This window comes from Nematostella vectensis, chromosome 11 (genome assembly GCF_932526225.1).
Source record: "Nematostella vectensis chromosome 11, jaNemVect1.1, whole genome shotgun sequence".
Classification (NCBI taxonomy): Eukaryota; Metazoa; Cnidaria; class Anthozoa; order Actiniaria; family Edwardsiidae; genus Nematostella; species Nematostella vectensis.
This window is the reverse complement of record NC_064044.1, coordinates 4853652-5136452: the sequence shown is the minus strand read 5'-3', so window position 1 is coordinate 5136452 and position 282801 is coordinate 4853652. Positions and strand designations below refer to the sequence as shown.

Below are 282801 nucleotides of genomic sequence, written 5' to 3'. Positions count from 1 at the left end.
GAATTCTTCAATTATGACTGTTATTCCTTCTAAGGCAAATGAGGCTTTAGTTCACAGTTTGCTGCCAAATCAAGATTTCTCACTTCTTGTTGATGTTCTCAGAAAGTTCCTTGGATTCATGAGACTCACGGTAAATATGACCACCTCTGAAGTTTAAAGCAGTAATCTCACCAGTGTGCTTATGGTCAACAGCGACTGTAGTTGAATATTTTTAATTGCATTGTTTTCTGGTATTGCAGAGTGGTACAAGCGGCCATGCAATTGAGAAAATCGTCAAAGTTCTTCAGGGATGTCTCGGGTCCTCTTCGTGATCATCTATTGTATCATAGCTTAGAAAAGCAACCATAAAACTTGTTCATCTTGTCCAGTATGTACAAGTTCAATGTACATGTACGACAGGTGTTTGCTACCTGAACTCTTAAACACGACTTTAACACAAGATGGTTTTCAAATCAATGCATTATGGGATTAATGAGTTGGCATCTTTAAGATCCAAGATCTGTCCCTTTGAATTCATATCGAATAGATCTCAAATGTCTTTGCAAACACCAGCAATATGGCTGCAACTTATTGTTGCAAGGGTTTGGCAGGGTTCTCTATGACCGGAACCATGTCCAAAGAAAAATGCAGGGTGGGGTCTAGTTCGAAAATGGCAATTAGTTTTCCCACATCAGCCATTCTGACCACAGGTAAATAGGTCGGTCTGGCCTCTAGACCTATCCAGACCTAAGCAGCATAGCTATTACAGCCGTGATTGACCCCTACAAATATATGTGGAATTTTTATTATATAATGTAGAAATGAAAGCGAAAATACAATCTATGAAATATGAAACATGTTGTGACCTTTTATTTGGCTGTTTGAACGTTTTTTGGTTAAAACATTCCATACATATTTTTATTGTGTACCGCTTTACTGGTCAGCCTAAAGTTCCCACAGTAAGCTGCCATCAGTCAATTCTCCAGATTAAATTTGGTTTGATGACCCTAACATATTCATCCATTTTTAAACTATACCTCTGATGTATGTAACATACCTGTCAAACATAATAAAATGTGCAAGAATGGTTGATACTTATTGTTCCATATACATCTAGATGGTATGCTTTCTGCCATTGTCTTCTAGCATGTAGCAGGTATGTTGCGGCATTGTTAGGTGTGGGGGCAGTCAGCAGCGGTGGGGTCAGTTGTGATATCAGTAGGGGTGGGGTCAGTTGTGATATCAGCAGGGGTGGGGTCCATTGAGATATCAGTAGGGGTGGGGTCAGTTGTGATATCAGTAGGGGGATGGGGTCAGTTGTGATATCAGTAGGGGTTGGGTCAGTTGTGATATCAGTAGGGGTTGGGTCAGTTGTGATATCAGTAGGGGTGGGGTCAGTTGTGATATCAGTAGGGGTGGGGTCAGTTGTGATATCAGTAGGGGTGGGGTCAGTCGTGATATCAGTAGGGGTGGGGTCAATCTTGATATCAGTAGGGATGGGGTCAGTCGTTATATCAGTAGGGGTGGGATCAATCGTGATATCAGTAGGGGTGGGGTCAGTCGTGATATCAGTAGGGGTGGGGTCAGTCTTGATATCAGTAGAGTGGGGTCAGTTATGATATCAATAGGGGTGGGGTAAGTCATGACATCAGTAGGGGCAGGGTAAGTCATGACATCCGTAGGGGCAGGGTAAGTCATGACATCCGTAGGGGCGGGGTAAGTCATGACGTTTGTAGGGGCGGGGTAAGTCATGACATCAGTAGGGGTGGGGTAAGTCAAATCGAGAGTGGGCAGTTTATTTTCTTAGTGCTTTGCCACAGGTATCCCATATTAGGAAAGGTAATTGATGAAGGGTTCGATTCGGGCTTTCTATAGCTTCTCTAGTAAGTCCTGTGGGAAAAAGGCTAAAGTCTTTGTCAGTCCAAAGCTGTCTGTGTTTGCCTGATGTTTATTTACAATCAACTTCAATGCCCAGTCACTTCTGTGGCTGAACACTGTTTATTTTAGGATTATTAAAAATGTAAAAAAACCTTGGTAACTTAAAAAAATATAATAGAAACAGAGGCAACCCCAGAATTGACCCTTGGAGAACTCCACAGATAATGTTTCTAGATGTGGATAACTGGAAGCGGGTGGGGTCAGTCAAGACATCAGTTAGCTGGTCTTAGCTGGACCCTAAGACAAGGAAGTAATTATAGAGTGGAAAAAGCACTCTTAGCAGAGTGGAACATTTACCTAAAGATGAAGTTGAGACTGAAGTTTAACTTTATTTGTTATGTATATGGTGTCAAATTTACAAAAGCATGAGTTATTCTCATATTGCACAAAATATATTCACAAATAATTTAAAAGTACAGTAATGTCCCACTATATATGACCTTTTTTTATAATCACTGTTGGGGCAGACACATCCTTTCGTCCATTTCCTTTGTGAAATTTACAATCTAGAGGGGGCAGCTTTCCCCTGCAATTCCTAGCTATGATCCCTGCAGCCCTACCCCAGTTTGAACAATAACAAGAAACAAACTAAAAACGAGATTTCCAGAGACTGGTCACTAGACAAATCCATTTTTGTGAAAACAGTTGTGGTGGAGTGGTAAAGAAGGAGTGCTGAGAACTGTTGGCCCACTTTTCAATGAGATATGTCTCACACATTTAATGTATTTATCAAAAATTCCAGCAAACACTGGGTCTTACCTAAAATTGATAGCCCAAGCAAAACACTTTATGATACTGTATTTTGAGTAACCACGAGTCAAAGCCTTGGCTAGCCTTATTTGTTATTTAAACAATCTGTACTATACCCATCCTTCTATATGACAAAGGACATAGCACATATATCTTTCGATCTACAGTATACATATAAATATATGTACACTGCACAATAAAATTCATTAAATAATTTAAAATCTCTAAAATGTGCTCTACCTATTTTTCAGTGTACGGTGGAGGTGGGGGTGTGGCTTCAATTTCTGAGTATGCTGGCAAGTGTGGGAATTTGAGAGTCCGATATGGTGGAGGAGGTGGGCGTGGCTGTGTGAGGGGTGTGGGCTGTAAGGGGCTAAGTTCTCTGCAGTGTTGACGTTCCCTTGAATGCCGCCTGGACCTGTCAGATGAGCTGTATGGTCGGTGTTGACGATGACTCCTAGATGATGATGAAGCACCCTATACACAACAATGAAAAATGGTTGAGAAAACAATCTGGAATAATGCTTATTGCATTAATTTGGAAGAAATCTAGCAAGGATTCCAACCCAATTGGGGGAAAAGAGAGCTCATTGTGCTTGCTTCCACTAAATAGACTATAATTTCCAAAGATGTCAACATGCCATTTTATCTTCCATGACTTGTCTTATCAAAGTTTAGGCCTTTTGGTCTCCCTAAAAAAACCTCCAAGAATTTGAGCAGATTAAAAATAACTCATTACAGTGTCCACAATAGTATTTTTTAGGCCAAAAGCCTCTTGATTTAATGTTCAAGCCCCGTCTACACAAGAAATTGCAGCTTTAATCTTGATTTTAAAGCCTAGGGATTGACCTGCCTATTAATGGGCAAAGCTACTCAAAACCAGACTTTTTCAATTTAGGATTTATTGTTTTTACTAGAAAATGTCTAACCCTGTGTGAAGGGGAAGGACGATTGCATCTTGAAAGGTGTCTTTCCTCTATCTGGGATCTCTGGTCCAATGCCGGCCCTATGTCTAGTACTGCTGGCTGTGGCTGTGAAAGGACAAGGGGATAGTCAGTGAGTTGAGAAGGATTACACTGAACTTAAAGCCACATTGTCACTAGTTTACTTGGGGTCGATAACGAAACAATCTCTGATGATTTTTAACGTGAAACAAAAAATTTCAAATTGTAAAAAGCAGTGTCTATTGGTAGTCTTAAGATGTTACTGATAATTTAGGGCAGATGGCCTTGGATAGTGCAGATTCTAATAGATTGTTTGTTGGTTGAGGTTTCCATTGGGCCCCGGAAGCAAACTGGTGACAATGTGCATCATCATGTGTCAGTGCTTCTGGCTTCACCTTGCTAAGCTGAACGCATTTTCCTGCCCAGCATTTGTTAGCTAACATTTATAATACTTCATCTAGCATAAACTCTGCTTTACGTTTTATCAGAGATGGGATACACCATTTTTTAGGGTGAAGGGGGAGGCGGTTTGGTATAGAGAAAACTCTTAGCATAAGGTAGCATGATACTGGGACTAGAAAAAAAGGCCATTTTTCACAAAAGAACTGGAAATAGCTTTTCTCTTGAAGAGATGCTTCAAAAATGGGCAAACTTAACCATCAAATACCAAATTGTCTGTAAGTTGCATGTCGGTGAAAAACAGTAGCACTTGGTGACACTCACCTCTCTTGGGGGCTGCCGTTTTCTACAACTACTGTACATGAATGTTGCTTTGAATGAAATATATATGCCCTTCATACTAATAACAAATACAATGGCACAGAGGCCTAGAAACGAGCCATAGGATAGGTTCCATGGAACGTCCTTCTTTCCAGAGAGAAGCAAGGGGAGGATCTCCCAGAACACTAAAATGGCTGATGCCGTAGACAAGACTGAAAGGAGCATGAAAAGGACGACCTGCAAAGAAAATAGGAACAACCAACCCTTAAAGGGTGTAATTTACTGTATGCAATAGATGGGGCTTATGCCATGAACAGACTGATAAAGCAAGCAATAGGGGATCTGCAAAGAAGATAAGAACAACAGATAAGGGTTGTGTAAAATAGCAGGTGCACAACTAGGGGTGGGTGCATGGACACCTCCCTTGACTGCTAAAGGAGTCCACTATTCATTAAGGCGCCGTAAGTGAAATAGTAAGAAACAAATGGGTGTCCAAGATGTATTCTGGGATGCCCATATTCTTAGCAGGAACCAAAGGGGTACAGTAGGTGCTTTTTGAGGCAGGGAAACTTTAAGAAACTTATGGTAGCTCATTCTAGCTTGCAGTGGTACTTAATTTTCCTTCATTTTAGCAGACCTTCCAGTGAAAAGGGGTTAGTTCTTCCCAGTCTCCCAGTCTCCTGGCTACAGGCAAATATCAAATCATACTTACAATACATTTTCTAGGATTTTTGTAGGTCAATATTCCAACACCTCCAGTGATAACAAACTAAAGAAACGTAATTGGATCAAAAACAACTTTAAACAGAAGTAGGTAATATGTAAATGAAGAATAGGAGGGGTGTTGTTTCATTCTAAAAAGTATCTTCTTTGTAGTCATATAATATTGATTGGAAATAAAATATTTAAGGGTATAACAGCAAATTTAACAAGTGCGAAATCACTTAATTTGAGTTCACGGGTTTCAACCATTTTGGAGCATAATATTGAATAGTTTATTATTATGGTATTCAAAATAGATGATTTTGCAAGCTTCTTTATTACAAAATTTAAATAGAAAAGTATGTTATTTTCTCTAAGAGTTCAATTTCTAAAGACATAAAAGGTAATTTAATTAAAAACAGCTCGTGGTTTTAATAAAACATAATAAATTTTGCGCCAATTTGATCTAAAATGGGATAAGCTTAACTCTTATTACGAATTATTTTGTTGCTACAGGTTTCGATAGAATTTAGAAAAAATCAAGTCTCAAAAAACATTTTGTTTCTAAGCAATGTGAATAAAGGCTTCATAGATTACGTAGTTACAAACATTGGTATAGGTAGCAATGGCTATCTGATTAATTTTTGTGAGGTGACAAATTTTCAATACGCTTTCATCTTGTCAAAACCCGTTCAAAGAGCTGTCAAAACAGATATTTCAGCAATTCGCCGATAAAGGTCACACACAAAAAATCAAAACAAGAAAGTAACGGCAACGCAAGTGCGGGCGAATAATAAAACCTTATATTACTGAAAGTTTAAGTTATTAAGAATAAATCACGCAATAAAAAAGCTCATAATTTTCTTACACAAACAAAGAGCTTCGTTTCCAAGCTTACCAATATACCGGTCCATATCGGCAAACCTTCGGCCTGGAATTTTGTTATAACGGTGTGTTCGTCGTTCCTGGTATTAAATGCTCCTATACCGATGCTGATAAGCCCACAGAGTACGTCTACAACACCTATGTGAAGCCCTGCTTTTACGGAATAATAGTGTAATTCCTCCGCCATATTGTTTTGGTCACAAAAACCTTTTTCTTCTACATGGAAACGAGGCACAAATAAAAAAAGTATGGGAGGGAAGGGAGACAAGCTAAAAAAAATCGGAGCGAGCCGGGGAAGACGGTTTTCGGAGTTTTGTGATTCCTATGGCAAGAAAAAACGCGCGAGAGGAGAGAGTAGCCCTTTCTTGGCAGCAAATCCAGGGTATAATTGGCGGGCATCGCTTACTCCCCGCCCCCCCCCCCCCCCCCATCCGCTCCATTACGTTAATGTATTCAAAAAAGAGATTTGTATGGTGGTAGCGTGTTAAAAAGCGCTATTTCGGAAACAGAAAATGTGTTTGTTTTTAGAGCTTAGAACTGGAAATTCCTTCTTAAATTTCTTCTTGAAATCTTCAAGGGGGTAAAACTTGCTGTTGACCACACCCAGGGTACTATGCAACAGGATTCCGCGATCGTCTTCCAATCGGTTCGGCGAGCTCCTGTGCTGTGGCTCGCCAAAAGGCCATCTCATGAGTTAGATTCTGGCAATTCTGAAGTGTTTGTTAGACCCTTGCAGTATTAGGGGAAGCTTAAGTATAGGATATTAATTTTAATCATCGGGAAATTTCAATTGATCCATTTTAAAAAAAATATGTAAATAGCTTTTGCTGATGACGATTATGTGTTGTATTCTATGAAGAAAACTATTATATATTAAAAAAATGATCATTTACACCATTTGGAAGGGTTGTACAGGCGTGTCACTCAACCCACCCCCCTTAAAAAACCTAAGCCATCCCAAGTTTTTTCATGGCTTGTTCTCTCAAAGCTCTCCTATCCATCTTGCCAGTTCTTGTAGCAGGGAATTTCTTGAATACTGCCCAATGGACAGGACGGTTGGTCATGCCGTTAGTATGAAGGTAAAATTTGTCATCACACCATTTTTCTACATCAGAAAGCATTGACTTTTCCGTCTCCCTATTGACAAGTTTCAGCACAACGCATGCGCAGACGGTTTCATACAGCCGCTGATCAGGTACGCCGACTGCGATGACGCTGATTACTCTTTCGTGTTCGGAGATGATGCCCCACCTCGGCGGGTTGAATGGATTCCGTGGCACACTTGATAAGGTTGTCCATGCGACCAAGAATCTGAATAAAGGGCAGTCAAACATTGCTGTTAGTTGCACCCCCCTGATGACTGCACCAAGGTACTTTTAGGGAGTGTTTATAAAATACCCTGAGAGAGAGGGGGGGGGGGTGAATTACGACACTCAGGAAAAATTAAAATTTCAAAGTTCGCGAAAAGTTTTCGTTGCTCAACTTTTAAAACACCCAGGATTTCTGTCCCCTCTAAGATGGCACTTTTAATCGGAGCCCCACCCGTCCCCCTTCTCCATCCAGGGTATTTAATGAAAACTCCTTTGTTCAGCATAACTTTAATACCTTCACTCTTCCGTCCGGTGTCATGATTACCCGGTCTTTTGTTCGAAACCAATTTGTCGGTGTTTTACTATTTTCCGGGTAGGAACCTTGTACCCTTATAGCATTCAATGAATGAAAGATCGACACACTTCTCACGTACATCTCACCTGTTGAAAAACACAGAAAATGAGATACTACTTTCTTACATTATTAGTGCCCTAGCAGGAGGTGGCCTGCTACGACTCTGCTTATCACTTTGTTGTTATAAACATAATCATATTACCCGTAACTGTAGCAGTTATAACGCTATACAATAAAGTATGTAACATTTTCTAAAACAACAACGGGTTTTCAGTTCTGAACGTATTCCGCCATCTTGGAACCCACGCGCATGCGCTAGTCCCAGTCCTACACTGTCCCCTTCCTATCTAGAAATATGTCCCAATATTTTTTCCCTCAGTGTTGTAATCTCTCATCCAAATCGGGGGGTGATGAACACGCTGAGGTCTCCTAGGAGTTGGTTCATCATACTCTGGATTATCTTCCTGTGGCTCGTCAGTCACCTCTACTTCATCCCGGTGAACCGACTCATCTTCTTCTATCACTGTAAGTTTCCGGTCAGAGTTGTTTGACAGTGGGGTCAGATGTTCGTTATGGGCCTGTGGCTTTGAGGCCACCTGGACTTCAGATGTGTCAAGACTCCCCAAGAATGGCTTAAGCTGATTGTGGTGTACTACACGTGTCTTCAGTCCAACATGTTTATCCTGACCACAATACTTTATCCGATACACAACTTCATTCAGCCGTTTTACCACTATCCAGGGTCCACTCCACGGTCGGTTCAGCTTCATATACCTCCCTCTTCTCGTCTTCTTGTCAAACCACAAAACCTGATCACCTTTCTTGAAGATTTTCTCTTTTGCCCAGCGATCATAATAGCTCTTCTGAGACTGATGAGACAGTTGAAGAGTGTCCCTAGCCACTTTATAAGCTTTCTGGAGACGGCTCTTTAATTGCAACGCAAACTTTGCATGTTCCAGCCGCACTCCTGACATAAAAGCGGTGTCAACTAAGTCAGTTGAAAGGCGCAACTCTCGTCCAAACTCCAGGTAGCTAGGAGTATGTCCAGTGCTACTGTGAACTGCTGTGTTGTATGCCAAACAGGTAGAGGATAGGTAGAGATCCCAGTTCTTTTGATCGTCACTCACTACTTTGGCCAACATTGCGTTAACGGTTCGTATACTTCTTTCTGAAGAACCATCAGACTGAGGATGAAATGGTGTCGTCCTTGTCTTCAACACCTCCAAATACTAACAAATCTCCTCGATGTTCTGGCTGTTTAGATTAGCTCCCTGGTCACTATGCAGTTGTTCGGGTGCTCCATGTCTTGGAATCCAGCCATCTGTTATTCTCTTGGAATCTGTCTCGTATCCTTTGAAGTGTCTTAGTGCCTCCAAGGTGCCCTGCATCATCATGTAGCATTTGCAACACCCTTTTCGTCAGAGTAGATGGAATCACGACTTGGGTAACACCTCTATTCTGTCCTCTTTCGTGTGTCGAAGCACACCATCCTCACCCAGAGTTAGGTTAGGAATTTCCTTGTAGAATGCTCGGAGCTCCTTTCCTTGCACGTCCTGTTGAGCCGGTGGCTTGTGTAATAACCACAGCTTCACTTCCTTGGTGACCGGACAACTGTCCTGTTGCTGAACTATGTACTCCATCGACCACTCTGCAACATCACTAGTGGTTACATTCTGAATTCTACTCAATGCATCTGCAACCGTGTTCTTCGAGCCAGGAATGTGGTGCACCTTGCACTGAAACTCTCTGAACTTATCCACCATCTCCATAGCCGGCCACTATGTTCTTGTGTCCTAGTCAAGAGCCACTTCAGGGACTGGTGATCAGTATAGAGATCAAACTCCTCGCCTAGTAGGTATGGGCGATAAGCTTTCAGGGCCTGGATAACCGCAAGGCATTCTCTCTCTGTGGTAGAGTAGTTGCATTCAGCTTTGTTTAGCTTTCTTCCTCCGAACGCCACCGGTCGCTTCACTCCATCTCTGTCTGTCTGCTCTAGATAGTATCCGATGGCCCGGTTAGAGGCATCACACGTCACTGCGAACCGTCCATGTTGAGATGGTAGAGACAGTGTGACTGACGTACACAACAGCTGTTTCAAGCTCTCAAACGCCTGATCACATTCTGGGGACCAGCAGTAATCCTGCTTATTGAGCAGATCGTGAAGTGGGGCAGCAACCTCTGAAAAGCCTTTAACAAAGCGTCTCCAGAATGTACACACACCGATGAACTTCCGCAGCTCTTTTTCGTTGGTTGGGGTCTCCAACTGACGGATGATATCTAGCTTCTCTGGTTGAGGCCTGACACCGTTCTGGTCAATAACATGACCCAGGAACTTCACTGATCTTGTTGCAAACTGGCACTTCTTACCCGACAGCTTAAAACCAGATGCCCTTACTGCTTGCAGCATCCTCTCTATCCCTCTTAGATGTTCTTCAAAGCTAGAGTGGAAACAGATGACGTCGTCTAAGTAGGACATCATATCATTTGCATCTAGGACTTGCAACATATCCTCTACTACTGATTGGAACGTTCCAGGTGCCCCTGCCAGGCAAAAGGGCATGCGACAGTACTGGTACAATCCAAACGGGGTTGTAAAAGCTGTCTTAGCTCTGTCCTCGGGTGCAACTTTAACCTGGTGATACCCAGACCCCATATCGATCGTTGTGAAGTAAGATGCGTCGGCCAGACGGTCTAAGGACTCGGTGATGTTGGGCAAGGGGTAGCTGGTAACCCGCGTACCTTCGTTGAGCTTTCTGTAATCTACGCATATTCTAAGCCCCCCGGAAGGTTTTCGAACAATGACTAGTGGACTTGCCCATTCTGATGATGACTTCTCAATAACACCGTCCTCCAGCATAGCCTTTAGGTCTGTCTTTACTTCTTCCCTGTATGCAAAAGAGTATTCTGCGCAGCTGTTGCTTCACTGGAGTTGTCCCTGGCTTCAAATGAATATGATGCTGAACGTTAGCACTACATTTTCCTATGTCTCGTTTTCCCTGCGAAAACACATCAGCATACGAGGTCAACAGATTTTCTAGTTTCTCCCTTTCATTGATGCCTAGTTCACTGTCCGACAAGTCAATACCAAGCTTTTTCAAGTTTATGACATTATCATTGTCATAAACCCCCCAGCTACCAGTGTCTCCTTAGAACTAAGGGGCTCGGAAACTGTATCCACGGTAGTCAGACTACCCACTTTCTGATTCTTATACAGGGTGACTGGTGATTGGGACAGATCAACAGCCTTCACCCAGAACTTCTTGCCTGAAACAAGTGCCTTTGTCAAAAGTACCCCTCCTGGTGTTGTGGTTGCTTTAAACATCCCCTCTCTGTTACAATTATCTTTACACCGCAAGGGTATAAATGCCTGATGCCTGGCTGGAAGATCAATGGTACAGAAGGCATCTACAGGGGTAGCATCATCCTCAACCGATAGTGATCTGCACTTACTAGAGACAAGCGGGATTTCCTGGTCATCAAGAAAAAGACTATTGTCCCTTAAACCCCACCATTCCCTATGCTGGGCATCAATAAAATCGGCCCCCAATACCGAGTCTGCAAGGTCATCCACCACCAGGAACCTCCATGACATCCCCCGACCTCCCAGCAACAATGTCACTTGGGATTCCCCTCTCACCCCAATGGGTTCACGTGTTATTGAAACTGGATGCACTTTGGACTCTGTTATTATAAGGCCTGGTACTGATGAGCTTATTACACTCACCTCTGCGCCTGTGTCGATCAAAAAGGTGCACTTCACTTGGTTCACCTTTGCCTCAACTTTGTATGAGTGTCGTCGACACCCTGTCTGCACTGTGTTGACCCCCTTTTGTGTTCTTAAGGCTGGTGTCGGGGTGATCCGCCAGCCTTTTTCTCGTTTATATTATTCCCCGTTACGGATGGGCAGTCTCTAGCCCAATGTCCCTTTCCTTTGCACTTTCCGCATAAATCCGTGGGCCTTGGACCTCTCCTTTAGAAAGCGTTTTTTCCTCCCTTTCTGATAGCTGCCGTGACCTTCTCTTCGACACGTTTGTCAACTAGGTCATTAATCCCATCTTGAATAGCACCCAGTACTTGCTGTGGGTTACTTGTTTTTAACAAATCGTCCTGACGGACCAGTATCTCCCTCAGCTTGGAATTTAGCCCGTTGATAAATTGACACAGAATGTCCTCCTTAGCTCTGGTGTTATAATAATCAAAAGCTGCTTCCTGTCGGGAGTGCCTGTCCCTTTGTGCATCAGTCGGGTCTTCTGGTAGCGTTTCAACTACAGGTGGGACATGAGCCCTTGAGTAAGCGAGTCGTAGAGCAGATAAATACGAGTGGAGCGGCTCCCCTTCAGCTCTAATTCGCTCGGCAAATTCCTTTTTGTATTTTAGTATTGCTAGCCCTCCTTCAAATCTGTCCTTCAATGCTTTACACAAGGCCCGGTAACTTCTTCTAACTGAATCCTCCTGCTCATGGTAGAAAGCTTTCGCTTCGTCTTTCAGATAAACGGCTAAATACTGCCCTGCCTTCTCGTCTTGCCATTCATTTAGCGAGACATAAATCTCGAAATCACGTAGGAATTTCCTAATATCTTCTCGTCCACTGAACTTAGCGTCGTGCAAAACAGTCCTCGATCACATCTTGGCTGCCACCAATGTAACAGTTATAACGCTATAAAATAAAGTATGTAACAGTTGCTAAAACAACAACGGGTTTTCAGTTCTGAACGTATTCCGCTATCTTGGAACCCACGCGCATGCGCTAGTCCCAGTCCTACATAACCCGTAGCAAGCGTTTCGCGAAGAATGGGGCGAGCGCAGTTTTGTTCGTCATTTCCATGAAACTCCACAGAAACGCTTGCTACGCAGGCTAACAAGACTGAAGAACCTTTAAGCAAGATATATTTGAACTTAATCCCAAAACCTTCACCTCAGAGTGGTGTACTCACTTGACTTTTGGGACTTGCGGGGATGGTCAGAAAAGTCCCTCCAATAATAATAATATAATAATAACTGTAATAACTGTAATAATATAATAATAACTATAATATCCATGTAGACCTTTAGGCTCTGGTGGTGCAGAGCCGTAGCAAGCCATGTAAGATTGGGGGGGGGGGGGGGTGGGTTTGAGGGAGGCACAATACAAAAACATTAAGACAATACCCCAATTGGTCATCTCCTTATATATATTTTTTAATATTGGGGGAGGGGGGGTAAATGCCCCCAGTGCCCCACCCCCTGCTACGGCCTTGTCTTGTGAGCCAAAAGGAACCACAATCCTATCCTAATCCATCCTTTATCCACAATCTACCACCTCAATGAAAGACTGTGCACACTCAACCTGCGCCATCTTCCACAATATATAGCTACTGCTATATTATGTTCTTTGTATATACAGACCTTGTGTGCCAACAGGAACAACATTTCCATCCTCGTCCAACACTTTCACCTCCATTCCTTGAAGCACATTCAACGAGCCGTAATCCACTGAGGACTCTCCCTTGTCAGCGTCTGCCTCGCAACGTTGTACGTCTCAGTAGAACCATAGCCAAGGTTAATAGAGACATATCCAGGACTTTCTTCATCAGAGACGTATCCAGGACTTTCTTCATCAGAGCTTTATCCATGAGCTGACCTCCAGTCAGAATGGACTTGAGATTGCTCACATCAAACCTCGAGATTTCTGGGCATAACGTCATGTCAATCAAAAGGTAAGACAAAAGTATGCCATGAGTGCATTTCTCTTCCTCAATGATTTCCAAAATCGTTAGGGTAACGTGTCCTTTGACTGACAGATTTGGCGGAAACATGACAAGCGTTGCTCCAAGAAGCGGCACCATAGCCAGGCCAAAGCCGAAGCCCGTTATCCAGTCCAGCGGTGAATCGCTAAAAATGATAGCGTCCTGACTGGTATGGTAAAGATGCTGAGTCACGATTGCCCCATTCACGAACCCATGATTGGTGTACATTATCGGTTTTGGTCTCCCTGTGCTACCGGAAGTAAAAAGGACAACAAAAGGATCCTCCATTTTCACTTCCGCTCCGGCTTGGTCTAGGACTAAGTAATCGCTTGTTTGCTCCTGTAAAAAAAGCGCGTGGTAATCGTAGATCTTTGACATATTTGGTGGTGTGATATGGGACCCAATGTAAACAGCCGCTTTGAATTGATCTAGTTCTACTGCCTTAGGTATTGCATCTCGCATCTCATCGCTGTCAACTGAATAAAAGACGCAGTGAATTTGATCCCTTAGATTTGTGACTGTTAAGTCATCGTCTTTTTCGAGCGCCATGAAAACAGCCCCAATCCGCCCAAGCGCCATTTGGACGATAGCGAACTCCATTTCACTGGGCAACAGGGCGAGAACCAAGTGACCTCGCCTTAGTCCTAACTCCGTCAATTTGGCTGCAAGAACCCTGGACTGATCCCTGTATTCTTGGAAAGTCAGCGATTTTCGGTTGTTGTTCTCGTCTCGGTAGATGATCGCCTCCTTATTTGGAAATTTAGAAGCATGATGGTCTAGGAGTTGGAAAAGGGTCCTGTGTTCTAGAGGGGCCTCGTAGGGCTGGTGATAGTAACTCAAAGGCTTGGGCATTCTACAACCTGCAACATTGAATTATGGGTAAAAATTAGTTAAGCCGTGTGTAAACAAAACTTGGATTGCTCGTAAAGAGAAAGGCGAGACGCTGACTTAATAATAATGGCGCTTTTTGAACACAAATGTTAGGAAGTACAAAGCAGTTTAAAAAATGCCTTTTGTGCAAGGGCGGTAAGAACAAAGTTTGTTAGGCTAAATTCTGATAATAAACCACGAAATTCCATCTAATTTGGCTGAAATGTGCCTTGTTTGCGATGCGCTCTCAGTGTTTGTTTAGAAAACCATGTCAAGTTGCGATGCCTAATCTGAGCGAACTGTCCCTGACACTGCCCTTGACAGCTCACTTTCTCTTTGAACTTATCGCGCCGCCGACACACGCCCGGGCATACGACAAGTGCAGGGATCGGGGTTCATTTTTAAAAATGTTTCTACGGACCGTTGCATTTCTTCATCCAAAAAGTTAAATGGCATCCGATGACCAGAAAATTATTTGATTTGCTTTATCCCCCTTATTCACTTCTCCATTAAAAATAAAACACTTTGCCCTCTGTCGATAGCTTGCAGAATTTTCTGTTGTTCCGGGTAAAAATTCAAATTCATGTGGCAGTTATGTGACATCTTTCGATATTTGAGTGGGAAAACATTTCTTTTTCCCGCCTAGACAAAATTAGCCCCGATCACCTGTCGGCGGCGAGATAAGTTCAAAGAGAGGGTGAGCTCTCAATCAATCATGTCTCATACCAACATCACAACATTGGCCGTAACTAGGCAGGTTTTGAACAATGGAATCGAGCGTTGTTTCATTCCCTTCTTATTTTATATAGAACCTAAATACGAAGTTAGGTTCGGAGAGGGCTCGGGCCTGTCACGAACACCAAAGAGGCTATGGTTACACAGTACCGTTCAAATGTTTCGAGACTTGAAAACAAACGATCGCTAGGGTTTTTAGACAAGAGAAATAGAAATAGAACAAGAGGCAACCAAAAAGAATTTCGCTAACTCAGAAGGCACAGGAGACTTTTCGGATTAAGGTAAGAAATATTTTATCGCTTTGTTAAATATTCAACACAAATTGGGGACTCATTTTTGTTTATCTTATAAAGAAATCGCTGACAAATTATCCTAATTCCCGTGGTAGGAGGTGTGGCCACGTGATGTCTTAGCGAATGGAAATACAACGAGCCCCCTTCCCGAAACACGTTCTAACATCTTTAAGCCAGCAAAAACAGAACAGATCCGTTTTGTGCCCTTGTTAGCGACAGCCCTTAGTACTCAATCAACATTCAGTACTTAGGGGGGGGGATGGGGTGGTGGTGTGCATTTTCTTATATACGCTCTTGTTCTACGTCACCTTGTTTACGCATATAAGGGAGCGTTCATTATTAACAGCGAAGGATGGGTTGGGTGATTTTGAGAAGGGTTTATCAACTTTTTCCAGGCTTTTTCCAGGGGTTATGTGAAAGGGCAGAAAGATGACAATATTCATCAGTAACAATGGTGACATCTTTTATTATACAATGATATATTCTGATCATTTAAAACTGAGAAATGACATGTTCGACGTTTTCTAAGGTGCAAACCGACCACGCCATGTGGTAGCCTGGCGGCCAGATCGTAGAGTAACCTCGCCTTCTGACTGTTATATCGAGTTGTCAACCGTATCCTCGTTCTCTGAGTCGATTACATCATCTAAATCATTCAATACAAAATCTTCTTCTGAATCTGAAAATTCTCCATCGTCAATGTCGCTATAGTTGTCGTCTTCAGCGTTATCCCCACCTTGTAAATCTTCATGGGTACGTGCAGCAGTCTTGGTCTTTTGAGCATCATGTAAAAGAACATGTTTAGTTATAAACTTAATTTCGTCATCCTTGTCATCCTTTGTTCAGCTCGTATACCTTCAAACCCTTGATCTCCCCTTTCAGAACTAGCGCTTTCCATTCATATTTCTCGAATTTTTTTCTCTTTTAGTTCACTTTGTTTTCTTCCTCGTTGTGCAGTTTGCATCCCTGATCGGAGCTCAAGGTCTTTAAGGTGTTGAATGTAATCTTGCACTATTTAACGTCAACGGCAAATTTGTTTGAGAACTTCTCAACATCACTCTGTGAATCCAAATTTCCGTTAATAAATTCTTTCTTAATGTTAGCCCTGTCCTTTCTTAGTGATGCAGTCCTTCTCCATGAAACAGCTCGCCTGTATTATAATGATCATTGTAAAAATTCCATATCAGCTTAAAATAGGCTTGGCCTGGGAGATCTTTTCGTTTTTTTCTCAGATCCTTCCATGTACCAGACAATTGCGTTTGAAAAAAGGCTCTAGTAGTAAACGGCGCCTGCATCGGGCCCCACACGATGGTATTTATGTTAGGGGAGGGGAGAACCCGAAAAAGTGGGCCTTTTTAACTCTTTTTCTCTCTCCAGCGCCTCACCAGCAACAATGTTCTGAATGTGGACTTTAAAAGCACACTAGCATACACACATTGGCACCAGTCGGGCCAAGACGGGACGCTAGCACAGTCTATCCTGTGCAGTTCGGCAACCATGGACAGATGTTTCGTCCTTATTAGGACTCGTCAGCATGGCATAGCCGGTTTGACTCAGTTAAACTTCATCGGCAAAAAAACTGCAGGGCGACTTCGACTCGAACGAAGTGCTTTAAATTCGTTCTGAGGGAATAGAGTGTTAAAGCATTTATCTGGCTGTTCTCTTTATAAAAAGGTAGGTATGTCTAATTCCGTTTCTTACGCTGTCGGCTTTTTTTTTTTAAATACTGCTCAAGCCAGACGAGGCAGACTCTTACACTGAGTTGCATTTCAACAAAATGCAAAGTCCAGTAGGTAATTTTTACTTAACATCAAATTCTTTCATTCCTCCTTAAAAATCTGTTACATCCCCATCCAAGGAGTTATGTAATAAACGACGTTACAATAATATTGACGCACTATCTCACCTTTTTTGACGTTTGATCCTGATTTTTGTTTGTGAGTAGCCTTCGCTAAGTACGGGACCTCTATTCCTGTACTGCCTAAAGCGTGGTGTCACTTTAGTTTTTGGCTTTGCTGCAAGCGTCTGGGGGGTAAGGTCTTTCCGCCCTCAGGGAATCACGTGATGTTATTACTTAAAGCCGCATTATCACCAGTTCACTTCCGGAGGTCCGACGGAAACCTCAACCGTTAAAAGACAAAAAAATCTATTAGAATCGGGGATATTTAACATGCCATCCGCTCTAAATTATCAATCGCATCCTCGAAGAAACTTGCAATAGACACATTGCTTTCAATATTTTGAAATATTTTTTGTTTTTTCGACCGGAAGTAAACTGGTGGCAATGCGGCTTTAACACTTGTGGTCTTATAATCATGGTTTGACAATGTAATAATGTGAAGTGAATTAATCGGTGGAACTGAGCGGCATGTCAGGGCGGGGCCTGTCAATAACCATGCATACTCATCAGGTTGACGAAACAAAACAAAAAAATGACAAGTTTTCCCAAAATAAGGTAAGGTTAACTTCGGTAAGCTTGATTTTTTGCATAGAGGTTCCTTATGTTATGTAAACCATATTATCAAAAAGTGTTTTTTTCTAAGGATTCTTCTTCGAGATATGAGATTTGAAGTGCAATTTTCAAATGTTCGAAGTATGAATTATCCTCCCTTTTAGGGAAGTCGGGCTTTCATCAGAAATTATACCAACTTTGCTCGCTAATATCTAAATTTCATATCTTCTAAAAAAAATAAAATTTGTAATTTAACTTTTGGTCAGAGGAACTCCTTGTATGCGGAAATTTGAGCTTATATATATTGAGAATTCGAAACTTTCATGCCATTTTTTTGCTCTGTCTAACATGGCCGGGTTGAAAAAAAAGACCTTGAAATTACTGATTCTATAATAATATCTCAAAATCTGGAGGGCCGACAAAATCTACCCCCCCCCCCCCCCCCCCCACACACACACACACAAAATAAAATCGAGCAAGTCAAATTCAATCAAGCAATCTTGGTATAGACAAAAACACAGATTATATAAATAGATAAAATCATAAAACAAATCATTCGTTAAACATAATTATTAAATAATAGATGTTTAATTGTTTTTTTAGATTTAAGATGGACATCAGCTAAAAATATTATACATTATATAATTATAGAAATTTTTATCATTCTAGAATTAAGAAAAAACTTTAGTATGGATATTTTTTAGCAGACACTGCTTTCTTACGTAACCTCACTGAATTTCAGCAGAAGAATACTATGGTCTGGCATGCTTGCAGCAAAAACGAGTTTGTCCTGAATGACGGGATTTAGACTGTTCAGCCAATCAGAGAAGCCAGAAGTAAAGTTGGATCCTCTCACTGAACGTCGGAAAGGCGGAAGCGGAAATGACGTAATAGTCCGTTGGCTTTGTGTCCGTGTTATGTGTAAGTTGCTGGCATCTAAGAGTAGGGTGAATAATTCTCCATATTCCACAAGCCATTTGGCAGGTGAATCTTCAAACAACCTGAGAAAAAAGGAGGTGATTATTGAGTCTATCGTAAATGCAACCAGAAAATGTGTATTTATGCAAATGAATTCGCCATCATGCAATGACATCTCCATTTAAGGACATCGAGCTCATGACTTAATATCACACATTTCAATCCTGGTGTCTGCTATGACGAAGTCAAAATACAGGAGTTCTTTAAGGCAGGACTTTGATGTGGTTGAGCCGTGTCTAAGGGCATGCTCGAGGATCCAGCGTACTTTGAAGGCGCTCCCAAAGGTCACTAACGCTAATGATCTTTGGGAGCGCCCACAAAGTACGCAACTGTTAGTGACCTTCCGGAGCGCCCGCAAAGTACGCTGGATCCTTGAGCATGTATGAAGGGCGTCTGCTTTTTGACAGTCACAGTCACTTCCAACTGCGCCACCCAGGCAAGGAGCCTATAGCGTATCTCTCACCTCACAAGCTGTAAGTTCTCAAAGTTCCATAGATGAATGCCAGCCTCAGAGGCACATGTGATAAACCGGCCATCAAACTGGAGACGCGGGTGGAGACTGATGTTGTCATCATTAGAGAAAAGAGTCGCACAAGGCTCAGCTTCTTCCAGTGACCACACCTAATGAGTTAAAGAAGTCTCTCTTAGCTGTCATTATGTTTAGGCTCTATTTCTGTTCATATCCAGGCGTGTACCCAGGATTGGCTGAGGAAGGGTGCTCAGTCATAGAAATCATATGGAAAAAGCATAGTACTTGAAGATTCCTTAATAGGAAATGACCCACTTTTTGGCCGCCAAGGGAGTGTGGGGTGCGCAGTCATAGGTATCACATAAAAAAAGCATAGTACTTGAAGATTCCTTAATGACGAATGACCCACTTTTTGGCCGCCAAGGGGGGATGCGCGTACACCCTGTACACCCCCCTGTGTATGCGCCTGATATGACCCTTTGCCTAGTTATGTGGCAATCAACCCTACCATTTTGTCATGCTTACAAAATACTAAGTCTGCAAAAGCATCTATTCCTATAGACAGATTTGGGGAAGTTATGGAATTTGGTATACTGTAACAATTTAAATAAGCGTCTTCCTGACCTATAAATAAGCAACCTTTCCCCAATAAATGCCCCCTCAACCTAGAATTTTTACTCTCTCCACCCTTAAAAAGGTCTTAACAAAAGCACAACTTGAATGGTATGAATCTTCATTTTATTCAGCTCGCATTGATATCTCACATTACAACACAGGTCTAATTGTCATCCCTTCAACTTATATATCCATAGCATGAGCGCAAATTTCTTTCGGTTGACAAATTTACGCTAATAATAAAGCTTCCTACACAATCGATTCAGAAGCTCTGAGTTTTCTGCCAAAACGAAGTAAGCTCCCGCTCTCCAATGGGGGCTGACCCCCAAAGACTAAAAAGTCACACTTATTCGAATCATTCAGTAAATGTCATTCACATTATTTGTTTCCTAATGTTGAATGTAAAATAATAGGATAAGTGTGACTGATTACGAATCTCTCTTGTCACACAATGCATTATCGTGATGTTTGAAACTACAAAGCAGAGAGGGGAGGATGTCTTTTCAGAAGGGATGTAGCGTGAACTAAGGGGGTTGCAACACACACAAAAAGTTTATCTCTTTGCATATAGTCACTAGTAGGTGTATGTTGGTGTTTCTGTGAAGCCCCCTCCCCCAGCTTTTGCCTTTTGCTCTCGCATCCAGCTCGCGCACAGCCAAAAATCCAAGATGGCGCCTAACACAAGGGAAAGTGGTCGTTTCGTCGCGGAAAAACCAAGAAATGCCAAGAAACCCACATAGTAAACCAAAAGATCTGCCACTGATCAACTGAGAAACAGCTGTAAGTAGTTCCAGTTCTTTTGAAAGTGGGCTCAAACATTTGTCTTTTTACCATGCCACTTACAATACTTACCTTTATGGACTTTTTATCCATGCTTAGCAGGACAACCTCACCCTTGTCATGAGTCAAAGAGTTTACAGCTGAACTCATAAGCATAACCTTAAACAGAACATTAAAAATAGAAGTAAAGCCAAAATATCAAAGCAATCTTTTATCTTGTTTGCTACATACAATACTCAATAATTCTATTAGGAATCTCATTACATTCAGGTTTAGTAGTAAATTAGATAGGAGCAGAGAAAGTTTCTTTAAAAATATGTCACAAACTTAAAGAAAAAGACTATATCTTGTCATGTTATTGATTGCCTAGCTTACATGATTATCCTATCAGAATAGCCATATATCTTATCATGTGACAAAGTTGAATCTTGAACTTCCAATCAAAATGGCCATATCTTGTCATGTGATATAGCTTACCTTGATTACCCAATCAGAATGGCCATATCTTGTCATGAGACAAGCTCCTGAGGACCAGCCCCAGGATTTAATGGTGGTATCTGCTGACCCAGACACAATCAGATCCAGCCTTTCACACCAGTCAACACAAAACACTTAAGAGGAGAAGATATATGAGTAGGTGCATAGCTAGAATAGGCACATTGTCCAAAGGAACCCAAATAAAGGCTTTTGGCAAAATTTTACCAGCTGAAAAAAGGTAGTCAGTTGAATCTTGGTATATGAATACTTTTGTATCATTTTCATAGGGAAACAATGAAAAGGATTGTAAAATTTTTCTTACAAAGAATTATTTGTTGAAAGTTACAGAGGCAATTTAGTTGTCATATTTCATCATTCCTAAGAAGAACATTTTTATTCTGTGTGCTATTACAACTCTTAGACAATAGTAGCTTAGTCAATTTGACTATGCAATATGAAACTCCTACAATTCTTAATAAGCTTGCTCCCTTCTTAAATAGAGAGTTCCTAGAATTTTATCCTGGTACATCACACCAGTGTAACTGATTTGAAATGAAAATCTCTGCACTATTCAAATAGGGAAACATAGTAAAGAGAATTCCTATTTTCAATCAGAGGGTGATCTGTACCTGCTCCTGTGTGACCATGGTAACACTGCAACTGTTGACCAGTCTGCCATTCCCATAATCCCACAGTGTTATCAAAGGAAGCAGTCAGGACATGGGCATTGTCAAAAAGGATGTCGGCACAGGTGTGGGTAGAGAGAACGTGCAGGCAGTGACCAGATTGAATATCCCATAGGCGTACTGATCTATCATCTGAACCTGTCAGGAATTATCTCTTAACATTTTAATTACACAAGCTTGAAGCAGAAAGAACCCCCCTCCCCTCCCCCCACCTCGATTTTCAGCTTTAAATACAGAATGCCATTTTAAATATTTTCTCCCCCAAATACAACATTTTCCAGATGAAGGAATTTGGCAGTACTGTAAACAACACTTGAGGTTGCCAAATCCTTGCTTTGGCGGCAAACTTTACAGAAACCCCATTATCTGAAAAACATGCAAAAAAGGGACAAGGCCATTTATTTTCTGATATTGTGACCACACACCCTTACTCGCCGCGCGCAGAAAATACTACCAGCAATACCATACACCATGATATTGTTTACAAATATTCCATTGCGTTTAAGGTTGATCCAGACACTAAATAAGACATGCTCACCTGTAGCCATTAAATTACCCCGACATGAAAGAGCAAATACCCTCGCAGTATGTCCAAATAAATAAGACACCTTAAACGCGCCTTTATCCTGCAAGCCTTGCACCCGTTTCATGCCCTTTGCATAAACGCGCTTCCAGTGAATGTCTTTTTCCTTTTCTTGAAGTGAAGCGAACCCAAGACGCTCACATGCCGTGTGCCACACGTCGTGACAGCTGCTTATCACCTTATTCCATGTTTTGCACACAAGACAACAAATACACAGCGAACGGACGTCAAGCCATTTTAAAATATGGACGCCCAACTCTAGTGGTAGGCTTTTGAAAAAGTCCCTTTTCACAAGAATTTCGAGCTTCGTGGATAAAAGTCTCAATTGCTCTGGTCCACATTGTGGTATGAGTCTCTCAATTGTACAGTTTTTCTGAGTGTCTGTTAATTTTACAAAGGAATCGCAAAATTTCTGCAACCACGTCTCGAATATCTTGTCATTTCCATCCGCCATTTTTGTTGACTCGTGCCAGTCTCGCACCTTACCCTCATACTGGGGTGACTGGTAAGAGAATTGACCGCTGGATTTTTTAATGTAGGCTCGCATTTCATCAATAACATTGAGAATTCACACGCGTGAAAATGAAATAAAGGAATACGATGTTTCCCGGACTTAATGCATTGCTAGAATGCAGTGACAGTTCTCCACCAAAGGTAGAATATACGTTATAAATTATGCGCTGAAAATTATTATTTTGGTGAAGAAGATGTTATGTTTTTGCCAGAACAAATTCTTCCTGGTGTCAGAAAAGAACAACGATGGAAGCTTCTTCATTCACCACTTCTTGAACTTATATTTTAAAGGTACATGTTTGTTCGAATAGGGCTTTTGTGAGAGTGGATGATGGCTGGGGCCTTGGGGGGACGGGAGGTGTGGTGTGTTGGGGGGGGGGGGGGGGGGGGGGGGGTGGGAGGGGAGAGGCCCCTCTCCTAAATGGAAAACCCAAATCATTGTTACGACTTCTGTTTTCAAGTGCTTTATCCACCTATTTGATTGATTGATCCCCTGTAGGAGGATTTAGAATATGCTTCATAGCCTTGGCACAGTCCTTTGCACACTATTCTAGTGTGGCACAAAAGCTGGTGAGTAAAATGCTGCTTAAACCAACTCATTCCCTATTTTATAGTTTCCACTAAGTTGACAGTTATCTATATCCTAGACTAGATTTTTGGGCAGATATTTGGACCATCACTTTAAAAGGGAAATGAAAACAGAACAATACGCTTGAGTAATAATATATTAGCAATATTTGGTTTGGGGGCTTGAAACAGAAAACAGCTTAGAAATGTCCCAGTTGTTCATTACATGTTTGATTGATTGATTTGTGATACTCGAGGATTAGCCCCCTCCCTTCCTTCTTTGGAAGCCCACCAATTTCTGATGGCTAAGCACAAATAATATATACATACCCTTCAATTTTATATTGAGGCATGGAATGAAAGCAGACAAAGGAACTTGGAGTTCCATGCTTTGCACCCTTTTTCGTAAAACATTGCCAAGAGGAACTGATACCTAGACAGTACTTGGGCTAAAGGAAGCACTTTCTCCCACTCCCTTTCCTCCTCTAGGTATTATACAACATTTTTATTTTTATTTCATTCTGGCTTCCCAGGGAGCTAATCTTAATGCAGCATTGGGCAAAGGACAGCTGGTCTATATCGATGGACTCAAGTTAATATCACACTCACTTGATGCACAAACAGATGAGAATGAAACAGACAATGGAAATCCCTTCTATGGTATTAGGTATATGACACTGTAACAGTTGTACTAGCTGGTATATTTTAACAGTTTTTATTTTTGCAAGACACTTTGATAATATATGACATAGTCTACTCTCTTCATACCCCCCATGGGTCAATTTGCTGATTTAACAAAACAAAAAACACTAACTATGTACTCTTGTTTAAATCTTTCTCAGGAATGGTGATTTTACCCTTCAGCAGCTATATAAACAGGTCCAGAAATCCTTTGAGGGAGTCCAAGGTCCCTGTCTTCTATTAGTTGATGACTTGAGTATTCTGCTTTCCCTTGGGGTCACTGCGAGTAAAGTACATGACTTTGCTCATTATTGTATGGTATTAATGTGCTACTCTTCTAAAAAGGTAATAGAGTTAAGGGGGCTTATGTCCAGTTTGTAATTGGCTCAATGTGGTATTATGTACCAGACACTGCATGAAAGAATAAAAGCATTGCTAGCTAGTAGAAAGTCAGATAGAACAGACAGAAATGATGAAATAGGCTGCACAGATACACAGGTATTCCAGGTATGATAGCAAGATTTAGAATAACAGGGCCAAAATATGTAATGATCACAAGAAAACTAAAATTTAAAACTTTTTACACTCTAGATTTATGGCTGCTTTGTGTGCCTGGTTGCATGCGACAGTGAAGATGATGATGATTCTGTATTACTATGGAAACAGCTCTGTCACATGGCTCATGTTGAGGCTCACATCACCAGCCTGAGTAGCGGCTATTGTAAAGATGTTCATGGTCAGGTAAATGGAACAGTTAGGCCGCCTTACAGCAGGGGCGGTAAGGGCTATTGTTAGGATGTTCATGTTCAGATAAATGGAACAGTTAGGCCGCCTCACAGCAGGGGCGGTAAGGGCTATTGTAAGGATGTTCATGGTCAGGTAAATGGAACAGTTAGGTCGCCTTACAGCAGGGGCGGTAAGGGCTATTGTTAGGATGTTCATGTTCAGATAAATGGAACAGTTAGGCCGCCTCACAGCAGGGGCGGTAAGGGCTATTGTAAGGATGTTCATGGTCAGATAAATGGAACAGTTAGGCCACCTTACAGCAGGGGTGGTAAGGGTTATTGTAAGGATAGTCATGGTCAGGTAAATGGAACAGTTAAAACGTCTTACAGCAGGGGCTGTAAGGGCTATTGTCGTAATCTAGAATAGCCTTTTTTGTTTATTGTGAATCATGAAAATGACAAATTGATCCGTAATTGCAACCTTCACCGTGATTTGTGAATGGTGAAATTCAATCAGCATTTATCGTGATCTTTACTCTTTAAAAACAGTGAATCATGATTTTGGGATAAAGATTGATCATTTGTCGTCAGTTTATCAGTTTATTGTGAAACATGATTTCCAAATGTTAAAACTTGTGAAACATGCAGGGACACCCCCCCCCCCCCCCCCCCCCCCCCCCCGCCTTACAGCCCCTGTCACAGCCACCTCTAGTTATTAGTTAGAATAAAATTGGGTCATAGGCTGCACAATGTGGAACTTTACCTACTATAACCTAATTTGCCAAACATTGCTATTTTAGTCTTTCCGAATTCTTTTCATCGTCTCTGTAAAAGAACGCAAAAGTTTTTGCTCTTAGGAACTTTAAGATCTTCTATTGTATACTCCTCATGAGCCTAAACTATTTGATCAATTTAGTCTTTATGTTTCTTAACCATGCAAGTGGCAGCCTAACTTTTCAGATTTTCTTGATTAAGTGCTAGACCTTTAAGACATAGATGCTGCCACCAGTTAACATATTTTCTGTTTTATTTTAGATTGTTTTAACCCGAAGGGAACCAAATAAGCTCTCAACTCAAGGATACACTAAAACAACAAGCCAATACAAGATACAGGACAGAATGGTCACCTTTTTTGCTCCTGGAACCTCAAAGGCTGTCTTATGACAAAATAAATAGGATGAAGGGAGTGAACAGACAACAGACAACCTGGGCTTGTCACACCAGGCATTGCTTAAACTCAGGCCCTAACTGGTGCCAAGTGTCTAGAAATTCTGCGAGAGAGACTAGGGGTGGGGAAAGGCGGTCACAATCCCAATTTATGAGGCAGGTGGCTAGAGGGGGGGGGGAGACCCTTCCCTTCTAATGCAAGGAGACTGCTAAGTTGATCAATTTAACTCTGGTATACACCTTTATTGATACTTAAGAAGACCGTTGATCTTGGTATTTAAGAAAAGATGAGTGACCTATTAACTGGACCTCAGGAATGGCTTTTACAGTGCGAGCAGTAAAAGCGTGAACACCGGAAATATGCATGGATGTATGGAATGCTTGTTCCAACCAATCACTCACAAGATATTCAAACACTCAACTAGAAACATGTTTCGACAACTTTCAGTGTCTGAATTCTCTCTTCTGATTCATCAGAAGACAATAAACATTCCACACATATTTCAGTAGTCTCCTTTGCAGCCATCCACGTTGGAGTGCTTTCACGACTGACAAACGCGGGCAGCTGCCAAGAAGACTAACATTTTGGGTGTTAACGGTTTTACTGGTTGCACTGTAACACAAGAACGTTTATAAATGCAATTGTCATCTTTACCGTTCCAAGGCTGCGTAAAACCCCTTCAGCAGGCTATGGCTTCATGGGGACAAGCACTCATTGACTCATACGTCATCCATATAAAATATTAGCGCAAAGTTTCTGAAACTTATTTTTGTCAATATGTCCTCCCTCCGCAACCCCAAGCTTTTCCAAGGCATTAATGGTTTCTTCCTGGTCGCTTGTAACTTTGACAAGATTTGCTGGTGTCAATCTGGACAGTGTGATGTTCCAGTATATCACCACAGTATTGGAAAAAGTCACATACACAAGACAAGGTACATTGGCACCATTTACAGCGAAATGTCCGGCACCGAAAGCCAGCACATTTTCGCGGAACTCGAATTTCACAATGTTCTGGTCAGAGTCAATTATATATGTTGAGCCATCCCAGGCGCATGCTATTATTTCTTCATACCCATCAGAAGTCACATCGAGCTTAGAGAGGGAAAAGATGTTCTGCTCAAGGTGCAGTGTCCATAATATGCGGTTCTGGTTGAGTACGGATAGGTCTCCATCCAGTAAGCCTATGGCTAGTAGTTCTGGGTCGTCGTTGTCACGGTTACTTGAGTGGTTAGGGGAAAGGGTTACCATTGTAGTGGTGATGCCCTGGTTTTGTTTGCTGCGGAGAAAAGGCAGAGGGAAGTCGGCCTTGAAACCGGCTGAATGTTCTTCCTGTTTGTCCTGATAAAAATGAACACAAAAAAATGAACTTTTATGGATGTTTGATTGTCACCACGCGCGTCTGCCAGTTGTTCCTTCATAATTCTGATTGTTCCCGGCGCGACTGCTCATTATCTACGTGCACTGTCCATTGTTCCCTCTTAATTTTGGTTGTACGCGTGCGTTTGCTTATCGACATGCACTGCCCATGGTTCCCTCACAATTTTGACTGTTCACGCGCGTTTGATCATTATCTACGCACAATGTCCATTGTTCCCTTAATAATTCTATTTGTCACGCGCGTTTGGTCTTTATCTTCGCGCACGGTCCATTGTTCCGTCATAATTCTGATAGTTCAATCGCGTCTGCTCAAAATCTACGCGCTTCGTTCATGGTTCCTTCATAATCTTGATTGTTAACGCGCGTCTGCTCATCTACGTGCACTGTTCATTGTTCCTTCATAATTTTGATTGTTCACGCTACTTAAAAGCGGCCCCGGGTATATTTCTATGTTTACGTGTCACCTCACCTCTGTTTTGGATATATCAGTTGCCAGCAAGTTGATGAAAGTTCCGCCAGGCTGAGATACCAGTAGGTATTGTGTTCTGGAAGCCTTGTAAATCACCAGTGAAGTGATCTGACTGTATAGCGACCAGCTCTTGATCTGAGCAAAATGACCTCTGGGAATTTCTATCTCATCGTGTTCTGATGGCACGTTTTCTGGTTCTTTGTTTTCCTGTTTTTCATCCTTTGACAACTAAAGAAAATGCTTTTTGTTAATAGACAGGTAAATTGATCATTGACAAAAGGACGGGCGCAAAGATAGAAAGTGGGAATAGATAGTTGGACAGACACACTAGCAGAAAGACGGATAGACACAACAGCAGACAGACACACAAGCAGACAGATAGACAGACACCCAAGCAGACAGCTGGACAGACCTTAGCCCTAAGAGCTACCGTAGCTATATATATGTTGGTCAGCGGCAGACCGTTTCACTGTAAGATTGAAGTCCGCCATGTTGGATTGGGAATAAATGTACAGTCACTCATAGTTAGCTCATTGCTCGTCCTGTGTACACGACTTGGGGTCAGAAGTGGGATATGTCCAACCCGAAGAGACCGGAGCTAAAGCTGGCCGGAAATTTAAAAAACATCGAGCTCCGATTCAACGATTACTGCATACAAGCGAAATATCGGGACCTGGGAAAAGACCCCGGAACAGAACGCCTGGAACACTACAAGAGCCCCCTTCTGGAAATATCGGCATTGCGATCCTCCCTACCCGATGAAGCTTTGTCCGTCCTTAGATACACTATCGAGCCACAAATACCTGAGGGAGAGAAGAAAAAACCATGGATTTGGATGGAAAAACTACGAGCCCACTACACAGGCACCACAGGGAGCTCGCTGTTGACCGATCGATTCAAGTTCTGGACGTCATGTCAGCAGAAACATGAGTCAATACAAGAATGGGAAGTGAAGGTCCGTCAAGCTAGCAGCCTTTGTGGCTATGGAGAGCTCAACGACGAACTATCCCGAGACAAATTCATCTTTGGTCTCAGTGAAGAACAGATGCGAACAGAGCTGCTGAAAACACACATCAAACCCGACCTTGAAGGATGTGGTTTCTGAAGCAAAATCAATAGAATCTGCAAAGAAGACAAGTAAGCTCATCGCTGACTCGTCGGCAAAAGGAATCGAAGAGGAAGTACATTGGACAGGCCTTAGACACAGCCAAATGAAACTGCGACGAGAACCAGGAACCTGCTTTTGGTGTGGCGACCGAAGAGGACCCCACCCCTGGAACGGCAAGTCATGTTCAAAGTGTGCTGGCAATGATCATTTCGCCCGAGTCTGTTTAGAAGAACACAACCCCCAAGCGTCCGGCTCGAACCAGCGACAACAACAAGCAAGAGGAAGACCTCAGGCAAGGGGATATAACCAGCGCAGTCGGCGGGGCTATCCACGTGCCCGCGCCTCGCCTCGACCAAGGGATGTCCATTACACCAATATATGTGAAGAGCAGCAATATGGTTCAGCTCCCAACCCCGACTATGGCTTCGATATGTACGCACTGGAAGCACAAGTACACAACATAGATACAGACAGCCCCTCCAAAAGCCCGGGAAAGCGCTATTTCACAACTCTACCACTTTCAACGACAGGGTCGTCTTTCAAGCCGGTCGAGTTTCAGATCGACACAGCAGCTACCTGCAACACGATGTCTTACAACACACTGCAGTCAGTGCTACCAGACGCAGAAATCAAGCGGTCCCCATATCTACTGTTTCAGAGTTTCAGATGCGACTGTTAACCGCACTCGAAGGCCTGGAAGGCATCATATGTATCGCAGACGACATCCTAGTATTCGGAGAGGAAAAAGATTTCGCAGAAGCTGAGAAAGATCACGACAGACGATTCGTCGCCCTGATGGAACGCTGTAAACAGAGAAATATCAAGCTCAATGCACAGAAGCTTCAGTTCAAGCTGACAGAGCTCGAATTTATGGGAACCATAATCTCGGACGAAGGAATGAAACCGGATCCAGACAAGATAACAGCCATAACTGAGATGCCAACACCAAATAACAAGCAAGCACTACTTCGATTCATCGGAATAGTAAACAATCTCGAGCCATTCTGCCCAAACCTGAGCACAGAAATACAGCCGCTGCGCATGCTAACCCAAGATGCCGTTACTTTCAACTGGTCTGAAGCACATGATAGAGCGTTCAAGAAAGCAAAACATGATCTCATCAGCTCCTGTCTTAGCCTACTATGATCTTCACAAGCCAGTCGTGCTACAGACGGACGCCAGTGACTATGCTGTCGGTGGAACTCTGCTCCAACCCAATGACGAGGGTAAACTCCAGCCGGTGGCTTTCACTTCCTCAAGTGTGAGCCCAACAGAACAACGCTACTCACAAATCGAGAAGGAGTGTTTGGCTATCTGTAACGGTTTCCAGAAATTTGACCAGTGGCTATACGGCAAGTCAGATATCGAAGTTCACACCGACCACCAGCCCCTCGAAACCATCATGAAGAAACCTCTAAACAAGGCTCCTGCACGCTTATAGAAGATGATCATGAAGTTCACACCGACCACCAGCCCCTCGAAACCATCATGAAGAAACCTCTCAACAAGGCTCCTGCACGCTTACAGAAGATGATCATGAAGTTCACACCGACCACCAGCCCCTCGAAACCATCATGAAGAAACCTCTCAACAAGGCTCCTGCACGCTTATAGAAGATGATTATGAAGTTCACACCGACCACCAGCCCCTCGAAACCATCATGAAGAAACCTCTCAACAAGGCTCCTGCACGCTTACAGAAGATGATCATGAAGTTCACACCGACCACCAGCCCCTCGAAACCATCATGAAGAAACCTCTCAACAAGGCTCCTGCACGCTTACAGAAGATGATCATGAAGTTCACACCGACCACCAGCCCCTCGAAACCATCATGAAGAAACCTCTCAACAAGGCTCCTGCACGCTTACAGAAGATGATCATGAAGTTGTAGCGCTATCAATTCAAGCTTACCTACAAAAGAGGCCCGACCCTCTACCTGGCCGACACTCTCTCTAGAGCAGCCCTTCCTCAACCCATTGCCGCTAAAGTAACATCTTTCGAAGTATTCCGCACAGAGATGGCGGCCAGAGACACCGACAAGAACCCAAGGCTAACAGAGAACACTGAGAGCCAAATAAGGGAAGAGACAAGCAAAGATACTACATTGGCAGCCTTACAAGACGTCATCATACATGGATGGCCAGAAGACAAAACACGCCTGCAACATTCGCTCCGCCCCTACTGGTGCTACAGGGACGAGCTGTCAGTACAGAACGGCATAATCTACAAAGGCATACAAGTAATGATACCCCAATCAATGTACAAAACCATGCTCTCCAAGATACACGCAAATCACTTTGGCGCAGAATCCAACATACGCATGGCACGTGAAGTCCTATTCTGGCCAGGGATGAGGAAAGCAATTCAGGACGCATGTGAATCCTGTGGCACTTGTGCCCAATATGGACAATCAGCCCCAAAGGAACCCATGCGGTCTCTACCCATACCCACTAGACCATGGGAGATAGTCAGCCAGGATACATGTGAAATAGACAAGCAGAACTATTTGGTCACGGTCTGTCTCTTCTCTGACTGGATTGAAGTGGACAAACTGGAAGACACCCTAGCTCCCACAGTCATCGAGAAAACTCAGGCACATTTTGCGAGATATGGCATTCCGGTGAACTGCCACACTGACAACGGTCCCCAGTTTATAAGCAAGGAATACAGACAGTTCTCAGCTGACTATGGCTTCAAGCACACAGCGTCGTCGCCATACCACCCAAAAGGCAATGGAAGAGCTGAGGCTGCTGTCAAGGTCGCAAAATCAATGCTGAAAAAGGCAAACGACTTTCAAAACGCGATGCTGATGTACCGAAACACCCCGCCTCAAGAACACACCTGCTCGCCAGCGCAACGCATGTTTTTGAGACGTACAAGAACCACACTACCCACCACAGAACAACTCCTGGCTCCATCCATGGTCAACTTTGAAACCGTAAAACAGGAAATAGTCAAGAAAAGGAGTGAAACGAAAGCGTACTATGACAAGACAGCAGGAACACAGCAAAGATCTCTTGACGTAGGCAACTATGCCTACGCCAAACCACGACCAAACCAACGCGGGCAACCATGGCGCTATGGTGAAGTCTTCGAGAAAGATGAAACAGCAAGGTCGTACACAATACGAACTCCGCGCGGAATCAACATCAGGAGGAACAGAGTCCAGCTAAGACCTGCAGCGCCACCACCAACTGACGACCAACCGCAGATGATGGTGATGAGATACCCAGCATCGGAGCCTTATATCGCCAATCCAATCCAGCCCAGTTCAGTCAGCCCACAGGGATCACCCACAATACACCGCAGATACACAAAAGCCAGGTTTCGTCACACCAGGCTGAAAAGATCAATAAATCAAACCCCATGGATGGGCTCGCGGTAGAAATACCTCTGCCTCAAGACACCCAGGGAAAACCTGAAACGCTCAACCCGGCAATACAGACAAGATCTGGGAGGGAATCAAAACTCCACAGAGACTTAAAGATTATCTTCTCAAGTAGCTGATGTTTAGAACCACTCTTCAGTGACCATCATAGGAACACTGTAGAACGTTATGGTTAACCGTTAAGGCGTTGTTTGTTTTATTTTATTATAATTTAATTTTCGTTAAAAAGGGGGAGATGTTGGTCAACGGTCTGCTTGTCAGCGGCAGACCGTTTCACTGTACGATTGAAGTCCGCCATGTTGGATTGGGAATAAATGTACAGTCACTCATAGTTAGCTCATTGCTCGTCCTGTGTACACGAATTATATAAGTTATAAGTGATAGCAGAATCGGAAAAATCCTTCAACAACCCCTAAGGGATAGCAGTTCGTCGAAATTTTATACCCTAAAAGATAGGCCAATCATCCCCATCTACTTTTCCGGAGAGTTTCCCCCCCCCCCCCCCCCCCCCCACACACACACACAAGTGCCTCTATCCCTTTCCCTGAGAAGCATCAAAATACGTAACCCAAGATAGTACCTGTTTGTTATCTAGAGGTGGTTTTGGCTTTTGCTTGGGCAGTGAATTGGTTTCCAAGGGAAGAGGAGAGCCTATTTCTTCATAAGTCTGAGCATTTGCCACCCCACCTGAAATTGAGAGGATACAATTGTTAAATGCAAAACGTACAGGGGTCAAGAAATCTGAAGCAATAGCAACCTCGATTCACAAGCAAAACTATCCAGATCAATAACTTTGTTCAAAATAAAGGACAATATTCTTTCTCAAAAAGCAGCTATTGATTTATAGAATATATTATTCTACTTTATTTCATCAAATCAGCCACATGTAAATTTAATAATAAGTAATCCTTAGATAAAACCACAGGCTTCCCACCCGCGTCAGTGAAGGATTTCTAAAGACATACGAATTTACGCAAATATATATTTTATAGTAGACATGCTACTAAGTCTGTGACAGGAGTCTATGCCTCGTAAGCACAAGTGCTTTTTAGTAGACTCCTCATCATCACTATTTTTTGCATTATTATCATTTATTTGATGAAATAAACTTGATTGTTTGAAAATCCCACACATTAAAACCCAAGTATGGAGAAGTAAATACCCAAAGATGGAACATGATAGGATATTGGCAGTATTGAGAAAGGGTCAACAGGACAATCATTGTTAGCCATGAAAAAAAAAGTGGAAAAAAAGACAGCATAGCAAAATAGGGGAAAATACCAAATTGATGTGGCACTGGACAGAGGCACTTGACAGAGAATCGGACCCATATGTAGCTGATATGGCATTTGGAGACATGGTAAGCTTAGCACCTGAAAACCATATCTCGATTTGCAGCCATCTCCAGGCCCGTAGCCAGGATTTTGAATGGGGGATTTATTTACTCATTTAGCATACCACTTTCTCTTACATATTGCCCTAACTTGCATATTGCCCTAACTTGCTCTAATGAATTTTCCTTCATTAGACCGGACCTTTTAGTCAAGTGGGGTGGTTCTTCCGAACCCCCTGGCTACGGGCCTGATCTCTGCTGGTAAAAAGAAGTAACACCCCCCTACCCCTTTTACAAAGCACTTCATCAATAATAAAGAGACTAGTCAACAAATACAGGAGCCAAAAATTTGGCTTTTTGTTGTCGAACAAATTAAAATAGAAATAAGGGCTACATTCATTTCAGAGTGAATATGAACCTTTTGCTGGTGATGATTCTGTTGTTAGTTGTTCTGCAATCCATCTGTGCACATACACCTCCCTATCCGTGTGACCAGTTACCATCTCACATAACCCATCACCATCAATATCAGCTATCAGCAGAGTTTTGGCATTGGACGGCAGGAGCTGTGAGTAGGATGGCCTCATGGTATACCCATCTTCTGGTTTTCTTTCAATCTGGAATCAGGTTCAGTGAAGACAGCAAGTTTTTGTAATCAATTATTTTATGTTTTCTTTACATTTCAACCAATATTAGGGCATAATTACATGCTGAAATGATCTAATAAATCCCCAGGGCATTTATTAAATTTCAATGGTCTGAGGAGAGCATTCAATAGACAGGGGTGTTTATAAGGGAGAGGCGTTCTTTACAAACTAAAACAATATAACAAACCCAAATGCAGTGGGGATCACATTAAAATTATAGCCTGCATGGCAAGCATTTCTTGACATTGAGCAAGTCTCACCCACCATAAGAAGCCAAGCTTAGATTGAGCAGAAGGCAATCAAATTTGTATTACCGGAATTCCTATGTTTTTAAGCTGGAAGGGAGGGTAGGGGGGACGTTAAATAGAGGGAAGAGCTGATTAGATAGGAGGCATTCTTTAGATAGGGGGCGTTTATTAGATTATTACAGTACACACCCTGTGATGACAGCGCAGCTCCTTTTTTTTCAGTGATTTAAATCGATAATTCTAGGAATAAGATGCTGGCTCATGCACAATCAATTTGTGTGCACACATTCCCTACCAGCATTGCATCACCATTACAGGATGGTATTTCATACTCTTTAGGAGGCAACACTGACCATCAACATTGATCAGTGGCTGCCACTCATGTCTGCCACATGTTTTATTATATTTGGTGCCTCTTGACCCCTTAGTAAATCCTGGATCCACCCCTGTAAATATTAAACACCCTTTAGCTTTATGGTTTGATAGCTTTGTTGACTCCCTCAAGCAAGACTTTTCAAAAAGCAAAAATAATCACTTCTAACTGTTGAGCTATATATACAGTATAACTGTTGCTGTTCCTATATAGGAGTTTTCCTGTGGCATGATAATAGGTGTCAATAGGTAAAGCGGGCTTCTTACTACATATAAAAGGGTGTTACTGTAGAAAAGACGGGTGTGGCGGAAGGGGAGGGGCAGCACCCCCCCCCCACACACTTTTCTGAGCAGATGTTTCTTTATATATGAATGCTTTTTTAAACCAACGGGTTTCAAGTGATGCATAGCCAACCAACAACAAATTTGTTGAACAGTTTAAAATCCTGTGCATAAAAACCTAGGTTATCCCCCACCCCTCCCCCCTGAAACCACTTCCCACCCCTCCCCCCAAACTTCCCCCCACTTATGGGACCACTCCTCCACCCCTGAAAACCTTGTATAACACATTAAATGACTTCTCTGGGGACAACTAGTATTTCGTAATATCACATAGATGCTACTGCCTATGGACTCACATCAAACAAATGACACCATCCATCAGCAGTAATTGCAACGAGGACCTTTTTGCCTCTATTCCACAAGTCTCCAGAACCAACACAAGTTATCATGCCATTCTGTTTGGACACTCTCCATGGTTTGCTTGCAGTACCTGATGAAAGGTGATGCACAAGGATTGAATAAAAAATCATACTGTACAGTATGTGGATGTATTGGAAATATTTCACTATAAATGTAGATAATAAAGAATATTGAGAAAGGCACACATCCTGACAAACTTCTCAAAAACTGGGTTGGATTTTGTGAAGCCAAATCTAGAACAAATTAGAGCCTACTTTCCCAGTCAATGTGTGAAGTCACGTACAGACATCAATATTTGGGATAGGTGATGTGACAACAAGAGCACACACCCAAGATTTCATGGCACATTACCACATTTTTATTCAAGCACACAGAGAAATATAATGTGAGTTATATCATTTGTATCTCTACCATCAAAAACCCATTCGTAGGAAAATATATGAGGCACAAAATCTCTATACTTGTTGCACATCATTGTTGCCAGTTCTGCATCAATGAAAGTTGCCTATTTTTCTCCAAATCAGTAATGTTCTTGTCCAATATCACTTCTCCTATTGAAGAAGCTTTATATTGTTTCAATGGATGAGCAGGATGTAGTAGATTTTACGGGTGATATCATCTCTGCCATTTATGTTGTTAACATGTAAATATGATTTGGACTTTGACCTGATCTGAACAGAGCCATAGCAGGCCATGTAAGATTAGGGGGGAGCACAATACAGAAACATTAAGAGAATATTGGGGGGCAGCCACGCCCATATTAGTCATTTCCTTATAATTTTTTAAAATATTGGGTGGCATATGCCCCCAGTGCCCCACCCCTGCTACGGCCCTGCTGAACCAACTAATCAGAGGCGATCTTGGCTAAGGATGTCTTGTGATAAGTTGAGTGTTGGATGAAAAGCAAAAAACAGAGCCAGAATTTATGATTCAAAGTAGAATCATGCTCTACTTCGTGCAACAAGTTTTCAACAAAGGCTTTTGTTGTTTGACAAGTTTTGGCGCGGGATGAAAAACAAGCAACTTGGATGAAACCCAACAATGATGCACAAGAAATTGAGGAATTTTGTGTCTTCATTTCCTATCTTAACTATCCCTTTGTTTTGAGTCTTGTCTAGCAAATGACTATCCCAAGTGTCCCCTAGGCTTAACTATCCCTTTGTTCTGAGTCTTGTCTAGCAAATGACTATCCCAAGTGTCCCCTAGGCTTACACTAATAAAAGGCTTACACTAAGTAAACAAGAAAGATAGCTTAGGAGGTTGTTATTTATTTATCATTTCAATATCACTAAGTTTTATATAAGGATGTTTGTTTTTTTAGAACAAAACAGACTAAAGCATCGAGTATAAATCACTGGCTGGCTTTTACCTTTGAAAACGAAGATTTCTCCGTTGACATTCCCTAATACCAGCTCATTACTTCCATCGTTATCGATATCCTCTAGTAAAAGTCCCTCGTTGAACAAATTGCCGCTGAAATCGAGCTCTATGTGTTCCACGAACGAAACGGAGCGCATTTTCAAAATTAAGTTTAAAATCAACAAGAACTTCCGTCCACCATTTTGTTTTGCCCGTAGCCCGCAATGGCTTGTGGATAAAGACCCCCCCTCCCTCTCCTCCAATCAGAGAAATACAAACAATAAGTGTTTTCTTTCTCCTTTTTTGTAATATGACAAAGCAGCTACACATTACATTAATATTTTCATCTCAGATAACAATTTAGTAAGCTTGAATAAGCAAACATGAGTTTACACACCTTGTCATTATCTCCCCTCTCCCCCCACAGGCAGCCCAAGGTTACTGTCAGTGGTTTATAAAGGATGGTTAATGTTAGCGAAAAAAAATACTTCTATCGTGAAAAATGAAACTTTAGACATTCTATCGGGAAAATTGAAATAAAGGAAGAGCGAATACAGAATACAGGGCCAATAAAATGACTTCACACATTGATTTCTATAGAAAGACGCAATAAATACAATGCAAATGCAAATAATTTTGGATATGGCCCTGAATTCTCTAGCTCAGTCACCCATACATTCCTTAAAAAACCGCTGACAGTATCCTTGGGCTGCCTGTGCTCCCACAGGGGGTTTCAGTCACGCAACTCAACGCGCGCGTGTTGAATGAAATTTGCATAACCTGATAACAGAGAAGTGTTGCTGTGTTTGCTGTGCTCGTCCGTGCTTTGCAAAAACGATTTCTCTGCGCAATGGGAGAAGAATTCCCAGCTATTGTAAATCTTAATGTTGGTGGCTATGTATACACGACGTCTTACAAGACTCTAACACGGTGTCGAGATTCCATGCTTGGTGCCATGTTTAGTGGAAGACAAAATCTAGCGAGAGATACCCGGGGAAATTTCTTCATTGACCGTGACGGTTCCTTGTTCAGATATATCTTGAACTTTTTAAGAACCTCAGAGCTCTGTCTACCCGACTCTTTCGACGAATTTCAGCAGCTTTCTCTCGAGGCTGACTTCTACCAGATCGAAGACTTGATAAAAGCGTTGCAAATTTACCGTCAAGATCGAATAAAAAACCTTCAACTTTTAGATTACCAAGGAACTGTTATTCTTCGAGTTGACAGATATAGGAACCAATTACTACTAAGTGGCAAAGACTTCTTGGTTAAGGAGGTCTTCAAGGACTTTATGAATATGGCTGAGTTCAATCTTTGTTTGTTACCTGCACGTGGGTATGTGAGGAATTACCGGGTACCATGGAAACCGGGCGGAAACGAGCTGTCGAAAGCCGATGCATTTGATCTGTTACTTGGCCATGGCTTTACGCTGCTGAGTTCTATTGGAGGCGGCTCAGATGCTGATGAGGCGGGGTCTCAGATAGAGGAACACTTTTTTATCCGCAAGGGCAAGTTTCAATCACTCACACTGTAAATGCTTGGAAATACAGTCCATTTACAAAACGTTGTCATCAACCATCTTCGCAACTACATGCCAAACCTGTTATAATGTTAGCATGGGTCAAAACCACTGAAGCACCTAACTGCATATATTAGCCCCCATTACCATGTCTAAATCTGAAGTTATGCAGTGGCTAATATATGCAGCTAGGCACTTCGGTGGTTTTTACACATGCTTTACATGCGGGCTTGTTGCATAGTCCCAGAGCCCATTGATGCCAGCATTTTGTCAGTCGACTTTTCATAACCTTATGTCTTCCTACATAATGAGACAGAGATTTTAGATCTTAAATCAGGAATTAAAAAGAAGAGTTTTTAATTCAAAAGTCATGGAGTTTTAAGTCATAGAAGAAGAATTTGTGAGAAAGGACTATGCATATGAGAATTGCAATGTAAGCATTAAAAGCATTCTTGTCAGAATTTGAAAAAGTCAATTTAATTTTTACCCAATCTTTATTCCTATCTGGCCCTAGTTCATGTAAAAATGTTGAATAAAAATAAAACTGGGGGATTTGTATTTGATGAAAAAGAATTTGTTGTTATGAGTTTTTCTTATAATTTGCATGAATATTCAGAATGCTTATTTCATAGAAATTCATGTCAAGGGCTCGCCCTTTTTAGTTTTATTGATTACTCTTATGATTACTTTTATTGATATACTCTTTATAACAAAATTTACTAGTTTCTAGATCTTATTGTATTTTTCTCTGTCCATTCCAATCCAATTTTTTTACAAATATAGCAACAAGATCAACTTTCCTCCTTGCCCCTGGGGTAGGGGAGGGTTGGACCCTGGGAACGAGGATGCAAGATCAACGACATTATTTCCATCACCACTGCTCTGATGACGGTACCCTCAAATATAATACGTCATTCTCCGTATTCCCCATTTCTTGAAACTCCATTATTTCAAGGAAATGACGAGATATGTCTCGAATTCAGGACAAGCCAGAACAAGAAGTTCCACGAATGCACTCCCTGCTACCAAGACTACAGTCCGAAAGATGCTCAAACCAATCAAAATACCCGTTAGAAAGGTCACAGCCAATCAAAAGTGCCCTTATAGAGTGAAGGTTCCTTTCTACCGAACACATGCTCGTCCGAAGTTCTTTTGAATTTATTCGTAGGCTGACTGCTTGCGGTGGCAATCGACTAGCTAATTTCTTCCCTTCAATCGGGAATACGAGGTTGATTTCTCCCATCCTTGCAAAAACAATGGCTTACACAACTAGGGAAAGCGGCAGCCCTTATTCAACGGACTACAGAATTTATTTCAGTAAGTTTACGTTTCGATAATATCATTCCAAAATTTTCCTCTATCTGTGTGTCGATGAGCTTTATCCCCTATTTCTTATGTTGAGTTCTAGATAAATTATTCTGTTATGCTATACACATCTTAAACATATTCAGTGTAAGATATACTTTAAGCTTTTTCGAACGGTAAAGAAGAGTTCACGAAGTTAAATATTACAAAATGATCATTTTTTAGGAGCGTATTTATAATTTGAAAGACACACCTCCGTGCATGTTATGGGCAAGTTCGTGACTTCACTAAAATCCGATGACATTTTTTCTTCATTTCTCAGAGAATGACACCAATTTGACATATAACATTAAAAATATCACATAAATTTGATATGTAAAAGAAATACAGAAAAGACCTACTAAAGGTCATGCCCTGCAATTTTCCTGAGTTAGTTCATTGAGCACGTATCTTGAAGTTTTGAACTACTTAACACATTGACCCCTCAACCGGCCTGTACCGGCTTTGGGAAGTACCCACAACCCAAAAAATTCATAAATGCAAAATAAACACAACAAGATGAAGATACTCAGGCATCAGTCTAAGGGATAAATGGTCTTGCAGATATGCATACAACCAAGGTGTTGGCATCTACTCTTAAGCCAAATAATAGCACAGGTTCTTTGACAAATCTCAAATCGAACAAGGAGAGAAAAGCAGAATCACCCCTCTCAAAAAAACGCTCAAAATACCACACAAGGGAGAGAGATCAGCAAACACAGCTCAAGATTCAAATAGATACCTTTATTCTGATCCTCCAGGTACATTTCCATGGCCTCAAAACACAATGTCCACTCCTTGAAGGCTTGTACAACCACCAAGAGGTCTTTACGTATTGCAAAGCATTCTGGGAGATCCAGGGGAAAATTCACGAGGGGAGGGCCAGTAAACACTCATCTCCCCAAAGTCAGATGGTTTTTTATAAGTCTTTTTACCCCGAAGCCAAACAAATCAATTCCAGGTCATACAACCCAGAATAGCAGTGTAAACAATTTTCATCAATTTGGTTTCAGAAAAGACAGCATTTAGGAGAGCTGTGGTGATTCATTAGAAAATTATTTTCTCATCCAGGCAAAGCCAAACAAGAAAAAATCATCATGAATCCACCTTTGCTTGCAAATATCCATAAGCAAAGCACTCAATTATGCCCCAAAAGACTTCGTGATGTCCTGAGACACTCTCCTAATATGCTCATAGCTGTATTTTTGATGAAAAATACAAGCAACCATCAACTTGTGCTGGCTTCAGCACAACGACAAGGGATTAATAGTGGGGACCGCAAAGCACTGTTGGAAACCTTGGATACCGCTGACTAGGCGCAGCTGTGTTTTACTTTTACGGGCTCTATAAAACTCAGAATAGAGGGGGAGGTATCTGTTTTCAGTCTGTTTTTTGTAAATTCAGCTAAAAAAAAGCCAGGAGTCAATTGGTTAAAATCCATAGTGATAGCGTACGAGGGAGGGGGGGGGGGGGAGGGGGGTTCCAACGCCCTGCTACCCTCCACCACCACCACCACCTCCCCATGCACTTACCTACCCCCTGTCCAAAGGCAAATGGTCGCATTTCGTCGCATCGTTTTTCCAATAGTATCCCATTTTATATTATTTGCTACTTGCAAAAAAAAAATTCTAATATGTTAAGGGCCTTCACCTTGTTTGCTTGTTCCACTCTGTTTGATGTCATTTTCTGAGACAATGCCAAATTAAGGTTATTTATCAGTCATTTATTTTCTTATTCCAGAGAATTCTGATGGGCAGGCAGTCTCACCCTTCCATGACATCCCACTTTTTGCAAATTCAGAGGTGAGTTAGTCATGTTTTTACCAGAGATAAAAAGAAACAGAAAAAACAAACATAGAGCAGAAAGGCAAGGCTTGCGTTTTCACTTTTTGAACGTTCTAGTTATTAAAGATAGTTTTTATGTATACCAGCAATATTTTTTGTGAAGTTTGTGAATTAGATATCTGCTCTTAAGCTATTTTCCATATGATTTTATTGTTCACATTAAAAATGTTATGTAAAAAGGCAATCAGCTAAAATTACAAGTGGTTGTAGTGATTTAAAACTGTGAATGTTAAAAAGAAAAGGCTATTAAAATTGAAGCAGCTTCGATGATTGGGCCAATGGAAACCACCCAATTGCCCTCTAATAGGGGACTTGCGCTAAGAGATCACATGACTATTTGGGTGGCAAACACGCACTTGGCTTTTACCTGGAAATTATTGGCAACAAAAAGCAACTTATTTAGTGCTTACTAAAAATTAATGTTCATTCCATACACATAAGCCGTAAGGGTTTATATAGTAGCTCGCTAATCAACGCACATGGCACCTAAGATGTATTATAAATGGTGTTATGTTATCATGGGAAGGATTTTAATTGTTTACTTTGCCTTTTTATATAGAAAACCATTCTTAACATGATTGTGGAAATCCCAAGGTGGACAAATGCTAAAATGGAGGTTAGAATATACATAGTTTATATGGCTGTTTCATTTGTGCATGTGTGTGTTTCATTTGACAGTGTTTCTTAAATGTGACGACTCACGTGAAAACATACCTTAGATCTTTTCAATACCGCTAATTTGAGCTTTTCAATTCCGCTTATTTTGTGTCCCATGCTCTAAGAGAAGTGTATACGACAGCTTATAAGGCCTAACATGATTGGCTAGATTACCCTCATTGTTCTATTGTATTTCCGTTCTTCGTCTGTGTTGCATCAATCCAAACCAATCCAATGTGGTGAAATCTTCCGATAGCTTCTACATGGCCCTGCTCAAATGCCCTTGAACATATTGGCTATTCAAATTTTCTTACATATTTTCTTACATAAACGGAGCAGTAGCAGGCCTTTAAATATTTGTGGAGGAGGGAAAAGAGTACAATACAGAAACAAAGAAAATATTTAAAGGTGGCACAGCCACCACTGGTCATTTTCTGTTTTTTTTTTTTTTTTTTTTTTTTTATGGCTATAGCCCTTAAGAGAATAAATGTTCAAGAAGTGTTGAAATGCCCCAATATCCCTCCATCTGCAGTGTCTTAGTACGCATTTGCCAAAAAAATGATGCCTCATTAATCATATAATTAATTTATATAATTTGTTTTTTCTAGATATGTACAAAAGAAGCTCTTAATCCAATCAAACAAGATGTAAAGAAGGGAAAAGTTAGGTTTGTCAACCACTGTTTCCCCTACCATGGATATATCTGGAATTATGGTGCCTTACCTCAGGTTTGTGTTACTTCATATTTTTAATTTATTGGTAATAGATCATCAGTGTTGTGTTATGGAGCATTAAACACTTAATGTTTAAATTCTCGCCATATTATACTCTGTGATTTACAAAAAAAAAAAAAAAAATATTGAATTAAATTAATTATGACATTCAAAACTGGCAACATTGGACTCATTTTAGCATCTAATAGCTAAGAGTAACTTCCATTAAAGAACATGATATCTAAAGAACTGATTCTAATTCAGTGTGACAATGACCTTATTACCCAACATTGCTTCCTTAAGAGACCCTATTCGCCATTATGTTAGATAACCACCCTCACCAGCCTTGCATGCATTTTTTGTCAAGGCATGTATTTAAAATGGAAGGGAGGTTAGAGATTGTGAAATAATAGTTGTTAGCATTTATTTTCGAAGGCTTTGACATTAGAGGGGTGCTCTTAGCATTTTTATCTGCTGATTGTAGATGTTAAGATAATTATTTTGTGTTTGTTTGTAGACATGGGAAGATCCAGGGCACACTGATGCAGCCACAGGCTGCAAGGGCGATAATGACCCCATTGACGCTTGTGAAATTGGAACCATGGTATGTAGGATGAGAAATTTATTTCTCCTTTCTCTGATCGATAATTCCCTAACTACTGTATTTCCTGAAAAAATACCCTATTATGGAAAAAATACAAAGGAAATTATTTGAATTGAACTGGCAGTGTTATTTAATACTTTGAAGGTTAGTACAAGAGGTGAAGTAAAACAGGTCAAAGTCCTTGGCATTCTTGCCATGATAGACGAGGGAGAAACAGACTGGAAAGTAATCTGCATTGATGTTAATGATCCGGTAGCCAACAATCTCAATGGTAAGATTATGATTAACAGGGCTTCTGGAATTACGCGGAAAAAACTCAAAATTACGCGGGATTCTTTGCTAAATTATGCGGAAAATTGCGTGGAAAATCAATCATTACGCTCTAAATTATGTGGGATTTTGCAATACATTTTTTTTTAAATCGAAATTTTGCAGGATTCTTTACTGAATTACGCGCTAAATTACACGGAATATCAACTGCTACACCCAAACTACATTTTGTACCGATGAAAGCACGAAATAACTTGAAAAGGTTAATTTTTTTGCGCGAAAATATCTTAGGTGAGTTTTCATTGCCTTCTAGCCACCAGCCAATTAAAAAAGGTATTTTTTATTGTTAGTCCTAGGACTTCGCGGTTTAGCAAAGAACGCCTAGTCATTTTATTTGTTTTTGAAATTCAGATCGAAATATCGCACTCTTACGAAGAATATCTCTCTTTTTTTACGAGAAATAGAGGTAAGAACCCTAAAAGAACACATCAGCTGTGCACTTAAATGTTTTGTCTTTCAAAATTTACCCAAATTACGCATGATTACGCGGAAATTTGTGGTTTACACGGATTACGCGGAGAAAGCCAAATTACACGCTTCCGTACAAGTGCGTAATTCCAGAAGCCCTGGATTAAGAGCAATATTGCTATATTTACCACATATTGTATATAAAAAACATTGTCAGTTAAAACCTGTTGTTCCATTGCATTATGATTTTTTTTTCAATATATGAATATAACTGCATACCAGCCCAGACAATAGCTATATGCTATTTTGAGTAAGCATCCATATAGTGTCTGACCTAGTTTTGGAATATATTTTAGCTATGTTATAATGTATATTTTTTCTCCTTTTTCTTGTAGACATTGATGATGTTGAAAAACATATGCCTGGATTGATCAAGGTACTACAATCTCAACCAAAGTTTCATTTTCTTTTAATTTTGAAGTATTTACTTTGATTATCCACTATTTATTTACTCTATATGAAAATGACTTTGTGACTGTGTTTTTTAGGCCACAGTCGACTGGTTCAGGATCTACAAAATCCCTGCTGGTAAACCTGAAAACAAGTTTGCATTCAATGCTGAAGCTAAAAACAAGGTACAGTACTGCATTTTGCCTAGAACCTTGAATTGCTGAATTTATAAAAAAAAGTGACTATCCAAAACTGGTGAAGTGACTTAAACAAATGCATCAACTTACTGCAAAAAAAGTGGTTTACTATTCTCATATCTCTTTTAAAGCTTCTACACTCTGTTTTATACCAAAACTGAACTGTATCATGTTGCAGGAATTTGCTATGGGAGTTGTTAATGAGACTCACACATTCTGGAAAGATTTGGTCATGCAAAAGACTGAGAACAAGGAGGGACTAGCATGGTAAGGAACTAAAATGGAATAAATTAGAGCTTCTGTCCCACAAATGTTTTCTTTAGTACTAAAAGGCATACGTCAGCTTCTCAAACCCTATATATATTCATTTATTCCCCCATTCCCACTTAACCTATGCAGACCACTTAACTTTTCTACAAATGTCATAGAATTACAGTGGGTATATTGTAGGTGGTAGCGTATACCATCTCCTTATTGTATTTTTGGTCTTCCTTCTTTGAAGGGGGGGGGGTAGGGCTGACATATACCCTCTGTGTATATGCCTTGTCAAAAAAGAGAAGGACTAATTTTCTCTTAGCTTCTTGTTTCTTTTTTATCCAAATAACATTAAGAGTCAAAATATTTGTTTTTAACAGGTTTATGTTTATAGGGCTGGTGTTATTTTCTAGATATATATTTTTCAAAACTCAAATAAAAACTCAGCCCATCCTTGCTCCCCCCTTGATTTAATGATTTTATTCACATACATAAAATACTAAAACAAAATCTCATAAATCTCACCTGTAAATTTAAAATAATATCTTTTTTTTCAGTAAAAACCTCACTGTAGCTAACTCGCCATATACCATCAACCAGGATGACGCTAACACTATTATTAACAAGGCAAGTAAATAAAGTTTTTGAAACAAAAACTCAAACTTTTACTGAGTGCTTCTTTCCACATTTTTGGGCCAAAGTGTATGAAACAAAAATATATTTTTGAAATATTATGTTTTTCCATCATCTCTGATAAATGATAAATTTCTCTGAGGACCTCTTTTCTCTATAATATCACCATCATCTCTCTTCCAGGCTGAAGCCCTGAGTGCTCCACAGGCTGTCAGTGATGATGGTATGTAGAAATACCAGATTCTAGATTAAAATCATTATCATTATTATAGAATTTTACCTTCCTCTTCGGCCGTGCTTGGAGTTTCTCTCCACCTCCCTCTCCCCCCACCCCCCCTCCCAAACACACACACGCAAATTCTCCTTACTTGATTTTATGCTGAGTCATTGCATGACCTTCATAGAGTTATGAAAGTGACCATTTCCAACAATCTGTACTCTCGATTATTTTAGTGTTGTATCTCAGCAAATACAGGATTGACATTGAGTTGTGTACATTAGGATTGGAACAAATTATAGCACCCAGTCTACTCAGTGCACAGGGGGCATACCTAGGGGGGCTCACAGGGTGCAAATGCACCCCCCTTGGCCACCCAAAAATGGGTCATTTGTCATTTCCTATTTGACCCTATTCAGACCGGGGGTGGGGGGGGGGGGCTTTTGAGGCCCCCAGCACCTTTGATCTGTAATAATTTTTGAACTAGTAGGGCTAGAGCATTGAAATTTGATGAATTTTCCTAAAACTTATCTGGGATCAGTTTGGTGTAAACATAATTTTGATATGTGTACCCTGGTAACCATAGTAACCAAGCTTTGAGACAGAGGTTTTAATGAAAATTAGGAAAAACGCTTTAAGTCGTTAAGATCAACTATTAATACGACATGCTCAACGTAAATCCATTTCATATAAACGTTTTATACCAAGTTTTGAAAAACAATAAGAATTTACATCTCTATTTTAGGGGGGAGGGGTGGTGTTTTTTTGTTGTCAATTTTTTACCTTCTTGAAATAGTGCTTGTAGAAATAGCAAAAAAACATTCATATCCACCTGAAATCATAGATAAAACTTGAAACGAAGATTAAATTTTGCCAAAAAGCTACAGATTTTGCCACCCAGGTTTTGCCACCTAACTTTCATTAAATCCAAGATGGCGGATCCAAGATGGCGGATGCTGATGTCACATAATTAACTAGAATTCGCTGTTTTTTTATTTAACTAACATCTAAATTTGGCAAAATCCTTTTTATATTCTTCTATTTTAAATAAAAAGTAGGAAAAAAACATTTTGGGGAAAGATATTTAAATTATTAATTTAATTAAGAGTCCAGTTGCAAACTTATGCTATATTAAAGGTACCATGCGAATCAATGACGTCACAGGTGTCATATATTGTTGTCATAGAAACAGTGTCACTAACAATATGTCTACTGCAATATTATCGAAAGAAAACATACAGAAATACATCTAAAAAAAACAGAAATATTGCTCGTTTCTGCTCACTTAATTGACGTCATCATGACGTCACAAAAACATTTTTTTGAAGAATATCGGTCGCTTTTTGAATACTAACTTATGATAACTTATTTGGATTTTGTATGTTCTATGCAAAGAACATAATAACGGCATATTGTGTTGCTATGGCAACACGATATATCATTTTGTTCCTTTTTGTCGGATAAAAATTCTTTGAAAATTTGGCCATAATAGCTCCAATGGTTCAAAAGTTACGGATGGGGGGGGCGAAGGAGCCTCCCCCATCCCCCCTTGGTCAGAGGAAGCCTCAAAAAGCCCGGTCTGAAAAGGGTTAAGGATCTTCAAAACTACATTGTCAATGACATAAATATCGTAGTACCCTTTAAAGGAGGGACATGTGGGTCGGAACTGTAAAAAGAAATTAGTTTGTTTGCCCCCCCCCCCCCCTCCCCCAATATTTTTTCGCTTCCGCCCCTCCTTAGTCCACCCTGGGTACGAGCTGGATTAACTTTATAACAGCTAGCAGTACCCTAAAAGGGCCATTGACAGTATTTTGGTGAGCTGGACGTCTGTAAATTTTCACACAAATTATATATCATTTTTTTATATTTTATAATCCCTTTGTATGTCTTTTTTTTCTATTAGTGCATCGATGGCATTTCGTGAATCGCTCATGACTAGCGAAAGGGATACTTAACCAAGAAGACCTAATCTCTTCTCATACAGACAGAAATAATTCTTATCCTCGTGGAAAATTGTAATAATTGTGACATTTTAAAATTAAAATGTTGTTTCAGTATTGATTTTTTGTTTTAATTTTAATATTATACAGAGGTTAATAAATTGGTGGGATTTTCTGTATTATATCACAAACCAGGTTTAGTTTTGAATGCTTGGCACTGATAAGCCATCAGCTCTTGGTTGAGAGGGTGGCAAGCTAAACAACTGTTAGGTGGTTAAAACGTTTTTTCATGGACATCTGACAGTTAGTCTCGGTATACCTAAAGGAACGCTTGCTTTTCAATTGTGAAGTCGTTAGTCGTCGTTTCCAAACATTTTCTGATGAAATTTAAGTGTGGTATAATCTAGCTTGCAATCAACAAGATTTCTTATGTATGCACAGTAAAATGCTAGGCATATAAATTTGTCCAAAGTTGATGGAGGCTAAATCAGAGATAAAAAGGAAAGTATAAAAGCACACCATTTGTAAATAGAATATATTTCCTACATTTAGACTTTCTTGTTGGAAAATAACTTCAGATGCTCTTTTGCGCTTGACCAATGCACATGTTTCTTGTCACGTGATAGCGTGGGTTTCTGCATCCTATCCTTAGCCTTCCTTGAGTGAAATTCTCAAAAGTTACATCTTGATTAAAAAGCGGTAAAGTCAAAGAAATAAATGCTGAAAAGCCGAACCATAAAATCTAAACATAAATTTGTTTTTATTATTTTGTCTTGAAAGGAGCTAATTGAGCTGGTTAAAATAGTCTGGCTGTGGCACCCATTGATGGAAAATATTAATATATGGTTTTCCACCAAAACAGCTGACAAACGTTGTGCTTTAAACTTTCTCACTTCTCCTAGCTCAACTTTTCATAAGAAACCGAAAAGTTAGCATAAAGAAGATTAGAAAAGTTTAGAAGAAATTTAAAGATGAATTCGTTTTAAGTGGTGAAAGAGGTTTTATAGACATCGGGGGACAGTTTGTCTCGGTGTCCCTTAATGAAAGCCTACTTTTCAATTGTGAAGTCGTTAGTTTCGCGTTTCCAAACATTTTCTGATGAAATTTAAGTGTAGTATAATCTAGCTTGCAATCAACAAGATTTGTTATGTATGCACAGTAAAATGCTAGGCATATAAATTTGTCAAAAGTTGATGGAGGCTAAATCAGAGATAAAAAGGAGAGTATAAAAGCACTCCATTTGTAAATAGAATATATTTCCTACATTTAGACTTTCTTGTTGGAAAATAACTTCAGGTGTTCTTTTGCGCATGACTAATGCACACGTTTCTTGTCACGTGATAGCGTGGGTTTCTGCATCCTATCCTTAGCCTTCCTTGAGTGAAATTCTCAAAAGTTACATCTTGATTAAAAAGCGGTAAAGTCAAAGAAATAAATGCTGAAAAGCCGAACCATAAAATCTAAACATCAATTTGTTTTTATTGTTTTGTCTTGAAAAGAGCTAATTGAGCTGGTTAAAATAGTCTGGCTGTGCCACCCATTGATGGAAAATATTAATATATGGTTTTCCACCAAAACAGCTGACAAACGTTGTGCTTTAAACTTTCTCACTTCTCCTAGCTCAACTTTTCATAAGAAACCGAAAAGTTAGCATAAAGAAGATTAGAAAAGTTTAGAAGAAATTTAAAGATGAATTCGTTTTAAGTGGTGAAAGAGGTTTTATAGACATCGGGGGACAGTTTGTCTCGGTGTCCCTTAATGAAAGCCTACTTTTCAATTGTGAAGTCGTTAGTTTCGCGTTTCCAAACATTTTCTGATGAAATTTAAGTGTAGTATAATCTAGCTTGCAATCAACAAGATTTGTTATGTATGCACAGTAAAATGCTAGGCATATAAATTTGTCAAAAGTTGATGGAAGCTAAATCAGAGATAAAAAGGAGAGTATAAAAGCACTCCATTTGTAAATAGAATATATTTTCTACATTTAGACTTTCTTGTTGGAAAATAACTTCAGGTGTTCTTTTGCGCATGACTAATGCACACGTTTCTTGTCACGTGATAGCGTGGGTTTCTGCATCCTATCCTTAGCCTTCCTTGAGTGAAATTCTCAAAAGTTACATCTTGATTAAAAAGCGGTAAAGTCAAAGAAATAAATGCTGAAAAGCCGAACCATAAAATCTAAACATCAATTTGTTTTTATTGTTTTGTCTTGAAAAGAGCTAATTGAGCTGGTTAAAATAGTCTGGCTGTGCCACCCATTGATGGAAAATATTAATATATGGTTTTCCACCAAAACAGCTGACAAACGTTGTGCTTTAAACTTTCTCACTTCTCCTAGCTCAACTTTTCATAAGAAACCGAAAAGTTAGCATAAAGAAGATTAGAAAAGTTTAGAAGAAATTTAAAGATGAATTCGTTTTAAGTGGTGAAAGAGGTTTTATAGACATCGGGGGACAGTTTGTCTCGGTGTCCCTTAATGAAAGCCTACTTTTCAATTGTGAAGTCGTTAGTTTCGCGTTTCCAAACATTTTCTGATGAAATTTAAGTGTAGTATAATCTAGCTTGCAATCAACAAGATTTGTTATGTATGCACAGTAAAATGCTAGGCATATAAATTTGTCAAAAGTTGATGGAGGCTAAATCAGAGATAAAAAGGAGAGTATAAAAGCACTCCATTTGTAAATAGAATATATTTCCTACATTTAGACTTTCTTGTTGGAAAATAACTTCAGGTGTTCTTTTGCGCATGACTAATGCACACGTTTCTTGTCACGTGATAGCGTGGGTTTCTGCATCCTATCCTTAGCCTTCCTTGAGTGAAATTCTCAAAAGTTACATCTTGATTAAAAAGCGGTAAAGTCAAAGAAATAAATGCTGAAAAGCCGAACCATAAAATCTAAACATCAATTTGTTTTTATTGTTTTGTCTTGAAAAGAGCTAATTGAGCTGGTTAAAATAGTCTGGCTGTGCCACCCATTGATGGAAAATATTAATATATGGTTTTCCACCAAAACAGCTGACAAACGTTGTGCTTTAAACTTTCTCACTTCTCCTAGCTCAACTTTTCATAAGAAACCGAAAAGTTAGCATAAAGAAGATTAGAAAAGTTTAGAAGAAATTTAAAGATGAATTCGTTTTAAGTGGTGAAAGAGGTTTTATAGACATCGGGGGACAGTTTGTCTCGGTGTCCCTTAATGAAAGCCTACTTTTCAATTGTGAAGTCGTTAGTTTCGCGTTTCCAAACATTTTCTGATGAAATTTAAGTGTAGTATAATCTAGCTTGCAATCAACAAGATTTGTTATGTATGCACAGTAAAATGCTAGGCATATAAATTTGTCAAAAGTTGATGGAAGCTAAATCAGAGATAAAAAGGAGAGTATAAAAGCACTCCATTTGTAAATAGAATATATTTCCTACATTTAGACTTTCTTGTTGGAAAATAACTTCAGGTGTTCTTTTGCGCATGACTAATGCACACGTTTCTTGTCACGTGATAGCGTGGGTTTCTGCATCCTATCCTTAGCCTTCCTTGAGTGAAATTCTCAAAAGTTACATCTTGATTAAAAAGCGGTAAAGTCAAAGAAATAAATGCTGAAAAGCCGAACCATAAAATCTAAACATCAATTTGTTTTTATTGTTTTGTCTTGAAAAGAGCTAATTGAGCTGGTTAAAATAGTCTGGCTGTGCCACCCATTGATGGAAAATATTAATATATGGTTTTCCACCAAAACAGCTGACAAACGTTGTGCTTTAAACTTTCTCACTTCTCCTAGCTCAACTTTTCATAAGAAACCGAAAAGTTAGCATAAAGAAGATTAGAAAAGTTTAGAAGAAATTTAAAGATGAATTCGTTTTAAGTGGTGAAAGAGGTTTTATAGACATCGGGGGACAGTTTGTCTCGGTGTCCCTTAAGGAAAGCCTACTTTTCAATTGTGAAGTCGTTAGTTGCGCATTTTCAAACAATTTCTGATGAAATTTACAGGTGGTATAATCTAGCTTGCAATCAACTTAAGATGTTATGTATGCACAGTAAAATGCTAGGCATATAAATTTGTCAAAAATTGATGGAGGCTAAATCAGAGATAAAAAGGAGAGTATAAAAGCGCATCAATTGTAAATAGAATATATCTCATACATTTAAAACTTCTTGTTGGAAAATAACTTCAGTTGTTCTTTTGCGCTTGACTAATGCAAATTGTGTTTGTCACGTGATAGCGTGGGTGTTTGCATCCGATCCTTAGCGTTCCTTGGGCGAGTTCCTCAAATGTTACATCCTAATTAAAAAGCGTTAAAGTACTACTGAAAAGCCGAACTATGAGTTTGTTTTTAAAATCTTGTCTTGAAAATAGCTAAAACGAACTGATTTGAAATAGGCGTGTTATCCTCGTTTTTGGAGAAAATGTTCTGACACTGTAGATGATTTAACGGACGTTATGACAAATCCTTCACATGAGCTCAATCTGAATCATAAGAATCTACGAGAAGTAAACATATAGAGGTTTGGAGGCGCTGCGTTTCTTTTATAAGATTGGGTATGTCAATGTGAGAGTCAAGAACGAGATATTTTCAATTTGGGAATATATTTATGGCTTCGTTGTCAGAAAATTCGTTACCTAGGGAAAGTTAAGCCCATTGTTCGCTCACCAAGAGCTTTCCTTCTCTTTTTTAGATGAAGAAGGATTGAGAACTTAGTTTTACGACGAAATATCTTGGGTTTCGTTGGTATAAAACGAATATGGTATTCTGGTATACAGACAGGAACACAAAATTTAACTTCGCTGGAAAACCTTAAGTCGAAGATCCTGGTAAAACGCTAGCAAAAAGGGGGAGGCAAATGGTCAATCCGAGAAATTCCGAGACGAATACGGTCAATCCGAGAAATTCAAAACGGCGTTTCGCCGTCTCGAAAATCCAAGAAAACGAGATATTGCTTTTCTAAAAATCCAAGAACGGATAGAAACTTTGTTCAAGGACCCGTCTCGTCAGATCTCAAATGGCTTTATTTGCTTGTTGCTTGCCATTAACTTATTTTTTCTACAAAATGCTCGTCCTCGTGTCAAGACTATTTTCTACACACCCACTTTTTCCGAGTAATTATGATAATAGAAAATTCCTATTCTCAACATCCTATTAACGAGATACACCTTAATTGGACACTGCAATGCATTGTGGTTTCTAAAAGAAGACAATATATACGTCTTCTTTTAACTCAGATTTCATTTCTGTTCATCTTGTATCCTTGGGAAGACTTCTACGGCAAACTAAAATTCTTGAAGGTGCTCTCGTCTTCTTCTAACTCTTTGGCAAGTAGTAAATCAAGTTGCTGATTAGTTTTGCTATTTTCGCTTTTTTCGTTTTCTGCTTTTAGACGCTGCAAAGAAAAACACTTCGGGCGCTATTTCAAAAACTGCGCAAAACAGACTAAGTTGAGTGAGAAGACGCGAACGACGTTTCTATTCCTATGGAGATGAATTCCTGCTCGAACAAGATTCTGCCCGATTCGCCATTGCGAAGACCTTGGGTTGCAGCGGTGGCTTTGGAAGGGGCACTCATAGCTTTTCTAAACTTTCTTACGCTTTTTGTGTTCGCTACTGACGCACTTAGAATAAGACGCTTTTGGGGCGTAACGTGGTGGAGAGACACTAGATGCAGCCGCGCAACAACCAGCAACTGCCTTAAGACAGGGAGAAAATATCTGTTGATCAGTTTGACGCTTGCGGACTTGCTAAGCGGAATCTCGGCCATTTCATCAGTTCCGGATATTTTCAACTCAGACGTGACGGTACTACTGCCGCCATTCTATCGTCAAAACACCAGTATATCTTTTAAATCCCACTTTATAATGGTAACTGCTAATTCCTCACTGCTTGGTCTTGCTCTAATCTCGTTAGAATGCTGTTTATCGGTTTTGTCTCCTATCCGTCATCGACTTGTAAGCAAAACCTCTTACTACATATGCATCACAATACAATGGGCAATTCCAATTTGCCAAGCGATACTGATTCAATTTTCCGTTTATGCTATTACTTTGACTTTTCCTGTATCCATGACAGTCGTTTTCATTAGCAACGTGTCTATTTACGTAACAGTGAGAGTTAAAAACCGTCGCTACGGCCGCCGCGGTACTCCTGCTATAAAAAACGAGCGAAAACTTTTAAAAACGATTTTCATTTTAACAGCGTTGTCGCTATCGACTTGGGTTCCAGCGCTGGTGATTATTCCCATGATAAAACGTATCTTCGATAAAAAGAGCGTTACATGTGAAGATAAAACATCTGTACTTCCACTGATAATGGTTGCGAACATTGCGCGCCTTTTCAACAGCCTTATAAATCCTATTGTGTACGTCCTGCGCATGCGCGCATTCAGACGCGCAATCTTTCTTTTAATATTCTGCAATCGACGGTCATCATGCGTCCAGCCTCAGATTCAACCGAGTTGTTTTGCAAGACACAATACAAGAAGGGTCTATCCAAGAAACAATAGAAGGTACTTTATGCGGGAAAACGATATAAACCCTGAGCGTTACATTGTCGGTGATAACAAATCTATTTCCCAGAGCCTGCGTATCTTAGTGCCAGCGGCAAAACCACGTTGCGCTCAGGTTGGGCACTGCAGTTCTGTCATACATGAAGTACAATAGTCATTTCGTGAATCGCTCATGACTAGCGAAAGGGATACTTAACCAAGAAGACCTAATCTCTTACAGACAGAAATAATTCTTATCCTCGTGGAAAATTGTAATAATGGTGACATTTTAGAATTAAAATGTTGTTTCAGTATTGATTTTTTGTTTTAATTTTAATACTATACAGAGGTTAATAAATAGGTGGGATTTACTGTATTATATCACAAACCAGGTTTAGTTTTGAATGCTTGGCACCGATAAGCCATCAGCTTTTGGTTGAGAGGGTGGCAGGAAATCTAACTTTATTCAGAGGTGAGCTCCCTGTGCTCCTGGTGAACCTCAAACTGAGGCTCGTCTCGGTATTTCACGTGACCGATGGATTTTTGAGCAGTGAAACGAGGCTCTTCGTATTCCCCGTACTTTTTGTATACCAGACGCGTCGTTTTGTATATCACGTGACCACCATTCTCTCAAATGGTTTCCATGGATATGCAATTGTACTTCATGTATGACAGAACTGCAGTGCCCAACCTGAGCGCAACGTGGTTTTGCCGCTGGCACTAAGATACGCGGGCTCTGGGAAATAGATTTGTTATTACCGACAATGTAACGCTCAGGGTTTATATCGCTTTCCCGCATAAAGTACCTTCTATTGTTTCTTGCATAGACCCTCCTTGTATTGTGTCTTGCAAAACAACTCGGTTGAATCTGAGGCTGGACGCATGATGACCGTCGATTGCAGAATATTAAAAGAAAGATTGCGCGTCTGAATGCGCGCATGCGCAGGACGTACACAATAGGATTTATAAGGCTGTTGAAAAGGCGCGCAATGTTCGCAACCCTTTTCAGTGGAAGTACAGATGTTTTATCTTCACATGTAACGCTCTTTTTATCGAAGATACGTTTTATCATGGGAATAATCACCAGCGCTGGAACCCAAGTCGATAGCGACAACGCTGTTAAAATGAAAATCGTTTTTAAAAGTTTTCGCTCGTTTTTTATAGCAGGAGTACCGCGGCGGCCGTAGCGACGGTTTTTAACTCTCACTGTTACGTAAATAGACACGTTGCTAATGAAAACGACTGTCATGGATACAGGAAAAGTCAAAGTAATAGCATAAACGGAAAATTGAATCAGTATCGCTTGGCAAATTGGAATTGCCCATTGCATTGTGATGCATATGTAGTAAGAGGTTTTGCTTACAAGTCGATGACGGATAGGAGACAAAACCGATAAACAGCATTCTAACGAGATTAGAGCAAGACCAAGCAGTGAGGAATTAGCAGTTACCATTATAAAGTGGGATTTAAAAGATATACTGGTGTTTTCACGATAGAATGGCGGCAGTAGTACCGTCACGTCTGAGTTGAAAATATCCGGAACTGATGAAATGGCCGAGATTCCGCTTAGCAAGTCCGCAAGCGTCAAACTGATCAACAGATATTTTCTCCCTGTCTTAAGGCAGTTGCTGGTTGTTGCGCGGCTGCATCTAGTGTCTCTCCACCACGTTACGCCCCAAAAGCGTCTTATTCTAAGTGCGTCAGTAGCGAACACAAAAAGCGTAAGAAAGTTTAGAAAAACTATGAGTGCCCCTTCCAAAGCCGCCGCTGCAACCCAAGGTCTTCGCAATGGCGAATCGGGCAGAGTCTTGTTCGAGCAGGAATTCATCTCCATAGGAATAGAAACGTCGTTCGCGTCTTCTCACTCAACTTAGTCTGTTTTGCGCAGTTTTTGAAATAGCGCCCGAAGTGTTTTTAATTGCAGCGTCTAAAAGCAGAAAACGAAAAAGAAGCGAAAATAGCAAAACTAATCAGCAACTTGATGTACTACTTGCCAAAGAGTTAGAAGAAGACGAGAGCACCTTCAAGAATTTTAGTTTGCCGTAGAAGTCTTCCCAAGGATACAAGATGAACAGAAATGAAATCTGAGTTAAAAGAAGACGTATATATTGTCTTCTTTTAGAAACCACAATGCATTGCAGTGTCCAATTAAGGTGTATCTCGTTAATAGGATGTTGAGAATAGGAATTTTCTATTATCATAAAAAAATAGTCTTAACACGAGGAGGAACAATTTGTAAAAGAAATAAGTAAATGGCAAGCAAAAAGCAAATAAAAATATACAGCGCGCACCAGGGAAACATCACTGTGGAACTCGCATGTTTTTCACGAGTTTGGAGTCTGAGTCATTTCCGTGCCTGTATTCTATGTCCATTTCTAAAAAAAAAAGCAAACAAGCAATCAAAACTTTTTCTGGCCATGCTTTCGGGTAAATCGTGTTCAGAATTAGAACGTCTAATCTTCGGGACTGTTCTTTCCGAGCATGAACCCGCAATGGCTCATGGGCAACGTATAAAAATGTCTCGGTTTATAACTCCAAATTATATGTAGAAAAGTACTTAAAGGGGAATCGAATAGCTCTTGCAAATTTCGACAAGTTTCTGGACAGGAACGTGGAAAGTTCGAACGCCGGAATATAAAACAAGGTCTAATACAAATTATATGTAGAAAAGTACTTAAAGGGGAATCGAATAGCTCTTGCAAATTTCAACAAGTTTCTGGACAGGAACGTGGAAAGTTCGAACGCCGGAATATAAAACAAGGTCTAATATGAATTTTAAATGTAAATATATGTTTTGGCAACTATAGCCCGTTTTGATGGCGATCGTAATGCTAAATACGCGCAAATCCAATTGTGAAATGACAAATTCGTAACTCGAAGGATGGTTTTCAGTAGGACACAGAAACAAGTTCTGTTGTGCTTCCGTACGTTCCATTGAGAATCACAATGTGATCGACCAGCCATTTGAGATCTGACGAGACGGGTCCTTGAACAAAGTTTCTATCCGTTCTTAGATTTTTAGAAAAGCAATATCTCGTTTTCTTGGATTTTCTCTCACTGTTACGTAAATAGACACGTTGCTAATGAAAACGACTGTCATGGATACAGGAAAAGTCAAAGTAATAGCATAAACGGAAAATTGAATCAGTATCGCTTGGCAAATTGGAATTGCCCATTGTATTGTGATGCATACGTAGTAAGAGGTTTTGCTTACAAGTCGATGACGGATAGGAGACAAAACCGATAAACAGCATTCTAAAGAGATTAGAGCAAGACCAAGCAGTGAGGAATTAGCAGTTACCATTATAAAGTGGGATTTAAAAGATATACTGGTGTTTTGACGATAGAATGGCGGCACTAGTACCGTCACGTCTGAGTTGAAAATATCCGGAACTGATGAAATGGCCGAGATTCCGCTTAGCAAGTCCGCAAGCGTCAAACTGATCAACAGATATTTTCTCCCTGTCTTAAGGCAGTTGCTGGTTGTTGCGCGGCTGCATCTAGTGTCTCTCCACCACGTTACGCCCCAAAAGCGTCTTATTCTAAGTGCGTCAGTAGCGAACACAAAAAGCGTAAGAAAGTTTAGAAAAACTATGAGTGCCCCTTCCAAAGCCGCCGCTGCAACCCAAGGTCTTCGCAATGGCGAATCGGGCAGAGTCTTGTTCGAGCAGGAATTCATCTCCATAGGAATAGAAACGTCGTTCGCGTCTTCTCACTCAACTTATTCTGTTTTGCGCAGTTTTTGAAATAGCGCCCGAAGTGTTTTTCTTTGCAGCGTCTAAAAGCAGAAAACGAAAAAGAAGCGAAAATAGCAAAACTAATCAGCAACTTGATGTACTACTTGCCAAAGAGTTAGAAGAAGACGAGAGCACCTTCAAGAATTTTAGTTTGCCGTAGAAGTCTTCCCGAGGATACAAGATGAACAGAAATGAAATCTGAGTTAAAAGAAGACGTATATATTCTCTTCTTTTAGAAACCACAATGCATTGCAGTGTCCAATTAAGGTGTATCTCGTTAATAGGATGTTGAGAATAGGAATTTTCTATTATCATAAAAAAATAGTCTTAACACGAGGAGGAACAATTTGTAAAAGAAATAAGTAAATGGCAAGCAAAAAGCAAATAAAAATATACAGCGCGCACCAGGGAAACATCACTGTGGAACTCGCATGTTTTTCACGAGTTTGGAGTCTGAGTCATTTCCGTGCCTGTATTCTATGTCCATTTCTAAAAAAAAAAGCAAACAAGCAATCAAAACTTTTTCTGACCATGCTTTCGGGTAAATCGTGTTCAGAATTAGAACGTCTAATCTTCGGGACTGTTCTTTCCGAGCATGAACCCGCAATGGCTCATGGGCAACGTATAAAAATGTCTCGGTTTATAACTCCAAATTATATGTAGAAAAGTACTTAAAGGGGAATCGAATAGCTCTTGCAAATTTCAACAAGTTTCTGGACAGGAACGTGGAAAGTTCGAACGCCGGAATATAAAACAAGGTCTAATACAAATTATATGTAGAAAAGTACTTAAAGGGGAATCGAATAGCTCTTGCAAATTTCAACAAGTTTCTGGACAGGAACGTGGAAAGTTCGAACGCCGGAATATAAAACAAGGTCTAATATGAATTTTAAATGTAAATATATGTTTTGGCAACTATAGCCCGTTTTGATGGCGATCGTAATGCTAAATACGCGCAAATCCAATTGTGAAATGACAAATTCGTAACTCGAAGGATGGTTTTCAGTAGGACACAGAAACAAGTTCTGTTGTGCTTCCGTACGTTCCAGTGAGAATCACAATGTGATCGACCAGCCATTTGAGATCTGACGAGACGGGTCCTTGAACAAAGTTTCTATCCGTTCTTGGATTTTTAGAAAAGCAATATCTCGTTTTCTTGGATTTTCGAGACGGCGAAACGCCGTTTTAAATTTCTCGGATTGACCATATTCGTCTCGAAATTTCTCGGATTGACCATTCGCCTCCCCCTTTTGCTAGCGTTTTACCAGAGTCTTCGACTTAAGGTTTTTCAGCGAAGTTAAATTTTGTGTTCCTGTCTGTATACCAGAATACCATATTCGTTTTATACCAACGAAACCCAAGATATTTCGTCGTAAAACTAAGTTCTCAATCCTTCTTCATCTAAAAAAGAGAAGGAAAGCTCTTGGTGAGCGACCAATGGGCTTAACTTTCCCTAGGTAACGACATTTCTGACAACGAAGCCATAAATATATTCCCAAATTGAAAATATCTCTTTCTTGACTCTCACATTGACATACCCAATCTTATAAAAGAAACGCAGCGCCTTCAAACCTCTATATGTTTATTTCTCGTAGATTCTTATGATTCAGATTGAGCTCATGTGAAGGATTTGTCATAACGTCCGTTAAATCATCTACAGTGTCAGAACATTTTCTCCATAAACGAGGATAACACGCCTATTTCAAATCAGTTCGTTTTAGCTATTTTCAAGACAAGATTTTAAAAACAAACTTATAATTCGGCTTTTCAGTAGTACTTTAACGCTTTTTAATTAGAATGTAACATTTGAGGAACTCGCCCAAGGAACGCTAAGGATCGGATGCAAACACCCACGCTATCACGTGACAAACACAATTTGCATTAGTCAAGCGCAAAAGAACAACTGAAGTTATTTTCCAACAAGAAGTTTTAAATGTATGAGATATATTCTATTTATAATTGATGCGCTTTTATACTCTCCCTTTTATCTCTGATTTAGCCTCCATCAACTTTTGACAAATTTATATTGCTAGCATTTTACCGTGCATACATAACATCTTAAGTTGATTGCAAGCTAGATTATACCACCTGTAAATTTCATCAGAAATTGTTTGAAAATGCGCAACTAACGACTCCACAATTGAAAAGTAGGCTTTCATTAAAGGGACACCGAGACAAACTGTCCCCCGATGTCTATAAAACCTCTTTCACCACTTAAAACGAATTCATCTTTAAATTTCTTCTAAACTTTTCTAATCTTCTTTATGCTAACTTTTCGGTTTCTTATGAAAAGTTGAGCTAGGAGAAGTGAGAAAGTTTAAAGCACAACGTTTGTCAGCTGTTTTGGTGGAAAACCATATATTAATATTTTCCATCAATGGGTGGCACAGCCAGACTATTTTAACCAGCTCAATTAGCTCTTTTCAAGACAAAATAATAAAAACAAATTGATGTTTAGATTTTATGGTTCGGCTTTTCAGCATTTATTTCTTTGACTTTACCGCTTTTTAATCAAGATGTAACTTTTGAGAATTTCACTCAAGGAAGGCTAAGGATAGGATGCAGAAACCCACGCTATCACGTGACAAGAAACGTGTGCATTGGTCAAGCGCAAAAGAACACCTGAAGTTTTTTTCCAACAAGAAAGTCTAAATGTAGGAAATATATTCTATTTACAAATGGTGTGCTTTTATACTTTCCTTTTTATCTCTGATTTAGCCTCCATCAACTTTGGACAAATTTATATGCCTAGCATTTTACTGTGCATACATAACAAATCTTGTTGATTGCAAGCTAGATTATACCACACTTAAATTTCATCAGAAAATGTTTGGAAACGCGAAACTAACGACTTCACAATTGAAAAGCAAGCGTTCTTTTAGGTATACTGAGACTAACTGTCAGATGTCCATGAAAAAACGTTTTTTAGATTTTATAATTCGGCTTTTCGGCATTCATTTCTTTGCCTTTACCGCTTTTTAATCAAGATGTGACTTTAGTGGAACTCGCCAAAGGAAGGCTTATGATCGGATTTAAACACCCACGCTATCACGTGACAAGAAACGTGTGTATTAGTCAAGCGCAAAAGAACATTTGAAGTTATTTTCCAACAAGAAGTTTTAAAGGTATGAGATATAATATATTTACCAAAAGATGTGGTTTTATATAATCCTTTTTATTTCCGATTTAGCCTCCATCAGCTTTGGACAAATATCTATGCCTACCATTTTACTTTGCATACATAACATCTTAAGTTGATTGCAAGCTAGATTATACCAGCTGTAAATTTCATCAGAAATTGTTTGAAAATGCGCAACTAACTACTCCACAATTGAAAAGTAGGCTTTCATTAAGGGACACCGAGACAAACTGTCCCGATGTCTATAAAACCTCTTTCACCACTTAAAACGAATTCATCTTCAATTTAATAGTTCGGCTTTTCAGCATTTACTTTTTTGCTTTTTCTGTTTTAATCAAGATGTAACTTTTGAGGAACTCGCCCAAGGAACGCTAAGGATCGTATGCAAACACCCACGCTATCACGTGACAAGAAACATGTGCATTAGTCAAGCGCAAAAGAACACCTGAAGTTATTTTCCAACAAGAAGTTTTAAATGTATGAGATATATTCTATTTACAAATGATGTGCTTTTATACTCTCCTTTTTTTCTTATTTAGCCTTTGTCAACATAAACAAATATATATGCCTTGCATTTTACTGTGCATACATAACATTGCAAGCTAGATTATACCACTTTTGAGAAACTCGCCAATAAAATAGCTAAAGACGGGTGCAAAAAAACACTTTCGTCACGTGACAATAACCGAAAAGCTAACTTTCTTTTGAAGAGACCGAAATCTCCTGTCGGATATCTATCAAAAAGAACTATTTTTACTGGCAGAGACGCCAAGAATAATTCGTTTTGAGGCTTATATAAAGCATCAGAGTTTGTTACCGAAAATCAAGTGCTCCCAAGAAGAAAGATTTCGTCTAGACTGAACTTTGACAAGATGAAATCAACACGTCGTTGCGTTCTTGGGTTCTTGGTGGTCTCTGTACTTATCGTTCACTCAACTGGGATCTGGAACGGTCAGCGAGGTACCGGCCCACAAGGGAGACGAGGATTTCAGGTAACAGTCCAATTCTAGGAATTATATTGCCTTTCCAAACTATTTCCCAGTCGCTGATAAGGCACGCGTCAAGAGTCCTACCATGCGTGGCAAGCCGCTCGCCCCATACTCCTCGCTCGCTCTCTATTCCTGCTAAAACTCCACAGAAACGCTTGCAACGTAGGCTAAAAAAGTCTAGTCTCGCTCCCAGGTTTATTCTCCGGGGGCCGGTTCCTATGAAACAGTTTAGCTCTTACCCAGGGATAAATTTCCCTGCTAGCAGAGGCCTCTTTTCTCTGTAAAGGGCATTCGTCAACCTGCTTTCTAATAACCGGGGATAATTTCCAAGGCCCTCCTGAACGAGGCTGACATAAATGCAGAGCTCCTTCTACCCATATAATGCTTGGCGTTCCATATTGTCTGAGTTTGTCTTTCAAGTGAGTCAAGCCTGTATTTTTATTTTTTTTTGTCGTTCTGTAGGCGACTCCATGTGCTGATTTACACCCACACGTCTTTCTGTCGAAACAAGCCCCCTCGTTGATGAGAAGCCCTGACGTCACAAGTAGTTTGGCAACGTGCGCGGACAATGGACATGAAAATAGACGTCAAGAGAAGCAATGGGGGACGCAACTATACCCAATGTAAAAAGGTCTATGAAGAGAGTCATACTTACAGAAATATTTAAGTAGTAAATGATCAACCGAAATCTAAACTTATGTATAATAACTAGAACTCGAGCTATCGATGCCTCGAGCTACATTTATTCGAAGTGAGTTCTGTTTTTCTTTAAGGTTTCCATATAATTTTGACCATAACCCAAACTTCCTTTAAAAGAAAAGTTCAACTTTTTAGCCCTTTTTTTTACATTGGCTTTTTCCGTGCCCAATTCACTTGTAATAATTATAATTTATGTTTAAAAAAGCTTAAATAAGTTTAAAATTTAATATATGTCTAAAAAGGGGAAATTCGCCTTTAACCCCCAATAAAATGAACTATTTTTTCCATTGGGTTTGGAGGGCTCTTGAGCGAACAGTAATTTAAATTAATTAGCGATGGATGGCGATCAATTCGACCATATGTAAAGAACTTAAGTAGAAAAGAGGTTATTAGAATTGAATAAAAGTAAACTTGCAGCAAAAGTAATTATTTACAGCTGAGTCGTTAGATTCTTATGGGTAACAAAATACACTGCAATTCAGGCCTTAAAACCTTGATGAAGGTATCCCATCCCATTTAACCACACAAATTCCATCCCATCTCGTTTCAGTGCCGTAGCAGGCCTCAAAATATTGGGGAGGGGGTGTTACATTAGAAACATTAAGAAAGTACTTGGGGCACAGCCACAGGGGGGAGGGGGTGGGGGGACGTGCCCTAAGTGCCCTAGGCCTCTGCTACACGAGGCTTCAGCAGCCTCACTCTGTATGGAGAGTATTAGAGCAAAATATGCAGTTAAAACTTCTAAGGCCTAATACATCAAGTACTACTCTATTTGGTGGGACCGTGTGGGGATCGTGGGAATGAAGGTGATTACCTGGCAGAGGTATAGTGATTACCTGGCAGAGGTATAGTGATCACCTGGCAGAGGTATAGTGATCACCTGGCAGAGGTATAGTGATCACCTTGCAGAGGTTTTGTGATCACCTGGCAGATGTATAGTGATTATCTGGCAGAGGTATAGTGATTACCTGGCAGAGGTATAGTGATTACCTGGCATAGGTATAGTGAATACCTGGCAGAAGTATAGTGATCACCTGGCAGAAGTATAGTGATCACCTGGCAGAGGTATAGTGATCACCTGGCAGAGGTATAGTGATCACCTGGCAGAGGTATAGTGATCACCTGGCAGAGGTATAGTGATCACCTGGCAGAGGTATAGTGATCACCTGGCAGAGGTATAGTGATCACCTAGCAGAGGTATAGTGATTACCTGGCATAGGTATAGTGAATACCTGGCAGAAGTATAGTGATCACCTGGCAGAAGTATAGTGATTACCTGGCAGAGGTAGTGATTACCTGGCAGAAGTATAGTGATCACCTGGCAGAGGTATAGTAATCACCTGGCAGAGGTATAGTGATCACCTGGCAGAGGTATAGTGATTACCTGGCATAGGTATAGTGAATACCTGGCAGAAGTATAGTGATCACCTGGCAGAAGTATAGTGATTACCTGGCAGAGGTAGTGATTACCTGGCAGAAGTATAGTGATCACCTGGCAGAGGTATAGTGATCACCTGGCAGAGGTATAGTGATCACCTGGCAGAGGTATAGTGATTACCTGGCAGAAGTATAGTGATTACCTGGCAGAGGTATAGTGATTACCTGGCAGAGGTATAGTGATTACCTGGCAGAGGTATAGTGATTACCTGGCAGAGGTATTGTGATTACCTGGCAGAGGTATTGTGATTACCTGGCAGAGATATTGTGATTACCTGGTAGAGGTATTGTGATTACCTGGTAGAGGTATTGAAATTACCTGGTAGAGGTATTGAAATTACCTGGTAGAGGTATTGAAATTACCTGTTGAGGTATAGTGATTACCTGGTAGAGTTGTCCAACTGACTGCTACAGGGTCGTAAGTTCCCTCATCGTTGAATTCCCGGACGCAGACGCGAAACCCACGCTTGTCGACATTCTATTAAGACAAAAAGAAAAGCCGCAATTAATGTAATATGTGTAATAACTTTAAACAAAATGAAAAAAAATATTTCAATGTTCAAAAGTAAAGCTAACACAACGCAAGGGACAAGTGACAAAGCATACCTCTACCCATGATGCAATACTGTTGTACTTTGGTAGAATAGCTCCAGACCGCGTAGAATTGTGGGTAGCGCTTATCAGCATCGTTGGAACGTTGCGGTAATTGACGGCAAATTCCACATTCTGTTGGAAATAAGTAAAGTAAATAGTAAATAAACTATCCAGAGAAAGATTCAAAACAAAATAAGTTAAATCCTAATGCACAACTCGTTCTGAGCTCTGTCACGAATATACAGCATACAGGGTGCTCAGTAACTAAGCTGAGTAAACTAAGTTTTGAAACTAAGTTACTGATATCAAGCTCATAGCGTGACAAAGATTAGAACGACTTGGTAAAAGACATGCCTAGTTTACATGCCGTTTTTCCGATGTACCGTTCCTATAAATACAGTAAATAAAGATGAAACAATCGACTTCCTTTGCATTTATTTGCATTTGAAACGGCACTGAAAAGAACAGCGTCTCAATTATACCTTGATTTCCAGACTGCGCATTTTGTTAGCCTCTTCTTAAATCAGTTATAGTAGCAGGCTAGACATCCGGTTTACAATAGTTGTCAGCTTATCTGGCAGAAAGCGTGTCTGTTCTCAGCCAATGGAGATTGCAAATTTGCGAAGTACAGTACGTTGTGTTCCGAGAAGAAGTTTCTTGGAAGATCTTCATATGCAAGCCAGTTCTGAGATAAAATAGAAACATGTTGAATTCTAGTCCGCTGCGATCCCAATAGCAAAGCCTTGCCACGGTGATTGGTTGTTTCGGGCCTTTGATCCAATCGGAGTGCGCGTACTTTTGAGGTTTTATAGCACTTACCACGCGTATGTCCTTGTGTGCGCCGTCAAAGTTCTGCAACTCGCGAAGACACAGTTTGAAGTTCCCGGCAGAGATATCTTCCGTCCACAGGGTGGCCGAGTCGTGTTTGAGATCCGCCCGGGTGTGCTTAGCGGTTAGCAGAATGGACGGCTGGCTACCGAACTTATTCTGCAACAGTTTAAAATATAGTATTTTAACTAAAAATGTCTCCTGATTATAGTATGCAAATGTACTAATTACTGAATAAGTAAAGTAATTAACTGAGCGATCTTGAAAATTGACAGATTTTAAAACATGATATGACCCACAAGCACCCAATATTTTCACTTATTATACATCCATCTAGACAGACTTATCTTATTGGTCAAAATCTCGTCGTAGCATATCAATCAATGGCTGTCGTTTTTCTAAATGGTCTAAAAGAGCCTGGGGCGAGCGCGCGGGAGACCTGTGATATTCTAAAACGATAGGGACTAGGCTCCATTTCCAAGATGGCTGCCAGAAAAATCGTAGTAAACACGAATTCCTGCAAGTTTACGTGGAAATTCTCGACTTACAAAGTTCCAGAGCGGTAAAAAAGCAAACAATTGATTGAAGTGGGACTCTCAAATATGGTATGTAGTGCCTAATAAGAAAATGACCGAACGACCTAAAAAAACGACAGCTTTTAAAACAAGATTGACTGACATGTAAAACATCCCGTCGTGCTATTGTATGTAACTCCACACCTTGTATGTAACTTCATACGCATTAGGCGGGAGTCTCAAGATTTTGGACCCCTTCTCCAGCTCTCCCGCGTTGAGCACCAAATCTCCCGCTTTTTAGCGATTTTTATCGCTTCCGAAGAATTATTCTATAGATAATCGTCATTTTGCCTATTTTCTATTAAAATATTTGAAACAAGAATTCCCTTGCGTAGCGCAATTTATCTAACAACCTCGGTTTCTATACGGCACATCTTTGGGGACCCTGGGCCACTGAGAGTATTCAACGCGAGACGAGCGCCGCGGCGCGCTCGTCCGCTTCCGGCTCGCGCTCGTTACACTCAGTTACGCCCTGGGTCCCCGAGAAAGTATAAGGCAAACGCCTGCAAGGTTAAACCCACCCCTTCCCCCAAAAAATTATCAAGCCTTGAGCTTTTCGGAGGTTGACGGGTATGTAACTTACCAATGGAAGCGAAAGCTGCATGCACTCCGTGCCCTCCCACCACCCCCCCCCCCCCCCCCCCCTGGGGGTTCCTTGGAACGCAACCCAGTCCACAAAGGTTGTCCCAAAGTCTGCGGGTACCAGACCCTCGTACTCGTTTCGCCCGACCTTAAGTGCGCACGTCGTGAATTTAGAATGACTGATCTTCTCAACCCACGTGGTTATTGCGTCATGGGTGGCATTAGTAGCCTGGCCGTCGTAGTTGACCGTGAGGAGGGCGTGGACTTCTAACGAGCTGTAGAATTGGGTTGAATCCGTGGATAACTCTTGACACTGGACGTCCACGGAGTCGAGAGAGAGCTGGGCACGACCTCGCTGTAAGATGAAGGCTGAGAAATGGTTATCAGTGAGGCAAGAGGGGCTAGAAAAAGCAAAGGAAACGCGAAAAGAGAACTTCGGACTTTGCTCGAAGTGGGCGATAAAGGCCTCTAGTCGCTCCCATTCGACTAGCGTTTAGAATCGGTTGGAACGCAGGCTACAATATCACGTGACTTACGCCTGCAGTTGCCCGCATGCGAAATAGGGGTGTTCTCCTTGGCTTGGCAAATTGCCTTCTGGTACTGGCACGTGTTTTTATACGTCACACCCGCCGTGCTACATAACGTGTCCTGGTAAGAGGGACACGTGTAGTCACACCCGCCGTGCTACATAACGTGTCCTGGTAAGAGGGACACGTGTAGTCACACCCGCCGTGCTACATAACGTGTCCTGGTAAGAGGGACACGTGTAGTCACACCCGCCGTGCTACATAACGTGTCCTGGTAAGAGGGACACGTGTAGTCACACCCGCCGTGCTACATAACGTGTCCTGGTAAGAGGGACACGTGTAGCCACACCTGCCGTGCTACATAACGTGTCCTGGTAAGAGGGACACGTGTAGCCACACCCGCCGTGCTACATAACGTGTCCTGGTAAGAGGGACACGTGTAGCCACACCCGCCGTGCTACATAACGTGTCCTGGTAAGAGGGACACGTGTAGTCACACCCGCCGTGCTACATAACGTGTCATGGTAAGAGGGACACGTGTAGTCACACACACACCAGGCGTCCCCCGGACCGAACGCCACGCATTGAGCGTAGAACCCACAGGTCACGTAGAGGCATGGGTCCAGATCTGTGGAGGACAGGTAAAGATTAGTGATCTGTGAGGGAAGGGGGTAAAGGTTAGTGATCTGCGGAGGACAGGTAAAGGTTAGTGATCTGTGAGGGGAGGGGGTAAAGGTTAGTGATCTGTGGAGGACAGGTAAAGGCTAGTGATCTGTGAGGGAAGGGGGTAAAGGTTAGTGATCTGTGAGGGAAGGGGGTAAAGGTTAGTGATCTGTGAGGGAAGGGGGTAAAGGTTAGTGATCTGTGAGGGAGAGGTAAAGGTTAGTGATCTGTGAGGGAAGGGGGTAAAGATTAGTGATCTGTGAGGGAAGGGGGTAAAGGTTAGTGATCTGTGAAGGGGAGGTAAGGGTTGGTGATCTGTGAGGGGGAGGTAAGGGTTAGTGATCTGTGAAGGGGAGGTAAGGGTTGGTGATCTGTGAAGGGGAGGTAAGGGTTTGTGATCTGTAAAGGGGAGGTAAGGGTTGGTGATCTATGAGGGGGAGGTAAGGGTAGTGATCTGTGAGGGGGAGGTAAAGGTTAGTGATCTGTGAGGGAGAGGTAAAGGTTAGTGATCTGTGAGGGGGAGGTAAGGGTTAGTGATCTGTGAAGGGTAGGTAAGGGTTGGTGATCTGTGAGGGGGAGGTAAGTATTAGTGATCTGTGAAGGGGAGGTAAGTGTTAGTGATCTGTGAAGGGGAGGTAAGGGTTAGTGATCTGTGAGGGGGAGGTAAGGGTAGTGATCTGTGAAGGGGAGGTAAGGGTTAGTGAGCTGTGAGGGGGAAGTAAGGGTTAGTGATCTGTGAGGGGGAGGTAAGTATTAGTGATCTGTGAAGGGGAGGTAAGGGTTAGTGAGCTGTGAGGGGGAGGTAAGGGTAAGTGATCTGTGATGGTGAGGTAAGTGATAGTGATCTGTGAAGGGGAGGTAAGGGTTAGTGATCTGTGAGGGGGAGGTAAGGGTAGTGATTTGTGAAGGGGAGGTAAGGGGTGGCGTTGTCTGTTGAGATCAGTAAGGGGAAGGGGATGCTACTAATTTGTGAGGTAAGGGGTAAGGGTCACTATATACTAGGTAAGGCGTGGGAGAGATTAATTTGGGGGATGGGGTAAGTATTTACGATCTGCAAGTGAGGGGGAGGGGTAGGGCTACTTGAATCACACCCACCTCCCAGAGCCATGTACTGTATATCAATCATCGTGTGCTTCTTGTGATGTTTTTGTCCGTCTTTCATGCACAGCTCAAAGCCGGTATCAGTCATTCTCTATGGATTTCACAATCACATTTACTTACTTCTTTTATCTGACATTCTCTATAGATATCACAATGGACTTGCGCAAGAGATCACGTGACCTTTCTGGGTTGCAAATTCAAAACAAAATAATCAGAAAGGACTGCGCACGTCACACCAGAAACAACAAATAAAATCTTTAAATGAAACTAAACCCTTTCTGAAAAAAAGTATTCTGGTTTATTTTCGTAAGCGCTGAATAAGGTGCCGTTTTTGTTGTTGTTATTTTGCCATTAAAACGCTCTGCGCGCGCTAGTTTGACACCCAAACAGTCACGTGATCTCTTAGCGCGAGTCCCCTATTTCATTGCCTTCCACTCGGAAGGGTCTTTCTCTATAGATAGATCCCTTAAAGGGGCGGTCGCACGTTCGTTTCAAAGTGAAAATACACCGTGAAATCGTCATTTCGCGGATCAAAGTCATGTGTTGTCGCGGTGATAATTATTGGAGGCTCGAAGAACTTTTGTTCAAATGTGGTGTTCTAAAATAAATCACAAATGCGTAGATAAATAAACGCGTCAGTTGTGAAGATATGTTTTCCTAGTATTCTCCAAGCGGCAAAAGAGCATCCTGTAACCAAAGTTATTTTTTCAGTTGTTTCAATTGATGAGATTTCCTGCTCATTCATGAAAGCGCAATCAGGGGCGTAGCCAGGGGGTGGCCTAGCCCCCCCCCCCCCCTTCTACCAGCCAAAAATACAGTAAATGTATGAGACATTATCTAAAATACAGAGGAAAATGCCTTGAAAGGGCCTACCTCCCTCCCCCCCTGTTAAAAATCCTGACTACGCGGCTGACGCTATGAAAGTCCTCAGGCGTGACTTCTAGGTCCTGTTTTCATTGAATAGGAAAAAGTATTACAAAGAAGAACATCACTACGGACCTCTGGTGGTTGTCCATTTATCATCTTAAAATCAGAAATTTGCTCAGCTATCCGTACTTACTACTTTTCCATTCTCAAAAGTGAAACCAATTCTCAAAAGTGAAACCAACGCTCTGCGTGACGCCCCTTACAAACCCCATACGTGATTAAGATACATCGACGGTATTTTTGTTGTATGGTCTGCGGGTCCAGGCAAATTGAACGCTTTTGTAGATTATATTAACAATCAACACCCCACTATTAGATTTACACGCTCCCACTCCTATAACAATGTACCTTTTCTTGACGTTAATGTCTCTCTTGTTTATAGTAAAATCGAAACTGACCTCTACTCCAAACCTACTGACAAACACCAACACCTTCTTTTTTCATCTTGCCACCCTCATCACACCAAAAAGGCTATCCCCTATCGCCTCGTCCTCCATATTCGCCGCATTTGTTCTACAAAAGAAAGCTCTAATAATCGCTGCAATGAACCCACCAACTACCTCCTCAAGCGTGGCTATAAATTCGCTTTTCTCAAGAAAAAAATCCTTCATTGACGCCCTACGCCCTAATAATAACAACCACAAAAAGTCCCGTCGCATCCCCTTTGTTACTACTTATAACCCTACACTATACCTAACATCAACGACATAATCCGTAAAAATTACAACCTCCTACTCTTGTCTAAGCGATGCCAAAAGGTTTTCACTGAGCCACTCTATGCCGCTCACCTAACCTCCGCGACATCCTCGTTAAAGCCAAGCTACCTTCCGACCGCTCTATCACCAACCTCCGCCTTCCGTTGCGGAAAAAAATGCCTTACCTGCCCCTATATTAGAACCGCTGGCCTAACAATGGTCTGACAAGCAACACGACCTATAACCTCCCACATAATCTGCAATACTAAAAACGTGATTTATATGATTCAATGTAACCGCTGTTACCTTCAATATATTGGGAAACTAAACGCAATTTAAAAGAACGCTTTAATGACCACCGCAGAACTGTAGACTCGCAATCTCGATCCATACCAACACACGCCGCTAAACACTTTCTAAAACCCAACCACTCCGCTTCTGACCTAGAGCTCATACCTATTTAAAAAATAAGAAATAACCGCGACTCCATCGGCAAAGCAAGAGAAGCCACACTGATAGCTCGCGCTGGAACTCTTGAACCCGGTGGCCTCAACCCGCGTGAAGAAACCGTTTAGCTGTTTAGTAATCCACGCCACCCTATTTACCATCTTCCATAAGTTACTCCTTGCTCAATTACTATTTTTATCGTTTGTTAGTTAATCATCAATGAACTTTGTATATTATATACTAGTTGTAACATGCCACTGTAACTCCTATATAACCTGAGGAAGGCAGGTTTTGGTCTGCCGAAATATCGTTCTAAAAACATAAATCTGCCTTGTTGTCGACTTTTTCTTTTAAAGGTGGTAGATGATTTGCTTGTATTGATGATTAAAAACGATGAAAAGGCACATTCTTAATTATTTCACATTTCTCTATTGATATACAGAGCTGGAGCAGGCCACGTAAGATAGGGGGGGGGGGCACAAAACAAAAATATTAAGAAACCCCCTACTGGTCATTTCCTTATAGTTTTTTAAATTATTGGGGGGAGGGGCACATGCCCCCAGTTCCCACCCCCTGCTACGGTTCTACGGTTAGCTATTTCGCTGCGCGCGTCACACCAGAAACGACGAAGAAATAAAATCTTTTAATGACACTAAACCCTTTCTGAAAAAAAGAGTTCTGTTTTTTTTTCATAAGCGCTGAATAAGTTCCCTTTTGTTGCTGTTATTTTGCCGCTAAAAGGCTTAGCGCGCGCTAGTCTGCCACCCAAACAGTCACGTTATCTCTTAGCGCAAGTCCACTATTGGAAGACAGGGGCGGGAGTGGGAGTGGGCCGAGAGTTCAGTTTAGAGTTCGGTTTACACTCACTTAACTTATCAGGCTCGAGAAGATACGCGCGATGCGGGTCGCCTTAGCTCCATAGGCCCGACTAATAAGGTCGCGTTTCTGTCGTGCCGAATCAAATTGTCTATTTGTAACGACACAAATACATTGGGTTCAACGTTGATTCAGACGTCGCACTAAACAAGTAGCGCTCAAATAGGTTGTGAGTAGTAAAAGTTGACTTTATGTTGAATTTCTGTCAGACAAATGAAAGAAGTAAGGCATTTGATTCGGCACATCAACAGCTCGACATTTGAATCTGTTACGTGCTTTTGTGAAAGCGACTGGTGCAGCCGCTCAATGCCGTGCCGGACTTGATTCTGCTGGGACGAACTTAATTGATTCAGACGTCGAACTATTCATGCGCCGAGTCAAAACAATTAGATTTGGCACGGCAGAGGTGCTACGTATGAATCGGGCCTTACAGACTTACCAGTACAATTGCTTGATGGACGCTCTTCAAATCGCGCAGTTCCCCGCAGGTGCCTTAGCTATTGACTAACTTCAACAATCGCCTTGTTCACGCCAATTAAGCTCTTCGTCACGCACAGACACGCGTGGAACGAGGTATTAACTTACTACTACAATCGCCTCGTGCGCGCCGTTAAAGTTCTTCAATTCGCGAAGACACGCGTGGAACGAGGGCGGCTTTATGTCCTCTACCCATATGGTGGCAGCGTCCTTCTTGAAACGCGTGACAGTATGTACTTGCGTGGCATACACATCTGGACGGCCAGGGAAATTCTAAATGGAAGACAAATTGAGACAAATTAAATGCGATTGCAGACAATAAAGATGTCATGGATCTTCTGTGGAATAGAACCAGCATAAGTTGCATAAAGTCTTAACGATGATTTTAAATTTTATATTGTATCTAATACCCAATAAATATTTAGAAGGAGAATTACACAAATGATCAATAGCAATGACATTTGAGGTTGTTATTATGAACACAATTTTATTCTTAATTTTAGAACGCATCATTAGACTAAGAAATATTTTCATGCCTCGACATGTTCTTAGCATAATTCTTAATAACATCTCAAAATATAAAAAAGTGTAATCCCTCACATATCTTAGAATCCCGTAGAAAACTTTCTATGACATTTAGGAGCCCACCCTGCATAAAGAGTATCAGAGAAAATATCGAAATATCGAAGTCTTACTTATGCGAGTCCACCGTATCAACGCAAACATTTTCCGACATGCGAGAAAGCGCGCCTCCTGTGTGCCCGATCTCCGCGACGCCCTAGGTCCCCGAGGGGGCGTATTTTATAGGTTGGCAAACCGACGGTGGCATAGTGTCAAACATATAGTCCGTAGGAGGTGAAACATTTTTTTTGAATCTTCAGTGAAATTTTATTTGTATCATTTAAAAAGGAAATTACGAAATTCTTCATACGCGAGATAATTCTGTTGGGATAAAGAAAAAAAGGGGGGGGGGTCACTACCATAAATGGAGTATCCTTATCCAAGTCCCGCGCATGGTCACAGTTTTATACTGACCTGGATGTAGCCTCGTCCCCAGGCTCCCGGCTTCTTTTTTGTGACGTCACATTTGAAAAAAAAAAACCGCGTTGCATCACGGGGCCTGAGCTGACAAAGGAGAAGCCTGGGGACGAGGCTAACCTGGATGCACTTACCTTTGGGAAAGATACTTCCTCGCATAATGTACCGGAAGTGAAAGTCCCAAAAGTGTGTCTTCCGATTTGTATATCTTCCGGTAGAGCCTGGAATGACATCCAGTTCACGCGTAATGTCTTCAAGTCACGGTAGGGTCCTGACGTGACTGCGCATGCCTGAAAACATTAGGTAGGTACGGCGGGTTTGATTCGTTTTTTTTGCACAAAGAAAGAAATGGGGATGCATCCTATTGTTGGTTCTTTTACCTTGTGCAATGTTTGCTAGCCCCTATCCCCAGGTTTAGCCGTCCCCAAGTCTGAAATTTAAAGGGGCAGTGTCATGGTAAGAGCTTTGCAATATAGCTTTCCGGCCCGGACACAAAGAATTTCAGTCAAATTCTAATATTGACTTATGAGCCTTTGGTACATGTGGGAGACAACAAACAGTCAATAAACATAGATTTCAATAAAATATTGCATATATTTTAACAAGGCATTGACAGCTTAAAGTTCAACTGTTTGTAGACAATTTCAAGCCTACAATAAACACTGACTCCAGACATGCGCATTACCATGACGCTGCCCCTTTAAAAGAAATGTAAAATAAGGGAGCTCAAATTCACAAATTCCCCATTTGTGATTTGTTAATTGCGTTGAGCCTTTCCTCCCCAAAAAATCCGAAAATGAATGCAGTGTCAGGCCAATGCTTTCAATTTACCTTTGTTGTCTCTGAGCAAAAAAGATGTCGTATGCACGTGCGTGCAGAGTTCTGCGCTGTGCAAGATGGCGACATCAATACACTACTATAGCAACAGGGTCAGTAGGCAGCTCTTACAAGCTGCAATTTGATTGGGCAAATGAACAATATCCGCACCTCGACACAAAGAACGAGAAGAATAGAGACAAAAGAACTCCTTTATAGAGCAAAGATAATAGGAGACAAAGCGGCTGCGTACTTACTCTAGCAACTCGCTAATTCCCAAGAGACGCAAGCGTGAAAAAGACCACAATATTTTTCAGTCTATATCTCAGTAAGTTGTGCGTGGCGTAACCGACTAAGACAGGGCTGGAATCCTGGTTATTGCCTCCCCATTAATGCGCGGGTACCTCAGGTTCCTTTGTGTTGTACAGTTTGCTAGATAGCGGTGCTGGAGCCGAAATCTTCAGCTTAGCCGTAAAGCTTTAGCTGCCATACGATGTTTCAGCGAATGTCTGGAAGTATGGTCTACTTTTCTCTCTCGTTCCATCTGATCTGAGCAAATCCGATCCTCGGTCAATGTTTTTTTTTTCTTCCAGGTGTTTTTTTAAATTTTTATCACTAGTTTATGTATTTTTATTAAGGCATAATCATTTCTTTTTCAGAATTCTTCGAAGCGAAACGTTTGCAAAAAAAAAAAAAAAATAGAGAGGGGGTGCGGGACTGCGCAAGTTAGCGTAGGCAAAAACAATGCGAAGGAGACTTCCCCAAACGTGGCCTTCTGGAAACTTAGTAAAAAAAATGAGCAAATAATAAGTGCATGGACTGATCGATCTTTGTAATGATTAATGATTTGTCGAGTGTCGAATCGTTTCCGTTCAAAATCGAAACACGCACAACATTCAGGCTGTCATTTGGCTTGCAGTTAACGACAATTCTTATTACAACCTTTTTCACTTGCATCGAACGAAGTTGCTGTCACGATCTCGACACAGCCCACTGCTGCCTCGTAAGTGTTTCCAGTGACGTCAGCGTGTAGATCGTGATGTGCACGTGTACATCCGGGCTACTGTACGGAATCTTGTAAGTTACTGGTTCGCATACAAAGTCGGCAATGCCAGCAGCAAACGTCTTTTGTCCGAACTGCAAGTCATCACCTTAAAGATAAAAATAATATTTTTTTTTAGATTTAAGCTACACATGGTCGGTTTCAAGCGTAAGGGCCGTATCGGTCGCGCGTTTATAAGCCGGCGATGACCCATGTGGGCTGTGCAAAATTATAGTTAATATTAAGTATGCAGAAATGAAGTAAGCAAATAGGCCTTATAATAGGCCTAAATAGGCCTACAAAGAACGTAGAAGAATGTTAAGGAAATTTTGCTGCTTATGCTTAAATTTCACTAGGAGAGGGAGTTTAGTGCTGAAATCTATGCATTGCATAAAAAAAGTAAAAAAAAAAGCGCACAGAATAAGTCAAAAAAACGTTATAACGCTTGCAATAGTTGCACGCGAAAATTTGAAAATTTACTTACCTTTTACAGCAACCAGGCCAACGAAAAGCTGGAGACTCAAATAGAACCAGGTCGCCGCCATTTCGTCACTGGGAAAAGTACATGTACACAATGTTTAGTATTTCCCTTCTGGGCTTATGTGTTGATAAAATGCTAAATAACCGGCGTCGAGGAGATGCTATGAAGATAATATTAAACAGGGTTTAGAGAAGTAATATTACTACACCACCTTTGGGGACAATAATTATCCCTGAAATTCCCTTTGTTTACCTGATGCTGTAAAGTGCAAGCAGAAATTTGTCTACTTTCCTCAATACATCAGGCAGACGAAAAATAGTGTAAACTTTCTTTGAAATCTTGCTTTATAGCTTCGCAAATTTAACAATAAGGTAATCTACACCTTTTGTGAGTCTGAATAAGAGGTTGGTAACATCTTTTTCAGTAAATAGGCTGGAGATGCAAGTTGCGAATTTCGTCGTCTTCAAAAAGAAATGGCAAAAATAAGACTGCCAAGTGCAAACAATTCGAAAACTGCTCTCGGGAAACCCTTTCACTGCATTGTTGTGTCTTCGATGTAGTCTGGATAATATAATGATATTCTAAGCTATTTGGGCGAGTATTTTGCGAGTTGTGCTGTTGAGTCGGAGGCACAACAACCAAAGACGAAAATTATTAAAAAATTGAAAAGATTCTATTTTATGGAAGAATGAACGGCTAATTTTAACTCAATAATATGTTCACTTCAAGTCGTGATCACACACATGTCTCATACAATAATTATATTTTTGGGAGTAGAAGGGCCCCCCCCCGGGTTACGCCCCTGCACTGTGATATTGATGCGCATTTTGTTCTATTTTTCAAGGGAGCATCGCCTGTATTTGATGCTTATGGAGTTGTAACTAGAAATATAGCTTGAGTACTTCATTTTCTAAATAAAAAAGAATACCGTATACCGTACAGTATACTCGTTCGCTTTTTCGAAATTGGGTCTTGATCAGAGGAGGACTGGTGCCGTGTATCTCCTCTCGCATGGAATACCGGGATTGATATCCAAGATGGCGGCCGCAGGTCACGACAACCAGGGCACTACATCGCCAACAAATAGTGCTCCAGTTAGGACCACCAATCCCTGGGACTAAAAACATGTATCATACAATTCAATAAGCCATGTTCTGCTGGGGCAAGTGCTCAGAAGGGCAGCTAGGCGTGGGGGAGACCGAGCAGGAATTTATTTCAACTCCAAGATTGCTAGAAAATCTCGAGTTTTCGAGTAATGTTAGGGAAGTGAGTTGTGGTTGGAATCACACGGCGTTTCTTTGCAAGGATGGTACAGTTTACACTTGTGGGAGTAATGAGTTTGGACAGTTGGGCCAAGAGAAAAGCCACACAAATCCTGGTAAATACGTTTTAGTTGTTTTGTACTTTATTCGGAGCCCATATTCTGCTTACATCTGTACTTTCATTTTCATGTTTGAAATTCCTGCACCTGATAAAGTATTGACAATACTTATGTCTTTGTAAAACGTGATAAATGGGAAATAAGGAAAAAATGTTTGTTTAAAGGTTTACTGAAATTATGAATTTTTAGACAGGATTTACTTAACTTACTGTAATCACACTCTTATCTTGGGCCTTTAAACCCCAAATGTGCATTAGTTAGAATAATGGTTCCATTTTTTAAAAATGTTAGTCTTTATGTTCAATTCAAGAATATAATAGTGTTAGCTTTTTAGAGGTTTTCACTGGGTCTTTATAAGGCTTCTACCACTATTACACATATGAAATAGCGGTAAGGTTGACACAACAGAGCACGGCTCCAACTCAAGTGTAACCTCGGTTAGTAAGCACTGTCACTGGGGGTGGTCACTGCCAGAGGGTTTATTGCGTCCCCAGTGGTTCTTTTACGTCCCTTCGGTTCAGGTTTAGTGTAGTACAGCTTGAAGAGACGGGACCTCCGGTTTAGTGTCCTTATCCGAGAAGACTGAAAACACGGGAGAATAACTTCAACTCACTTGTGACAAATTCGATTCAAGGCAGGAACCCGGAAAAAATCCCCAGTTTGAGCCAGGATTCGAACCTGGGCCACAGCGGTGAGAGGCCGACGCGCTAACACACTAGGCCACCCGTGCTTCCCTTATTGGTCTTATTGTATAACCTTCAGTGTCCTGTTACCTGTAAAATTAACTAACATTAATTTAAACATTCAAACCTGTTTGTCAAACATTGCTTTTGACGCAAATGTTTGAACGTTTAGCCAACCACAAAACATGTTACTAAATTGGCTTCCACAACACGCCCTTGTGTTTGAACGAGATTTTCATCAAACATTAGTTTTGAATGTACATGTTTTATTGCTTAGGTACTCGTCACACAAAACATTGTGCACGCTTCATGATTTTATCCAATCACAGCGTGAAATTCCCATGGCGCCACATTGATTTCTCACGTAATAATCATAACGGAAAAAGTGTGTGTGCTCATGTTTTATGAAAATGTTTTTGCATTTAGCCACCTCACCAAATATACTCGCATTCAATTTCAATGTTTGACAAACATGTTTGAATGTTTAGCCAGGCCTTAATTCACCTTATCCCCTTTCAGAGTCAGTGCATGCCATAGAGACCTTCACCATCACCAAGGTGACATGCGGCAAGGCACATACAGTGGCCGTCAGTGACCAGGGACTCGTATTTGCCTGGGGGGACAACAGCTACGGACAAATAGGACTTGGGAGCAAGGTCAAGGAGAAAGTACAGACCATTCCTAAGTAAGCTTAATAAATTATTAAAAAATGCAATGTAATGCACTAGTGAATTGAAATCCCTACCCCAATGGTCCTGCGAAGGGTGGGGGATTAGACTTTGACCCTATACAAAACAGAGAAAAGCCCCCCCCCCCCCCCCCCCAGGACAAAACAGCTGTTAACCCTTTCAGGCCTAAGTTTCCAGAGCTGACAAATGACCCCCTGTCCTGAATTAATTAACCTCACACAACTGAAGTTATAGTCACCTTCAAACATTGCTTTATTGTAAGGAAACTACTGATTATTCTAGCTAACAATATAGAAATTGCTTAATCCCCATATAATAAGTATTCTTTTAAGCCTAAAATGGGGTCAAACAAGCTTGGTTTAAGAGAATTACAAAGCAATGAAAATCATGTTTTTGAATTTCCCGCCACTAATCCACCTATTGTACAGTCTTTGTCAAGAGAACAATTTACTATACCTAAGCAGAAAGCTACAGAAACTAGAATTCAGTGGCATGGAGTATTAAACTAAGCTTTAATGTTATTGCTGTCCTTTCCTCAAGCAAGGGAATGTCCGTATTTTAGTTTATTTGTTGTCGTCTCTGCGCTGCTGGTGCCATTCACGAAAGCAGTCTACCACGCACAAGTGAACATCACACTTTTGGCACCCGTTTCGTGTTTCCTTTGCACGTTTTACTGCCTTATTTCCAGCTTTTAGGCGCTTGTTCTTAGATTGGCAGTTTTTACAGGCTTTACCTTGTCTGCCAGTTTCTCCGAAAAGTGCTCGACATCCGCGATAACCAGGAGAACGCGCGGACGTCCGGCTCGCTGTCTTCCCTCGTAAGTTCCAATGAGGCTCTTTGTGAGTGCAAGTCTAAACTCGAAGTTAGTAAGTTTTGCTTCAGCACTCTGGCCATGGAGCTGCCATGCGTTGATTATTGAGATGTCCATGTAAAAATAGAATAAATATTTCCACCATTTCACGTGTCATCTCGAGGCTACCGTATAGTATGAGCGATGCTGATCGCTGAGGTCAACAATGCCCATCATGATGGTGATGCCGAGAAACGCCTTCAGTTCTTCGACTGTTAGAGGTTTGATGTATCCCTCTTTGTCGAACCAATTCGCGTCCTTAGCTTTCTTCCTTCCTTCTTCGTCAAACTCGTCAGTGTTGCATTGAACCGCATACATATTAGTCTCGGTCACAATGAGTTCTATCACCTCTGATTTGAAAAACAACTCAAAGAAAGATAGGGGAGACAAGTTTCCAGGTAGGTTTTTCGGGCCGCATCTAGGAGTGAAGTCAGGAATAGAGATCGGCGAAGAATTTCTCGACAAATCTCGTCTTCAATGTCTTCGCTCTCGTGGCCTTCGTCTTCGGAAGAGCTATCGGAGCTTGAACCGCCAATTTCTTGGCTTTCAAAGCACTCAAACTCTTCATCATCGGACTCTCCGAAGATATCTTCAAACCATGAATCCATTTGGTCAAAATGGAGTTCAAAACAGTGTAAAAAACGGTGATTTATCTCAGTAGATGTTGTTCGAATGATCGCAAGTTGTATAAGAAAGTTGTGTGAAATTTCGCGCTCTATCTACTGAAGCACATGGCATTCCCATATAAGGAAGTGGTAAAGAGTTATTGGTCAGTTTTTGAAGGTCACTAGGGAAAACGTCAAATGATGTTCACCGTAAGATAACGCTATGTAACGCAACACGTCATTTGACGTTCACCGGCCTGAAAGGGTTAAATGCCCCTACCCCTTGGATGCAGACTATAGGCAACTATCCGACAAGAAGTCATCTGAAATAAGCCTTTATCTTTCAAAGCCCAGTACACTTCAGCTAACACATTTGTACTAATAACAATGAACATTACAAAAAAAATGGAAAAATAAATTATCTTCATCTAGCATTTGTTATCATTCATATTCGTTTTAGCACATTTCGCCATACAGGTTGCCACACCCTGGAATTGCTTGCTACAAAAGAGAAAGAGTCTCAAACCAGACATGACTTGCAAAGTACATTTGTGATGTTATTCATTTGTCCCCAAGCCCCCATGGTTGCGACAAGTCTTATAGTAAAAATCCCCCCCCCTCCCTCCCTCGGGACAGATTCTTGTTCAAAAGTACTCTAAACCCCTATATTAACCCCACACTCCCCTGGGACCATGGGGGTGGGGGTTTCAAATGACTAGTGGATAAGGGACACATTTCATTTTATTGGATAGGCCTGTGAAACTTTTTTTTCTTAATGACAGAACTTATCAGACATGGAGTTTTAAAAATGTCAAAGTCCTTTCAAATAAGATCTTTACTCTAAGTATTAGTGTGGAGAAGTGAATAAGTGATTCTAGTTGTTTTTTCTTTGTTTAGGATGTTAAAGGGATTAGCCAAGATGTCTGTTGTACAAATCGCATGCGGATGCAACCATTCTATGGCATTAACAATTAGTAAGTATGTGGCATTTCAGTTAGCAACTAGTTACTATTCTGGTATTCACAAGCAGGAAATAGAAGGCAAGGGCTCTTCAAACCTAGAGGAACACCTACAGTATATGCTTAAATAAACTTTTTTTTATCCCTGTAGGTGGTCATCTCTTCTGCTGGGGCGATAACTCCTCAGGTCAGCTGGGTATTGGCAAAACCCACAGCTCCATGTCAGAGCCTGCTCCTGTCTTGTCTCTTAATGGTGTCCCCTTCATGCTGATCAGTGCCGGTGGTGCACACAGCTTTGCCCTTTCCTCATCCGGTGCCCTGTTTGGCTGGGGAAAGAATGAGTAAGAAGAAGTTTAAGTTTTACAGTACAGAGCCGTAACAGTCCTCAAAATATTGGGGGTGGGGGTTGATACAGAATCATTAAGAAAATATTTGAAGCACAGCCATTAAAATATATAAGGGGGGCATGTGCCCCTACTGACCCATCCCCTGCTACGCCCTGAAGTAGAACCCTTTTAAGGGTGTACTGACATCTGTTGCTAAGGAAAATTGAATATAGCATAAAAGCATAATTGAATATAGCATAAAAAGTCATAAGGGTCTGATATTTGCCAAGTTGACCAACAAAAGTGTGCTGACTATTATGATGACGTTATCCCGTGACGTCATAATATGACGTCATAGATACAGATAAAAGCAAATATTCAAAGTAATTTTGCTAGAAAACAAATATTGAATACGTTTTATGAATCTTTAGGGATGGGTGCATTAAGCCAAGCATGCGTTTTAGAAATGATTGAGTAATTGTTTTTTATGATTTTTCAAAGCTCCTGAAATCCAGATTATTTGAAATAATTTTGATTTCTGTTAGATTAACGCTAAATCCATGCTTGGCTATATGAAGGAGGTTTTAATTAAAAAAGAATACATAAAAAATATTGAGTTTTGAAATAACTTAGCGACAGAAAAGCTTTTTTTTAGAAAACGCAGAACCGGAAGTGAAACAAAGCCCGCGCGTGCACAGTCGGCCTGCTCAGACACACTGATATCTCACATGATGAAATTGAAATGAAGTTTAAAAACAAATTCCAATAGTGTTTCGTGGTATTTACACTTCAAAGGAACAATATCCGTCATGTCATGATGAAAATTGAAAAATTATTTTAAAATTCTGATACAGCGCACGCTATTTTGAAATAAGATTTTCAGTGCGTGCGCGAGCGTTTGCAACCGGTGTTTGCAGCGCGCGCAGGTAGTGAAAATTGAAAACTTTGGCTTCAAAAAGGTTGGCTAGAATAAATCTCCGCTGAATCTTTGTTTTTACAAAATATGGGAAATATCATCACCTGAAAAGGCTGATATCAACGTTAAGTAAATTTTTGGGTAAACTAAAACGCAAATTTTTGTTTCTTTTACTTCAGGGAAGCTTGTGAATGACGAATTCCGTGTTATGTATATGCGCGCGCTCAACGCCACCAGCGTAGCAACGTCATTGCTGAGCAACACTAATGTCAGTACACCCTTAACTCGAACTTTGGAGGAGACAACAATCAGTTTGAATATTTATGATCAAAATAAATGTCAACTGCTCAAGACTGTTATCAGTCATTTTGAACAAAGTCACTGCCATCCATCTATCTTTGAGATGACGGAATGATTCCTAATCTCTTGTCTACAATACACTTACTTGGTTGTGAAGATGCAGGGGCAGATTTAGGGGTGGGCTTTGCAGTCTCCGGCCCCCCTATTTTCGGACATTTGGCATAAAAGTCACAAGAACTATAAGGACATGTATGGCCCCCTCTCTTGAAATCCTTGCTTTGGTGCCCCCCCCCTTTTTGGAATTTCTGGATCTGCCCCTGAGATGGATAAATGAATGGCATCTAAAATAAGAATCGAAATCAATCAACAGAGGTCAAGTAGTGAGAATGGGGTTCAATCTAACAAGGGTCAAATAAAGCCAAGAGAAATGAAAAATCATTCTAGTTAGCAGGTACCCTGGTTCCAGAGCCTTGAACATCTCTATTTAGTGGTCGGGCTGGCCACTAAATAGAGAGACGTTTGAGGCTGGCCACTAAATAGAGAGACGTTTGAGGCTGGCCACTAAATAGAGAGACGTTTGAGGCTGGCCACTAAATAGAGAGACGTTTGAGCCTGGCCACTAAATAGAGAGACGTTTGAGGCTGGCCACTAATTAGAGAGACGTTTGAGGCTGGCCACTAAATAGAGAGACGTTTGAGGCTGGCCACTAAATAGAGAGACGTTTGAGGCTGGCCACTAAATAGAGAGACGTTTGAGGCTGGCCACTAAATAGAGAGACGTTTGAGGCTCTGGAACCAGGGTAGTTAACAAGGAGCTTGGCTACTGTAGTGTATCTATGTTTTAAGTTTGAATTATCCGAGCAGAATTCAAGTTATCTGACTTTGAAAGAATTGGTGCATCGTACGTATACAGCCTGTGTGTCTGTCTGTCTGTCCATCTTTCCAACTGCACACCCATCTGTCTTTCCATCCGTCCATCTTTCTGTCTGTCCACTTGTTCATTCTTCTGTGTCATGCTTATTTCTGTTTTTGACTGTTTTTATCAAAAACTTGCTCTGACTTATTCCATTTGATGAAACTTTTTGCATTTTTCAGATATGGTCAACTGGGAGTTCATGACGCTACAGGTACAGATCACACAAATATTAAATAAAGAAATCCATGTGCCGTAACCCCCAAATGATTCATGGGTCACATATAAATGGTTGAAACCTGATCTCTTGAAACCTGAACGCCTTGTGAATTTGATAAGGCACATGAACAAGGCACATACCTGTATACTGTTTGTTTTTATTTATATTTATCCTTGTTTCCTCATGAAGCACTGTAGGTAATGGCACAAATTCAATTTGAAATAAAGAACATTGCATTTGCAAGCACATCATATCTATATCTACTCAATTTCTCATCGCAAAAAAAGAAGAGTTTTTTCATAAACCTCATATTGTGTTATTGCCTTAGGCCCTGTATTTATTGTCTCTGCTTTTTGCCAGATCGCCCTTTGCCCACCCTACTTAAGTCGTTGCGGTCCCAAGGGGTTTGCTATGTCTCCTGTGGAGAGAAGCACACTGCTGTTTTAACAAGTGTAAGTTTAAATTATTATAAGATAGAGGTGTGGCCATGAACATTAATGTGTAGGGAGGGGTGAGTAAGGTGGATGTGGGTCATAACTTCTATATTTTTCCCTTTTACAAGGTGCTTCACATTTGTAGAAAGCAAATGCAAATGGTTTTTGTGATTAAACTGTTCTGTTTATTCACCATCATTCAATTCACCATCTTGATTTCAAGGTTTTTTTGTATTGTAGAATATTGCTAACCACCATTTGTTTATTTTTTAAATGCTTGCTGACATATATTTTTTGCCCTTAAAAAAGAACTAGTTGCACCCTAGCTACAATCCACAACAAAAGTAAGTGGGACACTTCGCATACGAACAACCTCCAACCCTCTTCCCCCGATTAATATTGGTTAGAGGCGATTTTTTAGCTCAAAACACAAGCAGTCGCAAGGTGATCATTTGTCTCCCAACATTAAGGAGGGGGGAGGGAAAGTGTCCTATTAGTTTTGTAACAGATTGTAGCTCCAATTAGACAAACAAAAGGGAAATGATATTACAAATGGTAAATTTAATTCATCCAACCAATATTAATTGATATTTCTAACTAGCTGTTTATTTGCAGGATGGAGGTGTATTTACATTTGGGTGTGGTACGTCAGGGCAACTTGGTCACAACTCTGATCATCATGAATATACACCTAGAAAAGTGAGTTGCATCTGATGATCGCATGGCCATACACTGTTAATGGTATTTTCTTTGGTGGGAATTTTGCAAATGTTGATAATGCTGAAAGGTAGTTGGATTAAATTAACACTTGTTTGCTGTAGGTTTTCGAATTAATGGGGAGCGTTGTGACACAGATAGCCTGTGGCAGGTAAGAAGGGTTTATATTATGCACATTTAAATCCGAGCAATAATCGAATGTTAGGCAACTAAAGGCGTTATGCAATCATCTGTTTCATTATCTGTTTTTTTTAGTATAAAGTTGCTCATCATCTTCATTTACTCATTTTTTAGTGTTTATCCTCATCTCAAATATAGAGCTGTGTCTTTTTGTCTTGTGATGGGGAATTACAATTATGTTGACTATTGAATATTAGGACCAATACTAGTTGATTCTCAGCTAGGACATAGATGATTATTTCAGTGTTTCTCAAATTTCACTTTCTTGGAACTTCACAGGGCACACACACTAGCTTTAGTTCCCTCTTCCGGGCGGGTGTACACCTTTGGCCGTGGAGGGGATGGTCAACTTGGTCTTGGTGTAACAAGTAACTGCAATAGTCCTATGACGGCAAAGGGGCCATGGCTTAGGTCTAATAACATCAAGAGCATGTTACCAGAAGCTGATGGTGACTCAGTCGTATATACTGTCAGGAGAATCGATGCAGGAGGAGATCATTGTTTCGCAATGGCATCGTCTTATGGGGTAGGTCCATCATTTTCCTTGAGCTGAACTAAGGAACAAAAAAAAATTGAATTAGGTGCAACACGATGCATTTATTGTTTTCTGTTCCATAGTACAGTTTATTTTGTGCTCCATCACAGCCATGTTTTTTGCAGTAAGGGTTTAGAAAAAGTACACGAAATAACAAAGAAAAAAGTAAAGAAAAAAATCTTATTCTGTATTTATCAGATTTCCGACCAAAAAAAACAATTGTTTTTAATTCATATTCCTATTCGCAAAATATATTTTTTATCATCGTACTTTGTAGCAATGTCATTATAAGTCTCATTACAAAGCACTTCATGATGCAGTTTCAGTAATAAGCCCCCTTTACCAAAAGATATGCGGCTCAGCCCAGTCATCCTTCTGTATTTTCTTATCAGGATGAAACTGATGGCCCGGAGGACATGCGTCTGCCCCGCCCATCCCAGTCCATCCTGCACTTATCTGTGCCAGTCACCATGGACCTAGTCAAGAGGGCCACCATAGCCTCCGACTTGTCCGATGTATCTGAGTAAGGAGCCACCATGAGATTATTAACCACACCCCCCACACCACTGCCAAACTAAAGCTTTTTGTCTATGGTACTATGTACTCCTCACTCCACCTACGTCCCTACAAATAACCACTCCTAAATGTGTGTCATTTCGATGTGTCCAAGTAAATAAGGGGGCCACAGTGGCATCTGCCTCTTCAGGAAGCCCAGACGCATGCTTACTAATGTATTATTGCATTTACCATTGCTGATATAAATTCCTTGAAATTCCAGGATTTGGTAGAGTGGAATTCCAGTTTTAGATTGAAACCATGATATACATCTTTGGATTTTGGAAGAGGTCCACTAGAGTGCTTTTTTACTTATAAGGAAAATGACTTCTAATGTCTTACTTTTGTCCTTTTATTTTGCAGGAAATTAGAAATCATATTCTCTTCACTAGCATGCCTGAATGGATCATTTCTGGACAAGTGAGTACTGTACTTTTGCCATCTTCACACACTTCTCCTTCATATTTTGGAAGTGCTCTTGACATGCTTCGACATGCTGTTCTAAGGCACGTACACAGGATGGGCTGAGAAGGGGTGGGCAGTCATAGATACCATACTGATAAAGCATATGTAGTATTTAAAGAATCCTTAAAAAGAAATGACCCACTTTTTGTCTGCTTAGGGGGGTGCACACGTATATTGCATAGACCCCTGGTACATACAATCTAAACTGAACTAAGATCGTTTACTTATGATGGATTTTCATTGAACAGACAGAAATCAAGAATAAATGGACAGTCCAACCAGCTAGGTTCCCCACGTTAGATTTGCCTAATAAGCCATATTACACATACTAAATCCTAAAACTCTAATATTAAAAAAACGTTAAGTACATTTAGTTTTAAGTGTAACTTCTGTTGTTTGTCTTAACTAATCAAATTTCTAATATTAACAAAGGCATGTTTGGCATAGAAACGTGCATATGCCATTAGGTTGCCTAGTTCTTACACAGAGCATTACTTAATGAAGTTACTTATTTTCTCTGTGCTTCTAGGCAAACTCACAAAGGTGTCAGTTCCCGCACTCATGGGATTGAGTTATCAGCTGTTCGGAAATCATTTACCATGCTACACACAATACCAAGCAAGGAGACACGTAACATGGCAAGCAATCTTGTTTCCAAATTTAATATGCTTCAGCCTCTCCCCAATTAAGGTTTTTGTCTGTGGTGCCAGTTGGTCCTCACCCCCCCCCCCCCCCCTCTTAAAGATCACTCGGCTCTTATGGTTATTTTGCTATAACCCTGATTGTGTATCCCATGACATGACAAAAAAGCATAGAAAATGTGCAATTCGAGATACAGAAAGAAGACAATGTTTTACAATTGCCATCGGTTCCTTGTATTCCGGAATGATTTTCAAAACACAAATAACATGAGGCCGAAATGCACATACCCAGATTTTGCCTTTTGAATATATTATTTTTTCCTTCATTATCCTTGCGCTATGTATGGGCTCGGGGACAAAAAATCAGATTTCAATGACACTTAACGAAAAGTCGCATTAATTTAAAATAATTTGCATTTGATTTTTTGTTTGCTATTACTCTCTAAGTACTAAGTACACTAAGTAGAAATTTTCTGCCTTACAGTATTAGATGTTAAATGGGCTTATTTGAAGCGCCATGTCATGTTGTTCCGTCATGTCGTGTCTCATTTTTATGTAACCCTTTGCCCATGGGGCCTTTTGTCTTAAATCCATTTTGCCCCCCTCCCCTAAATAGTTGTTTGGCACTGGGTGTGTTTTGCAACACACCAAGTGCAAATTCTGTTGTTAAGTGCCCCACATCCCTACTTTCCGGATGCCTCTTAGTGTAGTGCACCCATATGTCATGCCCATTCACCCATGCCTTATTCCCTTTACATGCATTTCATTCACTCACACCTCACACCTCTACCTCCATCGCAGATTGTGTCGTGCATATCCAACTTCCTGTTACCGGCCATGGTACAGCAGCAGCCGCCTGATATCGAGGCTCTGCGTGTCTACCTCATGTTACCCGAGAATGGCATCATGCTTGATAAAGAGTGCTTCATGGAGGTTGTCATCCCGTTTGCTGACAGCATATTACGGCTCTCGCCTGAGGCACAGAAAGTCCTACGTATGTCTTTTAAAGCCGCGATGTCACCAGTTTATTTCCGGTCAATTGCGTAACAATCTCGGATGATTTTTAACGGAAAATCAAAAAATATTTCAAAATTGTAAAAGCAGTGTGTCTTTTTAAAGTTTCTTCGAGGATTTGACTGATAATAAAGAGCGGATGGCCTGTTGAATATCGCAGGTTCTAATATATTCTTTTGTCAGTTGAGGTTTCCGCGGCTCTCCGGAAGTAAACTGGTTACAATTCCGCTTTAACACTTATAACACGTCACAAGACCTTCTTCTTACTAGCGATGTAAAGAAATGCTAAATGTCTAAATGACCTGAAAATGTACAATAGAAGACGATAAAATAGCAGTACAATTGTGGTAGTGACAAATAAACAAGATTGCGATTGACTGAGAAGCAAGCGAAAATAAAGGGAATGGAACTGTCCTTTTTTTATTTTTTATCACTGCTTACTTCGCTTAAGTTGATTTTCTTTTTCCCCTAAGCTCATAATCTCCGCTACCTGCACCATTTTCTGTGATTTTGATTTTCATTGTGTTGTGTCAATTTGCATCATCTTTTGTGTGTATCCATCTGGCAATGGCTGTCGACATAACTATTGACTTACTCCACCCTGAGTGCACTTTGTGTAAGTGACCCTTTTATTGTGATGTAATACTTGTGCATGTATATGGGGCGAGGTTGTCTGCGCTACCATTGCTCTATATCACTATGATTGTGTTGTGTGTTTAGTAGTCCTAGATTTTAAAAATTTAATTTTAGTAGTCTTAAATTTGTCTGTATTTATAGGGCGGTGGTGGTCTACGTTACCATCGACATACTTCTCCCGAGTAATACAGGTAATTTTATCTGCGCCTCAGCACTGCATCCTACATACTATGCCTTTGTAATGCTTGCTTTTGCTATCTTGTTTCCTCCTGGTCATTCCTTATGATTTAGAAAGGCATAGGGAACGAGCTGATTTAAGGATGTAGTGTGTATTTTTTGTCAATTGCCTGATTGTCCAGTTGTCCAGGTTTTCCAGGAATGTGTCAAATACCTTCTGACGCTCCCTCTGCCTCATTTTGCAAATGAAGAGGTGAGCTCAATGTAAAAAATATCATCTATGAGATTTGATACCTCTAGCCTCCTTCGCAGGTGTCTTGAGTGATTTACGAAAAAGGCTTTTTTTTATTTCCGGCTTCCTCCTTCTTCCAGGTTCCGGTTCAACTCGCCACGGGAACCCCAATTCATAATATACTGAGAGTAAAAAACACTCGAGATGCCTGCATAGGAGGCCTCAATTAGAAAGCGCTGTGATCAGATAGTGTAATGGCCCTTTGTATATTGTGCGCTGTGATCAGATAGTGTAATGGCCCTTTGTATATTGTGCGCTGTGATCAGATAGTGTAATGGCCCTTTGTATATTGTGCGCTGTGATCAGATAGTGTAATGGCCCTTTGTATATTGTGCGCTGTGATCAGATAGTGTAATGGCCCTTTGTATATTGTGCGCTGTGATCAGATAGTGTAATGGCCCTTTGTATATTGTGCGCTGTGACCAGATAGTGTAATGGCCCTTTGTATATTGTGCGCTGTGACCAGATAGTGTAATTGCCCTTTGCATATTGTGCGCTGTGACCAGATAGTGTAATGGCCCTTTGCATATTGTGCGCTGTGATCAGATAGTGTAATGGCCCTTTGTATATTGTGCGCTGTGATCAGATAGTGTAATGGCCCTTTGTATATTGTGCGCTGTGACCAAATAGTGTAATCGCCCTTTGCATATTGTGCGCTGTGATCAGATAGTGTAATGGCCCTTTGCATATTGTGCGCTGTGATCAGATAGTGTAATGGCCCTTTGTATATTGTGCGCTGTGACCAAATAGTGTAATCGCCCTTTGCATATTGTCTTATTTGATTTACCATACTGTATGTGTTGTACCTCCTTCAGTTGATTAAGCGGCAAGTGTACCTGGGCATGTGTATGGTGGCACTGGACAATCTACACAAGGTAGGTCTACCTGGAAAATAATCAGGCCGCTGTCTTTCTGGTAAATGACGAGGGTATCGTTTGACAGGATAGTTACAGTACCTGGACAAATCCTCTTTGTGACTTTCAGGTGAACAACGAGTCTGGTGATATAGTGCCCTTCAAACAGTTCTACATTCCCGAGATACAAGAGAAGGTTGATATCAGGGCCGACTACTTCAACTGGATACAGAACCAGGTGAGGCCTGACTCGTACATCGTGCTCCTGGCGCACAGAATCTAATTGTGTATGTCTCTTTTGGTGTGTCGTGTGTTTGCGATTCTGCAATGCCTCGGTTGTATTTGAGGTCGATCATCGACTCGAGCTCGTAAGCACCAGGTTACCCAACCATTTACCTCTCTGTGTTTAGATCATGAGTTTTAGCTTACGTTAACAGTTAGCTTACTGCAGACGTACTACCTAGGTTACCCACCAATTTACTTCATTAAAAGTGATCTCACTATTTAGATTGTTGGCTTTCTGCAGGATTTCCCCTCCTTGTACCGGAATGTGGTAGGCATGCACGTGTGAGCTCCACTGTGTGCCTAGTTTCTGCTATTATCATTTGCACGTAATCAGATTAGAGCTGATTCCACTATGTGAATCTTGTTTTATAAAATTCAAATATAAAATTCTCCCTTTCCTCTAGCTTTTCCTCCTCCTCCTCTTTCTGTACCCCTACCTCCTCCTCCTCGCCTTCATCCTTCTCTTTCTCCACCTCTTCCTCTTTCTCCCCTTCCACCTTATTCGTCCTCCTTCTCCTTCCTCTCCCCCACGTCTTTCTCCTTTTATACCTCCTCTTCCCCGACCTCCATCACGTCTTTCTCCTCCTTTCCCTCCTCTTTTCTACCTCTTCTTCCACCCCTCTTTGCACCTCTTTCTTCTCCTCCTCCCCTACATTCTCCTCTTCCTCCACCTCTTCATCCTCCTCCTCCCCCTCCTCTTCCCCTTCCTCTTTTTCTTCAGTCACCTCCTCTACCTCTCTTGTCACATCCTTCCCCTTTTCCTTGGTTCTTAAATTTGCACCGGAACAAAGAAAATAAATTTAAAACACCAACACAGTGTGGTAAAGGTTGGTTCTCACTAGGACGCGGAGTTCCACTCCAAAGAATCCAGTTAAGAAATTATTGCTGCGTTTGTGGAGAAATTCGGTTGGAAGTCGCTCGGAAAAAACATGTACACATGGTGTACTTTATCTCATTTTCAGCTACTTCGAGGCCGTGTTTTCGATGTTTATCTTTCCCATTCCAATTTCAATTTGTTTATCTCTTCTGCTCTTAGAACACGTTTTCGTTTTGCCGATTTCCATTTGTGTTTGACGCCAGCGCAAAAACCAAGCTGCTACAGACAGATGCAGTTATGCAAATGCAGGTAGATAATGAACAGCATTGGATAAATGAAGGTGATAGTAGTGGTTGTGATGAAGGTAATAATGGTAGTGGTTGCCCGAGTATCACGCGATTTTATTTTTCAAAAGTCTGAGAGGAAAAATAAAACTACTCTTTTATCGCTTCCAGGTATATACTTTATAGGGAACGATAAAAGGTACTGACACTAGGGCTATGGTAGTGGTGATGATAGTGATGATGTTAATAAGGACAACGACGTCGGCTAGGACGTGATAAAAAATGTTGCGTTCGTGCTTGGCGATTGATTTCAATTTAATTGCAATAGAATAAGCAAAACATTATAGTCAAAGACATATAAAAATTAACTAAGGACATAATTTCAGCAGTAGCGAAAGAGGAGTTTACAGTGCGACGGCCAAGTCCTCAATAGAATTGGCTGTGAAAGTTAAAGTCTTCATGTCGTGATTTGGTGAAAAAACGACTGAAATGTATCAGTCAGAACGTATTTTTACTTACTGCTATTAATTTTGGATAAAATTTCTTTGTTTTGTACCGTCGTTGTCCTCGCTGCTGTTGTCGTTGCTGAAGGTCCTTAATAATAAGGAAAGATGCACTTTTACAAATGAAGTACATAGTCAACAGCATTAGATAAATGGTGGTGATGATGGTAATGGTGGTGGTGTTGATGATAGTGATGATGTTAATGATCAAAGATGCACTTGTACAAATGCATTACATAGTCAACAGCATTAGAGAAATGGTGATGATGGTGGTTAGAGTGTTGGTGGTGTTGGGAAGTTCTGATGTTGTCGATGATATTTTGCTATTGATGATGATTTTTTTATAGTGATGACATTTGATGTAATTGCTTATCGCTCTAGTCTGCTGTCGACGAGGTGAACCGCCGCAATGTGCAGTCCTTGCTCTCGTTCGTACCTGTCAACCCGGTGAACCCTTGCCTGGTCATCAAGGTGCGCCGGGATAGCATCGTTCAAGACACCCTGACACAGATCACCACACAGAGCCCGTATGACCTCAAGAAACCGCTCAAGGTAAAGCCTGTGAAGGCCGACTGCTGACCGGCTCAAGGAGACCGCCGACAGGACTCCCCGGTCGGCCATCTTGAATTACCGTTATTCGTTATGCTCCGAGATACAGAGACATACTGACTCTTACTCGTAAGTTTATCACGTTATATTATTAGATGATTACATGTATCAGCCATTCATACGTTCACGTATCGATTTATAGTCCAGAATCGTTTCATCGTTTGTTATTGAAGACTGTATACTATCTACAATCGAGGAGTTTTCTTCATGAAACGATTGAGTAAGAGTCAGTATGTCTCTGTATCTCGGGGCATAACGAATAACCGTAATTCAAAATGGCCGACCGGGGAGTCCTGTCAGCGGTCTCCCTGAGCCGGTCAGCGGTAGTCCCTTCAGGCTGCAAAAAGTATGTTGCGAGAAAAGACACGGCATTACTGAGCTCCGGATAATTTAGACAAGTCTTCATCTTGTCACAATAAAATTCCTGTTGAGGGTCCGACGCCTTTTCGTTGCAGGTTATATTTGCGAACGAGGAGGCTGTCGATGCTGGTGGAGTAAAAAAGGTAGAAGTTCTTCCTGGTAAACTGAGATCTTGAAAGTGACTCCGTAAGGAAAATGTGCAAATTATAGCAAGGAAGTGTTACTACCCTTCTTCGTGACCTAAAGAGTCCCTGTCTGTCGTCATTTTGTCATCCTAGGAAAAAAAGTTTTACAAAGCATCTATTTTTCATCGGCTGATTAAAGAAGGCCAATCGCGCCACCATTTTATGCTCCCGTTCAATGGCGAGTCACACAAAGCATTCATTCCATCGGCTAATTAAGGGAAAATATTGATATAATTTAGATTAGTTTTTTTTTTAAATTATTTTTTTTAGGATGGCTATCTCGAGAGTACTTCTTATAATTTGTCTTCTGTATGGAATAAAACAATAACAATGGTGTGGCTGCCATGGGCCCTTGGAGCCACTTCAACTATAACAACAACAATAATGTCAGTACTTACAAAAGCGAAAACAACTGAATTTTTTAACTCTCTTATTCTTTTAAGGAATTCTTCCTTCTTTTGCTGACGGAGATTCTTGACCCCAAGTACGGCATGTTCACCTACCTGGAGGACTCGCAGACGATCTGGTTCAATGATCTGGTTAGTCACGTGCCTTGTGTTCAACCAAGAAAAGACCTAGTTATCTGCTATGTGCTTGGTATTTAACCAATGACAGACTGAGTTATCTGCCACCTGAATTCAACTAAGGAGAGATCTGTCATACGTATTTTGCATTGTATGTTAAGACCTTTGTTATTTTTTTCCAGAAAGAATACTTTTCTTTTTTGTAATCTTGTTAATTATTTTTAAAATCAATTTTATTCTGGATTTCATGATAATTCTCCTGTCTCCCGATTGAACATCGGGAGGACCGGGTCCCACTGTAACTGTGTCTTTCTTTTTCAGACATTTGAGGAGAGCCCTATGTTCTTACTAATTGGGGTCATCTGTGGTCTTGCTATCTACAACTCCACCATCTTCGACCTGCGTTTCCCTCCCGTGCTCTATAAGAAGCTGCTCCGAAAGAAACCTAACTTAGACGACTTCAGAGGTTTCCAACCTTCCGTGGCCAGGTACAGAGGGAAACATAATTCCTCAACCATCAGTTAGAGATCATTGTTTTCTTTACTTGCCTTGCTTTGAACCAATAGCCCAGATTCGATGCCAGGCGAGCGCATGGAGACGAAGCTTTATAAATTGCTACAAATGGTTGAAACATTTACCCGAGAGCCTTGTCTCCATATGCCGTACCAGTTCTCCCTGGACATGTCGAATACAAGCTTTTAGAGATTGCCAACTTACGTACATGTCTTGTCGTCAATTAAGGATCGACATTCTGTCGCGTGTCTTAGTTTGAGCAAATGAAAGATCGAGTTATTTTGGTTAAACCTGTTAAACCTAGTTAAACCTAGTATCTGACCAATGAGAGATTGATTTTTTGGTCACGTGCCCTGTATTTGGTCAATGATAAAGGATTAAACTCAATAGGGGATTTGCACAAAGAGATGACGTGACCTTTCTGGGTGGAAAATTCAAAACAAAATAATCAAACAAACAAAAATCAGAATGGACTGTGCCTGTCACACCAGTGAAGGACGAAAATATAATCTATTTAAATGAAACTAAACCCTTTCCCAAAAAAGGATTTCTGGCTTTTTTCGTAAGCGCCGAATAAGTTGCTTTTTGTTGCTGTTATTAAGCCGCTAAATGCCTGAGCGCGTTCTAGTTTGCCGCCCAAACAGTCACGTGATCTCTAAGCGCAAGTCCCCTATTGTGTATAATCCTTTCTCATTGGCCAAATACAGGGCACGTGACCAAAACATGAATCTCTCATTGGCTATTCCCGCATGTTCGTGTTGCAGAAATCTGCAGTATCTATTGGACTACTCAGATGACGACTTGGAGGATACATTCGGATTGAATTTCCAGGTACAAACATCCTCATCATCATCATGACTTTTGCCAGGGTTGCATATCTAACAATATCTATCATGACGTGTGTGTATTTCTGTGTTTGATGACATCATCATGGCTTCATAACTCGTGACCATCTCGCTGCATCTCCTTGACAACTACATCAGTCACCACAGCCACCACTACTATCATCACCATAACCATCACTACCACCACCATCGTTGCTTGTGAGATATGAGCATATCTTTCAATTCACAAAACATTTAGTAGTCGCGGGGTTATTACAGTTGGAATGCGAAATAACGAAACAACCGTAAAGTATCAGTTGCGAAGGATTGTCAAATGTTATCCTTTCCATATGGTACTTACGATAACGCACCCCCCCCTCCCCTTTCAGCCAATCCTGGATACATTTCAGAGCATTCTTAGCAGTTGGCATAATTCTATACCGCATTGAATGGAAGAGTAACCCATGTAATTTTTCCAAGGAGGCCCCTTTACAAAGAGCTTATAAACCGTAACTTGGACAAATAAAGGCTGCGTTAGAAAGCATGATTAAGTCGAAGTTGAGCATCGTAGCGGAGTTGTAAGCTAATTTACAGTTGTATAGATGTCGCATACAACTAAATACAGTGGAACCTGGATTTTACGATACTGGATTTTATGATAACCTCGATTTATTGCGATGGCATTCTTTTCTCCCGGCGGAAATACAGTGAAATGTATAAGAAATTACCTCGATTTTACGATATTGGATACAAAGATATTCTCGATTTTACGATACAAATCTGTTCTCCGGAGCGTAGTTTTGACCTCGATACAACGATATTACTGATTCTGTCAATCACCATAGAGAGAAAAACTCGAGACACCACACATGGAAACTACAGTTAATCTATTTTTTTTACTTTACAGGTCTTGTTTAATACAGATTACGGTCTTACATAAAGTAACTGACAGTCTTTTACAGATTACAGTTTTATTATTTTGTAAAAGTTGATAATCAACCCGACCACGCTTCAACGACATTTTCAATACATTTTCTTTTATATCGTAAAATCGAGTCTTTGCAATGATACCTCCATTTTACGATACATTTTCTTTCCCCCGAGGCTTATCTTAAAATACAGGTTCCACTGCAATGGTATCTAAACATTCAGCCATAACATGACTGAATCTGGTTGTAGATTATGCGGGAGAAGTATGGTGCCCTGGAATACATAGATCTGGTCCCTGGTGGTGGAGAGGTACCTGTTACCCAGGACAACAGGTATGGTAACACGACAACTGTGAGGACATCAACATCAACAACAACAATGACGACGACAATAATAATAGTAACAACCAAAAACAACAACAACAAAAAGATGATAACAACAACAATAACAAAAGTAACAACAATGACGACGACAAAAACAACAGCAAAGATGACAACAACAACAATAATGGCAACAAAAATAGTAACAACAACAGCGACAGTGACTATAACAACAACAAAGACAATAACAATGACGATGAAAACAGCAACAGCATAGATGAAAACAGCATCAACAATAGCCAAGGTTGTAACAACAACAACGACAAAGTTGTAACAACTCAACAGTGGTAACAACAACAACAGAAAATATGACAACTCAACATTAACAACAACAACAATAACAGCAGTTACAAAAAACGCAATAACGGGGGAACAACAATAACAGAAAATATGACAACTCAACATTAACAACAACAACAATAACAGCAGTTACAAAAAACGCAATAACGGGGGAACAACAATAACAGAAAATATGACAACTCAACATTAACAACAACAACAATAACAACGCGTACAAAAAACAACAACAACAAACCGCCAACAATGACGAAATCTACGCCACAAAGTCAAATCTGGAGACAACAATATTTTCTGTGCCTTGTATTCCCACTTATTTTACCACGCTTATCAATTTTCAGAGAACAGTATGTTGAACTGTATATTGACTATTACTTGAGCAAAGCTGTGGATAAGCAATTCGAAGCCTTTTTTACAGGCTTTCATCGTGTTTGTGGAGGCCATGTATTGGTGAGTACATCCCCTCTTAGGGGCAAGGGGTATAAGAGTCAGCATTTGAGATGTAAGAGAGGAGCGTAAGAAGAGGAGGGCAAGGAGAAGGAAGGGAAGAAGAGATGGGGAGGAGGGATGAACGAGAGAGACGAGGGGTTCAAGCATAGGAAAGCAAAGAATGGGGTCAACAAGGGAAAAGGGGATGAAACAAGGGGAGGGGAGGGGATCAAGTGAGGAGTTCAAGTGAGGGGAAAAAGGGGTCTGAGCAAGGGGAATAAGGTGTTTAAACAAGGAAAGAAGGGGTCTGAGCAAGGGGAATAAGGTGTTTAAACAAGGGAAGAAGGGGTCTGAGCAAGGGGAATAAGGTGTTTAAACAAGAGAAGAAGGGGTCTGAGCAAGGGGAATAAGGTGTTTAAACAAGGGAAGAAGGGGTCTGAGCAAGGGGAATAAGGTGTTTAAACAAGGGAAGAAGGGGTCTGAGCAAGGGGAATAAGGTGTTTAAACAAGGGAAGAAGGGGTCTCAGCAAGGGGAATAAGGTGTTTAAACAAGGGAAGAAGGGGTCTGAGCAAGGGGAATAAGGTGTTTAAGCAAGGGAAGAAGGGGTCTGAGCAAGGGGAATAAGGTGTTTAAACAAGGGAAGAAGGGGTCTGAGCAAGGGGAATAAGGTGTTTAAACAAGGAAAGAAGGGGTCTGAGCAAGGGGAATAAGGTGTTTAAACAAGGAAAGAAGGGGTCTGAGCAAGGGGAATAAGGTGTTTAAACAAGGGAAGAAGGGGTCTGAGCAAGGGGAATAAGGTGTTTAAGCAAGGGAAGAAGGGGTCTGAGCAAGGGGGATAAGGTGTTTAAACAAGGAAAGAATGGTCTGAGCAAGGGGAATAAGGTGTTTAAACAAGGGAAGAAGGGGTCTGAGCAAGGGGAATAAGGTGTTTAAACAAGGAAAGAAGGGGTCTGAGCCAGGGGAAAAGGGTGTTTAAATAAGGGAAGAAGGGGTCTGAGTAAGGGGATGAAGGTGTTTAAGCAAGGGAAGAAGCAAGCAAAAGAAAAGAAGGGGTCCAACCAAGGGGAAGAAGGGGTCTGAGCAAGGGGAATAAGGTGTTTAAGCAAGGGAAGAAGGGGTCTGAGCAAGGGGAATAAGGTGTTTAAACAAGGGAAGAAGGGGTCTGAGCAAGGGGAATAAGGTGTTTAAGCAAGGGAAGAAGGGGTCTGAGCAAGGGGAAGAAGGTGTAGCAAGGAAAGAAGGGGTCTGAGCAAGGGGAATAAGGTGTTTAAACAAGGGAAGAAGGGGTCTGAGCAAGGGGAATAAGGTGTTTAAACAAGGGAAGAAGGGGTCTGAGCAAGGGGAATAAAGTGTTTAAACAAGGGAAGAAGGGGTCTGAGCAAGGGGAATAAGGTGTTTAAACAAGGAAAGAAGGGGTCTGAGCAAGGGGAAAAAGGTGTTTAAACAAGGGAAGAAGGGGTCTGAGCAAGGGGAATAAGGTGTTTAAGCAAGGGAAGAAGGGGTCTGAGCAAGGGGAAGAAGGTGTTTAAGCAAGGAAAGAAGGGGTCTGAGCAAGGGGAAGAAGGTGTTTAAGCAAGGGAAGAAGGGGTCTGAGCACGGGGAAGAAGGTGTTTAAGCAAGGGAAGAAGGGATTCAAGCAAAAGAAAAAAGGGGTCCAACCAAGGGGAAGGAGGGGTTCAACCAAGGGGAAGAAGTGGTTCAAGCAAGGGAAAGAAAGGGTCCAACTAAGGGGAAGAAGGGGTCCAACCAAGGGGAAGAAGGGGTCCAACCAAGGGGAAGGAGGGGTTCAACCAAGGGGAAAAAGGGGTTCAAGTGAGGGGAAGAAGAATATTTGGTAACACGCAAATTGTTAGTTATGTTAGCGGTCTTTGACCTGCTGTGCGTATAGATGATACCCATAACACACAATTCACTTTTATCATGTTTCAGGAATTCTTCCACCCTCAGGAGCTCATGGAAATGGTGGTGGGATGCCAAGAATATGATTTCGAAGTGTTAGAAAAGGTGTGCTTATTCGAATATCTGTCAATCATTAGTCACCCTAGTGAAATACGAGGTGTGAGGTCATTTATTAACACCGGCTTTAGTGATATTTTAAATATATTTGAATTTGTAAAACACTTTGTTAGGCTAGATGATTCAGACTGGTGATTCAACTTCTCAGTCTCCTCATTGCTCGTATTTTTTCTGACAATTTGAAAATGTATTCGATGGGGCTATGTGAGAAAAAAATGCGGGAAATATAGGTAGTGTCCTAGATTAACATACCACAACTTTTATTGGTCTAACAGATTTGAGGTTTTAAACACCACCTGGCTAGTTATTTTGTCAGTCGATGTAGTTTTAATCGCTTTTCTCGTGCAAGTGTCCCTTTTTAACACTTTTAAAATGTGCTAGCTTTATGATGACGTCATATGCATTCATTCTGTTGTTCTAGATCACCGAGTACAAAGGCGAGTATTACAGAAAACATCCAGTTATTGCGAATTTCTGGACCGTGTTCTATGAATTTCCACTGAGTATGGAGAAGAAATTTCTTGGTAAGCTGAAAACTTGCCTATAGTCTACGCGTAGATAATGAGCAGTCGCGTGTAAACAATTAGAATTATGAGGGAACGTAGATAATGAGCAGACGCCCGTGAACAATCAGAATTATGATGGGATAATGGGCAGTAGTTGGCTAAGATAATAAGGAGACGCGCCTGAACAATCAGAATTATGATGGGATAATGGGCAGTAGTTGGCTAAGATAATAAGGAGACGCGCCTGAACAATCAGAATTATAAGGGAATAATAAGTGTTGTGCTTAGATAATGGATAATGTATTTATTTATTTATTTTGTTTTACAGCGTTCCTGACCGGAAGTGATCGAGTGCCGATCCTTGGCATGGAGAGTATGAAGGTATGGATTTCTATGTTATCAAAAGAGAATGGCAAGCAAACAAAGTACTTGCGGAGCAGTCTCGTGGTTCAGTGTTTAGCGGCGTTAGTGCTTATTAAGAGAAAGGAATTGCTTGGCATGCTGGACCAAAAGTGCATCATCCGATCTTGTAGTTCCATCACTAGCCTAAGACATACTTACGAAACCGGTCTTGTGAGATCATCAATAGCAAGACATACGTAGCCGATCTTTCAGACGATAATTTCATCCCTGTACTGTTTTTGTTTACTGTTCTTTCAGATGATAATTTCCTCCTGTACTGTTTTTGTTTACTGCTGTTTCAGACCCCTTTACTGCTTTTGTCTACGTCTCTTTTAGATAATTCAACACACTGTACTGTTTTTGTTTGCTGCTCTTTCAGATGATAATTCAGCCTGTTGCTGGTGGAGAACACGGGGATCATCTACCGGTAGCTCACACGTGCTTCAACCTGTTAGACCTGCCACGCTACCCGACACTAGAAATGATGAGGACTAAGCTCAGCCAAGCTGTCGAATTCTCCAAAGGCTTCGGGCTTGCTTAGTCGACAGGCCCCGGGAGGTATTCGGGATTCCGAGAATCACACCAGACATCACGAAGAGCACATTCGATATGATGAGGACTAAGCTCAGCCAAGCTGTCGAATTATCCAAAGGCTTTGGGTTCGCTTAGTCGACAGACCTCGGGAGGTATTCGGGATGACGAGAATCACACGAGACATCACGGAGATCACATTCGACATGATGAGGACTACATCCAGGCAAGCGCTCGAGTACAAAGGCTTAGCCTTAGTGGGAATGTTTCGCGACATTTTTCGGATGCCGACTATCTGCCGAGACATCGCGAACATCACATTCGACACGATAAGGGCAATACTCCGCAGCAGTCGAGTTCTCCGAATGCTTAGGGCTTTCTTGGTCGGAATGTTTTTATACGTTCCTATGAGATTTTTTTGAGTGAGCTTTTCCAGCAGCTATTTCCTCCCCCCTGCCCCCCACTCCAAGCTCAGCTAGTTTGAAGATTCGGCAGGGGTACAGATGATATAGATCCAACGATCACCGAATTCTTAGACGATGAGGTAGTATTTCAAGTATATGGATAGAACTTAAAAAGTTATTCTGGTCAATCTCCTCGATATCCGTCTCTTGCGATAAGCCACATAAATGCAACCGACCATCTTTCGGAGGCAACTTGGGTAACGATCAAATGCCGAAGAAAGACCGACGAGAATAATCCATGCGCCTTGAGCAAATGCCTTAACTAATGTTATGTTTTGTTATGCTGTATTTTCATATTGTAACATCTGTAGAAAGCTGAACTAAGATAATAGTGATTATTGTGTTGTTGTTTTGTGTCGCATGTTTGAAAACCTATCTTTAGAGCACGCGCCCAAAAGAACCCACCCCTAGCTACGTACCCCCTGTGCCCATCCCTAGCTACCTGCCCCTGAACACAACCCTAGCTTTGCACCCCCTGTACCCACCCCTTGCTATATGACCTGTGTGGCCACCCCTAGCTACCTGCCCCTGAACCCACCCCTAGCTACGCGCCCCACCACTAGATACAGGCTCCCTGTGGCCACCCCTAGCTACCTGCCCCTGAACCCACCTCTAGCAACGCGCCCCCACCACTAGATATAGGCTCCCTGTGGCCACTCCCAGCTATTTGCCTATATATCAACCCCCAGCTATGCACCCGTACCCACCCCTAGCTACGTGTCCCCTGTACCCACCCCTAGCTATGTGACCCCTGTACCCACCCCTAGTTATGTGACGCGTGTACCCACCCCTTGCTATGTGACCCCTGTGGCCACCCCTAGCTATGTGACCACTGTGGCCACCCCTAGTTATGTGACCCCTGAACCCACCCCTAGCTATGTGAACCCTACACCCACCCCTAGCTATGTGAACCCTACACCCACTCCTAGTTATGTGACCCGTGTACCCACCCCTAGCTATGTGACCCCTGTACCCACCCCTAGCTATGTGACCCCTGTACCCACCCCTAGTTATGTGAACCCTACACCCACCCCTAGTTATGTGACCCCTGTGGCCACCCCTAGCTATGTGACCCCTGTTCCCACCCCTAGCTATGTGACCCGTGTGTCCACCCCTAGCTATGTGACCCCTGTACCCACCCCTAGCTATTCAACCCCTGTACCCACCCCTAACTATGTACCCTATGTATCTGTGAACCAAAAAAATAGTGTAACTACTGAAGTGCCGTCTTAGCTCGGGAATCACTAGGCCTTGATGCAATCTGTAGAAAAATAAAATAATTATATTAATAATTTAAAATAAGATGAGAATAAGAAACGATATTTTAGGCATTGGGTGGTCGGGTTTGATCATCCTAAAGCGGCCGGGTCAATTTCGTGTCAGATTAAAATGAGCCTTAAACTTTTTCCATCAAAAGTGTTTGGTCTACATATAATAAAAATGGGATATTTTTTTTTTCGATACAATTTTTTTTAGATTTCTCAGTGGGGCTTGCTCGCTCTATCGGGGTAGCCGATTCGAAAAATAGCATGTTTGGAAGGGTGTAATTGGCAGTTTTCACAGCTTCGCTACACCAAAACAAAAACGAAACTTTTTTTTTTACTATATTGGCAGATTTCCTGTCACTTTTAAAAGCCTTAAAAGCTCTTAAAAGCCCCGAATAATGAAAAAAAATTATTCTGAATTACTTCTTCACACAATATTCCAAAGACCCTTATCTGATCCCATGAAATTTTTAAAATCTCTGTTGTGGGATGTAATTATATATCAAATGATACATCGCTGAAGATGTGTAGGGTTGTTTTAGAAGGTTCTAAAATAAAAGTCGCGGGTATCCGCCTGTGAGAGATGTACCGGGAGACGGAATTCGGAATTGTTTTTACCATCACTTTCGGGAAACTCACTCTCGAAGCTCGGTTATCCAAATGATCCAAGATTAATAGCAAAAGCCTTGGAATAATCACAAAACATGGACTGGGAGACGTATATCGGCTAATAGAAGAATAGACTTTGCTGTAAAAGCGCTGTATTCACATAGCTCCCGGACTGGCTTAGCGATTGCAATAATTATTTTTTTAATGTTTTAAACCTTTACCAAATCTCATATATTCAACCCATTTCCAGTGGGATTTGAGTGATTAGTAAAGTGCAAAAATAATTTTCGGAATCATAACAACAAGTTGCGCACGAGGTAACGTTTTATAGAATATGCTATGTTTACAGTTCGTACCGGAAAACAAAAATAGCGTGCGTTTTACTTAAACTTTTTTGCTTACAAAAATATTTCCGAAATGACCTGCTAAAAGATAACAATGGCAATGCCAATGCCATGGCGATGCCACACCGGCATTCTCGACGACATTTATCGAGGCGATGGAAAACTCTACAACAGCTATGGGTGCAAAATGAGAAATTGGTGAAAAGGCATATATTTTGTTTTAGATTGCGCGTTGAAATTACAGTGAGAGAAAGGCGATGTTTGTGGAGTTGTAGTGTAAATATAATGTTTTCTTTTAGTGTGATTGTGTAATTTTTTTATCTTCGATTACTCTCATGGAACAGTCAAACAATAGCAATTCTTTTAATTTCTTACTGCATATTATGTACTTACCTTTTTCGCAATTTACTCCGGCGTATCCTGACGCACAAGTGCAGGTGTAACTATTCACCTTGCCTGTGCATGTGGCTCCGTTCAGACACGGATTGGATCTGCATTCATCAATATCTAAGTAGCATTGCAGTATCAATATATTGAATCACCATTCGATATCCTCGAGTCTTCTAATTACACAGTTTTGATTTAGTTGAATTTTCCTTGTTTAAATACATTTTCGAATCATTTTTTAAGTGTTTTGAATCATAAAGACAATTGGGTCTTAGACTGGTTTTAATTATTTCATAAGGTTAAACCTTTGAAATTCTTCTAGTATATATTGTCAACTCATTAGTTATTTTCTGTGAACTCGTTGAGCATCTACATTGTGGGGAGATTTGAGTGAAAATACTGCCTTCATAGATCTTAGTAATCTGCAGTTGAAACTATAAAAACTGAGTAATTTACGGTAAAACCATTTCATTTCGATACACAAACTTGATTATCCACAATTACTTCTATTTCGGGGGTGGTCAGATTTTAATCAGAGAACTCACTCCCCTCCCCCCCACCCCGGAAAAATTAGGTCCACTTTTTCGAATTTCGCACCCCTTCCCCCCAAGATAAATCCTGGGTATGGGCCTGTAGATCAATCATTATTGATTTCGAAGAAGAACATACAATTTCACAATGTTATGTATTGACTACAATCTTGTAACTACTAGTTAAAGGTTTTAGGGTAGCAACACATACTCCAAAAACACCCTGACTTAAATTTAAATACATGGTACCAGTGCTTTCTGGAGAGGGAAAGGCTGATGGTCTCGAAATTGTGATTGTCACCTATTAGAACCCCAAGGATCAGATTCCTTACACATTATTTTTTTGTGAAGTTCAGTCCCTCAACCCCTTCCACCACACCACCCTACAGTCTTGATATGTGCATGTCATCTAGCCTTGCATTAGTAATTACACAACTCACAGGACAACTTAATTTCAGTGCAGTTTTTGCCGCCCCAGCCATCAGGACACAAACAGATCCAGTCATTAACCAGATCACAGCAGCACAACCCGCCATTTTGGCATGGGTTAGGAATACAATCATTAACATCTGCAAGAAGTTTATACTGGTAAGCACAGATAAAGACAATACTGTACTTGTAAGCAAAGGTTGACATGATTGATATGAAGTATTTATTACATAATTTAAGCTGGACATGGCCAAAATAGCACACGTCAAAATACACACAAAGAGGACGCTTTGCATGTAACATACAAATACCAAAATTCCTAGATATAATTTTTTTACCTTCAATAAATAAAGCTTTCTTAGACAATGTACTTCTTCATTTGTCGAAAGGTCAGTTAAAAAAAAAACAGAAAAGAAACATGAAAAACTATCGAAAGGAGCGATGCAATCCACTTACTTTCTTCACAGTTGTTGCCAGTGTAGCCTGGTGCACATGCGCATGTGTATCCATAGACTCTGTCTGTACAGCTTCCTCCGTTGAAACATGGATTGCGTTGACAGTTATCAAAGTCTAATTAAATATAGAGAAATTGTGTAGTTCCAGAAAATATCCATACCCCACCCCCCATGGAGGGGATTGGAAATTCCGGGGGGTGGGGGGGGGGGGTAAAATGCCCTTTTTCCTTAACAGTTACTGTCTCTATTTTTTTCCAGGGGGTTGGAAATTCCAGAGGGGTGGGGGTCATACCTCCGACCCCCTCCATGGGGGGGGGGGGGGGTGGATATCTTCTGGGATTACACATTAACCCTTTCACGCCCAAGTTTTTTTGACTGACGCACACAAAATGACACCAGGTCTTCAGTTTTTATAGATTTTCTCTTTTTCCTTAGAATTTCATGGGCCGACATAGTAAGAACAAATATTGCCCACATAATTATCGATCGGAATAAAGTACTAGTTTTCCAAATATTGTATTGCAACAATTTTTATAAGCAGGCAAAGACAAACTTTTTTGAATTTAGCGCAATTTAACCGCGTGCTCGTCATTTGTTAGTTCCAGTTTATGCATGTTTTCAGATAAACTACATCAAATTAACTTCAAAGATTCAGGGTTAACTCTTTAGGGAAGCATATCCAAGTATTAAACATAGCTATTTTTCAGGTTTAAGCGAGCTGGTTGTGATAGTCATGTCAGCACCGTTTCTACACAATACAGCATCAACATGGCGGCAATAAAAGCACGGCTTGCATGGTCATTTCATTTCTAAATTTTAGCGGCTTTATTTCATGGATTGAACAAAACTCAACTGTCCATTTTTGCTCATGATTGTCTAATTGATTGACAATTAGCCATAATCTGTGAATCTGTGAATAAATCAAGTATAGCACAACAACACGAGGATTTGAGAACATCATCGAGCGGAACGAGTGGTGACTATTGAACAAATTCAAGATGGTATTGTGAAGAATTTTCTGCATTGTTGTTCAGATGCGGCCAAAATAGGCTTGCAAGAAAGTATTATTTGCTGCTATTGGTTTTGCAATATCCAACTGGACGAGAAACACTTAAATATTCGCGAATTGTTGGCAATAGTCCGATGCCATGAGTACTTACAAAAATACCGAGATGGTGGCTGAATTTATTCACCGCTAGTTCCTGCATCGTTCGCTGTTGCTCTCAATCCACTCAGAATCTTTCTCTTCGTTTCCTTTTTGCCATTTAGAAGCGCCTCAAACAAGTTTGTTCGATTGACAAGAAATTAAATCAATTCAGAATGTTGAAAATATAAAAAAAACAAAGTTCAAAGTCATTATTCTTCGGTCCGATGAAGGGAGTAGCTTCTTGTTCCTCAATGGCAGTACCAGTTCTGTACCAAAGTTGGTCTTTGGGTCGCAAAATACAGACATTTTTCTGCTAGAAATTAGCCCACGGCCATCGTTGTTTACCGATTGTGAATCTGTCTCTCCCAGGCCGTAAAACTCGCTATCGCTATCAAAATCACCCAAAATATCATGAGTCAAGTCCATGATCTAAAGGCAAGGTCCGTGGTCGTGAATGGATTTCGAACGCGCTAACTTTGGATAAAAATTTCATGACGAACAGTTCGTTGTACGGACTTGAGCTGTAAGAGAGAAACGTGCAGAATTTCATGCTCTATCGATTCCACGTGTTAGGTTTCCATATAAGGCAGTCCTTTTGTCTTTTTGTCCAATGACAAAGAGGCATACAGCAACATTCGGAAAATTCCGTATCTGGGCGCGAAAAAATGCTTAGAGCCAGGTGATTTCTACGTATTTGCTTGAGAGCCTCTTTAAATAGCTTACGTAAGTTTAAGTATTTCACATACAATTCGGCAAAAACTTTATTTTCTCAATTCAATTAGGGCCAGCCTCACATAAATGATTTGAACTTCATAACATAATAATAAATATACCGTTGAAATGCGTTGTAATAAGTAAGGGTTAAATACCGAGGACGGAGGCATTTCGCCGTATAACAGCCTGACTAGCTTATTCTATGATCTATACCTAGTAAAATAACAATTTAGACTGGGGAAAAGAGACAAAACTCAATAATGGTTGACTCTTTTTGGAAAAAAACAAGGTTCAGGTTATTACTGACCTGTAAATAAAACCCAGCAGAGTAGACGCCCAAGAAAAGTTTATGAACTCCCTGGCGAGGAAGAGTGTTTTATCAAACCAAAGCTTTAGCGTAGCTTGCCGATACGGGTTCCCTACAAGTAAATTATAATTCCCAAAGTTTATGTATAAACTATAAATTTATTGAAATCCTAATTTTATTGATGTCTGTAGACAACTTGCACCCCTAACATTGCTGTGGCATCGGCATTTTTTCGAAAGAAAGACAAAGAACAAATAAATAAAGTCATTTTGTAGAAAAACTTCTAATACTTTCTCATAAAGCTGTTTATATTTTTAGGCGCACTGTGACAGCTAAATGTCAAATCATTTGACAGAGGTGAAACCTCATCAGGATCACTGATTCCACATACACGCTGTGTAGCCATTTTGGGAAAAAAGGTAGGCTAAATAATAACGGCAATATTTTGGGGGTCGTTTCTTTTGGGGTCGTAGCTTTTGGGGTCACAGGTTTTAGGTCTTCGTTTTTTAGACACCCCAACTAAACCGATGCATTGTTAATATTTAATCGTTGTTATCAAATCTGTGGCGATAAAGTGGTGTTTTTTCTCATTTCTACTCAAGGTTCAATATGATGGTCCTTCATTACCGCGGTGATTCTAGATACTAAAATTTCTTAGATACTAAACTGATATTAAACAGATACTAAACAGGCGGCGAGATATAAGTTCAAAGAGAAAGTGAGCTGTCACTCATCAATCATGTCTCATACCAACATCACAACATTGGCCGTAATTAGGTAGGTTTTCGGACAATGGAATCGAGCGTGTTTCACTCCCTTCCTATTTTATATAGAACCTAAATACGAAGATTAGGTTTGGAGAGCGTTCGGGCTAGTCACGAACACTCAAGAGGCTATATGGTAACTCAGTACCGTTCAAATGTTTCGAGAGATGAAAACAACGATCGCGTGGGTTTTTAGAAATAGAAATATAACGAGAAAGGATTTCGCTGAATCGGGAGGCAGGAGACATTTCGCACAAAGGTTAGAGATATTTTATTCGCTGAATACAATATTCAACACAAATTGGGAATGCATTTTTGTTTATTTTATTAAGAAATCGCTGACAAAGTATCCTAATTCCCGTGTGCTAACGGAACCAAGTTGGAAAGCGCGCGGCGATTTTAGTCTATTTAACAGAATAAAGCGCTTTTCCCATTCGTAGCAACGGAGTTTCGTAGCAACGAGATAGTATCATAGGCCCTTAACCAGAAACCAGACATAATATCCTTATTATTAGAGGCCCGCCAGCGGGCAAGTGGCGGGCCTGCATTTGAATATATTTCAATCTATTGGAACGACGTTGTCTAACAGCCTTAGTTTTTATTTCCAAAAAAAGATTTGAAAGCGTTATTATTCCAGAACTTCGAGCGTAAATTAGCGCGTTTTCGAGTGGGTACCAACATCATGCACATAGCTAGAACCGCAATCAAACTCATAGGAATACTTAAAATGTGTTTGTTTTAATTCTATCTCTTAGGTTTAGATATTTGCTTTGACCCCACCTTGGGCTATGCCTCGTCATAATGTAACATACATTCGCCATAATCGTAGCGTAAATCCTACTTAGAGGACACATACAGTATGGTTGATGTTCATTAACGAAAAAACTCAATAAAGTGTTCGTTATCGCAAAACAAAAAAATTATGCGATGTAAGAAAGTTTTCTAAGGCCATTAGCGCTAAATTTTAAATTCTTATTCCGTCTCCCAACTCACATTTGCTTTCGAAGATGCCCTCCATTCTTTTTTCACGGTTTGTGCCTGCGTGAACCCTGGGATATGTACGACTGTGGCATAACGCCACAGCAGCTAACAGCACAATTAATATGAGACATCTCATCGTGGGTTTCCTGGAGTCACTAGAATAGCCACCTACGAGAAGAAGACATCTCATCGTGGGTTTCCTGGAGTCACTAGAATAGCCACCTACGAGAAGAAGACATCTCATTGTGGGTTTCCTGGAGTCACTAGAATAGCCACCTACGAGAAGAAGAATGCGTGATTATGCTATTGGAAGCAGGGGCATAGCCAGGGGGGGCCCAGGGAGACCGCCCCCCCCTTTTAGCAGCCAGAAATACAGTAAATGTATGAGACATTTTCTAAATCACAGGAAAAAAATGCCTTGAAAGGGCCTTTTGGGCCTCCTCCTGCTAATTTTACAACGCTTTTTTAGATAGTTCCGATACTGTTTTATGGATTTTATAGCCATGTTCAGGTTTTTTTGGGGTCGTTCTAGAAATGTCTCTCAAAGTATACTTGTACTTTTTTGGTGCTTCTGAAAAGTTTACAAAACGTGCTTACCTTATAACGACCACTTGCTCTTGCTTGGAAGAGAATGAACATGAGTAAAGCTTGCCGCCTTTTGGGGCATTTCATATTTGGGTGTGGAATGGGGGAAGATTTCAATTGACAGGTGTCAGAAACACTACAGCAACGACGCCTCTGAAGACTAATAAATTGTGTTTAATCTATATTGTGCTTACTCTCTCGATTCTGATTGGCTAAGTAAAAGCGCGACGCAATACGATGAAGCTCAGCCAGGGCCATCAGATACTAATCAGATACTAAAAACGGTCAGATAAAAAATATTAAAATAATAACAATAACTATTTATCGAGTAAAATCAGCTAGAATCGACGAAAAGGCATTATAAATATGGTTTCTTAAATTATTTACAACAACTTCTGTAATTTGTGTGGATCCTAGTCATGTCTGATTAGAATACCTTGTCTGGTTTCTTGTTTAGACGCTTGCAAATTTCTATGCAATATGCAAGAAAAAAGCTAATATATAGATTTAGGCATTGCCTAAAAGCGGACTTCCAAACGACCAAATCTTTGCTTATTTTTGCTTAATAATTTAAAAAAATATTATATATATATATATATATATATATATATATATATATATATATATATATATATATATATATAATACAACATCCTATGGTACAACCCGCCCTTCAGCAAGAACACCAGCACCAACATCGGCCACAGATTCCTCACCCTGATAGACAAGCACTTCCCGAAAGACAACCACCTCCGTAAAATCTTCAACAGAAACACCATCAAAATCAGTTACAGCTGCATGAACAACACCAAACAGATCATCGACAACCACAACAAGCGCATCATCACCGCATCGTCGGCTACCGAGATCACCAGCTCCGCCCCTACCACTACCAACAACAAGACATGCAACTGCCGACAGAAAGACACCTGCCCTCTAGACGGAAACTGCCTACAGACATCTGTTATCTACCAAGCTACCGTAACTCGAAAAGACAACAACACCTCGGAAACATACGTCGGGCTCACTGAAAACAGCTTCAAGACCAGGTACAGAAACCACACCGCATCATTCCGACACGCCAAACACAGAAACTCCACCGAACTCAGCAAACACGTCTGGACTCTCAAGGACAACATGATTGAGTACTTTATTTCATGGCGCATTCTTTCTTCCCACTCCGCCTACAACAGTACCACTAAGCGTTGCAACCTCTGCCTCAAGGAAAAGCTGACGATCATCTGCCAACCCAAACTATCAACTCTAAATAAACGCAATGAACTCGTGTCCTCGTGCCGCCACAGAAACAAAGCCCTGCTACGAAACAATTAGAACTGTTAATCCCGTCACCGTTAAATTTTCGCGCTATCAATTTTTCACACGTTCCGCACTGTTAGTTTTCGCCCCGCATATTTAATGTAACTCGCTATTGTTCCTCTTACCGCCTTAGCTAAAACTATCAGTCTATTATTATGTAAATTTCAATGTTAATAGTATATATACGATGGTAGGAATATTCTCATTAAATCCCCTGATGAGTGGGCAACCACGAAACAGACCTGTAGGGAAACCTATGTAGTTTGTATTTTTCTCAAACCAACACTATACACCGCTCTACTTTCGAGTATTGAGCACTTTCTATGAAAGCCTTCAACCATCATTTTATCCAGACTCCAAGTTTTTCTTGTTGAGCACTCTAAGGCTACTCATTATGGAAAAATTCCACATCAACTACTCAACGAAGAATATTCCCCTACCATCTCGCAGTGATTACCTCCAACGCCTTATTGAAAAAACCGAACACTTTTTACGCCGAATGCGCTGGAAAGCACACTTCTTCCTAAACACAGACACCGCCTCGACCTCCAAAGAAACCTATGGATTCCGCTCAACCAAAAATCCGCCTCCTGTAGAAGAACTGAAAGAGTTCGAAGAAGACATGTTAAAAATGATCCAGTCAGTAAAATTCAAGAACCTGAACACTCCTTTCCTGGGCAAGCTAAAAGAAGACACCGACAACATTAAAAAAGAACCTAAACTACTGATCCCCGCAGATAAAACCACAAACTTCTAAAAACTAGAGCCAGCTACCTACAAGAATCTCCTAGAAAAAGAAATAAACAAGTCCTACAAAAAAGCACCCTCCGAAACAACGCAATCTGTCCACAAGAAAAACAAAGAGATCGCTACAAAACTGGATTTAGACGATAGAATGGACACCACAGCCAACAAGCAAGCCTTCATAACTCTCAAAGACCATAAGCCGAACTTCGCTAACAAACCTACCTGCAGACTCATCAACCCCACAAAACCCGAAATCGGAAAAATCAGCAAAAAGATCCTCGACCGTATCAATAGCGTAATTGCAAAGAAACGAAACTTCAACCAATGGAAAAGCACTAAAGCCGTCATTGACTGGTTCAAGGCTGCCGAAAACAAACACCAACTCAACTTCATCTGTTTTGACATTGTAGAATTCTACCCATCTATCAGCCAAGACCTACTATCAAGAGCACTCGACTTCGCCTCCAACTATGACGAAATCACCCCTGATGAAAAAGAGATCATAACCCACTCCAAGAGCTCCTTCCTGGTCCACAACCAAACACCCTGGCAGAAGAAAGGCAACACGATATTTGATGTTACGATGGGGAGCTTCGATGGCGCAGAAACCTGTGAACTTGTAGGCAACTTCCTTCTCTCCCAACTTCAGGACCTCAATATGAACGTAGGACTCTACCGCGACGACGGACTAGCCATCACCAACGCCACACCCAGAGCCACCGAAAACCTAAAAAAGGAACTATGCCGCATCTTCAACAACAACGGACTCCGAATCACCATTGAGGCAAACAAACAAGTTGTCAATTTCCTAGACGTCACCCTTGACCTAAAACGTAATGCACACCAGCCTTATACAAAGCCGAACTCCTCGCTACAATATGTCCACCGTGAGAGCAACCACCCGCCCTCCATCACCAAGAACATCCCTGCTGGTATCAACAGACGCCTATCTGCCCTATCTTCAGACCAAGCCTCCTTTGACCAGACCGCGCCACCTTACCAGAAAGCACTCGACGATAGCGGATACAACTACACGCTACGCTACGAACCCAACACCGTAACCAACCATAAAACCCGCAAACGCAACAACATCCTATGGTACAACCCGCCCTTCAGCAAGAACACCAGCACCAACATCGGCCACAGATTCCTCACCCTGATAGACAAGCACTTCCCGAAAGACAACCACCTCCGTAAAATCTTCAACAGAAACACCATCAAAATCAGTTACAGCTGCATGAACAACACCAAACAGATCATCGACAACCACAACAAGCGCATCATCACCGCATCGTCGGCTACCGAGATCACCAGCTCCGCCCCTACCACTACCAACAACAAGACATGCAACTGCCGACAGAAAGACACCTGCCCTCTAGACGGAAACTGCCTACAGACATCTGTTATCTACCAAGCTACCGTAACTCGAAAAGACAACAACACCTCGGAAACATACGTCGGGCTCACTGAAAACAGCTTCAAGACCAGGTACAGAAACCACACCGCATCATTCCGACACGCCAAACACAGAAACTCCACCGAACTCAGCAAACACGTCTGGACTCTCAAGGACAACATGATTGAGTACTTTATTTCATGGCGCATTCTTTCTTCCCACTCCGCCTACAACAGTACCACTAAGCGTTGCAACCTCTGCCTCAAGGAAAAGCTGACGATCATCTGCCAACCCAAACTATCAACTCTAAATAAACGCAATGAACTCGTGTCCTCGTGCCGCCACAGAAACAAAGCCCTACTATATATATATATATATAGTGAGTAAATAAAGAGGGAGATATTACACTGTACTTCTTTGATGTTGTTATTATTATATGTTATACTATTATGTTGTTATTATACAAGCTGGAGTCGGGATTTGAATCAAACGCGGTATCACAGCCATTTTATCGCTCGTCGGTTTTTTTCTTTCTTCTTTACTTGACTTCGCCACTCAGACAAAAAAAAAAACAGTCAAACTATTCAGGGATTTAGCTTTCTGTGAGTATATTTGCCAATCTTGCTTACTTAAGTTAGACTTGTTTTCTTCTTCCGAGTTATTTTACATGATCTCTTTTCACTCCTATCGAGGTGGCAAAACAACAACACGCAACCCGCGGGGGAGTAGGACAAAATAAAAGGAGCAAATCCTCACCCGCAGTGGTAGGGTGGTGGTTACTAAAAATAGCCAGATTCGGAATCGACATGGCGCGCGGGTAATACCAAAGTGTCCCTCTCTTATCTTATGCTCTCTTGATAAAAATCAATCAGCTATCATCGATTTTTATCGATTTATCGATTGCCAAATCGGTATCTTGGTCACCATAGCGAGGCATGGTATGTCGGTCCGTCAAGTGTGGTACCGCGGGCTCATATTTTTCCTGATTTGTTTACTACGGTATGAGAGAGGTTTGACGAGAAGGTTCCCGAGGTGAGAAAAAAAATGCCGCGAAGCAAGGTTTTTCTCTTCCAGGGCGAATACTGGTAACTGCAATACAATGTCGTTCTCCTATTACACGAACACTGGATCTCAATCCTTGGCCAGACCGCTTTCTGCGCCGATTTTGGATGAAGCTTTCCAGGCACACGGCCAAAGCGGCCATAGATTCGTACGCAAAACTTTTACACGACCAACGTACTGTCATCATTGTACCGATATGTTATGGGGCTTCACGAATCAAGGCTTTATGTGTGATGGTAAGATTCTTCGATTATGTACTCAATTCGTCAGATCTAAAATGTCAACTTGATCTATTTGTGATGTGAACGTTGTGATGTTTCGTTCCATATTGTCTCATCATTTTCCAAATTTGACATTCTTCCCGTACTTATTAAGCTTTTACTGGACTAAACTATGATTTAGCTCTTACTGATACTCATCAAGCTTATTGTTATTGCATTATACCCGCCAATACCCAACTAGATAAACCAATTTTTGAATCAAGGAGAAAAACAGGAAATCTTGATAAGTAACTTACTTAACTAAACCAAGGAAAATAACTCAACACTTGAAAATGTTAACTCGTTGATTAACTCCAAGACATCCCAATTTCTTTGAGAGAATATCTTTATTAACACATCTGTATTGGGGTATTTTTAGCTATTCTTTAATTTGGGAAGGCCATAAAATCCTTTCCGTTTGAAGCGGAAGTTTGACGATATATCACGTATATGCAAGAAGGCAATAAGTTAGAAAAAGTCTCCAGGCTACAGAATGTTAGACTGGATAAGCAGCTGTCGCTATCGGCGAGAAGATTTAATCAAATTTCTGTGACATTGAATTCATTTTCTGTTAGTCATGCCTTGTGCTAATTGGCAGTTATTATATTCCATGTACCCAGAAATGGAAACACACATATGTGCACCTCCTATTTTTCCCTTGAATGATTTTCAAGTGCAGCTTTTTAGTTGCGTAGAGATCTGACTTTGATATGGAACCTTTGATATGGGTAAGCTTAAAGCTCAACATATTCCTAGGCAACCAAAACGAGCATATAAAATGTACTCAAACCTAACATCTAATCTAATCTCTTTAGTGTTTATTTATTAGAAACATAAAATGACACTCCATGATCTGTTAAACCAGTTATGTGGCAATGAATTTCACTTAGCTATACACTTGTTTATTCAGATGACCTAGATTAAACCATAATCCCCTTGATATTTTAACACCAGCAAAACTTAAAACATTTTTCAAAATTTATAGGTGACTAAAGGTCACTTTAAAATAAAGTAAAAAAAAAATCATAGAATGCCCTCAAATTGTCTCTTAATGTAGTTAAAGGACCTCTAAACAGCCATTATTTTTTTTCCTGTCCAATATTTTTCTTCACAGGCAGTTCACTAGCTTATTTTTTTGTGGCTGCCTTAAAAAGGTCTCTTGCATTGTTGTAATTGCTATTTTGGGGTGTTGGACTTAGCAGTTAAACAAAAAGGGGCCTTATCATACATTTTGCACCTCAAGGGAGGAATTTAATTTGAAGAAAGGCGCTTATTGGAAGTGAGGTACTAAAACAAACATATATGGTAAATAAAAAATGCAATACATTCTAGAAAGCATGGAATGGGTTCCTTTAACATTCTAAGTGATTTTTTTTTACAGATTTAATAAGGTGTTTATTATAATGAGATGTTATTCTATTTCAGTCTGTAACTTTGTCACTCATGACAGATGCATGATCTTTGTCACAATACCTTGTGTTTCCATAGCAACCACTTTAGTAAAGGTGAGTTCACGGTAATAACAATATGGGTAGGTACTTCATATATGGTATCACAATGTGAGTCCTTATCATCAAATATGGATACATCTAATAGAGAAACTTGGGGAAATGATCTTGGTCACATCTCAGGTGTTGATCTGTGATTCAGAAATGTAACAAAAAGGGGACGAGAGAGACACCATCCAAAAGGGGGACAAACAGTATGCCTGAGGGTGTGGGAATAGGAGACTGTACCATTCTCCCTCCTAACCTCAGATCTTACACTGCAAGGGACAGAGGGATTATACTTTGAGAGGATAAAAAACTGCCTTACTGTTACAGTACATGCTTAAAATGTGAATGCTTCATGGGTATCCACTAGTGTAGCAAAATCATATTTTTGTTTTCAGATCCCTGTGGCCCATACATGGAGTGGTCTTTCATTTTCGTTCAGGAAGAAATTTTGTAGCGTGTGCCGAAGACGTCTTGAAGATATCCCCGCCTTTCGCTGCCAAGGTTTGTCATGTAGCTTATACTGTACTGTATCTCTGCATGTTAATAGCAGGACGGTACAGATCAGATTAAATTCACGTTATAGATAGATGTTTTTTTATGATGTAAATACAAGTTTCACTTTAACTACAGGGTTATATCCAACAAAATGACCAAATAATTGTGTTTGTTAAATTGTTGTATTTAAATATGGTTCACCCAAAACTGGTGGTCGACTCTGCCAATTTTTCGTCTTTAATAATACTTCTTCTTCTACTTCTTTTTTCTTTCAAAGTCTTATTTAAGATGAAAATTTGGCAGAGTTGTTTACCAGTTTTTGGTTAACTAGGTCAAATACATCATGTATCTTCCTAAAGAATGAATTAGATTTTAGATGGTTATAAGCAAAACAATCCCTGGAGCTCCAGGAATTAAGGCTTCACCTTCATTTGCGTTAAAGAACAGCATTTTTTCCACAACAGTTTGTGACTACTATGTTCATGAAGCATGCCAAGATTTCAGTGTTACGGACTGTAAACAATCAGCAACTTATGTGCCTTTTCTAGAAAAGGTGAGAAGAAGAATGCACACTTTGTGTAAACCCTACTGAGTACAAAGTTTACTATAGCCAAACAATCATTATCTACATTTTCATTTATATCCTCATAAATATTATTGTCATCACTACAACCATCATAGCCACTATCACCATCGTATATCATCAATAGTCATCTTCATCATCATCATGACCACCTTAGCCGTTACCTAGACCCAAAAAAAGCCCTAAAGTTTCAAAAAGTTCTCAGCTCTCCTTTAAAACATCTATTCAATGGTCATAGTTTATTTTTTGCTGTTTTGATCCTTTCACTTTGTTCTTTCTAGCGTGCAGTGAAGCAGGACCATCACTGGAGGGAAGGGAACTTTTCGGCAAGCTCTAAATGTGTGTCCTGCAAGCACTCGTGTGGGTCAGGAGAGTGTCTGGCCAGCCTTAAGTGCAGCTGGTGTGCTCAGTCTGTAAGGAGCCGTTAACCTATGTGCTAGCTTCTTTATCACATGGAAGTTTTAACATATATTTTTGCATCAGTTTTATGCATTTAAAGTGATTAATCAGTTTAATGATTTTAAAACATATCATTGCCAAATACTTTTGTTTGGACTACTACAATAAGTCAAAATGTTTGAATTCCAAAACACCAGATCCAATCTAGCAAAAGTATTGGCTCAGAAACAGACTTTTTGGACTTTGGTCCAAGGGGGTGTAATGCTTCTCTTTTTTTAAATATTCTTGTGAAAGTTGATGCATACTTTTGTACTTAAATTATATTTTTTATTCCTAAAGGCAGGGCTTCTGGAATTACGCTCTTGTGCGAAAGCGCCTAATTTGGCTTTCTCCTCATAATCCACAAATTTCCGCGTGATCCCGCGTAATATAGCTAAATTTTGAAAGACAAAACATTTAAGTGCACAGCCGATGTGTTCTTATAGGGTTCTTACCGCTATTTCTTGTAAAAAAGACAGATATTCTTCGTAAGAGTGCGATATTTTGAACTGAATTTCACATATAAAATGACTAGGCATTCTTTGCTAAACCTAGGACTAAGGCCTAGGACTAATAATAAAATACCTTCTTTTATTGGCCGGTGGCTAGGAGCCACTGAAAACTCGCCCAAGATATTTTCGCCCAAAAAATAAACCTTTTTCAAGTTAATTCCTGCTTTCCTTCGGTACAAAATGTAGTTTGGGCGTAACAGTTGATATTCTGTGTAATTTGTAATTCTGCGTAATTCAGTAAAGAATCCTGCAAAATTTTAATTTTTAAAGAAAAATGTATTGCAAAATCCTGCGTAATTTACCGCGTAATGATTGATTTTCCGCGTAATTTAGCGCCTAATTTAGCAAAGAATCCCGCGTAATTTTGAGTTTTTTTCCGTGTAATTCCAGAAGCCCTGTAAAGGGGTGTAAAAAAGACCCTTTCTTGAACACACCTTGATTTAATTTTTCTTATTTTAGAGTCATACTAATTGTAGCCAGCTGTTACCCAAAGAGTGCCATTATGGTTATCTTCATCGGGTGTCTCTCCCTCCTTTTTGTGTGTCATTTCCTGATGTGGGACTGTGGGGGCCTTATGCTGATACTCAAGCTGAGTTGCACAACAACTTAAAAGGTGTGGTTATAATTATCCGCTATTAGAAATAAAAGTAGGCAGTGGGTTAAAAATTGACTACAAAGCAACTCAATAATAGATAGGGTACTGTAGATACAGTATAATATGTTTTAATTCTTTTATTTTAAAATTTATTTTAAAAAATCTGGACTTGAAATGGTCATGTATATATCTATACTATACATGATATGCTAAGGAATGGACTGTTGTCCACCTTTTACGAAAAAACAGCTGAGCTAGAAAACTCCGAAACCACGCCATTTCCACACATTTTCGGAAAGAGGTGTGCAAAAAGGTTTTTCAAGATTCTACCGGATAAAAAAGTTTTAATTCACACGTTTTTGTAAGCGAGAGGGCCAACAAAGCGAGGATTCACAATCCACTCTCTTATTCACAAAACCCAACATATAAACGCTCTTACTGGCATGGTTTGAATTTGGTTGTCTGCAATGGGTTGTCCGATTCCCGCCAAAAACATTATTCACAGGGTGCCCAACATGGATATAGGAAAAGGTGCGGAATACTAAAATACGGGCGGTACTTTATAGTAAGCGCCTTTTCACATTTAAGGTAAATCAAATCAATCCCCATGGAGGGGATTGGAAATTCCGCGGGGTGGGGGGGTCAAATGCCCAATTTCCAGAGCGGAGATGGGGGGGGGGGGGGGGTAAAAATGCCTTTTCTCCTTAACATTTACTGTATTCATATTTTTCCGGGGGAGGGGGGGTGAAAATTTTAGAGGGGTGGGGGGTCATACCTCCGACCTCCTCCATGGGGGGGGGGTGTGTGTGTGGTATGGATATTTTCTGGAACTACACATGAGATCAATATATTGGGGACTCAAAGTTTTATAAAGTTTTGTACAACAAAGAATTGCTTTTCATGAATATTTCACGGGTAACCACTAGTACTATATAATTTATGGGTGTACAGCATACTGTATTGTGGTATACGGTAATGATAATTTGACCTCAGAGTGATGATGATGATGGCAACCATGATCCAGGTGATTACAAGCATAGTGTTGTTGGTTGATGATGACAATGATGAGGACCTTGGAGGTGATGGTTATAAAAATGTCATCACTGCAAACACCATATAGTCATTTTTGTCCAATACAAAAATGACCATCATTTACATTACCACCTGCATCAACACCGTGTGATAACATGATCTAAACAAAGGCCAATCTTCCTGGCTGAAAATATATATGAATATTTTTTTCTCATTTTTTATTTACATTTGTAAATTGCAGGTGATTTCTCGTCAAATGAAGATGATGGCATTGTTTCTGATGTTTCATGTACATCATCAATGGACCAGATAAATGAGACATTTCCCATTAATGACACTGATCCAGGTACAAGATAAACCACTGTTCATATAGCATGTATATATGTAGTTTCTCCCGCACTAGCTGGAACACCCTGGATAACAGTCTGAAGAATCTTTCAAAGCATTGTTTCTTACTTTTGGTGTAATTGTGGGCATTCTTTGCTTAAGAATCAATAGTTCAGTTTCTTCTTTTCAATTTCAGAGAACACCAGTATTAAAGTGTATGATGGAAATCTGACATCACCTCGGGCATCAAAGAGTGTAACGGTACCAAGGAATGCCAAAATCAGTAAAGTTCTGGTGAGGGCTGCGGTTAGCAGTAAGGGTGTACCAAGGGGTTTTATTTTAGTGAGGGTCCACTTTTTCCATTTTACATTAGTGTTATAGACACGTTTAGAAAAAATTATAGATTGCAGAATAAGTAAAGTTCTGGTGAAAGCTGCAGTTAGCAAGAGGGTTGTACCTAGGTGTTTAATTTTAGCTGGAGGTCCCTATTTTTTTCTTTTTTTATTGGGGTTATAGACCCATTAAAAAAATATGTGCTGAAGATTACAACTAGCTAAAAATACGATGAAGGTGCACCCCCTTCCACTATACACTAAACTATGGCTGTATTTTATATAGCATTGTTTTCTTTTGTTAGCTGTCTATTTTTGGTGGCCAGTACCCCCTGGCTCCACACTCCATTGTGTAAATCACTAATAGGGGGCACCCAAAACCCCTAGAACCCCTTTTTAGGTACAGTATGCACATAAACATCTCAGGTCTCAGAATCTTGTGTATCTTATTTTAAAATGGTTTAGTCTTCTTTTATTAAAATCTCTTTTACAGGATGAGACATTGAAGTCTTTTCATATAAATGATGACCCTGATAATTATTACCTGGCCAAAGCAGTAGATGAGCGTAAGTTTAGTGCCTTAAAGAATGAAGCAGTAGTATCATCGGCATATTGTGTATGGCTTTACTTGGGTATAGAAGGGCAGATGGAGTGGTTTTTTTTCCCAGTAAGGTAACATAGGGATGAGTAGAGTTTTTTTGTATGAGGGCTTGGTGGTGTGTGGGTGTTTTTTTTTAGATTTTCAGGGGGGGCAACATGGGTCGATGAAGTGTGATGTGAGTGAAGGAATGTCATGGATGTGTGTTGAGGTGGAGTGTGTGTTTGTGTGGGTTGGGTAGGAGTGTGTGTTTGTGTGGGGGAGTGGGGTGGGTAGGAGTGTGTGTTTGTGTGGGGGAGTGGGGTGGGTAGGAGTGTGTGTTTGTGTGGGGGAGTGGGGTGGGTAGGAGTATATGTGTTTGTGTGGGGGAGTGGGGTGGGTAGGAGTATATGTGTTTGTGTGGGGTGGGTAGGAGTGTGTGTTTGTGTGGGGGAGTGGGGTGGGTAGGAGTGTGTGTTTGTGTGGGGGAGTGGGGTGGGTAGGAGTGTGTGTTTGTGTGGGGGAGTGGGGTGGGTAGGAGTGTGTGTTTGTGTGGGGGAGTGGGGTGGGTAGGAGTGTGTGTTTGTGTGGGGGAGTAGGGTGGGTAGGAGTGTGTGTTTGTGTGGGGGAGTGGGGTGGGTAGGAGTGTGTGTTTGTGTGGGGGAGTGGGGTGGGTAGGATTGTGTGTTTGTGTGGGGGAGTGGGGTGGGTAGGATTGTGTGTTTGTGTGGGGGAGTGGGGTGGGTAGGATTGTGTGTTTGTGTGGGGGAGTGGGGTGGGTAGGATTGTGTGTTTGTGTGGGGGAGTGGGGTGGGTAGGATTGTGTGTTTGTGTGGGGGAGTGGGGTGTGTAGGAGTGTGTGTTTGTGTGGGGGAGTGGGGTGGGTAGGAGTGTGTGTTTGTGTGGGGGAGTGGGGTGGGTAGGAGTGTGTGTTTGTGTGGGGGAGTGGGGTGGGTAGGAGTATATGTGTTTGTGTGGGGGAGTGGGGTGGGTAGGAGTATATGTGTTTGTGTGGGGTGGGTAGGAGTGTGTGTTTGTGTGGGGGAGTGGGGTGGGTAGGAGTGTGTGTTTGTGTGGGGGAGTGGGGTGGGTAGGAGTGTGTGTTTGTGTGGGGGAGTAGGGTGGGTAGGAGTGTGTGTTTGTGTGGGGGAGTAGGGTGGGTAGGAGTGTGTGTTTATGTGGGGGAGTGGGGTGGGTAGGAGTTTGTGTTTGTGTGGGGGAGTGGGGTGGGTAGGAGTGTGTGTTTGTGTGGGGTGGTGGGGTGGGTAGGAGTGTGTGTTTGTGTGGGGGAGTGGGGTGGGTAGGATTGTGTGTTTGTTTGGGGAGTGGGGTGGGTAGGAGTGTGTGTTTGTGTGGGGTGGTGGGGTGGGTAGGAGTATATGTGTTTGTGTGGGGGAGTGGGGTGGGTAGGAGTGTGTGTTTGTGTGGGGGAGTGGGGTGGGTAGGAGTATATGTGTTTGTGTGGGGGAGTGGGGTGGGTAGGAGTATATGTGTTTGTGTGGGGGAGTGGGGTGGGTAGGAGTATATGTGTTTGTGTGGGGGAGTGGGATGGGTAGGAGTGTGTGTTTGTGTGGGGGAGTGGGGTGGGTAGGAGTGTGTGTTTGTGTGGGGTGGGTAGGAGTATGTGTTTGTGTGGGGGAGTGGGGTGGGTAGGAGTGTGTGTTTGTGTGGGGGAGTGGGGTGGGTAGGAGTGTGTGTTTGTGTGGGGGAGTGGGGTGGGTAGGAGTGTGTGTTTGTGTGGGGGAGTGGGGTGGGTAGGAGTGTGTGTTTGTGTGGGGGAGTGGGGTGGGTAGGAGTATGTGTTTGTGTGGGGGAGTGGGGTGGGTAGGAGTGTGTGTTTGTGTGGGGGAGTGGGGTGGGTAGGAGTATGTGTTTGTGTGGGGGAGTGGGGTGGGTAGGAGTGTGTGTTTGTGTGGGGGAGTGGGGTGGGTAGGAGTGTGTGTTTGTGTGGGGTGGGTAGGAGTATGTGTTTGTGTGGGGGAGTGGGGTGGGTAGGAGTGTGTGTTTGTGTGGGGGAGTGGGGTGGGTAGGAGTGTGTGTTTGTGTGGGGGAGTGGGGTGGGTAGGAGTGTGTGTTTGTGTGGGGTGGGTAGGAGTGTGTGTTTGTGTGGGGTGGGTAGGAGTATGTGTTTGTTTGGGGTAGAATTGGGTCAGCTCAGACTAGAGCTCACACAGTCTAGCATAGATGAATAGTTTTCCATTTTAAATTATCATTCAGATAGTGAAAGACCTCTTGATCCAGAAGAGATACCAGTACAATTCCCTGAGAAAGAGTCAAAGCCACTAATATTTCTTAGAATAAAGGTAATTACACAGAAATGGGTGTCAAAGTAACTAATATTTCTTAGAATAAAGGTAATAACAAGAAATGGGTGTTCATATAGCACTGCTCACTGATGGTCTCTAAGCAACTAACTGATGCTATAACAAAAAGCTGAGAAATATATAAGATTTTTTTATTAATATGCATGATTTTTTATTTAGAGTGCTGATAAAAGAAAAGGTTATATTCGCATTTACGCAGGGACTGAAATAGAGTAAGTTTTTTGTTATTGTGGATTAAGATTTTGATATGCTAAACAAGCTAAAAAGTCGATGGTATACATTTTTTACCTTGCTTCAGATTTTCTTATCCTTTTATTCTCTCTATCTGCCTATTCCTTTGTCTATCTGTCTGGTTGATTGTCTATTGTCCAGCTGTCTGTCTGCCTGTCTGTTTGTCTGTCCTTTGTTTCTTTGACAGTAATTATGGTAATCTTGGACCTATAATTCTTTATTGTTTCAGTGTGCCTGTTCTATTCAAGACTCTACCTGTGATTGCTTCCACCTCAGTAAGCGACATTATCAGCGTCGCCATGAAGAAATTTGGTATCTGGGTAAGCTTGCATCATACGTCTGCTTTATAGAGGCAGGGCTTTCCTTAAATTTCAGAGTAGGTGGTGGAGATTCATAAGTAGGGGGTGTAAGTTATTTTATCTTTTTAGTTCAAGACATTTTTTTTAAAAAGTAGCTGCTGAGTCGGTGGAAAATAGCTGGTGCTTCTGCTGGCCGCCGGGGCCTAATGAAACCCCTGAGAGGTCCCTTGTAAAGAGGTTTGTCAAACTGTGACTAAGAATGTCCATCTAAGTAGAGGTCCAAATATGCAATGGCTATGTACACTTAAATCCCGATTAACAAAACATTATAGGAAATTCAGAGGGTTGTATTTCAAGCTTTCACTATGTTTGTGCGTAAGGAACATAAATGTAGTTTTTTTGTCGCCTAGAATCAAAACCAAGAGGATTATGCCCTTACTGAGGTCCACCTAATAAAAGGAGGTAAAGGATTATTTCATAAGGAGATTTTATGTCCTTCGCACCACCCCCCCCCCCCACCTTTTTGGTACCAAAAAACGGTGCACGCTACCGTGGCCAGCTTGGAATCTTTTGTCAAAGTCAATACAGATATATTTTCTGATGGCCATGAACTTCTTTAGCTAGCTAATCAATGTGGCACCAGCTTGTTGCTCAAGCTTTGTAACAATAAAAATAACTATTTGCTATTCATATTTCAGTGCAAGAGAGAGTCATGGAGGCTCACGAGTGCCCATGGAAGACGTTGATGGACATAAGAAAGGTAAAAAGAAATAATTAGAAAAAAAACAAGACTTCAAATGTTACTGATGCGGCGGCCGTAAAAAAAGATGCGAATTTCCTATTTTCTTCATTTCTATAGGTCTCGCCTATCCATATTAGCTATATGCCATTTACTATATAATCAGCTAAAATGTGCATGAATTTAAAAATTACATTAAACATCATTTTTTTGTACACAGCCGACGTTTTCATGCATTCCCAGACGTTCAACACCCCAACAAAGGCCCAATATCCGCTGTACGATTAATGATATTGTCATCCCTTTCCCCGCAGCAATCGATTCGTGACATGAAGCTCACGCGGTTCTACTTACGGCGTAGGAACTCACCCCTCGGCCCTGTCACCATGTGCATCGGCGATCTACCGACCAGTATGGACCGCTCAAGATACGAGATCATGCTCAACAGCGTATTAGGAGAACGTATGTTAAGCAGTAAATTTCTATTTGAAATTGGGTCGCACTCGATAATCCATAAGTCGTAGCCTGCAGTGCCTCATGGGTACCAGAAAGTAAGGGTAAATCAAGGATTTTAAAAGCTTATATTTAGGGAAGACTATTCGAATTCTGATGGGGGTTCAGGTGGCGATTCTAAAACACGCTTTTTGAAATTACACATGGCTTCCAGGGGACCAGGATTCAGTCGTGCAAATGTATTCCCGCTACGTGCAAAGACATGCTCCAATCGCATTTACTGTGTTTTAAAACACAGCCAAAACCTTGTTGTCAACGTATATCTTGTCTAACTCAAGAAGCTAAGGACCCATAGGCTAACTGGTGGCACATACCCCAATAGGGGAATCCCCCCCGCACCCCGAAATAGCCTTACACCAATGCACTCTTTTTTTTCAGTCTCCGAGAGTTGTGAATTCAAGAACATCTACCCCACATATGGTAAGACAGAAATCCAGACGGATATGAGGGCGTCACTGGTTGTGATATTCTTGTCCAAGTCTAATGTGTGAAATTTGTATTCAAGGTATGGTATTTGTGCGCATGCCTGGAGTTGATGTTGCCGCTAAAGCCCTGACGAAGCTCAAGCGCACGCCAATTGACGGCAAAACAGCGTTTGTAAAAATTCTTCCCTCGATGCACGTGAGTATAATTTGATTTGCTTCGTTAGATTTGCTCATGCTTGCTCTCACCAGGGCTATAATGCAAGCGGATTACTAGCTACCTCGCTGGCTCAGAAAGGGGTTTAGTCTTTAAACCCCTTTCGGCACCACAATTCCCCTTAAAAACAACACACAACGCTAATATAATAATGTAACTAGTTCTATTGATGAAAAAGTCAAGACACAACTTCAAATTATATTTTATTTCCCAGAAGGATCACGAGGGACTGATTCTAATCCTGGTCCGCCTGTGATCATGCTTTCAAATATTAGCAATCAATGTTTGAAAATGAAAAAAATCCCCTTCCAATGTGAATAAGAACAAATTCTTTCTTATGTCAATTCTTTTGGATGTTGTCTTTAAAAGTGAAGTTTTCTAATTGGATAAACAGATTGTATTAACCACCGTAAGGCGACCGTGATAACTTGCCGCTTGGGCATGATGAATTTTTCTCGTTTCAGCCCGAAGTGCTCCCCCCTGAAAGTGACCCTTTATTGGTGTTTGTCAATTGTAAAAGCGGCGGTGGCCAGGGGGATGACATCTTATCGGCATTCCAAAGACTGCTCAACCCTCACCAGGTCTACAACCTCATGGATGGCGGTCCGTTGCCAGGGTAACGCTCATTCAGCTTCCGCTATTATCAAGTATAGATTGATCACGTGATTGATCATGTGATTGATCATGTGATTGATCATGTGATCATGGCACTTCACCACAGGGGCCTTCAGGGCTAAGTGTTGCATCACTCATCCAAATTCAGAGTCAAACTTTCTCTGATAAATTGTTCCATCTCTGATAAAATTCCATTAAACGTTCGGATTAATTGTTCCATCTCTGATCAAATTCCCTAAAACGTTCTTCATTAATTGTTACATCTATAACCAAATAACACCAAACGTTCTGATTAACTGTTCCATCTCTGTTCAAATTCTATTAAAGGTTCTGATTTATGATCCATTTCTGATTGGGTCCGATCAAACATTCTGATTAATTGTTTTAGTTTTTATAAAATTGCATCAAACGTTCTGATTCATGATCCATTACTGATTGGGTTCCATCAAACATTCTGATTAATTATTCTAGTTTTTATTAAATTACATCAAACGTTGTGATAATTTGTTCCAACCCATTCACAGGTTGTACGCGTTTAAGGACCTGCCTCGGTTCCGTATTCTGATCTGCGGAGGTGACGGCACTGTTGGATGGGTGTTGTCATGCCTTGATGATGTCAGTACGGCGCTCACTTACAAGAAGCCGCCATCGGCAATTGTACCATTAGGAACAGGTGCGTCACACAATATCACGCGCTAAGGATAGGGTGTCACACAATATCACGCGCTAGAAATAGGTGCGTCACACAATATCACGCGCTAGGGACAGGTGCGTCACACAATATCACGCGCTAGAAACAGGTGCGTCACACAATATCACGCGCTAGAAACAGGTGCGTCACACAATATCACGCGCTAGAAATAGGTGCTTCACACAATGTCACGCGCTAGGGACAGGTGCGTCACGCAATACTACATGCTAGGGACAGGTGTGTCACGCAATATCACGCGCTAGGAACAGGTGTGTCACGCAATACTACATGCTAGGGACAGGTGTGTCACGCAATACTACATGCTAGGGACAGGTGTGTCACGCAATACTACATGCTAGGGACAGGTGTGTCACGCAATACTACATGCTAGGGACAGGTGTGTCACGCAATATCACGGGCTGGAAGGGACAGGTGTGTCACACAATATCACGTGCTGGAAGGGACAGGTGGGTCACGCAGTATACCACACTCTAATTGTGTTCTCGGAAATGGCAGAGTTACCAATGATATAGCTATGTGACTCACGTTTTGCCTTTTGCTACTAGGAAATGACATGTCCAGGGTTTTACAATGGGGGAGTGGTTACTCCTCAGGAGATACACCGCTGTCGCTACTTATTGCAGTCGACCATGCTGAAGTTGTACACCTCGACAGGTTGGTCTACAGCTCTGCTTGTTCACCGCGATTTTCAATAATATGAGAACTCTTGTCAGTCATTTCCAACAGCCAAACTGTTTTATTTTTCTAGGTGGTTCGTCATGTTTGATAGTGTTGACAGTTTGTCGGACATGAAGTCCAACGTTAGCGCTATCGGATTGACGTCGGGTCGCGAAGAAGAGCCGAACATGTTCGTGATGAATAATTACCTAGGGATTGGAATCGATGCCGACTTGTGCTTGGATTTCCACTTAAGAAGAGAAGAAGCCCCGGAGAAGTTCACCAGCAGGTCAGGATGTTACGATCATCAAGTATAAAATGTGTCATATTACACTTAATTTTCTTGTCACTTTAATTTCGCGAATTTCGCGATTTTAAAAGATTTGCGAAAATAAAGTGACGCGAAAATTAAGTGAGTACACAAGAAGCCTTTAGGGGAATATTAGTCGTTTTATGAAAACACCTTGTCTATTTAGTCATCTAAAGTACATATAGTACGGTAAGGGGTTGAGTTGGACTTGTATTTATAGATTTTTATATTTTCTAAATTTCTAAATTTAGCCCACGCATCATTTTTTTACGCATTGTTTCAGTTTTGATGATTACAGCACATTTTAGTTCCACTAGTTTTGCTTGATTTTATTATCCTAAAACCGAGAAATCGCGAAAATAAAGTGTCGTTTTTACGAAAATAGGAAAATCGCGAAAATGTGTCGCGAAATATCGCCATCTCAAAAGTCGCGAAATTTTGAAGTCGTGAAAATGAGGGAAATGGGGTATTATTTGTGATAACAAGGGTTTTAACACGAACGCGCGAATGGCTCCGCGCCCTTTTTCGCAAGATCTCGCGCAAGTCGTCGTCATTCCCAACTAGGCTAAGCATAGCAAAAAGTAAAGCCGTACGACAAACTATGACAACTCTAAAGTACAAGAGAATGTTAAAGAACCTGTTATAGCTTTCTTTTAAAGAATCTGTTATAGCTGGTTTCTCTCTATTGAACTCTGCACTCATTGGAGTCAAATGACGAATGACAGCTTGCCTAAAGGGCCGTCTACACGGGCAATTTTTGCTTGACAAGTTTTACTTGACAATTCTAGTTTTTCGTGTAGACATGATATCCACAAAAGCAACTTTTTACCTCCTTGCGATGGGCCGGTAATGCCTTTAGACAGCGGTAATACAAAAAATAAGAAAGCTTGCTATCACATAATGGTGGCCTCTGACAAAGAGACTGATCGTGTCAGAAACAGCAGCAATAGCAGCTTTTTTAATTATCATCAAGCACGAGAAAAGGAGGCCTATGAACTACACTTTCATCGGAAAAAGTTGTCAAGTAAAACTTGTTGAGCGTATACACGATCAACTTTGTGCACTTGGCAAGTAAAACTTGTTGAGCATCTACATGATCAACTTTGTGCACTTGGCAAGTAAAACTTGTCAAGTAAAAGCAAACACGTCAGTTTTTGGAAAACTGAACTTGTCAATTAAAAACTAGTAATTTTCCCCGTCTACACGAGCAGCTTTTTCTTGTCAAGTAAAGTCCCTTTTATAGTGCGCGTTCGTGTTTAAAACTCATACCAAAATCCAGATACCTGCCCAAAAAAGGATCTTCAGGGAAATAAAAATGTCTTCGTATTGCACGTATTACAAAGTTTCTAAACATTACTTATGCAACTGGCCTCCACTTGTAAGGATGTGTACGACTTCTTCACAAGTTTGCATGTGTGAGTTAGTGATGTCACTGGATGGAGATGCTTTCTTGGGCCTGTGCTCCTAGCGTATTTTTTGCGTCACTCAATACAGGTCAGGCCCGTACCCAGGATTTTTCTTGGGGGGGGGGCGAAATCCGAAAAATTGGACCTATTTTTTCTGAGAGAGGGGGGGGTGAGATAAAAAATTTGACCATTGCAGTATCCCCACGGGACGTTTATTGTCGGATTTGGCTCATACCATAGTGATCTAGCTTATTTTTGTCTACAAATAACGCGCGCCACAAGTGGCGTACTAATTGGGGACACCAATAAAATTAGCTAATATAATGGACTATATGATAAGAATGTTCTATATACAATATTAAATATGTGATTAAAATATAGATTGAATCATCTGATAAAAATTACATCAAAGTTGTACTAACCGAGAGAATGATAAATATTGGTGAATATAGGAGTGGTAAATATGGGAAATTAAAGTATAATTATGAGCTACACAAGAAGCAGCCGCTTCTATCCAACAGATCATTTATGTTTAATTTACAAATTTTCGTTTTAAAGGAGCTGATTGTATTGCATTGTCTGAGATCTGTTGGCAGCTTTGCCCATAGATAAGGTTCAAAGTACCGTATAGAATGTTTGCCGTAGGTAGTGGTATTTATTCTTGGCAATGCAAAGTCTGAGTTACGCAGGTTATACCCCAGAGAATTCCCTGCTTTGAAAAGATCTAAAATATTTTGTGGCACCAGGCTCTGTTTAACTTTGAACATTAAGTCTTTCATTGCCATAACGCCCTGAGACGCCTGTAAAATTAAGGCCCAACTCCAAAGCATCAAAAATGCAAACTAAACATCACCAGAACCGGATACCTTCAAAAGCGCACCTAAGCAATGTAATAGAATTGACTCTTTTGTCAAAATATCAACCTTGATTTCTGACCAATTCGTAAACAAATGCTTAAACATTTCTTACCAAAAAAGACACAAAATTCCGAACTACAAATAGAGACAAGCAAACACAGATCAAGTCACAAATAGATACCTTAATTGCGCTCCGTCAGGTCCCATTTTACAGCAATCAGTCACAATAATCAATGCTAGAACCTCCATTAGAAGCGAGTCACCATGTTTAGCCTATTTTGTATGCCTGCACTGCATCATGGGAGTCTTGGAAACGCCTTGACAGACAGGCGGGCAATCTCCAACCCCAGAATCATAACAGTTATTTTATAAGTCTCTTTGCCCCGAAGCCAAACAAAACATTTCCAGGTCCAAGGAACCCAGAATAAGGCTGAAAACAATTTTTGAATAAGGTTGGGTAGCAAAGATGGCCCACATTGGAGAGTATGAGGCCATTCACCAGAAAATTCCTTTCTCACTTGGTGAAGCCCAGACAAGGAATTATCCCATTGAATCAACCTCAGCGTGCAAACATCCATAAGCACAGCATTAATTATGCCCAAAAAGACTTCATGATGTCCTAAGGCACTTTCCAGATGTGAAAAAGCTGTAATTTTTAAGCAAATTACAAGCAAAACTGTTGTAAGCGACAGGCTGTAGCAGTGCCATCGCTAGAAAGAAAAGGCACCGCAGTGCATTGTTGGAAACTTCAAGGCATACTGTCTTGGGTCAGCGGTAGCTTAGCTTAACTGGTAGTGTTGGACTTGAAATAGGGGGGGAGGTTTCTGTTTTCAGTCTGTTTTTCTTACAATGTTGCTCAAAAGTACCCAGGAGTGAAAGGGTTAAAATCGCTATGTCTTGCATTCTACAATTAGCTAATGTATATACTGCCCTCAACCCTCTCTCGTTCACTCTCTCCAATTTATTGCTGTCAGACTTTCGGCAAAAATGCCAGGTTAGTCCACAGTAACTAAGGTGTGGCAAGATTGCAGCTTTATATATTCATAGCTTGGCTGTAACTAGGATTAGCTTGCGGAGACGCATGAGAACTCCTACGCGTGAGCTGGCTTTCTTACAAGCCATAGAGATATGCTCTGAGAAGGTCAGTTCTTGGTCGATTGTAACCCCTAGAAGTGTCATGGTGTCCGTAGTCTTGATGTTAACTCCATCAATCTTCACAATGTCTCCATCCGACGGTCTTGTTGCTTTTCTGGAGATTATCATAGTTTGATATTTCTTGTGATTTCCGGCTAGGAAATTGTCCTTGTACCAATGAGAGGTTCTCTCGCCATCAACCTTTAATGCTTCCAGAGCTTTACCAGGCTTGTGGTGATTGTAGTATAGCTGATGAATATCTGCATAAACAGACAGCTGACTTTCCCTAGTTATAAAAGCTAGGTCATTTTGGTAGATGTTCCAAAGTAAAGGACCGAGCGACTATCCTTGCAGGCAGCCCCTCGTTACCTCCTCCCAGCCACTGGTAACGTTGCCTATTTTTGTCCTGTTTTTACGTTCAGTGAAATACGATCTCATCAGTCCGAGGGCTTGCTCGCTCAATCCATAGGCTTCTAGCTTGGCGATCATCAGCGTAGGATGTAACGAATCAAACGCTATGCTCATGTCCGTTCTGAGAATAGCTGTCGTGTGATCGTTGTCCCTTGCTTTTCTCCAGTCCTCAACAAGACGTGTGAGGGTTGTTTCGCAACTATAAAGTTTCCTGTAAGCAGACATAAATGGGTCAAAAATGTATTCAAACTTGGCTCCCAGCTGTTTCCCAATAATTTGTTCAAAGATTTTGTCCACAATTGTTAGAATAGTAACCGGTCTATAATTAACTTTATCCTGGGGATCTTCTATTGAAAACAGAAAGTGGACCTTTGGCCGTTGTGGGGGTTGTGTTCGCACCCCCTGCACCCCCCCTCCCCCTGGGTACCCCCTGTACTGGGTACAGATTTCTTAAGTGCAATGAGAGACGGCACCCCCCATCAAGGTTAACAGTCTCCAATTTAGGCAGTTTTTGACTCCCCTTAAGGTATCCCATGCTAATCTGACCCGGAGTTGAAACCGGGATATCTGGCTTGAGAAACCAGGACATCTGGCTTGAGAAACCGGGACATCTGGCTTGAGAAACCGGGACATCTGGCTTGAGAGGCGAAGACCGTGCCACTTTGCTATCGCTTCACTATGCTGATTGTAACCATAACCACGGGTAGTGATTACTAATACCTCCACCACTATTTCCAATCACAATTATTTATCCTTCACAAATGTCCCTTTGCAGGTTGCGTAACAAGGGCGTGTACTTCCGGGTAGGGTTGAGAAAGATGGCCAACAAGACCAAGTGGGTCTTCTCCGAGGAGGTCGAGATTGAGGTACGATGCATTGCTCTGAAATAGTGATTCTCCTTATGTTCTTCTTATCCAACATTGTTAAAAGGTGGCGAGAATTTAATGTGACATCAGGGTCTGATCCTGATTATGGGAATGGTAATTATGACTATGATGAAAATGATGAGGATGAAGAAGGCGATGATGATTATGATAATGGGGATGACGATAATGACTGTTGTGACCATGATGAAGATGATGGTGATGATTTGGTTTTAGTTATACAGGGTTAGAATAGTTGTTTACTATAAGCATACACATCCACAGGTTGATGGCGAGAAGCTCCAGCTACCTACACTTGAAGGAATTGTTATTCTAAACATCGGAAGGTAATAATGACTTAAAAGCACGCAGCATTATTGGCTAAATAAATTTTATGTTGTTTGAACACAATGCATTCCCTGCTAGCAGAGGCCTCTTTTCTCTGTACACTATTTCGCTGAACGCCAGCCCAGCGAAATACACATAAAAGAGGCCTCAGCTAGCAGGGAACACCATGCACGAAGCTGCATTGTTTGATTGTTGATCTGTTTCGCTTATGCCAATGGCACAACATTTTTGCTGTGATTATCACCTAGACAAAGCTCTCAGCATCTGGGATTAGGATATCACAAATTCCAACCAAGAGAAAAGAGAGACATTGGCGCACTATATTATTATATATTTACGCTGTTAGTCAGCTGATTCTAAAACATGACAAACGGATGGAATGCCTTTTTTTGCTCGCAGAACATCCGCTATCTCCTTTTTAACGAAATAAATGACTCTTCGTTTTCTCGTGAAGAGAATATTAAGTTTTTGCACCTTTTTAAACACTCTCGTATATGATGTCAACACATTTGCGATTGACGTAAGTGTGCTTGCTGTTTGAGACTTTCTGTGGGAGGGGGAGGATCTCGTTTAAAAGAAAACGGTGGTAAACCTTCCCCTTTTCTCCATTTTTTTTCAGTTTTAGTTTAACATTATATAGACTTGAAGTACAGCTTGTCAGTGGCAAAGGGGTAATGAACCCTTTGTGAGCTTATATTTTAATTGCCAAATACGTCCTTCGTTTGATTTATATTTTTCCTTGCAAGCTGGGCTGCCGGTGCTGACCTATGGGGACCCGATAAGGATGACGTAAGTTGATCACATCCAAATATGGGCATTCATAACACCAAGTACCTCGCTTATCTTTTCCTTATTTGGCAGGAGTTCCGTCCCAGCAGCTATTGCGACTGCCTCGTTGAGGTAGTTGGTCTCACTGGAGTTATGCAGATGGTGAGTGCGCATGTCTGGCTTTGGACAATACTTGCATAATGAGATTTCAACCATTGGTGACTCTGTGGTTTTCGGTTCTAGGGGCAGATCCAGAGCGGTATCAGGAGTGGCGTAAGACTTGCACAAGGAGCACAGGTATGTCCTTGATCTTCACAAACATGATAATAGTTATTGCTGATTATTACTGTTGATTGTTGTGATCATTGTCATCAACATTTGTCACCATTATGGTAATCATCATCATTACCACTAAACATCATAATCACCACTAATACCATATCATTGTCATCATCATCACCATATCATCATTATTATTATCGTCATCATCATCACCAATACCATATCATTGTCATCATCATCACCATATCATCATCATTATCATCGTAATTAATAATCTTCACCATAGCCTCTGATGATTGTAGCATGTGTCTGATTGTAAATGTCAGATGACTGGTGTCTTTCATTTTATGTTCAGATCAACATCAAGTTGAAGTGCGAAATTCCGGTTCAAATCGACGGAGAACCATGGATGCAGTCTCCAGGCAATGTCATAATTCGGCCTGCCCTCATGCAGGTAACTATAGCAACCAGTTGTCAAACAAAGACATGCAATCTTTAAAAGAACTTATTTTCAACACGTGTTTTTGTTTCGACACTGATATATTCATTGCACTAAGTCGGGTCACATTCTTTCTAGTAGCAATTGCGCGAGGGGATGAAACCCCTTCTAGTATGGTAGGCTCTGTGACGCCACCTAATTTTTTTATCTCTCTAGACTGCGATGCTCCAGAAGCGACGAGTGAAATCGAAAGAAATGCACGAGCGAGCCATAACGGCCCGTCCCACTACTGCCCCAGGATCACGCAGTGTATTTTACGCTGACTCCACATAACGCTGAACACAACGCCACGTTATCCTGCTCAGTGTGTGACATAATACAAGTTTGGTGCTTGTCATTTGGCGAAGTATTCCGTGACGTGATTTCATACAAGTCAAGGAATTGCAAGTAACATTCATCTTCATCTACAGTGTCTGTCTTGCTGTCTTCAAGCAGTTATTAGTGTCAGGATCACATAATTTTTTTTATTATTTGTGAACTTCAAGTTACATATAACGCATTCTCGTTACAAATCTTTTTTACATCATACGTTCATTTTTTCAACTGATAACAAATTCGCTTAAATCTCAGGTAAAAGGTTGAGCGCTGGATAAACTGCATGTTGTCAAACATTACAAAGAGGGGGGGGTGGGGGGGGGGTGGTATGGGACTGCCCTCTCCCCCCATTCAGACGAGTTTTTTTTTTCATCCATTGTTTCATGTTCACTTTTTTATTATTTGTCCACCCACTTTTTGAGGATTCTGACTACCTTTACTACCATGTCGCACTGAAAAAAAAGCGTATGCAAGATATTTGATAAAAAGAAAACCTAATAACATCCCCATCCCCATGAAATTACTTATCAGCTCAAATGAAATTAAGCATGCATCAGCTCATGATTTTAAAAGATAAAATATATTTTACAATTTTTTTTGTTGAGTTAGGCTAAATTCAAACGTCGTATTATCCATGAGCCTTATTCAATGCAAATACATGCAAATGAATATGAAACAATGGACTTGTTTCATTTGCATACTTTTGCATTGAATTCGGCTCATGGATAATACGACCTTAAAATATAGCCTTGGGGGCCAAACTACGCAACACCAGTTGTCTTTAGCGTAAATGATCGAACATTGTGCGCCAAAATTAACTAAGTACGTCTTATTTTATTTAGAACATACCGAACTTCAAAAGGGTTTCTCATTTTATCCAAATCATAATCCATTTAACAGCTATTTTATTTCAAAATTGCCATATTTTTTTTTTGCAATTTCCAGTGCTTTGACTTGACGGCAAAAAAAATTGCTTGGAAAACAATTCGCACAAAATGAGATACCATTTTGAAGTGGGTTTATAGTTCTAAGTTTATGCAAAATTTTATGAAAATCTGGCGACTGTTTGTGTTCGATTATTGGAGGAGTTTGTCTTATTCTATTTTCTCAGTACTTCTGCCTCTAAAGATCACAAGGTCTCATTTTAACTCTCTATTTTTTTACACTTTCGCTCTTTAACATCTTGCGCGTCAGTCAAATTCACTTTATTTGTTTTTAGGATCTGAGATAATGAGCTAAACAAATTATTTTTGCCAAAACCTTATTTCGCACATTTCTTGAGGTGAATCCCCTTCAGCAAATCCCCCTATGCTATAATAAAGCGTCTTCATCAGTATAACTTATGAGATCTTTTGATGTACGGTTTATTTTGGAAATTTTGATACAGAAACAGATACATACCTTTGTATAAATATAAGTTTCAGAGACTACAGGCCGTAGCAGGATCGTTAAAAGGACCCTGTTCTATATATTTTCTCCTGTATTTTGTAAAAGGGTCGCAAACCTTTACTGTACTTTTGTCTGCTCTCATCCTGAAATAGCCTTACTCTGGAAAGTATTATCAACATTTGTATGAAAATTGGCTAGGAAGGAATAAAAAAATTTCAAATAACACAATGCAACAATGGTTTTAACTATTAAAGCATAGGTATGTATTTAGGTATTTATTATTGTGTAAAATAAAAAAAAAACATTGATATTTTTATAATAAACTGAAACAAGCATTTACATGTTACAATGGCAGACCCAGGGGATGGGGGTTCCAATCATTTTACAATAATTTAATTGTGTTTTAAAAACTGAAAATCTCGAGTTACGGGGAGTTCAAATTCTGAGTAGTTGCTTGTTTGTTTGTTTGTTTGTTCTTGTGTCTATTTGTATACACATGTCTGTTTACTTGTATCTACGCCTGTGATAGTTCGTCTATATAGTGTTTGTGTATATAATATATTATATTAATATGTATAATACGTATAGTTTTCTATAATATTTTTAATATTTTAAATATAGCTAGATTAGATTCTAAATTATTATTTATTAATTATCTGACTATTTATTTTTTATAGTGTCCACAATTAGCTTTTTTTAGCTAAACACTTTTGACACTTAAATAAAGTTTATGTATGTATGTATGTAGAGATGATGAAAATTAGTCAGTGGGGAATTTTAGGCCCCATTTACACTAAGCTGATCAAATTTTTGACCACTCAAATATTTGTACCAGAAATGGGGTTTACACTGAGCCGTGTAAATTTTCTGTTCTGTTCACACGGGAGGTCATATGTAAACTTAACCTGTCATGGAACTTTGAGGAGCCAAAAAATTGTCCGGCTCCGGGTGGAAAGGGACTTATCCAAGTTCAAGGTTGAAATTCTCTCTATCTGCAGCAGGACGCTATTTCCTCTTGCTTTTCTTCGTCCCTTGTTTAGTCTGTTGTTGACTTTGCTCTTTTGCACGCTTGTAAAGTACGTAGATAAGGATTAGACCAATTGCTGGCCATGTTCCTATTTGTACGAGGACCCCCAGGTCTAGAAAAGGTTTCTTCTTTATTGTGATGAGCTCAGTTGTGAAGATCAGAAATGCATTTGCTGTCAAAAACAAAGACATATCAAATAAGCATGGAATACACGGGGTCTTTTTTGGGGAGCCAAAGATAGTGCAAGGCAGAGCATTCTATGTGTAGTGTCTCAGCCTGTCAACCCAATGTTCTCTGGATTTATTTAACTATTACATTGAGACAAGTTGTTTCTAGCTGGCCTTTGTTCCAAAGATGTTTCTGCAAGCTCTCAGGTTTTCTCTCCACTAAAACAATAGTTTCAATCTTAATCTGGTTACATTGGTCTGAGAAATAGGGGCATCGTTATGAGCCTTTCCATGTCTTTGACTTGACTATTGTTGATAAGCTACTCCAGATTCATGTTTCTTTTTAGCAGACTATTTTCTCAGTTTCTGTCAGCTTCTATAGGGGCCCAGTTTTTTTTTTCTAAAATTATAAGGAAATGACCAGTACTGGTGTGGCCGTGCCCTCTTTTGTATTGTGCCATCCACCCAGTTTTATGTCTGCTACAGACTCAATTTTCTTCATTTGAACATGCCATTCATTATAACAAACAGTTAAAGACTTACGTGGGATGACATTATCAACTCCATTTGCTCCATACCCGAGGTGTGGGGGTATGATCAGTTTCCTCTTCTCACTATAAAAACACAGGAAAACATAAAATTCCTATCTGCCTTAAAATGGTATGACTAGGGAAACTACAAGACAAGCTGAAGAATAGTGGCAGAAAAGTGTTTTGCATGGCATGGCAGAATCAGAGAGAAATTTAGAAATTTAGTTTGAAGTGGTTATGTTTTACGTCTATGTGTAAACAGAGTAGTTCCCCTGATTCCTAGCATAAGCCCATTGTACTTCTCTGTTTTTACAGAAGGTTAAAATATACCATTTCAACCTTTGTTAATTTTTTCCCCCGTCTGCCTGTGTTGATGTGTTTCAGTACGATGAATTGTCTGTCCATCAACTTAGTGTCTGTATGTTTGGTTTGTGTGTGCCTGTCTATCATCCTGTCTGCTTAACGGTTTCAACTGTTATGGCTGCGTATCTGACCAGGTTTTATTTTTTCAGTTACTCTAAAATTATACCTACCCAATACACATTCCTTTGATGCCTTCCTCCCATCCTAACAGACAGAAAACATATGGTAAAAAAATACACACACATGGGATGGGTAACAACTGGGTGTTGGGCCCATAGCCAGGATTTTGTGCGGGGGATTGTTTACCCATTAAGATAGCCTGCGTATGCAGGCTACCATTAAGAAAACTATTTTCTCTTAGCTAGCTCGTCCTAGCTCGTTGTTGTACTTAGAGCGGACCTTCAACTCTTGTGGGTTTTTACAAACCCCCACCCCCCCCCCCCCCCCCACCCTGGCTGACCATTAGGGTCATGGCCAAGTATTTCAAGGACTGCTATGGTAATGCAAGCGGGAAAGTGGTTACCTTTAATAACTCTGCCTTTTCCAAGCTCAAACTCAATTGGTTTTCTTCCCTGGTGCACAGATGAATCAAACATTCTCCCATTCTCTAATGACCCCTGAAATTGCAATCAAATAAAATATATGTATGGGTAGGTAAAGAAGCATTTCTGCATTTAAAAAAATATATCAAAATAGGTACAAATATTGTAAACTATAGAAATATCTGATTTAGGATTAAAGTGTCACAACATTGTTGTAATATCCAGGGATTAAAATTGATGTTGACCACACCTATTTTGTTTGAATATATTTTTTAAAAAAATGCATGTATAACTATTTTTTAAGAGAAAGTCATACCCCAGAGGGGTGGACGGCATACTTACAGTGTAATGTACAGCTACTATGTCTCCAGTCTGTGCTTCCCCTTGACAATTACCTGGTCTGTACTGCAATGGAAAATCTTATGCATTCAAAGGGGTGCCTTCGTTTTTATGGTGTTGGGTGTGGGGGTACACAATAGGGGCAGGTGCCGTCCCAGGATTGGCCGAGGGGGGGTGCACAGCCATAGGTATCATATGGAAAAAGCGTAGTATTTGAAGATTCCTTAATACAAAATGACCCACTTTTTGGCCGTCAAGGGGGGTGCACGGCACACCCTGCGCACCCCCCTGTGCCTTTTATCTGGAGTAAAGGGGGTGTACATACTTTCATGTAAATATGCGAGGGAAAAAAGTTCCTGCCCGTCATTGCATTGCAGGCCAGATAGGGGGTGGCTGGGGAGGGGAGGGGGGGGGGCTTTCCCCACACACAATTATGGCACATTTCCTACATTGTTTAGTATGGTGATCTTTGGATCTTTGACACTTGTTTAGCATTAGGTAGGTTTAGCATACACTTTCTGGGTGCACTGCTATTAGGGCTATAGCTCTGTATACTATGCAAAATTTATTTTTTCTAATCAAACTATAGCTTTTCCTAGCTGCTAGCTGGCAGAAGTACTCAATGCTTCATTAGAGCGGACCTTTTTATTTAAGAAGGGGGGAGGGTTCTTCAAAAATTGCCTACCCCCCTCCCCTCCCCAGCTGCAGGCATAATTAGGGGGGTGGGCAAATCAGTGTTTTTTTAGACAATTTTATAAATATGTTAAAGCAATTGTGTCATTTTTTAAGAAAATATTTATTTAAAACGTTTCACCGTTAAATATTATATCTATCTTGAAGTTATAATGGTACCAGCATTTATGACCATGTGCTAGACTAGACATGTACTTCAATTACCATAAATATTTAATCGTCAAAGCGTTGTAAAATAGAATGCATTAGAAGAATTCACCTAATTATATATTTATACTTTTAAAACTTTTTGCTTAGCCTTAAAAATTCGACAACATCTTCAATAAAAGCAGATTAATTGGTTAAATTAGGAGCTTAGAATATTACAGAATTCACAATAATGTGCAATTCTGAATTTAAAGTCTCGACAAGGGCATGCACCTGCTTGCTAACGATCTAAATAAGTACAACACAAAATGAGAGTTCAATCAAAACAGACGCTATTAGAGTCTCAGTGAAATTTTCCGTTACTTTTTCTAAACTAATATGCTAAATTATTCCTTCAGTTGTTAGACTTTTCAAGCCTAGAGCGAATTGATATTATAAGAAGGTGTCCATTTAATTAACGATATGCAGTTTGTGGGTAATGTTTTTCGATTATGGGAAACGTTTGTGGAAACAACCATAATTAGTCGCATCCGCATATCACACAAACCTCTGTGATGATCTCTAGCTCGGCTTTCTTCTTTTTGGAGTATGCAAACTGCTTGACTATTACCAAGATAAGCCATACAATTATGATTACCCTTGCCATCTTTTAACGAGATAATATATTTTTTGAAGGAGATAAGCTAATTTAGGGTTGTGAGGAGAACGAGTCAGGTTAAGAAGTGATAGGCGTTCCTTGCGACTGCGCATGCCTGGGGTTAGAAGCGTTTTGTGTGCGCAAAGTGACGTATTTGTGCGCAAAATACACCGGTGGTTTTCGAATTCAATAACAAATTTGGGTCAAAAACAATCTTAAACCGTTGAGTTTTAAACGAAACTCTGGAGACTTCGCGAAATGCGCCGAAAAACATATGATGGGCACAAAAGTGTCACAACCGAGATTGGAAGATAATTACCAAAGCCTATTTTTTAGGAGGCCGACCTGTTATTTTTTTGGTCCGCTTTTGGTTGTTGCTAGCACGTGGCAACTCTATGGGACGGATCCAGTGTTATTTGAGGGCTTGGTGGGCACCACATAGAAGGGAGGGAATGTAGCACCGATATATTACACATGGGGAGTAATAAATTAATGAAAGTTAGCCCCGCCCCTTTCAGTAAAAGGAATGGGACCCAAGACACTCTGCATCTACCAAGCTTCAACTCATATGCATGTATCAAGTACACAACAGATACAGAGAACCTTATTTTTATTGTAAATAAACCGCTCAATATAAAAAAGTGAACTAAATAAAATGACTCCTAACATCCACATCGTTCCGGGAAACTTCCCTTGAGAATTTTTTTTATCAATTTATTCCTTCAAAGCTATACATATTCGGTGCAACATATAGGGAACTCACAAGCAAGCAATGTCTCTATCCAAGAAGGACTAATTCATTCTTGTGACTAGGATGATAGAGACACACGGGGGGCTGTTATTTAATAAGGCGACCTACTCTTACATCCCATAGATTTTTAATTATTGCTATATCATTGTATACCAAGACAAACGTTGATGAACTGAATCCCAGCCGATCCTAATGACTCTCCTGTTGCTTACTAGATAGTTAGAGCTTAGAATTAAAGCCCATTTAGCAATAGTCAGGCATATCAAAGTCATAACCCTTCGTACATGGCAAATTAGTGCTGACGTTCTCTACATCAATAGGAACAGGCTACTATGTACTCTTAGATAAATGATATCATACAATGCGAAAATTGTCTGTCAATAAAAGAATCGGCTGAAATAAATCTGACGTTTGAAATAAGCCAAAAAGACACTTAAATAAAGGCCTAATATTTGAATATTTTACAAATTTAGATGACACTCCTTCAGTAAAGAACTTGTGCAATAAACACTAATAACAGTGTATTGAATTTTAATAAAACAGAAAAAAAAAGAAAAAAAAGTCAGGAGCCATCATTCGTGTGAAAATGAAACCAAATCTGTTATACGCTGTGATATCTCCCACCATTACTTTAAAACGTTATAAGCGAGTGACCAGTAGGCAGTACACTAACCCCCCCCCCCCCCCCTCGCTTTTCCTAATACCTCTGTATTGTGTCCTCAATACTTCTAGGACTGCTATGGTCCTGTTAAACAAAGCTTATAAAAAGGAGTCCCACACTTCGCAAAGAAGGTAGGGGTGAGGTAAGAGTTTGACTACAAATGTCCCTGAAGTCTATGGTTGCCTCACTATTTTAAGAAAATTCCTTGTCGAAACCTGAAGACTAATACTTATTCAATTAATTGCACAGTGGACTTAAGGAAGAAATCAGCAGTCTATTTCCCCCAAAATTCTCCAGACTCTCCCACCCCGAATTACAACTTCCAGTACAAGATGCGGGTCCAGCTTCGCTGCCCTCGAGAGGGACCTTACACAACCTCGCCTAGCACTTCCTACCATTTAAATACATTGCTCTATGTACTAGCTTGATATTGAAGACTGAAACAACCGGCAAAGAATCGGTCATCTTTTGCTGGTTATCCTCTTTGGCGGCCGTTGAGCCTGGGGTGAATTAGTATTACCATCATCGTTGGTATGGTAACGAGGTTTCTCTTTTGCCTCGGCAGCTGCACCCTTGGTGGACGAGCCAATGTCTGTCTTACTGTCAAAACCATTACTTATCCCATTGTATGATAGTGTTCCATTAGGAGTTGAGTTTGACCGTAGTTCCGTTTTAATTACCCTCCTCGTTTTGTCTTCAAAACCTCTCAACTTCCTCTGACTGTAAGTCATACCATTTTTGTTACTCGAATTCCGACTGCGATTCTTCTCATCCGAGAAGTTAACATCTGGAGACGATTTTCCAACAGCTTTTGTTTTGTTCTCGGCTAAACTCGTCAACGGCGTTGTCGAGCTCCCAGCGTCGGAAGACGACATCGATGATGTAACGGTTGAAGAAGTAATGGGTCTTGGTGCCTCTTTGCCCCGGTCCCTTCTTTCGCGTCGATAGCCTGACGCTGATCCCCTCTGGGAGCTGTCAGAGGAATTCTTCACATGCCATTCTTCGGATGCCTCGGCACCCTCGGATCTGCCAGGTCTCTTTGAACGCTGCTGTCGCTGTGGCTTGGGCAGATCGGTCACGGTAAATGGTTGCCTTCGTTCTTCGTTGATTGTTACGTTTGTTTTGCCCTGTTTTAAAGATTCTGCTTGGTGTACCCTCGCTTCTTCGGCCTCAGCTTCTTCTGTCAGTTCAGCCCACGAGAGTTTGTGTTGTTCCTGTGGTTTCTCGGCTGGTGTTGATGTTTTGCTCGAAGTCGTCTGAGGAGGGTTCTTATCTTGTTTCCTGTCTAGTGATCGCCTTGTAGAACTCTTCTTTGAACCTTGAGGGGAGCTTCTTTCTATTTGCCCTAAATTTCCTGTTTCACGTTTCTCACCTTCCAGTTTACTGCCATTTTTGCTAACATGCTTTTCTCCACTCGGTGAAGCATTTGATTTGGACGACAATCGACTCTCGTTTAGACCTTCGTTCTCTCCGCTGTCGCTTTTACTACTATTACTTCGCTTATACTTTTCTGGGGTTGAAGGACCTTTTCGATCTCTAGACATTTGGCCTTCAGTTCTTTTGGGCGCCTCTTCTACTGACTTTGCTGCTTCTTGGATATTGCTCGACTTAGTTAGTTTACCATCTCTTGCTGGCGAATGTCGCGTTTTCTTCGACAACACTTTCTTCTGATTATCTGCTGTTCCTTGTTTAGTTGGCACATCAGTCTTTACAGAACTGCTTGCGTCGTTCCTCTGGCTCCCTGGACGTTGTTCCGAGAAACTATCAGGAGATTGCTTGGGTTTATCAGCTGAAGTAATTCCTTTACCCCGTGGTGACTTTTCCTGCTTAGGTGACTTCTTCTCTAGTTGATCAACTCTTCTGGAACGATCCCCCCTTGAGGTCATCTGCCTACCCTTGGCATCGTATTTCCCACTTTTCTTGGCTTCTTGTGCATTCGGCTGTGGATTCAATTGTGGGGACGACAGTTGTTGACCACCAGAGAATGGTAGAGGGGAGCTTCTTTCAGAATTACTCCCGGAAGTCACAGATGACGACTCACTCGTTAAGGCTGTGCCACGTTGATGTCCTTGGGGCAGCTTGGCTCCCCCTGGAATACCCAACACATCTGGGGAGTCACTCTGTTGAGGCTCACTCATAGCACCGTTGAATGCCAAGTGAGTCTGCACTTGGGGGTTGGCCAAGCCCATGTCATGGAAGGATGGGTGCATTTGATGCATCATGTAAGGCATTGGAAGCCCATAGCCTGGGTGTATTGGCCTGAACGGGAACATCCCATGATGGGCCGTGTAAGCCATTGGGGGGTACATAGCTGGGGGAATCATGGGAATCATAGGGTAGCCATATGGTGCAGGCATTGCCGCAGGATAAGGGTACTGAGGGAACTGTGGAGGGAAGGGCTGAGGTGAAGTGAACTGTTCCCCATCAGTGCTGAGCCAGGATCCATAGCCGTCCCACTCCATTTCTGATAGTCCGCCGTTTGACATGCTGGGCTCTGGGTACGTGCTTGAGTCTATGTCAAGTGAGACGGAGTGTTGGGCTTCACTTGTGAGTGCGGAGGTGTCAGATCTATTGGAGGAGATGGGCGGCAGCTGATCATCCGTTACAATCTTTTTATCTGTAGCTGCAGGGTTGGTACTGATGGCATCACTTAACAACTCTGGCTTTTCAGCGGCTGTCAAATCAGGTGAATAGTGCTTTTTTGCGTCCGAGGTCTCAACAACATTGGCTTCCTTATCCTTATTCCCTTGCTCTTTTTCTTTCTTTGAAGACAGGCTGACGTCCCCTGCACTGTGTAACTCCTCGCCTTGTTTGGCTAAGTCTCCCTCATGCGGTCCCCCACTACCATCTGACTCCAATTTGTCACTTCCAGACTCCATAGCGCCGTCTTTACTTATGCCCCCCCTCAGATCAACGTCACAGATCCCTGAGCCTTTCTCCAGTGGCACAAAAATCGCAACGTCGCCCACATAAACCGTACGATACCTCAAGGCAGAGTTGTTATCTGACGCTCCTTCGGGACTCCGGCCATCTGAAATTGCAGTCAAGTCTTCAGGAAAGACACAGGCTGCTTGAATATCACTCGATCGGGGCCTAGTTTTCTTTCCTTTCTTTCTATTTTCTGTTATTTCTTGCTTTGCGTTATTCCCTTGCAAACTCGTATTCTTCTCAATGACATCACCATTTGTTCCAACTGTCGTTGTCGTCCGATTAAGTCCATTTTCCTCTTTATTACTAGATTGAATGTTACCACTTGTTACAGGATTACCATTTGGCCTTGTATTCTCCAAGGTCTTTTTTACGTCCGCCTTAGCCTTAGCCCTTCTTCCAACAGAAACCTGCGCTCTTTCAGAAGTTGTAACTCGAGGCTCAGCTTGTCCTAAGGCCACTGTCTTTGTTTGATTTTTGCGATCAGGCCCACTTTCCGACTTATCTGATGTAATGTCATCGACATTTATGCTGACTGGGATGGAATCTTTGGTGAAGGTGATCTGGAAGTCTGAACGTGCTGGGGAGTTTTTGATATCACTGTCCCAATCCTCGCTTGTCCATTCGGGCTCGCTACTGGATGATGTGACTGGAGCACCTACACTTCTAACAGGGAGCACCTTTTCGCTTGGTTTCTTCACCTTCTTAGTATTTTCCTTAGCACTTTCATTGGTTGTAATTCTGCTTGATACCTCGCGAGGTCTGACTGAGTCCTTTACTGGAGTGGTGACAGCGTAATCGGATGGCCTTTGCACAAAGGCCTGAGAAGAGCTTGTCGCTCGGCTAGCAGAAGGGACAATAGCGTCTTTACCAGTCAAATTGTTGTTACTCTGACTGTGAACTAATGGTTTACTCGACTTTGAGTTCTCCTTGGTGCGTTCTGTTAGGTTAGTCTTCTTGGAGTTATTCTCATCAGAAGATGTCCCATTGCTTGATGAAGATGTCACGCTGCTGTCGTTCATATGGTAGGCCAATGCCCCTTGGTTGTGTAAGCCCATTGCCCCAAACTGCGACGTAAACACACGTGCAACTTTCCTTTCTATGCCAATGTCCTTAAGGAATTTCCAAAAGTCCATGAAGGAGCAGGACTCCTGGAAGATCTTTTTGAGGATGTCATAAGTGATGCCCTCCCGCAGTAATCGCTTGGTGGTCATGTTCCTTGAGCACTCGTCCATTTTGGAAAGCTTTTCTGTAAAAATTTAATAAAATATAAATATTATGTATTGTGTATATAGTGCAAAAAACATAGTGACTTACGACCGAATGTACTTTAAATGTGACCGACTTTTTCGTCAAATTCATAACCCAAATTGCGTGAATTGTGTGGAGGCACTGTCACTAAAGATGGACATGCTTGAGGTCCCTTGTGTTGATATAATACAACAGTTATACAAAAGCAGTCTAAAGCAAAATATGACATTTAAATGTAGATTTTCAAACAGTACAACATTTTTTACCTTCTAGAAGGAGTTGCTGCTGTTTCTGAGATGACTGGGCTAAGAAGTACTGAATCCTGTGGAAACCAGAAATCAAATTTAAACAAAATGACACCCATAGCAAGCACTTTATTAAAAAAAAGTAAATTAAAAAATGCTGCTTTCACAGTAAGCCAAGATGGACTTATATTAGCAAGCACTTTATTTAAACAATTTCAGTAAATTAAAAAATGCTGCTTTCACGGTAAGCCAAGATGGACTTATATCCCTAAGGTTTTATTGCATTTAAGTTGTTATTTTGCTTTCATGAGAACTATAGCCAACATCAGAATTAAGTCTTTTAAAACAAAATGTAAAAATCACGAGGTGTGCAACTTTGTTTCAGTTGGTTCAAGCAAACTTTAGGAATTGTGTAAATAACATGGTAAGTACTCTGATTAGCTATGTACAATTTAAAACACGAGGTGTGTTTTCGCGGATATAAAATCCCGAGGGCGAAGCCTGATCTTCGAGTGTTTTGAATGGCTTAAAACTCTCAACAATATTCAATAGGTATGTCGATCAATTGCGATGGAAAAAAACAACAATAGCTTTTGAATTGTCATTAAAAAGAGTACCAGAACTCGCTTTAAAAAAGCAAGTAGAACAATAAACAAAACTAACGTCATGAGATCCTGGGGACTAGTTGAGGACAAAAACGTCGCATATTTGGAAACTGAAATCTTTAAAAAACAAGGCCGACGGCACAAGATATTCTTTTTCTCCATTCAATCCAATTACGAAACGCCAGTCCAACTGGCTAAGCAAAATGACCCAAGGTTAGTACTGTACATATAAAGTTGTCGGTGTTTATACTGTTTCATTCAGGTCATTCTGACTTTCTTTATTCTCAGGTTGAACATAATCATATGAGTCGAAACTGGTCAAAGACAGGGTGACGACGGCTTAGAAAAAAGAAGAAATAGGCGATTGTCTGAGCAAAATGAAGCTGCCATCTGGCAAAGGGACTCTTGGACTACCTAACAGCTAAGTCACTTTTGAACACTTTTTGATTATGGAGTCCGTTTATGAGAGTGTATCTAAAACATACCATAAAGTAGATTGTTAACTATGCTATTTACTAGGAAAAAAGTAGTTTACTGTTTGTGATCTTACATCATTATGTCATGACGTTTTCATATAATCCTTCATGACGTCATGATAGCTTTATATAATGTTTCATGTTCGTTAGTCTGTCATTGTTTTTCTATTGTACCCCAATATTTTCCTGGAGAAGACTTCAATTCCCTCCCCGTGCTTTAGATTTGTTGGGTGTATTGCTAGGTATAAAGCCTATTCACGTGTCCAAAGAATGACATCTGATTGCTCAACATGCCTATTGAATATTGATGAGTGTTTTAAGTAACAAACAATAAAAAAGCAATGCACAATTTTGTAGAATAGACTAGCACTGTAGGAGGCTTTGGAATATCCAGGGAGCATAATACAGAAACATTGAGAGAATGTTGGGACACACCCACGCCCCTATTGGTGGGGACACACCCACGCCCCTATTGGTGGGGCCACACCCACGCCCCTATTGGTGGGGGCACACCCACGCCCCTATTGGTGGGGACACACCCACGCCCCTATTGGTGGGGGCACACCCACGCCCCTATTGGTGGGGGCACACCCACGCCCCTATTGGTGGGGGCACACCCACGCCCCTATTTGTGGGGACACACCCACGCCCCTATTGGTGGGGTCACACCCACGCCCCTATTGGTCATTTCCTTGGGAGGGAGGTACATGCCGCTGCTACAGTCCTGTAGACTATTACTATTGAATATGTTTTCCTACCGTTCCTCAATGGTGGAAACAGGAATCCTGTGCAGAACATTCTTTAGCTCTGTCTTAGTAAAGATTTTCACCATTGCATTCACATCTCCCATGGCTCGGTGTTGATCTGAGGGGAGAACATTGTGCACTCTTATCCAAATTGACAGATCCATATACTGTAATCTTAACCTTCTAAAGAAGACAAAGCATAATTTCAAGCTTCCTTTGAGTGTTAATGTTATCACTCTAAATCTAGTCCAGGAGATGATAACAGTCAATGTGTAAATCAAGCTCTTATCAGGCCCCTTTTCGGTGCTATAATCATGATGTAGAGCAATATGGTATCTACCCACGTAGGTTATTAGGTAACTAGTTGCCTTGTTTTGAAGTTTCCTTGTGGATGGTTGCCTAACAACTTGGTTGCCTAACAACCTGTAACCCTGAGGCCAGATTTACAATTTCACACAAGTGACAACTGTCTGAAAACTAGAAAATGTATTACCTTTAAATGGTTCCTTAGGATAAAAGTGCTTGAACAGACCATCCATGGAAAGTTTGATATCCTTGAGCTGTGGTTCACCTTTTTCTTGAAGCTAAAAACACAAACTAACTGTTAGTTGTAACTCTGAGGTTGCCGTTCAAAAGAATAAAATAATATCGATGGTTTTAAATTCACCAAAATGTGTTACTACATCCATGTAATTTTTTTGTGCTTCATGTTCTAATTATTCTTTCTTCTAATTATTCTATTTTCTCAAGACAAGGGAATTATGATCTTATATATGTACTTATTTGCACTATAATTTTTTTATTCACGATGATGATGATTATTATTATTATTATTATTATTATTATTATTATTATTATTATTATTATTATTATTATTATTATTATTATTATTATTAATGCTGTTACAACAGATTTAAATTCACCAAAATGTGTTACTACATCAATGCATTTTTTATGCTTCATGTTCTAATTATTCTTTCTTCTAATTATTCTATTTTCTCTATTTCTCAAGGGAATTATGATCTTACATATGTGCTTATTTGCACTATAATTTTTTTATTCATGATGATGATGATAATGATGATGATTATGGTGATGATGATGGTGATGATGTGATGATGATGATGATGATGATGATGATTGCTTTTACAACAGATTCAAGGGGTAAAAAAGGAAACAGAGTTAAGAATGACGTTTGGGCTCTGGGTCTGTACAAACCTCGGTGCAATATAGAAAGGTGTCTGCAAAATGCAGATTGCGTTCCATAAGCTGCTCTCTAGTAACTCCGACTCTCTCCAGATTGGCAAACAGAATAAGGAAATCGAACTGGTAGCCTCCATGAGCACACAGCACTGAGGCAAAACAGAATAAGGACATGTTGTTACTGAGGTAGAAAAAGTAAAGCAGAACAATGCAAGCTGACAATGGGAATTCCCAGTTTGCAACAGCAAGGGTTTTAAAAAGGGCGGGAGGGGGGGCTGATTTCATTGTTGGTCTGTAGATGTCATTGTATTCCTTTTTATTTTACTTGTTCATGCCAAATGTCTGAAAATAGGGGGCCGGGTCCCGCTCCGCCCACCCTAGATCCCGCCTGATGCAGACTTAGTACAGTATACCATATTTACTGGCATATAATGCCCACCTGCATATAATCTGCACCCCAATTTTCAAGGGCTTTTTAAAAAATAATTCGCAAACCTGAGTATAATACGCACCCCAATAGAAAAAAACAAGGAAATGAGAAACAAACAAAAAAACAGAAGTATCAAGATGAGATACTTAAATGTTCCGATTCAAAATTCAATTTATCTATAAATAAGCATGGTAAATGCTTTTCTACTTTTGAAATTGAAGGTGATAATCACACTGAACCTCTAATGCACAGCCAGCGCATCTTAGCACAACTGTAAAACTGTTATTCTCATCGCTGAACATTTGTATTTTCACATGGAACATTGAAATGCAAGCTTGTGTTCGTTCACAGCAATTACCGCCATTTTGAACAAGGTGCAAAGAGGCTGGGTCGAATAACATTCCAACATGGTGGACAACAAGAAAATTGCGAAGGAAGCTTAAATACTTGCTGTTTTTCTGGCAAGTTTTTGGGCTTATTTTCTTACAAAACACATGGTGAGGAAATTAAAGATATTCTTCATTTAAAATACCTTTTACTATGTGGTTTTGTGACTGTTTCTCACCTACAATGGGATCGCCACATTTTCTTATTGATTTCCACTTTTTATCATATTGAGAACAATTGGTTCCACATATAATGCGCACCCCATTTTTCGTGGTCATTTTGGGAGTAAAAAAGTGCACATTATATGCTGGGAAATACGATAAGTCATCATTCTCACTAGACTTTGTCAGGTGCAGTACAGTGTAGCCTTTTATTTTGCAGGTCCTTGTTTAAAAATAAGGAAATTCATGGGAGAACAATGGAGTCCCATTGTCTCTTGAAATCCTAGTCCATCCCCTTCTGTTATTATAACCATTTGGTCTGCCCCTGAGCAATATATTTTTATGACAGGGTGCCTTGAATCTAACACATTCTCTACCTGGATAATATGTGGTCTCTCTTCTGTTCTCTGCTCGGTGGACCATGATTTTAATCCAGTCCAGAAATCTGGCCATCACTCCTGGTAGGTATGGTTTTCCTGTCAGCTGGTCTTGGCTGATACCACACTTTTCTAAAGCTAATAAACAAGCAGAAATTATTTTAAAAATGCTGTTTTGTATAACGTAATAGAGTGGGGCTTAAAGCCACTTTGTCACCATTTTATCTGGAGGTCCAACGAAAACCTCAACTGACAAAAGAACTGAGACAAAAGAATCTATTAGAATCTGTGGTATTTAACAGGCCATCCACTCTAAATAATCAGTCACATCCTCGAAGAAACTTCCAATAGACATACTGCTTTCACAGTTTTGAAATTTTTTTTCATGTTTTCCGTTAGAAATCATTGGAGACTATTAATAGGCCGGAAGTAAACTGGGGACAATGTGGCTTTAAGCCCCCCTCTTTTAAGGTAAGGCAGCTACTATGTTGGTTGCTGACAGTATTTGAGGGCATACCAATCATAGACTTGTATTCGAAATATGTGTAGTCCTGTGTTTCTCAGAATATGGAATAACAGAAAGGTGTGCATAAACTTTTCTAAAAACATACAGGGGCTTCACTAGGCGGCCGGCGGAAGCGCCAGCTATTTTCCACTGAGCATCAGCTACATCTTTTTAAAAGTCGACTTAAGTTTTATTTGAACTAAAAAAATAAAATAACTTCCACCCCCTACTTATGAATCTCCATCGCCTTCTCATGAAAGCCCTGACATATTGCTTTTAAATAGCTTCTATGATATAGTACATTGTACCCCATGTTTTTAAAAATATATCATAAACATTTTAGTGGAAATACTCAAGGAAATTTAAGCAGAAATTCGAGATATTTTTTTTAGTATATTAAACTTGGGAACCTCACAAGAACAAGCAATTTGATTGGTTGAGAAACCCGGGATTAAATGCAATATACACCTCCTAGGAGGTGGATATTTTCCCACACCTCGAAATAAAGCAAAATAGCGGGTGTAACAGCCAATTTGCAAGTTTTTCCAACAAGAAAAAGCTTGATTAATATACTAAAACATTTATACCATTTCCATCATACCATATACTATCCACCTCAATGGAAATGGTATAATTGTTAAATATAAAATAGTAGTCATAACATATTTATTAAACGAATACTAAAAGCATTCTTTTATGTTTTTTTTTTTAGACATTTAGGCTGTCTATGATATCCTTAAACCCGAATCGCATGATAATGCCTTCATTTAAGGCATAGGATATAAATATTCAAAGAGTAGGGAGAAGTCTGCAAAGCAGTTTTGTCATTCCTCACATCCCAAGCACAGCAAATCAACCCTTACTCATAATTTACTTATGCAACGCCAAACCAACGCCAAACTCTACTCACACAAGTGTTCAACAAATAGCGGAATCTAACAGCAATACGGCTAAATTCTGAATATCAACACATGTAATACCAAAACAGATGTGCGTATAACGGGAAATAAATCGAATCCGATGCCATGGAAAAATGAGTATCGGCATTTTCCAAGAATTTGTCGCCATTTTTAGCCTTTACTCACCGAAGTTACAAAGCTTTTGTTTCGTGTTGATTAAACTGCTGAATGAACCGGGTATGATTTCTGGGTGGCATTTCGCTGCTATTTCGATTAAATCCCCTGTGTATATGTTCGCGTTTGCCGCTTCGCTGTCGTAAAATATAAATAATGGCTCTCCCTTCCCTTCTTTCTCGCTGTTATCCGCCATTTTCTTTTTCCCGGGCTTTCACGTGGAAATTCTACTGCGCATGTGTAACAATAATAGAGCTTTGGGTACCCTGTGTAAAACTACTCTCCCGAGTCCCCGCAGCTCAGGAAAGGAGCAACTTGTGATTTTGAACTTGACACCCACGGCTAAACTTTTTCGAAGCATAAGTTACGCTATAATTTCCTCGTTATTATCGTTTGTCCGTGTTTCAATGTGACATTGCTTATTACTTGTTAAATCTCTTGGTTTTCAAGATGGCATCGATGAGTGAAGTGCCAACGGAAACACGGGTAAGGCTTGATTCATACATCGCGCTTCTGTCGTGCGGCGGATTTGGCACATGAATCGTTCGACGTCTGAAATAATTGCGTTCAGAATTAAATTTAGCATGCACGGCAAAAGCACTACACCGATTTAAACGTCGAGCTTTTTTGAGTTGTGCAACAGAAACTCTACATCAAGTCAACTGTGACTAACTCACAACCCTTTTAGCACAACCTATTTAGTGCGACGTCTGAATCAACGTTGGACGCAAGCTACTTGTGTGTCCCAGGTTCGGATCCTGGCTCAAACTGGGGATTTTTCCATGTCCCTGCCTTGATTTGAATTTGTGTCACAAGTGAGTTGAAGTTATTCTCCCGTGTTTCCAGTCTTCTCGGATAAGGACACTAAAACGGAGGTCCCGTCTCTTCAAGCTGCACTACACTAACCTGAACCGAAGGGACGTAAAAGAACCACTGGGGACGCAATAAACCCTCTGGCAGTGACCACCCCCAGTGACAGTGCTTACAATGCTTATGAGGGTCACTTGTTAGAAAACTGTAAATAAAAACAAGGATTATTGCATTGTATTGTACACAAATAGACATTAGGTTTGACACAACAGGATCATGACATGAATCAGGCCTTAAATACTAAGATAAGGCACAGAAGAAGTGTGACGTATGAATGGGGCCTTAGGAGCCATCCGCACTAACACAGATTTGTTTGAATCCATATACTTTTTGATACATTTAGGCATTCTGTCCACACTAATGTGGGGTAGGATCCAGCAAATCCCGATACTTTTGGAAATGCTGTTGAAAGGGAATCAAATTGATTCTGTATACTTTGGTCCTTAGTTTGGATGGTCGAATCTCTATCAAAATGAAAATGGCATCATATCCCTGGCATGTCTGCTGCTATGAGCGTGAGCATATCATAAAAATGGTGTCACTCAGCACCTTTCAGTGTTTTCAAACGTTTGAATCCGTGTTAGTGTGGACAGCTGGATCCAGGCGAAAATGCTGCAAAAAAGATTGTGTGGACGTGAATCAAGTGATGCGTTTTCAACAACACGAATCCCTTTACTGTTGAATCCGTGTACTGCAATGGCCCAATTAGACAATCCCTTATCACTCATAGCTTATCACCACTGTTAGAATTTTCCTGTCTTGTTTTCAATAGAAATTATATTAGCATCTGAATATCTTTTTTTATTAACAGATGGAATTCGCTGTGGAAATGACGTGTGAAAAATGTGTAAATAAAGTTAAGCAAGTCCTTGATGGGGTGCAAGGTACATGATAACAGCTGATTTTACAAACTTCACAGACAGCAGGCTAGCACGAAAGTAATGGTAATAATATCAACATTTATAGAGCGCCTAATCAATAGTTGCCCTAGGCACATGACTGAAGGCATCAATCACGCTCGTGCAGTCAGTGTAACACCCATATAAAAATATATTTCTTCAATAAGAAAAGATACAGCAAATTCTTTTTCTTGACTGAGTATGTGATTATAATCACAATTAAGTGTATAATTTATTATGACTACTGATGCTAATTACCCAATAAAATCAGCCTTTATTTCTTGTGATATTCTTGATCTCTGCAGGGGTCTCATCATACAGTGTAGATCTTGGAGAGCAATGTGTCATTGTGGACACAGTATTACCATCTGGACAGGTCCAGGAAATGCTGGAAAAGACAGAGCTTAAAACCATTCTTCGCGGCCATGGGGCTGGCAGAGGTAAGGTAACCATGGTGATGCCAATAAATAATATGGTAATAGCTTGTGGAGGTTGTTCGCTCAACCTTTTTGCAAGTGAGGTACTGTATCCGCAATAATATATAATTATGTTAAAAGTGATTTTAATGATGTAAATGATGATTATAAATTTGATGAAGATGATGATAGTAATTATATAATAATGATAATGTAACAGCTAATGGCTTTTCAAGACACCTATTGTTTGAAAAAATAAAACAGTGCTATACACTTCTGTAGTTAATGCTTTCTAGACTTGATACTTGGGAAAAGTTTTAGAATTGGAGGATAAAAGAAGAAATTAAAGAATATAGAATTTAAGGTTGGGCACTGTATTTTTAAGGTTGTGTGTGTGTGGGGGGGGAGGGGGTGGTGAAATGTTTGCCTTTCACCTCCTTATCATTCATAGTCGACTCCCCCTTGAATGCTTTTACTAAAAGGATGATAATGACAGTTGTGATCATTATGATGAGGCAGTATTATTGGAGATGGTGATTATGGTGACCATTTTAGAATGATCCTCAAAAATTCTTTATCCTTTAAATTTCCATAGCTGGAAAGACAGCTCAGCATTTAGGGGCTGCTGTTGCGATGATTGATTGTGAAAAGGTCCAAGGACTGACCAGATTTGTGCAGGTATACCCTTTGTTGCTTTAAACCCTTTCTGGCTGGACGTCATATTGTACAAATCAACACAAGTGTCAATATTATATTTTAGCCATTTTTTTAGCTATCGTAGTATTGAATCCAGGGGGATTCAAGGGCGAACCCCCTCCCCCCTTTGGACTCAAATTTTAGAAGAAATGTATGGGTCATAAAACTTAAGAAGAAATGTATGGGTCATAGAACTTAAGAAGAAATGTATGGGTCATAAAACTTAAAAAGAAATGTATGGGTCATAAAATACACAAATTTACATCCCACAATATGTTTGATGTGTCTCCCTGTACTGCCCTTCCCTCCCCCCCCCCCCCCCTTGTGAGCAGCACATGCATGAAATTTGTACTGTTGATGTTTACTGTAACTATTCCCAAACAGGTTTCAGGAGATAATTGTATTATAGATGGCACTATCGATGGGTTGACTCCTGGTAACCATGGTTTCCACATTCATGAGTTTGGTGACTTTTCTAATGGCTGCACAAGGTGATAGTTTGGCAATGGGACTTAAATAGTAATGTCAAATAAGACTTTTTTTGTAATTGAAGAATTTGAATTTGTTGGTAAATTATGACTGTCATGTATTATGCACTCTTTACTTTACACTCTATAATACTGTGTAGTTGTAAATTCTAATCAAAATCAGTCAAATCAGTCAACCCTTACATAAAAATTAAGTGCTACCTGCATATAGCTGTCAACTCACCCGCATTAGGCAATCGTCACAAGATTTTGGACTAATTTTTGTGAGAATGTTCATACATTCTCACTTTTAACCCGCATTGTCTCTCTTGGGTTTGTTTCACATATTTACTGTATTTCACCCGATTTCACAAGATTCCTGTCCAAGCTGGGTGGAAATCTATGTACCTGAGATTTTTCTAATTCCCAGTCCTGAATTAGTAAGAGATTATTATTAATATGCAGATATGCTTTGCTTTGCTTTATGTATAAAAATGTCTCTTGCAGCACTGGTGCACATTTCAACCCAACTAACAATCAACATGGTGCTAGAGAAGATGAAGAAAGGGTGGGTAGTGTTTACCTCTGTACACATGGATTGCACTCCCATGTGCATTGCTGCCCTTTGTACACATAGATTGCACTCTCATGGACATGACGGACAAACATGACGTGACGCATCAAATAAGCCCATTTAACATCGAATAAGGCAAAAAATTACTTAGTAACTGATAGCAAACAAAATATCAAGTGCGGCTTTTTTGAAATTGATGCGACTTTTTGTAAAGTGTCATTGAAATTTGAGCCTTTTGTCCCCAAGCTGATACACAGGGCAATAATGATTGAGGAAAAATTATCTTAAAAAGCCAAAATCTAATTATGTGCACTTCGGCCTCACGTTATTTTTGTTTTGAAAATCAGTCCGTAATACAAGGAACCTATAGCCATTGTAAGAAAACCTCTCATGTGCATTGCTGCCCTTTGTACCCATAGATTGCACTCCCATGTGCATTGCTGCCCTTTGTACACATAGATTGCACTCTCATGTGCATTGCTGCCCTTTGTACACATAGATTGCACTCCCATGTGCATTGTTGCCCTTTGTACACATAGATTGCACTCTCATGTGCATTGCTGCCCTTTGTACACATAGATTGCACTCTCATGTGCATTGCTGCCCTTTGTACACATAGATTGCACTCTCATGTGCATTGCTGCCCTTTGTACACATAGATTGCACTCTCATGTGCATTGTTGCCCTTTGTACACATAGATTGCAATCCCATGTGCATTGCTGCCCTTTGTACCTATAGATTGCACTCTCATGTCTATTGCTGCCCTTTGTACACATAGATTGCAATCCCATGTGCATTGCTGCCCTTTGTACCTATAGATTGCACTCTCATGTCTATTGCTGCCCTTTGTACACATAGATTGCACTCTCATGTGCATTGCTGCCCTTTGTACACATAGATTGCACTCTCATGTGCATTGCTGTCCTTTGTACACATAGATTGCACTCCCATGTGCATTGTTGCCCTTTGTACACATAGATTGCACTCCCATGTGCATTGTTGCCCTTTGTACACATAGATTGCTCTCCCATGTGCATTGCTTCCCTTTGTACACATAGATTGCACTCTCATGTGCATTGTTGCCCTTTGTACACATAGATTGCTCTCCCATGTGTATTGCTGCCCTTTGTACCCATAGATTGCTCTCCCATGTGCATTGCTTCCCTTTGTACCCATAGATTGCACTCTCATGTGCATTGTTGCCCTTTGTACACATAGATTGCTCTCCCATGTGCATTGTTGCCCTTTGTACCCATAGATTACAATCCCATGTGCATTGCTGTCCTTTGTACACATAGATTGCAATCCCATGTGCATTGCTGCCCTTTGTACACATAGATTGCAATCCCATGTGCATTGCTGCCCTTTGTACACATAGATTGCAATCCCATGTGCATTGTTGCCCTTTGTACACATAGATTGCAATCCCATGTGCATTGCTGCCCTTTGTACACATAGATTGCAATCCCATGTGCATTGCTGCCCTTTGTACACATAGATTGCAATCCCATGTGCATTGCTGCCCTTTGTACACATAGATTGCAATCCCATGTGCATTGTTGCCCTTTGTACACATAGATTGCACTCCCATGTGCATTGTTGCCCTTTGTACACATAGATTGCAATCCCATGTGCATTGCTGCCCTTTGTACACATAGATTGCAATCCCATGTGCATTGCTGCCCTTTGTACACATAGATTGCACTCTCATGTGCATTGCTGCCCTTTGTACGCATAGATTACACTCCCATGTGCATTGCTGCCCTTTGTACACATAGATTGCACTCTCATGTGCATTGTTGCCCTTTGTACACATAGATTGCACTCTCATGTGCATTGCTGCCCTTTGTACGCATAGATTGCTCTCCCATGTGCATTGCTGCCCTTTGTACACATAGATTGCACTCCCATGTGCATTGTTGCCCTTTGTACACATAGATTGCACTCCCATGTGCATTGCTGCCCTTTGTACCCATAGATTGCACTCCCATGTGCATTGTTGCCCTTTGTACACATAGATTGCACTCCCATGTGCATTGTTGCCCTTTGTACACATAGATTGCTCTCCCATGTGTATTGCTGCCCTTTGTACACATTGATTGCACTCCCATGTGCATTGTTGCCCTTTGTACACATAGATTGCTCTCCCATGTGTATTGCTGCCCTTTGTACCCATAGATTGCACTCCCATGTGCATTGTTGCCCTTTGTACACATAGATTGCAATCCCATGTGCATTGTTGCCCTTTGTACCCATAGATTGCACTCTCATGTGCATTGTTGCCCTTTGTACACATAGATTGCTCTCCCATGTGCATTGCTTCCCTTTGTACACATAGATTGCACTCCCATGTGCATTGTTGCCCTTTGTACACATAGATTGCTCTCCCATGTGTATTGCTGCCCTTTGTACCCATAGATTGCACTCCCATGTGCATTGTTGCCCTTTGTACACATAGATTGCAATCCCATGTGCATTGTTGCCCTTTGTACCCATAGATTGCACTCTCATGTGCATTGCTGCCCTTTGTACACATGGATTGCACTCTCATGTGCATTGCTGCCCTTTGTACCCATAGATTACACTCTCATGTGCATTGCTGCCCTTTGTACGCATAGATTGCTCTCCCATGTGCATTGCTGCCCTTTGTACACATAGATTGCACTCCCATGTGCATTGTTGCCCTTTGTACACATAGATTGCACTCCCATGTGCATTGCTGCCCTTTGTACCCATAGATTGCACTCCCATGTGCATTGTTGCCCTTTGTACACATAGATTACACTCTCATGTGCATTGCTGCCCTTTGTACACATAGATTGCACTCCCATGTGCATTGCTGCCCTTTGTACACATAGATTGCACTCCCATGTGCATTGTTGCCCTTTGTACACATAGATTGCACTCTCATGTCTATTGTTGCCCTTTGTACACATAGATTGCTCTCCCATGTGCATTGCTGCCCTTTGTACACATAGATTGCACTATCATGTGTATTGCTGCCCTTTGTACACATAGATTGCACTCTCATGTGCATTGTTGCCCTTTGTACACATAGATTGCACCCTCATGTGTATTGCTGCCCTTTGTACACATAGATTGCACTCCCATGTGCATTGTTGCCCTTTGTACACATAGATTGCACTCCCATGTGCATTGTTGCCCTTTGTACACATAGATTGCACTCCCATGTGCATTGTTGCCCTTTGTACACATAGATTGCACTCCCATGTGCATTGCTGCCCTTTGTACACATAGATTGCACTCCCATGTGCATTGTTGCCCTTTGTACACATAGATTGCACTCCCATGTGCATTGTTGCCCTTTGTACACATAGATTACACTCCCATGTGCATTGCTGCCCTTTGTACACATAGATTGCACTCCCATGTGCATTGTTGCCCTTTGTACACATAGATTGCAATCCCATGTGCATTGCTGCCCTTCGTACCCATAGATTGCACTCTCATGTGCATTGCTGCCCTTTGTACACATAGATTGCACTCCCATGTGCATTGCTGCCCTTTGTACACATAGATTGCACCCTCATGTCTATTGCTGCCCTTTGTACACATAGATTGCACTCTCATGTGCATTGCTTCCCTTTGTACACATAGATTGCAATCCCATGTGCATTGCTGCCCTTTGTACACATAGATTGCAATCCCATGTGCATTGCTGCCCTTTGTACACATAGATTGCAATCCCATGTGCATTGCTGCCCTTTGTACACATAGATTGCAATCCCATGTGCATTGCTTCCCTTTGTACACATAGATTGCAATCCCATGTGCATTGCTGCCCTTTGTACACATAGATTACACTCTCATGTGCATTACTGCCCTTTGTACACATAGATTGCACTCTCATGTGCATTGCTGCCCTTTGTACGCATAGATTACACTCCCATGTGCATTGCTGCCCTTTGTACACATAGATTGCACTCTCATGTGCATTGTTGCCCTTTGTACACATAGATTGCAATCCCATGTGCATTGCTGCCCTTTGTACCTATAGATTGCACTCTCATGTCTATTGCTGTCCTTTGTACACATAGATTGCACTCCCATGTGCATTGTTGCCCTTTGTACACATAGATTGCACTCTCATGTGCATTGTTGCCCTTTGTACACATAGATTGCTCTCCCATGTGTATTGCTGCCCTTTGTACACATAGATTGCACTCCCATGTGCATTGTTGCCCTTTGTACACATAGATTGCTCTCCCATGTGCATTGCTTCCCTTTGTACACATAGATTGCACTCTCATGTGCATTGTTGCCCTTTGTACACATAGATTGCTCTCCCATGTGTATTGCTGCCCTTTGTACCCATAGATTGCTCTCCCATGTGCATTGCTTCCCTTTGTACCCATAGATTGCACTCTCATGTGCATTGTTGCCCTTTGTACACATAGATTGCTCTCCCATGTGCATTGCTTCCCTTTGTACACATAGATTGCACTCTCATGTGCATTGTTGCCCTTTGTACACATAGATTGCTCTCCCATGTGTATTGCTGCCCTTTGTACCCATAGATTGCTCTCCCATGTGCATTGCTTCCCTTTGTACCCATAGATTGCTCTCCCATGTGCATTGTTGCCCTTTGTACCCATAGATTGCAATCCCATGTGCATTGCTGCCCTTTGTACCTATAGATTGCACTCCCATGTGCATTGTTGCCCTTTGTACACATAGATTGCACTCTCATGTGCATTGTTGCCCTTTGTACCCATAGATTGCACTCTCATGTGCATTGTTGCCCTTTGTACACATAGATTGCTCTCCCATGTGCATTGCTTCCCTTTGTACACATAGATTGCAATCCCATGTGCATTGTTGCCCTTTGTACACATAGATTGCAATCCCATGTGCATTGCTTCCCTTTGTACCCATAGATTGCACTCTCATGTGCATTGTTGCCCTTTGTACCTATAGATTGCACTCTCATGTCTATTGCTGTCCTTTGTACACATAGATTGCAAACCCATGTGCATTGTTGCCCTTTGTACACATAGATTACACTCTCATGTGCATTGCTGCCCTTTGTACACATAGATTGCACTCTCATGTGCATTGCTGTCCTTTGTACACATAGATTGCACTCTCATGTGCATTGCTGCCCTTTGTACGCATAGATTACACTCCCATGTGCATTGCTGCCCTTTGTACACATAGATTGCACTCTCATGTGCATTGTTGCCCTTTGTACACATAGATTGCAATCCCATGTGCATTGCTGCCCTTTGTACCTATAGATTGCACTCTCATGTCTATTGCTGTCCTTTGTACACATAGATTGCAATCCCATGTGCATTGCTGCCCTTTGTACGCATAGATTGCACTCTCATGTCTATTGCTGTCCTTTGTACACATAGATTGCACTCCCATGTGCATTGTTGCCCTTTGTACACATAGATTGCACTCTCATGTGCATTGTTGCCCTTTGTACACATAGATTGCTCTCCCATGTGTATTGCTGCCCTTTGTACACATAGATTGCACTCCCATGTGCATTGTTGCCCTTTGTACACATAGATTGCTCTCCCATGTGTATTGCTGCCCTTTGTACCCATAGATTGCACTCCCATGTGCATTGTTGCCCTTTGTACACATAGATTGCAATCCCATGTGCATTGTTGCCCTTTGTACCCATAGATTGCACTCTCATGTGCATTGTTGCCCTCTGTACACATAGATTGCACTCCCATGTGCATTGCTTCCCTTTGTACACATAGATTGCACTCTCATGTGCATTGTTGCCCTTTGTACACATAGATTGCTCTCCCATGTGCATTGTTGCCCTTTGTACCCATAGATTGCTCTCCCATGTGCATTGCTTCCCTTTGTACACATAGATTGCAATCCCATGTGCATTGCTGCCCTTTGTACCTATAGATTGCACTCTCATGTCTATTGCTGTCCTTTGTACACATAGATTGCAAACCCATGTGCATTGTTGCCCTTTGTACACATAGATTACACTCTCATGTGCATTGCTGCCCTTTGTACACATAGATTGCACTCTCATGTGCATTGCTGTCCTTTGTACACATAGATTGCACTCTCATGTGCATTGCTGTCCTTTGTACACATAGATTGCACTCCCATGTGCATTGTTGCCCTTTGTACACATAGATTACACTCTCATGTGCATTGCTGCCCTTTGTACACATAGATTGCACTCTCATGTGCATTGCTGTCCTTTGTACACATAGATTGCACTCCCATGTGCATTGTTGCCCTTTGTACACATAGATTGCACTCTCATGTGCATTGCTGTCCTTTGTACACATAGATTGCAATCCCATGTGCATTGCTGCCCTTTGTACCTATAGATTGCACTCTCATGTCTATTGCTGTCCTTTGTACACATAGATTGCAATCCCATGTGCATTGTTGCCCTTTGTACACATAGATTACACTCTCATGTGCATTGCTGCCCTTTGTACACATAGATTGCACTCTCATGTGCATTGCTGTCCTTTGTACACATAGATTGCACTCTCATGTGCATTGCTGTCCTTTGTACACATAGATTGCAATCCCATGTGCATTGTTGCCCTTTGTACACATAGATTACACTCTCATGTGCATTGCTGCCCTTTGTACACATAGATTGCACTCTCATGTGCATTGTTGCCCTTTGTACCCATAGACTGCACTCCCATGTGCATTGTTGCCCTTTGTACACATAGATTACACTCTCATGTGCATTGCTGCCCTTTGTACACATAGATTGCACTCTCATGTGCATTGCTGTCCTTTGTACACATAGATTGCACTCCCATGTGCATTGCTGTCCTTTGTACCCATAGATTGCACTCCCGTGTGCATTGCTGCCCTTTGTAGATATAGATTGCACTCCCATGTGCATTGTTGCCCTTTGTACACATAGATTACACTCCCATGTGCATTGTTGCACTTTGTACCCATAGATTGCACTCCCATGTGCATTGCTGCCCTTTGTACACATAGATTACACTCTCATGTCTATTACTGCCCTTTGTACACATAGATTGCACTCTCATGTGCATTGCTGCCCTTTGTACCCATAGATTGCACTCTCATGTGCATTGTTGCCCTTTGTACACATAGATTGCACTCTCATGTGCATTGTTGCCCTTTGTACACATAGATTGCACTCCCATGTGCATTGTTGCCCTTTGTACACATAGATTACACTCCCATGTGCATTGTTGCCCTTTGTACACATAGATTGCACTCTCATGTCTATTACTGCCCTTTGTACACATAGATTGCACTCTCATGTGCATTGTTGCCCTTTGTACACATAGATTGCACTCTCATGTGCATTGTTGCCCTTTGTACACATAGATTGCACTCCCATGTGCATTGTTGCCCTTTGTACACATAGATTACACTCCCATGTGCATTGTTGCCCTTTGTACACATAGATTGCTCTCCCATGTGTATTGTTGCCCTTTGTACACATAGATTGCACTCTCATGTGCATTGTTGCCCTTTGTACACATAGATTGCAATCCCATGTGCATTGCTGCCCTTTGTACACATAGATTGCACTCTCATGTGTATTGCTGTTCTTTGTACACATAGATTGCACTCTCATGTGCATTGTTGCCCTTTGTACCCATAGATTGCACTCCCATGTGCATTGTTGCCCTTTGTACACATAGATTGCACTCCCATGTGCATTGCTGCCCTTTGTACACATAGATTACACTCCCATGTGCATTGTTGCCCTTTGTACACATAGATTGCACTCTCATGTGTATTGCTGTCCTTTGTACCCATAGATTGCACTCCCATGTGCATTGTTGCCCTTTGTACACATAGATTACACTCTCATGTGCATTGTTGCCCTTTGTACACATAGATTGCACTCTCATGTGCATTGCTGCCCTTTGTACGCATAGATTGCACTCCCATGTGCATTGCTGTCCTTTGTACACATAGATTGCACTCTCATGTGCATTGCTGCCCTTTGTACGCATAGATTGCACTCCCATGTGCATTGCTGTCCTTTGTACACATAGATTGCACTCCCATGTGCATTGCTGCCCTTTGTACACATAGATTGCTCTCCCATGTGTATTGCTGCCCTTTGTACACATAGATTGCACTCCCATGTGCATTGCTGCCCTTTGTACACATAGATTGCAATCCCATGTGCATTGCTGCCCTTTGTACACATAGATTGCACTCTCATGTGCATTGCTGCCCTTTGTACACATAGATTACACTCCCATGTGCTATGCTGTCCTTTGTACACATAGATTGCACTCCCATGTGTATTGCTGCCCTTTGTACACACATAGATTGCAATCCCATGTGCATTGCTGCCCTTTGTACACATAGATTGTTATATCATGTGCATTGTTGCCCTTTGTACACATAGATTGCACTCCCATGTGCATTGCTGCCCTTTGTACACATAGATTGCACTCCCATGTGCATTGTTGCCCTTTGTACATATAGATTGCACTCCCATGTGCATTGCTGCCCTTTGTACCCATAGATTGCACTCCCATGTGCATTGCTGCCCTTTGTACGCATAGATTGCACTCTCATGTGCATTGTTGCCCTTTGTACATATAGATTGCACTCCCATGTGCATTGCTGCCCTTTGTACCCATAGATTGCACTCCCATGTGCATTGCTGCCCTTTGTACGCATAGATTGCACTCTCATGTGCATTGTTGCCCTTTGTACATATAGATTGCACTCCCATGTGCATTGCTGCCCTTTGTACCCATAGATTGCACTCCCATGTGCATTGCTGCCCTTTGTACCCATAGATTGCTCTCCCGTGTGCATTGTTGCCCTTTGTACACATAGATTGCACTCCCATGTGCATTGCTGCCCTTTGTACACATAGATTGCTCTCCCATGTGCATTGCTGCCCTTTGTACACATAGATTACACTCTCATGTGCATTGCTGCCCTTTGTACACATAGATTGCACTCTCATGTGCATTGCTGCCCTTTGTACCCATAGATTACACTCTCATGTGCATTGCTGCCCTTTGTACACATGGATTGCACTCTCATGTGCATTGCTTCCCTTTGTACACATAGATTGCACTCCCATGTGCATTGCTGCCCTTTGTATACATAGATTGCATTGTCATGGCTCGGGTTCTGACAAAGCTCACAATTTTCTGACAAAAAATATATATCAATTTTAAACTTTTGATACAACATTTTTTCTGCATACCTGCCACAACTCTCTCGGTTTTTAGCCTTCATCAGGCAAAAAAAAAATTAAGTTGCCTATACATTTATTGTAATCTACCGGGAAAATCATTGATAATTTCTTATACAGTTCTTGTATTTGAAAAACCCAGTTTATGAGCTTTCAAGGTTGGCAAGTATATATGATCATGTTTACAGAAAAGTTAAGTTTGAAATATGGATACCAACAAAGATGTCTTAATCAAATAAAATCCAAGGCAAAATTTTTAACACCCCCTTTATTCTGACACATTAAAATGAGCCAGATTCCCCCCATCATGCTTTAAATACCTCCTTGGGAATCATTGAAATTAAATTATCTAGTTGATATTTTTTTGATGTAGCATGTTGGTGATCTTGGAAATATAATTGCAAACCAGAATGGTCGAGCGACATTCCGTTTTGAAGACAAAACAGTCAAGGTAAGTACATGTTATTTGATCAGATGAGCTACTATGCAAATGTTAATTACTCAAATATTTTATTGCTGCAAAGAAATCAATGCACACATAACACAATTTCATCACATAAAATTCATCTTCCCACATTAATTGAATGAAAACAACAACTAACAAAGGTTTGCCTGGCTAATGTCTTTTAGGTATGGGATATAATTGGCCGTGCCATCGTAGTGCATGCTGACGAGGATGACCTGGGGAGGGGAGGGCATGAGCTATCCAAGTCAACTGGCAACTCTGGCGCAAGGTATGTTGTACACCTGACTACATAGGGACCGATTGGATCATGGGGAGGGGACCATGAATGGGTTGAATAGATGACTTGGGGAGAGGGGTCATGAGTGGGTTAAACAGATGACTTGGGGAGGGGGGTCATGAGTGGGTTAAACAGATGACTTGGGGAGAGGGGTCATGAGTAGGTCCAATAGCTGACTTGGGGAGGGGGGTCATGAGTGGGTCAAACAGATGACTTGGAGAGGAGAGGTCATGAGTGGGTCAAACAGATGACTTGGGGAGAGGGATCATGAGTGGGTCAAACAGATGACTTGGGGAGGGGGGTCATGAGTGGGTCAAATGGATGACTTTGGGAGGGCGGTCATGAGAGGGTCAAATGGATGTCTTGGGGAGAGGGGGTAGCCAAAATCCAAAAGTAGCTACCAGTAACCAGATTGTGATAAATCAGATCAAAGTCTGTTTGTTCATTTAGGGTGGGGTGTGGCATAATTGCAAGATCAGCCGGTCTGTTCCAAAATACTAAAAAGTACTGTGCTTGTGATGGACGCACACTCTGGGAGGATAAACCACTAAAAGCTTCCTCTCAGCTTTAGACAGTCACACAAGATTAGCAGGTAGTGGAAAACAGGTTTAAAGAGTATTTATGGACTGAAAACAGGTTACATAGAATTAATGTTAAACATGAAACTGTACTATAAAGAGTCTGTACTGGTAAGTTGTCAATCAAATGTCAAGCTGACAAGACCTCCCGCTTGAATAACAGTGACAAAAGATGAAGATGTTTCCTCTATCTTACTTGAATTCCTGAAATATGGCGAAATATATCAACAAAAATGCCATAAACAGTATATAGGAAAGCTTCATGCTGTTTAACAGCTGTAAGGAGGTTTTTAGCTTGTAAAAATGGCAAAGACTTGGAGTACCAGAGAAATTGGCACATAAAAAGAATTATATTATTGAGGAGGTAATAGAGTCAAGAATAATATGGTTTATTGTATTGCAAGGTTTAAAGAATAAGTCCCCTAAGAGTAATTTTATATTTTACATTTAAATAAATTTTACTGTTAAAATATAAAAGCTGCTTGCCTGGCGAAAATAAACAATGGTTTAATACACCAAAAACTGGAATTCGACTCTGGTGTATTGTATTCATTGTTCTGGTACAAGATCACGACAGTTTAGGCTTTTTTATTCTATTCAACAATGGTTTCCGATACTGTAATGATCAAATGTGTATTTCAAGTTTGCATTATGACCAATGCTGCTGGGTGCCCTGAAGAAGTCTTATTAAAGACGAAAATTTGGTCGAATTCCAGTTTTTGGTGTATTGTTTCTATTTCTCAATATATAAAAATTATTTACAATATAATACAGCATGATCTCTTATTTCACTTTCTTTTGAGTCGTTTTGCAAATGTTACTTCATCTCTACTGGAAATACCATACCTGGAAAAGAAAAAAATAATAATTTGTGATTTCTGAACACTGGCTTTTTTTTACATTTCCAGCATTGAAGTTGGTGGACTCACTCTTTAAGTGATTTGTGATCATCTGACAGTTTCTGCCCCTCAAACATTAGCCAGAATGTTCTCCAGACATACTTCCTGAAACACAAGCAATAAATTGCTGTTATTTTCAACAGTTTTTAAACTCTCACCAATTATTTCTGTGCCCTTAAGCCCTTAAAAGAAGTCACCTCCTTTTCTAAAACCCTTCCTAAAAAATCCTGTATTTTCCCCTACTAAAGGTCAAAAGTTTGCAGTGAAAGGCCACCTAAGTGTTGGCTAATGAAAAATATTGACCTATTAACCCCACTGACAGGCTATCCCCCTACCTCCTACAACTAGCTAAGCCCCCCCTTGTTCTACTGACTAGCTAAAATACCACCCTGGCTTCACTGACCAGCTGATGTACGTAGCTCCACCCTCACGAGTCTGCTTCAATGTGATGTGTCTCTGGATGGCCTTCTTTAGATCCAGGACAGTCGCGTCTTGAACAACGACAACAGCTAAACAAAACAGGGAGTTAGCAAACAAGCCTTTGACCTTTTGTTTGTAAAGTCTACTTCTGCTATGATACTATGAAGAATTGAGTTGTATTCAATACAGTAAATAGCCCTAGCAGGCCCCAAATTATTGGGGGGGGGGGGGGGACAATACAAAAACTTTAAGAAAACATTGGGGTGAGGGTAGATCACAGCCACGCCGCTACTGGCCAGTGACCATGGTCATTTCCTTTTTTTTTCAAATATGTGAGGGCAAGTGTCCCCAGTTCCCCACCCCTTGCTACGGCCCTTCAGTAGGAAAAAATTCTTTCTAATCTCTATTACGGGTAGCATCTCAATTCTTTTTTTTCTGTCTTTCGACATTTCCGAGGGACCCTTCCATTCATGGAGGGACCTAGTGGCATTTTCGCGTTTTGATGAAAACAAAGGCTTTCTTTCCCAAACTAACACATCTTTCTTAGTCTCAACCAAAGCAGACTCACGTAATATCGTTGCCATTTTGTCTTGCTGCCGCACATTCACCATGATGGCACGGCCATGCTCTAATGCCAACTGCGCAGTTATCTCTTCTACTGTGGGTTCACTAGGTAAACCAACAAGCAGTGGGTCCTGCATTACTTTAGACAACTCTTTTCTGAATATAGACATCGCCTCGCTATGAGACAAACCCTCAAATTCAGTAGAGTCTTCTGCATCTTCGTCCGCCATTTTGGGTGAAGGTCCAATGAATCTCTTGGACTCCCTGTGTCTTCTACGGGTTTCCTGTGGCACTGGCGGGACACCCTGTGGTGGTAGTTCAAAATGGCGGCCGGTGTGTTTTTGTTGTTGTATGTTTTTTATTCATATTTGCAGTTTATCAACGCTCGAGTACAAATTCTTAATTTTGCAAACTTCGAAGACAAAATAATGGGCAGTACTCCGCATTTTGTCATGTTTTATGGCCCTTGGTGAGTTGAATTATCCATGTTTTTGTGTTCTTTATTGTGTTCATCTGGTCACAGAGACATCTGTTTTGATGATCTTTTTTTCTAAATTCTCTTACAACGTACATGGCAGGAAGCAGATACAAAATGGCTATATTTTCTATAGCATATGAAGTTCTAAAATTTCATTTTTTAACATTGAAAAACTTGTGCAAGCAGCCGGCTGTTCTCCTGCAGAGTAGAACTCAGTAGCTTTATTGGGAGCCAATGAAGGCAAAGCACGTCAAATTATATATTTTTTAGACTGAAATCTTATAAGCAATGCTTATAAGCAACATAGGCAACTTATAAGCAATGCTTATAAGCAACTTATAAACAATGCTTATAAGCAATGCTAAGCACTTTTTCTTATTTTTGAGCTAGGTCTTAAAAATACTTTCTTTTTTTTTCAATTCTTGTTATTTTTAAACTTTGTTTTTGTTTATTTATGTAGCTCTGGCATGGAAAAATAATTCATAATCCAAAATACTTTCTGCTACGATTCATAGATAATATATGATTTATTGATTGATAAAATTATTGTATTATTTACCCCATTCTCAAAATCTGTATTTTTGTGATATTTTCTCTTTGAGCACATTAATCCTTTGCTAACATAAGCAAACAACAGTTTGTGTTTGACTGATGCTCTCTATTTTGGTTGTAGGTGTGAGCATTGCAAAAATATGATGCCAGCCTGGGAGGCACTTGGAGAACAGTATTCCAAAGAAAAGAGAGACCTTACTATTGCTAAGGTGCCATTTATGTTTTTTAGTAATGACAATTTGACAAATTCAAAAATTCTGCTTATAGATGTCAGAGAGCAATTGTTAAAATGAATTATAACAATAGTCTTAGCTTGGTTTCGAAAAAATCCTCACTCAGTCACATTTACTACTAACTATTGCAATTTTGTGTATAAATCAACAAATCTTAAGGGCTGTTTGCATAATCCTGATACTTTTGAAATAGGAACCAGCTTACTTTAGCTTTTCCTTGTTGATTGGTTATGCTTTTGTTTGCTTTATAGGTTGATTGTACGTCAGACGTTAATCTTTGTGTCAAGCAAAACATCAGAGCATACCCTACGTAAGTTGTAGAGTCATGATTTCTGTGTTTCAAGCATCTAGTATCATCAGCAATTTAAATCTAAATGAAGGGTAATTTTTATTTCAGTTATACAAAAATCTCAGTTGTATCTTTTGTCTCTTCTTTGTCATTTAGAATGAAATTATATTATGACGGGGATATCAAAAGATATACAGGAAGAAGGAATGCAGAAGATATGAAAGTATTTGTGGACAAAATAGTCCTTAAACCAGAGGTAGGCATGCAGTAGGACAAAGGGATTATTCCTGGATGGATTATGTGGTTGATCACGTTGGCTGTGATTTGCTTACAAAAACAGTGATTAAAACATGATGATGGTGATTAGAATGAAGATGATGTGATAATACTGGATAAAAAACCTAATGGTATTGATGATAATGATGATGATAATGTTATTGAGAATGGTAATCTTTAATATGATGCTACTGCTTGCTTATCATGATGGGAATTGTGGTGATTATATGATGATGAAGGTGATCATGACAAAGTGTTAAGGTCTTGTAAAAGGTAAATTTGACACCACTGTTTGTTTTTGTGTTTTTTTGCAAAACCTGTATCAATAGTTCTTAAACTTTATTTTTGCAAAAAAAATTGTTTCCATAAATCACATTCTAAGACGGCTAAAATGGGCCTTTTTTGTTTTCCTTGACCTGTTGACAGTGAATTCACACCAAATCTTTGACTTTTCTTGCATATTATTTTGAGGCAAGAACTCAAGCTTGTCAGGCGCAACCTGCGATGGGTTTTAAGATATCGCCTTCAAATTTTTGGGATCTGATAGATAATTATGCCATGTCATAAAGTGTGTGAGCAAATTTTCGATTTTCAACTGAAGATCGCTTTTATAGCACTTTTCGTGTCCAAATTTTGCCAGAAATGAGAGTTCCAACTTTGATTTGTGATATTTTGTTGACAGTGTCAAATAACAAAAAGTCCTCACCCCCTTTGGTAGATCATCTATCTGTCATTGAGATGCAATTACGTGCAAGTGCATGTGCAATAACGTGAAGGTTCGTAACGTTCTTTAGTAAACTCCATACTTTTAGATTGAGGCCTCAAAACTTAAACATGGAATTAGCTAATTGCAAAAATAAAACTTGCAGGAGATAATTCAATCTTTTATCTTTTATTTGATATATAGTTTGTACATGTAGTGAAAATTGCGGTGCGACAATATTTTTTTCCGCGGACACGTCGTTTACCTTTACCAAGACCTTAATGTACTTTGAATAGTTTTGTTACAGAATTTTTTATTTTCCAGGGAAAAAGCAAAGATTCTGAAGGACTTTCCACCTCTGAAGCTGGGGTCCATATCCTGACAAAAAACACATTTGACAAGCACATTGAGCTTGGGTTGCACTTTGTGAAATTCTACGCCCCTTGGTTAGTATGAAATGTCGTAATTTTTCCTCAAAATTAGTTCAAGTCAGTATATAACCGTATAAATCTGATTGGTTGAAATAGGGGCAAATTTTGACCTCACGAGTAATTCTTGTACCCAAGATTGGCTGAGAGGGGTGCACAGTCATAGGTATCAAATGGAAAAAGCATAGTATTTGAGGATTCCTTATTTAGAAATCGCCTACTTTTTGTCCGCCAAAGGGTGCGCACGCACTCTGCATGCCCCCTGTATACACGCCTGCTCCATATTTTGTTGTGAGCTACTGTTTGCCCTTCCTGATGAGCGATCAGCTTTAAGCGGTCATGATAGACTGTTAATATTTGTTAACAATGAAAAAGTGATAATGGTATTTTATTGGTATTTGTGATCGACTTTTTTCTTTCTCTTCTTCAGGTGCATCCATTGTATCAAGCTGGCGCCAATTTGGGAAAGACTTGCTGAAGACTTCAAGGACAATGCAGATATAACCATCTCCAAGGTATTACCCAACACAGGGGTGATGGATCCAGTAGGGGGATGCTATCCCAGGGGAGGGTGGGGTTGGGCACCAAATATAAAACATGGTATGTGTTACATTTGTGCATTTTAGCTCCATGTTTCTTCTAAACTTACAGTTCAAAGGGAGGGGGCAGTCATCATGTCCCCCAGATCTGTCACTGGATTTTCAGATGAGCCAGTCCTATACCATGTACAGTTTGCATCAAGATTTGCCTTTTCTACATTTCCAACACATGGGTTATGCTTGAAAACAAAACCCTTGCTTCTGTGCAAAGTGTTGTGTACTGCACATATTGGTAAAAAACAGTTTTAAGCACAGCTTTAAAAGAAATGTGAGGCAGATCATTGGTTGTTTTCTTCTAAAGATTGACTGTACGGCACATGGTTCAAAGTGTTCTCAGCATGGTGTCAATGGCTTCCCAACTCTTAAACTCTTCAAAAATGGACGGGAGGTGAGTGTTTGTAGCCTATTGTTTAAACTTCAGAACATAAGTGTAAGAGCCACGAGTAGTGGACAAAGGGACAGGTGGTTGCTAGGTGACAGAATTATTCAAACGGGTGCTATGAGAATGGTGATAAGCATAGAAAATTTGGTGCTAAGGATCAAATAATGTGGTTTTCCATAAAAAGTATCAGAGTGTTTTAGAACTATAAAAAATGCAAAGACTGAAGCATGCCCCTGATTCGCTAAAAACACAGCGCTGGCTTTGAATAAACAAGCCCCCTAGAAATGTCTCTGGATTTGTCTTGAACCCCTTCCTCTAGCACTACCACATACTGCAACATCAACACATCTTATTGCAGTGGTGTTGTTCTGAGACCAGTGCTCCACCAACTGTGTCAACCAGTCTTTCTAGCACAAATTTATCACAATGTGAGTCGGTAAGTTGAATGTTCAACACAGTGGTTTGTCTCTTGTCCAGGTTGATAGGTACTCGGGCCTGCGCAGCTTAGAGGACCTCAAGAACTATGTAAAGCTCAAGATTGCAGAGCATGGGTTACTAAGTACTGTAACAACAGATAAGAGTGAGACGGCTGAGGAAGTTCCTCCCACAGACATGGACATGGACGCAGCGGATTTGGTAAGAATGAAGAAATTAGCACAAACAATGACACAACCCTTTTCTGAATAACAGCTATTATTTGTTTAACATATTGCAGATAAAGCCGTATCAACTAAACAACCAAAACTTTGATACCACAGTCTCATTAGGAACTACATTCGTCAAGTTCTATGCCCCATGGTTAGTATCACATGAAAATCGACTGGTTTGTAGTTGTCTTATATGCATCTTCAGTAACTTCTATGGAGTTTGCCTATCTATTATTCTTTGGATATATCATGAACAACAGAACCAGGAAATTTGGGAAGGGATTTCTCTGGCTAGTTTTTCACTTTCAACTTAAGAATTGTTTTTCACTTTTAACTTAAGAATTCTTTTTAACTTTGGCCCAAGGAAAACTTGTGTCATAGCTGCCTTTAATGTGGTTTGCTTATGTCTGTTCTCAGGTGTCGCCATTGCAAAATTCTTGCCCCTGTCTGGGACCAGCTTGCCAACAAATGTGCGGAGCAAGTCGCAGGCCCAAAGATTGCCAAGGTGATATTTACATTTGTCTGTCTGTCAAATAGGGTATTCGTTCCAAGATGGACTTAAATTGATTAGGGAAAATTCATTTATTATCCCGAGGGGGAGGCGTGAGGATACTGTGGGGGGGGGGGGGGCTCGAAAAATGTTCAAGGTCTAAAGGGGGGGCATCAAAAGTGTTTGGATTTTAAAAGGGGCGGTCACTGATTCCTTTGGGTGTTGTCTCTTGGCATGTGTAGATTGTGCTACTAAATTTGGGAAAAGTTGCTTGAAAATATGGCCAAAAGTTGCTCTAAAACTGCTAATATATCCCAAAAGTTGCCACCAGAAATTAAAAGAGTTGCTCGCTCTCTACTGTCGTTTGTTCTAGATAAATGCCCAAAACATATTTGTTTGCTTGTTTTCATTTCAACAATTTCATAAAATGTTTTTTTCCAATTATTAAAATATGTTTAATTAATCATTAAAATATAAATACAGGGCTTCTGGAAATACGCGGAAAAAAAACTCAAAATTACGCGGGATTCTTTGCTAAAGTAAGCGCTAAAATACGCGGAAAATCAATCATTACGCGCTAAATTACGCGGGATTTTGCAATACATTTTTCTTTAAAAACCAAAATTTTGCGGGATTCTTTACTGAATTACGCACTAAATTACACGGAATATCAACTGTTACGCCCAAACTACAATTTGTACCGAAATAACTTGAAAAGATTATTTTTTTGCGTGAAAATATCTTAGGCAAGTTTTCATTGGCTCCTAGCCACCAGCCAATTAAAAAAGGTATTTTATTTTTAGTTCTAGGCCTTCGTGGTTAAGCAAAGAACGCCTAATCATTTTATTTTTTTTCGAAATTCAGTTCGAAATATCGCACTCTTACGAAGGATATCCGGATTACGCGGAAAAAGCCAAATTACGCGCTTTCGCACACGCTTCCGTAGCACATGTTGTATTTGACAACGTCGATTGACCGCTCTTTCGTTGCCTGTTTTTCCCATCATTCACGCAGATTTTAGGCTTCCTAGAGATCGATGCACTTGTGGGTTTATGAGAGTTGCCCCAGCATCCCTTGCAAGCTCGATATAAGCGCTGGATATTTAAACCCCCGTTATCATAGCAGCAGAGCAGCAGAAGTTGTAAAGGAAGGCAAAAGTTGCCCTTGGTTGCTGGTCCTTGGAAAAGTTGCTCAAAATGCCAAAAGTTGCCGAGCACAATCTACAAATGCCTAGTTGTCTCTACACTATATAATTGGACGAAGTGTCAAATCAGACCTCTTGGTTTAACTTGTCACGGTTTGGGGGCAGTTTGGTTGGCATGCACAATCCAGGAGTCAAGGATATGTATTAACAGGCCCGTAACCAGGGGGTGCGAACGTGGGGTGCAAACCCCCCCCCCCCCCAACAACGGCTGAAGGTCCACTTGTAGACAAAACTATAAAGCATAAGCTAGATCACTCTGGTATGTAGCCAAATCCGACCATAAACGTCCCGTGGAGAAATGCAAATGCCGAAAAAAACCTTTTTTTTTTTTTTCTGGAGTGGCCAGATTTTTATCAGAGCCCCCCCCCCCCCAAAAAAAAAAAAAAATTAGGTCCACCTTTTCGGATTTCGCACGCCTCCCCCCCCCCCCCCCCCCCAAAGAAAAATAAATCCTGGGTACAGGCCTGTTTAAGCCACGTTTTATCTATTTTTTCTATTTTGTTACTCCTGAAGTCTTAAAGCAAATTGATGACTAAAGTAAAGCTATTTAAGCTCGATAGGGCAGTTTCAACGTAGGATACCGTTTTAAATAACTAAAAAACAACTTTGATATATTCCTCCAACAAACATTGCTCTCTACAGGAAAACTAAACTCCTCCCATTTTTCTCTCTTTTTTTATGTTCTGTGTACCTGTTCGTCTTGCTCGTCCTGTGTTTGTTATTTCTGAAATTATTGTAACTATTATTGTAACTATTATTTAAGCTGAACCCGCCTAGATTAGCCTTTCTATTAGCAGGTTAGCACATAAAAGAAAAATAATGTAATTATGTACAATAAAGTTGAAGTTGAAAGGGGGGGCAACTATTTTTATCCCTCACTTTTATCAAAATCCTCACGCCTCCCCCCCCCCCCCTCACGATAATAAATGAACTTTCCCTTAGGGTGATGTGAGTGTGTGTTTATTTAGTCAAATCACACTAACTGCCTATCATCAAATGCTGCATTCTGATTGGTTCACCTACTGTACTTTTAGGTTAAAAGTTAGTCTATTGGAAGCCAAAAGTGCCAGATTTAAAAGCCAAAAATTTGGAAAATGACCAGAAAAAATTTTTTTTGGCGTACTAATATTGTGATTTCACTAAAACTGTTAGGGGATGCGGTGTTTGCTTGTGGGTGTACACTATTCGTGAATTGAGCAGTCAGAATCTTTTATATCATACAAAGCCGCAATTCTGGCATCTGTATGCAATATATTTGACCTCCCCATTATACTGAATCATGTGAAGCACATTTAATTTTTTTGCATTTTTTTTTCAGGTTGACTGCACAAAAGAAGAATCTCTTTGTCAATCCTTTGGGGTAAGTGTGACAATTTTTAGCCAAAAATATGTCTGCGTAGGAGGCCAGTAAACACAGTGCCCATGCCCTAAACCATTGGAGTTTTGAAAAGCACTGTCTAATACACCATGTGCCAGTGTTGACTAGAAGAGGTATTTTTTAGAGGTGCTATGAGCCAACGTTTTCCATATTATTTAATACTTGTGCCTTATAAACAAAACACTTTTTGTCATTCGATACTTTGTCATACAACGCAATCTGCGTTTCGGTATTTTTTAGGGATAATTTTTGCCTCTGGGGTATTTTTAGGGTAGCATTTTATGGTGTTCAGGTATTTTTAGGGGTAATTGGGTATTTTATTAAATTTCCCGAAGAACATCATTCTGCCCCCCAGTCCTCTCCTCAAATAAATCCTGTTGAACCCTCATTTCCCGTGTTCAGATAAATGGCTACCCTACGCTAATGTTGTTCAAGGATGGTGCACAGAAGAAGGAATATTCCGGTAACCGGGACCTGGACAGTTTATACCGATTCATCATGCAAAACCACGACAAAGATGAGCTATAGGGAGCAACAGGGAGCCCACAGGGAATACAATGAATCTTAGACCCTGCATTGCGTCTGCCGCGTAGAACGGTGGTCCAAAGGGTGACCACTTGGAGTTTGTAGACGGGAACACTGAATCCACAGGGCTCCCATTCCCTGCATGCTGGTTCTAGAACACTTAATACACAGGGAGCCAGCATTATGTATGCCAGTAGAATTCTAGAACAATAATCCGCAGGTATCCCAAGTCGCGTATTTAGAGTAACACTTTTGCCTCACCAGATCGTAGAACAGTAAATGTTGCTTATGAGATTGAAATTTATACAAATAATGATAATATTTTTAATGATAATATAATGATAATAATGATGATGATCTGTCCAATTCAATATAAAACCTATTTGATCGTTATGATGAATGCTATTTGAAATTGTCGTAAATGTTATATATCAGATGCAAAAAAATAATCAAATTTAAAATAGTCGTAATGTTATGTATATCAGACGCAATAAAATAATATAATTAAGCACGGCTGACCATGGGTTATACTTTGAAAATGGTTTTCAAATCTTGCCTTTTATGTTCTTTGTAAAAAAAACACGAACAAAAAAAAACAACTTTAAACTTGATAACTCAATCATATCCTAAGTTGAAAGATACGTTTGATTTTTTTTTCCATTTCTGGTCTTTCAGGAAAACCGTTTTGTAACGCAAACATGTGTGTGTGCAATATGATACTAACAAAGGTGTGGCTCAGTAGAACCACAGGCGCCCCAAGTTTAGTGGTTTACATTTTATATATGGACATAGAAACGTATTAAAAATAAAACAATTAGTAGTGGATTTTGTTGTATAAATAAAGGCTGAAGTCTTGCAAGAAGTCTCTCAATACCTCGAACCCCGGGTTCGAGGTATTGGCGGACCCTCCTCTGAACTCCCAAAACGGCTCAAATGGGGAAGAAGACGACACAGAGACTTTTTGTAACACTTTAGCATTTATTATACACCAAAATCCACTACTAATTATTTTATTTTAATACGTTTCATACGAGAAGACCACTGAACTTGGGGCGCCTGTGCTAGAACTCTTTCAAAGTTTTAGCCAAATAGGTCGTCTTGTGTACTCCACGTATCCTAACATTTGACTTCACGAAGAAGGGTACGAATCAGAAAACAAATGCTATAGAAATGTTAAAAACTTCATTAAAAATAAAACAAACCAAACCGGTCTTGATAATTTGACAGCTCCATCCGAAAACAAGTGATTAAAATGTTAAAACTACATCACGAATAAAGCAAACAAAACCGGTCTTGTTGATCTACGTTCATTCCGGTCTGATATGAAACCTTTCACCAACTCGGAAAATGTTTATCTTTGGCTGGAAAGATAAATATGGAGATTTTTTTTTTCATTATTAAGACTATAAATCACAGCGATGACCGACAACTGGATTGTACCGTCTCTATTTCCCATTCATCCCATTACTTCTCCTACACGTCATACTGGCGTAAAGGTTTAGTTGCAAAGTGGGAAACAACCTTTACGGGGTTCCAGCGCTTGCGTTTCGTTAATGTTTACTCTCCGTTCTGTTGACTGGTGTTCATAAAAAAAGTCTTTGGAAACTAAGAGTATATTTACGTCTTTTGAAAAAATTTGGTCAGAATTCGAAAATGCAGTTTTACTGCCGTTTCAATATTGCTAACTCTTGGCTTCCGTCATTCAAAGTCCTTGTTTTCATTGGCCAGCACCGAAATGGTTTCCCAATCACGGCTCCTCTTCAATGCGCTAACCAATCAAAGAAGCACAGAATGCGATTCTGTTAGTTTGAATGACAGACACCAAAAAGCTATTTAGCCATTGGAAATTATTACTGTATCGCGACCCGCGTTTTCAGAAGTAAAACCATTCTGAGCCAATCAGAGTCTCGCTTTGTGCACTTCCCTGGCTTCCCCCTGGACGAAAACCAGACAGTGTCGCGACAGAAAGCCTGGTAACTGAACTAGGCAAGAGATGGCAAGAATCTGATTGGCTTAGAATAATTTGACTGGCGGAACAGAAAATCCCAAAAGACAAAAACAAATCGATGTTTTGAAAATGCGGCGTCACGTTACAACGGATTCGACAGTAACGAGAGCTCGCGCAACATTGAAAAACGCGGTGATCTTTATTCCTTATCTCCCCAAACCTTTTACCATTTTCTTATGTCATCAATACTGACTGCGGGTGTGTTAATGTTGTTTGATTTATCTCGGCGATTACCCACTTCTTGGCGCAAAGATGCGATAGCTGCCACATGTGATCATCTGCCTAGCGAAAGAGGTAAGTATCCGACACACTTGTAGTAAGTTTTTTTTAAGAATGGCCGGTTTTTATTTCAAAATCCCAATATAACTTTTGAATTTGGTGTCGATAAGTCAATTCAACGTTATCAGATAAAACAAGGATGTTTAATAAAAAGCAGTGCAAAAACTACGACAATCGCGCAAAAACAGTCGTCTGACCAAAACAATGGGTTGATTTTGACACACAATTTTTCTATAATGCCCGCGTTGTTCTGAAAAAAAAATCACAATACTCGAACATACTCAATTTTTAATTAATCTAGAGCAAGAGCTACATTTAAACTAATCAACATCTTTAGAAAAATCACTTTGAAACTTTGTATCTTGATTAAGCTTTTGGATAAAGGAAGCCGGCGATTTTCAGCTATTTGGAGCTATTATTGTCGGCGACGTTTTGTAAAATATATTTAAGTTTATCGGCCCTCCTACACCCTAGTAACGCCCTGGACATACCCTTAGTTACCTTCACTGTATACACAATTTTGAAATTAACGGCGTTTTAGACAAATCAGACACACTTCAAACGTCAATTTTTAGAGATTATTTCTAATTCACACAGATACTCAGGCCATTGCGGTGAAATACCAGACAGTCGTCGACCCAGACTATGTGTAGTCTTTATCGAACGATGATTCTGCCCGTGTTGCTTTTAAGTTGTTGTTGTGTTCTTACTTTAGGTGAGTTTTCGTAGAAACTAAAGCCCGTGTAAACAGCGCAAACATCTGCTAGCTTTACCTACCTGTAGGCTTTGGAGTTTTCCATTCGGCAAGAAAACCTGGATTTCGCTATCCTGACCACCTAGGGCGCGTAACCAGGATTTGCAGGATTTGTCTCAAAGGGGAGGGGGGTGTACGCCGCCTGCCTTATGGAAACGGAGGAGCGGGGCGGGCGATAGTTTAAAAAAAAAAAAAACACCCCAAAAAACAAGGGACATATATTGGCTCCTTTCAAGCAAAGTATTAGACATGCTGTCACAGCACTCAGGGGTAGCTTGGGGAAGGCGCTGGCCAATAACAAAGTTAAGCATCTTATCTTATAAATGCGCTCTTTTCCCTGGAAAATCCTGACTATGCGCGTGTTCTTATTTTTCCTAAACTAGGCCAGGTAATTGACGGAGATGGCTCAGGGTATGCCCCTACGGAATGCGACCTAGCAACTGTCGTCCAAAAAGTGGGTTGCTATAACTCAAGAGTCAGCAATGGAAGTAGAGCTTTTCCAGATCTGCTTCTTAACGAGCGGGACTCGAGTAGCCCTGCAAACGTGTACGGCAACCTGATTGATTGGAACAACTGGCAGTCATCGGTTAACGGGTGAGAGGGCTCAAACAAAACCATTAAACTTATTGACCACTATTCAGAGTCGTATCAGGCCACGATCACTCCCCTACTGGTCATTTCCTGGGGGTGGGTGACGGGGGGTGGGGGGAGTGTATAAGTCCCAGTGCACCACACCCTGTTACGGCCCTGCTATTCCGTAAATTATCACAATTTTATTTTCGAGTCACTTTGATTTTATTTTTTATTTTTTTTCCAAATATTTGCGAAGTGACGCGAAAATGAAGTGTTGCGAAAGTGATGAAAATGTAGTGAGTACACACAAAACCTTTGGGCGCAATATATAAGGCTTTATGAACTCCCCTTGTTCATTTAGCATTTAGTACTCTATTCATCATTTTATCATCTCAGGAGGAAAAAGACCACATTATTATCATCATCATTTTTATTCTTTTTATTATCATCATTATTATAATCATCAACACTTTTATTATTATGTACTTTAGTTTGGTGTGCCGCTGTGCTGAGTTGGCCAAAGCTCGTGGCTACACTCGTATTGCCGTGGAGTTCTACGGAGAATGTTGGGCTGGACAACAAAGCAGCCAGGCTTTGCAATCCTCATCCAATTGCACCATGGGATTGGAGACGAGCAACCAAGCTTGTGATGAAGATGACTACAGCCACGCGTGTGTGGGCGAAGCTAATACAGTGTACGCATACACAGTGTTGTAAAGCTATTACAGTGTACGAATACACAGTGTTGTAAAGCTAATACAGTGTACGCATACACAGTGTTGTAAAGAAGTTTCTTTCCGGTTAAACAATTCCCTTTAATATTTCTCTTGCGCTTGCACGCCTCCCAGGCGCGTACCCAGGATCGGCTGAGGTGGGGAGGGGGGTGCGCAGTCATAAGGACAAAAGCTCCCTCCCTTACCTTACGCACGTCAATTATGTTGGTTATGAAGGTATTTTCTAGGGGTATTTTTCGAATTTCCAGCGAGCATCCCTTTCACTTTTACCCTGAACCCCCCCCCCCCCCTCCCCCCCTTACCCCTCCTAAACGGGCAACCCAGATCCCCATCTTTCCTAGTAGTTTTTTTTTCTAATACGGCCGCGCAAAGTAAGGGCCGCTTCCGTTAGGAGCAAAATATATTTTTTACCTTTCGTAGCCCGTCTTTCGGAATTTTTAAGCCACTAAGCATCGCGCCGGCCATAGCAAACGGGAACTATATGTTTTAATTTCTCGGGTAAAACATATTCTAAATCCACAAAGCAACCTCGGTCATAACTCGAAACCTTTGCAAGTTAACAATACCTGCGGTATAAAGGCGCGCGCCTGGTCCAAGGTCCAAATAGACTTCGTCGTGTGCAGTAGAGCGCAGAGCTCAAATCAATGAAAAGATATAAATTAATCTCCCCCCCCCCCCCCCCCCCAAAAAAAAAAAAAAAAAAATTGCGGTTTGCGCACGAGGTTTGATGGGTAGAATTCAAGATGGCGGGAACCCGAGAGTATTGGCTCGGCTCGAATTTGATAGAACGACCTGTCAATTTCCCGGTGTTTTACCAATTGTGCATATTCCAGCAGCAATGGCTCCAAGCTTGCAGATTTAAGCGTTTAACATGTAAGTAGAGTTTTGTGGTTTGTTGTTGTCAAATAGATAGCCAAATAACTTGAGAACAGAACGTTGTTCTGTTTTGATTTTTCATCCATTGCGGTTTGTTTTATGCGCTTGTAGGGGTTGGAAGATGGGACAGAATGTTCGTTATCCTGCACACCGACCAGATAGCACGACTGTTGCTCGATGCTTTGCTTGAGCATCGGTTTGAAGACGCAGCGATCTGTGTGATTAGTTTGTGTGGTCGAGGCAAAGTTGTCCCAGAGTTATTATGGAGAGTACGTAAACTTACAAACAACTGCAAATTGCAGTACAATATCTTATATGCTTTCTGGCCCAGGAAAATTTCATAATTTAACCATTTCATAAACACGTGTAAAGGATAAAGCGGGGTGGGTAAGCTCAAAAGACAGACAGACAGAAAGCAGACACACACATACACAGATAGACACACAGACTAAGGGGAAAGAGTTGAAAGAGACAGATACAAATTAAATAAAAATTAAAAAAGCTACATAAATTAGTGTCCTTTGATTCCAAAAGAGAAAAAATAGATGTGTGTAAGTTGTCATTCCTTCTGGACTCTTTTAATAGCAAAGCTTGTTAACAAGAAGCAAAACAATAGAATCAAGTTAGAAATGATGTCTAAAACATAGCCACTGTAAAGACAACTGAATTGCCAATCTCCTCTTTGAAGAGGGCAGATAACAAATGGATATTGAAAAGGTTTTGAAACAAAAATATTTTGGTATGTATGCTCTAGAATAGATTCATTTCAAATTAATGCTGTATTTTAGTATTATTTTTAATATCATTTTTGTTGGTGTTTAGAAAACTAATTACAATCAGTTTGTTGTTACCAACTTTGTGTTTACAAAACATTCTTTTCAACTTAGAAATGATCAATACGAATCTATGGCCCAGTTTTCTTTACAGAGCTCTGCTCTCAACAATGTATAACATGAATGACATCGACCTGGTATGCCTCTTTTATAATATCATTTGTGATTATGCACTTTTCTCTGAGTTCTTAGTGTATAACTCTTTTTTACTTCCAGACTGGAACAGAAGTTCTCAAATCTATTCCTGGAAACCCCCTACGTGTCGTCCAGTTCTACAAATACCTCTTTCCAATCTGCACTCCCTACCAACGAGAGATGTTACTAGACTTGGGGTTTTTCCTCATTCATTCAAACAATGACCTTACTGAGGCTTATGAACTACTTAAAGATAAGGCAAGCTCTGAGCCATTCAGTAAAGACAAACTTGTTCATGGATACCTTGGATTATTTGAGTACATCTTTTGGAAGCGTAAGAATATGCAACTTGAGGATCATAGCAGCTTACAAGGCCTGCTCGATAGTGTGGAAGAGGGTGCAGGATCAATGCACAATTCTATGTTGCTCAAGGAACTGGTCTTTTATAGCAGAAAAGCAATGGCATATTTTCATGGGCTTGTTGACTGTGACGGAATCTGGGACTTGTTTTTAACCAGACATGCAGAATTGTTGGTTTTTCATGGCCAGAATGAAGATGCTATAAAAATGCTGACAAGATACAGAGACAAAAATCCAGAAAATCCAAATACTCACAGGTACAGTAAGTAGGAAGCCTGAATATTTGTTGGAAAACAGAAAATCTAAATACTCATAAGTAAATGTGGGAGATGCATTCTGTATATAAGGGGATTCTTCTGGTATTATTAGGGATATTATGATTGTTTCAGAGGAAAGTTAACAAATCAATAGGTGACTTGCAGATCACATGACTTTTTGGTTGGCAAACTTCACAGTTTCACAGATTATTTTTGCCAGTATTTTTTATAGTATTACAATTCATAAAATCGAGTAGGCAAGGGAGTCCAGAGAAGCCATAGGCTTATAAAAGAAGGACTCCCTTCTAACATATATATAAATAAATATTACTAAACTAGATTACATGACTGTCAGGCAAAAAAAGATATAACTATATTAAGATAAAAAGAAACAACAACAGGGCAACACAACACAACATACAACAGCCAGAAAGTTGCTTTGTCAGAAAGGCTTATTTTCATTGAAATACTTATTTTATTTGCCCTTTGGCATGAGGCCACAACCTTATGGTGTGTGTCTGCAATAAAAAGTCTAGTGATTTTTTACATTTCTTATTTAGATCATTTCATTGTTTCTTTATTTAGATTCTTGATTTCTTATTTAGCTTATTATATCTAAACAAAGCACATCAAATTCTAAATGCTTATTCTAGTGCTGAGAATAGCAAATAAAACTATTTTGAATTCATTATTGAACAAGCATTACATCTATGAGTGATGTGTATTTTTATTTCTGTGACATATTTCTACCAGGTATTTGTACCACTTTTTAAAGGGGGATATAAGGCCAAGACCACAGTTGATCAGTGTGTTAGAAGGCCTTTTACATGTCGACCCCACCTCAGAATTAGCCGAGGAGTATTGCAAGCTACTGAGTGGGTATGAAAGTAAGTACTGTACACAAGGTTACAGACTTATTATGACTATTATAGGGCCGTACCAGGGGGTGGGGCACTGGGGGCATGTGCTTCCCCAAAAATATTTTCAAACATAATAAGGAAATGACCAGTAGGGGCGTGGCTGTGCCCCCAATATATTCTCAATGTTTCTGTATTTTGCCCCCCCCCCAATCTTACAAGTTATAATAATAATAATAATAATAATAATAATAATAATAATTATTATTATTATTATTATTATTATTATTATTATTATTATTATTATTATTATTATTATTATTATTATTATTATTATATGTTTGGTCATATCTTCAAGTCCCAGTAGCTGTTTGCTTGAATTCTTTTTTATATTATTGAAATCTTCTCAAGCCTGGTGTAAGCCAAATCCATTTTCCTCATCTTTTTATTATTCTTTGTATTTTAGAAGAGCAAACATCCATCAGGAAGTCACTTGTCACTCTGTTCCACAAGTTAGACCACTTTGACAGTCGAAAATGTCTTAACACTTGGTCGGCATTATCAGACAATCTGGATGCAGCACACCAGTTGTTTGACCAGGATACCTGGTCAGAGTTGGTGTTAAAAGGTCTCTGGGAAGAGCGCACAGATTGGTGGCCAGAGTACCACTTCTCTAAAGCAGAGCTGGAGTGTACAGATTTCCAGTCTGAATGGAGTTTGTTATTTAGCAAGTATCGTGTTGCTAGAAGATTTCTGGAGAAAGGTAAGATAGTAATCAACTTGACATAGGCTTACTCTGTGACAAATGAAACAAATGCAAAGAAAACTAACCAATTAACATACAAGGACCTACGTTTTGATTGACACTATTTTTGTAACAAGGAGGATTATGTCGTGCTCTGAAGTGCACTTTTATGCACATGCTTTTAGGTGTGCTTTAAAATACTTAAACACGAACGCACACTATAAAAGGGACTTGCCTAAGGCAAGCTGTCATTTATCATTTGACATCACTGAGTGCAGAGGTCCGTGTGAGAGCCCAAAAGACTACAATAGAGTTTTAGAGTGGCCGAAAACACACTATAGAAGCAAACATAGCTTTATCAACAGCTGTTTCTTGAAACAGAACGAAAAATAGCAAGGAATAGATAGGTTTCGAAGCGATGAATATTTCACATTCGTTGTTTGTACCCACGCGCACAATAATGACGCCATTTCAAAACAGCGAGCGTGCGCTGTTTTTAAATTTTATTTTTCAATTCAAACTATCGCCCGCTGTGTTTGATTTCTCAAGAACAATTTTTGCTCTTGTTTTTGTAGAGAATGGACTCCAAAAACTTTCCCAAATATTCCTTATACAATAGCTCTTTAACACTCTTTTGTACATAAAAGTTGTCGTAGTTTGTCGTACAGCTTTACTTTTAGCATGTTTTCTCCCGGCGGTTTACAGAGGTCTGCACTTAATAAAGTCTAGTTTTTTATTTCAAGCTACTTGACTCTAGTGAAATTTGTGTCAATCAGATAGTACATTCTCTCATTCTCTTTAGTTTTCTTTTGTTTTCTTAACAAAATAGAGTTTCCAAGAGAGCCATACAACATAAGACCAAGACTAGCTTACCTGACTAACACTTAAAGGGGCAGACGTTTTTTTTTAAACTCTAATTTGCTTTCTGTTCCATGTATTCAAGATAACTACTTTGTGAAGAGAATGAGGAAACTTGTCAAGAAACAAAGAAAATCACTTTGCATGAGTTCAGACTCATCAGTCATTTCATCATTATCAACATCAGATAGATCAAGAAAAAGACGGCATGAGGATGATGAAGACAGATAAATACAATACCCATGTTTGATATCCTCTCCACTTGTCATGTCATACATCATCAAAATTGTCATGTTACAAATGTGTCTTGATGGTTGCCAATAATTGCATTCTCATTGTATTTTTGCCTTGTCATTAAAACACTTTCAATGATGCCTTTAAAAATTAAACAAACATGAATAAAGAATGAGAACTTTTCATGGCTAGTGAAAGTGTTTATTATAATTTTACAGAGGCTTATTATAAAAACTTACAGATGTCTGGGAAAAAGACTTATTAAAAAGTATAATGCAAGGGTGGTAAGTCTAAGTTACTTAGTTACTACCAGTTTTCAAAATTCTGGAAACTCTTGTCAACCATTTCCAGCTACTAAAACTGCTTTCTGCATGGATACCATAATTTAAATAGAATCACACTGGGTGTTTTTTTATTGATCAGCTCCTTAAGAATTGGCATGATTGGAAACCATTTCTATCAGTGTTAGCCAATAAATCCACTTCCAGAATTTGAAATGACAGAAGCCAGAATAAATTTTTAGCTGTTAGAAGATTTTGCTGAATATTGAAAACTGCAGGAATTTCATGTGTTAGAAAAAACAAAAATGACAGGTAATAAAATTAACCTTATTTATAAACTGCTTGTTAAATATTCTCTTTCATTGGTTTATTCGATTTTAACTTGATGACCTAGCTTAGTCCAAGTTATTTTACCCAGCATTCTTATCAGGCTACCTGTCATTGGTAAGTGTTCTGAGCTTGCTCTCCCAAGCCTCTTTTGTCTCATACATAGCCAACTGTCAGGGTTTAGGCTGTTTATTCCCTTCTGATGTAGCCTGGTCTATTAGACACTTCTATTAGACCATTTAATGTCCATTTATGATCTTGAGTTATTATTCATGATTCTAACCTGAATTACACACAATCTAACCAAAGCAATTTCAGATCCACACACAAACCCATGATGTTAAGATGTAACCTTTCCATGGGTTTCATGTTCCATATATTCCTTTTTTTTACAGGACTAAAGTACCTCCCATCAAGCCAGCTTGTTTTTTTCCATGTACTATAGAGAGCTCTTCCACTTAACTCTGCTCCCCTCTCCTACTGCAACTGAAATTGAAGAAACAGTTCAAAATTTCATTAAGGTGCAACATGATAGTTTGGTTTGGTGAAGTAAATAAGGCAAATAAAGGTACAAGAAACACGCTATTAGTCTGACATGAACTACCCTGGTCCCAGAGCCTTAAATGTTTTCCCTTAAACGTCTCTATTTATTGTCCAGTGAAGCTCAGTGCTGTGGGGCCTCGTTGGCTACTCAATAGAGAGATGTTCGAACTTAGTGTACTGGCCAACCAGTGAGGGAAAGAATTTTTACAGTGTAAAACAGAGCATGATGGAATCTCCTAGTGAAGTATGAGTCACTCAAAATAGTGATCCTTGCATGCTTGCTGGCGGTGGCCTCAGTAGTGCATGCTGCACTAAAGAGTAGAAGGTTTTGTTAAAACTGCAGTGGAAAATATGCCCATACCTATTTTCCCTTCCTTTTCTAGTTTGCTAAGGTGATGATTCACATTCTGTTCAGCAGCTTTGCGCAACAGGAATGAAATATCCTAAAAACAAGAGGCAACCAGCTAGAGCTTAGACAATTACTCAAAATCTAACAAAAACTTTCAATACTTACTGTACTGCTCTATAAACAATTAATAAAATAACTGACAGTGCAAATGGTATATTGCAGTACTTACAGTAGGCTAGGTGTTACTACTATTACTACTTATTATTAGAAATAAGGCCATGAATAATCTCTGACAATGCAAGAATCTCAATAATACATTCTTAACTTAACTTTCATTTGCCAATTCTTACTTTCTGTTTGCACTGACAACACATTTTTCAGAGACTAAGCACAATTATCCTGTCCAGCATATCTATACTTACCGTATAAATGTTCTTCACTAGGTCCATTGAGGACATCGGTACCCCGTTATTATTCATTAAAGCCTCTAAGATCTGTATATTAGAAAAAACAGTGGTTCAGAATAGTTAATTATTCTTTTCAAGATCCTATTACATGTGTATTAGGGTTAAAAGCTGGGATGCTGTCGACAGGGAACTGGATCAAAGACGTTTGACAGTGTGCACATGGGGTCAAACCCTTAAAGATGCGAGAAAGCACTAAAACATATCCTGACAACCTTGCAATGTTGTCAGAAAAAAAAAATGTGTGGGTAAATCACCCTATTCAGTGCAATATACCTGGAGCTCTCTCATGTTTCTGTGGTTGATATATTCCTTGATCTTTTCTATTGGGTTTGGGATAACAGGTCCATGGCCGGGGTAGATAACTTTAGGCTTAAGATTGAGCAGTGCGTCCAAGGACTTCATATAATCATAGAGATCTTCAAATACCTGTGGATAAGACATTGGTGAGTGTGGCATCCAATACATTATTGCTTAGAGACTGACATCCCCCCCCAACTTTTACCAGAAAGGAAGCACATCCCCTCCACCCCCCCCCCCCCCCCCGCCCCGCCTTTCACCAAAAAGGAAGCATTTGACCCTCTTCCACCCCCTAATTTTTATCATGCCTTTTCTCCTCTCCCCCCCCCCCCTCCCTTGTGGTATATCCAAGATCCAGGATCTGACCCCTTCCCCCTAATCACGTACACAGGGGTGTGCACTTGTATTCCCCCTTGGCAGTCAAAAAGTGGGTTATTTCTTATTAAGAAATCTTTTTCCATATGAAATATGTGCTTTTTCCATATGAAACCTATGACTGCGCACCCCCCCTTAGCCAATCCTGGGAATGTGTTTGAATCATATGCCTTTGTGTTCACTCTAGGCCCTTGGTTCCCAAGGATGACTATCATACCGTTGTTCCTTCTCCCAAAATACAGTCCCCAGAAAAGACAACTTCCTCTTCTTCTAAATACAAAGCAATATGGTCAGTAGTATGGCCGGGTGTGTGTAAGCATCGTAGTGTTGCGCCCTCTGTCCTCATCACATGGCCATCGGGTATAAAGGTGTAGCCAGCAGCATGGTCTTTTATATTTTCATTGAAGCCAGCTCTTGGAAACTTGGAAATGATCATGTTTTTACCTGTAGAAAAATGAACAGATCTTAATGAGGCCTTGATCCTTAATCTTTCCCAGAAAAATGGAGTTTTATATTATATTTTGTGTCAGGTACAAAGGTGTTTTTTGACTGTGATCATTTAGAATGGATACAATTCTCTAGGGTTTTAACAAGTAAATGTGAATAAATTTTAGAATTTGGCACTCCAAGTAGGAATGTTTTTGGCAACCCAACAATTTTTTAAAATCTCATTTTTAATGATAACCGGAAGGGGGTTATCATTCAGAATGGTACCCCGAAGGAAGTTATCATTCAAAATAATGTCGCGAAGGAAGTTATCATTCTGTTAATTGAGGCAACATTCGTTTTAAAAATGTTCTTTTTCGTGTTTTTTTTTTCCTGGATCCGTGCCTGCAGATTGCAGCAGCCACTGTTATAGAGTCTCAAACAACTGTGAAATCCTACCATCCTCTCCAAGTGCATGGAGAACGTCGGGTATGCCTCCGACATGGTCATGATGCCAATGTGTTATGAAGATCTCTTGTATGCTAATACTGTATGCTGATAGTATCTCCTTCAAATTGGTGATGTATTCAGTGACTCCTTTGTCTCCAGTATCAACTAGAATCCGCCTGAAATATAATATAAGCCATAAGGAGGCAAGCTCTGATCAAGAAAAACATCACTTAAACATCATTCTGTGCATTTCATGAAACAGCAAGCTTCCACTCTTTGCACATCTCATTTTTTTAAAGGAAAAATGACATGGTAGTCTCTCTCATAGCCATTCTGGACCTTCATGATGAGTTTAGAACCTCTGAGGTAGGACCTTTCCATTTGTGTGCCATCCTTTTTGCCTTGTCTTATTCTATCTTAGAATGAAGAGTAATGCAATAGTCATTTTTCTTTAAAAAAACCCACCCCTATGGACCTGATAATAATAATAATAATAATGCTCGTTTATTTCAACCGTTTGCAGTTCTTTTACAACTGAATTACCGGTAGGGTCAGCTAACTACAAAATACATTACACCATACATAATTCATAATAACATTAAATCCCCAGCATATTGCGCTGAGACGAATTTGGAAAAACGGTCCGTGCGACCCGGAACCACACTATGTGAGCGCTTAGATCTTAGGGAGTATGGCGAGTTGGAGGATATAAGTCTGCTTGACACTAGGGTATAAATACCCTGAGGAAGTGTGGGGTTAATGGGAGCTTAGATTAGAGCACTTTTGAACCAGAATCTGTCCCAAGGGTGTGGCAGTATTGACTGCTAATTACACTAGAATAGACTTCCCTGAGACAATATGCTTAATTTAATTTTGAATAAGTTAAATGTGTCTACTATGTCTTTTAGCCACCGAGGAGGGGTGGGGACAAATAAAAATTGGAAAAAGCATTCCACCATCTTGGAAAATGCATAAGCTATTACAAAAGAAATTACCATGTTTTACAGAATATACTTGAATATTATGGTTCAACAATACAAAAATGTCAGAGATATAAATAGGCTACATAGCTGTCGTCCCAACATGGACATAAATCTTGTGAAAACAGGTGAAATACACTAAATATGTGTTATTTAATCCTTCCACGGGACCATGGGATTCGCAACCGTCAACCAAATTTAGACAGAAATCCTGTGAAATTGGGCGAAGTACGGTAAATATTTGAAAAAAGCCAATGCAGAGAATGTATGAAGATTCTCACATAAACTGGGCTTTGGATGACATCCAAACTGTTGTGACACCTGTCTAATGCGGGTGAGTTGACAGCTATGGGTTAGCCGGTTAGGAGGGTTTCAAATGATTTGTGCATAATGCACTAGTCAATTGAAACCCCCACATCCATGGTCCCCGGGGAAGGGTGGGGTATAGACTTTGACGCTGTACTAAACAGAGAAAAGCCCCCACCCCCTTGTGACAACACTGCGGTAAAATGCCCCTACCCCTCGAAATACAAACTATAGGCAACTACCTGACATTTAAAGTCAAGTCATCTGAAATAAGCCTTTATCTTTCAAAGCCAGTACACTTCAGCAAGTACATTACCAATAACTATGAAGATAACAGTTAATAAAAAAATGGAAAAATAAATAATTTTCATCTGGCGTTGGTTATATCATTGATATTGGTTTTCGCACATTTTGCAGTGCAGCTTGCCACATGCTGATACATGGAAATGATGACTTGACTTTTGCAAAAAACATTTGTGACGCTTTTCACTTGTCCCCAAGACTCTAGGGTGGGGACAATTCTTAGAGTCCAAAACAGTCAATTAACCCACCCCCTCACTACAGATTCTCGTTCAAAAGTGCTCTAAGCCCCCACGTTATCCCCACACTTCCCCGGGACCATGGGGGTGGGGGTTTCAAATGACAATTGCATCAAGCTAACTGGTCATAACTTTTCTTTACCTTTTTCCCGTTCCAATAATGTATGTATTAGTACCCAGCAAGGTAAAAGGCCCAGGGTTGCATCCTAGCAATCTGATTACCCTGGGTGAAAGCTGTTCTATGTGAGGGATGGGAGTCAGATTGCTTGCTGCGCCAGACAGCTTTGCCGCGGCGGCCGCCATCTTGTTTCCCATCGTCAACACTGGGGTTCCTGTGGGACCATGGTACACTGGGTCTAGAACTTTTTGAAACTTTTTTTTCTGTTACTTTCAATATTCTATTTCCAGCGGAGAATTCTCCAACAACTTACGAATTACTTTGCCTCCTCCTTTTAAAATATTTTATTTTGGATCGATATTTATCTATGATCCTTGGGTTTCCTGTGTGAAACCAAGACCATCGGAATTTCTATCCCCAGTTTTCGCGCGGTAGTTGCTATGAAAAACAGGACGCGTACTTGACAACGAGCAGTTGAATGGCCCAACGTGACAACAAACATTCGAACACTTGATCTACAACATGGAGGAACAAGAACGAAGCAAAGAAACCACAGAACAAGAAAAACAGACTGCCAAACAAAGCAGAGGTATGTCCATTAATCATGTTTGATATTTGTGTTTGGCTGCATAGATTATTTAATTGTGGAATTCTTGTATTTTTTTGTAGACAAAAGCCGAATTGAACAACTCGCCAAGCCAAAACCGGTTCCTCAAGGTTTTCTAGAAGACAGGTAAAGTCGTTCATTCTATGATAAAATTCAACTACGATTTAGTTTGCTGTGGTTTTCTGTCAGAGTTTTGAATATAAACTTCTCTCAAACTCAAAACCAAAGCTCGCTTTTTGAACACAAGCAACCTGATTTTTACATTCTGTGGTTTTGATCTCGTAGATCTTAACTTTAATTGATCCATTTCTCTTTGATTCAAATCTTCTTTAAAATGCTTTATAAGAGACATCTTTATCCCTGAAAATTCCCTAATCAGATTTTCAACCTGATCTACATATTTATTATGAGCTTTCGTAATTGATTAAGTAACCTATTTAAAATGAATCCCCTGCTTCCATTTGTCGCTTACTGTTGTATAATGCCAGAAATGTTTTTTTTTATTATTCTGTCTACATTTAGGCGCTCTGTGTATTGGGATAACAACTTAGCTAAAGACTGGTCAAATATACAAGCTACGACTCCAGGTAAAGTAGTATAAATTGCATTCAGATAAGTGCAGCCCAAGTCACTTTCTGTCTCGCTGAATCACACAGATTGAATTCTTCATTAGTAAAGAATTCAGTATTCCTCGTTATTTACAAATCGTTAATGAGATACTTGTATATTGGCACTATATATAGAATCAAAAAGGTGACATAATATCCCATGTTTAATATCCCATCACATGTCTTACCCATATTCTAATAATCAACAATATTGGAAGTTATGCTTAATGTCGCATCAGTGGGGGGATCCCAGGAGTTCCAGTCTGAGGGACCAAAGCTATAGACTGAAGCGAAGATTTTATGAAAGGAGTACCAGATTTTTTTGTTGTTGTTGTGGATTTCCTTTTTTAAATATATTTAAAAGCATAATAACTGACAATAGGGGCAGCTTGGCACACCCCTAGACCCGTAAACACACATTCTTTTCGATATTTCAATTTATTTATATATACATTTAGCTATAATCAATCTATCAGATTTTGCTGGTCTTGCATTTCACAATATCTGTACCAAAGAAAAGGGTTTCTGTTTCCTATCCCTGCTACAAAATTATGATAAACAGGCACATAGCTAGAGGTAGTTTAGTAGACATATCTATGAGAGGTAGAGAAGTGGTCTTTTCTGGAGGAACATTTCAGGAAAACTTGCATTGTATCTGTCCTCCCCCCGGCCCCCCTCCTCCCCAACACATTCACTACCCCAAGACTAGGCTTTACCTTAATTTATATATATTTTTTTACATTTCAGCTTTAAGTGAACGACAAGCTGAACTATGCAAAAGCAAAAGCATGCATAAAGACTATGTTGGTGACAGGTGGGTTGTCTCCTTTTTTTAAACAGTCCCTTTGCATGAAATCAGTAAGTCACTATGATATTCTCCAAAAATCTTTTTTTGGAGAAAATCGCAGCATACAGTAGGGACTTTTATGGGTTGGTTTTACTATCCAAGGAATTAGGGCAGCGTCAATGATCATCAGTGACCGAGTATTCTCCAGTCCCCTACACAGGTGTGCAGTGTATGCATTCCCCCCCCCCCCTAGGCCAGAAAAGTAGACAAGGGTGATCATCCTATTTTTAGGGAATAAAATTTTGACCAACTGCTATCCCTTAGGGGATGTTGAAGGATTTTTCTGATTCTGCTATTTTCCAGAGTAGAAAATTCAACCAACTGCTATTTCTTTGTGAGTGTTTAAGGGGTTTTCTGATTCTGCTATATCTTAGGGTATAAAATTCGACAAACTGCTATTCCTTACAGTAGGAGGTTTTTGACGGTTTTTTTTCGATTCTGCTATCTCTCAGGGTTAAAAAATTCCTTCTACCACACCAATTTGCTATCTCTTAGGGATAAGAATTTTCTTTGACTACACCCAAGGGTTCCTTAGGGTAAAAATTAATTTTGCAGATGCTAACCTTGTCTGTTTTTAAAGGAGTCCCTCCCCATTGTTGCCACTAAAAAGGGGATTATTGCTTATTGGAAAATGATCAAATGCAACCCTTTTTCCATTAATAACTATGACTGCCTCCCATCCTCACCCGACCCCCACCCCCCCCCCCCCCCCACCCCCACCCAAATGACTTTTTTGTTGCTGTACTCCTTTATCTTTTTTTTCAGACCCACTCCTATCTGGACTGTCAGTGAGGCCGCAAAGTCCGCATCAGCCACCGAACGTGTGGAGACGCTAGCCAACCCAAAGTCTACTCCTAAAGATTACGAGCCATGCCGACAGGTTCAAAGCATAGTCAGCGAAGCTGCGCAGAATGCAACCCCTTCGGAACGAATCGAGATGCTCGCGAAATCAAAGTCCTATGCACCTTTGAATATCAAACCCAACAGTGAGTGGGATTGGAGCGAATGGGAGTCTGACCTCACCGAGGCAGCAAAACTCGCAAACTGCTCGGAGAGGGTTTCGACGTTAGCAAATCCCAAAGCCCCACATAGGAGTTACAAAGACGCAAGACCGGTGATTTGGGAGGTATCGGACACTGCAAAGAAGGCCCTCCCGTCGCTAAGAGTACAGCAACTCGCACGGCCTAAAAGTAGAAGTCAATATAATGAAGATTACGATGCGAATGCTTGGAAAGTATCACCCGGAGCAAAAGTAGCCCAAGCAACACCGCGGATTGCCGAGTTGGCCGCGCCTATACCGAGAAAAGTGCGCTCGAAAAAAGTCGGTGTTTCATAATGCAAAAGAATTCACCCTTTAATTTATGATCAACTTTCTGATCCAGTGTGGGTTCGGGAAGTTTTGAAATTCTTGTTGGATTTAACCGTTCGTTATTTTTGAAAATGTGGAAGAAAATAATATTATATTTTGTCATGATGTCGAAATCGTCAAGATCTTTGGAAAATTGTAAAAGTTTTAGAACACGTAATTGAGTTTAATGCACAAAATCAAATAAAGCATCCTTATATATGGATAGATAACAGTGTTAAGGTAATTTATTACTTTATAAACCCTTAAACGCCTAAAGGGGGGATTCACCTTGATGTTCAAGAAATTCCGACAAACTCATGAAAAAAAATAGAAACCGTGTTTTACACGTCCTTGTGTCTCGATTGTTTTTCAATGAAAAGAGACAAAAAAAGAAACGTTGATGAACGACCTTATCACAAATATGACACAGCGTACAAATAGGACAAATACGACATTTTTTTTTTTTGTAATCAATATGAAAATTGCTCAAACAGCTTTACGGAAACAGCAAGTTATGCACTCTAAAGAATTCAAAGTAAAAATGAAGTCGATACGGTCCGTTATAGAGACGTTCCACTGTGTGTGTTGCGCATTGTGATGCATCTCGGGCTTTCTGTGTCCCCGATCTCCGCAACGCCCTGGGTCCCCGAGGATGATGGATGATTGTGATGAAAATATCACCACAGGGTACCCATAATGAAAGTTCTTAAAAAAATCTGCTCATGCTACCAATAGGCAATTACGGTCTTAATATCGATAACAATCTCTTAGGCTATATTCATGCTAAGTTCGGTGCTTTTGTCGCCCTGTTTACATATAATTTCAGCATTTTTTTTTCGGTGCGCTATTCTCGACCCGACTGGGGGCGAGGCTGGTCACATGCAAGTCCCATGACGGGAAACTGACACCGGTTGCGTCTTGCGATCATTCCTTCGATTCAAGCGAGTGAGCGCGGGTCTTCTATCACAGCTCTTTTGGAAAAAAAAATAAGTCCAAGATGTTTAGCGTTGCAATTCTTGCCACCTTTGTAGCGCTAGCTAGCGCTGGTCCTATTCTCACCAAATCGCCCGTAGACAAGAATCCACTGTCTATGGAAGCGATTGACTTCATAAATAGCCTGCATACGACCTGGAAAGCGGGCAAAAATTTTGCTGAAGTGTACACCATCGAGGATGTCAAGAGATTGTGTGGAGCCAAGAAAGGACCACTCCTGCCATGTAAGAAAAGATATTAATTTCACGGAACAAATTTCAGCCATGTTCTCGATATTCAAAAAGTTTTTTTGGAGTTTTATTATTAGAGTTTTATGCGTATTGACGACGTCTCCGTTGCGTCTGAACGCATCGATTTTGTTTGCAAGCGTAATGCTGATCTAGTTTCAGGCAGAACCCCCCCATACGATGAGCGTCTGCGCCGGAAACTAGCATAATGCAATAACCTGGGAAATATTTACGTTTGTATACAAACCTTAATTTGCGCCGAGATGCAGTATGCGTGAAAATTACGGGAGCGGCTAAATCGTGGGGTGTAAAATTCCATATCAAGAAAATTTAGCCAAAAATTGTTGTTTTTAACAGACGCGGTCACTTCCTATAAGAAAACTAAATATATTCCTTATTTGGAAAAACTGTATGGTTATTGTCACTTTTAAGGTTACCATACCACAGGTGCTCCGTAAACTTTATGACTTGTAGTCAGAAGAGTAAAACAGTGACTCTGACCATCTTAAGTCAATGGAGGAAGTATCTTAAAAGAAACTAAACTTCCTCAGTACCAGACCCCCAAAACAACAACATTTTCTTTATATGTACCAAACTTGGGGGGGGGGGGCATCAGCCTTTGTCTATAGCCTCCCTTCCTGTTACCACCCCTACCATAATGGTTGTGACTTACATGTGGTATTGTTTAGTAGGGGATGGGGGAGTCATCATGGGGCCAATTCCGTCCACCCCCCACCAAAAAAAAACAAGAAATGATAATTAGATAAAATGAAAAGAGCCAGTCATGATAACAGTATATTTTTTTCAAGTACGTGAAAAACTCCTGATTTCTATGGATGATGTACCAGACCATTTTGATTCCCGCGAACAGTGGCCCCACTGTCCTACCATCAAGGAAGTGCGCGACCAGGGTGCATGTGGAAGCTGCTGGGTATGTTTTTGGCCTAGGGGCTATTATCTAGATTCATTGTGTCATGACCAACATAAGCACATTAAGATGTTTGTGGCACAGAAAAGAGTATCTGGAATCATGCCATAAATAATACCATAGGAGGGTCCAGGCATGGACAGAGGGGCGGCAATTTACCCTATTGCAGATATTTCCACAAAAATAGTGCAGCAACTTAAGCTTGCAACAGAGACAGATTTACGTGGGTTATTAAATGGGTATTTAGGATTCCAATCCAAAGCCGGAGCTAGGGGTGGCTCCTCTCCCCCCCCCCCCCTCCCACTCCCCCTTAGGTCTTCCCCTGCAAACCTTTTAGAGGAAGCAGATAAACCAAAGTTATCAGTTACAGTGTTTTATTGACTATGCCACTCATTCTTGGATTAAGTTTGGATTGGGTACCTATAGTTTAAAATGTCTCTATATGTTCTGTCCTCAGGCATTTGGTGCTGTTGAAGCGATGAGTGATCGCTACTGCATTAAATCAGAGGGAAAAGTAATGCCTCACATCTCTGCTGAGGATCTGCTGTCATGCTGTGAGACCTGTGGCATGGGGTTAGTGAGTCCAAAATGGCCAAATTTTTGATAGATTGTAGATTTCGAGTTGATAGTAGTAGAGGTTTTGAAGACAAACATCTTTAAAAACAGCATACAGTCAACCTCAAGGCTAAATAGAGATTTTAGAGTCTTATATTTAAAATACAGTTTTTTTTCCATAAACCAAAGAGAGCTTGGATTACTGTTCAGTATTCTTTGTGTGGAGCTTTACTAAAGAAGAGCCTCTCTTATGTGCATGCTATTCACTTTGGTGACCAGAAAAGGATCATAATGCTGCCATTATTGTCTTAATGTTTGCTTTTCTTTTGTCCACTTTCATGTTTCCCCTAACTCTTTTACACAAATAAAAAAGTCATATGACTCATATGATAAGGTGGTCCTTCAGCCCCACCCCCTTGTTTATTTACCATTCCAGCTGTTAGGAGAAATATTTTTGGCAAAAGACCATTCACTAGATTATTTTATTTGTCTTATCTTTCAGGTGTAATGGTGGGTATCCAGAGTCTGCTTGGTAAGTATACCATATTACTGCTAGTATTTGTATGCAATCCATTTTGATGTCCGAATTTTTCTAGGGATCACTGGACAAGCAAGGGTCTTGTAACTGGTGGGCAGTACGACAGCCACAAAGGGTGTCAGCCATACAAGATCGCTGCTTGTGACCATCATGTTGTCGGCAAGCTAAAACCCTGCAAGGGTGATAGCCCAACCCCCAAGTGTGAGCGCAAGTGCGAAGCAGGTAAAATGGGTGATTGGCAGAGGGGTAGATGGAAGAGAGTGTTTGATAGAGATTTGAGTATGGGGATAGGGGATATATGCAAATGCAAAAAAATATCAGGGATATTGGTATAGGTATAGGGCATACCTGTCAACTCTCCTGCATTAGGCGTGAGAATTAAAATTTTGGACATCTTCTCCTGCTTTTCTGTGGGGAGCACCAAATCTCCCGCTTTTTAGTGATTTTTACCACTTCTTAAAAATTATTCTAGAGAAAACCAACATTTCGCCTTCCTATTAAAATAAATAAAACAATATTTTCTTACATTATGTTTATTTAACAAAATCGTGAGATCTATATAAGTGGATTTGTGCGGGGAGAGCTTTCTTTACATCATAGTATACCCACCCAGCTCCACCAACAAAATTCTGATGATTCTGATGTAGAAAATGTTTGATAGAGATTTGAGTATGGGAAAGGGGGATATGTAAGTGCAAAAAGTATAAGGGATACAGGGGGTGGTGATTGAGAAGGATTTGGGGATCAGATAGGGGTACCCCTTTAAAAGAGACAGTCCAAGACCTGTGTGCATAAGAGCAAATAAGATGATTGGTAAGAGGGGGCAGGCTGTTGTGGATGGGTGCAGACATTGGGGTTGGTTGCGAGCTCCACTTACATTCTGTGTATGGCCCCCCACACTCTGTCAAAAAGAGCTATTGATTTTCCAGGCTATAACGTGTCTTACTCTGATGATAAGCACTTTGGTCAGAGTGCATACAGTGTTCGCAGTGATCCTGCAGAGATCCAGAAAGAAATCATGACCAATGGACCAGTAGAGGGAGCATTTACTGTCTATGCTGACTTCCCAACATATAAGAGTGGTAAGAGTCAGTGACAAACTGTCAGAAACAAACATTTACAATACAATACAATAAACTTTATTTAACGAGGGTTTTATATTAACCTTTTACAGTTTTATAATATATGGCCCTCCATTTAATAGTCAGGTAACCATTAAGTTGCGTTTAATTTGGTTTTGACAGTGCAGTGAACAGTAGAAAACAATTATAGCTGTTTCGAGAGGACAGAGCAAAAAAAATGGCACTAAAACTTCTAATTCTCAATACATAAGCTCAAGATTCCGCATACACTAAGTTCCTCTGACACAAAGCTTAATTCCTTCCCTGCTAGCAGAGGCCTCTTTTCTCTGTAGCCCAGCGAAATACAGAGAAGAGGCCTTGCTAGCAGGGAACTTAATTCCAAATTTTAAAGAAATTTAGAAGATATGAAATTTAAATATTAGCAAGCAAATTTGGCTTAATTTCTGATCAGAGCCCGACTTCATACTTTGGACATTTATACATCGCACTATCGAGCCTCATATCTCGAAGACGAATCCATAAGAAATAACACTTTTTGATATGTTGGTTTACATGCCATAAGGAACCTCTATGCAAAAATTCAAGCTTAACGAAGTAAACTAGACCTTATTTTGGGAAAACTTACATTTTTTTGCTCTGTAGTTTTGAGGGTAGTAGCAAGGTTAGGGGCATTGGTTGAGATGGAATGGGCTGACCCGCCCTCCAATAGCATCTTGATTTTATCCTGCTGTTTCTCAACTGTTATTTTTTGTAAAGATATTTGGGTAGCCCTGTACAGGACCCGCAACGATCCCAGATCCCGGGATCCGAAACGATCCCCAGGAGTCCCTGAAATGAACCCCAGGGAATTGCAGTAATGGACAAAAATGTGTTGGTAAATCGCTCATGTGAACATGGATTTCGTGGTGAAATACACTTTTGGTTGTCAAATAAATATGGATTTTTAGGGGTGATGTTTACCGGAAACGAGATTTATATCGTCGGAGTCATGTGTCAAAACTGCAAATGTTTAAAGTTGTGATGGAAGGTCAACAGTTTCATTGTTCTGAGCAAGACTGTGCTATGTTTATGTTGTATTCCTTTCAGTAGCAATTAAAAGTTGTGTATTTGTTTTGTACTCTGTTTATGGGCTTACCACCGGGGCAAAACCCTTAATTATGCTTTAAGAATTGCAAGTGATTTCTTCTGCTTTCCCTTTGCCCATTACCACAATTCCTTGAGGTCGATTTCGGGGTATAGTTTCGGGTCCCGGGAGCACTTGGGGTACTTTTAGGGATCATTCAGGTCCTGGGATTGTTTCGGGTCCTCAGGATCATTTCAGGTCCTGTACAGTCCTCCTTCCTCAAATACTTGTGGTAATTTCTGTGGCACTTTGCTACCAGTTGCTGTGCTTCCAAGCTCAACATAGTGCAACAGACAATTGGAGCCAAGCATACCACAAATCTTAATTGATTCCTGCCCCCTATTTAAGAGTTAGTAGGCACAACCCTTTTTTTGTCAATACTTTAATGCTCGCTTTGACATTCCCTCTGATGGTATCTACCAGCATGCTTTTAGAATTTGTTTCTATGGTTACCAGGTGTCTATCAGCACACAAGTGGTAGTGCTCTGGGTGGCCATGCCATCAAAATTCTTGGCTGGGGCGAGGAGAATGGAACACCATACTGGTAAGACATATTTGAAACTATGAGAGGTGAGGGAAGAACGGTATACTAGGCCCTGGTACCACATGGGTAGAGGGGAGGGAAATAATATGGGGAAGAGCATTGGGCATAACTAAGAGGGGAGGGAAGAACATTAAACTAGGCCCTGGTACAACATGGGTAGAGTGGAGGGGAATAAGATGGAGAAGAGCATTGGGCATAACTAAGAGGGGAGGGAAGAACATTAAACTAGGCCCTGGTACAACATGGGTGGAGGGGAGGGGAATAATATGGAGAAGGGCATTTAACATAATTAAGAGGGGAGGGAAAAACTGTATACTAGGCCCTGGTACCACATGGGTCGAGGGGATGGGTAGTTGAGAGGGGAGGAAAGGGTATACTAGGCCCTGGTTCCACATGGGTGGAGGGGAGGGGAATATGATGGAGAAGAGCATTGGACATATTGAAAGGGGAGAGAAGAACGTTAAACTAGGCCCTGGTACCACATGGGGTGGAGGGGATGGGTAGTTGAGAGGGGAGGAAAGGGCATACTAGGCTCGGGTACCACATTGGTGGAGGGGAGGGGAACATGATGGAGAAGAGCATTGGACATAGTTTTAGGCCCAGTTAAAGAGAGTTGAGAACAACATGCTACATATGCTTAAAGCTCAAAGTGCAGGGGGGGACTACCACAACGAGAAGATACAATGGGGTGGGAAGAAAGTGTATTTTAACGCATTAATTTATTATTAAGGCTCTGTCAAATACTTGTGATATTTTTAACAAAATGACTTATTTTCTTGAAGGCTTGTTGCAAACTCATGGAACTCTGACTGGGGAGATGAAGGTATGCTCGCCAAACTTGCAATACTATCACTGTCCCCAAAACGAAATAAGTTCATTTAGCATAAGACACTATTTCCATACCGAAGTCATCACATGTGCCAGAATTTGCCATGGGGCAAAAAATGACCCAAATTTTAGTGACATGGGGGGAACCTGTGAAGAACACCTTGAAGGAGATACAAGCGGAAAAGGAAGAAACAAAATAACTGCTTTCTCTTCAGGCGTGTACACAGGGGGTGGCAGGGCGTACCCCCCCTCCAAACCGTGGGTAATTTCTCATTGTCAAAAGATACCCATGAGTGTGCACCCCCTCTCCCCTTTTGAGGTGCGAGACTACGCCTTAGCAATGGTACACAGCACAAAAGATTAAATTGTACGCTACGTGCTCAAATAGTTCACTTCTCTTCTCTTTTTAGGCTTTTTCAAAATTAAGCGTGGCAATGACGAGTGCGGTATCGAGTCAGGGATAGTTGGGGGTCTGCCTCCTAAGTTCTCAGTGGAAGCCTGATTCAGCTCAACTCCTTAACCAATCTCTTGCCTTTTAAAAATGTTCTAATAAAAGATTAAACACACAACACTGTTGTGTAGAAATGTCATTCTAGTCCCAAATAATCTGACTCATCCAACCGAAAAAAAAATTCGCCAAAGTCTTGTTAAACCTGTCCCGTCCCAAGGTCCTAAATTTACCGGTGAACATATGCCCGCCTCCTCCAGAGTTTTACTGTGCTGCCTCGTTCCAATTAAATCAGGAACGTATGACATCGAAAAACTTGGGGGGAGGGGGCAAAGTCACGCCCCTATCCATTTTTTCTAATACTGGAATTAGGGAAACTCCTGAATGACTGTACAGGCCCGCAAATGACCGCCCGAAAAGCACCACTGCCCGCAAATGATTAAAAAAAAAACATAACAGGCCCGCAAATGATCCCTTAACAATTTACAGAATTTAACGCGGAATGAAGTGCTCGACTCAATGTTAGATAAAAAAGAACACTTTCTTTCTGTAAAAGAATTTTTATTGCATGGAAATTATACATTTTAATTTTAAAAATAAACCATTCCGTAAATTGTAGATCATAATTGTAGATCGACTGCGCGCGATGATATGCCTTGAAGCGAGGCATCATGCGAAGGGCGTCAACCACCCTCACCCCCCCCCCCCCCCCCCAATTCAAACAAGTGCCCAATATGCTTGGTCGAAGTCGAGGACAAGGAACACTTCATGATTAAATGCCCGGCATATAACAGTGAATTGAGGGAACAAGTGTACAGGGTTTTTAAATCCGCAACAAAACAGAATCTAAAAGCGATGCCTCCTACCATAGCATTATTTAAGAAATAGCTCAATTTGTTTGGGAAGCAACAGCAATAAGGGAAAGTGCTTTGTAATGAGAACTATATAATGACATCGCTACAAAGTACGATGATAGAGAATTTATTGTAAATAGAAATATAATTGAAAACCAATTGTAAATTTTGTTTTTCAATATGAATGTATTTGGAGCAACGCCCGTCAATCAAAGATGAAACCCTTGTTATTTTAGGGTTTTAGAAAATGGATTCCAAACACTTCCCTAAATAGATCTTTAAAAAATTCTTTAGTACTTTAAAGTTTTATAATTAATCGTAAGGCTGTACTTTTTGCAATGTTTCCCTCCGGCAGTTACGGAGACCGGCACTCAACGAAGTCTATCTAACTGTGAATGACGACGACTTGCGCAAGAGCTTGTGAAAAAGGAGGCGGAGCTATTCCTTTTATGGCAGCACGCGTTCGTGTTTGAACCCGGTCAACCCGGCTGATCACGTGACATATAACTTGTGTGACTTGTTTTACTCTTCTAAAACGTTTCTTCACTTCGTCGATTCAGTTCTTCGCAACCTTCGACAACTTACGTTATGCTTACTGTTTTCTGACATTAGTAGAAGGGCTGTCGTGCCTCAATCCACCATAAATGGCTAATGGAGAGGTAAGATTCATCTACGAGATCTTTAAGAATTTAAAAATTGTTTAAAATTTGTGAGATGTAACAAACGGTTTCTAACAACATGACCGCACTACAAAGAACAAAAACCACGAGACTTTTCTCGCATATAAGCCTTTTAAAATCCTGCCCATACTTTGCACTTCATTACTTATATTATCTTGTTTTTACCTATTGCCTTGATTTTACCTGTGGCCGTGGCCATTTGTGTTTATTATAAGTATTACTTTATACATCGCTTTTTGTTGTACGCGTCTCCTTGTTTGTTGAGTTGGGTTTATACGTAAGCGACTCGCTTTTATCGATAAGAAGACGTACAAATGAAACTAAGCTTCTTTTCGATAATTAATAGAAGTCACAAGCCTTTGGTTATCAAAATAGCAATCTATGGCAAATGGAATATAGACTAGAAGCTCTGCTCAAGGGGAAGTGAATTGTCGAAGTGCTCGACCTAAAAAAAAAATGGCCGCCCCATCGTTTGTCTCATTTTCAAAAATAGGCTCGAACATGCATGTAGCCACTGCAACAGTTGTTTACAACTGCGAGGTTATTATTATGTTTCTAGTAGTTTATTTTATGTACACTATACATTTGCAACCAAACCCATGGTCCCTGGTAAGGGGGATTAGATTTTAACCTCGAAGAAATGGCCGGCGTTTCATTAAGTTTCTGTGTAGGCGGGGGAAATTGTAAGGAGTAAGTGGAAGTTATTAGTTCAAATAAAACAAGGAAGATAGTAGCTGGCGGCCTAAATGAAACCCTGAATGTAATAAAATCCCTCACCCACTCGGGATACAAATTTTCTTCAAATGAATGAAGTCAGAATACATAAAGTCTTTACCCATCATATATTCTTTAAACGTTGTTATCTCTGGCTTTTGTGTTTTTCAAGATTTAGATGGCTGTTTCCAATTTTAATTGAAAAAAGTAAAGAGTAGTCTCAATTCTACCACCCTGTCATAAATTCTAGTTTAAAAGTGCTCTAATCCCCATGTTAAACCCAAACTTCCTCAGGACGAGGGGGGTGTCTAGTAGAATTAGTATTACCATTTTTACCAGCGTACAATGCATACTTTTTTACTCCCAAAATGACCTTGAAAAACTGGGTGCGCATTATACATGGAACCCATTGTTCTCAGTATGATAAAAAGCGGAAATCTATAAGTTAATGCGGTGTTCCCATTATAGGTGAGGAACGGTCACAAAATCGCTTAGAAATAACATAGTAAAACGTATTTCAAACGAAGAATATCTTAAATTTCATCGTCATGTTTTTGTAAGCAAATAAGCCCAAAAACTCGCCAGAAAAACAACAATTATTTATGCTTCCTTTGCAATTTTCTTGTTGTCCACCATGTTGGAATGTTATTCGACCCAGTCTCTTTGCACCTCGTCCAAAATGGCAGTAATTGCTGTGAACTAACACAAGCTCCCATTTCAATGTTCCATGTGAAAATACAAATGTTCAGCGATTAAATGACTAAAATGACTAAACGGAAAATTTTGCTATTAATTTTAATGTATCTGTTCATTGTATGTAAACGTTTGGTCCATTTTTATGCATAAGCAGCCTCATAGATGTATTTGAAATTTAGGGTAATTTGAGCGGCTCTGTGCCTTGTTTGCCTTTAGTACCGCCTTAACTAATGCTGAATTACTTTCTTCCACAGTTCCTTTCTGTTGTTGTGAGAAACCCAAGAACCCATCTCCGTGGGCGTTGGCCTCAATTCACAGACTACGAGATCCTTATTTGGGTATGTGAATCGTTTAGCCCCCCCCCCCCCCCCCCTAAAAAAATACCACTAACAAGCCCCTCCTCTCCCTTAGCAAGCTACTGTAGGTAGCTATTAGGAGTTAAAAAATAGTCAATGCCGGATTTTCTGAGATCACGAGATTGGGAAATAAAAGCCAGGCATGCCAATATTCTTAGAACCCAAGATACAAAAAAGAAATCATAGACAGAGATTTGCATCTCAAAAACTGGCTGCCTGAGAAAAAGACTGTTTAGTTTTGGGGATGTGAAGTTTAAACTGCTGAAATATGTAAGTACACCGTCCAAGTTAACACCTTTTGCTGGCTTTTGAATCATTGCCCTAACTTCCCTTATTATATTTGTATTAGGTCTTTTTGTTTATTTTCTATTGCATTGTATAAAATCACATGTATTCTATATTGGATGGCCTCAATCCCTAAAATGTGCCATACTTAATAGTGTTGATCTTAAAGCCTCATTGTCACCAGTTCACTTCAGGTCGATTACGTAACAATCTTTGATGATGGGAACTGCGGAAAATATTTCAAAATTTTATAAGCAGTGTGTCTTTTGGAAGTTTCTTCAAGGATTTGACTGATAATTTAGAGCGGATGACCCTTTTTAAAGCGGATTCTAATAGATTCTTTTAGATTTCTTTTGACGGTTGAGGTTTCCAACGGACCTCCCGAAGTAAACTGGTGACAATGCGGCTTTAATGGAAGCCCAGTGTAAATTAACCTTTAAAAGAGGCATATGATACTGACATAAATTATTTCTCTTTTAGACGAACAGCACATGTTTTGTCAGCAGCAAATCATGTGTACGAAGGAGGTTTTCTGAGTTTGAATGGCTGCGCAACATCCTTGAACAGAATGGATCTATTTCACTGTAAGTCGCAATGCCTTTTCAACATAACAGTGTGATGCCAACTAGCATGGCTGCCTTTGCAGTTTTAAACACAATCAGAAAGACAACTTTACTAGCCATCAGTGAGGCTAAGAAATGCTTGCCCATCACAGCATGACAGAATCCTCTTTTTCATGAATTTCATGTCAATCAAAAGAGTAAGTTTTGCTACTTTGCCAACTTTCTGAAAACTTTGTATTGGTGCCATGGTGGTACAGGTTGAAATATAAAGGCCTCCGGAAAAAGGAAACATTACACACAATAAACAAGGCGAAATGTGCTTAAAGAACTGAGTCATCACACCTACATTTCCTTAGTTCTTGAGATCAAATAATTCAGACTTTTATTTGATGTACTTTGTCTTTATTTTCAGGCAACCCCCACCACTCCCGCACAAGAGACTCCTTGGTCGCTTCAACCAAAGTTTTATCAAGGAGAGACAGCAGGAACTCCAGGACTTTCTTGTCAGGTAGCTGATAACTTTTTTTAGCATAATAAAACGAAATGAACGATCAATTCTAAGAACCTGACCACTCAAGCTGTATATTTCTTTCTCTGCCCTCCATCAACCGCAAGTTAAAATACTGGATGTAATTTTGGTTTTAGAAAAATTTAAAAGACGTTTACTGGCTTTTAGATTGGGCCTTGTTGAAAGGTTTGTTTGTTGTTGTTGGTTTTTTTTTTTTTAATGCAGCCCCTCCCGCCAGTAAGATTTGTCTAATGTATTCGTTTGTTATATTTGTTATTTATTTTTTATCCATAGGGTGCTTGCAGTGACTTCCTACCTTTCAGAGGCAGCCCTTCATCTGTTCCTTCAAACCAACCTGTCAATCAACACCATCGAGCGTATCCTGGATGGCAGAGACACCCGTGAGGTAGCTGATGTGATTGCCGATGAATGTCACAAGGGTGTGGCTGACCAGGATGATCTTGGTCTCCATAAGATACAGTTTGCTGGTCGGTTTTGTAGCCGTTCTTGCAAAGAAACTGAGAGGAAAAGTGACAGTGGTTTCTCTAGTGCTTCATGTGGTAGGTTTATCATTTTACAAAGAAATCAGTATTCGGTATACATATCTTAATGGTTCAAATTTCCCTGGTATGTATTGCACAAGTATTAATTACAGAAAAGCAAAAGTGGATCTTGGTGTTTCATATTCTTTCCCCTTTTGTATAGACGAGATGAAACAGGAAATCCCCCCTTTCCCTGTTCATCCCTAAGAGAATGATATTTATACACGGTATGTGCTTATTTAAGATTGGTTTTCTTTCATTTTCAGACTACCGATCACACTCTGCTAGCTGCTCCTCAATCCACAGCAACACATCACCATTGAAAAGCCGTTTCGACTGGCCAACAACCACCTCTGCTTCCAAACTACCAACCGGCCAACTCATCGCCGCTGATGAACACCCATCACCCGCAGTACAACCTGCACTTTCCAGCGACTGCAGCAGTCATTGCGGTGAAGAGAAATGCAAGCGCTGTTTTAATTATGATGCTGATGATGAGATTGATGTCGATACTACGGGCTACAATATAATGAACAACAGTACAAACAAGGTAATGAAGTGGTTGAGTGCTATGACAGAGTCTGGAGATTACAATGAAGAAGAAATCTCCGCCCAACCGGAACCAACCACTCCATTCTGCTATATTCCCGAATATGATGTCATCAGTGTACCCTGCTTAAAGAGGTCACTCCCCTTGGCCATCACAGCCTCCACAAGCACTGGATATGATAGTAATGACATGGATGACTCGTTGTGCTCTGAGTACAGTGTGGTTCACTCTACTCTGGGAGGTCTCCAGCTTATCAATAGCAGTGATGATGATGATTCTTTATCATCTAGTCTAAGCTCTGTTGGCGTTTATAGAACCTATGATGTCATAGAGATGATTGAAGTTCGGTAGTTCTGGATGCGTGTTACGTGCTAAAGCTAAATCACTATCATCCGTACATAGCCCTAATAGTGTGTTCAGAACTTACGACGTCATAGAGATTATTATAGTACAACAACGACACCCAATCCTTCCGCTCCTAACATCTGTATACTGATAAAATAATATAATTATATTTCTCATTGTTATTATATCTAGTTTTACAGTTATTAAAGCTATTATTACTGAGTGCATATTTTTGTGAAAGTGGGAGGATGTATTTTTTTAAGAATCGTGAATTTTCTTAATTTCGATGTTTTTTTTTTTTTTTTTTTTTTTTGCACAAGGAATAAATCACAAACCTTCTTATATGAGATGGTCAAATAACGCTTTTAGACTGATGGAGCCCCGAATAGTTACATTATCCGACCGACAGATGGCATTTCCACACCCTAACCATCGATACTGAGAGAATCACGATCAATCACTTAAAAGGCATACTTCATCAAAGACCAACTTTTTTCTGTCGTGTTTATTGCTGACGTTTACCACTTCAAATAAGAGATCCATTTATGTCAGTCCCATCTTTAAGCGATATCTCCACGTGTTTGCATAGGCACGGACTGAGACGTTATCCCGATCATCACTGCAATAACTTTTCACATGTCCACCTGGACCGAGTTTTATTACTGGGATACCTGTGGTTGCAATGCCTAATTACCTGAATTCTACAGAATTTAAAACTGTGTCATGGCCGCCATCTTGAATTTGAGATTCCAGCCCTCAGGTCCATGTTATTTGTTCAGCAGAACGTTCGACTCGCAATTTAATAACTGCATATTTTACCATAGCCTCAATTTCTACCAAGTTATTTTGGAAAAAAACATCTCGGCTTGAATTGAGTTCTATGTATTTACTCGTGTTTATATTTGCGACCCGAGATAAGCTTACTTCTGGACACTCATGAATTGACTCGAGGTATTTACCTTGATTGCTTAATCTATTTTGAAGTGGAAGTTTGCTTTGTCGATGAATCTGGACACTTTATAGTTACCAGGAGACGCAAGCGTGAAAAAGACCTAGATATTTTCATACCTGTCAACTCTCCCGCATTAGGCGGGAGTCTCAAGATTTTGGACCCCTTCTCCCGTGTTGACCACCAAATCTCCCGCTTTTTAGCGATTTTTATCGTTTCCGAAAAATTATTCCATTGAGAATTGTCATTTTGCCTATTTTCTATTAAAATATTTGAAACAACAATTCCCTTGCGTAGCGCAATTTATCTAACACCCTTGTGAGATCTATAAGTGGATTTGTTCGCGAGAGCTTTCTATACGGCAAACGCCTGCAAAGTTAAACCCACCATTCCCCCCCCCCCCCCCCCCAAAAAAAAAAAAAAAAAAATGAATATACCCACCCCCCTCCAAAAAAAAAAGCCTTGAGATTTTCGGAGGTTGACAGGTATGTATTTTATACATCTCAGCGAGTTGCGTGGCGTAACCGACTTATGCTGCATTCACACCAAAACCATGTTTAGTTATAAACAAGGTTATTCTTTGCCTAATAACTTGCCAAGTTTATCATTGTTTTGAATTCTTACTAGCTAAGTAATAACTTATGTACATCACAGTCTATTCTGTTTTGTTCTTTGTTCTGTCCACTCTTGGGAGATTGAGACTTAAACCAGCTTAATCTCTTAAGGATACCGTAGACCCAAGCGGTAATTACCCCGATCGTCCCGGCAAAATCGCTCGCGCTCGCGTCGGATTAAAGCAAATGCCAACAAACTATATATCAATTTAAAGCTTAATGAATTTACTTTCCTCCTAAGATCATCATTTTTTATACGCGCTTAATTTTGAGTGCTTTTGCCTGATCCGAAGTGCGAAATCGACCACTTCTAAACATGCGAATTATTTATACACACCAAAAGCGCGTAACCTCCCGGGATCTGCTTTATATCTTTCGTCTTGTACTGAACTGACGAACCGTGTCTACATTTGACGTCACACAGCCTCGTTGATTAATAATCAAGGGTCAAAGTTAGGTGAGGAATAATTTTGCTTCTTTGGCTACAACGCGCTAATTAAGTCCGTAGCAAAAAAAGCTATTGATTATCCGCGGCACGGTGTGACAGAACAATATCTATACTAGACGCTTGCCAAGTTGCGCAGGAGTCGGGCGGTTAGAAGTGTACCTTTAATTCACATATTTAGAGTAAGATGGGGTGAAATTTTATTGCGAGATATCGGTGATTGAAGTTGTGTAAACATTAGAGGCAGCGTGACAGTAATGACAGACGAAGAGCAAATAGAGCCGCGTATGGCAACCAATCACATTGCACGCTCTACACGCAGCGGAAAAACTCTTAGGCGCTCAAATGTCATAGCGCTAGTCGTTCAAGTGAGGAAGATGCCTAGACCGGAGCGAGCTTGCACCGAAGAAAAGAAGAGCGCGGAAAACTTAAAAAAGTTTATCATTGTGTTGAATTCTTACTAGCTAAGTAATAACTTATGTACTGCACACTCTATTCTGTTTTGTTCTTTGTTCTGCCCACTCTTGGGAGATTGAGACTTAAACCAGCTTAATTACCACCAACCATACTAAACTGGTTTAAGTGTTGGCGTGAATGCGGTATAAGACAGGCCTGGGATAAATGCGCGGGTGCCTCAGGTTCCTAAGGTTGTGTTGTGTTCGTTAGATAGCGGTGCTGGGGATGATAGCAAGTATTCACCACGTACGATTGCGTGTGTGTGGCGGACTGAAATTGAATTCATGTTTGTTATGTTCTGATCGCTTTTCTCGTTAACATTTTAGAGCGAATGCGTGAAATACCAGCTATCATTGCGCCTGCGCACCAAGATAGACAAACTGTGAGACGTGGATGGGTCAGACTGCAAGTCCACCATATGGTATGAACAGCAGATCCAGCTCTTTCAATCAGGCTTGCAATATAAGCCAATCACAAAAGTAATCACACAGTGGAAGCCACTAAAATATTTTCCAGTGACACTTAGATTTCACGTGACATAACGTTTTTACTCATACGAGCACTCCGTGGTTCGCGGCCGGGTACTACTGTACTAACAGGATAGTCAAGTATGTGTCTTTTTTTTTTGCCTTTACATTGTTTTCTTAGAGATGGAGATACTTAGGCTCTGGCCAAACGAGGACAAATATTGCCGGAAACATGTTGTCCGCGCGCATGTTTCTCGATGTCGCTGGTAACATGTGTTCTCGTTTGGCGAGGGCCTTATTTTTTTGTCGTGGTAAAACAAATGAAAAATATACAGTATACAGTAAAACAGTAAAATATTTAGAACATTTAACCTTTCTATTTTTATTTTTTTTCTGACAGACTGCGGTAGTATACTGCGAAGAGATCCCAACACCAAAGACATGACCACCATCTACCCAGTGCCAGCCGGTTGGCTATTGTGCTACATTGACCACCGTGACACAGCGCATCACGCAACCCCTGGGTCAGTACGCAGCTCTTACAAGCTGCAATTTGATTGGGCAAATGAACAATATCCGCACCTTGACACAAAGAAAAAGAAGAATAGAGACAAAAGAAATCCTTTGTAGAACAAATATAATAGGAGACAAAGCATTCCGGGCTACGTCGACAGCCAGGCTTTGCTCGGCACAGGGGGAATTTCGGGTGTTGGCATGGCAACAAAGGGCCATCGCCTGGTCCCTCATATGCGGTGAATAATATCATTCAAAGAGGCTGCGTGGATGGGTTACAACACAAAGAAACGTGGGCGTTGATCAGTAAAACGACGATTACTTATAGTGTTTGCATCCGACGACCTGCCTAAGAGAGTATAAAAAAGTCACATTTGAGAACGTTTTATTTGCTTTTCTTGACAAAAATTAAATTTTTGTATGGATAATTCACTCAGCCAGCTGCACACAATAGCTAGAAAATATCCATCCTAAGGCGCTCTTACCCGGGTTTCTGATAGGCTTCCCTGTGGCCTGTAAGAGTTGTGACGTCACAGAAATGTCTCCCAGACCCCTAGCTTTCACAGGAAACCCAGTAAGTGGGTATTTTTAATGCTGTCGTTCATCCAATGCTATTTTATTTCTGTGTGAAAGAAATTGCCCCTCAGTGTGATAATTTGAACCTCGGTATTATATATCTGCAAATGTGAGGAAAAATCCATAAAATGTTACCTGTCTAACAATCGCAGTAAAGTAATTGCAAATGCAATATACAGATTATAATTTCAAAAATAGAAATTTTGTTGAAATATGTAATTTGCCCTTTGAGCAGAGGCTTTTTTAAAATCGACCTTTCTAAATGAATGCAAAATAGAACCCAGAAGTGCGTGTTACAGCGATCTTATTATTACAAGTTTGACGCTTCAATTCGACACTTCCCAAATGATGGAAGTCCTGTGGTATTGGCGCGCCAAAGCGAGGCTTTAGGCATGCGCCTGAATTATCAATAGCTCACAAGCAAGAAAGAATAAATGTAAAATTACAATGTATTTTTTATTTGGTTAACTTCTACACCTTTTTATCCAGCTCTTTTAGTCCTCCTGTATTAAACTTCCCCATAAATTTAGTACTAAATATAAAATGATATATATATATATATATATATATATATATCATCAAGAGAGCATCACATAAGAGAGGGACACTTTGGTATTACCCGCGCGCCATGTCGATTCCGAATCCGGCTATTTTTAGTAACCACCACCCCACCACTGCGCGTGAGCATTTTTACTCACCCTTCCCCCGCGCTTTGGTATTTACATCTTGTTGTTTGCTGCTATTTTATGACATGAAACCGAAAAAAAAAACACCCTATTTGCACAAATACCATCGAAAATGTCATTCTAGCATCAAGGATACGGGCAGTTGCAGTTTATTAAGGGGATGTATACTTCGAGGATTGCAAGATTTCCATTATCTTCCTAATTGATATTACTGTACTCCTTTGATGTTGTTATTTTTATATGTTATATTATTATGTTGTTATTATACAAGATTGGAGTGCTGGAGTCGGGATTTCAATCAAACGCAGTATCACAGCCATTTTATCGCTCGTCGGTTTTTTCTTTCTCACTTGACTTGGCCGCTCAGACAAACAAAACAGTCAAACTATTCAGGGATTTAGCTTTATGTGAGTATATTTGCCAATCTTGGTAACTTAAGATAGACTCGTTTTCTTCTTCCAAGTTATTTTACATGATCCCTTTTCACTCCTTTCGAGTTGGCAAAACAACAACACGCAACCCGCGGGGGAGAAGGACAAAATAGAAGGAGCAAATTCTCACGCGCAGTGGTGGGGTGGTGATTACTAAAATAGCCGGATTCGGAATCGACATGGCGCGCGGGTAATACCGAAGTGTCCCTCTCTTATCTTATGCTCTCTTGATATCATCAAATTCCAGTGGCCCCTTTTTTGTATTTCGCTGTGCTGGCCTTCGTAAGGAAAATAGACTCTTGTCTCTTGGGGCGCTTAAACAGAGACTTGTCTCATTTCCTGCGAAAGCCAGCACAGCGAAATACAAAGAAGAGGGGCCTTTGTTTGCAAAGAAATAATCAAACTACCGAATGCATTTGCAACCCTTTGTATAATAATGATCAGATTTTAGACCTTTTTACATATTTTAGCTATGAAGTATGACATTTGTGCATTGTATTTGTGCTCATTTGTATGATTCTTAAAACACTCCTTCAAATCATCCTGTGTTGTTTGATTGTTTCGGAGCTAGCCTTTTCGGGTTCCCTGTGGTTGCGTGTAACTGCTGCAGAGACTGTCCGTTTTCAGACCCAACATCTGTTGATCAGCTTTGTCAGTGACAATCTTGTTTTGGTTTTGGTTTAATTTCGAATCGATTTTAAATGTCTAATAAGTGGAGACTATCTTTCCTTTTATTATTTGATTAGGATTTTCCCTTCTCATGTCTTCGCACAATATACACCTTTTGCTGTTCATTACCAGGAAATCTACATTCATTTGCGGCAATTTACGATCAATAACGCGAATATACATTCATTTTCGTCATAAAGCGCTTATTTGCGTGAACACAAATTTCATTAGCGATATTTATATCGCCAGTAACATTCAATCACAAAGATCGACAATCATTCGCGCCTTTCGTCATTCAAAAGCGAAAAATGTACTTTAATCTGCGTGTTTTTTCGATCATTAACAAAAAACCTGTAGACAAATGTGCGAATTGACAGTCGTATGAATTTAACTTATATTTATTAGTGTTTATTGACATCTTTAACAAAAAGAGTGAATTCAATTGAATTTATAGACAACCATTTATACGGACATGACATAACTTAGTGCGATTATACAAACATTTAGACCTTCTTTGCATTCATTAACCAAAAATCTTTTTTCAATAAAACAATAGATAATTTGAGTGTTTTTTTTTTACCAAACTAGATATTTTATAAGCTTTCGCATTCTGACAAAAGGTTATGCAACCCTTTCCTAACAAATAACGGTATAAATGTAGACAACATTGTACAGTTTTTTTCTGTTCGGCAATACTGTACAGTTTGTGCCATTGTTCAGTACCGTTGCAATGCCTCCAAGAAATAGAATCCCCTTTGAGCACCGCGAGCGAATTATACGGTCATTTGAAGATGAAAAGGAAGATTATCTTCTGGTGGCGGACACATTGGGGGTCAACCCTTCCACAGCCCGTGGTATCGCTGCTAGATACATACGAGAAGGGAGAGGTGGACCACGAGGTGGAAGAAATAACGTAAGGGTAGATGACGACATGAGAAACTGCCTTAACGATATCATTAACGACAACTGCCTTCTTATTCTCAGCCGTATCAACCAATAACTAAGAAGGCGACTGCCCTTGAAACCAAGGATTCACGACCGCACAGTAGCGAGAACGCTAGATGGCATGTTGTTCCGTGTAGGCCCCTCCCAGCGGAAAGGAACAGACCTGAGACCTTCTACAGAAGAGAGTAGACTACGGCAACTGGTTCATGAACCGTGCATCATTCGGTCTTTGTAGATGAATGCGGCTACAATATCTGGACCGCAAGAAGTCACGAGAGGGCGAGACAAGGAGAGCGAGCCTATAGACAGGTCTGCGGGCAGCGTGGGAGGAACATTACCGTAACAATGGCAATATCACCAATCAATGGTCTTGTATTCCACTCGGCAATTATTGGTGGCATGAACGCACAGCGGTTCAGCGACTTTCTTACGAAGGCTAGACTTAACCTCGACCCGGACAAGATGGTGATATTTATTTATTTACGATGGAGCGCCACCACATCGCAACCCAGCCATACCCGGGCCCAATACAGAGCTACACAGCCCCTTTTTGAACATTGTGGAGCAGGCAATATGCTCTCTTAAAGCGGCTATAAAAGCTGACATCTCAAGACCAGAAGTACAAGCCCGGATGGGAGGTAGGGGTGCGGCTAGAGACCAAGGCCTTGCATTGAGAGTTTTCCGTACGCGTTTGCTTTTGCAAGCGTTGCAGCGCAATATTGGTACTATAACCCCTGCTAAATGAGCTCAGTGGTACCGATTCATGCAAACATATTTACCAAGATGTCTGAATGGTGAGGTGATTGAGGGCTAATGCAAAGTGCAGCGAAATGTTCTATGTAGAACTTTAACATGACTCACCGTTATTGAAATAGATTTTTCGTTATTGAATGTAAAGAACGCGCAAATGCTTGTATAAACCCAGTAATGCATGTCATATTATAAATACTATTGAATTTCACTCTTTGTTATAAAGATGTTAATAAATATGTGTTGCACACAGTTGACTGTCAATTCGCCTAATTGTTTATCAATTTTTTGTAAATGGTCGAATGAAAACGCAGATGAAAGTATATTTTTCGCCTTTGAATGACGAAAGGCGCGAATGATTGTCGATTTTTGCGATTGAATGTTACTGGCGATGTAAATATAGCTAATGAAATTTGTGTTCAGCAAATGAGTGCTTTATGACGAATATGAATGTATATTCGCGTTATTGATCGTATATTGCCGCAAATGAATGTAGATTTCCCGGTGATGAACAGCAAAAGGTGTACTTTGCTACGCGCGTGAGACTGGGGCCAGGGGCAAGCATCGACATCTTGCCTTTGTTTTCGCGCGCCTCGCAAAGTATTGTGGGAAGACACGGGGAAAGTTAGGGCTTTCGGATAATATGCGTCACGGATTCCGTGTTAGCAAAACACAAGAATGCAATAAGCAAGGGGTGCGAGACGAACAAGTAGCGAAGCACGAACAATTGGCCACATTGACTGCTTTTTTCGATGGATCAAATGACTATATATTTTTTTAACTTGTAAGATGGACAAGTTAAAATCTCCCAATGAGCAAGTACAAAAGATGTTGGTTTTGCAGTCTTTTATTCAATATATATACTACTTATTAATCGAGCGCGAGGTCCGTACTGAGAAATCTCAGCCCGCGGGCTTTATGTACAGACCGCGGCCGCAGCTGCCGCTTATGGACGGCTTGTTATTTTTTTTTCAATTATATTGGTGTTGTTTCATTAGTTGGTTAATGTCATTTTATTGTCGAAACGAAAAAATTCGCGAAATTAGACCCTGCAAACACATTTTTCTCCGCGATCGCGAAATTAAAGACTCGCGAAATGTGCCAAGAAAATTTTCGCAAAATTTAAGATGCGCGCAAATAAAGAAGAATAAGGCATATGTCAAAATTAAGAAGTGTTATGATGTTATGGATTCTACTTCTCCATAAAACTTGGTGCAAAGTTCGACTATTTTTTAGGCGGTGTTATGCTGTTTTGAACGCTAAAACAATCGAAAGTTTTGCGCACGCCGACAAGCAGTTGTGTATTGGTTACAATGGAATGAATCAGTGAAAGCAGCAAGGTACAATCGACTCTATGGCCCTTTTAAATAATAAATAAAGTACCATTTAAATAATGCATTAAAACAGCTTATTCCAGATTTAGACGCTTAGCATCCTTGATCGGCGCTAAAATGTCTCCAAGGATTAGCATTTTATTGGTGATTTCTGTAGTCGTAGTTTCGGGAAACCAAACTCCTGGAGTAATATTCATTGCAAGGTTTCTTAAAGACCTTTCTAAGCGCCTGGACGTCCCAATCATCGACTCCCACTTGGTCAAGTCCGAAGGCCAGTGCTCGGCGCGATGCGTCAAAAACCGCGAATGCGTTTCTTATAACTTGAAGAAGAAGCAGACGACCAGTTGTGACGAAAACGTCTTGTGTGAATTGCTGCATACGGATAAATTCAACGAGACCACTGCTCTCAAAAGTAGTACTGACTTCGACTATTTCTACCCCCCGGTAAGAAACTTAGAAGGCATAAGAGGAGTTTTTACATTTTTCTACTCTTTTTTTCTGACAAGAACACCTATAGTATCTGTGTCTTTTTGCGTCAAATAAGATACACACTCAAAGTGGTATTTATCTTTTGTGACATTCTCATTTCAATACTTTATTTGTAACCTAATTATATTTCCAGCCTGAACATTAGACTTCTCATGAAAAAAATGGATATTAGAGATACAGAATATCGTTATTACATAATATAATTATTTCATTATATTATAATTTATGTATACAGTTTTATCATTCGAAAAATGTTTTCTTGCTGGAATGAGAATTTGGTTTTGTATCTTATCAAATTCCGTGTTGACCGTCTTAATTAATAATTCTCGAAAGTTCCCAACATGTTTTGTTTAAAGTTTCTATAGCGCGTTGCTACCAACACAGGTAGATGACTACTGTTCTCTACGGGACTATACTGTTTCGTTATACTGGACTATTGTTTTTTATTTGTATAAAACCTAATCCGATAGACCATGGATATCACAGTTCCCATCCACCAATCTTACAAAAGAGCTAAGTCAATCACTTCATCTTCATTTGCATTAAATATGGCACATAAAAATAATAACTAAACTTTATACAACGACAATGCGCGTTCTGATTGGTCGGGTCCGTGCGTTATTAGAGGAGACCCGCACGCTTTGCGTCAAAATGCGCGCGCTCCCCCCCCCCCCCCCCCCAAAAAAAAAAAACATGTTCATTCTCGTGACAAAGCCGCTCGTTGTCTCGCGCGGGAAAAGTTTTGGGAAATAGGTTGGCCCAGGCAATAAGCGGCTGAATGCGGACAGTGTCCACGACAAGCTTGCGCAGATAGTTGTTTCTATGTCGCCGAAGGGGAGGTGTGTGGGAGGAAAATTGTTGACACTTACCGGCTTGCGTATCTGGTTTAGAAGGCCACGAATCTGGGTTTGGATGGCCTTAAATGAGTCCAGATCTCGCGTGGGTATGCAGGCAATGTTATTTGCATAACCTATCGATATTTTATAACAATTGGATGACCGCGCATAACCGGCATATATAGTGTTCTCTGCATATAAAGTGTTCTCTGCATCTAAAGTGTTCTTTGCATATATAGTGTTCTCTGCATATAAAGTGTTCTTTGCATATATAGTGTTCTCTGCATATAAAGTGTTCTTTGCATATAAAGTGTTCTCTGCATATAAAGTGTTCTTTGCATATAAAGTGTTCTTTGCATATAAAGTGTTCTCTGCATATAAAGTGTTCTTTGCATATAAAGTGTTCTCTGCATATAAAGTGTTCTCTGCATATAAAGTGTTCTTTGCATATAAAGTGTTCTCTGCATATAAAGTGTTCTCTGCATATAAAGTGTTCTCTGCATATAAAGTGTTCTCTGCATATAAAGTGTTCTCTGCATATAAAGTGTTCTCTGCATATAAAGTGTTCTCTGCATATAAAGTGTTCTCTGCATATAAAGTGTTCTCTGCATATATAGTGTTCTCTGCATATAAAGTGTTCTCTGCATATAAAGTGTTCTCTGCATATAAAGTGTTCTCTGCATATAAAGTGTTCTCTGCATATAAAGTGTTCTCTGCATATAAAGTGTTCTCTGCATATAAAGTGTTCTCTGCATATAAAGTGTTCTCTGCATATAAAGTGTTCTCTGCATATGTAGTGTTCTCTGCATATATAGTGTTCTCTGCATATAAAGTGTTCTCTGCATATAAAGTGTTCTCTGCATATATAGTGTTCTCTGCATATAAAGTGTTCTCTGCATATAAAGTGTTCTCTGCATATAAAGTGTTCTCTGCATATAAAGTGTTCTCTGCATATAAAGTGTTCTCTGCATATAAAGTGTTCTCTGCATCTAAAGTGTTCTTTGCATATATAGTGTTCTCTGCATGTAAAGTGTTCTCTGCATATAAAGTGTTCTCTGCATATAAAGTGTTCTTTGCATATAAAGTGTTCTCTGCATATAAAGTGTTCTTTGCATATAAAGTGTTCTCTGCATATAAAGTGTTCTCTGCATATAAAGTGTTCTCTGCATATAAAGTGTTCTTTGCATATAAAGTGTTCTTTGCATATAAAGTGTTCTCTGCATATAAAGTGTTCTTTGCATATAAAGTGTTCTCTGCATATAAAGTGTTCTCTGCATATAAAGTGTTCTTTGCATATAAAGTGTTCTCTGCATATAAAGTGTTCTCTGCATATAAAGTGTTCTCTGCATATAAAGTGTTCTCTGCATATAAAGTGTTCTCTGCATATAAAGTGTTCTCTGCATATAAAGTGTTCTCTGCATATAAAGTGTTCTCTGCATATAAAGTGTTCTCTGCATATAAAGTGTTCTCTGCATATAAAGTGTTCTCTGCATATAAAGTGTTCTCTGCATATAAAGTGTTCTCTGCATATAAAGTGTTCTCTGCATATAAAGTGTTCTCTGCATATAAAGTGTTCTCTGCATATAAAGTGTTCTCTGCATATAAAGTGTTTCTCTGCATATAAAGTGTTCTCTGCATATATAGTGTTCTCTGCATATATAGTGTTCTCTGCATATAAAGTGTTCTCTGCATATAAAGTGTTCTCTGCATATATAGTGTTCTCTGCATATAAAGTGTTCTCTGCATATAAAGTGTTCTCTGCATATAAAGTGTTCTCTGCATATAAAGTGTTCTCTGCATATAAAGTGTTCTCTGCATATAAAGTGTTCTTTGCATATAAAGTGTTCTTTGCATATAAAGTGTTCTTTGCATATAAAGTGTTCTCTGCATATAAAGTGTTCTCTGCATATAAAGTGTTCTTTGCATATAAAGTGTTCTCTGCATATAAAGTGTTCTCTGCATATAAAGTGTTCTCTGCATATAAAGTGTTCTCTGCATATAAAGTGTTCTCTGCATATAAAGTGTTCTCTGCATATAAAGTGTTCTCTGCATATAAAGTGTTCTCTGCATATAAAGTGTTTCTCTGCATATAAAGTGTTCTCTGGCATATATAGTGTTCTCTGCATATAAAGTGTTCTCTGCATATAAAGTGTTCTCTGCATATAAAGTGTTCTCTGCATATAAAGTGTTCTCTGCATATAAAGTGTTCTCTGCATATAAAGTGTTCTCTGCATATAAAGTGTTCTCTGCATATAAAGTGTTCTCTGCATATATAGTGTTCTCTGCATATATAGTTGTTCTCTGCATATATAGTGTTCTCTGCATATAAAGTGTTCTCTGCATATAAAGTGTTCTCTGCATATAAAGTGTTCTCTGCATATAAAGTGTTCTCTGCATATATAGTGTTCTCTGCATATATAGTGTTCTCTGCATATATAGTGTTCTCTGCATATAAAGTGTTCTCTGCATATAAAGTGTTCTCTGCATATAAAGTGTTCTCTGCATATAAAGTGTTTCTCTGCATATAAAGTGTTCTCTGCATATATAGTGTTCTCTGCATATAAAGTGTTCTCTGCATATAAAGTGTTCTCTGCATATAAAGTGTTCTCTGCATATAAAGTGTTCTCTGCATATAAAGTGTTCTCTGCATATAAAGTGTTCTCTGCATCTAAAGTGTTCTTTGCATATATAGTGTTCTCTGCATGTAAAGTGTTCTCTGCATATAAAGTGTTCTCTGCATATAAAGTGTTCTTTGCATATAAAGTGTTCTCTGCATATAAAGTGTTCTTTGCATATAAAGTGTTCTCTGCATATAAAGTGTTCTCTGCATATAAAGTGTTCTCTGCATATAAAGTGTTCTTTGCATATAAAGTGTTCTTTGCATATAAAGTGTTCTCTGCATATAAAGTGTTCTTTGCATATAAAGTGTTCTCTGCATATAAAGTGTTCTCTGCATATAAAGTGTTCTTTGCATATAAAGTGTTCTCTGCATATAAAGTGTTCTCTGCATATAAAGTGTTCTCTGCATATAAAGTGTTCTCTGCATATAAAGTGTTCTCTGCATATAAAGTGTTCTCTGCATATAAAGTGTTCTCTGCATATAAAGTGTTCTCTGCATATAAAGTGTTCTCTGCATATAAAGTGTTCTCTGCATTATAAGTGTTCTCTGCATATAAAGTGTTCTCTGCATATAAAGTGTTCTGCATATAAAGTGTTCTCTGCATATAAAGTGTTCTCTGCATATAAAGTGTTTCTCTGCATATAAAGTGTTCTCTGCATATAAAGTGTTCTCTGCATATAAAGTGTTCTCTGCATATAAAGTGTTCTCTGCATATATAGTGTTCTCTGCATATATAGTGTTCTCTGCATATAAAGTGTTCTCTGCATATAAAGTGTTCTCTGCATATATAGTGTTCTCTGCATATAAAGTGTTCTCTGCATATAAAGTGTTCTCTGCATATAAAGTGTTCTCTGCATATAAAGTGTTCTCTGCATATAAAGTGTTCTCTGCATATAAAGTGTTCTCTGCATATAAAGTGTTCTTTGCATATAAAGTGTTCTTTGCATATAAAGTGTTCTTGCATATAAAGTGTTCTCTGCATATAAAGTGTTCTCTGCATATAAAGTGTTCTTGCATATAAAGTGTTCTCTGCATATAAAGTGTTCTCTGCATATAAAGTGTTCTCTGCATATAAAGTGTTCTCTTGCATATAAAGTGTTCTCTGCATATAAAGTGTTCTCTGCATATAAAGTGTTCTCTGCATATAAAGTGTTCTCTGCATATAAAGTGTTCTCTGCATATAAAGTGTTCTCTGCATATATAGTGTTCTCTGCATATAAAGTGTTCTCTGCATATAAAGTGTTCTCTGCATATAAAGTGTTCTCTGCATATAAAGTGTTCTCTGCATATAAAGTGTTCTCTGCATATAAAGTGTTCTCTGCATATAAAGTGTTCTCTGCATATAAAGTGTTCTCTGCATATATAGTGTTCTCTGCATATATAGTGTTCTCTGCATATATAGTGTTCTCTGCATATAAAGTGTTCTCTGCATATAAAGTGTTCTCTGCATATAAAGTGTTCTCTGCATATAAAGTGTTCTCTGCATATATAGTGTTCTCTGCATATATAGTGTTCTCTGCATATATAGTGTTCTCTGCATATAAAGTGTTCTCTGCATATAAAGTGTTCTCTGCATATAAAGTGTTCTCTGCATATAAAGTGTTCTCTGCATATAAAGTGTTCTCTGCATATATAGTGTTCTCTGCATATAAAGTGTTCTCTGCATATAAAGTGTTCTCTGCATATAAAGTGTTCTCTGCATATAAAGTGTTCTCTGCATATAAAGTGTTCTCTGCATATAAAGTGTTCTCTGCATATAAAGTGTTCTTTGCATATAAAGTGTTCTTTGCATATAAAGTGTTCTCTGCATATAAAGTGTTCTTTGCATATAAAGTGTTCTCTGCATATAAAGTGTTCTCTGCATATAAAGTGTTCTTTGCATATAAAGTGTTCTCTGCATATAAAGTGTTCTCTGCATATAAAGTGTTCTCTGCATATAAAGTGTTCTCTGCATATAAAGTGTTCTCTGCATATAAAGTGTTCTCTGCATATAAAGTGTTCTCTGCATATAAAGTGTTCTCTGCATATAAAGTGTTCTCTGCATATAAAGTGTTCTCTGCATATATAGTGTTCTCTGCATATAAAGTGTTCTCTGCATATAAAGTGTTCTCTGCATATAAAGTGTTCTCTGCATATAAAGTGTTCTCTGCATATAAAGTGTTCTCTGCATATAAAGTGTTCTCTGCATATATAGTGTTCTCTGCATATATAGTGTTCTCTGCATATATAGTGTTCTCTGCATATATAGTGTTCTCTGCATATAAAGTGTTCTCTGCATATAAAGTGTTCTCTGCATATAAAGTGTTCTCTGCATATAAAGTGTTCTCTGCATATATAGTGTTCTCTGCATATATAGTGTTCTCTGCATATATAGTGTTCTCTGCATATAAAGTGTTCTCTGCATATAAAGTGTTCTCTGCATATAAAGTGTTCTCTGCATATAAAGTGTTCTCTGCATATAAAGTGTTCTCTGCATATATAGTGTTCTCTGCATATAAAGTGTTCTCTGCATATAAAGTGTTCTTTGCATATAAAGTGTTCTCTGCATATATAGTGTTCTCTGCATATAAAGTGTTCTCCCGCCTCACCCTTTGTTATGTCTCCAGTGACAGAGACCCTGGTACAGTATCTATTTAGCAGCCTAAATGAAAACAAATCATACATCAATATACCAAATAAGTTCATAAAACTTGCTGCATCTCCTCTCTCAGGGCCCTTTACTGAATTATACAATGAATCCATAATGACTGGAACAGTCCCAGATATCTTCAAAATCTTTCGAGTAACCCCAATATTTAAAAGTGGTGACCCCTGTGAACCAGGAAACTACAGGCCAATAGCTATTCTTTCCTCCTTCAGTAAAATCCTTGAAAAACTTGTATATGATCAATTAATCTTCTATCTTGAAAAACATAATATCTTATTTCAATATCAGTTTGGATTCAGGAAAGACCACTCTACAGAGCATGCAATCTTAGAAACTATCGAAAACCTTAAAACAGCACTAGATCAAACATGCTAACCTGTGGTATTTTCCTTGATTTCTCGAAGGCATTTGATACCCTAAACCATAACATTTTACTTGATAAAATGTACAAATATAGAATAAGGGGTACCCCACAAAAATGGTTTTCAAGCTACCTAAATGAAAGAAAACAGTTTGTCAAATTAGGAAACACTGAATCGGACCTTCAACCAATTACCTGCGGAGTCCCACAAGGGTCAACACTTGGACCTTTGCTTTTTCTTCTATACATCAATGACCTCCCACACTCCTCAAAAAAACTGAAATTCAAGATATTTGCAGACGATACAAACATTTTCTATTCATCTAAAGATCCTAAAGATTTCGAGCTAACCATTAACACTGAACTATGAAATGTAATCAAATATTGCAATGCAAATAAATTATCCATTAACTTTAAGAAAACTAACTACATGATTATTAAATCACCTAGGAAGAAAGTTAGTATCACCATCACAGCCTGTGATATCGAGCACAAAAGTACTATGAAATATCTTGGCATGTTTATTGACAATCACCTTAAATGGGAACTTCAAATCCAGCATATAAACAGCAAAATATCAAAAAATCTTGGCATCATCTACAAATTGCGACATCTTATTTCCATAAGTCTTCTAAAGCAGCTTTACTACAACCTAATCTATCCCTACATTTCATATGGAATCATGAGCTGGGGAACCGCATGCCAAACTCGTCTCTCGACCATCAAAAGAAAAGAAAATAAATGCATAAAAACAATGTTATTTGCCACAAGAGATGAGAGTGCCTCTCAACTTTACAAACTACTAGACATTCACAATGTGGATAATATATTCAAAATCAAAGTTTTCTCTCTGGTGCATAAATTAAAAGACCTATTGAACAATACCCCACAAGCCCTGTCAAATTTAGTTTTACCTTCATCGCAAATACATGGTCATAACACAAGATTTGCATCCAAGGGCAACTTATGCAGACCAGCTTCTAGAACTAATATTGGGCTGTCGAGATTTGCTGCCATATCTTCAAGAATATGGGAAGAAATACCATTGCCTATAAAAAAAACTTCCCTATAGGTCCTTCCTTAGACAAATAAAGCGTTTTTACCTTGGCAGCCAGGGGTAGCTTGTGATGAGTTGATCCGAACATAGTACTCGCATTTATTTATTTATTTAATTTTCATTCCTATTATTATATATCTTTTTTTTTTGTCCAGTCCAGGTTAGCTAGTTATTTCTTAGTGTAGCGACACATGTATAGAAAAATATACAAAAACAAAACAAACAAAAAAATGTAAAAATTATAAAAATACTGTGAAATGAACTTTCCCGAATTCTCATGGTACTAATAACTGTGGTAGTGACCAACTCGAAAGCTCTTCGCTCCTTTGGTCACTACGCACACTAATCTCATTACAAAATTTCATTTTACTAATATTTTCTAATCTGCCAGGTCCACTTTGTAAAGCATTAACTCAACTTCAAATAGTGCAAAAATAAATGATTGATTGATTGATTGATTGATTGACAAATGTGTTTATGTTGGGCATTCGGAATTCGCGCCTTGCGCGTTCCCTAGAGGTCCACTCATGCCTATATATTTAGCTAATTACATTTGTCTATCACTTGACCTTACCAGTTTGCATAACGCTTCCTTTTTTCCGGGGTTGTTTTTCCCAAGTCGTCTGCTAGTTGATACATGAACATGTTTGTATATTTTACATTACATCTATACTTGTAATATCGTCTCCAATAAACTGGTACGCGTCAATCCTCACACCTTGTGTGTTGTTTATGTAGAATATACAATATAAACATTTTCTGTGCGAAGGATCGCAGAGACCAAGCACAGAATTTGCGCATTCCTGCTAATGAGAATAGTAACGTAAGAAAACATTTTCTTTGTTGCATAAAACAAATAGATCTCATTTTTTGTACGTCAGTCCTCTAATTCATGCACAGATAACGTTACAGCGTGTCATGAACAACAGTCCCTCTTTTTTGTTCATGACACGCTGTGTCGTTATCTGTGCATACAGACGCTTGAAAAAATGAGATCTATTTGTTAATTATATTTGCTGTCTTTTTTCAATGTTCTGATCGCTTTTCTCTTTAACATTTTAGAGCGAATGCGTGAAGAACCCTTGTAAGAATGGCGGTAGTTGTCGTACTATTTACAACACTAACAGCTACCATTGCATCTGCACGCCAAGATGGACAGGAGCAAACTGCGAGACGTTGATGGGTAAGACTACAAGTCCACCATACCATGTAAACAGTAGAATCAGGTCTTTTAGACGTTGATGAGTAAGACTACAAGTCCACCATACCGTATAAACAGTAGAATCAGCTCTTTTAGACGTTGATGAGTAAGACTGCAAGTCCACCATACCATATAAACAGTAGAATCAGCTCTTTTAGACGTTGATGAGTAAGACTGCAAGTCCACCATACCATATAAACAGTAGAATCAGCTCTTTTAGACGTTGATGAGTAAGACTGCAAGTCCACCATACCGTATAAACAGTAGAATCAGCTCTTTTAGACGTTAATGGTTAAGACTACAAGTCCACCATACCGTATAAACAGTGGAATCAGCTCTTTTAGACGTTGATGAATAAGACTGCAAGTCCACCATACCGTATAAACAGTAGAATCAGCTCTTTTAGACGTTGATGAATAAGACTGCAAGTCCACCATACCATATAAGCAGTGGAATCAGCTCTTTTAGACGTTGATTGTTAAGACTACAAGTCCACCATACTATATAAACAGTGGAATCAGCTCTTTTAGACGTTGATGAATAAGACTGCAAGTCCACCATACCGTATAAACAGTAGAATCAGCTCTTTTAGACGTTGGTAAGACTGCAAGTCCACCATACTGTATAAACAGTAGAATCAGCTCTCTTAGACGTTGATGAATAAGACTGCAAGTCCACCATACCGTATAAACAGTAGAATCAGCTCTTTTAGACGATGGTGAGTAAGACTGCAAGTCCACCATACCGTATAAACAGTAGAATCAGCTCTTTTAGATGTTGATGAATAAGACTGCAAGTCCACCATACCGTATAAACAGTAGAATCAGCTCTTTTAGACGTTGGTGAGTAAGACTGCAAGTCCACCATACCGTATAAACAGTAGAATCAGCTCTTTTAGACGTTGACTGGTAAGACTGCATTTCCACCATACCGTATAAACAGTAGAATCAGCTCTTTTAGACGTTGACTGGTAAGACTGCATTTCCACCATACCGTATAAACAGTAGAATCAGCTCTTTTAGACGTTGATGACTAAGACTACAAGTCCACAATACCGTATTAACAGTAGAATTAGCCTTTTTAGACGTTGATGGGTAAGACTGAATCTAATATGGCCGACAGATTGGTGAAATGAGGCATGGGATCTAACAGTAAACGGCCCATGTTTGAGCGTATAACGCCACTTCCGACTGAATTATTCCGGCAAACTTCGCTGGCAACTTCGGGAAACAGCAAAGCGCCGTATAAAATTCGGAACACAATTCGACTTGATTCCAGAACTCCTAAGAGTACGAAGTTAAAGGGGTGTCTACAAAACAAAGACCTAAAACCTAATACCTAAAACCTGTGACCCCAAAAGCTACGACCCCTAAAGCTACGACCCCAAAAGCTATGACCCCCGAAATATTGCAGTTATTATTTAGTCTATCTTGTTTCCTAAATGGCTACACAGTGGAATCAGTGATCCTTATGAGGTAATTCAGCGAATTTTGTTGTGCTTTTCATGAAAAAAATATTCTCATTTGCGCGCCCCAATAAACAAACCATTTACAATCGTCAATATTATATAAGTTATTTGTCCCATTGAAAATTGTAGCTGCACTCATTTTTCAGACACGCTCCTTTACTAGAAAATGTATCCCGAAAACTCTCTCGGTAACCTAACAGTTGATAACAGACCCGGTAATCTGGTAATTACCGGTAATTTAGAGAAATGCCTCCAAAAAAGTTTTTGAACTCCATGGAGAGGAAGATCAAACTAAAGCAAAATCTCGCTCGCTTCTGTTTTTGTCCTTCATTTTAATTGTCAAACCAAAGCTATAGCGTAGTGTGCCGATACAGGTTTCCGACAAGCAAATTATAATTTCCAAAGTTTATGAATAGATTGGCTAAGTAGTTATAGAAATCCTAGTTTTGTCGACAACTGGCACCCCAAACATTGATGTGGCATCTGCATTTGTCAAAAGAAAAACAAAGAACAAGTAAATAAAGTCTCATTTTGTACCAAAACTTCTAATAACTTTCCAAAAAGCTGTTTACACTTTTTTAGGCGCACTGTGACAGCTAAATGATCAAATCATTTGAAAGACGTGAAAACCTGATTGGTTGGTAGGAAAAATCCCATAAAATGATTTTAGCCTTGATTTTCTCACTTTTTACCGGGCAGTGGAATGGTTTTCTCTGTGATAATAACTTACTACAACTTGTAAGATTTTTTGGGGGCCCGAAAATAAGAGAGGGAGTTTGAAGAAGCATCTAAAAAGTTTACCGGGTGACTTCCCAGGTTTCTGAGTTTATCTGCGTTTTGAGAAACGATCATCGGGAAACACAAGCAGTGCTTTTCCCTATTTCCCAATTAAAAAAAACAAACAAACAAATTGAACTAGCTAAATTATCTAATAAGGATCACCTGATTCCACATGAAACTGTCAATGAATCACGCTCCGTGTAGCCATTTGGGAAACAAGGTAGGCTAAATAATAACGGCAATATTACCCCACTCTCCCTTACTCCATACATACAGTGGGCCAGAGAAGACAACAATATGTGAAGTTCAGACGTGCCTAGATATTTTCAAACATCAAAAAGGGGACACTAGGGGCGTGGCTGTCCCCTCCCTTCCAAGTTATTGCTTCTGTTACGTTCCTCCCCCATATTTCGGAGGCCTGCCACAACTCTGATTATCCATTTCGAAAAATAGACTACCCGGAATGCGCCTCTTACACAACACTGTCTGATGCAAGCCGCAACGTCAACTCGCCAAAGACCACAAGAATCTGCGACAGCGGGCTCGTGAAAAAGTGGTACCGCTTTGAAGGCGCCGCTGGGACGGTCATCCCATCTGCCTGTCCTTCTGAAAATTTGTGCAACACTCATGCAACTGGTTGGGTGAACGGCGCGCATCCTACGGTGGAAGAAGGAATTGTAACACGTAAAGTTTGTTATCACTGGAGCAGTAGCTGCTGCAACTGGTCCAATGACATCAGAATCCTTAACTGCGGCTCGTATTATATCTATGAGCTAATTAAGCCTCCGGGTTGTTCTCTGCGTTATTGTGGCGAGTAATCTAGGTGTTAGGGGAATAAAAGGGCACTACAGGGTTTGACCCAAAAATTTTCGTAACGATTTTGGTACAAACAGACACAATGAGAACAATAAGAAAAGGCAGCCCAAAGGGGGTGGGGGGTTAAAAAACCCCTAACCCCCCCCCCCCCCCTTCCCCCTCCCGTAGATCGCTACTTGCCCCAGTTAGCTACAACGTTGTTATATTGCAATATTTTCCATTGGTATTTCTTGAAAAGTGTTATGAACTCTGTGTTTTAAATTTAAAGAGTGGATGTAAAACATAATAAATTAACATAGTATGAATAGTCAATAAGAACGCACAATACTTTGATTTGGATACATGGATAATCGTAGTATAGATAACTATGGGCTCTTATCAAACGACCAGTGCTATTGAATCAATGAAGGCAAGAAGCGATGTTTTTTAAAGTCAAATCACACTTCTAATTGGCCATGTATAGCCCCAAAGATGCCAAAATGTCGGCTTCTAAGTCCAGCACTTTTCACTTAGTCAAACATACAGAATATAGCATCGATGAAAACCACAAGTGCAATCTTGGCGAAGTAAAAAAACTTAAACCTATATTTAATGCACCCGACATTGAGGGCCAGGTATATTGGCATCAAGTAATGTCCGACATGAGAATATTGTAATTATTGAGAATATTGTAATATTGTTACCAATTGTAAGTAAATGTCATTTGTAATTTTGATTTCTCTCGTATTCTCGGCACCCACAAAAAACTAGCCGTAATGAACACTAATCGAATTGTATTATAACATCTTGCAGTTTGATTCTATTGATTAAAGTGCACAAAAATTACCCAATATCACGTTATTTATTTTATGTTATTTATCCTCAAATTCTTGCCTTAAAACAGAAGAAACGTATTTTCATAACAGCATTGTTTGCAAATGTTATTTCAAATAACTGCCCCCCCCCCCCCCCCCCCTCACCTTCCGTCATCAAATCCAGGCCACACTCCGACTTGATGGTCACCAACGCATGGTTTAGATATAATTTCATTCTACTTCGCCGGCTCATCCGAAAGAAAATTATTTTCTAACCACCTGCTAAATGACAACACACACACCATTTATATAGAAAGTTGTATCGCGTATGTACAACCTGGATCTCACAAAGAAAGATAAGGTAAAACAAAGATAAACACAAACCTCAAAAAAGCAATTTGTCTTACACCACTAGTGCGAGCAGCACCAGATACCAATGCCTTTCCAATTTGGTTTTTCTTCCGAGCAGCGCTGTTCTGGGCTTACCTAATCCTTTTTTCATCAGCTGAATCTTCCGCCTGTTCGTCGCTTTCATATTCTTCCACCGCTAGCCAACCAGCCTCGCTCTTATCGGCGAGTTTGATTAACTTCTGACGTCTTTCAATCAGCTTAACCGTACGCTTAAGCGTTTTCTTCTTAGTATCTATTTCTTCTACCTGAAGATTCTCTTCAATAGATTTCACTTCGTGAGGCTCGGCATGTTATTAGCATGTTCTTAAAATTTGGTGAAATCTCAGGCTAGACGTTCTTATAAAAAAAGGGTTCTTATAAAAAAAGAGTGTATAACCACGACCTGAAAATACGAAAAACTAAAAGCAATGTTAATAAAAAAAAATATCGTATCAAGCCAGAAAAAAAAAACATACACATTAACAACATTCTTTCTTCTAAGCACTCATATTATAATTAGGGGACATTTTGGAACTATATACCATAATCACTTTTACATTTCACATGCAACATAACGTTTTCCGTCATACGAACACTGTGGTTTTTGTTTCCGAGTCTAGATTGTTTTTTTGTGTGTGTGTGTTCGCAATCAAGACTTGCGACCTGCAACATCTTTGTATACCGATCAGAACCAAAATGACTTATCATAATGCATCGCCTTCCTAAATGTAAGACAAAACCAACTATGCAAGCATTAAAAGTTTTCTCTTTATTTGTACGACTTAATTTTCCAAAAAAAAAAAACATGGTTGTAGCAGGGGGTTTGGCACCTTGAGGCACGTACCCCTCCCCCCTCAATATTTTTAAATATTACAAGGAATTAACCGGTAAGGGTGTGGCTGTGCCCCTGGTTCTCGCGGAAACGCGAATCTCAAGATATCTCTAGTGATCAAGTACAAGTGATTGAGCTCTGAACGAAAGAGAGTGGAAATCCCTAAACTGACAGGAGGGTAGCCATCGGTCCAAACTTTTTTTAGTCCACCAACAGTGCAGTACATTACCAATTTGTTTCGCAGTGGCTATATGCCCGACAGTAGGGAAAGGTCCTCAATGGACTAAATGTCCGACAGTTTTAAATTTATTCAGATAACCCAGTGAATTGTCGACCTACTGAGTTCAAATTATTCTATATATTCTATATATATTCAGCTATTTTTAGCTGAATTTACAAAAAAACCAGACTGAAAACAGATACCCCCCCCCCTATTCTGAGTTTTATACAGCCCGTCCAAGTCAAACACCGCTGAACCTAGTCAGTGATATCCTAGCTTTCCAACAGTGCTTTGCGGTCCCCACTTTTAATCCCTCGTCGTTGTGCTGAAGCCAGCGTAAGTTGATGGTTGCTTGTATTTTTCATCAAAAATACAGCTATGAGCATATTTGGAGAGTGTCCTAGGAAATCATGAAGTCTATTGGGGCATAATTGAGTGCTTATGGATATTTGCAAGCAAAGGTGGATTTATGTGATTTTTTCTTGTTTGGCTTTGCCTGGATAAGAAAATAATTTCCTTATGAATCACCACAGCTCTCCTAAATGCTGTCTTTTCTAAAACCAAATTGATTCCAAAATTGCTTAGACTGCTATTCTGATTTGTTTGGCTTTGGGGTGAAAAAACATCTGACTTTGGGGAGAGGAGTGTTGACTGGCCCTCCCCTCGTAAATTTTTCCCTGGATCTCCCAGGATGCTTTGCAATCCGCAATGGCATCCAAGTGGTTTTACAGCCTTCAAGGAGTAGACATTGTTTTTTGAGGCCATGGAAATGAACCTGAAGGATCAGAATAAAGGTATCTCTTTGTGTCTTGAGTTGTGTTTGCTGATTTCTCTCCTTTGTGTGGTATTTTGAGCATTTTGTTAAGAGAAGTGATTCTGCTTTTCTTTGCTTGTTCGAGTTGAAATTTGTCAAAGAACCTGTGCTATTATTTGGCTTAGGAGTAGTTGCCTTGGTGATAGCATTACCGGTACAGGCCGGTTGAGGGGTCAATGTACCTTCACACCCTAAACAATATGCTTGCCTCACTGCCTGAGAACGATGCCTTTTTGGCAAGCTTAGGTCCATACAGCAGTGTAGCAAATTCTGCTTGATAGACAAACAAGCCTCATTAAGTTATAGCTGATATTCTTACAGATAATTTTTATGTTAAAACCATTGGGGAAACCACAGGAAGCCCACATTCCATACAAATATTTGCCTTTATAAATTCAAAGCAGCAGTGTCAACCCACTTTTGATACGTTTCCTGTATATTTAACGTCAAAGTAATCTTATCACAAAACCTTGCCTAAATCTGATGTTATTAGGGCATTTTTTTTTTTATAAAAAAAGCTATGCATATCATCTCTATTAATGAGTCCAGTCATGTCCTAGTAAAAAAAAATCTATTTTCTAGGTTAAAGATATTCACTTGCTAGAAATGGCATATATGTGATCCAATCCACTGGTGTATCGCGCAGCACAATGCTAAAAAGGCCTTGTTATTTTGATTAAAATCTAGGGGTGGTGGATTAATTAAAGGGCAAGCCAATCTGAGTTGAGCTTTGTTGTCGGTATTGAATGTTTTCTGGTGTCTATGTACATATAAAATCGTAATTTTATTGCCACTTAGAAATTTTCCACAATAAAATGCTGCTAAATTTGGGCAGTTCTCAATTTGCTTTAAAATACCATAAATTATCAACCTTGTAAAACGTTAACATCATTAACATCACTACCATATGTCACTTTTACCGCTGTTCAGCTGCATCATCAGCTACAACAATGTCCATGCCGATATCCTGATCAAAAATTACAATTCTCTTCACTATCTCTATTCACTATCACTCTTGCTTTTACCGCTGTTCAGCTGCATCATCAGCTACAACAATGTCCATGCCGATATCCTGATCAAAAATTACAATTCCCTTTGTCCTTATAGTAATCGACGTTTCTTGTGTATTTCTTGTAGACATCACAACCTGCAGAAATACCGCTATCGGCCTCGAAAGCAGTGCCAACATGTACAGCAATGCTAATACGGAACACCAAAAGTAAAAGCAAAAGATGCCTGAGATCAGTGCATGATTTATACTGAAACTATTTACTTCCAAGTATTCATAGGGAACGTGAACGAGCCAGACGTGAAAAGCAACTCCCTCGCCAACCCGACCAACGCACGGTTTATCCGGTTCACCCCTACTGCCTACAATTCTTATCCGGCGTTTAGAGTGGAGGTGTACGGATCTATAGCTTAGATTCCCCTAAAACAACTCCCTCGCCAACCAACGCAAGGTTCATCCCCACTGTTTACAATGACTGCCCGGCTTTTAGAGTGGAGGTGAAGGGATCTAGAGCCTACAACGGGGGACAAAACTAGTAGAGAATATTGGCCGTTTTACTGCTTATCAACTTCTCTCCTCCAAATTTTACGTCCCCCTTCCCCCCCGCCCCTTTCCTGGACAATGTTGGTTTTAAAATGTCCGTAAATAAAGGTGATGTTACACGCGTCGTTTGCAACATCGTTTTTTCTCGCAACAAACGCCACCATTCTAGGGGTACATGTTACGCGGGATAATTTTGCAACATCGTTTGTGGGCTCTGCGCGCCCAGATTTTGTTGACACGACCATGTTTGCATGCCCTAAACAAGATGGATTGGGTTTTGTTGCACAAAAAAACGACGACGTGATGTTACACGGATCGATTTTTTCATAATTCGTCATTTTTTGTTGCAAGATTTTGATCCTGATTCAAAATCCTGCAACATGCTGCAAAACAGAATGTTGCGTGAAAAACGAGGCGGAACTCACGGCTAGGGGTACCAGATAGTGCTCCCAAACCCAAATTGCGCTAAAATAGTGCCGAGAACAGCCTACTCACGGCAATCGTTTTTTCGTGCAGCATGTTGCGCGAAAAAAACGATGACGCGTGTAACATCACCTTAAAAGGCGAACGTAGACAACATTGTTTGGTGAGAGGGGGGGGGGGGGGAGGGGGAGGAAAGACATAAAAGTCGTCGTTAAGGTATAGGTAAGTGCCTTTTCAATAATGTTCTCTACAGTTTTGTCCCCGCGTTGGTGATTTCTCTAAAAAAAGGATTTTGCAAGACTATACAGGCAACTATTTGTAAACACGCTTTTCCAGTGGCACCTCTGAAAGAGACACCGTTACCGCATCTTGATTCTATTATTTAAAGTTATTAAAAATAAAAGAAACATAATCTGCACATTAACGAAGCAATAGTTTTCCATCCTAAGGCAGTTGCCTCCTGCACAGAGTCGTCGATCTTAGCGACACTACGAACGGCTGAGCGGGATACTACCAAATCAGCCGATGAAAATACATACTTTCTTTGCTTTCTCACCTTTTAGGATGAAAAGGTGTCAGCTAACAGAGCTCGGGACCGTGATAGAAGACGCTTGAGAGCGAGTTTTAAATGTGGTCCCCCTATAACGCCCCCATGAGCTGTATTAAATGTGATTTTGCATGAAAAATAAAACAATCGGGCGGGACACAGGGTGTCTTTTTTAGCGGCTTATGAGATGCACAAACCCTATGCACCAGGTTCATTTATATCGATTACATCATTATGTGGGTATACTTTCATCATTACTATATAGCCTTTCAGACATTTTGTTTTATGAGAACTCTGAGTGTTGAGCGATTTACACAAGATGATGTGGATATATATCATTGGCCACTCAGCATAGCAACAAATTACTAAAGTAAAAATTAGCTATTGATAAATTCAGTATCGATTTAATATGAAATATTTCCAAAACTAATTATGGAAATCTTCCTTTGAACAAAGTTTTTTACCATTGGCAGCTCGATGTTGAATTCTCTCTTAAATCTTCAGATAACTTATCAACTATAAATAAAATAATAAATCGCTCTAAAAACGAGTGTACATATTCTTTGAGCACTTTGCACAGACAAAACTAAATAGAAATTTGCTTGATTGACTATATTTGCCAAAAGATCGCCAAAAGCACGTGAAAGCATAAGATTTGTAAGTAAATTTTTACCTACGCACTCACTTTATTTTCCTCTCATTTATCCATACTTAATATATGGAAACATTTTTGGGGCTAGTAGCTGCTTACTTAATAATGAACAAGCATATGGCAGCCGAAGAGTAGTTACGCTTTTCGACGGCTCCGGCTTTCTTGAGTATTTTTTTTCTTTTCAAAGGCGCTCAGAGTTAAAAACCTGCTGGCACCGAACATAGAGTTTCCTATATTGTTGAAAATGGCTTCTGGCGCAACTGAAAGTGTTTTACAGAAAATATGCGACACGCTGGAAAGAATAGAGAAACGGGTGAGAGTGATAGAGAACAGCGTTGCCTGCCTCGAAGAACTTAGAAAAGACGTAAACAACATGAAAATCGAGTGTGAAAAATTCAAAGATGGCCTAACCGACCTTGAAACGGGGGTGGGCAGCATAGAGGAGGATGTCGCTGAAATAACAGAAAGGTTAGAGACCGTAGCAACGAGAGAGACGACAGACCCACTACTGACCAGAGTTTAAGGTCTCGAGAACAGGTCGCGTCGAAATAATATTATCATTCACAACGTTCCGGAAGAGGCGGAAAAAAAATTCACCTTCAGCCATTGATTTCGTCCAGAAGTTCCTCAGGAACGAGCTAGAAATACAGCAACCTATCGAATTAGAGCGTGCGCATAGGTCTCCCAACAAGAAACGCCATGACGGATCCGCAAGGCCGATATTCTTCCGAATTTTGCTAGAGAGTGATAAGCGGAATGTTCTAATGGCAGGCGCTACAACACTTAAAGGGAAGGAGCTAAAGAAGAGGGACAAGAAAGAGCGAATTTTCATCACTGACGACGTGACGGAAGCGGTACAAAAATAACGAAAGCAATTATGGAAGGCTTCGAGACAAGCACCAAACATGAGAGGCTAAACGATGTGGTCGGTTCCAGCAGCCGTCAAGTACCAGGTCACAGATAAAGTTTGGAGGTATATTCGTTGAAAGGACTTTAAATAACATATTTACGCTCAATGGACTAGATTTATTTTTCCCTATTTGGACTTGTATTTTTGTTTTCAAAGACTGATGAACATTATTAGTATAGGGCTGATCAATATAATGAGCCGCCGTCAAATAAGCTATGGAAAAGCCGAAATGCTGGGTCAATGACAATTTTTGTCCGACCTACTAAAATTGATATTTATGTGTTTGTATTTACATGTGTTCTATGTTTAGTGTCTGTATTGTCTTTGTATGTTTCGTGTTCTGCAGACTTCTGCTTTGAAGGAATATTATTATCCACGCGTTTTTCCTGGTTACTATTTTGGGCCAAAGATGCAAAACTATTTATAAATCGTCGCGATGATTCTAAATTTACTGTCATTAAACATAAGAGGGCTAAATATGTCAAGGAAACGCAGGAAAGTTTTCAGATGGCTTCATTTACAGAGAAAGGATATATATTTTTTACAAGAAACATTTTCTTCAAAACATAATGAGTCTTACTGGAATGCGGAGTGGGGCGCTAATTGCTTCTTCAGTCACGACACCACGCACTCAAAAGGAGTAATGATCCTTTTCAATCCGAAACTTGACATTATTGTCAAATCGAGTTTCTCTGACCCAAACGGCCGTTTTATATTGTTAGAGGTATCTCTAGATGGAGAAGATTTTACGATCCTGAACATGTATGCACCGAACGATAACAAACAACAGTGTGACTTCTATGACAAAATTGCAAAGGTACTAAAAGATGCACAGTCATCCAATCTGATAGTTGGCGGAGATGCAAATTGCGCGCTATCTCAGCTAGATAGATTTGGGTCCAACTGGGGAAAGTACAAACAAAACAAAAAAGTGTTATCAAAGCAATCAGATCTTAACAACTGTCCACTTCATTAAAAGACCCCTTTCGACATATAAATCCCGACGAAGCAACGTATACTTGGAGAAACAAATCATTTACACGGCAAAGTCGCATTGACTACTGGCAAATATCAGAATCACTTTTTAAATGAGGTTAGAGAGTGTAAATTTATTGATGCCGCATCTCCGGACCATTCTGCTATTTGTTTGAGTCTCGAAAGGGACCCCGCAAAGAAACGAGGCCCTGGATTTTGGAAGTTTAACAACGCGTTGTTAAAAGATGAATCCTTTGGTGAAAAGATGCGAGAAAAGATCTCGGTTTTTAAGCAAAAATACACCGAACCTCACTATGATAAAGGACTACAGTGGGAAATGTTGAAAATGTAAATAAGATCTTTATGTATACAGTACAGCAAACGCAAAAGGAAAGACTGCAGAAACAAAGAGTTAGATCTCATAAGAAACGTAAATAGTTTACAAAGAATAGCTGAACAAGCTCCAACACAAGAAAACACCTCTAAATATTATGCTCAGAAACAAAAATTAGATAATATCTTAGAAGAGAAAACAAGAGGATGTATCATACGCAGTAAAAGTCATTGGTATGAAGAGGGGGAAAAAACTCGAAATATTTTTTAAACTTAGAAAAGAAAAACTACACTGGTAAATGGATACAAACAATAGAATTGAACGATGGCACAATTGTTTCTGAGGAAAAGGAAATTTTAGAAATTTTTATAAAACTCTGTTCAAATCGTCCCTAGACAAGTCCAACTTGCCAGACGATTTGGATATCTTTCACACCAATGAGAATTTAAGAAAACTAGAGAGACTACAGGGCGAGAGCGGTCTACTTTCTCCGGAAGAGTGTCTTGAAGTTTTGAAAAACACCCAAAATAATAAAACACCCTGGGTCTGATGGCTTGTCGTATGAATGTTACCGATTTTGTTGGAATCAAATTAATTCTCCCCTTGTGGAAAGTTTTAATCATGCATTTCGAACCGGCAAAATGTCCGTCGAAAAGAGAAGAGGCGTCATATCTCTCATTCCAAAGAAAGATAAGAACAAGAAAAAATTAGAGAATTGGCGGCCGGTAACACTACTAAACACCGATTATAAAATAGCGACCGCTGCTATAGCCCAAAGAATAAAAAAGGTGCTTCCTGCTATTATTCGACCAAACCAAACGGGTTATATTGAAGGCAGATTTATTGGCGAAAATATTCGATTAATCAATGATATCCTTTATTATACTGATCAATAAAAGCTTTCAGGAATTGCGCTTTTTATCGATTTTAAAAAAGCATTCGGTAGCGTCGAGTGGTCATTTTTGCGCAAAGCTTTAGAGGCGATGAACTTTGGCCCTGATGTTGTTAAGTGCTTTTCGGTATTTTACAACCAGACATCAAGTTGTATTATAAATAATGGGATTGCGTCCGAGTTTTTTTCTGTACAAAGAGGTGTCAGACAAGGTTGCCCGCTATCAGGAATTCTTTTTGCAGTAGCCATCGAGCTACTTGTTTGCGCAATACAGCACGACCCTAATATTAAAGGAATTACTGTCAACAAAAATGAGATTAAATATTCTATATACGCAGACGATTTGACTGTCTTTTTGAAAGACGCATGCTCCGGCGAGAAATTATTCGAACCGTTGAATAAGTTTAAACGTGTGTCCGGTTTAGAGATTAATAAATCCAAAACTGACGCACTATGGCTTGGTCGCGATAAAGAGAAGCGCGAGACTCCATTGGGTGTGAATTGGCCTAGGCATCCGATTAAAGCTCTTGGTTGCGCTTTCTCGTACGGCAATGGAATGAACGACAAGTTTAATTTTGAAGACAAAGCGGAAAGTCTACAAAAGCTGCTGCATACTTTGAAGGGTAGAAATCTCACATTACTTGGAAGGATAAATATTGTTAAAACTCTGGGTTTGTCAAAACTTGTTTGCTCAATGACCTCACTAGTGTCGCCGCCCGGGTTTGGTAAGAAAATAGATGGCATCATTTTTGACTTTGTTTGGAATGGTAAGACCCACAAGATAAAGCGATCTACACTAATCGGAGAGAAAAAACACGGCGGCCTGAACATGATTGATTTCAATACTTTTGAAAGGTCTTTGAAACTATCATGGGCCAAACGTTTTTTAAGTGATTCTATAGCACCATGGAAAATCATTCCTCTTCATTATCTGCAGAAATTCGGGGGGACTTTCATGCTCTTTTGTAACTATGATGTCTCACTTTTAAGCACAGAATGTCATAACGTCATTCCCACTTTCTATACCGTCTTTCTTAAATATTGGGCAAATATAGCAGATATAGCGGAAGAACAGTTTGGCCCATCCCGAAGATGGTATAATGACATAATATGGAATAATAAAAATATTAAGATAGGAGGCAAAACTGTGTACTATAGGAAATGGCATCAGGCAGGCATAACATATATTCACGATCTCTATTCTGCTAGAGGAGAAATGATTCCTATCTCAGAATTTCAAACGTCCCACGAATTAGATTGAAATTTTCTTACAATCATGGGAGTGTATAATGCTGTTTCCCATTACGTCAACAAAGCAGCGATGGCAGATGACAAGCAACCAATGGATGAGGTTAAAGCTTTTAACCAAAAGGCACTCCTGGAACTAGGTAACTTAACATGCGCCGCACACCGAAAATTACTTGTGACAGCAGCTTTCGCCGCCCCAACCGCTGAAAAACGAATATTAGACTCTGGAGTTCCTTTGACCGAATTAGAAGATGTTTATGCTTTACCATTTAAAGTCACATCTGAAACCTTTCTAAATGTGTTTCAGTACAAGATAGTGCACAATATTTTACCCTCTAATTCTCTTTTATTCAAAACGAGTCTTTCTGAATCGCCAAACTGCCAGTTCTGCAATGAACTGCACAATCTAGAACATATCTTTGCCAAATGCCGAACGGCTATTGAATTTTGGTCTCATTTCTTGAAATGGTTCTGGGATAAGTCTAGTTTGGAGATTCTTCTTTCACCTAAAGAAATTTTGTATGGGTATAAGCCAAAGGAAAAAAAGGTTTATAGGAGTAAATCACGCAATAATCATTGCAAAATATAGTATTCATAGAAATTTTTTAAACAAATTGGCTCCTTCTTTTGAAGCTTTTTCTTTCTCTTTTTAATGACAAGTTTTTTTTTTATATTTAAAAATATTGAGAGCGGTATAGTTAGAAAAAATCACAAAGAGAAGCAGTTCAACGAAAAGTGGAAAATGTTATTGAAATTAGTTTTTTTTTTCTCCTCAAGCATCAGGTCTGCCTCCTCCTTCGCGTGTTTGTGTGTAGTGTTATGTTTATACGTATTCGTAAATTCCCGTGTACTTGTAAATTGAATGTAAAAGAAAAGTAAATGTAAAAAAAAGAAAAAGAATAAAAAATACAGAAAAAGGAATAATGTAACAAGTATAATGTAAAAAAAAGTAAAAAAGAAGAATGTAAAAAAAAATAAAAAGAGAAATGTTGTAAAAAAAACTTGTACGCGGAACAATAAATATGTTTAAAAAAATAATGAACACACATTACCCACACAACTAGAAAGAATGCTAAAGTCTCAAAAGGTAGTTGTTCGCATTATTTCACAATCGCACTACCGGTCTACGGACTAAGTGTGTATTAATGAGTTTTCACACCCGCTAAGCAACGGGTCGACGCTTTCACCTAATAACAACGGCGGGAAATTTGAGGCAAACCCCTTTGTACAGAAAAAAACTCGGACGCAATCCCATTATTTATAATACAACTTGAGGTCTGGTTGTAAAATACCGAAAACCACTCAACAACATCAGGGCCAAAGTTCATCGCCTCTAAAGCTTTGCGCAAAAATGACCACTCGACGCTACCGAATGCTTTTTTAAAATCGATAAAAAGCGCAATTCCTGAAAGGGTACCCGAGTCTAAAAACCCTAAAAAATTGAAAATACAAGTCAGAATCAGAAAATTTCAAAGGTCATTGGCCAAAAATGATTAAAGACACAATTATATTATCGAAATAAAGCAAGTTGTCCATGTTTTGTTTCTGTTTCAAATATTTTCTCCACAAATGTATTGCTGCATTCTTCGCGTCAGTGATAGACAATCAAGAGAACATGATATACATCACGACAACTTATATGTGACAGCAACTCAGTAGCTAGCCTATTCAATACATGAAATACAGCAGTAATCAGAAATTTCTAGAGAAAGCTAGTTACACTTTCTAATGAAACTGAACATCTAGCACTAGCTCAATTAGTCCAGAATTGTGACAAGTCCGACTTTTTGCACTCTCTACACGCCGCACTACAGTCTTATATCATTTTTCTTGCAGGTTCATCTTTTGGTGCTGCGACCCGATTTGCAATTGCACCGCATAATAACTATCAGCGATCCTTGTGCTGGAGGCAAGTCTGTTCGCATGGGCACCAGTTTACCCTGTGACAGTTCCCATCCCCGATTCTCAGTTAGGAGATCGCAGTCTCCTCTCCACTGTTGAAGTCGGTAGAATGTTCGTAAGTGTTCGTAAGCTATGAAAATCGAAAGCTGCATGCGTCGTAGGCATAAATAGAACCCGAGGCCACTCTCTATCCCCGACACATGCAGCTGCTGCTTTTCATAGCTTGCAAACATTCTACCAAGTTAATCCTACCAAGGGGATAGGCCAGTGCGAACACTTGCCCCCAGAACACGAATAGCTGCTAGCTGGGTGTATCACTTGTTCAAAATCAGCTGGGAGAAATTCTATTGCAATTAGTTCCACCTAAAATCACAGATTGACTGGACTATAAGGCCTCGAACCAATTTCTTCAAGTAGGGGTATCAAAGAAAAGCCTGAAAATTCTAAATCTTTAAAGTGTTTTACCAATTCTTAACTGTAATCAACCGCAAACATTAATCTATCTAATTTGAAATGTATAGTTCCTATGCTCAACTCTATAAAAAATGACACCCTTCCAAAAAGAGCACTGCAGAATACCCGTCCACTTATTTGCATTTTCCTATTTACTGGCTCGTTCTATAGAAATCGAGGTGTGAAGTCTTATTGTTAACTCGTTGTGGACGGGTATTCTGCAGTTGCTCCTCATTTAATGACATTCAAATAATTAATCGGTAGCTTAATCGGTATTTTAAGTCGAGCTTAATTACCGATTCGAATAAGCGGCTTCCCTTAAATTAGCGCCCCCTCCCCTCCCCCTAGAATATCCAAACAAAAGCACCAATTGAATTGTGTAAATCTTCATTTTAAGTTGCTCGCATTGACATTCTCACATTTCAACAATATTGTCATCGATTTATAATCAATGTAACAGCATTTTTACTGTAAATTCAGTTTATCGCAAGTAAAGTTTGATTCTCAACCGCCCCCGGGCGGTTATTCGAATCATTGCGTTATCAGTGCGGTTTTAAACAACAAATTTTAATCTGTTTAAAGCAGTTTTAGCTAAATGCCGCCTAAAGAACGGCGTATAAATTGCCAGGCGTGCTTTTGTCTATTTCGACCAGGCCAAACGTGCATTTTGAACAGCACATGAAAAGAACGGCGTTTAAACTAGGCCTATGCATTTCAATATCTTTCATGTCCGAGAAACGGTTGATTGGAACCAAGGTACTCTATGGAAGATCATTTTCACAGCGTTCGTAGGTATTTTCCGTCAAAAAGATTTCCATATCGGCCGGTTCACATCGCTCAAGAAGTGATTGCGTATATGGCTCGTGTTGCTAGGATACGTGAGTGCTAGCCAATCAGAGGCGTATCTAGAATAACTGTTTGTTCTAAAAAAATAGCTTTCAAGTATGACATCATTTAGAACATACCCTAATACGGAAGATTCGTTGTTTTACATCATGGTCTCGTGTCTACAAGCAGTTGTGTTTTGGTTACTATGAATCACTGAAAGCAGCAGTAATTAATAATACAATCGACTCTATGGCGCTTTTAAATAATAAATAAATTACCATTTAAATAATGAATTGAAATAACTCAATTCGCATTGAACGTTTAATATACCTGATCGGCTCTAAAATGTCTCCTAATGTTATCATTTTATTGGTGATTTCTGTAGTCGTAGTTTCGGGAAACCAAACTCCTGGAGTAATAACCATTGCAAGGTTTCTTAAAGACCTTTCTAAGCGCCTGGACGTCCCAATCATCGACTCCCACTTGGTCAAGTCCGAAGGCCTGTGCTCGGCGCGATGCGTCAGAAACCGCGAATGCGTTTCTTATAACTTGAAGAAGAAGCAGACGACCAGTTGTGACGAAAACATCTTGTGCGAATTGCTGAATACGGATAAATTCAACGAGACCACTGCTTTCAAAAAGTAGTGTTGACTTCGACTATTTCTACCCCCCGGTAAGAAACTTTAAAGTCATAGAGGAGATTTCACATTTTTTTACTCTTTTTTTTTCTGACAAGAACTACCTATCTGTGTCTTTTTGCGTCAAAAAAGATACACACTCAAAGTGGTATTTATCTTTTGTGAAATCTTATTTCAATACTTTATTGGTAACCTAATTATATTTTCAGCCTGTTCTGAAAATTAGACTTACTTATGAAAAAAAGTGCATAAAAGAGATACAGAATATCATTGATAAATGATATAATTATTTTATTATATTAGAATTTGATGTTGTTTTATCATTCGAAAAATATTTCCTTGCTGGAATGAGAATTTGGTTTTGTATCTCAGGCAAAGTTTAAACGCCGTATTATCCATGAGCAGTATTCAGACAATGCAAATGCACGAAAATGAAGATGAAACAATCGACTTGATTCATTTGCTTGCATATGTATTGAATACGGCTCATACTACGACGTTTGAACATAGCCTTATATAATCATCCGTGTGTTGACCGTGTCTTCAATTAATGATTCTCGAAAGTTCCCAACGTGTTTTGTTTAAGGTCGCTAGAGCTCGTTAATACAAACACCGGAAGTACCCTGCTAGCAGAGCTTTCTCCTGTATCTCTCGCTTAGCAGTTTACTTGCCGATTCGCGTCTCTGGGTTTTGAACACTAGCAACAACACATGAATAGAGAGAAAACAAGAGAAAGGGCCTCTGCTAGCAGGGTACACCGAAAGATGATTGCTGTTCTCGTTTTCTGAAAAAAAAAAAAAAAGGGACCATTTTGATCAGCAGTCAATGCAGTATCTTAGAGCTAGGGATGGTAAGAAGATTGAGGCAAGATGATCTGAGTGCGCGCTTAGGTTTTATAGGAGGCAATAAAGTCAGAGATATAGATTGAAAGCTACAGCCTGACCGTGATGAAACTTGTGTATGTAGCAATAATTTGACGTTAATGCGTGATTTAATGGGAAGCCTGTGGAGTCTGTAGAGAACAGGAATGATGTATTCAAACTAAGACCGCGGAGAGACAGGGTCTAGTCTGATCATGGTCGGGGCATGCTTCTACAATTTTACTACGAACGCTTAAACTACAGGCTAACCAACCTCTAAGTCAATCCCAGTAACTAGCTGGAATATTTTCACGATTGATCACCTCCTGTAATTGTCCTTTAATTGTCTTATATCCTAGAATAAAGGTCACAGTAAACTCTCATTGCTTTGTGATGTGTATTTATTCAGAATAAGCGGTATTTCTAACGTTTGGGCAGTTGAGTTTGATTCCGCGTGCGCTCCCAAAAACTAGATAGTTACGTAAGAAAACATTTTCTTTGTTGTATAAAACAAATAGATCTCATTTATTGTTCGTCAGTCCTCTATTAGATACACAGAAGATTCCAAAACGTGCCATGAACAACAGTCACTCGACTTCGTTTCGTTTCGTACTTTTTTGTTCATGACACGCTGTGACGCAAAAATGAGATCTATATGTTAAATATCTGCTATATCTTATTGTAATGTTCTGATTGTTTTTCGCTGTTACATTTTAGAGCAAATGCGTGAAATCCCCGTGTAAGAATGGCGGAAGCTGTCGTACTATTTACAGCACTAACAGCTACCATTGCATCTGCACGCCAGGATGGACAGGAGCAAACTGCGAGACGTTGATGGGTAAGATGGCACGTCCACCATACCTTATAGACAGCAGAATCAGCTCTTTTAGACGTTGATCAGTTAGACTGCAAGTCCACCATACCGAATAAACAGTAGAATCAGCTCTTTTTGCCGTTGATGGGTAAGACTACAAGTCCACCATACCGTATCAACAGTAGAATCAGTTCTTTTAGACGTTGATGGGTAAGACTACAAGACCACCATACCGTATAAACAGTAGAATCAGCTCTTTTAGCCGTTAATGGGTAAGACTACAAGTCCACCATACCGTATCAACAGTAGAATCATCTCTTTTAGACGTTGATGGGTAAGACTGCAGGTCCACCATACATTATATAATTCCGTACAATCGAACTTGCGATATAAGCCAATCACTAGGGCCCCCGAATGGCCCCCCGAAATTTCGATGTGCTCGCAGTTTTCAGCTAATGATCGCGCACTTTTTTTCCGCGGTGTTCGCATTGTATTTTTGTTGTGCTCGCTGCTCGATTTATTAAAAAAACTAAAAATTTTCGGTCTCGAACAAAAAACGGGGTGATAGCAAGTGCACTCCAAAGACCATTCGGGGGCCCTTTTACTGTTACATTCCACCAGATCACACAAACTCACTTTAGACTCCTTTACTTTATAGGCAATGTTACTTTAAAGTCAATGTTATAAATTAACTATCATTTGGATTTTACTAGTTAAGGACTTACCAATACTTCTGTAAAGAAATGTTTATTGAAATGTCTGAGAGAAGGGGTATCGATGGGTAAATCCGAGACTTGCCGAGGCGGCGAGACCCGCGTTTTTGAAATCTGAGCCCGTGACTTTTGTCAAATTTCAGAATCCGAGGCCGAGCTTCTCCGGTCTTTTAAAAACCGAGCCCGAGCTTTTAGTTCGATAAAAGAAGCGAGCGGGAGACTCGAGAATCATCTTCTAGCTAGATTGACCAAATGCCGTTTTTACACGATTTTCCCCGTGCTCCAGTGAAGAGAACCGGGTTTTTGTTTAATTATACTTTGAGTAGAAATCAGTCAGCGTGAGAGTTGCCGTCTTTAATTGGTTAATCAGTTTGTTGGAAAAATTTAACCAGATCTGGAAATGTTCCGCACTGACCAAAAAAAAAAGTATCGGCTTGGAAACTAAAAACACAGTGGAATAGTGGCTGGATAATCGAATAGTCAATTAAAGTAATAGGGGCAATAACTTTTAATCATAGTGATAAAAATGACCAAAAACATCAAACGGTAACAGACTATTTATAACGTATTCGTCTTAAATTTGGTCTTAAATTTGCCTTTAAAATATTGACATTTCTATTATTTTTAAATATTTTGACAACAGTCTGCGGTAGTATATTGCGAGGAGATCCCAACACCAAAGACATGACCACCAACTACCCAGTGCCAGCCGGTTGGCTATTGTGCTACATTGACGACCGTGACACAGCACATCACGCAACCCCTTGCCATGACCTCATAGTCAACATTCCGGGCTACGTCGACAGTCAGGCTTTGCTTGACGCAGGGGGGAATTTCGGGTGTTGGCATGGCTACACAGGGCCATCGCCTGGTCCCTCATATGCGACGAATAATATCATTCAAAGAGGCTGCGTGGATGGTAGACAACATACGTCCACGTGGAGGTGGAAGGATAATGGGGTTACTTTTGGTGTTTGCATCCGAACACCTGCCTAGTCCAAGACAGTTTAAAAAAAGTCATATTTGACAATTTTTTATTTGACAATAAGCTTTGTTGCGACAACCAATAATTGTATGCATATTTCTCTGAGCCAACCTCACATTTCAAAGGCTAGACATCCCCCGTCCGAGGAGTCCTAGCCCGGGTCTCTTGTGGTTAAAAGAGTTGTGACGTCAAAGGAAGCTCGTCTCAGACCCCAAGCTTCATCCCCAATACAGGAAACCCGGTAACCAGTCCTGAATGTCTCCTATATAGAAGACGCTTTTTATTAGACCAAAACAAAAACTCAGCCAATCAGAATAAAGGATTGATATAGGTGAAGTCATCTTCAAGTTCAATTCACTGCTTTTGCTAAACAGTTTATGCCAAGTTCCCTGTAGAAGACTCATTTTCGGCTCAATTTTTGTAATTATTTTATTAATACATCTATGCTTTATCAGATTCCGCTAGATTCACTCTTATTGGAAATCAATTTATCATTTTTCATGCAAGTTAAATAGAGGCAATGTTTTTATACTAAAATAAAAATCTCGAAATCTGCGCGATGAATTTTTTTCTAAATTCTTAAGTAACACCTAACAATACTCCAGCTTGAAGCACACGAATTGTCGGCCTTAAACTGACCTGTCAAACTTGGCGATTGATGAATCTTTATTTTGCGCCAAAATTGTCCTCGCAATCTTTGAAAAAATGAATGCAATCTTTCCTACAAAGATCCATCCCCGAAGTTACGCCCCCTGCTAAGTCCAAACCCTAAGGCAACTTGTTTGAGAGGGGCAAGGGGACCAGTGTTGCACAAGAATAAATTCCAGATAGTCAATTCGAGAGTATTTTTTAAAGATAACTTGAAAACTAAAGAAATTATTCCTTTTCAACATGTGAGCGCAGAGTATCTTCTTAACTAATACTCGACGCTATGGCTAAAATTGGCCTTACCGAAAGTACTTGCTTAATGCAGTTGCATGTCGAATCTGCGGTTATGAGGAATTTGAATCAAAAGTTGAGGATATGAACGCGCTTCAAAAAAAGCCCACGCCAGCGCCACACATGGTAACTGACGAGCTGCCTTGTTTGTTTCACAAGTGACAAAGTTGCACGAGCGGAACGAAGATCGGATAATGAACTCACTAGACTTTCAAAAAGCAACCAAGGCCATAAGCGTATGCTACAGGCGCCATGAGCACAATGCTTTCTTGTCACCATTTTGTTTATACGAAGCGCACGCTTCTTTACTTGTCCGAACTTTCTCGGGTTGTTTACGATTTGTTGGACTTTGACCCCGTTAAACGCACGTGACTCCTATATAGGAGACATTCAGGACTGGTAGCAGTTTCTTGGACTAGGCTAAAAGACTGAGACGTCATTTTTGTAGACTTATAGATGCTTTTGTGTGAATCGTTTGCATCTAATGTTATTTTATTGCTCTTTAATTAAGAGAAATTGCACCTTAGTGATACGAGAACATATCTGTAAATGTGGAGGGCAGTCAGGCAGATAGAACATTTCGCATGTTTTACAAGTAAGGCTAAGATTACAAATAAAGCTGTGTTGTCTTGCTTCTTATTGCGTGTTATGGTTTACTCTTATATTCTACGCTATCATAATCTGTTTTTGTTCCTTAGTTTACAGCATCTCCTGTCTCACCGGAGAGTGAGTAGGCTAGTGCCTCCACTGAAATAAAAAATATGCTATTATTAAAGGCTGATATAAGGGAAACATTAGGGAACTGGAGCGAAGACGGCAACGCAAACGGCAACAGCAGAAAACGATTGGGAATTCAAAGAGCCAGACATGCAATGCACTCTGGGATGGATTCTGTCTGATACATCTCAGCCCATATCCTCCAAACTAAAACGTGAGAAGTCCAAGTTTCACGGTCTAGCGAGGACGGGAACAGTGCACTATTACTTGCAGTGTGGAAAGGCGCTCGTCTCTCAATTAGATACTCTACGGCTAAGTTCAAGCGTCGTATTATATATACATTTGCCTGTATTTGCAATAAATACGGCTCATGGATAATACGGCGTTTGAACTTAGCCTAAAGCTATCATATTGATGAGGTTTTATTACTTACAGTGGGGAAAGGCGCCTCGTTTAACGAGATTGTGTAAAAAGGTAACGACGAAGTGATTGCACTTAGAGAATTCCGTCTCGATGCGAGACTGCCGACTGTCACTGAAAACAAGACACAGCAAGCAAATGAATTTCAAATATTACACGGTTCCAAATGGGGGTATTTATAGAGGTTGTTTGCTCAAATGGTATGCAAGAAGTTATACAAAGTGCCCGCTTTATAGAAAGGACAACTAAATAGTCAATCATGATTGACAATCAGTAGTATTTCGAGTACTACAGTTCACAGTTCCACAAAAAGAGTCGAAGAGAAGTTTTGCGCATGCGTTGTACCGTACCTTATGCCCTTGACACCTGTATCCCACATGGATTGGAAATTCAGGGCGACATTGAGAACTTTAGTGATGGCCTCCTTAACAAAACCAACCTGAAACAATCGAAATTGTTCAGATTACACGCATGTGTCATTGGTGTGGGATATGTTTTCCCGTGCCGCACTATCAACACGCAATAAGTTTTTTGTGTTGAATTTGGCCGTATCCTAATGGCAGACGTCTTTCTTTGTAATGCATTTTCTTAGTTATTATCTCCCCGCGTTTGCAAGTCTCGCGCGTTGTTATGTGAATACGAGAGACGCGAGCATATCACAAGTAAAGACGAACTCCGCACGCAGGGTATTTCAATGACACTTGAACAGCCATGTAAAACGAAATACATAACGGGATAAAAAAAACTGAAACTGAAATACTACAAGTAAATCCTAGCAACACAAGGGCGGAACTGGGCTGCGTATTTGCAATGCGCAGTAGAACTAAAACATGCTCACACTAGACATTGCTACCCGTATCGCGATCGGCCAAAGTAAAAGGACGTCACAGGCGTGTCATGTTTTTAGAAAAGGTCGTGTCATGTTTTAAGAAAGTGGCCTCTATAGGGCCAATGGGGGCTCGTGAAAGATATAAAGGACTTAAGGCAACGAGGACCACAACTTGGAAAACAACGACAGAATTGGATTGATAATTCAATAGCAGCACGTGATAATGCGATCTGTCTGATGCATTTTAGCCGTTCTCCACCAAACCACGACGTAAAAACGCCAAGTTCTACGGTCTTTTGAGGACGCAAACGCATGGCCCTCTTACTCCTCTTATTATGTCCCTAGGTTATTTTCATCCGTCTCTGACCATAATGCCTCGGCTTTTCCATTGCTATCAGTTTGGAGACGACCGCCCGCAAAGGGCGAACACATTTATTTTGATCTCGTTGCCCTAGCCGTCGCCGTCATCCATTGCTTTGGGTACAAACCTTCTCATTGAGAAGACAACGTTCAAAAACCTTGCTGACGTAGCCAGCGTGAACAGCTATGACGTCATCGAAGTCCTTGGCCTGTCAACAACAGAATCAAGTAAATGGCGGGCGATAAAACCACCAGGGAGAATGAGGGGAGGATCAAGAGATGGGCCGAGCGAGCACCGGGTTCCCTTATTTTCAGATATTTGGCTTAAAAATTATAAGAAATCCACAGGAAATCCACGGAAGAACAATGAATCCCCCCCCTTCATGACAAATTTATCCTCCAATAATGAATAAAAACAAAGGTGTTATTGACTAGGTATCTCTCAGTCCTTTAAAAAAATATGATAACATTTCTACAGTATTGCTTATTTCAACATCGAGGGTTGCTTGACTGTCTGGTTTCTACTATTAAATTTCAGATTATTTCTTGCCAACAGCTCTTTCTGTTATATCAAGTAACGCACCTTTGCCAAGTCGTCTTGAAACTCGAGTCCAGTGGTATAAAGTATCTGAGAGAATAAAGTACATTACTCGAGTCGAGTCCAGTGGTATAAAGTATCCGAGAGAATAAAGCAGACACATAAAATGCATTGGAGTCAGCCTAATCCATGACATTCTGTTCGGGGCTCCTGTAGTTGACAATGAGGCGAGAAGGACTGGGGAGACATTCTGTGACGTCAGACGTCTGCCCAACAACAGGGAACGAAATGAGAGCGCCAGGGACTAGGGGCTAGGTGTATTTGAATGATTGCCTCGCATGACTTCAATGCGGCTACATATAGACAGTACATATCGAACACGATAGATTGAGTGTGTTTGTGTATAGACCGAGCCATGCCAATACATCAAGCCATGATATATGGCATAAACCATATTATGGTTTACACATCCAAACATGTTAGACCATCAACCCAAGTCCATCAACCCAAGCAACTTGTTACACAGAGTCGTAGCATGGCATAAATATTGGGGGGCACGTGCACGTGCACCCAGTACCCCGCCCCCTGCTAGGGCCATGTTACAACAACTTTTCTTTCAATTTCTGTGGTCGTAAATTAAGGGCTTAAACTACAGGCTGTTGCTGTTCACAAAGTACAGTATTTTGAAGTCATAATATAGTGAAATGTTAGCATACCCTTGTCATAATATAGTGAAACGTAAGCATACCCTTGTCATAATATAGTTAAATGTAAGCATTCCCTCGTCATATTGTCATAATATAGTTAAATGTTAGCATACCCTTGTCATAGTTAAATGTTAGCATTCCCTTGTCATAGATAAATGTTAGCATACCCTTGTCATAGTTAATGTAAGCATACCCTTGTCATAGTTAAATGTTAGCATACCCTTGTCATAGTTAATGTAAGCATACCCTTGTCATAATATTGTTAAATGTAAGCATACCCTTGTCATAATTTTGTTAAATGTAAGCATACCCTTGTCATAATATAGTGAAACGTAAGCATACCCTTGTCAAAATATAGTTAAATGTAAGCATACCCTCGTCATGTTGTCATAATATAGTTAAATGTTAGCATACCCTTGTCCTAGTTAATGTAAGCATACCCTTGTCATAATATTGTTAAATGTAAGCATACCCTTTTCATAATATAGTTAAATGTTAGCATACCCTTGTCATAGTTAAATGTTAGCATACCCTGTCATAGTTAAATGTTAGCATACCCTTGTCATAATATTGTTAAATGTAAGCATACCCTTTTCATAATATAGCTAAATGTTAGCATACCCTTGTCATAGTTAAATGTTAGCATACCCTGTCATAGTTAAATGTTAGCATACCCTTGTCATAGTTAAATGTTAGCATACCCTTGTCATAGTTAAATGTTAGCATACCCTTGTCATAGTTAAATGTTAGCATACCCTTGTCATAGTTAAATGTTAGCATACCCTTGTCATAGTTAAATGTAAGCATACCCTTGTCATAATATAGTTAAATGTAAGCATACCCTTTTCATAATATAGTTAAATGATAGCATACCCTTGTCATAGTTAAATGTTAGCATTCCCTTGTCATAGTTAAATGTTAGCATACCCTTGTCATAGTTAAATGTAAGCATACCCTTGTCATAATATAGTTAAATGTTAGCATACCCTTTTCATAATATAGTTAAATGTAAGCATACCCTTGTCATAATATTGTTAAATGTAAGCATACCCTTTTCATAATATAGTTAAATGTTAGCATACCCTTGTCATAATATTGTTAAATGTAAGCATACCCTTTTCATAATATAGTTAAATGTTAGCATACCCTTGTCATAGTTAAATGTTAGCAAACCCTGTCATAGTTAAATGTTAGCATACCCTTGTCATAATTTTGTTAAATGTAAGCATACCCTTGTCATAATATTGTTAAATGTAAGCATACCCTTTTCATAATATAGTTAAATGTTAGCATACCCTTGTCATAGTTAAATGTTAGCATACCATTGTCATAGTTAATGTAAGCATACCCTTGTCATAGTTAAATGTTAGCATACCCTTGTCATAGTTAATGTAAGCATACCCTTGTCATAATATAGTTAAATGTAAGCATACCCTTTTCATAATATAGTTAAATGATAGCATACCCTTGTCATAGTTAAATGTTAGCATTCCCTTGTCATAGTTAAATGTTAGCATACCCTTGTCATAGTTAAATGTAAGCATACCCTTGTCATAATATAGTTAAATGTTAGCATACCCTTTTCATAATATAGTTAAATGTAAGCATACCCTTGTCATAATATTGTTAAATGTAAGCATACCCTTTTCATAATATAGTTAAATGTAAGCATACCCTTTTCATAATATAGTTAAATGTTAGCATACCCTTGTCATAGTTAAATGTTAGCATACCCTTGTCATAATATAGTTAAATGTTAGCATACCCTTGTCATAGTTAAATGTTAGCATACCATTGTCATAGTTAATGTAAGCATACCCTTGTCATAGTTAAATGTTAGCATACCCTTGTCATAGTTAATGTAAGCATACCCTTGTCATAGTTAATGTAAGCATACCCTTGTCATAATATTGTTAAATGTAAGCATACCCTTTTCATAATATAGTTAAATGTTAGCATTCCCTTGTCATAGTTAAATGTTAGCATACCCTGTCATAGTTAAATGTTAGCATACCCTTGTCATAGTTAAATGTTAGCATACCCTTGTCATAGTTAAATGTTAGCATACCCTTGTCATAGTTAAATGTTAGCATACCCTTGTCATAGTTAAATGTTAGCATACCCTTGTCATAGTTAAATGTAAGCATACCCTTGTCATAATATAGTTAAATGTAAGCATACCCTTTTCATAATATAGTTAAATGATAGCATACCCTTGTCATAGTTAAATGTTAGCATTCCCTTGTCATAGTTAAATGTTAGCATACCCTTGTCATAGTTAAATGTAAGCATACCCTTGTCATAATATAGTTAAATGTTAGCATACCCTTTTCATAATATAGTTAAATGTAAGCATACCCTTGTCATAATATTGTTAAATGTAAGCATACCCTTTTCATAATATAGTTAAATGTGAGCATACCCTTTTCATAATATAGTTAAATGTTAGCATACCCTTGTCATAGTTAAATGTTAGCATACCCTTGTCATAATATAGTTAAATGTTAGCATACCCTTGTCATAATATAGTTAAATGTTAGCATACCCTTGTCATAATATAGTTAAATGTTAGCATACCCTTTTCATAATATTGTTAAATGTAAGCATACCCTTGTCATAATATAGTTAAATGTAAGCATACCCTCGTAATATTGTCATAATATTGTTAAATGTAAGCATACCCTTGTCATAATATAGTTATGCAGGCTGTTGACAAAGTGGAGTAACCGAAAGCGAAGTAGATGCATCCGGTGCACAAGTGAGCGATCAATTTGACCAATGGAACTATGAGGTTCATCATCATCATCTTCGTCATCATCTTCATCACTGTTGACGCGGCGACGCCTTGCCTCGCCAGTCAGATCTACAAATCAAGCACAATTAAAGGCCATGTTACAGCAGGAAATTTTCCTGAAACTTGCATTGCATTTTTCGTTGAGTTGCAAGTTGCAAGAAAATTAGAATTGAACATCGCGAGAATAATTGCGCTGTGTATCGTGTTTCGGCAACCTGAAAATGTTTTTATTTGTTGCTTTGGAAGTTGCAAGGAAAATTGTGGGTGGCATATCGCGAGGGCGTCGAGTTTTGCATTGACGAGAATAAATTTTACTTTCGCTTCTCCAGACTCCGCTTGGCGCGCTTAAGATCGCTAATATCGCAAAAGCATAACTTACCAGTAAATCGTAGCTTGTCTAGACTCCACTTGGCGCGCTTAAGATCGCTAATATCGCAAGAGCATAACTTACCAGTGAATCGTAGCTTGTCTAGACTCCACTTGGCGCGCTTAAGATCGCTAATATCGCAAGAGCATAACTTACCAGTGAATCGTAGCTTGTCTAGACTCCACTTGGCGCGCTTAAGATCGCTAATATCGCAAGAGCATAACTTACCAGTGAATCGTAGCTTGTCTAGACTCCACTTGGCGCGCTTAAGATCGCTAATATCGCAAGAGCATAACTTACCAGTGAATCGTAGCTTGTCTAGACTCCACTTGGCGCGCTTAAGATCGCTAATATCGCAAGAGCATAACTTACCAGTGAATCGTAGCTTGTCCAGACTCCACTTGGCGCGCTTAAGATCGCTAATATCACAAGAGCATAACTTACCAGTGAATCGTAGCTTGTCTAGACTCCACTTGGCGCGCTTGAGGGTAAGCAGGAAGAGCAGGACTTGGTTGTACTTCCTCTGACATGCTTCGTCGATCACGACACTCACTGGCCAAGGCACCTTGGCAACATGATCACAATGGCCTTTAATGATGGAGTGTGAGAATCTAATTGCATGTTTGGTCTTGAATTCATTCATGTTTTCCCTTTATTTATTACAGATTTTTCCGTACATTTAATTAATCTCGCCCCACCCCCTAGCGCCACCCCCTTGCCCCTTACTCGCTTCATTATTGAACACCCGTCGCCCGTTCGTCAAGCATATTATTAATCTTCAGATTATATCATTCATAATAATTGAACAAATAGACCTCCTTTATGCGTGCGTCTGTATTCAATTGATGCCGATGGCTTCAGATCTTGCATGGACAAAAAAGTGCGCAGCAAGACGCAGTCAAGTTTGTATCAAATTTACCCACCATTGCTGCTCATTATTTTATTGTCCGAGAATCACCGCAGCATTTTTATATTATTTATGAATTTTAAAAAGCCCCATATTTTTGTTTCATTCTCATAAATAAACTTATCATCTTGTAAAAACCTTTTTAAGAACCTTTAAATGCTAAGCAGGTTCTTAGCTTTCAGGGTCTTAAAAAAGGTAGAAACGATTTGCCTATAAGGCTAAGTTCAAACATCGTATTAGCCATCAAGATGGAACAATCGACCTGATTCATTTGCATGCATTTGCATTTAATACGCCTCATGGATAATGCGACGTTTGAACTTAGCCTAAGTTCTAGGTTTTTACGTGAGGCAATCAACAAAATCAGCAATTGCGCAATAACAACAATATCAAAAATAAACTGCAAAATAGCCATAAAAACAATATCAAAAATAAACAGCAAAATAGCCATAACAACAATATCAAAAATAAACAGAAAAATAGCCATAACAAATACCCCCCTACGCCACCGCCATTAAAATAAACATCTAAGTCCAGAGGAAGCGATTGTATTCCTTTGAATGCAGTGCTATTGGTACCTTGTAATGCAGTACTATTGGTACCTTGTAATGCAGTACTATTGGTACCTTGTAATGCAGTACTATTGGTACCTTGTAATGCAGTACTATTGGTACCTTGTAATGCAGTACTATTGGTACCTTGTAATGCAGTACTATTGGTACCTTGTAATGCAGTACTATTGGTACCTTGTAATGCAGTACTATTGGTACCTTGTAATGCAGTACTATTGGTACCTTGTAATGCAGTACTATTGGTACCTTGTAATGCAGTGCTATTGGTACCTTGTAATGAAGCGTCATTCCTTGCAAACAATGCACCGCTGAACCCTTGAAGCCACTTGTGTTTGGCGAGACGTTCACAGCGACCCTGCGTAACAGTACACCCGACCTTTAGTAATGTTACGGAACAAATGATGCGTGGCAGAACATTCGATCATTAGTTGTGTTACGGAACATATGATCATTAGTTGCGTGAAAGAACACAAGATAATTAATTGCGTAATAGTGCATTCGGCAGTGCCCCCCCCCCCCAGTACCTCTCCACGGCGTCCGGATACTTGTCTCTAAGTGCCTCCTGCAGTAACGAGTTCAGATTTGAAGTGTCCTGCCACGGTTGGTGACGGCAGATCTAAGATGCAACAGAAGTAAAAAAAAAATTACACCTAAGATTTTTAATCATCTTTCCTAAAATAATTAAATAGATCAATCTTAAACTGGATAGAATGGTCACGTGGAACAAGAGATAAGCCTTTTCCCTGCGCAAAAAGGAGTGGCTGCTCCAATGATCACAATCACGATACCTTCACGTGATCACAATCACGATACCTTTACGTGATCACAATCACGATACCTTCACGTGGTCACAATCACGATACTTTCACGTGATCACAATCACGATACCTTCACGTGGTAGCAATCACGATACCTTCTTGAAGATATCACAGTAGAAATGCTGCATAGTGTCACCAGCCTCAAGCAGGAAGAAATTCTAATAAATTGAAAACAAACAATAAACATAAAATAAGCTTGTGATCATGTCTAATTAGAACGTGTATACAAATACATGATATGACCTTGAATGGGGACGTGCACTAAAAAGCCATGCGACTTTTTCAGTGGCAAATCCAAGGCAAAATAAACACCGAAATGGGCGACTTTTTCAGTGGCAAATCCAAGACAAAATGAACACCGAAATGGTCGACTTTTTCAGTGGCAAATCCAAGGCAAAATGAACACCGAAACGGGCGACTTTTTCAGTGGCAAATCCAAGACAAAATGAACACCGAAATGGGCGACTTTTTCAGTGGCAAATCCAAGGCAAAATGAACACCGAAATGGGCGACTTTTTCGGTGGCAAATCCAAGGCAAAATGAACACCGAAATGGGCGACTTTTTCAGTGGCAAATCCAAGGCAAAATGAACACTGAAATGGGCGACTTTTTCAGTGGCAAATCCAAGGCAAAATGAACACTGAAATGGGCGACTTTTTCAGTGGCAAATCCAAGGCAAAATGAACACCGAAATGGGCGACTTTTTCAGTGGCAAATCCAAGGCAAAATGAACACGAAATGGGCGACTTTTTCAGTGGCAAATCCAAGGCAAAATGAACACCGAAATGGGCGACTTTTTCAGTGGCAAATCCAAGGCAAAATAAACACCGAAATGGGCGGCTTTTTCAGAGGCAAATCCAAGGCAAAATGAACACCGAAATGGGTGCTCCTGCGGCGCCAGGGAGCGACGAAAAGATAAAAAAAAACCCTGGTGAAAACAAGCCCTTTCTGACAAAAGAAACTTTCTGGTTGATTCGTTTGCGCTGAATAAGTTGCTTGTTATTTTGCCTCTAAAAGCCGGAGCGCGCGTTTTTGCAGCCTAAAAAGTAAGGTGACCTGATTTAGTGGATGTCGCCGACCCTCCTCCCCCGCCATACAATAACACAGAAACCCCGTTATTAGCAAAGCGGATATACCAAATAATACCACAGGGATCCCCGTTGAAAATGAGGATGAAGAAAGAAGGCTTTAAAGCAAAAGTCAGTAGAATCCAATGTTGGTGGGGCGCAGAATCCGATAAGTATTGGACAGAAGCAATTTTTCTCTTACCCTCATAGCAGCGAGATGACGGGTCAAGTCGTATTCGGATTTAAGCAAGCGGATAAGTGCACCACAGGCCTATGGATGGGAAATAAACAAATGCACCACAAGTCTACGGATAGAAACAAAGGGAAATGCACGAGGAATGATTTGAAGAATGTCTGCTCTAAAAGTCTACGAAGAAGCAAAGAATTTGGCTACTCTAAAAACAAGGATAAGTTTCTACAGTTTTCCATCTTTATTATAAATGCTTAGGGTATCATGCAATCGGTGCCCAGTTTTCGACTGTGCACTATTTTGTGTTGAGTCAATTAAAATCTAAAGACCTCTTTCAAGGAATGATATCCAAATTTCGACACTTCGCAACAAAGGAAAATTCAAAATTATCAAAGACTTGAGTTATCTGCTATTCGACATTGTTTATCTTAACTGAAAAAACCTATCAAGTTTTTTTAACAAATAGATCTCATTCTTGCGTGTCATGAACAAAAAAGGTACGCAACGAGACGCAGTATACTACTGACTTTTACCTCTGTGTATTTTGTCTGCACCAGTGGGGCTAAACATGTCTTGAAGAGACGATCAACTGGAACCAGAACCGATTCTATGCCTATGATCAATATAGAAATTATATTAAAGGGGCCATGCCATGAGTTTTACGTGGGCCACGGTTTAGTCCACAATTGGCTATTGGAGGAGACAGAGCTAGTTCTAAAATAGTATGTGTTTGTCCTTAGAACTGGTTGCTCATTTCCAGTGGTATGGCATTGCGTTGATATTCTTACCTGAACAAAGGCTCTGTCGCTTTTTGTCGCTGAATCTGGATATAAGACAGCAAATGAAATGTCTAGTTAAGTGTATTTGTATAATAAGGCATGTAAATAGGCATGATCAAAAATAGCTTCCTTGCAGGCGTTTACCCGGTGCTTTCCGCTAAGTTTACCCTGTGTTTTTCGCTGTTTGCCGAGTCCGACTAAATTTGTATGCTAAATAAAGTATGAGATATTTTTGTTATATTAATATTTAAATTCTAAAACTTGAAAAATAAAAAATCAATTTAAAACATTAATAAGATCTATTTGGATTTTAAATTGGAAAATCGCTGCAACATTATTTAGCACTTGCAGTCGCGTTTATATCATGAATATTTTAGACTTCATCAAGGCTGGAACACTGTAAAGAGATATTGTCAGAAATAAAATCTAGTCCGCAAAAGGTATCGTTATACCGCTGCTCAGTTGCAGCAAAAAAAAAAAAAGCCAAGAAAAGGGAAGACCGATACCCTGTTTCACAAACCTGTTTGACATGTTACTGACTTGGACGGGTGTATCCATGGATACAAGCAGTGCCATGCGCAGTATTGGATCACCAATATCACGCGTTGTGCTAAGGACGGCACGGCCAGAGACTAGGTCGAGAGGGTCGGTCTCTGATTGGCTGTCTTGTTTTCTATCATGATTCCATTCTTCTGAGTGCGGCATACTTCGTTTCAAGATGGCATCAGTAAGGGACGCCACGAAATCTTCATACATAGAGCCGACTAAATGGATAAATCATAAGAGATGGAGACAGTAAAGGGAATTTCACGAAATATTCATACATACATCCGACTGAATGGAAAATTATAAGAGATTTGGTGCCATGTAAATGGCTTTTGATAAATAAACAAAACAAGTAGAGCGATCACCACGAATAAGTAAAAGCTAATATGGTTTAGGGTTTATAATTCATCCTTTTTCAGTTCTTTTGGTGGGCTCTATTTCCAGCCATTACTAGCTCACAAAAAGATATGTAAATCGAAATTTAGGTATGCATATTTTTGGTGACATATCTTAAAGCTCTATCGAATCCCCTTCCTGCCATGCTAGTAGCCGAGCAAATCTGGGGATAGTAGCAACAAAACCTACCATTTCTTGTCCCGAACATTTCCGCCATCTGCAGAAAGATAATAGGACAGTGATAAAAAAGAAACACACAGCAATGGAGAGTTATTATCCGGTTCTCACTAGAACGCAAGAGAACGCAACTGCTTGATTTTCTTACGCTTGCGCTTGCATCCTAGTGAGAACCAGCCTTAAAGTTGTTTAAAGACAAAATTATATGACTTAACTTGAAAAAATCATATCTAAAAATGCCATGTCTTTAAATGCCTTAGAAATATGAAATAAATTTAAGACATTTTAAGACTTTTTAAGGACCTGCGAAAACCATGTTTGTCGATTTTTCTGTTGCGCTTTTAGTATGTACCTTGCCAAGTTCCTGAATGAGAGACACAGACTTTCCAGCAACGAGGATCTGAGAAAATAACAGAGTGCAGCGTGGATTAGGTGGATCCCCAATAATAATGAAAAAAATATTGGCACCCAGAGCTGCCCTAGAGCCCTTGTTAACCACACCTTTGTTATTGTTTTCAATTTTAAGACAAATTATTTGAAGTATTCTCGTAATAATCATCTTAAAACTAAGTTTTATACTTTATTTACCAATTTCCACAGAAAATATCGCATTAGCTTCCCCAAATCAGCCGATGGAAATAGATGCTTTCTCTCACTTGGTATTTCGCTAGGATGACAAGATGGCGGCTGACAGGAACCACTATAATGAGTTATGTACCTGTTTGATATGATCCTCAAGAAAACAAGGAACCATATTTGGAGAGCCTTGGGAGTTCATCTCTAGAATAAAGATGAATATATGCATCTAAGGCTCAATTCTAATAGGACAGAGCCCGCAAAATATCTGGCACAGCAAAAACAAATAGTAAGGTCCAATTTCTAGTATTATTTTCGAATGGGACGTATGGGAGTTACAAAGCGATATAGAAGCGAGGAGATAAATAATATATAAGTACTAACAATCATATCAATAGCATCTACATTAGTGAGCCTAGAACACAGGCAAACCTACCACTGCGAAGAGTCACCCCTTTCTCCCAGAATGCAGTGCTCTCAACCGACATGGAAGCGTTTCTATAACAACAAGAAACAAAGGAAAAGATCAAGGTGAGCCACTTGAGATAAACCTCGAACAGTTGTTTCTACCATACCAGACGGTGATAGCTTGGTACACGGCGCACATGCTGCCGTTCTCGATAGATGGAATAGTATGTGGTAGTATGTAGACGAAGTTAAAACCACATTTGATCGCAAGAATGGGCCCGATAGATAGGCCCAGATGCCCATTCTGGCACCCCGACTGCTCCTCGGTGGTGTGTTTGCTGATAGCAGAACGAACAGAGAAGTTGTTTTTGCCTACCAACCCCCCCCCCCCCCCCCCCCTTCGCATCCTTGTTGGTTTACTTCACAAAACTGCAAACGTGGCCACGGTAGCGCGCGTTGTAACAGATAGCACGTTTCTCGCATCCTTGTTGGCTTACTTCACAAAACTGAAAAGGTGGTCACGGTAGCGCGCGTCGTATCAGATAGCACGTTTCTCGCATCCTTATCGGGTTACTTCACTGAACTGTCAAGGTGGCCACGGTAGCGCGCGTCGTATCAGAAAGCACGTTTTCACATCTTTGTTGGCTTACTGCGTCGTATAAGATAACACGCTTCTCGTACCCTTATTGGTTTACTTCATAAAACTGCCAAGGTGGTCACGGTAGCGCGCATCGTATCAGATAACAAGTTTTCACATCTTTGTCATCTTTTACAACGTATTCTTAGATATGAGGGATTGTGGCCCTGTTGCCCTTTGCGACCCAGTACCTGGCTCCAAACTTATCAAAATTATGAATTGCGCCCCAGGCAGTTGCCACAAGAGTTGTGTCTGACAGTTTTGGATAGACAATTTAGTATTTTCGAGGAGGGAGGAAGTAAACCGGAGCAAAGAAGAAACCCAACAAACTTAACGAGGAATAGAACCTGGAATCCTACTCCTTCCCCCTCCTCCTCCCCCTCCCCCTCCCCCTCCTCCTCCACCTCTTCCTCCTTTTCCACGTCCTGGAATCGAGTGGTGAGAGGAACAAAAACTACTGAGTGAAACTCTACCAACTATGCCCCAAGACTCTTACTTCTGTATGAAGAACTCGCTGTGTGGGTCCTGCATCTCGCCCGATGTCACCCAGTAGTTAATGAAGTCCATGCAAGGACGAAGAGTATCCAAAAACAGGCACAGCAATAAAGCAACCTGAGAACAAGGCAGATGACATAAGGGATGGGTACAAGACTACACACAATCTGTAGACAAGGTGATCTGCAAATGCGTGATGTAATCGGGGAAATGAATAATCATAAGGCTGGACTTTGGGTTTCTTGGACATACGATTCAGTACTGTGCAACTGGGATAGGGTGGTAGCTTTTTGGTTCAGCCTATACAAGAGTACATATGTATTGTTGATACAAGTTTTGTGCCATGTTACCTAAGGTCTGAAATACGGGAAATGGGAAAATGGGAAAATGGGAAACTGGTAAATGGTGGCATTTTTCTAGAATCAGCTTATGACAGTGTCCATGTATTGCCCCTAATAGGAATGAACCATCCCTTGTGTTTCCAACATGTTACCTTAGGTCTGGTACATGCCTCATCATGGACCCACATGTATTTCCACCATGTCAGGTCTGGTACATGCCTCATGAGTACTCACATGTATTTTCACCATGTTACCTTAGGTCTGGTACATGCCTCATGAGAGTACCCCCTTGTGTTTCCAACATGTTACCTTAGGTCTGGTACATGCCTCATCATGGACCCACATGTATTTCCACCATGTCAGGTCTGGTACATGCCTCATGAGTACTCACATGTATTTTCACCATGTTACCTTAGGTCTGGTACATGCCTCATGAGAGTACTCACATGTATTTTCACCATGTTACCTTAGGTCTGGTACATGCCTCATGAGAGTACTCACATGTATTTTCACCATGTTACCTTAGGTCTGGTACATGCCCCATGTGAGTACCCACATGTATTTTCACCATGTTACCTTAGGTCTGGTACATGCCTCATGAGAGTACTCACATGTATTTTCACCATGTTACCTTAGGTCTGGTACATGCCTCATGAGCGTACCCACATGTATTTTCACCATGTTACCTTAGGTCTGGGACATGCCTCATCGAGTACCCACATGTATTTTCACACAGTTACCTTAGGTCTGGTATATGCCTCATGAGAGTACCCACATGTATTTTCGCCATGTTACCTTAGGTCTGGGACATGCCTCATGAGAGTACCTACATGTATTTTCACCATGTTACCTTAGGTCTGGTACATGCCTCATGAGAGTACTCACATGTATTTTCACCATGTTACCTTAGGTCTGGTACATCCCTCATCGAGTACCCACATGTATTTTCACCATGTTCCCTTAGGTCTGGTACATGCCTCATGAGAGTACTCACATGTATTTTCACCATGTTACCTTAGGTCTGGTACATGCCTCATGAGAGTACCCACATGTATTTTCACCATGTTACCTTAGGTCTTGTACATGCCTCGTGAGAGTACACACATGTATTTTCACCATGTTACCTTAGGTCTGGTACATGCCTCATGAGAGAACTCACATGTATTTTCACCATGTTCCCTTAGGTCTGGTACATGCCTCATGAGAGTACTCACATGTATTTTCACCATGTCACCTTAGGTCTGGTACATGCCTCATGTGAGTACCCACATGTATTTCCACTATGTTACCTTAGGTCTGGTACATGCCTCATGAGAGTACCAATGTATTTTCACCATGTTACCTTAGGTCTGGTACATGCCTCATGAGAGTACTCACATGTATTTTCACCATGTTACCTTAGGTCTGGTACATGCCTCATCGAGTACCCACATGTATTTTTACCATGTTCCCTTAGGTCTGGTACATGCCTCATGAGAGTACTCACATGTATTTTCACCATGTTACCTTAGGTCTGGTACATGCCTCATGAGAGTACCCACATGTATTTTCACCATGTTACCTTAGGTCTTGTACATGCCTCATGAGAGTACCCACATGTATTTTCACCATGTTACCTTAGGTCTGGTACATGCCTCATGAGAGAACTCACATGTATTTTCACCATGTTCCCTTAGGTCTGGTACATGCCTCATGAGAGTACTCACATGTATTTTCACCATGTCACCTTAGGTCTGGTACATGCCTCATGTGAGTACCCACATGTATTTCCACTATGTTACCTTAGGTCTGGTACATGCCTCATGAGAGTACCAATGTATTTTCACCATGTTACCTTAGGTCTGGTACATGCCTCATAAGAGTACCCCCATGTATTTTCACCATGTTACCTTAGGTCTGGTACATGCCTCATGAGAGTACCCCCATGTATTTTCACCATGTTACCTTAGGTCTGGTACATGCCTCATGAGAGTACCCACATATATTTTCACCATGTTACCTTAGGTCTGGTACATGCCTCATGAGAGTACCCACATGTATTTTCACCATGTTACCTTAGGTCTGGTACATGCCTCATGAGAGTACCCACCTGTATTTTCACCATGTTACCTTAGGTCTGGTACATGCCTCATGTGAGTACCCACATATATTTTCACCATGTTACCTTAGGTCTGGTACATGCCTCATGAGAGTACCCACATGTATTTTCACCATGTTACCTTAGGTCTGGTACATGCCTCATAAGAGTACCCCCATGTATTTTCACCATGTTACCTTAGGTCTGGTACATGCCTCATGTGAGTACCCACATATATTTTCACCATGTTACCTTAGGTCTGGTACATGCCTCATAAGAGTACCCCCATGTATTTTCACCATGTTACCTTAGGTCTGGGACATGCTTCATGTGAGTACCCACATGTATTTTCAACATGTTACCTTAGGTCTGGTACATGCCTCATCAGGTACCCACATGTATTTCCACCATGTCAGGTGTGGTACATGCCTCATGAGAGTACCCACATATATTTTCACCATGTTACCTTAGGTCTGGTACATGCCTCATGAGAGTACCAACATGTATTTTCACCATGTTACCTTAGGTCTGGTACATGCCTCATGAGAGTACCCACCTGTATTTTCACCATGTTACCTTAGGTCTGGTACATGCCTCCATGAGTAACCACATATATTTTCACCATGTTACCTTAGGTCTGGTACATGCCCCATGTGAGTACCCACATGTATTTTCACCATGTTACCTTAGGTCTGGTACATGCCTCATGAGAGTACCGACATGTATTTTCACCATGTTACCTTAGGTCTGGTACATGCCTCATGAGAGTACCCACCTGTATTTTCACCATGTTACTTTAGGTCTGGTACATGCCTCATGAGAGTACTCACATGTATTTTCACCATGTTACCTTAGGTCTGGTACATGCCTCCATGAGTACCCACATGTATTTTCACCATGTTACCTTAGGTCTGGTACATGCCTCATGAGAGTACCGACATGTATTTTCACCATGTTACCTTAGGTCTGGTACATGCCTCATGAGAGTACTCACATGTATTTTCACCATGTTACCTTAGGTCTGGCACATGCTCCAATGGCATCAAATGAACACATAGTGCTGTAGAACACATCCAGCAAATGACAGGTTTGCTGAAAAATAAACAGTGACACCATTTTATCCCTTCTTTTTTATGGAGGTATGGAACTTTAGGTGTAGAATTTTCAAATGTGCATTTCACTAGCGAATCGAATCCACTTGAATCATAGTGTTATCCAGTCCATCCTATGACACAAACGACTCCATTATATTGTTATTTAATGGTATGTTTTTGTTATATATTGATACATATTTATTTAGTATATAAAACTCGGGAACCTCGCAAGAACAAGCGATTTTATTGGTTGAGAAACTTGGGATAAAATGCAGTAACACCTCCTAGGAAGTGGATATTTTCCTGCACCCCAAAATCAATCAAAATGGCGGGTGTAACAGCAGATTTGCAAGTTTTTCTGAAAAGAAAATTGCACTAAAGCTCGTTTATATACTAAAACGATTATACCATTTTCAAGAGGTGGATAATGGCAAAATATCTACCCAGAGTTGGAGGCTTGAGGTAGATATTTTTAAGGCCAATATCCGCCAAATGGAAATGGTGTAATTGATAAATATTTTAGGTGGAAGCCAGCAACATCTCAAGCTGGAGTTGTTTTTTTATAAAGAACATTATCAGTAAGTATTGATAATTTTATGGTAATTATAATGGACAAAAAGGTCTAAAATAAAATAAAAACACATTGTCCTATGAACATGGCTACCTGTGAAGGAGAAAAATTTCCAGAAGAGGCCATGCCTTCGTGATAAATGTCGTACAGGAAGAAGATCTGAAGAAGAGAGCACAACAAAGACCATTATTAAACATGCAGGCAGGCAAGTGGGTAAACATAGATTCAATGGACGCACAGACAGATGAGAAGACAAACACAGGAGACAGATGGACAGACATAATATATTGTGAGAACCGCAATATATCAATGACTGAGGTGGGGTTCTGAAGCCTGATGACTAGGTTCAATCCCTTCCTATAAGCTGGTGGTGTTTTCAGAGGTGTAAAAATCTCGCTTTCTAAAAAAAAAAACATTAAATTAACCTGCATTGGGCATAAAAGATCTACTGAGGATGCTGGCCTGTGTTACCATTTCAGTGACATTACAGTATTTACACACTAACGCACATTCACGATTGTAAACTGCTTGGAGCAATATTATGTATCTCAACTGACTAGTTGTCATTGGGTGATCTGCACTAAGCTGATCACTTGACTTTTGGGGTAAAAAAGTAATTAAAAAAAAACCACCAAAACAAGATGGCTGCGGTCCTCATGCCAGAGAGCGAAGAAAAAAATCTCACAATGAAGAGTCCTTTCTTTCTTGCTGATTCATAAGTGGTGAATATAATGATATTTGGCTGTCAAAAGTCAAAGCATGAGCATGCACGAGATCATGTGATTGAAGTGCAAGTCAACTACTGAATGTAAGGTGCATGTGAATGTGTCTATACACTCATACAGTACCTCCTCGTGGTGCTGCTTGAGTGTATCATGCAGGTTAACTAGTGTTACAGGACATTCTGCAGCAAAAGAGAGAAATGGTGCAGGGTGGCCATTAGTATTTAAGAAAGGGAGAGAAAATCAATATCAAGCAGCAAATGGTTGAGGTCAAAACAGGGACACCATTTCAGTAAGCAACAAAATTTCAGTTAGGTAATATGAAGACATGTGGTTGTTTAGGAACACTTAAGTTAACCCGACCTCAAGAGGGTGGGCTGGTGGATTTTGCTTTAGACAACAACGTCTCACAGAGAACCTCACAGCGCATCTAGCAGGGCAATTCCAGCACAACACAGAAAAATATAAACTGTACAGAGTCAAATTCACAGAACCATTGCTAAAAGGAATCTACCCATTACTCTAGCACATAGAGTAGCATTCCCCATATAGCTTTATCAGCAAGGCAACACATATACAAACTATATAGAATGGAGCATTTGTGAAATAAATGGTACCATTTACTTTTGTCAATGATATCCTTTTGAAGCTTTGTGAGACATTTCTTGTAATCCTAACATCAAAATAAATAAAATTAAAGCACAGAACAAAGAAACTGAATCTTTTAAGGAAAATCATATCAGTCAGGTTTTAAGAGACTACAGTCATATGGTCTCCTTTCTATCCTGTACGTCCAAAGCACTTGGTCAATAAAAACTATTGATCATTTTTAAGAGTGCTGTCATATTTGAGTGTACTATCTGTAAGTTTATACACTGCCCTGTATAGTTTGTAAGCTGTTAGTTCAGCTAGTATTGGTAAGTTGGCTAGTGGTCGCCTACTGGGGCTGTGAACCATATGTATATCCCTATTCCTTATCCAATAGGAAAAGTCTGTAAATTCTGTAAATCAAATGGAAGAAATATTGTGTTGTACCTTGATGTAGTTTGACAGTGTTGCGGCAAATGCCTGGGCAGTTTGTGTCGGTTTGACATCACTCTGTCTGGTTGTACCAGTGTCACTTAAAATCTCCCCAACAAAGCTCAGGAGCTCGTGGGTTTTAGCTCCAACAGCAGCAAATTTGGTTAGGAGGATGGCTAAGGATTCCTGGTAAATACAAGAACTCCATACTCAAGGGAGAGTCAAGTCTGTGAAGAAAGCTAGTGATTCCCTACATTTAGAATAAGGAAGATTGGCTTGTAAAGATGACAAGTATTTATAGCATTGGGAAGATTGATTCTAGTAAGAACAAAGCATTCAGTATTAGGGATATTAATAACAGGTGAAAATGAAGCATTTAGCAGCAAGGAGATTGATTCCAGCAAAAACAATGAAATCAGCACACCATGAAGAATGCCAGTGACAAACCTTAGACAAATGAGACACTTTAAGGTTGCCATTGACATCAACCTTATTACCATGGATACTGTACACATATGAGGAGTTAACACCAGATAGCATCCTGCGAAATGGGAAATGGAAAAAGGATAAATGACCATAGCTACAGTACTGCAGCACTTGTAATCATAGGATACATAGATTACTAAGAGCTACTTCAATGCTTGCAATCCAAAGATAAATTATCATAGCTTAAGTACTGCAGTGCTTGAAGCCAAGGATAAATTACCAAACTGTAGCTACAGTAAAATACTTCAAAGTTTTTAATCAAAGGATAAACTACTCCATAGCTACCGTATTGCAGTGCTTTAAACCAAGAATAAATTACCATAGCTACTGCAATTCTTGCAATCGAAGGATAAATTACCATTTAGCTAACATACTGCAGTGCTTGAATCCAAGAATAAATTACCATAGCTACTGCAATTCTTGCAATCGAAGGATAAATTACCATTTAGCTAACATACTGCAGTGCTTTAAACCAAGAATAAATTACCATAGCTACTGCAATTCTTGCAATTGAAGGATAAATTATCATAGCTAAAGTACCATGACCTACTCAGTGAAGTATAACACTCACCAAAGAGTCTCTCTGACCAGTTGAGTTTCTGTCAGCTGTCTTGCCGTAGTCTGAGCAAATGGGTTTTGTGAACACTGGTGACTCTCCCTGTAAAAAAAGTAAAAGTTGTCACTATCATAAGTTATTAAAATTATTAATTATTGGCAATGTCTTGACAGGGGTTAGGGAGTATACTTACCATACAGTAGAGAGAGAATAATGCGCCAGGGTAACATTAGCAATGTCTTAAAGGGTTTTGGGGGAGTATACTTACCATACAATAGAGAGAGAACAATGCCCTAGGGTAACATTAGCAATGTCTTCGAAGGCAATAGGGGAGTATACTTACCATACAGTAGAAAGAGAACAATGCGCCAGGGTAACATTAGCAATGTCTTCGAAGGCAATAGGGGAGTATATTTACCATACAGTAGAAAGAGAACAATGCCCCAGGGTAACATTAGCAATGTCTTCGTAGGCGTTAGGGGAGTAATCTTCCCAGTACTGGTTAGTTATCTGCTCCAGAAGCCAGCTTTGACCCTGAAAAATCATTTAGACTTTTATGTAGTAAGATATGCGTCACTTGTTCTCAAATATAAGTACCCTCCAATTATCCCTACCTTTACTATTGCAGCATTAATTCTCTACCCCTATCTTTGGCTTTATTCAACTTCCATTTCTTTCCTCAATAAAACCAGTACTCAACCCTGTTCACTGTTTCCTCTCCTTTCACTCCATTCACCCAAGGTGCTAAGGAAAAGGCAATCTCTTAAAGATAGTTGTTGGTACTAGAAATGGGCCTAGTGGACAAGGCAATCATGTTTTATGAACTTTTGAAATATTAATTAAAATACCTTTTCAGGGGGGGAAGTCACATGATGTACAAGGGTGGCATTTCTCAGGGTCAATTCTTGAGCATCAGCCGGTGTGGAGCTGCCCATCCCCGAATCATTGGCAGCATAAAACTCATCCTTTGTCTCCTACGGGTAAGTGTGAGTGTACAATTCAATTAATCTAGAAAAGCCATACACCATTATCAGAGCAAATGAAACTGGACGTAAAGGAGGGGTAGACTGGAAACAGACAAGGTAGAGTACAGTATGAGGCACAAAAAGCAATGAAATAGAGTGATATACCTCATCATCTGACCAAATCTGGAAGAAAAATAACAACACTAGATTACCATATGTCCATATTTTATTTTGCTTAAAGGGGCAGCGTCATGGCACTGCGCATGTCTGGAGTCAGTGTTTATTGTAGGCTTTTAATTGTCTTTTAATTGCCAAATTATGCGCTTCCGCACAAGCGCGTAATTCCAGAAGCACTGAATGTGTTATCTTTTCCAGGCACCTAATTAATATTGGTAGAAGAGAATTGGTAAAAGGCACACACCCAGGATTTGCTGAGAGAGGTGCACAGTCATGAATAGTTTTTGGTCATCCTTTAATAAGAAATGACCTGTTTTTTGGTGGCCAGAGGGGTGGGGGGTGTGTACACACCCTGGACACGCCCCGGCTATGTGCCTGGGGAGGTCATTCAAACTGATAGAAAATTTATGTGTCTAAAAATGTTTCTATTTACCACATTAGAATTCTCCTGAGGCAATCCAATTATCTCCTCCTCTGCATCGCCAAGAAGATAAGCTTTCCAATCAAAATCATCTTCATCTACGACAACAAATTCAAAATTAAAAGACTGTAGCAAGTATGGAGTGAGCCACCATGATTGTCATCCACAAAAACATCACCATTATAACTCCTTTTATGTGATAATTATCATAATCAACACCACCATCATTCCACAATCGTCATCATTATCTTTACATTATTATTACCATAAACATGCAATCACCACACTATTATCATCAACACATCATCATTACAAACAACATTACCACCCATGCCATTATTAGTCATGATTTCATCACCATCATCATCACTGTAAACATCTCCTTCTTTTACTGTGTATATTTATATCTAACCACCATAACACATACCATCACGACTAATTAATATTGTAATCATTACTAATACATACAATAAAAAAAATAAAAAAATGATAATAGCATAATCATCAACCTGCGTACCCTACAGTATCATCATCATCATCATCATTGTTACTATCACCCTGGTCTAGATATCATTCCTAAAGTATTCTAAACATGTTCTCATGGGTGAGATGACACTGTGATTACCATTCAACTCTTCTAACTTTTCTGGTGGTTTGTACTCTGTGTGAGTTGGTGAGTCTGATAGTTGCAGCAGAAGAAGTAGCAAAGAAAAGTGACTGTCTGTCTGTAAAACATGAAACTTCTAATCAGTATGTTACACACTGAATACCAAAAGTAAAATATTCTTATCCAAAGAGAAAAACAAAGGCACAGAGAACAATTATACTGTACATTTTATAAAAGGCTGTCAGAGCAAATGTCCAGTGTAACAGTGGAAGTTCAAGACCAAAGGTTGATTATGGGTAGAAACAATTTAAAAGAATCAAAGAGAAAAATATAATCCAGCAATGCGAGAGCTATATATTATCTTTAATGGACAATCATAACTGTTTATAAATATTTTGCAATTGAAGAAATAATTGAGATCTATTGTTCCATGTTGTAAAATTGCCATTTGTCATATCCATTTTTTTTTAAACTCTGGTGTATATAATACTGTATGTTGCATTAAAATGAGTTCATCTATAAAATAAATCAGCCTACTGCAGTAGCTGGTAATGCTTACTTTGACATTTTCCTCTGTGTCGCTTAATGGGGTCGAAAGGAATTTTTCACAGAGATCATGAAAAGCTGTTGCCTTCTCAGACTGAGAATGTACCACAAATTTCTGCTCGACACTGAAATGCAAACGAAAAATCATAATGTACAACAAACCTGAATAAATTTATATTTTTTCACTACAAAAACAGTATAAGGTGGATGAACCTCAAAAAGTTCAAAGAAGGTGAGCTTATTGAGACAAGTAAGTAATCTCGGTTCTCATCACCAGTTAGCATTAGAATAGTGAGTGTTTGGACTTTGGTAAAATGATTCAAAGGGCAGGTTAGGGGAGCCTGTGTAAAAGGGGGGAAGGGGAGGGGGATGTTCAGCTGAAATGGTATGTAAGAGAAGGGGTAGGGGAAAGGGGGGGTCATTCCATATGAACTCAACCAAAGTGAAAAAATCTTTACATGTCACCGACTCAAATTTATTTTGGTAATACCTCTATATGTATAAGGAACACATGCAAAATTTTAGGGTCCAACTCTAAAGGGTCTCTGAGATATGGCCTTCCCAAAATTGAGGGCTACGCCGCCATTTTGCCCTCGTGAGGGGCAAACGTCAGTTTATACGAATTTCAGAGCTCAATATCTTCAAAACTAACTACAGGACAGGGCTGAAAATTACTACTCTGACTAATTCTGGTCCAGGCTTTCAGAATATGCCATCAGAATTGCTTGATCAGAATTGCATCTCCTCTCTTTTTCTAGTTTTTGGCCTATCAATTATGGTTCTTTGCATAGGCGGAAATCAAACATCCAGCTTTCAGGGGTCCCCATGAGACCAAAGTGTTGAAAAAAGTTATAGCTGTGCTAGTTTCCTTCAATTGGGGTGCATGTCTATCTGTACTATGAGTATGGACTATCTAGGAGACATAATACAGGAGTTAGGGAACCAAGAAAAGGCTTCCGCCTGAAAAACAACATTTTTTTTACCAAATTTCTGATGGCAGGTTCACCATGTGGGCAAATACCCATGGTAATGAAATTTGTTCTACATGACCGCACATATCTGGGCTCTATTTGTTCAAAATTTCAACTTGGTTTCTCATCTCCTTCATTGTTTAGTCATGTTGGCAAATATAGGCGTTTTTTTACGAAAACGCACCATATTGGCCTATTAGAGAAGCCATATATGTACATGTAGATGATACAGTCCATCATCAATTGAATATGCATAGAGAATGTCAAACAGTGAATTACACGTACTAGTACAGAGGGCTTATTCAAATCAAAGAGTTCATGCAAATAATGGCAGCTTCTTCTGAATAATGGCAGCATCTTCAGCAGCAAGCCTATAAAACCGTGCACTGTGTTCTGGACTGGTACCCAGCAAGCATTCTTGCGAACAGAAGCAGGCCAAGACAAAAGTCCTGTTTTAGAGTGCTGCATAAAGTTTACAAATACATCATCATTGTCGTCTGAACGCTCCACTATACAACCAATGTACCACTCCTTATCATACATGGATGCAACATATTTCCCTGGCTGCAACTCGGCAGTATCCATCTCTGACACCAGCTGGTCTCTACCTACAACAGTGAAATGGTCATCGGCCGATATCCGTTTCATATGCAGTTCTGTTCGGGAAATTGGAATAAAGCAGTGGTGGGACCTTGTGCCAGTTACTTTCACTGCTTTGTCATATCATGCTGGCAAGTCAAAGCTCCTTTCATTCTCTACCACATCAGCAGCTGATACAAAGAAAAACTTCACTCCTGTTATATTCCTACTTGACCAGTCATACATTTGTGAAGCAGTTAGTATATGGCCATCTGTTGCTGCCTGAAGACTGGCTCTTGCCACCAAACGTTCAACGGTGCTACCAATTCAATTACATGGACTTTTGCCATGTGATGTGGCAAAAAATTGCCACACTGCCTTGAGCCCATAATCTTCTTCATGGTGGCAGAGGTTTGAAAAGTCCTTAAAGTTTTTGTGTTGGCTCGCTGCACCATCACTAAAGTACAGGAGTTGTTGGATAAATGGCAGTTCAGCTTTAATGTAAGACACTATGGTTGAGATGAAGGCATGTACAGTTGTGGTTTCATGTTTCAGACAGTCTGCTATTACACACATGGAAGAACACTGAAGGTCCCCTGCCAGTTTGTAGTAGATCATGAAGGGATGAAGGGTTACCTTGGCATTGTTCCAATGAAACCCTTGTACTTCGTCCTGTATTACGATGCTGTAGTTCTCAGCGAAATCTAATATTACTATGGCTTCCTGTTTTTTCAAATCTTCGTTTAGCTGACTGAGATAACTCGATTGTGCCTTAGCTATGAAATGGTGCGATCTGAGAGAATCAAATGAACTGCATGCACTTTGAATGAATCAGTTACAGTGGAGGTGAGACATAACATGGATGTTCTGTCCACATGTGCCCAATGTTTGTATGTTACTGTATCATCAGAGTCAAAGTCATTTGTTGAAAATATGTCAGACAAGTAGTGCTCCAATGCAGCCTTCCCAGGGAATGATTCACATATAGGTGCAACATACATTCACGGCTGCTCACGGAACATACTATTTTCTCAAGCAAGTCTTTGTAGTCATGACTGCCTGGAATAGCCGCTGCAATAAGTTTTGCATTTTGGTGTTGCTCACAGACACAAACGAGGCAGTAACAAAAACACAGTATTTTGGACGCAAATCACAAAACTTCGAAAATCCTACTTTATATGCAGGGTACTTTTTCTTGTATTCCACATACAGTTCATGCAGATTTACAAGCAATAGCTGTTTCTGCCTAGATGGACCTTCACGTTATTCTCCTTAACAGAAAGAAACAAATTCCTTTTTTCCAGGGCATATGCGTGAATATTCCTCTGACTCATAGAATTTGACAATACGTTCTAAAACATCAGAAGGGAGTGCTCTTCCACCCTTCTTCAGGTCAGGATCAGCAAGAATACCCTTTTCTCGTTTAAGTTGCCGTGATCTCCGTACCATATGATCAGTTACACCAAAGTTATCGACAATCTTTTTCCGTGACCAACTCTCTGGCACGAGGGTCAGTAGTTTTATTTTCTCCTGTCTAATTGCTGTTTTGAGTTTTTCTCCTAGCAGGAGCGTCAGACGGTCAAGATCTTTACAAGCATCTGAACACTGACCATCCTCCTCCTCAGATGAATCAAATTTGTCTATCTCAATGTCAAATACTCTAGCAAATTTGGCCTCAAGCTTGCTCTGTATCTGATCAACCTTTCGTTTCCCATACGACACTGCCTCCCTCCTTGGGATGGATGATTTAAGTGGAGTACAGTCAAGTGATTTTGCAACTTGGTTCAACGATTTTCGATCAAATTCCGGGGAATGGAAGTCACTGTCACTTGAACTGGTTTGACTGTCATCGTGCTGTTCACAACATCGGTCATAACAATTTGAGCAAAGTTTCTCTCCTGGTTTCAACTTGAACTTTGTAGCCATTTCTTTGTCAACATATCGCAGGGATTCTATAAAAGGAGTGTGAACTACATTGCATGAGAGAAACCAACAAAACATGACCAAATAAATGGCTGTTCTCGGCAGAAAAATGAAACTAGGCAATCTTACTTACTTGTAATATGTTTCTTATGAAGAGAAAATGGGTCTGTACAAAACCTCTGCAGACTCTCATATCGTGACAAATACAACTTTTCATGATGGAAACAGATCTGGTCATCTTCAGAGAGTGAAATGCCACTCCGCCAGTTCAAAAGCTGCCTATCCACTTCTTCCAGATCCGGACTTTCTGCAGTAAACATGCTTGTCACATTCTTCATTCAAAGAAATCCCAATTTTACACCTTTCAGAAGCCATGCAGAAGCTTTCAATTAATAAGAAGTGATTAGCTTTTTTTGTTTTAACCAGAGATGATGCAATGCCAGCAATGCAATACCTGTAAAGAGATGCAATACCCACAATGCAATACCGGTGATAGATGATGCAATACCCACAATGCAATACCAGTGGAAGATGATGCAATACCCAGGGGGCATGATGCAATGCCCAATTTTGCCAAATCCTGTATTCCAAAGGAAACATTGCAACATCAGATGATATCAGGAAGTTTTCCAACTAAAAGGAGTGTTGAATAATGCTCTGAAAACTTTAATCTCTGAATGATCGGAATAGTGCGTTTTTACAAAAAAACGCCTATATTTGCCAACATGACTAAACAATGAAGGAGATGAGAAAACAAGTTGAAATTTTGAACAAATAGAGCCCAGATATGTGCAGTCATGTAGAACAAATTTCATTACCATGGGTATTTGCCCACATGGTGAACCTGCCATCAGAAAATTGGTAAAAAAGTGTTATTTTTCAGGCGGAAGCCTTTTCTGGGTTCCCTAACTCCTGTATTATGTCTTCTAGATAGTCCATACTCATAGTACAGATAGACATGCACCCCAATTGAAGGAAACTAGCACAGCTATAACTTTTTTCAACACTTTGGTCTCATGGGGGACCCCTGAATGTTGGATTTTTGATTTCCGCCTATGCAAAGAACCATAATTGATAGGCCAAAAACTAGAAAAAGTGAGGAGATGGAGCAATTCTGATGGAATATTCTGAAAGCCTGGACCAGAATTAGTCAGAGTAGTAATTTTCAGCCCTGTCCTGTAGTTAGTTTGGAAGATATTGAGCTCTGAAATTCGTATAAACTGACGTTTGCCCCTCACGAGGGCAAAATGGCGGCATAGCCCTCAATTTTGGGAAGGCCATATCTCGGAGACCCTTTAGAGTTGGACCCTAAAATTTTGCATGTGTTCCTTATACATATAGAGGTATTACCAAAATAAATTTGAGCAAAATCTGAGTCAGTGACCTGGGGACCTCTGGTTGAGTTCATATGGAATGTTATATGGAATGACCTGGGGGGGGGGGGGCGCTTGTCTGGATGGAAGGATAGGAGAAGAAAGGCTTGTCTGGATGGAAGGATAGGAGAAGAGAGGCTTGTCTGGATGGAAGAGTAAGGGGAGCTTGTTTGGGAGGAGAGGGGAACTTGTTTGGAAGGAAAGGGGAACGTGTTTGGGAGGAAAGGGGAACTTGTTTGAAAGGAAAGGGGAACTTGTTTGGAAGGAAAGGGGAACTTGTTTGGGAGGAAAGGGGAACTTGTTTGGGAGGAAAGGGGAACTTGTTTGGAAGGAAAGGGGAACGTGTTTGAAAGGAAAGGGGGACTTGTTTGAAAGGAAAGGGGAACTTGTTTGGAAGGAAAGGGGAACTTGTTTGGAAGGAAAGGGGAACTTGGTTGGGAGGAAAGGGGAACTTGTTTGAAAGGAAAGGGGAACTTGTTTGGAAGGAAAGGGGAACTTGGTTGGGAGGAAAGGGGAACTTGTTTGGAAGGAAAGGGGAATTTGTTTGAAAGGAAAGAAGAACGTGTTTGAAAGGAAAGGGGGACTTGTTTGAAAGGAAAGGGGAACTTGTTGGAAGGAAAGGGGAACTTGGTTGGAAGGAAAGGGGGACTTGGTTGGAAGGAAAGGGGGACTTGTTTGAAAGGAAGGGGAATTTGTTTAGAAGGAAAGGGGAATTTGTTTGTAAGGAAAGGGGGACTTGTTTGAAAGGAAAGGGGGAATGGGGGCATTATCAGATGAAAATGTAGGAGGAAAAGGGGGTAGTAGGGGGTAGTAGGGAGGTAGTAGGGGGTAGTAGGGGGGTAGTAGGGAGGTAGTAGGGGGGTAGTCGGGGTGGTAGGGGTGTAGTAGGGGGTAGTAGGGGGGTAGTACAGGGTAGTTGGGGGGTAGTATAGTTGTAGTAGGGGTGTAGTAGGGGGTAGAAGGGGGGAGTAGGGGGTAGTAGGGGTGAATTGGGGGGTAGTAGGGGGTAGTAAGGGTGTAGTAGGGGGTAGTAGGGTAGTAGGGGGTAGTAGGGGTGCAGGGCCATGCAGGATGGCTGAAACCATGTGAGAAGTACTAGCAATCAGGACTTACCCTTCTAATGCATGAGATACTTTAAAGCCATCAACATCCAGATATCTGTGGTACCTGAAGCAGTGACAATTGTTTTAATAGTAATAACAAACAGTGACGTAATCTCGCAATTCAGGTTGGTTCTCACTTGGACGTAAGCGCAAGGGCAACGCACATAATTTTCTGATTCTCACTAGAACGCAAACGCAACTGCTTGATTTTCTTGCGCTTGTGTTTGACCGGTTCTCACTTGTATTGCGCTAATGTTTGCACTTGCTTCTTAGTGAGAAACTGAATTTGGTAGAAAACCACTGGAAAGTATGGTTAAAACTTTGCTATTATCCCTGAGGTTCACGGCTAAATTTAGCATTATGTCATGGAGTAACTGTGATGTATAAGATAATGCCGTTAAAGCATGGACCTTGAGAGATCTAGCTTACTGCCAAGGGGGGTTCAACCCAAAAAATTTTCTGTTATAATTCTACATTCGTAACAATTTTGGAATTAACAGACACAACGAAAACGATAAAAAAGGCAGCCCAAGGGGGGGGGGAGGTTAAACCACCCAATCCTTCTCCCGTAGATCCGCTAAAGATCTATAAATTGCCAGGGTCTATCGACTTACCGAAAATTTGACACCGCAAACTGGACAGAAAGATTAAAGTTGCGGCTAGCTCTCTGAGGAATAATACAACGTGTAATCAAAATTAAGAAAAAGGAAGCTAAAAAAAATAATCAAAGGAAATCACACCTTAAAGCCAGTGAGCTGTTCGACAAAATCTTCAGCAATATCTTGAATTCTGTTGTCTTTGAGTGAAATCGGCGCCATTTCTAAGCCGCCATGTTTGTTTGACTTGTAAAACCGCTGGCCTACGCCAGAATATCACGTGACAGACTTGCAATTGGCGGGTAAATGTAACGCTGCGGAAAAAAAAAATATGAGGATTACAGCTACTTGTACGGTGCATCAAGCCCTAAGCAGCCTGCTCGCCTATTCAAGATTTTATGTAATGTAATGTAGTCCTGCGGTTCTCGGGATTCGCCCACGGGATGATCTAGCGGGAAACCTGGAAAATGATCGGGTGTCGCGCATGTTCTTCAAAACGCTCGTCCTTCAGGTATGCGATATTTCCGAATTTTCTGCGGTATTGCGGGATTTTCAAAAAGTTTGTGCGGTATTGCGGTAATTAGACCCCCCACCCAACATCCCCCTTTAATTATGTCCCTACATAATTAACACGTCCCCCCCTTTAATTACGTCCCTACATAATTAAAACGTACCCCCTTTAAATTAATTACGTCCCTACATAATTAACACGTCCCCCCTTTAATTACGTCCCTACATAATTAACACGTCCCCCCCCTTTTAATTACGTCCCTACATAATTAACACGTCCCCCCTTTAATTACGGCCCTACATAATTAACACGCCCCCCCCCTTTCAGGGAAATAACACAGGGGTAGGCTTACTTATGTTGTGCCCCCACTCTGTACGACCACAACTATTTTGCTAGCTATGCTTCAGGGATCAAATCCATGTTGACTTCAATCCTGTGGGTAAACATGTAGCTATCACTTGTATAGGGACAGCGGAGTGATCCCACAAGTGAAGGGGAGGAGGCACCCAGTCGGTGGTATGATATAATTGGTTGCACCCTCTAGTTTGTTTTGCCAAACAACTGCTGCCCCTCCCCATCCGCCGCCTTAGTAAGCATGACAAATAAGAGAAAGTTAAATGGAATGGCTTACTTGCTTGTGCTAAAAGACTGAGAGGGGGGTTGGGGAAGGGGGGCACAGAAGACCACATCGTTTTGTGGATCGCATAATGAGGTCCAGTCTTACAGGGCACGATGAGCAACTCCGAGGGCAGTAAAAGAGAGTTAGGCACTTTGAGCACTCAAGGCTTGCTACAACCCTGACCCTGCTCTGGGAAGTATTATTTAGTATAATGACATATTATACTAAAAGTGACTTTCTTGGCGATCATCTCGATTATATCTATCAGAAGAGACAAATGACTTCTGATATTTCTCAGTCATATCCTTTCGTTAAAAGAATCGTCACATGTTCTATCTTCTTTTAGTTGACCTATTAAAGGTTTTTAAGAAGGTCTTTTTTAAATCATCTTTTGTCATACGGTCATTATAAGACGACCCTCGGTTCGTGAATATTATTCCACAGGTAGCCCATTGTCCCTGAATGATATTTACGGAATCTTGAATAAGGCGCTTTAATACGGCAAAAGAACACGCAAAAAGTAAACATGAACACAACACTAGACTACACACGTCTTTTCAACAAGTTTTTATTTTTTTATTTTTCACTCATTTTGTTTTCCCGCTATGTTTACCGTAAATATCATTAGGGCAAATAAAGAGCTTGGGCTACCTGTGATTATGCAACGAGCTATCCAATTAACTGACTCACTAAACATTGCTAATCCTAATAGCACCCCCCCCCCCCCAAAAAAAAAATAATAAATAAAAATAAAAAGAATCGATAGCCCAAATCGAACAGAAAAAAACTCAGAAAAACGTTTTCGAAAACATATATTAATAAAAGCAAAAACGTATTTGATGCGGAAGCCACTTCATAATTAAAAATGTCAGTCGCCGTTATCATTTCGTTTCCAAAATACTTGGAAATACCTCCCCCTAAGTGTTTTGTGCCTCTCCTTGAGTCCCATGGCACTCTCGTCCCGCCGCGCCTTTATTCCTCGGGGAATGCTGCTATACGTGCCATCAACAAGCCATTGCCATTTGATACTATCTTCTTAATGGATATCAAAATTACTTGCCTTTCACCGTGCCCTACAGACCGTGCCCTTTCAGTTAATAAACAACTAATAAAATCACAACGCAGTCGATAAAACGAGAAGCAAGAAGGTAAGATCGGATTAATACTTCTAGTCTGCTTAACTCGTAAGTATAAGTCTCTTTTTTCTATTAATGTTATCGAAAGATCAACTAATGACTGGTAGAGAGCATCATAGAGCATTTTTTAACTTTTATTTAACAAAAGATCCCATTTGAATCGCTTCCATGTAGGCTAACTGTATTGATTTCAATTTAGTTTGCCGCAAAAGAGAAAGCTGGAAAACCAAATCCTTAGCCTTAAAGAAAACAAAGTAAAAATAATTCATTTGACTTCCCATGGTCCTAGTATGACTAATTTAGTTATTTTCTTGGCATAAGATAAACATGCTATCTTAACAAGCTTTTTATCAAACCAATACAAATCGTCTAGTCTCAATGTTTCTGTGTATGTTTGTCGATTTGGGTACGTTTGGCCTTCGAGCCAGGAAACAGGTTGCTTTTGAATGCAGCTCACTAAGTGTTGCTGCAAACTAATTAAGTACGTAGTTGATTAAGATTCCATCATTTGTACGCGTGACGTCACAGGTCTAAGTCGGACTGTTAGATATTTCTTTTTGCGATGGGGTAAAGCTTACCCTTCGCAATCATCTCTCGTGCGCATGTTCAAACGAATTTCCTTTGAGCGAGAAATATGCGAACGTTCTTAAAATATGGATGCGCCCGTAGCTCGCAGTGGTTCTTGGGTAACGCATAAATAGTTCATCTCTTGGCTCTATTGTTTCTGTGTTGCTGTCCCCCCCCCCCCCCCCAATCTTACGTGCTACGGTTCTGACAAACTAGACACTCCCATCGATAAAAAAAAAAATCAATATTTTTTTCTAAAAAGCTACTCGTGTGTTGTTCGTCAAAGAGCTGCCAAGTGTCTTTGTTTCAACTCGCCGCCTCCCCCCCCCCCAAAAAAAATGAACTCTTCACAAGTCTCGATGACTATTCGCCTGTAGTTTTGTCGCTTTTGGCGTCTATTTCTCAAGACTAGCGTTAACTAGTGCTGCTAGCGGTCATCGGTTGAACCATTACCACATACCGCCCTGAGATGTGTTTTTCTTCTTTCGTTTACAGGAGAAACAGTCGTAATGTCGCCGTTCCTTGTTTTCTCCATCATCTGCTTTTCAATTTCGAGCCTCGATGCTTTGTCCTGTTTACCTTGCAACATGGTAAAATGTCGCCCGGTTACACAGTTGAGATGCCGCGGTGGACTGGTGTCGGATGTCTGTGGCTGCTGCAAGCGCTGCGCCAAGGTCGAGGGAGATTCTTGCAAAGGACCATGGGGTATATTTGGCTTGTGCGACAAGGGACTAGAGTGTGACACGTCAGATTTCGTCGGCCACTCAGCAAACGCACATGGCAAGTGCGTCAAGGGTTAGTATATTAACAAAAATAATAACAACTAAAAAAGGTTTATAGGGACTTTAAAGCAAGTTTGACAATTCTGAAAACAAATTTATTTTATTGAA

General features: G+C 40.2%; 25 protein-coding genes and 3 long non-coding RNA genes across 34 annotated transcripts in view; 17 read left to right on the top strand and 11 right to left on the bottom strand.

Moving 5' to 3' along the window:
- Positions 1-1069, top strand: part of LOC5505950 (wings apart-like protein homolog) — a 10742-nt gene extending 9673 nt beyond the window's left edge. The window contains exons 18-19 of the mRNA XM_048734527.1: positions 35-130; positions 240-1069. Coding sequence (XP_048590484.1) covers positions 35-130; positions 240-311 — 168 coding nt within the window. The 3' untranslated portion in view covers positions 312-1069. The remainder of the gene's footprint in view (positions 1-34; positions 131-239) is intronic.
- A 1157-nt stretch (positions 1070-2226) lies between these two features.
- LOC5499322 lies at positions 2227-6346 on the bottom strand. The gene is made up of 5 exons (XM_048734422.1): positions 5932-6346; positions 5044-5100; positions 4335-4568; positions 3597-3698; positions 2227-3144 (listed from the first exon to the last, which is right to left on the bottom strand). Exons 1-5 carry the CDS (start codon positions 6103-6105, stop codon positions 2908-2910), a joined length of 804 nt encoding a protein of 267 aa, XP_048590379.1. The 5' UTR covers positions 6106-6346; the 3' UTR covers positions 2227-2907.
- A 6726-nt stretch (positions 6347-13072) lies between these two features.
- Positions 13073-14161, bottom strand: LOC5505930 (putative acyl-CoA synthetase YngI). Its single transcript, XM_032374303.1, has one exon. The coding sequence runs from the start codon at positions 14159-14161 to the stop codon at positions 13073-13075; it is 1089 nt and encodes a 362-aa protein (XP_032230194.1).
- Positions 14162-18139: 3978 nt separating this feature from the next.
- On the bottom strand, positions 18140-22748 carry LOC5505929 (F-box/WD repeat-containing protein 2). Its single transcript, XM_001626632.3, has 6 exons — positions 22203-22748; positions 21608-21802; positions 20979-21112; positions 20574-20660; positions 19101-19258; positions 18140-18660 (listed from the first exon to the last, which is right to left on the bottom strand). The coding sequence occupies exons 1-6, from the start codon at positions 22699-22701 to the stop codon at positions 18378-18380; spliced, it is 1356 nt and encodes a 451-aa protein (XP_001626682.2). The 5' UTR covers positions 22702-22748; the 3' UTR covers positions 18140-18377.
- A 37-nt stretch (positions 22749-22785) lies between these two features.
- LOC5505944 (elongator complex protein 6) lies at positions 22786-26186 on the top strand. The gene is made up of 7 exons (XM_032374296.2): positions 22786-22901; positions 22973-23051; positions 23260-23330; positions 23861-23994; positions 24170-24353; positions 24600-24749; positions 25769-26186. The coding sequence occupies exons 1-7, from the start codon at positions 22848-22850 to the stop codon at positions 25895-25897; spliced, it is 801 nt and encodes a 266-aa protein (XP_032230187.1). The 5' UTR covers positions 22786-22847; the 3' UTR covers positions 25898-26186.
- On the bottom strand, positions 26119-37137 carry LOC5505941 (KICSTOR complex protein ITFG2). The gene is made up of 6 exons (XM_048734373.1): positions 36916-37137; positions 35483-35616; positions 33996-34194; positions 32825-32931; positions 27748-27975; positions 26119-27239 (listed from the first exon to the last, which is right to left on the bottom strand). The coding sequence occupies exons 1-6, from the start codon at positions 37061-37063 to the stop codon at positions 26628-26630; spliced, it is 1428 nt and encodes a 475-aa protein (XP_048590330.1). The 5' UTR covers positions 37064-37137; the 3' UTR covers positions 26119-26627.
- Positions 37138-37661: 524 nt separating this feature from the next.
- Positions 37662-38994, top strand: LOC5505940 (BTB/POZ domain-containing protein kctd15-like). Its single transcript, XM_032374297.2, has one exon. The coding sequence runs from the start codon at positions 37756-37758 to the stop codon at positions 38437-38439; it is 684 nt and encodes a 227-aa protein (XP_032230188.1). The 5' UTR covers positions 37662-37755; the 3' UTR covers positions 38440-38994.
- A 542-nt stretch (positions 38995-39536) lies between these two features.
- On the top strand, positions 39537-48133 carry LOC5505939 (inorganic pyrophosphatase). Its single transcript, XM_001626643.3, has 12 exons — positions 39537-39741; positions 41509-41570; positions 42172-42228; positions 42878-42997; positions 43500-43586; positions 43731-43857; positions 44720-44760; positions 44873-44959; positions 45150-45238; positions 45784-45853; positions 46043-46082; positions 47980-48133. The coding sequence occupies exons 1-12, from the start codon at positions 39558-39560 to the stop codon at positions 48009-48011; spliced, it is 996 nt and encodes a 331-aa protein (XP_001626693.3). The 5' UTR covers positions 39537-39557; the 3' UTR covers positions 48012-48133.
- A 16690-nt stretch (positions 48134-64823) lies between these two features.
- LOC116613843 lies at positions 64824-74718 on the bottom strand. Its single transcript, XM_048734535.1, has 11 exons — positions 74648-74718; positions 73951-74106; positions 72887-73051; positions 69351-69447; positions 68042-68220; positions 67602-67749; positions 67187-67434; positions 65900-66109; positions 65715-65765; positions 65093-65212; positions 64824-64964 (listed from the first exon to the last, which is right to left on the bottom strand). The coding sequence occupies exons 2-11, from the start codon at positions 74047-74049 to the stop codon at positions 64824-64826; spliced, it is 1458 nt and encodes a 485-aa protein (XP_048590492.1). The 5' UTR covers positions 74050-74106; positions 74648-74718.
- A 2456-nt stretch (positions 74719-77174) lies between these two features.
- On the top strand, positions 77175-101691 carry LOC5505947 (probable E3 ubiquitin-protein ligase HERC4). 2 transcript variants are annotated; one of them, XM_048734451.1, is made up of 30 exons: positions 77175-77533; positions 78739-78904; positions 81261-81337; positions 81474-81663; positions 83959-83990; positions 84357-84448; positions 85046-85129; positions 85252-85298; positions 85607-85853; positions 86255-86385; positions 86781-86837; positions 87412-87520; positions 88325-88517; positions 89315-89364; positions 89541-89603; positions 90458-90517; positions 90627-90734; positions 91005-91049; positions 91818-91907; positions 92767-92937; positions 93450-93497; positions 93983-94078; positions 94385-94551; positions 95341-95407; positions 96580-96662; positions 97349-97457; positions 99367-99441; positions 99875-99977; positions 100288-100340; positions 100741-101691. In XM_048734451.1, exons 1-30 carry the CDS (start codon positions 77305-77307, stop codon positions 100900-100902), a joined length of 3204 nt encoding a protein of 1067 aa, XP_048590408.1. In that variant the 5' UTR covers positions 77175-77304; the 3' UTR covers positions 100903-101691. The 2 variants fall into 2 exon arrangements, with proteins under 2 accessions (XP_048590408.1, XP_048590409.1); XM_048734452.1 differs by lacking the exon at positions 91005-91049.
- A 3220-nt stretch (positions 101692-104911) lies between these two features.
- Positions 104912-110426, bottom strand: LOC5505933 (delta-like protein D). Of its 2 annotated transcripts, XM_048734450.1 has the most exons (4): positions 109886-110426; positions 109301-109510; positions 105377-105490; positions 104912-105060 (listed from the first exon to the last, which is right to left on the bottom strand). In XM_048734450.1, exons 2-4 carry the CDS (start codon positions 109476-109478, stop codon positions 104912-104914), a joined length of 441 nt encoding a protein of 146 aa, XP_048590407.1. In that variant the 5' UTR covers positions 109479-109510; positions 109886-110426. The 2 variants fall into 2 exon arrangements, with proteins under 2 accessions (XP_048590407.1, XP_032230182.2); XM_032374291.2 differs by having other exon boundaries at positions 109301-110426.
- A 3881-nt stretch (positions 110427-114307) lies between these two features.
- Positions 114308-136688, top strand: LOC5505936 (diacylglycerol kinase theta). Its single transcript, XM_032374289.2, has 28 exons — positions 114308-114631; positions 116081-116160; positions 116547-116652; positions 117111-117199; positions 117511-117642; positions 118639-118792; positions 120048-120152; positions 120330-120427; positions 120959-121031; positions 123260-123345; positions 123526-123578; positions 123827-123917; positions 124307-124358; positions 124595-124656; positions 124950-125097; positions 125527-125568; positions 125654-125769; positions 126252-126403; positions 126927-127075; positions 127660-127768; positions 127863-128060; positions 132665-132755; positions 133038-133099; positions 133847-133889; positions 133962-134030; positions 134112-134165; positions 134506-134604; positions 134806-136688. The coding sequence occupies exons 1-28, from the start codon at positions 114433-114435 to the stop codon at positions 134920-134922; spliced, it is 2829 nt and encodes a 942-aa protein (XP_032230180.2). The 5' UTR covers positions 114308-114432; the 3' UTR covers positions 134923-136688.
- Positions 136689-137344: 656 nt separating this feature from the next.
- Positions 137345-140907, bottom strand: LOC5505935 (FK506-binding protein 2). Its single transcript, XM_001626626.3, has 6 exons — positions 140709-140907; positions 139325-139387; positions 138964-139057; positions 138611-138644; positions 138091-138161; positions 137345-137552 (listed from the first exon to the last, which is right to left on the bottom strand). Exons 1-6 carry the CDS (start codon positions 140805-140807, stop codon positions 137359-137361), a joined length of 555 nt encoding a protein of 184 aa, XP_001626676.2. The 5' UTR covers positions 140808-140907; the 3' UTR covers positions 137345-137358.
- A 484-nt stretch (positions 140908-141391) lies between these two features.
- LOC116613833 lies at positions 141392-152831 on the bottom strand. Its single transcript, XM_032374288.2, has 7 exons — positions 152610-152831; positions 151020-151157; positions 149680-149813; positions 148955-149045; positions 148474-148579; positions 146656-146711; positions 141392-146387 (listed from the first exon to the last, which is right to left on the bottom strand). The coding sequence occupies exons 1-7, from the start codon at positions 152791-152793 to the stop codon at positions 142672-142674; spliced, it is 4425 nt and encodes a 1474-aa protein (XP_032230179.2). The 5' UTR covers positions 152794-152831; the 3' UTR covers positions 141392-142671.
- On the top strand, positions 146383-147864 carry LOC116613838. The gene is made up of 2 exons (XR_004294257.2): positions 146383-147058; positions 147528-147864. It is a non-coding gene; the product is annotated as an uncharacterized LOC116613838 (long non-coding RNA).
- A 67-nt stretch (positions 152832-152898) lies between the features above and the next one.
- On the top strand, positions 152899-168072 carry LOC116613842 (copper chaperone for superoxide dismutase). The gene is made up of 10 exons (XM_048734449.1): positions 152899-153083; positions 154279-154351; positions 154672-154806; positions 155378-155460; positions 155863-155969; positions 156453-156513; positions 166081-166158; positions 166338-166441; positions 166901-167042; positions 167937-168072. The coding sequence occupies exons 1-9, from the start codon at positions 153048-153050 to the stop codon at positions 167019-167021; spliced, it is 798 nt and encodes a 265-aa protein (XP_048590406.1). The 5' UTR covers positions 152899-153047; the 3' UTR covers positions 167022-167042; positions 167937-168072.
- On the bottom strand, positions 167054-169171 carry LOC5505949 (U11/U12 small nuclear ribonucleoprotein 25 kDa protein). Its single transcript, XM_001626625.3, has 4 exons — positions 168916-169171; positions 168331-168436; positions 167958-168032; positions 167054-167874 (listed from the first exon to the last, which is right to left on the bottom strand). The coding sequence occupies exons 1-4, from the start codon at positions 169139-169141 to the stop codon at positions 167817-167819; spliced, it is 465 nt and encodes a 154-aa protein (XP_001626675.2). The 5' UTR covers positions 169142-169171; the 3' UTR covers positions 167054-167816.
- A 15-nt stretch (positions 169172-169186) lies between these two features.
- Positions 169187-178301, top strand: LOC5505928 (thioredoxin domain-containing protein 5). Its single transcript, XM_001626640.3, has 12 exons — positions 169187-169380; positions 170063-170150; positions 170426-170484; positions 170620-170719; positions 171767-171888; positions 172301-172385; positions 172771-172857; positions 173329-173487; positions 173567-173649; positions 173916-174003; positions 176511-176552; positions 176973-178301. The coding sequence occupies exons 1-12, from the start codon at positions 169235-169237 to the stop codon at positions 177096-177098; spliced, it is 1185 nt and encodes a 394-aa protein (XP_001626690.3). The 5' UTR covers positions 169187-169234; the 3' UTR covers positions 177099-178301.
- A 949-nt stretch (positions 178302-179250) lies between these two features.
- On the top strand, positions 179251-186781 carry LOC5505946 (TATA box-binding protein-associated factor RNA polymerase I subunit A). Of its 2 annotated transcripts, XM_048733980.1 has the most exons (9): positions 179251-179397; positions 179980-180097; positions 180520-180730; positions 181201-181404; positions 182431-182588; positions 183369-183904; positions 184658-184791; positions 185228-185524; positions 186450-186781. In XM_048733980.1, exons 4-9 carry the CDS (start codon positions 181359-181361, stop codon positions 186593-186595), a joined length of 1317 nt encoding a protein of 438 aa, XP_048589937.1. In that variant the 5' UTR covers positions 179251-179397; positions 179980-180097; positions 180520-180730; positions 181201-181358; the 3' UTR covers positions 186596-186781. The 2 variants fall into 2 exon arrangements, with proteins under 2 accessions (XP_048589937.1, XP_048589936.1); XM_048733979.1 differs by lacking the exons at positions 179251-179397; positions 179980-180097; positions 180520-180730; positions 181201-181404 and adding an exon at positions 182153-182316.
- On the bottom strand, positions 186778-192374 carry LOC5505948 (endoribonuclease LACTB2). The gene is made up of 7 exons (XM_048733981.1): positions 192081-192374; positions 190123-190289; positions 189455-189681; positions 188839-188991; positions 188521-188592; positions 188111-188192; positions 186778-187692 (listed from the first exon to the last, which is right to left on the bottom strand). Exons 1-7 carry the CDS (start codon positions 192251-192253, stop codon positions 187646-187648), a joined length of 921 nt encoding a protein of 306 aa, XP_048589938.1. The 5' UTR covers positions 192254-192374; the 3' UTR covers positions 186778-187645.
- A 24-nt stretch (positions 192375-192398) lies between these two features.
- LOC116613830 (testicular haploid expressed gene protein) lies at positions 192399-195691 on the top strand. The gene is made up of 5 exons (XM_048733982.1): positions 192399-192645; positions 192726-192789; positions 193186-193250; positions 194019-194085; positions 194884-195691. Exons 1-5 carry the CDS (start codon positions 192579-192581, stop codon positions 195452-195454), a joined length of 834 nt encoding a protein of 277 aa, XP_048589939.1. The 5' UTR covers positions 192399-192578; the 3' UTR covers positions 195455-195691.
- A 691-nt stretch (positions 195692-196382) lies between these two features.
- LOC5505945 (cathepsin B) lies at positions 196383-202874 on the top strand. The gene is made up of 9 exons (XM_001626638.3): positions 196383-196683; positions 197496-197617; positions 198072-198187; positions 198672-198701; positions 198766-198929; positions 199637-199789; positions 201369-201456; positions 202239-202279; positions 202695-202874. The coding sequence occupies exons 1-9, from the start codon at positions 196464-196466 to the stop codon at positions 202784-202786; spliced, it is 1026 nt and encodes a 341-aa protein (XP_001626688.3). The 5' UTR covers positions 196383-196463; the 3' UTR covers positions 202787-202874.
- Positions 202875-204086: 1212 nt separating this feature from the next.
- On the top strand, positions 204087-209047 carry LOC5505938. Its single transcript, XM_001626637.3, has 6 exons — positions 204087-204245; positions 205931-206014; positions 206798-206901; positions 207293-207388; positions 207683-207948; positions 208197-209047. The coding sequence occupies exons 1-6, from the start codon at positions 204231-204233 to the stop codon at positions 208829-208831; spliced, it is 1200 nt and encodes a 399-aa protein (XP_001626687.3). The 5' UTR covers positions 204087-204230; the 3' UTR covers positions 208832-209047.
- Positions 209048-210393: 1346 nt separating this feature from the next.
- LOC116613832 lies at positions 210394-213297 on the top strand. The gene is made up of 2 exons (XR_004294253.2): positions 210394-211710; positions 212157-213297. It is a non-coding gene; the product is annotated as an uncharacterized LOC116613832 (long non-coding RNA).
- A 4437-nt stretch (positions 213298-217734) lies between these two features.
- Positions 217735-230765, top strand: LOC5505932 (uromodulin). Its single transcript, XM_032374277.2, has 3 exons — positions 217735-218104; positions 226733-226853; positions 229573-230765. The coding sequence occupies exons 1-3, from the start codon at positions 217778-217780 to the stop codon at positions 229935-229937; spliced, it is 813 nt and encodes a 270-aa protein (XP_032230168.2). The 5' UTR covers positions 217735-217777; the 3' UTR covers positions 229938-230765.
- Positions 230766-244016: 13251 nt separating this feature from the next.
- LOC5501382 lies at positions 244017-247653 on the top strand. Its single transcript, XR_007314167.1, has 3 exons — positions 244017-244374; positions 245917-246037; positions 247370-247653. It is a non-coding gene; the product is annotated as an uncharacterized LOC5501382 (long non-coding RNA).
- A 90-nt stretch (positions 247654-247743) lies between these two features.
- Positions 247744-279380, bottom strand: LOC5501380 (gamma-tubulin complex component 5). Its single transcript, XM_048734381.1, has 35 exons — positions 279223-279380; positions 279097-279149; positions 278493-278546; positions 272547-272658; positions 272006-272105; positions 271393-271478; positions 270948-270965; positions 270666-270791; positions 270236-270351; positions 269833-269919; positions 269223-269316; positions 268791-268961; positions 268380-268428; positions 267882-267937; positions 267127-267192; positions 266383-266460; positions 262952-263067; positions 261847-261908; positions 261553-261614; positions 261187-261234; positions 260847-260874; positions 260236-260479; positions 259725-259759; positions 259470-259549; positions 258949-259017; positions 257775-257837; positions 257386-257477; positions 257132-257216; positions 255827-255947; positions 254903-255084; positions 251560-251604; positions 251105-251185; positions 250138-250226; positions 249801-249901; positions 247744-249397 (listed from the first exon to the last, which is right to left on the bottom strand). Exons 1-35 carry the CDS (start codon positions 279298-279300, stop codon positions 249345-249347), a joined length of 3000 nt encoding a protein of 999 aa, XP_048590338.1. The 5' UTR covers positions 279301-279380; the 3' UTR covers positions 247744-249344.
- A 1860-nt stretch (positions 279381-281240) lies between these two features.
- The window catches only part of LOC116608505 (insulin-like growth factor-binding protein 7), a 3137-nt gene continuing 1576 nt past the window's right edge, over positions 281241-282801 (top strand). For all 4 annotated transcript variants that reach the window (XM_048734211.1, XM_048734210.1, XM_048734209.1 and 1 more), the window contains exons 1-2: positions 281241-281356; positions 282407-282706. In XM_048734211.1, the coding sequence (XP_048590168.1) occupies positions 282421-282706 (286 nt within the window). In that variant the 5' untranslated portion in view covers positions 281241-281356; positions 282407-282420. The remainder of the gene's footprint in view (positions 281357-282406; positions 282707-282801) is intronic.

Bases quoted from the DNA above. Each gene is read 5' to 3' on its own strand.
- LOC5499322 (XM_048734422.1), bottom strand. From the start codon at position 6,105: ATGGCGGAGGAATTACACTATTATTCCGTAAAAGCAGGGCTTCACATA. The intron at 5,101-5,931 runs GTAAGCTTGGAA...ACGTTTCTTTAG, and splicing joins CGATATGGACCGGTATATTG to TTTGTTATCACTGGAGGTGT. The intron at 3,145-3,596 runs GTTAGACATTTT...TGTTGTGTATAG, and splicing joins GTCCTTCCCCTTCACACAGG to GGTGCTTCATCATCATCTAG.
- LOC5505930 (XM_032374303.1), bottom strand. From the start codon at position 14,161: ATGCCCAAGCCTTTGAGTTACTATCACCAGCCCTACGAGGCCCCTCTA.
- LOC5505929 (XM_001626632.3), bottom strand. From the start codon at position 22,701: ATGGCGGATGGAAATGACAAGATATTCGAGACGTGGTTGCAGAAATTT. The intron at 21,803-22,202 runs GTGAGCATGTCT...AATTCCTGACAG, and splicing joins GGGTAATTTAATGGCTACAG to GTTCAGATGATAGATCAGTA. The intron at 19,259-20,573 runs GTAAGTATTGTA...TTAACTCATTAG, and splicing joins TGGATAAAAAGTCCATAAAG to GTGTGGTCACTGGAAGAAGC.
- LOC5505944 (XM_032374296.2), top strand. From the start codon at position 22,848: ATGTTTCCCGGACTTAATGCATTGCTAGAATGCAGTGACAGTTCTCCA. The intron at 23,052-23,259 runs GTACATGTTTGT...GATCCCCTGTAG, and splicing joins CTTGAACTTATATTTTAAAG to GAGGATTTAGAATATGCTTC. The intron at 24,750-25,768 runs GTAAATGGAACA...GTTTTATTTTAG, and splicing joins GTAAAGATGTTCATGGTCAG to ATTGTTTTAACCCGAAGGGA.
- LOC5505941 (XM_048734373.1), bottom strand. From the start codon at position 37,063: ATGCGCTCCGTTTCGTTCGTGGAACACATAGAGCTCGATTTCAGCGGC. The intron at 34,195-35,482 runs GTGAGTCCATAG...ACCTGATTCCAG, and splicing joins GATGGTGTCATTTGTTTGAT to ATTGAAAGAAAACCAGAAGA. The intron at 27,240-27,747 runs GTGAGGTGACAC...CATTTTTATCAG, and splicing joins CTGATATATCCAAAACAGAG to GACAAACAGGAAGAACATTC.
- LOC5505940 (XM_032374297.2), top strand. From the start codon at position 37,756: ATGGGAGAAGAATTCCCAGCTATTGTAAATCTTAATGTTGGTGGCTAT.
- LOC5505939 (XM_001626643.3), top strand. From the start codon at position 39,558: ATGCTCGTCCGAAGTTCTTTTGAATTTATTCGTAGGCTGACTGCTTGC. The intron at 45,239-45,783 runs GTAAGGAACTAA...CTTTTTTTTCAG, and splicing joins AACAAGGAGGGACTAGCATG to TAAAAACCTCACTGTAGCTA. The intron at 46,083-47,979 runs GTATGTAGAAAT...TTTTTCTATTAG, and splicing joins ACAGGCTGTCAGTGATGATG to TGCATCGATGGCATTTCGTG.
- LOC116613843 (XM_048734535.1), bottom strand. From the start codon at position 74,049: ATGTCATTCCAGGCTCTACCGGAAGATATACAAATCGGAAGACACACT. The intron at 68,221-69,350 runs GTGGGTGTGATT...TGTCCTCCACAG, and splicing joins ACAGTACATGGCTCTGGGAG to ATCTGGACCCATGCCTCTAC. The intron at 64,965-65,092 runs GTATGCTTTGTC...TTGTCTTAATAG, and splicing joins GTATTGCATCATGGGTAGAG to AATGTCGACAAGCGTGGGTT.
- LOC5505947 (XM_048734451.1), top strand. From the start codon at position 77,305: ATGTTCTGCTGGGGCAAGTGCTCAGAAGGGCAGCTAGGCGTGGGGGAG. The intron at 81,664-83,958 runs GTAAGAAGAAGT...TGCATTTTTCAG, and splicing joins TTTGGCTGGGGAAAGAATGA to ATATGGTCAACTGGGAGTTC. The intron at 85,299-85,606 runs GTAAGAAGGGTT...GGAACTTCACAG, and splicing joins ACACAGATAGCCTGTGGCAG to GGCACACACACTAGCTTTAG.
- LOC5505933 (XM_032374291.2), bottom strand. From the start codon at position 109,532: ATGAGATGTCTTCTTCTCGTAGGTGGCTATTCTAGTGACTCCAGGAAA. The intron at 105,491-109,300 runs GTGAGTTGGGAG...ATATTTAATTAG, and splicing joins GGGCATCTTCGAAAGCAAAT to ACTTTGATAACTGTCAACGC. The intron at 105,061-105,376 runs GTAAGTGGATTG...AACTTCTTGCAG, and splicing joins TGGCAACAACTGTGAAGAAA to ATGTTAATGATTGTATTCCT.
- LOC5505936 (XM_032374289.2), top strand. From the start codon at position 114,433: ATGTCGTTCTCCTATTACACGAACACTGGATCTCAATCCTTGGCCAGA. The intron at 123,918-124,306 runs GTAAGCTTGCAT...TTTGTCGCCTAG, and splicing joins TGAAGAAATTTGGTATCTGG to AATCAAAACCAAGAGGATTA. The intron at 124,359-124,594 runs GTAAAGGATTAT...TTCATATTTCAG, and splicing joins GGTCCACCTAATAAAAGGAG to TGCAAGAGAGAGTCATGGAG.
- LOC5505935 (XM_001626626.3), bottom strand. From the start codon at position 140,807: ATGGCAAGGGTAATCATAATTGTATGGCTTATCTTGGTAATAGTCAAG. The intron at 138,645-138,963 runs GTAACCACTTTC...TCTGTCTGTTAG, and splicing joins AAAAGGCAGAGTTATTAAAG to GATGGGAGGAAGGCATCAAA. The intron at 138,162-138,610 runs GTAGGTATAATT...GTGTTTTTATAG, and splicing joins ATCAAAGGAATGTGTATTGG to TGAGAAGAGGAAACTGATCA.
- LOC116613833 (XM_032374288.2), bottom strand. From the start codon at position 152,793: ATGGCGGATAACAGCGAGAAAGAAGGGAAGGGAGAGCCATTATTTATA. The intron at 149,814-151,019 runs GTAGAGAATGTG...GTTTTGCCTCAG, and splicing joins AGAGACCACATATTATCCAG to TGCTGTGTGCTCATGGAGGC. The intron at 146,388-146,655 runs GTAAAAAATGTT...AAATTTTTACAG, and splicing joins GCAGCAACTCCTTCTAGAAG to AAAAGCTTTCCAAAATGGAC.
- LOC116613842 (XM_048734449.1), top strand. From the start codon at position 153,048: ATGGCATCGATGAGTGAAGTGCCAACGGAAACACGG. The intron at 153,084-154,278 runs GTAAGGCTTGAT...TTTTATTAACAG, and splicing joins AAGTGCCAACGGAAACACGG to ATGGAATTCGCTGTGGAAAT. The intron at 166,159-166,337 runs GTAAGTACATGT...AATGTCTTTTAG, and splicing joins TTGAAGACAAAACAGTCAAG to GTATGGGATATAATTGGCCG.
- LOC5505949 (XM_001626625.3), bottom strand. From the start codon at position 169,141: ATGGCGGACGAAGATGCAGAAGACTCTACTGAATTTGAGGGTTTGTCT. The intron at 168,437-168,915 runs GTGAGTCTGCTT...TGTTTTGTTTAG, and splicing joins CAAAATGGCAACGATATTAC to CTGTTGTCGTTGTTCAAGAC. The intron at 168,033-168,330 runs GTCAGTGAAGCC...CTTGTGTTTCAG, and splicing joins GGAGCTACGTACATCAGCTG to GAAGTATGTCTGGAGAACAT.
- LOC5505928 (XM_001626640.3), top strand. From the start codon at position 169,235: ATGGCGGCCGGTGTGTTTTTGTTGTTGTATGTTTTTTATTCATATTTG. The intron at 171,889-172,300 runs GTTAGTATGAAA...TCTCTTCTTCAG, and splicing joins GTGAAATTCTACGCCCCTTG to GTGCATCCATTGTATCAAGC. The intron at 174,004-176,510 runs GTGATATTTACA...TTTTTTTTTCAG, and splicing joins CAGGCCCAAAGATTGCCAAG to GTTGACTGCACAAAAGAAGA.
- LOC5505946 (XM_048733979.1), top strand. From the start codon at position 182,187: ATGGCGGGAACCCGAGAGTATTGGCTCGGCTCGAATTTGATAGAACGA. The intron at 183,905-184,657 runs GTACAGTAAGTA...TATTTCTACCAG, and splicing joins GAAAATCCAAATACTCACAG to GTATTTGTACCACTTTTTAA. The intron at 185,525-186,449 runs GTAAGATAGTAA...CATGTATTCAAG, and splicing joins TAGAAGATTTCTGGAGAAAG to ATAACTACTTTGTGAAGAGA.
- LOC5505948 (XM_048733981.1), bottom strand. From the start codon at position 192,253: ATGGGAAACAAGATGGCGGCCGCCGCGGCAAAGCTGTCTGGCGCAGCA. The intron at 188,992-189,454 runs GTATGATAGTCA...TCTTATCCACAG, and splicing joins TTTTGGGAGAAGGAACAACG to GTATTTGAAGATCTCTATGA. The intron at 188,193-188,520 runs GTAAGTATAGAT...TCTTGTTTTTAG, and splicing joins TAGTGAAGAACATTTATACG to GATATTTCATTCCTGTTGCG.
- LOC116613830 (XM_048733982.1), top strand. From the start codon at position 192,579: ATGGAGGAACAAGAACGAAGCAAAGAAACCACAGAACAAGAAAAACAG. The intron at 192,646-192,725 runs GTATGTCCATTA...ATTTTTTTGTAG, and splicing joins GACTGCCAAACAAAGCAGAG to ACAAAAGCCGAATTGAACAA. The intron at 193,251-194,018 runs GTAAAGTAGTAT...TTTACATTTCAG, and splicing joins TATACAAGCTACGACTCCAG to CTTTAAGTGAACGACAAGCT.
- LOC5505945 (XM_001626638.3), top strand. From the start codon at position 196,464: ATGTTTAGCGTTGCAATTCTTGCCACCTTTGTAGCGCTAGCTAGCGCT. The intron at 197,618-198,071 runs GTATGTTTTTGG...TTCTGTCCTCAG, and splicing joins GTGCATGTGGAAGCTGCTGG to GCATTTGGTGCTGTTGAAGC. The intron at 199,790-201,368 runs GTAAGAGTCAGT...TATGGTTACCAG, and splicing joins CTTCCCAACATATAAGAGTG to GTGTCTATCAGCACACAAGT.
- LOC5505938 (XM_001626637.3), top strand. The intron at 206,015-206,797 runs GTATGTGAATCG...TTTCTCTTTTAG, and splicing joins ACTACGAGATCCTTATTTGG to ACGAACAGCACATGTTTTGT. The intron at 206,902-207,292 runs GTAAGTCGCAAT...CTTTATTTTCAG, and splicing joins CAGAATGGATCTATTTCACT to GCAACCCCCACCACTCCCGC.
- LOC5505932 (XM_032374277.2), top strand. From the start codon at position 217,778: ATGTCTCCAAGGATTAGCATTTTATTGGTGATTTCTGTAGTCGTAGTT. The intron at 218,105-226,732 runs GTAAGAAACTTA...TTAACATTTTAG, and splicing joins TCGACTATTTCTACCCCCCG to AGCGAATGCGTGAAGAACCC. The intron at 226,854-229,572 runs GTAAGACTACAA...TTCGAAAAATAG, and splicing joins AAACTGCGAGACGTTGATGG to ACTACCCGGAATGCGCCTCT.
- LOC5501380 (XM_048734381.1), bottom strand. From the start codon at position 279,300: ATGGCGCCGATTTCACTCAAAGACAACAGAATTCAAGATATTGCTGAA. The intron at 267,938-268,379 runs GTAAATGGTACC...CTTTTGCTGCAG, and splicing joins AAAGGATATCATTGACAAAA to AATGTCCTGTAACACTAGTT. The intron at 260,480-260,846 runs GTAGGTTTTGTT...TTATCCATTTAG, and splicing joins AATGTTCGGGACAAGAAATG to TCGGCTCTATGTATGAAGAT.